Source organism: Malaclemys terrapin, chromosome 13 (genome assembly GCF_027887155.1).
Source record: "Malaclemys terrapin pileata isolate rMalTer1 chromosome 13, rMalTer1.hap1, whole genome shotgun sequence".
Classification (NCBI taxonomy): Eukaryota; Metazoa; Chordata; order Testudines; family Emydidae; genus Malaclemys; species Malaclemys terrapin.
The window spans coordinates 26386979-26644640 of NC_071517.1; the positions used below are offsets into that span (position 1 = coordinate 26386979).

Below are 257662 nucleotides of genomic sequence, written 5' to 3' on the forward strand. Positions count from 1 at the left end.
ACCAGGGTTCAAACACTGTCCATCATGTGGGAGGGAGCGAGCCCTAACAACGATCCCCACATGCGGTGCTTGTTGTGCTTGAGTGAGGCCCATGTCAAGGAGTGACGTTCGACCTGTAGCTTGTTCAGGATTCTTCACCTAAAACAGCACCTGCTTGAACAGGCCTTGTGGCCTGCTTTGGCACCAAGGCCCTTGTCGGATTGGAGGTTGCCATCAGGTTCCAAGAATGCTGCTGCCTTGCACCTCTCTGAAGAGATGGAGAAGCCATTCCTTATTGAGTGCACTGAGCTCACATAAGACCAACTGAGTTGTCTCCAGATCTCACATGAACTTTCTCTCACCTCTCTCAGGAAGAGCATGGATCGGCACAAGTTAGTGCTGGTACGCGGAATGGCAGAGGTGCCTCTAACCATTCCCTGGTGTAGTAGTAGGATTTTATATTTGTATAATTTAGAATGAAGGATAAAGAATAATAAGATAACAATGTAGCATGTATTAAATGTATTGATGTATGATTTGACCATATCCTGCCAGCCACCCTTTTTGAATAGCAGAAAGGAATGGCCTAATGGGCCATCGGTAGAGATGCATCAGCCAGAATCTCTTTGTGTCTGGATTGATTTCAAGGCAGTAACAGACCTTTGAGGTCACCACTTTGTTGTAGGCTTAGCATTTTAAAATAAGTAAAAGAATGCCATGATTGTTTTTCTTCTGCATTGCAATTTGATGTTCCTGTTCAAAATGTTCTCTGTAAGTTAGTTCTGTTTTGTGTGTGAATGAGAAATGGGTGTTAAGAGATAAGTGAGAAGGCCATCGCTGAACCAGATGTTCTAGGGAGCACCGGAGACAAACACAAGTGTGCCAGGAGGCTGCAACATGTCCCTATTGAAATATCAGAGGCGGGCAGATTGACGACTCCAAAAATGAGACAGGCACCTATCAATGGGGACAAGATAGCTGTGATCAAAACCAGCATGGGATAATTCCCTGAGAGACTTGATGAAAGAACAAGATAAAGGATAAGGACAATTTAAGAAAACAAGTACTCGTCAAACAACAATTGATTACAGCATGACAGTGCAAAACTCATTGGTCCCAATGAAGGAAAATCACTATACAAACAGGGTGCCTTGCCATGAAACTTTGGCTTTGTCCTGCCAAGACTTCCCTGGAGCATTGTGTCGTGACCGACAGAACCTGGCTCCTACCTACTGTGACAAAGTTCCTCCTCTATCTTGGTGGGCAGGGCCGGCCCCAGGCACCAGCCTGGCAAGCAGGTGCCTGGGGCGGCTGCTCAGGAGAGGGGCGGCACCTCCAGCTATTTGGCAGCAATTCGGTGGCAATTCGGCAGACGGTCCCTCACTCCCGCTCGGAGCAAAGGACCTCCCGCTGAATTGCCGCCGCAGATGGTGATCGCGGCTTTTTTTTGGGGGGGGGGGGGCTGCTTGGGGCGGCCAAAACCCTGGAGCTGGCCCTGTTGGTGGGTCCTGCGCTTCTTGGTGGATTTTCTTGCCTCAGAGATTCACCATGTGGGTTGGGGAACAGCCCAGAGACCTTCCCCTCTGGAAGAACCCACAGTCCAGGACAATTGGGAGGTTTGGACTGGACTCTCACTCTCAGCTCCTTGCGCTTCTTGCTCCCAGCTCCTCACACTCGCACCACAAACTGAAGTGAGCTCCTTTTAAAACCCAGGTGCCCTGATTAGCCTGCCTTAATTGATTCTAGCAGCTTCTTAATTGGCTCCAGGTGTCCTAATTAGCCTGCCTGAACTGGTTCTAGCAGGTTCCTGATTACTCTAGTGCAGCCCCTTCTCTGGTCACTCAGGGAACAGAAAACTACTCATCCAGTGACCAGTATATTTGCCCTCTACCAGACTCCTGTACCCCACTGGTCTGGGTCTGTCACATATCCCTCCGCCCTGCTCAACGCCAAGGGGTTGGGCAGCTTGGGACGCCAGACAGCGCACACGTGACAAACCATCGGCATTGCCATGACGGCTCCCTGCTCTGTGTTGCACACGGAACTGGAAAGGTTGGAGGGATAAGAACCATCTGGTCACCCTTGTGTTCTTCTCCTTGTTCCGCTGCATCCATTGAAGAGGGGCATGGTCGGTCACGAGGACAAATCTGCGCCCGAGCAGGTAGTAGCACAATGTTTCCATAGCCCATTTTACAGCAAGGCATTCTCTCTCCACCACTGTATATTTTTGTTCCCTTGGAAGGAGTTTCCGACTGAGGTATAGAATTGGGTGTTCCTCCTCCCCGACCATCTGTGATGGAACGGCCCCCAACCCTACTTCCGATGTATCCGTCTGCAGGATAAATTCCTTGGTGAAATCAGGGGCTATCAGTAAGGGGTTACTGCAGAGGGCAGTCCGTAGGTCTGTGAATGCTTCCTCTGCTGCATCAGACCATCTCACCAGATCAGGTCCACAGGCTTTCACTAGGTCTGTCAGGGGGCTTGCCCTTGTGGCAAAGTGGGGGATAAATCATCGGTAATACCCCACCACACCTAGGAACGCCCAGACTTGTTTCTTGCGACTTGGTCTGGGCCAATTTTGGATGGCCTCTAACTTGTTCACTTGGGGTTTTACCAGACCTTTCCCCAAAATGTAGCCAAGATATTTGGCCTCTGTAAACCCTACAGCGCACTTGGCAGGGTTTGCTGTAAGGCCAGCTCGCCTGAAGGTATCGAGGACTGCCTCCATCTTCTCCAGGTGAGTTTCCCAGTCTGGGGTATGAATGACCATGTCGTCCAAGTAGGCAGCAGCATAACTGTTATGAGGGCGTAATAGCTTGTCCATGAGGCGCTGGAAGGTAACTGGGGCCCCATGTAGTCCAAAAGGGAGGACAGTGTATTGAAAAAGACCCTCTGGTGTAGAGAACGCAGTCTTTTCCTTTGCGTCTTCTGCAAGGGGAATCTGCCAGTACCCCTTTGTCAAGTCTAGGGTAGTCAAGTACCAGGCGTTACCCAGACGGTCCACTAGCTCATCTATGCGAGGTATGGGGTACGCGTCGAACTGGGATACTTCGTTTAGTCGCCAGAAGTCATTGCAAAATCTTGTGGTGCCATCAGGTCTGGGCACCAGCACGATTGGGCTGGACCATTGACTGTGGGATTCTTTGATGATCCCCAACTCCAGCATTTTTTTTACTTCTGCTTTTATTTCCTCCCTTTTTGCCGCTGGCACCCAATAGGGCCTCCTTGTTACTCTGGCCCCAGGGTTCGTGACGATGTGGTGATATGTCTCGGTTGTTCGACCAGGTTTTGTCGAGAACACATCTTGGTTCCAGAAGATCATTTCAAACACCTCATTCTTCTGGTCTGGTGTTAAATCGGGAGACACTCTCACCTGTTTGGAAGGCTTGTTTTCCTGGGTTAGGTCTTTTTGGACCGTTGTGCATGCCTCTTGTGCATGCCAGGATTTCAGAAAGTTAACATGATAAATCTGTTCTTGTTTTCTGCGTCCTGGCTGCCGCACCTTGTAGGTTATTTCCCCCACGGGTTCAACCACCTCATAGGACCCCTGTCATTGGGCCAGAAGCTTGCTTTCTGCCGTGGGTACCAACACCATAACCCGATCCCCTGGTTGGAACTGTCGCACTTTTGCCTGGCAATTGTAATGGGTTCGCTGGGCCTCCTGTGCCTTCTCCAAATGTTCCCGTACAATAGGGGTAACCTGGGCTATCTGGTCTCGCATCTGCATTACATGCTCTATTATATTTCTCCCCTCTTTGGGTTCCTCTTCCCAGATCTCTTTGGCAATATCTAGTATGCCACAGGGGTGACGCCCGTATAATAACTCGAAGGGGGAAAACCCAGTTGAGGCCTGAGGTACCTCCCGGATAGCGAGCATAAGGTAGGGTAGTAGGTGACAATCCTTCCTGTCCCGACTTACCACCTTCCTTATCATAGACTTGAGGGTTCGATTAAACCTTTCTACCAACCCATCAGTCTGCGGATGGTAGACTGAAGTTTTCAGGGTATGTATATGGAGCAGCGTACAGAGGTCCTTCATTAGCTTCGACATAAATGGGGTTCCTTGGTCAGTTAATATCTCCTTCAGTAGCCCCATTCGGGCAAAGATCCCCACCAGCTCTTTGGCCATAGTTGTAGAGGCCGTGTTCCGCAGGGGGACGGCTTCTGGGTAGCGAGTAGCATAGTCCAAAACAACAAATATATATTGGTGGCCCCAAGCCGTCTTCTCCAGGGGTCCCACTAGGTCTATGGCTATTCACTCAAAGGGGAACTCTATGATGGGAAGGAGTACTAAAGGTGCCCTCAAGTGGGGATGGGGACTGTGCAGCTGACACTCCGGGCAGGAGGCACAGTACCTCCGCACTTCTTCATGTACTCCGGGCCAGAAGAACCGTCGTAGGACTCATGCCAGGGTCTTCTCTATCCCCAAATGCCCCCAAAAAGATGACTATGAGCGAGACTTAATACAGCGTTCTGGTGTTTTTGAGGTACTAGGATCTGCTGTACCTTCTGCCCCTGTACTGGTGCAACCCGGTATAAGAGATCCTTCTTCATTATGAAGTAGGGTCCTGGTCCCTGGGTTTTCCCTTCCACGGAGACCCCATCTATTTCAGTCACCTCCTTCCTAATGTTGTCATACCTTGGGTCTTCTGCCTGGTCCCATCCAAAATTTCCTCTCCTGGGGCTAATCTGCCCAAGATCTAGGGACCCAGTCTCTATTGCCTCTACTGGTTCAGAAGCATTAGGGTGGGGGTCAGACTCAGGTGCTTCTCCCTCCTGCGTGGCCTCCTTTTCAGCTGCATGGGTCCGCCTACCTACAAGAGCGACCCTCTGGCTTTGGATCAGTATTCGGGTTCCCAAGGCCTTAGCTGCCCTTCTTTCCCTATTTGTCCTTCTACCCTGTCTGGGAGTGGAGAACAAATCTGGGGATATTTCAGAGAAGATTGGGGGTTGACAGTCTGCTGTGGATGCCTCACCAATTTTAGGGTCCCCATCTTTCTCCAATCCTCCTACTGGGAGTACGTTTCCAAACCCTGGGAAGTCCCTCCCTATGAGCACCGGGTATGGGAGTTTAGGGACTACACCTGCTGCTACCTCAGTAGTGTTCCCTTGGATCTCGATTTTCACTGGGACGGTGGGGTAGTAACTAGCTGTCCCATGGACACATGTTATCCCCGTACATTTAGCCTGCAGCAGCTGACTATGCTTCATGAGCTTCCCTGAGATAAGCGTGATAGCACTCCCCGAATCAACCAGTGCCGTGGTCCCAACCCCATTTAGTTTCACTGGTCTGGTATAGATATGTGGGGTTAGTGAGACCCCCACAAGGTGGATTAGGGAGCATGGATCTGTCCAGTTCCCCAGGTTACACTGCATAGGCTCCTCAGCATTGGGACACTGTGCAGCTATGTGTCCCCACTCTCCGCAGGCATAACATATGTATGGAGCCCGAGGCATTCCCCGGTCTCTTGGTTTGGGCAGTCTAACATCACGATCCTCTTCTCCCTCAGTGCTCCGACTCTTTGTGGCCTCTGATGGGCCTTCAGCCTCTCTCTTTTTCCACCTGGGCCCTCCTGGTGGCCCAGTCACCTGAACTTTAGGGCTTGGTGCTGCTAGTTTAACCCGGGGTGCCTCTTCCTTAACTGGTCGGGTCAGCTCCCTCGCTGTCCTTTGCCTCTCTACCAGGGCAACAACCTCGTCATAGGTGGAGGGTTCGTTCTGGCTTACCCAGGCACGAAGGTCTGGTGGTAGTCCCATCATGTATCGGTCAATGACCAGAACCGCTAGTATCTCTTCCGGACTCCGGGACTCTGTTTGCAACCACTTTCGTGCGAGATGGATGAGGTCATACAATTGGGACCGCGGGGTTTGGTCTTCCTGGTACCTCCAACCGTGATACTGCTGGGCCCGCACTGCTGTCATTACCCCAGATCTGGCCAGGATCTCTGCTTTCAGCTGCGGGTAGTCTGCTGCAGCCTCTTCAGGCAGATCATGGTAGGCCTTCTGGGCCTCCCCACACAGGAATGGGGCAAGGATGCCAGACCACTGATCTTGAGGCCAGGCCTCCCGCAGGGCTGTCCTCTCAAAGACCAGAAGGTATGCCTCTACATCATCCTCCCGTGTCATTTTCTGCAGCCAATGGCTGGCCCGTATGAGCCACGTCCCATCATGGCTGCGATTCAGTTCTGTAAGGGACTTTACCTGGTTTACCAGTTCCCGCAACATAGCTCGGTCTTGAGCAGCCTGGTCCATCAGCAAGCGATTAGTTTCTTGCTGCAGCCGCCCTGCCTCCTGTTGGGCGGCTGCCTGGACACGGGTAGCCTCCTGCTGGGCCGCCATAGCTTGTATCAGTGCCCGCACTACGTCATCCATTGTGGTGAAAAAAAATAAACCCTCTCCTTTTTTTTTTTTGAAAATCACCCTCCTTCTTCTTCCAACGCGCTGTGCACCCCAAGATCCCACTCCTCACACCAGTGTGACAAAGTTCCTCCTCTATCTTGGTGGGTCCTGCGCTTATTGGCGGATTTTCTTGCCTCAGAGATTCACCGTGTGGGTTGGGGAACAACCCAGAGACCTTCACCTCTGGAGGAACCCACACTCCAGGTCAATTGGGAGGTTTGGGGGGAACCCGGGCCCACCCTCTACTCTGGGTTCCAGCCCAGGGCCCTGTGGACTGCAGCTGTCTATAGTGCCTCCTGTAACAGCTGCATGACAGCTACAACTCCCTGGGCTACTTCCCCATAGCCTCTTCCAAACACCTTCCTGAGGCCTTGGCTACACTCACGGCAGCGCTGTGAAGCACGAGTGTAGTCGCGCCACGAGAGCTCTCTCACAGCGCTGCAAGTACTCCACCTCTCCTAGGGGAATAGCTTGCAGTGCTGCGAGCGAGCGTGCAGCGCTGCAGGCATTGATTACACTGGCGCTTTACAGCGCTGCACTCGCTGCGCTCAGGGGGGTGTTTTTTCACACCCCTGAGCGCAGCAAGTGCAGCACTGTGAATTGCCAGTGTAGCCAAGGCCTTAGTCTCACCACAGGACCTTCCTCCTGGTGTCTGTTAACGCTCGTGCTCCTCAGTCCTCCAGCAGCACACGCTCTCACTCTCAGCTCCTTGCACCTCTTGCTCCCAGCTTCTCACACTCGCACCACAAACTGAAGTGAGCTCCTTTTAAAACCCAGGTGCCCTGATTAGCCTGCCTTAATTGATTCTAGCAGCTTCTTAATTGGCTCCAGGTGTCCTAATTAGCCTGCCTGCCTGAACTGGTTCTAGCAGGTTCCTGATTACTCTAGTGCAGCCCCTGCTCTGGTTACTCAGGGAATAGAAAACTACTCATCCAGTAACCCATATATTTGCCCTCTACCAGACTCCTGTACCCTACTGGTCTGAGTCTGCCACACTACTCATGATCAACCTAGCTGGCCACTAGATTGATCCAGACTCTGGACTGGTAACTATAACATCGACTGGTGGGACAGTGTGTGTGTGCAGTGTGATGGAATGCATATACTAATTGTTGTATCTTCAATAAACAAGGCGTATTGCCTTTTCCCTGAAAAAGATCCTGTGTGCTTCTTATAAGCATTACATTTTTTGGTGGAGAATTGCGAAACGGGGAAGACATGCACTGTGATTGTTGAAAATACTGCTAAATACTGCTAAAAGGTATCCCATACATATAAAGTGATTGATCATTCAGGTGTGCACACTCCCGGTTGCAGAAGTGCCAGGCATACCCCACACATGCACCATGGAGTCACTCCCAGCCACCCCCACCTCTGAGACTTTTCCCCCCACACCCTGGAGTCACTCTCGGCTCCCGATACATCCCATCAACCCCCCATACACAAACTGTGGTATCACTCCCAGCCACCCCCACCCCTGAGACACCCCCCCCTCACACACACACACTGGACTCATTCTCAACCAACCCTGAGACAACCTCCCCCCCACCCTGCACACCCCAGGAGTCATCCACGGCTAACCCTGATACATCCCATCACCCCCCCACACACACACCCTGGAGTCACTCCCAGTCACCCTCACCCCTGAGACTCCTCCCCACACACACCATGGAGTCACTCTCAGCACCCCCGATACATCCCATCACCCCCTCCCCCCCGCCACACACACCGTGGTGTCACTCCCAGCCACACCCTTGACACACACTTTGGAGTCACAGCCATCCCTACCCGAGACACTCCCTTCTCCTTCCCACACCATGGAGTCACCAGCCACCCCTGATACATCCCTTCACCCCCCACCACAGAGTCACTCACAGCTAACCCCAACACCCCCCCCAAGCCTTGGAGTCACAGCCATCCTCACCTCTGAGACTCCCATGGACTCACTCTCAGCACCCTGCACCCCCGAGACCCCTCCCTCCCAAACCTTGGAGTCACTCTCAGCACCCGGATACATCCCATCACCCCCCCTACACACACTGTGGTGTCACTCCCAGCCACCCCCACTCTCCTGAGACACCCTTCCCCCTCACACACACACTCTGGACTCATTCTCAGCCACCCCAGAGAGAACCTCTCCCCCCCCACATCCTGGAGTCACCCACAGTCACCCCTCCACCAACGCACCTTCCACCCAGACCATAGACTCACACACAGCTAACCCCAACCGCTCGCACCCACCTTGGGATCACAGTCATCCCCACACCCGAGACACCCCCCACACACCATGGAGTCACTCTCAGTGCCCTGATACATCCCATCACCCCCTCCCACATCCCCCCCATGTCACTCCCAACCACCCACCCCAGGAGTCACCCACGGCTACCCGCGATACATCCCATCACCCCCCTCCCACACACCCCCGTGTATAGGGTGACCAGATAGCAAGTGTGAAAAATCGGGACGGGGTGGGGGTAATTTGCACCTCTATAAGAAAAAGCCCCAAATATCGGGACTGTACCTATAAACTCGGGACATCTTGTCACCCTATCCGTGTCACTCCCAACCACCCACCCCGGGAGTCACCCACGGCTACCCCCAATACATCCCATCAACCCCCCGCTCGGTGTCACTCCCAGCCACCCCGACCCCCATCCGAGTCACTGCCACTCCCGCAGGCAGGGCCGGGCCGGGCCCGAGGCGAGCGGCGCTGCCCGCGGGAGGGGCGGGCCGGCGGCGGCGGCCGGGCGGGCTGGGGGCGCGGCCCGGGGGCGGCTCGCGCTCGCTCGCGCTCGCTCCGCACTGCCAGCGCCGGTCAGGCGGGCAGCTCCGCGGCGCAGCATGTCGGGCTCGCGCTGCCAGACGTTGTACCCCTTCTCCGGGGAGCGGCACCGGCAGGGGCTGCGCTTCGCCGCCGGGGAGCTGCTCACCCTGCTGCAGGTGCCGGACGGCGGCTGGTGGGAAGGGCAGAAGGAGGACGGGCTGCGCGGCTGGTTCCCGGCGAGCTACGTGCAGCTGCTGGAGGTAGGAGACCGGAGACACTGAATGCCTGGCGCGGGAGGCTCGGGCCGCGGGGGAGTGCGGGGTAGGAGGCGAGTGTAGGATTGTGGGGAAGGGGGATCAGGAGAGGAGTGCGGGGTTAGGGGAAGGGGGATCAGGAGAGGAGTGCGGGGTTAGGGGAAGGGGGGTCAGGAGAGGAGTGTGGGGTTGGGGTGAAGGGGGTCAGGAGAGGAGTGTGGGGTTGGGGGAGTGCGGGGTTAGGGGTGAAGGGGGTCAGGAGAGGAGTGTGGGGTTGGGGGAAGGGGGATTAGGAGAGGAGTGCCGGGTTGGGGGAGTGCGGGGTTAGGGGTGAAGGGGGTCAGGAGAGGAGCGTGGGGTTGGGGGGAAGGGGATCAGGAGAGGAGTGCAGGGTTGGGGGAGTGCGGGGTTAAGGGTGAAGGGGGTCAGGAGAGGAGCGTGGGGTTGGGGGGAAGGGGATCAGGAGAGGAGTGCAGGGTTGGGGGAGTGCGGGGTTAAGGGTGAAGGGGGTCAGGAGAGGAGTGTGGGGTTGGAGAGAAGGGGATCAGGAGATGAGTGCAGGGTTTGGGGAGCAGGGGGAAGTGCAGGGTTCGGGGGAAGGGGATCAGGAGAGGAGTGCGGGGTTGGGGGAAGGGGATCAGGAAAGGATTGCCAGGTTGGAGGACTGCGGGGTTTGGGGAGCAAGGGGAAGTGCGGGGTTAGGGGGGGAAGGGATCAGGAGAGGAGTGCAGGATTAGGGGGGAAGGAGATACATGAACATCAGCATAGGCACTAGGAGGGAAGGGCTGCACAAGTGGGGCCCTGTGATGGAGCGTACATGAAAAACGCTAGGTGCTGTACGAATCTGTGCAGGTGGCTAACTCAGGATGGAGCTGTTGCCTTCCCCACACCCTCTGTCTGGGCACTTGCCACTGGCTCTGCTCACACTCCCTAACCTGTGTGTAGGGCTGAGCCCTGGCAGAGCAGTGTTGCCAGCTTGGGGCCCAGCCCTTCCCAGCACTGGGGGAGAGAGGACACCTGGTGTTAAGGCTCTTGTTAAAGTTGCTAATCACCAGTTGTGTGTTGGTTAATATCGCTTTTCACAGCAAGTCCTGGCAAATTAAGACCGGGATGGGGTGGGGATTGAGGCAGCTGGGGTCAGGGAAGATGGATGTGGGGCTGGGGGAGGCAGCAGAGGCCAGGTTTAATGGATGGGGGGCCCCGGCTACCGCATGGTCGGGGGGTGAGGATTGGTGGCTGGGGGTCAGCACCCGCTGCTGTGTGGTCAGGGCTGGGGATTGGCACCCACTGCCATGTGGCCGGGGGTTGGCACCCAGGATTGGCACTTGGGGTCGACACTCGCTGCCGCGTGACTGCGGAAGGGGTAGGTATTGGTGTCCAGGGCCAGCACCAGCTGGATCCCGGGGTTGGCGCCATGTGACCAGAGCCAGGGATTGGCACCGGTGGCCAGCATCCACTGGAGCTCAGGGTCGACATCCAGCAGCAGTGTCCAGTTTCAGTGGCCAGGGCTGGGGATCGGAGTGCGTGGCCGGGGGTTGGCGCCTGGGGCCAGCAGCCGCTACCGGGGATGGCGCTTGGGGTCCACACCTGCTGCCATGCAGCCAGGGCTAGGGGTCAGGATCCAGAGCCAGCACCTGCCGGAGCCTGAGGCCAGGGATCTGCACCCAGGGCAGGCAGCCGGGGCTGGGGAGCTGCTGGAGCCCAGGGCCAGTGGCTGGGGGTCGGAGTGTGCTGCCGGGGATCAGCACCTGGGGACAGTGGCTGCTGCCGGGATTGGGGGTTGGCGCCATAGGCGAGAGCTAGGGATTGGAGCCTGCGGCTGTGCGGCCAGGGGTTGGCGCCTGAAGCCCCATGGCTGAAGGCCAGGGCTGCGAGGCCAGAGAAGAGCTGGGGGTTAGCGGCCGAAACTCTGCGTCCAGAGCCTGCTGTTGGCACCTGAAGCCCCATGGCTGGAGCCCTGGTCTGCAGCCAGACTCCCTGAGTCCCCACCACCCAACCACACCAGGGCTAAAGTGTGAGCCCCACTAAGTCCCCCTTCCTCCCAGGTAGAGAGCTCACCTTGCTCCTTCAGCATTGTTCTCCACCTGTCTCCAGAGACAATGCAGGGCAGCGCATCCAGGAGCAACAGGGAGGGAGGGAGAGAGGCCGATGCTTTGCCCCCCCCATCACCGCCCAGCAGGCTGTCATGGCAGCGGGGAAACCCCCTGGTGGCCTCATGCCAGAAACGCTCATTCCTTTAAAACCCTTTCACCTCTGGTATGTTCCACACCTTGCTGAAGTCATTAGTTGCAGCCACTATGCAATGCAGTGATATCACAATACCCCAGTAATACAGTGCTGGGAGCTCACCAAGGGCATTTATTCAACTCACGTCTGCAGTAAAGCTGTGTTTCACAGTGCTCTGTATGAGACCTTTCCTCCTGGGTTAGGGAGCCTCCCAGTTGCATCTGCTGCATAACTATGTACCCCTCAATGGTGAGCTTGTTCGCATCCAGATCCATGTCCTTTGGTCAGACCTGATTTGCCCTGGGTTCATGATTGTGTTATATAGAGTCTTGGTGTCCATGTGACCTCCTGCTTGGTTAGAAACGTGTGTCTCTTTTCCTGGCTAGTGCTGCATATACTAATAATGACAACCCGCCACTAACACAAGAACGCTTTGGTGAATGGAAACACCCGCTTCATAGCAGGTATTTCCATCTTTGTCACTAACATTGACATTTGCTTCCAGCACCCCAGGTCCAAGCTGTCTTCAGGGCTGTCCAGTTTCAGATTTTAGTCCTGCACTGAAAACCAGCCTCAAGTACACCTCACTACCAAGCACTCTTGTTATCTGATTTGCAATAGCTAAAGAGCTGCTGAGAAATTCTCAGTTGTGTGTCTGTGTGTGTGGTGGTGTAAGTACAGGAGCTGAGTTGTGCGACCACATGTGATCCTGGGAAACTCCCTCCTTACCCATGGCCCTGGTGTAGGGGGTGAGCTGAGGGCAGAAAAAGGCTTGGCCCTCAGGACCACTCTCATTTATGCCAAGGACTGTGGTGGCTCCTTTGAAGGGTGTAGAGGTGATGTACAGTGCTTGGGCTGTGCTGTGATATGTCCCCAGGAGCTGTCACCTGTTGTGTCGGATTGTTTTCTAGGAAGTATTCCCTTCAGAGCCAAATAGTGATGTGATTAGGGGTATAGATTGGCTTCCGTATGAGGAGAAATTAATAAGACTGGGACTTTTCAGCTTGGAAAAGGGGTGACTAATGGGGGGATATGATAGAGGTCTATAAAATCATGAGTGGTATAGATAAAGTAAATAAGGAAGTGTTATTTACTCCTCATAATACAAGAACAAGGGGCCACCAAATGAAATTAATAGGTAGCAGGTTTAAAACAAACACAAGAAAGTATTTTTTCACGCAACCCTCTGTCAACCTCTGGAACTCCTTGTCAGAGGGTGTTGTGAAGGCCAATACTATAATGGGGTTCAAAAGGGAGCTAGATAGATTCATGGAAGATAGGTCCATCTATGGCTATTAGCCAGGATGGGCAGGAATGGTGTTCCTAGCCTCTGTTTGCCAGAAGCTGGGATTGGGTGACAGGGCATGGATCATTTGATGATTACCTTTCTGTTCATTCCCTTTGGGGCACCTGCCATTGGCCACTGTCAGAGGACAGGATACTGGGCTTGATGGACCTTTGGTCTGACCCAGTATGGCCATTCTTATGTTCTTATGTCCTTGAGGTAGCGGAGTGTCTCCTATTTCTGTGTGTTTCATACAGGGTGGAAGACATTTACACAATAGCAGTGTCTCAAGGGGCTTGTTTAAAATTACATTTCAGTGTCTGCTTTTCTGATTTGTGTTTAGCCAGAAATCCCTTATATAAGAAGCAGCAGCAGCATATGCAAATTCTGCTTCACTGAAAATTGTCAGCACTTTTTTATAGGTACTGTCATCTCCCCTAGCTGCAAATCTTTGTGTGGAGCAGAATGTATGTTCCAACAATGCTGGAGATGGCTTGGGAAGCTGCCTTGGCCAGCAGCCAGCTTTGGACCAAGAACTACCCCATTATTTTGCCTTCATTGGGTGGCACTTTCACATACTGATGTAAAAAGCAATACAAGGCACTTGTAAGGCCTCTGCGACCTGTTTGTCAACTGTTTAAGGGTCACCCACTTCTCCATGTTGGCTCTTGCAGAGGGGAGTAACAGCACGGATAATTTCTGTGTGGAGTGCAAAGTACAGTGGTTATGTGGCTTCATTCCTGCCTTATGCCACTCCATATCCATCTCATTGCCCTCTGCAGCCTCAACATACTGGCTGAGCTGCAGGTGGCCAAGGAAAAGCATGTGGGAGACAGCTTCTGCCCATGACAAGTGACTTAGTTACCAAAGAGTTTAAGACTTATATAGGATCCTAAGGAACAATTCATGCTGTGCCTGGAGTCTCTGGTGCTTTGGGCAGCAGTAACGCTCTCATTATGTAAAAGCAGCAAAGAGTCCTGTGGCACTTTATAGACTAACAGACGTATTGAAGCATGAGCTTTTGTGGGTGCATGCATCCGAAGAAGTGGGAATTCACCCACGAAAGCTCATGCTCCTGTACGTCTGTTAGTCTATAAAGTGCCACAGGACTCTTTACTGCTTTTACAGATCCAGACTAACACGGCTACTCCTTTGATACTCTCTCATTATGGTGTTTTCAATCCAGGGGCTGAAAACACCATACTGTCAGGGAGGCCAGCCATTGCAGCGCGACTGGGGGGATGTATGGGGAGCACAGGCCAGCTGAAATGTATGGCTCTGAGCCTTGACAAGAATTGCAGTCTATCCGTGGGCTTTCTCCGGCAGGAAGTAGAAAGGAAGAGCATGGGACCTCACTGATCTTTCTCCTGACCTCTTTTACCAAAGACAGAGAGAGGATGCAGGTCTGAGGGGAATATATTCAAAAGTGCCTCATTGATGTGGGAGCCTGACTCCCACTGGCTTCCAGTGAGTTCCAGGCTCCTAAGCACTTAAGTCACTTCTGAAAATGGGTCTTGGACTCCCAAGTCACTCAGGTGCTTTTGAAAATGTTCCACTAAGCAACTGTCTGCATGTGCATTGAAGCAAAGCCAACGGCCTGGCAAAGGCAGGGCCAGCCTGCCGAGAAAGGTAATCTCAACAGAAGCAGATGTCAGGAATTCAGTCCTGTCTGTCCTGCCCTGCCAGACACAAGGCACAGTAGATTTACCTGCTAAACCCTACAAACCTAGCATAATCCAGGGGAGAATGAGCAGCCATGCTGTGCCCACTGCTATCAGACACTACAGTGTTCTGTGTCTTTTAGCAAGAAAAATGTGGGCTAAATGTCTTTATCAGAGGTGCTTTGATATCATGATGATGGGCTCGGTATAGGAACCTAAATAGCACTGAATTGTCTGGATAGTTCATATAGCAAGACTTAACCTGTTCCTTCTAAAAATTCCACAGGTTAAATTTCCAAAAAAATGTTACACAATATGTGCAAACGATCCAGCCAGTGGCCCAGCTTTGGGTTTCTTAGTATGTTCAAAGGTTTATAGTAAGGTTTCAAACACTTTCACAACAAATCAGTCAAACCCTCTTGAGACTAATCATTATTCCTTTATTTGGCGTTCTTTAAAACACCAGCCCCATCCCCATCCTAAGCTGGGGCCCCCTTGAAGGACAACAAAACGTACAGACAAAACCTGCTTTATATACAGCAGCAGCCAACATGACCTTCTACACAAAGGAACCAATGAAGAAAAAGAATCCACCCTCCCAAAAAATCCCTCTTAAGCCCTAAGAGCCTCATGAATAAAGGTGGTCCTTCCAGTGTGCTCTGCTGGCTCCAGCACCATGAGTCGATGACAGACTATGCAGGGAGAAGGCTCCAATGCCGAGGGCCCCTCATGGAGAACACCCTGTTGGCAGCTCTCTCTTCCACACTGAAGGGAATCCAGTTGGAGCATTCCATTATCTTCAGCTGTGGGACGGTGGCACGGGGGGGAGGTGTATCTCAGGGAAGCGAGGAGGTGTATGGCGGGTTGGCACAGGGGAGGTGTATCTCAGGGGTGGCGCGGGGTGGGTGGCACAGGGGAGGTGTGTGGCAGGGTGACATGAAGGAGGAGTATCTCAGGGAGGGCCACCTGGCCACAGGCAGTGGCAGGAGAGATGGTCTGTCTCCTCCCCTTGCTGGCAGGCTGGGGCTGGAGGAGCAGATTGTCCCTTCCTGAGTCTCTCCTGCAGACTGAGGTTACAGACAGGCCAGTAGCTGGGCCTGCAGTGCTGTGCTGAGCTGTGCTGACTGGCTGGCTGCAGGGAGCTCCTTGCCCCCTGCATTCCTGCTGGTCTCTGTGCGGGGCAAGAGCTGGGCTATCCCAGCTGCCCTCTTGCTGTTCCAGCATCAGGGCTCTGCAAAGGGTCAGAGAATGCTTGCAGTCTGCCTGGCTGTCTTCTGCCTCTCGCTGGCTGCTGGGATTGCTGTTGTCTCCCCTTCTCCATTGGCTGAAGGAGGAGGCTTGCCAGGATGACTGGGGGTTGCATCCCCCTCCCCTCCTGCCTGCTGCTGGGGGAAGTCAACAGCACGGGGCTCTGTGGTAGAGCCCAGGGGCAGGCTACAGCTGCTCAAGGAGTTATTTTGGGGAAGTTCTCTGGCCTGTGCTGTGCAGGAAGTTGGACTAGTTGATCACAGTGCCCCCTTCTGGCCTTAGAATCTATGAATGTTATTGGGTGAAGGAAAGCTCCCTCCATTGCAATCATGAGACAGGGCTGGAGGTGAACGGGAGTACATGTAGGCTGGACTAACTGTACGACTGGCCTTGGCTATGCAGTGTGACTTTGGAGAATTTGGGAGACCCATGCTTGTGTGTAGTTCTGGACAGCTGCTTTGAGTCCTGCCCTGTGCTCTGGTACTCAGTTTTTTTTTTTTTCTGATCATGTGGGAAGCTAATTATCCCCTGCCAATTCAACCTACAGAATCACAGAGGGCAGCGTATAGAAGGGGGAGTGAGGGCAGGTTATGATTGTCAATTGAACAGAACCGTTATATAGAAATGAATGCAGCGACATCACTACCCATTCCAGAAGCATTAGTTGTAGGGTTTAAGGAAATGAAAGTATTAGAAATGCAAACTCACTAGGGACTGAAATTCAGCTTTGGCATTTATGCAACAGAGATTTTCAGAATGTTGATAAAACCAAACCAAGCCATTTTTCTAAGGATCGTCATGGAGCAAATGCTCAGCACTGGGTGATCATAGGGGAAGATCAGCCCCTGCCCACAAAGGTTACGCTCTATGGGCTCGAGCCTGCTGAGCTGGTTAAGTAGCCAGACGGTGGCACAAGGTCAGCAGTCCTAGGCAGCCTCAGCATAGTGATTAGCTGCCTCTGATACTACCAGCTTTAGTGAAGTTAAGCTACTTTGCTCAGTGTGGATCTACAGTTTATGTCAGATTAGAAATACTTACATTTGGATAACCAGCTCAGTACAAGACAAAGTGAAGCATCAGCAGAACTGAGTTCAGATCCCTGCTATGCCACCAACTTATTTCATGAATGTGTCCAAAACACTTGAACTATCTCTCTTTAATTTTCCTATATGTAAATATGGAGGGAAATAATGCTCAGCTGCCTTTGCTTCCATTGATCTCCTACGGATTTATAAACCAAGTGCTATATTCGTGATAATGTTATCATCATGTTCTCAAAACACATGCATTTCCCTTCACTTTGATAGCACTGCAGCATTCACTTCTTGTGTTAAAGCACAGGCAAGCCAGAGCACAATATATCAGAGTAATGTGGGGGCGGCTGGGCGTGGTGAGGATGACTCCCAGTGCTTTCAGGAATACAGCACAATAAACCTTTGCATGATAGCATGGGTGAGGCCTAATAAGGATTTGTAAGTGGCCAGTAACAACTCATAGCTGTTTTTGCAATGGCATTCTTGGATTTAACTGGAGATTTTATAGTATATAAATCAGAGCTATTGAAGTGTGATAGAAATACTAGCAGACATGTAGTGGGTATGCTGCAGACCCCAGGAAAATGTGCAAGGGTTTGTTTAGAGAAAGCACACTCCGCACGGAAGCAATGCTTGTAGTTAAGATTGCACAAGCATGTCCATTGTAATTGGTCTTTCCTCAATATCTTTAACTTTAATCTTTCAGTCTGAAACTTTGCACATTGAGCACAAACCATTCAGAGGCTCTCATGTTCAAAGACAGTGGGGAAAATGCTGTTTTGCCATTACAAAAACAGGTTTTGCTCCATATTTTTAAGGGTCTAAGGCCCCAGTAGGACATGACAGACACGTGACATTTGTACAGTTATGGTTCCCATGTCATAGGTGTGGCTAGCACTGGCCTGGTGAAAATTGGTTTGTTTTGGTTTGGCTGAGTTACATGGGTTAGTTAGGTCTGGTCTATACTACCCGCCTGAATCGGTGGGTAGAAATCGACCTCTCGGGGATCGATTTATCGCGTCCCATCGGGACGCGACAATCGATCCCCGAATCGGCGCTCTAACTCCACCAGTGGAGGTGGTAGTAAGCGCCGCCGACAAAAAGCCGCAGAAGTCGATTTTGCCGCCGTCCTCACAACGGGGTAAGTCGGCTGCAATACGTCGAATTCAGCTACGCTATTCACGTAGCTGAATTTGCGTATCTTAAATCGACTCCCCGCTGTAGTGTAGATGTACCCTTAGGTACCAGGTGCATCAACACTGGCTGTTGTTACACTACAATAAAGTACTGGCCACTGGCCCATTGACTTTGCATGCATGTGCCTATGTAGTCCAGGTGAACAGATCCATGAACAAATATGAAGGGGCTCTTACATGCTGGGTGAAGGTCTCTTTGGGAGACCGCTTACTCTTTCTGTATGAGGTGAGAGCTCTGCAGGAGCCTGGGTTCGTGTGTGCAGAGCTTGTGCAGATGACAGTAAACTACTGCTCTGTTGCAAATAGTTGCACACGGTGGAATTTATTTCTTTATTCACTTTTGTAAACACATTTGGAAACTCCATTAAAAAACTACATGAACATTAAGGTTGCAAAGTGATGCACTTGAAAGTCCGGAAATGTCAAAGATCACTTCTGCAGCCTCAATTCTGCCACTTGTGTGTATGTATTAGGATTAGGGTGCACTCTTTAAATAACTTGATCAGAGACTATTTTTTCCAATCAGATCGACCTGTCTCACTCACAGGGAGTTTGCATGGCAATGAAGCTGGGGTGCAGAAGAATACTGCCTCATTCAGCAAGGGTCAGTGAATGAGATAAAGTTCCATTTGGCTGCTGTCTCATTCAGTGCAGTAGGCTGGTAGTATATGGTGGCTACACATTGGACAATAAGTGTACAGATACACATTTAAAACCTGCTTCAGTCCCTGAGCTCTGTCTCCCTTGTGCACTGAATGAGGCAGAAGAAACTAGTATGTGGTCATGCAATTCAAGACTGTATTGTCATGCACGTATACAAAGTGGCATGGGCGACCCTAATGCTGGCCTGTCCTAACTTAAAGTTGCAAATTCAGGCACTCTAACAGCATTAATTGCATCTAGCTATCTATATGTGTAGCCCCCCACCCCCCCCAATCCACCCAATTACCTCCTTCAGTGCCCATCTCCTTACTGGTTCTGATGGACAGGGCTGGGTTCATCTGGATTCCACCTCCAGTTCATCAGGGTGTAATTTCCTTATTTTCTTCCCATATGAACTTATTTGGTGGTGCCTCCACCCCCCTTGCTCCTTTCTGGCAGGGTCACCGGGGCAGGTTGGAAGAAAAATTCTAACTGCAGGCTACCTCCTGCTTTATAAATTAATGGAGATATCCTATCTCCTAGAACTGGAAGGGACTTTGAAAGGTCATCGAGTCCAGCCCCCTGCCTTCACTAGCAGGACCAAGTACTGATTTTGCCCCAGATCCCTAAGTGGCCCCCTCAAGGATTGAACTTACAACCCTGGGTTTAAGCAGGCTAGTGCTCAAACCGCTGAGCTTTCTTGCCACATAGTTAGAGACTCCCAAGAAATAACACCAACACATACAATATATTCAATAGAGTAATAAATGGGTTGTAAATATAACACAACAGGGTAAAACACAACTCTCAGGGTCGCCGGTGCCCACACTGTTAACACCCATGAATTTCCCCAGTCACGTGATCTGAGATAGCAAGAGTAAATTTCAGTGTCCCATTGATATGCATCCTTGGAGGGACCCTTGATTGACCTGTGTCAAAGATATCTTCTGTAGCAGCAATAAGCAACTTGGGTGACTTGGTTCAGTCCTGCCCAAGGACTCGCAGGTGGGCTAAGAGGATGAGCCCCTCTGCAGGTTTAATAGGCAGCAGGTGATGAAATCCCCAAACCCTTTCCCCTGGTCTGAAGACACAGTTTAGGGAGCAGGGGTCTCGCAAACAATTTCCCTGACTAGCTAAGTGAAAGATAGTGCACTCAAAATTCCGTGAGTGATCCTTGGGTTCAGAGATGGCTCTGGACTCTTCAGCCACTGATCATCACAGTAGGCAGGTGTCCTCTTCATACAGGAATCAGGCTGCTTCTGTTCCCCAGGTTTCCCCTCTCCACAAAGGGGTGCAGGGCTCAGGTAGTAATTATAATAACTCTGCTAAAACTGCTCTCTCCAGATCTCCTACCCCAGCACTCAGCCACATGCCCGGCTGGCAAGCAGCCCTGAGATAGCACCAGAGCAGCACTTGTCATGTGGTGATGGGTTTATCTAGGCGCTGGAGGGCAACTCCCCTGGCTGAGGGGGAGTTTTCCAAACAAAACTCTGTACACTGGGTGTTACCTTGCACAGGGAAAGGACCAAGCTGGCAGGGATTGCTGCCTGGCACCCAGAGGCCGATTCTCAGGGGACCCTGATGCACCCTAGGTCTCACCTACTCACCCACAGCCAGTCCTGCCCTTTCAGTGGCTGGCTCCATACCCCTCAAAATGACTTCTCCTCTCTCCCAGTGCTCCTGGGGATGGGTGTCTCTCTGAGGACCTTACTGTTGGTCAGAATAACTCTTCTTCCAGAGCTTTTACTTGTCAATCATTCAACTCTAATCACCCACCCAGACACTGCCCTTCCTCTGAGCAGGCAGCTGGTGGCCGTCCAGGAACCTGCCGTGCTCCCCTGAGTAGCCAGTGCCCCTATCGCTCTGAATTGCAGCCCTCCTCTCTCGGTTGCCCGGTAGACTGAGTCTGCCCTTGGCCCCCTGCCCCCAGTGACAGTGTGCTACTAGCACACACAGACCTCGGGAAGCTCCTTGGGGGGTTACATATGTAATTTGTATTTCAGGTGGTGTGTAAGTAAAGCTTTAGGGAACAACGGGAGCTGCTGGGTACTGATGAATTCTGAAAATCTGGCCACTCCTTTTTGGTGCAGTCAGTAGGAATTTGATGGAGTTTTGCTTTCTGGATTCATTTGAATTATGTTTGTTTGGTAAATAACTGGCTAATATGCATTAATGAGATGTAGTAGTCATAGACTATACTATTGCTTTGATTTCTCCCATGGCTGTTTGCTTAGGTGAGCATTTATTTAGTTTGCACAGCAATGGCATGTTATCAGGGCCCTACTTTCCTAAGTATGCACTTATACAGGGCTTGTTTTTATTAGAGCGCGGTGCTTTGGACTGCACTGACTGCTCTCAACTGACACTCTGATTGAGAGTGCAGAGGTAAGCTGTTCTTTTATCAGGGCAAGCTCCCATGCTTGTGGTTTTAACTCTGCATTACAGCAGCATGGCATAATAACCAGTTTCTATGGGAATCTTTGGGAATTTTGCATTTGTTTTCACTGTGGACAGAATAAGGCCTGTAACTGAGTGTGGTGAGGGAGTCATAGATTGCGTGTTATGGATTTCTGTACATCTGTCTGTTTGCAGTAAGGTGTGGGGAGCACCACTGCTGAGCATGGAGGTCATTCATTCAGCACGGCTAGTTTGCACCTCAGGGCCAGTGGCTGTTCAGCGGCTCGCTGCATCACTGCCATTGTGGAGTAACATACCACAGCGACATGTGTTTATCTTGAAAAATAAATGCATGATTTAATGGAGCTGGAATTTTTATGTTTTGCCATTGTGTGGCTGAGTGTAAAACATTACCTGGTAAGGGGGTCATTGTGCAAGAAGCTTTGTGTGTGAGAGAGACCTGGGATGATAGCTACCAGGGCAATGCTGATGGGTGTGCTTGCAGGGCCAGCTGAGGCCAGCTCTACATTACACACTTCTGCTGGCACAGCTCTGTCAGTCGGGGAGTGATCCCTGACCAGCACTGCTGTGCCAGCGAACCCCTAGTGTAGATGCAATTATAGCAGCAAAACTGCCTCTTTATAGCTTGTTTTGCTCAAGGGATTGGAATAAATTTATCAGTAAAAAGCAGAGTTTTGCTGGTGTGGCCCACACACTTTATGGGTGTGGTGCTCTGTCCCACCTAGTGGCACTGAGACCACTTAGATCTTAGAGAGCGATTAATGTGTCTACAGCATTAGCTAAGGGCCATGTGGCTTTTAGCTCATGCGGTAGAGGCTCATGCACTAAACTCCAGAGATCCCAGTTTCAGTCCTGCCTGCCGATGACCAGAGTCTGTCGATGTTACACTGGTATAAACTATGAGCACTTTGCCGGCATAGTACAGTTGTACTGGCAAAGCACTCCTAGTAATGATGTAATTTATATCAGGAAGAAAGTCCTTTGGCCAGCATAGCTTATACCAGTTCCCTGAACAAAATAAGCTATGCTGGTAAGAAGACATGTAGGGTATGTCTACACTTAAATGCTACAATGGCGCAGCTGCAGCGCCTCAGTGTACCACCTATGCCGGCTCTCCCATCAGCATAGGTACTCCACCTCCCTGAGAGGCGGTAGCTAGGTCAACAGAAGAATTCTTCTGTCAACCTAGTGCTGTCTATACCGGGGATTAGGTCGGCAATAGCTGCGTCTCTTGGGGGGTGGATTTTTCACACCTCTGAGGGACATAGCTATACTGATGTAAGTTCCTAGTGTAAACCAGGCCGTATGCACGAGAGCTATGTCAGCAAAAACTCACCCCCCCAGTGGACATTGGTATGCCAGCAAAACTTTTATGTGGAGACCAGGCCTAAATTACACATCTTACAAAATAAAAAGCACTCAGACAAAGCAGCCTAGAATCCAAAGGCCAGACCTGGGACTGAGCACTTCAACTAGAAGATAAAGAGACCTCTGCACCTGGTTCCTCCATTGCTTGGATCATAGCTGTCTTTGGTCCTAAGAGTACAAGCTTCTGTTGCTGATCAGAGCAGAGCACTGTACACTGATCCCAGTGGTATCTCAGATTGTTTTATAACTTAGCATCTTGAGTGCTGGATGATAACACCTAGGGGGCATAGGAACTAGTAATCTGTATTTTGTAGCAAGGCAGGTGTACATGATATATAGGACAAGGGAGTATCCTTTGAAATAGTTTGTGAGCCCTCTAGTGGCCCTTGGCAAGAACTGGTAGTAATCACTGTCCATTCCCAGAAAGCCATTTTATGGCTGGGCTGCTGTAAGGAGAAGCTTCAGCCTTGGCCGAAGGTGCCCGAAACCAGCCCAGGTAGCAGTGTGTATGTACCAAGGCCTGGCATGCTGCACACATTTAGTAAACATGGCACTTTGGGCTGCGCTGTGCCCATGTGGTTCCGTTATATCGTGTGTTGTGTAAAGACAAGAACTGGCGATGAGGACAGGGTCCTAAGGACCGAACCCTGAAACAGAGAGTGACTGCAAAGGCCTAGGGAATGTAAGAAGGAAACAGCAGCTTGGAACACTGGAACTGGCAATAAACTGCTCATTTAGGAAAAATAGAAAAAGGGTTAAAACATATGATGAATGGATGGCCTGATGCACAAAAACAACGGTTTCCATCAGACGTTGCTCCAAAAGAGCAGGAAGTGTATCTCATGGGTGCCTGCTGTGTGTCACTAGAGTGGTACCTACATAGCTCCAGTCCCATGTTCTCCAACAATTATACAAAGGCCATTTGGGAATTGTAAGAGTGGAAGTCCTGGCCAGAGGTTTTGTGTCCTGGCCAGGGATTGGTACAAAAATAGGAAATAGCGAACGCTGTTAAGGTTGTCAGCAAGCACAACACATAACTAAACATGCTCTGTTGTATCATTAGGAGTGGCCAGTTACTCCAGGGCAGTGAATCCACATAAACTGTGCTGGACTGTTTATGGGACAAATGTTTTTGTTTGCAGTAGATGCAATTTTAAATGGCCTGAAATATTATGTACAAATTCCTCTGGTTCCGTGCTGATGGTGGAAATATTCAAACTCTTGTTTTCATGGATGGGGGGTCCTGAACAGATTGTAAGTGACAAAGGAACTAATTCACATCCAAAGAGTTTCAGCTGTTTGTCAAAAGAAATGATATCAAACATGTCACATCAGCTCCTCACCATCCTGTCACAAATGGATTAAAAGGAAATGGAGGAAAGATGTATCCAAACATGCAAGCAACTTATTTGGGCTGGGGAAGGTAACTTACAACACAAGATTATAGGAATGCAACCCATGCTACACAAATCAGATGCCAGCCATGTTGTTTATAGGATATAATTTAAGGTCTTGCTGGGACTTGTTAAAGCCTCATCTACAGAGAGACACTGGTAAGAAACAGAGTGATCAAATGGCCACAGCCATCCCTGATTGCACAGATTTCACGAGGGAGAAAAGGTCTCAAAAAGAGATGAGGAAAATAATTAATGGCAACCTGGACTTCTGCAGTATTCTTTTTGAGATGGGATGAACAGTCCTGCACATGGGATCCAGATGAGGCTGCATGTTGATTTATATAATGGCAGTAGAATATTGTCTGTATTGTCTCACTCTTATTTGTTATGCTTGATAACACCTTGTTTCAGGCATGCTGGAAGAATTTGTATAGTGGGGATGCTGAGAGCCATTGAACCAAACTGTATACCCTGTATATGATGAAAATCACTTCAAGCCGGGGTGGGGCAGCACCCCAAGTTCCAGCACCTATTCCTTGTTTGCTCTTTGGATTGCAGCTGCACAGGATTTTGTTGAACCGTCTACAAAGATTCCCAGGTCTTTTTCTGAATTGGTACAGTTTAGAAATCCAGTAAGGTGTCTGAATAGTTCAAGTTTTCCCTCTAATGTTCCTTTATCAAGATTGAATTTAATTAATTTTCCATCATGTTGCCCATTCACCTAGAATCACAGAAAAGCGGAGTTGGAAAGGATCTCCAGAGGTCATCTAGTGACTCGCTCTGGGGCAGGATGAAGTGTTCCTGGGCTATCCCTGAAAGTAGGAGCGGCGCCAGGGTTTTTGCCGCCCTAGGCGGCAGGGCTCCTCCTCTGAGCATTCAGCGGCAGGGGTCCTTCCGCTCCGTGTCTTCGGGACCCTTCGGCGGCAGGTCCTGGAGCAAGCGAAGGACCCACCGCTGAATTTCCGCTGAAGATCCGGAGCGGAAGGACCCCCCGCCGCCGAATTTCTGCCGAGGACGGCAAAATGCCGCCCCCCAAATCCTGCCACCCTAGGCAACTGCCTAGGGTCCCCTAGTGGAAGCGCCGGCCCTGCCTGAAAGCTGTTTGTTTAACGTGTTCATAAAAACCTCCAAGGATGGTGATTCCGTAATCTCCCTAGGTAGTGTGTTCCAGTGCTTAACTATTCTTAGAAGTAGAAAGTTTTTCCTAATATCCAACCTAAATCTCCCTTGTACAATTCCTGCAGTCTCTGAGGTGAAATGATGAAGTCTTGTTCTAGAAGCAGCAGCCCCAGGATTTGGCAGGATCCTGGATGCAGGGGGAGGAGAGAGAGGCATGTGAGGTGATTGGGAGGGTAATGGAGATGTGTGATGGAGCTCACTGCTCTGGGAAATGGCAGAAGTCTCAGTGTGTTCCGTTTGTGGCAGCAGTGGGACATACAGGAGATGTGAGACTGAACAGAGGGAGAGCTCTGACCTTAAGTATGAGCAAAAATGTCACTAAGGAAGGAACAGCCAGAAGCTGGGCTGATGAATTCAGTGCTGTTCACACTCCCAGAGAAAGACGTCTGGGGCTTCCAGAATTTTTTTTAAAAAAGGTCGGTTGAAGAAATCTTTCCAGCACATGATTGGATGATTTCAGGTTTGCCATTTCAATTGACTGCCTAAGCAGCAGATTTGCTTCCCCTGCACCAGCTGTTTTATAATAGGACTAACTCATTATCTAAAGCCAAGTAATCACTTTCAATAGCAAGATTTAGATGAGAATCCATGATTTACCCTGCTGCAGTATGTGCCACTGGCATTCACAGTGGTAACCCCGCTGTCAGATTGGGTTTCTGCTCTGAGCACTGCTCAGATATACCTTTGTGAGTCTGGATAATTACTTTGGGAAGCCACCGCTATGGCATGCATGTGCCAGGAGGGTTAGTGATAATTCTCCAAACTCTGGATGGGGGTCGAGACGATATGGCCTCTCAGGCAGCGGGCCTGGCCGGGTTCATGCTGGCACCATGCATTATCAGTGGGTGCATGTTTAACATGCAGGGCCACAAGGCAGTGTGCTGTTCTGAGGCACTCTGAGGAAGAGGGTGGACTGCACATATCTGAGCAATGCCAGCCTCCAGCAAGTAGCTGTTGTTCATTTGAAGGGGGTGAGTTAATTGAGCTGAGGGGCCTTTCCTCTGAGCAGATCAGTCAGCCTTCTCTGTGTTTCCTTATCAGACTCTGGGCTCTGAAGTCTTTGAACAATAGGGCAGGCTGCCACCTGGATCTGGGTTGTTTCCTGATCCTGCAGCTTTTGTTCCAAAGGCCTTTGAACTAGTGGAAATGACTCTTGTCTTTTACTAGCTTTGTCCCTGGTGTTCATGTGCGTTCTCTGTGTCCTAGTGATGCCGTGGGTATTGTGGGGGCTCAAAGCACAGGCAGTGTCAGAGAAAGGGGAATAGTGGGAGGGGACAGGAGCAAGGACTGTTATAGCCATCTCCCCTGGCAGCCAAGGGCCCATACCAGACTTCTGCACCCATCAGCCACCCAGCCAACAGCAGCCTGTGTTCTGAAGAGTAAGCCCAGATTAAAGAATTTGGGACCGTGTGCACTATGGAAATCAGGGCTGTTGTATTAACTTAGATGGACTAAATGGGCCCGAAGAGTCAAAAGTGTTAACATGATGCTTTCACTGTCTAACACAGGGGTTGGCAATGTTTGGCACGCAGCTCGCCAGGGTAAGCACCGTGGCGGGCCAGGCCAGTTTATTTACCTGCTGACGCGGCAAGTTCGGCTGATTGCGGCCCCCACTGGGCCAATGGGGGCGGCGGGAAGCCGCGGCCAGCACATTCCTCGCCCGCGTCGCTTCTCGCCGCCCTCATTGGCCCGGGACGGCGAATCGCGGCGAGTGGGGGCCGCAATCGGCCGAATCTGCCACGTCAGCAGGTAAATAAACTGGCCCGGCCCACCAGGGTGCTTACCCTGGCGAGCCTCATGCCAAACGTTGCTGACCCCTGGTCTAACATTAAACAGTTTTAAACAAGGTTTGGGATTTGGTCTACAGAGACCTCTGCCTACTCAGGACTGGTGAGACACCATGCCCAGCTGCATGGGATGGAGGAGACTTTTACCATGAATGCCTGGGATTCTACTGGCAAGAAATTCTCTGCTTCTGTGAGTGTGATGAACAAAAGCCATCACTCCACACAGGAATCTGCTGCAGGTCATCAAGTGGAGGTGCTAATGTTCCCACAGGCCAGACCTGGTCAAGAGAGACTGGGTGATCCCCCCGGTAAGGGTTCCTGAAAATGAGAGGGGCCCGTTCCCTAAAAATGTGGTTCAGATCAAATCCAATAGGGATAAAGAGACTGACATCTTCTACAGCATCACAGGGCAGGAGTGCAGACATCCCTCCCGCAGGCATCGTTTTCATCGAGGAAGAGACGGGCTGAGTGAGGCATTGGACAGAGAAGACACAGACAAATACCATGACAAGCACATGAGGAAACATCCCTTAAACCTTTTATTAAAGATACAGAAAAGAAGGAAACAGCTAAAGCCTTTGAAATGTAAAGGAAGGCTTTTATTTTAACAATCTCCCTTATTCCTTTTCCTTTTATCTGGAGAGAGCCTTTTGAAGGAACCTCCCGTGCCTCTTTCTGGTCACAGGCTTACAGCAGGGTTGCAAATTACACAGTTTTGGACAACTAAGCCAGCTCACATCCCAGGCGGTTGTTGGGATTTAGCTGGAGCTAGTGGAGGTGGTGATGTCATGTCCCTCTCTTGGCCCAGACTGGTCAGCACATTTCTCAGGATCAGGATGACAAAGGCCCAATAATGTTATGGTAGATCCTGGAGTCATAGGAGGTGGCGGGAGTGGGAGTCATGATAGAGAAACCTGCTCCTTCACCTTTCAGTAAGCAATTATTGTGCTCGCTTCTGTCCGTCCATAATTTCCCTCCAAAGGGAGGGCCCCAAAAGGGAGTGATGGGTGGAACAGCTCATCCCCTGGTTATTTTGTTCACCAGGTAGGCCTAATTTATTAACACACCAATTTTCGTCCATTAATTTCTGGATCCACGCTTCTCTTGTTTACCTGGAATGATCTTAACACTGGTATTGGGTTATATCAGGAGGCCTTTTCATCAGGACTAGTTCAAAAAGTCTTTTTGTCTCCCTTTTTCACCTTCTGAGTGCACATTGGCTAATCTGAGCCTGCAGAAGAGTCCCGCAGTTAATCCCCAGGGCTGGATTAACCCCTTGGCACAGTAGACCTACGTTTAGGGTCGCCAGCTCTGGGATCGTGTGTAGCATGGACTGCATGAGGAGATGACTGCCAAGCTGGAAGGGCATATCAAGTGGGAGCCTGCAGGGATCTGTCCCAGGTCCGGTTCTATTCAGTATCTTCATAAATGATTTGGATAATGGCATAGAGAGTACATTATAAAGTTTGCAGATGATACCAAGATGTGAGGGGTTGCAAGCGCTTTGAGGGACAGGATTAGAATTCAAAATGTTGTTAATAAACTGTAGAAATGGTCTGAAATAAACAGGATGAAATTCAATAAGGACAAATGCAAAGTACTCCACTTAGGAAGGAACAATCAGTTGCACACATACTAAAAGGAAAATGACTGCCTACGAAGAGAGTATTGCAGAAAAGGATCTGGGGATTATAGGATCACAAACTAAATATGAGTCAACAGTGTAATACTGTTGCAAGACAAGCAAACATCATTTTGAGATGTGTTAGCAGGAGTGGTGTAAGCAAGACACGAGAATTCTTCAGTTCTACTCCGCACTGATAAGGCCTCAGCTTGTGTACTGTGTCCAGTTCTGGGTGCCACTCTTCAGGAAAGATGTGGACAAATTGGAGAAAGTCCAGAGGAGAGCAGCAGCAGCAGCAACAAAAAAGAGGTGTAGAAAACATGATCTACGAGGAGAGAGTGAAAAAAATGGGTCTGTTTAGTCTAGAGAAGAGAAGATTGAGGGGGACATGATAAGTCTTCAAGAACATAAAAGGTTGTTATAAAGAGGATGGCGATAAATGTTTCTCATTAACCACCAAGGACACGATAAAAAGCAGTGGTTTTAAATTGCACCAAGGGAGATTTAGGTTAGACATTAGGAAAAACTTCTGTCAGGGTAGTTAAGCACTGGCACAAATTGCCTAGGAAGTTGTGGAATTTCCGTCATTGAAGGTTTTTAAGAACAGGTTGGACAAACACCTGTCAGGGCTGGTCTAGAGAATACTTATTCCTGCCTCACCATAGGGGCTGGACTAGATGGCCTATGGAAGTCTCTTTCCGCCATACACTTCTATGATTCCATAGCCCTCTGAGGTCACTTTCCTGCCCACTCAGATGTCCCTCAGAAGCAGGAATGCAGGCCCTGAACCAGGTCAGCTCTGCGGCACCTCTCCTTGGTTGCTGGAGGTGACTCCCAGGACTCTGAGCAGGCAGCCAAGACTTTCTCCTCCCACCTCTCCTCCACGCTGTCCTTCTGCTTCCTCCCTTGTGCCCCTTTGGGCCTCTCAGCGCAGCACAGGGGCAGGAAGGGGAGGAACTCAGGGCCAGTGCTGTGCTTCCTGGCCTTGAGCAGCAAGGCATTCCCTGTTTCCCCTCCCTCTGGAGGCAGCTGAGGCATGAGGGAGATTGGGCAGGGGGTGACAGAAAGTCCAGGGTAGACAAGGACAGGGCAGAAAGAAGCCAGTAGGGAGGGTGCAGGGTGCAGCAGGACAAAAGGAAAGGCTGGTGAAGGGAAGTAGCCCAGGAGAAAAAGTGGGTTTGGGGGCGGGGGGATGAATCTGAAGGGACAAGTCAGGGAAGGTCATGTGGCTAATGCACAGCACTGGGGGTTTTGGACTCCTGGGTTCCATTCCCAGCTCTGCCACTGACTCGCTGGTTGCCATGGGAAAGTACCATCATTTCTCTGTGTCTCACCTTAAAAGTCTACTTAGAATGATAGTGCAGCCTGACCTCCAAGGTGAGAGACAGCTCCTAGGGGAGCGTGGGTGCAGGTCTCTTGTAATTACAAAGGGGAAAACAAGCTGAATCCAAAAAACTGCTCTCTGCACATACTCATCTCTGCAAAGCTGTCACTCAGTGAGCTACTTGAAACCTAACAGCAGTGATCTATTTAGCTTAACAAAGAGGAAGTTAAGGAGTGACTTGATCACAGTCCATAAGTACCTTCGTGGGGAACAGATAGTGGGGATAGTCTAGCAGAGAAAGGTCAAACACAATCCAGTGGCTGGAAGTTGAAGCTAGACAAATTCAGACTGGAAATAAGGTTTGTATAGCTTGTTTAGCAGTGAGGGTAATTAACCATTGGAACAATTGACTAAGGCTTGTGGTGGATTCTCCATCACTGACACTTTTAAATCAAGATTGGAAGTTTTTCTAAAAGCTCTGCTGTAGGAATTGTTTTGGGGCAGTTCTCTGGCCTGTGTTATTCATTAAATCAGCTTAGAGATCACAATGGTCCCTTGTGGCTTTGGAATGTACGGGTACGTCTATACTTACCTCCGGGTCCGGCGGTAAGCAATCGATCTTCTGGGTTCGATTTATTGCGTCTTGTCTAGACGCGATAAATCGATCCCGGATCGATCCCGGAAGTGCTCGCCGTCGACGCCGGTACTCCTGCTCCGTGAGAGGAGTACGCGGAGTCGACGGGGGAGCCTGCCTGTCGCGTCTGGACCCGCGGTAAGTTCGAACTAAGGTACTTCGACTCCAGCTACGTTATTCACGTAGCTGAAGTTGCGTATCTTAGTTCGAAGTGGGGGGTTAGTGTGGACCAGGCCTATGAATCTGTGGTGGCCAAGCAGCTGTTGGCTCTTGTGTGTGGATTAAGTAGAGGCCAAGAGTGCTTTCTTCTGCCTGATGGGCAAGCAGGGCTTGCCTGTGCTTGTTGGATGTAGGCGCTCTATTCCATTACCAGTGGAGAAGTGTATCATGCTTTGCTGGGGCCACTATGTGTGTGGAACGTTGCTGCTGGGGGGCCATGACACAGAATAGGCTCCATAGCTGCCTTGCCTTCCGAGTCTGAATGAGATGTAATTCAGGGTGGGCATTTGTTTGAAGTAAATTATTTAAGTTTAGTCCATGGACATATAAGGAATAAGAGCAGTTTAGAAATCACACCTGCTCAGCAACATGAGTGTGTTGGAGGCAGCTCTCCTGCTCAGTCAGTCCCAACTTGATTCAGTTTTATCCTTTTGGGCTCTAGAGATTTGTAAGAGCTGCCATCAAAGCAGAGTGGAAACACTTTGAGCAGACACTGGGCAATGCCATCAGGTGATTATCACTAAGAACAAACCAGAAGTGGCTCCAGCTGTGAAACTGAATTTGCTTCTTTTTTATCAATCCCATGATTTCACTTGGGGCCCAGACTGCAGTTCCGTCTGTTTGGCAGAGTGACTCAACTCTGAGTGGGTTTCCTGTTTGAAAACTGCAGGGACAATGTAGTGGGAGGGTGGATCTTGGCCAGGGTGCTTGGGAAGAAGAGGCTTTCAAGTTAACTCTGTCCCCAGCAATATGGAATCTTTCACACACTCTGTGCCCGTCATATGCCAGCAATGCCCCTCTGCTATGTACATTGGCCAAACTGGACAGTCACTACGCAAGAGGATAAATGGACACAAGTCAGATATCAGGAATGGCAATATACAAAAACCTGTAGGAGAACACTTCAACCTCCCTGGCCACACAATAGCAGATGTGAAGGTAGCCATCTTACAGCAAAAAAACTTCAGGACCAGACTCCAAAGAGAAACTGCTGAGCTCCAGTTCATTTGCAAATTTGACACCATCAGATCAGGATTAAACAAAGACTGTGAATGGCTATCCAACTACAGAAGCAGTTTCTCCTCCCTTGGTGTTCACACCTCAACTGCTAGCAGAGCACCTCACCCTCCCTGATTGAACTAATCTCATTATCTCCATACTGATTTATACCTGCCTCTGGAGATTTCCATTACTTGCATCTGAAGAAGTGAGGTTCTTACCCACGAAAGCTTATGCTCCCAATACTTCTGTTAGTCTCAAAGGTGCCACAGGACCCTCTGTTGCTCTGTGCCCGTTGCATGAGATGGCTCCCCAGCAAGTGCAGAACTTGGGAACTTCTTGACTTTTGTGCATAGAAAATCTTAATCACTCACTGAATTTCCATTGTGAATGTGCATAAGTGTCAGCCAGAGGGCTTCGAATTGCAACAATCCAGCTCTTCAACAGTACTTTACACATAAGTAGCATTATTCATTTGGGGATCTCAAAGAGCTTTACAAACACAATTAATTATGGCTCACTGCTGTACAATTTGCAAATTGGGGCATAGAGAGGTTAGGGAACTTGTCCAAGGTTATACAGCAAGTCACTGGTATAGTGAGAAACAGAATCCAGGAGTCCTGATACCCAACCACCTGCTCTAACCACTAGACATGTTTCTGCTCCATTACTGCTAAGCCAAGGAGTGCTATCTATTACAGGGGAGCAGCAGTGAGCCCAGTATTACAGCTGCTTAACGCTTTCCATTAAACAAATTCTTCAAACTGTTTTTATAAAGAGCTCTGGTGCCTCCATGGTTTGCAGCAGAACTTTGCAATTTGGCCAGGGGTGGTTGGGATTCAGGGAGGTGCTTTCTGCCGCCTCCTTGAAAATCTGTGCAGATCTGGCTGACATGAGCAAATCACCATTTCCCCCATCTGTGTTTTGCTCACTACAGCCTATTCTTGGTTTGCCCACCATTCTGAGCCCATGCACTGTACTTTGCAGCGTGCGACCCACACAGCATCAGGACACAGGCTGAGGGATCTGCCTCCTGTGCTGAATCTTTGCCTCAGCAAAACGCCCTACGGCATAGCGCAGTGATGGCCAGCTCTTGGCCTGAAGGCCCCTGGTTGTCCCCAAGGCAGTGAATTGGAGCCCTTGCAGGTGACTGTTGCTCAGAAAATGTCGATTTGATGATGAATTCAGAATGTGTCCCTGAGATCCTGCCATTTTTAAACTGATGTGTGAATCAGCCCTGGTGCTCTAGGGAGAAGGAAAGAGCACGGACTCTCCCACCACCTCCCTGACTGTCCCTTCCCTGCTATGGCTGACCCCATGGTGCATTGCAGGTGTGAGAGGAGAGTAGCTCTGACTGCTCCATCCCCCACTTCGCTACTAGGCTGGGAATCTGAGGGACAGCCTGACAGAAGTGTGACTGGCTCTGCCTAAGGCTAGGGGACTCCCAAGCAAAGGACAGCTCCCCTCTCCCAAAGCCCCCCGGGCATCAGGAGATGGGGAAAGAGGAGAAGCTGAGACACAACAGCTCCCTGCCCCCTTATCCGAGGCCTGGGGACCATGTTCCCATACCAGATCTGGACTGGCTACAGGCCTTACTTATACACAGCTGGTGTGTTCATCATGAGATCCTTTAAAGCTCTGCCAGGTATGGCTGAGGTTTGTTTAAGTAAGGTAATTTTCACACAGTGCCACCTAGTGGATGGCTAAATGCAGTTTAGCATTCCATTGCATCTTCCTCTTTAAGTTCTGCATTCCTATCGTTTACAACATTTATTCTATCATGCTGTCATTGAGGTTCAGTCTGTTAAGTGGCTCTGAATCATGCTGAATTTTTAATTACACATCCCAAATGTGTAACAACTTGGTCATCTGGATGTCCATTGGTTGCAATGACTGTCTGTGGTAGGTTTGAAATCCTTGAGTAGTCTTCTTATTCTGCATCTGCAATCTGTAGAGTTTGCGCTATTGATTGCTCTTTCTGAGGCACAAACTGTAGATGTCAGTGGTTTCTGCTGAACCCTCCACAGTTGGACTTGATCACATACTATCTGAAGTCTTTTTCTTTACAAGAGCTGGAGCTGTCCATCCATTTTCTCCAGCCAGTTTGACATGAACATGGTCCCCAGATTCTATAGCTGGCAGTTCTCTGATTGAGCAACTTCTGTTGTAAAATAGTTCATTCATAAGATCTTTTATCCCTTTTATCTGATTTCCACCATACTTTGCTACTCTCAGAATGCCTGGGCACTTCTGAAATAGATTCTTTTTGAAAGTTGGAACAGTAGTTATGATTTGTCTTCCCATCAGGAGCTGTGCTGGACTATATCCAGTAGCCACAATTGGTGTTGATCTGTAACTCAGAAGAGCAAAGAATGGATCGACCTGCTGTTGGACTTTCGTGGCTGTCTGAAGAGCTCTCTGTCTCTCCATTCACTTGTGGGTAATGTGGGCTGCCAGTAATAGCACAATCCTATTTCATTCGGAAGGACTTAAATTCTGCTACAATCCATCGTCTGCTACTAGTTGTTCTAGAATAGCAAAATGAGCAAAAGTGCATGTCAGTTTCTTGATAATACTGTGACTTGTTACGTTTTTCAAGTATATTATTTCTATATTCCTGGAAAAATAGGCCATGCCGACCGGGTAATGATGTCTTCTGAATTCACATAAATCTGCAGCTATTCTCTTCCACGGTCTCTTTGGTCAGGATGTTGTTATTCAATGTTTTTTGTGTTGTGTTGGTCTGTCAGTTCTGCAATATTCACATGCAGATACTTTATTCTTTATGTTCTTGCTGGTGCCAAGCCACCACACTGACTGGCCCACTTCATGGATGATGTTTAGGATTTCTCCTCTTATTTTGTTTGGAAATATGATGCAATTGCCTTTAATCATGGGTCCATTTGACTTGCTTAATTGCAATGCACCGCAAAGTACTCTCTTTCAGTTCCTTAGCGTCCTTTATACACTTGGGGGGCAGCTTCCTCTAATGTAACTTAGATCTTCCTGAAGTTGCCGGTCTGTTAAGGTTGCTTTTTGTAGCTGGAGTAATCTCTTTTCTGACACTGTTCTGTATGTATCTAGAACATTCACATATGCCTTTACATTGTCTTTGAGCTCTAGGTAGTTGAATGTTGGGTTCAAATGTAGAGTGTCTGCTACACCAGATAATTCCCAGGAACATATTTAGCAATTGTGTGAAATCACATTTACCTAAACAATAGATGTTTGGCATCTCAGTCGTGCATTATCAGGTCTTTTCCATTGATGAGGGTTACAAATGGTTTATGGTCTGCTACCAGTGTAACAAATCCAGTCTACATAGATATGTGTAAGAGTTCTCACATGCCCATAAGCTTGCCAGGCACTCCTTTTCAATCTGTGCATATCGTTTTTCTGCTTCTGTGAGTGTGTGAGAACAAAATGCACATGGCTTCCACTCAGAGCCATGTTGTTGCAACTATACATCATCTAGGCCACAGCTGTTTGCATCTGGACTGACCACTGTGGGTTTGTTCACACGTAATACTGGAGAACTAGAGCTATTGAGATCATTTATTTTGCCTGGCTGAAGGCAATTTCTTGATTTGGCCCCCATGGCAAAGATGTGTTGGACTTTAGCAGTTCATTCAGTGGTTTTGTCATTGTAGAAAGATCAGGTAGGTATTGACCAATGTAATTTCCATCCCCAGTATATGTCTCAGTTCTGTATCGGGGGTAGCCGTGTTAGTCTGTATCCACAAAAACAACAAGGAGTCCGGTGGCATCTTAAAGACTAATGGATTTATTGGGGCATAAGCTTTCATGGGTAAAAAACCCACTTCTTCAGTCATGCCTCTGAAGAAGTGGGTTTTTTAACCGCGAAAGCTTATGCCCAAATAAATCTGTTAGTCTTTAAGGTGCCACCGGACTCCTCGTCATTTTTGTCTCAGTTCTGGTACATTAATTGGTGCATTCAGTTCTCGAATTGGTTTTACCTTCTCAAGGCTAGGACTGATTCCATCTTTGTTTATTGTTTGTCCCAAAACCTCAATTTGGGGTAGGTGGAAAACACATTTTTCCTTGCTTAGCTTCAGTCCAGACTAACTGATTAGGCTTAGATCTTTGTTGAGGGTTTTGTTGTTTTCTTTAGGATCCACATATTAGAATATCATCCATGCAAACTACTATGCCATTTGTGTCCATTAACAGTTCTGCCATCTTTCTTTGGAAAATTTCAGGGGCACTGGTAATCTCAAAAGGTAATCTTCAAGAGCAAAATCTCCCAAAGGGTGTGATAAATGAAGTCAGTTTAGCACTTTTTTGGCTAAAGGAATTTGCCAGAATCCTCTCGAGGCAGCTAGCTTGGAGAATACTGTAGCTCCTTTCACTTTGGGGAGGAAGTCATCCAGTGTTTTTCTCTCACAACTGCTTCATTAAATATTTTAAAATCCACACAAATAAATATTTTTCCATTTTTCTTTATATTGTGTACCTTTGGGGCACACCATGCTGTTGGTTCAGAGATTTTCTCAATTATGCCAATCCTCTTCATTCTCTTTAACTCAGTTTCCACCCTATGAAGTAATGGGATAGGAATTCTGCAAGGTAGATGTTCATGTTGTCTCTTAGGGTTATTTATACTGGATCTCCATTCAAAAGTCCAATATCACCACATATTCCATTGGGTTCTTCCATCTGTCTCACTAGGCCCATCATAGCTTTCACACTGCAGCTGAGAAGCCTGTTGGTCTGTGATTCTTTGGTCACATGCACTCTGAATGCAAAGCTTTTGTCTATGCAAGTTGTCTCTGTGGTGAACTGGCCCATGCAGCTCAGAACTCCTCCAGAGCTAGTCAGAGCTGTGTCAGGTATTTAATCTATGAGAAGGGATGCAGCTGTTTGTAAATCCCTTCTGAGATGACTGTGATATAAGCTCCTGCGTCAATTTTAAAGTGTTGCCATGAATATTCAGTTTCACTCTCCAGGTAGGCTGTATGTCATCACATATGATAGATCCCAGAAACAGTGGCTCTTGGTTGTCCATGATATAAGTTAACTCCCTGACTACTTTAGTGCGGCAAACAGCTGCAAAATGTCCATATTTCATGCATTATTACTCTGTGTGCCTCTGGCTGGACATGCATCATCTCTTGGGATATGACTTGTTCCACTCCTTGTGCACATAGGCTGGAATTTGTCCTTCTTAGCTTGGGGATTCTCTCTCCTTGCCTCAAGGGTTTTATGATGATTGTTAACATTCAGATGTCTCTTTACAGTTTCTAAGCTAGTTTCACATTTTTCAAGTTTGGCAAGTTGCTCTCACCAGCTCAGAATGTTTTGCTCTTTGTATAGCTGTAGCTATGGTTAAATCTCTCTTCAATTGTAGTGGCTGTGAATGGTTTTTATCTGTTAACCCAATAACCCAACCTGTCTCTGATATTTTCATGTTTTGGATTCCCCAAATCACAGTTTTCCACCGCTGTATGCAGAGCTCTTATAAAACATTCACCATTTCCCCATGATTCTTGAATTCTCTGGTGAAAACATGCTCTTTCACAAACATTTATCTGATGCATGTAAAGTATGCATCAAACATAGACAGAGTCCTTTCATAGTCATCTTCAGTAAAGTCAAAGGATTTAAAGAGAGACTCTTTTTTCTTCCCTATGGCATACGTTAAAGATGATATCTGTATATCATCAGTTTCCTTGTGGAGATTGATAGGAATGTAAAATCTTGCAAAATATAATTTCCAGACTGTCTATTGTGCAGGTTTGTCAAAGCTGAAGTTCTCTGGGGCATTGAAGAGTGGCATGTTGATGAGATCCTGCAACCTTTGTTGCTGTTTTCCTTCTGTTTCTGTTCTTAGTTTACTCCTCATTCCATGTCATGTTCCTGTACCAGATATGGACGAGTCACAGTGTGACATTACCCAGGGTACAATCTGGACTGATGGACAGCTGTGTCCCCTCAATTCTCCAACATGGGGTGCTTTTTACACTGCTTCGCTGTGAGAGCAGCCACTCCTGGTCTGCTCTCATGCAGCCTCCAGCATGTAATTCACTCTCAACTATATTGGATGAGTGCTATAGCCAGCCACTCCTGAGTTATACTACAGAGCAACATCAGCAAACTCCCAGTCCCAGACTTGTCCCCAGAAATGTGTGTCTTGTACTGCCCAGCACCCTCCTGCACAATACAAGCTCATATAAAGTCTGTCATTTCATTAATAGAAAATGATATGCACAAAACTTATCTCAAATGAAGTTTCCCAAACACTTCAATCAAAACACACTGTTTTAAATAAAACAATAACACAAGTTTATTAACTACAGGAAGATAGATTTTAAGTGATCGCAAGTAATGAGGCATAAAAGTCCAAATTGTTTGCAAAGAAATAAAAGGTAAAATGCGATTAATACCTAACTTATCAAGCTACATGAATTCAAAGCAAATGTTTCTCTCACCACATGCTTACTGGCTAGATTCCTTTCAGCTAGGACTCTTCCCCCAGTTGAGTGTTACTTCCTTTTCCTTCAGGTGTTGTTGGTGCCATGAACAGAGAGAAAGGGAGAAGTATTTTGGGGCATCTGTTTCCTTTTTTTAGGGTATGTCCTCACTACCAATGTTATATGGCTGTGTAGTTGCGGCACCAGTGCTGGGAGAGAGCTCTCCCAGTGCTGTTAAAAACCCACCCCCATGAGGGGAGTAGCTTCCCAGCCCTGGGAGCCTGCCACTTCATAGCGCTGAAACTTGCATCGCTCAGGGTTGTTGTTTTTTTTTTTCCCCACACCCCTGAGCGAGAAAGTTTCAGCGCTGTAAAGTGGCAGGGCAGACAAGGCCTTATCGTTCTTTTTCTTTGAAAATCATCTCCAGCAGAAGTTCAGGAGACAGTCTGTGGAGACAGGAAACTCCATCTGTTTCTTTGCTGTACCTTGTTTCTCGCTCACATCTTATTTCCTGCAAAAGAATGGCTGCTTAACTAGGTGATAGTCCATTTGATTTTGTTGACACCTGGCTGAGGCGTCAGTTTGCCTTTTGTCTCTGAGGAACTGGTTTGTGCCTGCTTTTCTAAACTTGGAACATGTCTAAGCAATGTAATACAGTAGAATCTTATAACTTTACATATAATGTTGCTACAGATATTTTACCAGGAGGATAATGATCAGCAAATTATGAGTTTTCAAATGATACCTCACAAGGCATACTATGTACAGAATCCATTATAGTTTTGTAGAAAGGGTGAACATGGGGATACAAACTCTCACACACAGACCTTGTGTATACATACTAGTTGTGTTCATCATAAGATCCTTTAATGCTCTGCCAGGTATGGCTGAGGTTTGTTTAAATAAGGTATTTTATACATAGTGCCGCCAACAGTGGTATAATACAATTTAGCATTCCATTACATATGCCAAGCTCTACAGCTGGAACATAACATACCCCAGCTACTCTGTCACACGAGGGACTGAGGGGACTCAGGGACTACAGGAAGAGAAAGGACAATCTGATGTTAAAGGCAACTGAATGCTGTTCTGGATAACTGGACCGTTTCCCTCCTTAGCCACACAGTTCCTCTGCGATTTTGGTCAAGTCATGTCAACCCAACTTTTTGCAGGTGGCCACTAATTGTGTATTCTTCATTTTACAGTTCAAGACCCTGGGGCCTGATTTCACAGATTAGAGACCCATGAGGAACTAGGGTGATCATCTAGTTTGACCTTCTCTATAACAAAGGCCAGAGAGCATCCCTGAATTAATTCCTATTGGAACTACAGCAGATCTGATAGAAACTGTGATGGAGCAAGGCCAGATGGCTATAGAAAAGTAATGGGAGATAGATATATTAGCCCCAGGCTAAACAAATCCCTGGTACCAGGATAAGTAAATGGTAGCTGCTCCAGGTCAATTAAGACACCTGGGGCCAATTAAGATCTTTCCAGAAGGCAGTGGAGATTGCTAGGTTGATTGGGACACCTGAAGCCAATCAGGCTGGCTGAAACTAGTTAAAAAGCCTCCCAGTTAGTCAGGTGGGTGCGCATGTCAGGAGCTGTGAGAAGTTGTGCTATCGGAGAGACTGTATACACCATACTAGGTACAAGGAAGGAGGCCCTGAGGTAAGGGTGAAGTGGATCTGGAGGAAGTGGGGGCTGCTGTGGGGAAGTAGCCCAGGGAATTGTATGCGTCCTGTTCCTAAAAGGTCAGTTACCATAGCTGATAATATTAGTGTCCCTGGGCTGGAGCCCGGAGTAGAGGGCGGGCCTGGGCTCCCCCCTTTGCCCCCTGCTTAATCACTGAGACTGGGAGACAACAGAGACTGCAAGGGAGGATAGCTTCTCCTCACCTCCCTTGCTGGCTTATGATGAAAATGGCTCAGTAGACAGTGACCCTTGTCCCTAGAGAGAGAAGAGTTAAGGGGAGGGTCACAGTGAGCCTCTGAGGCTAGCGAAATCCATCAGGAAATGCAGGACCCACGGAGACAAGGACAGAGCTTTGTCACAAAACATATCCAGTCTTAATTTAGATACAGTAACTCCTCACTTAAAGTTGTCCCAGTTAATGTTGTTTTGTTGTTATGTTGTTGATCAGTTAGGGAACATGCTCATTTAAAGTTGCGCAATGCTCCTTTATAACATCGTTTGGCAGCCGCCTGCTTTGTCCACTGCTTGCAGGAAGAGCAATCCATTGGAACTAGCTGGTGGGGGCTTGGAACCAGGGTGGACCGGCAGGCCCCCTATCAGCTCCCCGCTCCTCTAAGTTCCCTGTGTAGCAGCTGCCCATTAGGCTACCAATTGCCGGCAGTTCAGCTGTCCCTCCCCCCACTGCCATGTGCTGCTCCTCCCCTCTGCCTTGGAGTTGCTCCCAGGAGCTCCTGCTTGCTGTGCAGGGGAGGGGGGAAGAGGGGGACTAATGTCAGGGTGTCCCCCTCCTCCCTACTTCTGCCTCCCGCTTACCCCTTCTCCATATAGAGCAGGGGGAGACACAACAGGGCTCAGGATGGAGAGAGCTGGCCGCAGCTGCTGTCTCAACTTCCTGATCTTTTTAAAGGCAATGTACTAGAGTGTGGTGTCAGCGTACTTAAAGGGGCAATACACATCTCTCTCTCTCTCCCACACACACAGGGTGTGTGTTTCTGTGTCTGTCTGCCATGCTGTCTCCCCTCCCTCCATTCGAACTCCTTGTAGCGTGTCAAGTATCAGGGGGTAGCCGTGTTAGTCTGTGATACACTAGTGACCCTATCTCTCGCATGCCAAGGAGATCCCAATGGCTTAGGCCATGATTATCCCTTTTATAGGATTCTATGGTCTCTATAAATATTCATGAGGCTATTTGGCCTAATCTACCCCTATCTAAACTTCCTCACCCTAACAAAGTTGGGGTGCTCTCCTGTCACAAGTTGTTATACCATTTGCCTCAAGCTTATTAGCATATACATCAATTGATTGGCATAACATTCTTGTGGATGAACATCTGGAGATGTTCCTATCTTAAAATATCCCAAAATAGCATCAACTGGTATTTTGCTGTTACCTATTGGGAGTTTAATCATATGTGTTTCTTACAGTATTCTATCTTAAGGTCTAGGTTTACTCCTGGTTAGCTGCTTATGCTAAGGCTTGTTAAGGCCTTAGGCCTCAATTAGTTTGGCTAAGTTACTGTCTTACAGGCCTAGAGGCTTGTAGGCTCATTGTGTTACTGAATTACTTAATACCTATGCCATACCTAGTAAATAGCTATACCTATAGGTTAAGGGCAGAGCCTCACACTGGGGCTGGGTTTTGTGGATTCCAGATAAGCTATTGCCAGCAGGCTGCCGGGCAGAGGATTGGCATGTGGCTGCCTCCATGAACCTTGTATGCCTGGGTTTGAGACTTGTGGGTCATCACATCACCCGCTCCCCAGGAGTGCCCTCTGGGCTACTTGGGTCCAGGTTTCTCTGTGTGGCTTCTATGGAAGATCTGAACCAGGGAGGGAGCATGAACATTCTCAGCAGGCTCCCAAATGTGTTCATTTGAGCTGTAACCTTCCCGAACAATCAATTACCATAATTTGCCCTGCTTCATCTTACAGTTGAGGACTTTCTGCAGTCTATTCCTCCTGACCGTGTACTTGCACTGGTGGGGATGATGATTGGGCTGTATGGGGTGTGACAAAGTTCCTCCTCTATCTTGGTGGGTCCTGCGCTTATTGGCAGATTTTCTTGCCTCAGAGATTCACCATGTGGGTTGGGGAACAGCCCAGAGACGTTCCCCTCTGGAAGAACCCAGAGTCCAGGTCAATCGGGAGGTTTGGGGGGAACCCGGGCCTGCCCTCTACTCCAGGTTCCAGCTCAGGGCCCTGTGGACTGTAGCTGTCTATAGTGCCTCCTGTAACAGCTGCAACTCCCTGGGCTACTTCCCCATGGCCTCCTCCAAACACCTTCCTTATTCTCACCACAGGACCTTCCTCCTGGTGTCTGATAACACTTGTGCTCCTCAGTCCTCCAGCAGCACACCCTCTCAGCTCCTTGCACCTCTTGCTCCCAGCTCCTCACACTCACACCACAAACTGAAGTGAGCTCCTTTTTAAAGCCCAGGTGCCCTGATTAGCCTGCCTTAATTGATTCTAGCAGTTTCTTCTTAATTGGCTCCAGGTGTCCTAATTAGCCTGCCTGCCTTAACTGGTTCTATCAGAAAGAACAGGAGTACTTGTGGCACCTTAGAGACTAACAAATTTATTAGAGCATAAGCTTTCGTGGGCTACTGCCCACTTCTTCGGATGCATAGTGCCTCCTGTAACAGCTGCATGACAGCTACATTCTTTGGATGGTTCTAGCAGGTTTCTGATTACTCTAGTGCAGCCCCTGCTCTGGTCACTCAGGGGACAGAAAACTACTCATCCAGTGACCAGTATATTTGCCCTCTACCAGACTCCTGTACCCTACTGGTCTGGGTCTGTCACAGGGGAAATATGTTCACAGTGTATGATTATAGAAGTGAGACTTGGAATACTGTGTGGACTCTAAGAGAATCAGGGAGCTAGAGCTCAAAGGTGGCCAAGTTGATTTGTCACCGAATCTGGTATGGACCAAGAAACTGATAGTCTAGTTTCCGAGAGAGTCTGTCCGTATGAAGGTCCTCTGCTGAAAGCTGTACCTTTTGTCCTACAGAGTGAGTAGGGCCCTTTTGTCTACATTTGCCCATATGACTTTTGTAATGTTCCTTTGCCTTGTTCAGATGTCTCTTCACCTCCTCTTGGAGGCGATGGATATGTTGTATTAGTCTGAGGCAAATGGGCTAGGGGAGGATGTGGGTAATTGTGGGTGCAATCTGGGGTGGGACTCATAGTTGATAAAAAAGGGGCTGTGGGGGGTGGATGCGTGGTGCCCATTATTGTATGGGAACACTGCATAGAGTAACAGTGAAGACTAGTTTCAGAGTAGCAGCCGTGTTAGTCTGTATCCACAAAAAGAACAGGAGTACTTGTGGCACCTTAGAGACTAACAAATTTATTTGAGCATAAGCTTTCGTGGGCCTACATCCGATGAAGTAGGCTGTAGCCCACGAAAGCTTATGCTCAAATAAATTTGTTAGTCTCTAAGGTGCCACAAGTACTCCTGTCTTTTTAGTGAAGACTAGTCAACCTGGTGATGGTTGATGTAGGATCGGGTTGATGTTGTTTGACTGAGGATGGTAGGCAGAGAACAAGTGTGCATGGATTCCTAATAAATGTAGGGCCTCAGAAGTGGGCAATAAACCATGGCCCCCAGTCAGGAGGCCATGAAGATAAATAGTGTTGTTTATCCAGAGCTGAGCGGTTTCCTCTGTGGAGGGTAAACCCATTCAGGGAATGAAGTCAGGCATCTTAGAACAATGATCTGTCACCATCAGAATGCTCATGAAACAATTTAATTCTGGTAGTTCCACCACTAAGTCCAAGGAAGTTGCCTGCCAGGGCCAAGATGGGATGTCCACAGATGAGAGGAGATTGTAGGGTCTCTGACATGGGATCTTGTTGCAGGCACACACCTTGCAGGAACCCACAAAGGTCTGCATTGTGGGGCACATTCAGAGCCACCAGAAAAAGAGGACATTAATCATTGGGTTTTATATCACCCTAAGTGTCCTGCCAGGGTGGAGTCATGGCACAGCTGAAAACCTGTCACACACTCAAACCCTGGGAGAACATAGATGCGGTCCCTTATGAACATGATCCTATCCACGGTATTGTGCAGTTCCCAGTTGATAATGGCCATCTTGTTGGGCAAAATGACAGAGGCAAAGTGGATGAGTGTCTGCAGGTTCTAGCACCAAGTAGCATAAAGGTAATTATGGGACTTGAGAATGTGGTTGGGTTCTGGACTGGGCCCTTTATGGGTTGGAGCCATATCTTTGGAAAAAGGTGTCAGCCTTGTCATTTCTGATTCCAAGGAGGTAGGTCAAGGTGAAGTTGAACCAGGAGAATAGGGCCCATCGAAGCTGTTGTTGGTTTAGGGCCTTTGCCCTGTGCGGGTATTCCAGGTTCTTATGGTTAGTAAACACTTGGACCAAATTGTGGGCCCCTTCTACATAGTGTCACCAGTCTTTGAAGATGGTCTTAATTGCCAGGAGCTCCTTGTCCAAGATCTCGTAGTTTCACTCAGCAGGGGTGAGCTTCCTCATGTAGTAGACAACAGGGTGCAATATTTGCCCAGGTTCATACCTTTTGGAGAGGACTGCCCTGATTGCTGTACTAGAGGCATTGGCTTCCACAACGAAAGCTTGCATCACATCTGGGTGGGCCAGTACTGGAACAGTAGTGAAGGCAAGCTTCAGCTGCTCAAATGCATGGTGGGCTTTGAGCTACCAATAGAACTGGGTGTTTTTCCAGCATAGAGCAGTGAGGGACTTGACTTGTTTTGAAAAATTCAAAATGAACCTCCAGTAGAAGTTTGCAAAACCTTTAAAAAAATATTGTAGGACGTGCACATTGAGGGGGGCAGCCTAGTTGCAAACAGTCTGGACCTTATGTGGATGCATCTTGATTCCTTCTGGGGACAGGATGAAATTTAGAAACTTGGTTGAGGTCTGATTGAATGTGCACTTCTCAAGCTTAACATGCAGACTGTGTTGTAGTCTCTCCAGGACTGTGTGGACGTGAATGATTTGTTGGTCCAGATCATCTGAGAAGATCAATATATCATCTAAGTGCACCACCACGAACTGGTATAGTCAGTCTGGTCGCACATCATTAATGAAGTCCAGGAACATCACTGGGGCATTAGGTCAGTCCAAATGGCAGAACTAAATATTCAAAGTGGCCGTAGTGGGTCCGAAAGGCTGTCTTTCATTCGTTCTCCTCTTGGATGCAAACAAAAATGTAAGCTCCCAAGAGATCCAGTTTGGTGAATATGCATGTGGTCCAACAACTTAGGGATCAGGGCACTGGGTAACAGTTACAGATTGTGATCTGATTTTTGGATTGGTAATCAACAATTCAACACAGAGGTGGAGGCTGCCATCCTTTTTTACCAAAAGGACTGGGGCGCTAGCCAGTGAGGTCAACTTGCAAATGAACCCTCAGGCCAGGTTCTCTAGGAGGTATTCTTGCAACACTGCCAGTCAAGCTCTGACATTGCGTGTATCCATCCAACCAGTATCTTTACCCCTGGCTGAAATTCTATTGAGAGTCATAGTTCCAGCATGGGGGGAGGTTTTACACATTCATCTTCTCAAAGATGATCGTTATAGTTGTAGTACTTGCAGGGAGGTTCTGTAGCTCCCCCAGTGGGTGTTTCATTGCAGGTGCCTACACCTACTTGAGCTTTGTTGGGTCTGGTGCAATGTTTGCTGATCCCTGGCCATGCTGTTGGCAAAATTCCAATGGGAAAGTGAACTTCTGTTCTTACCAGTGAATAAGGAGATGCCAGGAATTATGGGAAAATTAAGGGAATGGTATTATTTCTCTGTAATTGCACAACAGCCTCCAGGAAGACAATTGGACCTGAAGACAGTGGGGAACCATCAATAGTTTTGATTGTGTCAGGCATGGCCTTGCAGAGCAGGGGAATCTGTCATGCCTGAGCTGTATCTGCATCCATGAAATTGTTTGCTGCTCCCGAATTGATGAAGACCTATTAGAGGGTAATCTGTCGAAAGTCTCCTTGGCTGTGCAGCTGGATACACACCTGCAAATGAGAAGTCCATGGATTGTGTTCAGGGTGTGTCTCAGTGAGGACTAATGTATGGACAAGGTTCACCTTTCCGTACCTGGGTCAGCTTCTTCCCTAAGCTTCTTGGCATTTGTACTGGGCAGGCCAAGGCGGCATGGCCAGGATCACAGCAGAAGCACAGGTGGCACTGATGGCCACATTCCTTTTTTCAAGAGTGAGTTGCTGACAAGTCTTATCTTCTTGCATGCATTTGGCAGGCAATAGAGAAGCTGAGGTCATGGTACCCGGATAGTTGGGCTTCAGGGAACCCCTTTTCTCCTCCGTTCATTCTTGCAGCCGATTATCTATGTGCAGGGTAAGGTCCACCAAGGTGTCTAGGACATAGGCATCCCTACACGGACCAATTCATCTTTCATTTCTTCCTGCAAGCTACGCTGGAACTGATGCAGCTGCTGTCCTTCGTTCTATTCTGTATCCACTGTGAGGCGGTGGAAGTGTGCTGCCCCTGCCGGAGCCCCCTCAGGAGCTCTATACGAGTTAACATCATTTGGAGGAAGATATCCCAGTTCAACAGTACTGGGCTATGGCCTTCCAGCAGAGGGAAGGCCTAATTTAACACATTTATTGTCAGCAGTCTGGTTACCAGAGCCACCTAGAGGCATAGATTTGGGGACACATCAGAAACAGAAGGTGGCCTTGGTTTATGAAACCCCAGAACCATCAGCGGTTCCTGTTGAACCTTTGGGCAAGGATATCACAGGCCCCTATTCAGGGCAAGGTGCTGCAGCCTGAACTGCACCTTGCTTGCCCCTGCAGCCACTGGTTGTCCAAGGTCAGCTGCACAGCTTGGGCCTGCAGTGATTGATTATCTGCCTGGAGGTGGGAGGCCCATTTGGGTAAATCCAGGGCTTCTGGTGGGTCCATTCTTCTCACACTAGGCTTAGTCCTGCAGGGTTATTGTCACGGCCAAGTCCTGGGCAGCCAGAACAAGGAGTCAGAGCGAGAGTCCACAGTCATGAGACAGAGTTGGCTAGATCAGTATATCGGGCGGCCAGGAGACAAACTGAAGATCAGAACCACGTGTCAGGAACCAGACTCGGGCTGGGTCACGATACCAGGGGATCGGAAGGAGACAAACTAGAGGTTGGGTACCACAAGTCATACGCCCTGGGACTCTACCAATCGAACCTCCCAAGGGGGCTGGGTTTCACGGGTTTCATGTAAGCTATTGCCCGCAGGCTGCCAAGTGGCTGGTTGGGGCATGGCTGCTCCAGTGGGCCCGGGTTTGAGACCCGTGGGCCATGACAACCCACTGGAAATTCACTGGCTCACTGATGATTCCTCATTTACAGTTACATTTCGAGACCAATAGGGTAGCTTGTTTTTAATCTATTTAATGTGTGCCTTGTTGATTTCATGTATGCAGTGTATTTGTAGCCTTGTCGGTCACAGGATATTAGAGAGACAACGTGGGTGAGGTAATAGCTTTAATTGGACCAACTTCTGTTGGTGAGAGACACAAGTGTTCTCATGTTAATTTTACATCTTTTTGACTTTTAATGAAAATGCCAGAAGGTACCAAGTCAAACAGTTTACAGAAGTCTAAGTAGATTACATCAGCGCTATTAACTTTACAATCAAACTTGTAATTTCATTGAAAGAAGAGATCGTTAGTTTCACATGGTCTATTTTCTGTACGTCCATGTTGATTATATTTCCCACATTTAATTCTTTATTCCTGGAGTCCCATATCTGTCATTTCATTGTTTTACCCAGCATAGTTGCCAGGTTTATAATTACCCAGGTGTCCTGTTTACTCTTTCTAAGTATTGGTACAACAGTCTCCTGGGACTTCCTCAAGGTTCCACAAACTATTGAAAATCATCATGAACAGTCCTGCAATCCCCTCAGCCAGATTTTTTTTAAATTCTTGGATGGGAGCTATCTGGTCCTGATGATTTAAAAATGTCCAACTTTAATAGCTGCTGTTTAACATCCTCCTGAGTGGAGTGGAAATGTTTCACCATCATCATATGATATGATTACATCAATTGTTTGTTTCCCAAATACAAACCAGAATTATTTATACAAAACTTCTGAATTTTCTGCATTATTTTTCACAGTGTATTTCCATCTAGTAATTGGTAAACATCATTGTTAGGATTTTGTTATTGTTGATGGTTTTTTTTTTTTTTTTTTTTTTTTTTACCAATGCAGCCTTCTTTCTTGATTGTGGCTCTTCGGGCATCTAGTAAAATATTTGCAAATAGTTCCCAATTATCATTCACATTTTTCTGTTTACATTCTCTTTACCAACTATTTGGATTATAATTGTTTTTACCTTTGTGAATTTGGCTCTTTTAAAGCACCAAGTACACCAGACCCCCGCTAGAACGCGGGGTTTTGGATCCATGCACGGTCTCACATTACCATGGATTTCAATGAAGGTAATTAAATTTGGGATCCATGCGCAGTCCCATGCTATAACCGAATTCACGCTATAAAGACACGTGTTCTAGCGAGGGTCTGCTGTATATGTATTACTGGTTTGGACTTTATTCTCTTGGCAGATTATAAATATGATCTAGTCATGATCACTTGTACCTAAGCTATCATTAAATTTTAGTCCTGTGATCATTTCCTTTTTATCTGTCAAGAGGAGGTCTCGTATAGAATTCTTCCACGTTGGATGCAACACTTCTTTAGTTAGAAAATTGTCATCTACTTTATATTTAGAAATTTCAAGGATATTTCAGTCCGTGCAGCATGAGACCTCCAGCATATGTCACTCAGACTGAAGTCTCCCATGATCACACAGAGGTGCTGAGACTGCTGTCTCACAGACAGTCATATAATCCACTGACAAAGTGTGTCTCATGTCCCCCTCTGTGGGCTAGTGAGCCCCAACACTTGCTCCTTCTGTGCTTAGAGGGGAGTTATTTGAAAGCTGAAGTTTATGACTATATGCAAGTTATTTGTGAATGTGCAAAATAACTCATTGAATAATGTGCATAAAATGTTACATACAGAGCAGGCAAATTACCCTCATTGCTTTCAGACTTTGGCTGTTGAGCGGGCCTAGATGGCCGAGGCAGAAGTGAAGATGCTATCCTCATTTAGCAGAGTGTCATTCTTGGGGAGCTCTGTTCTGCCTGACCATCTCTTTCCAAGTTTTTTCCATTGACCTCAGTGGGTTTTGGATCAGGCCCAAAGACTTCACAGTCAGTGGATTTTATTAAAACCCTCTAGCTTGTTGTGAATGGGCTTCTCATTGCTCCCTCGCACTCTGTCTCAACAGCCAGCATTTTGATGGGAGTGGGGTGGGGGGTGAGCTCTGACAGGCACTGCTGGTCTGGGCTCAGCTAGCTAAGTGGCACATGCTGCACACTGTGCAAAGCAGTAGCTTCTGAGTCCCCATTCTTACGTATCAATGGCAGCCATTCTTGTAGGGAACTAGGGCTGGTTCCAGCTAATGAAGTGGTTGGTTGACGGGTAAGATGAGGAGCTCTGACAGTGAGCCTTTGAGATAGCAACATGGGCGTCCTAGTGCAGCTGAGGGGATGAGTGAGTATTCAGTGTTTCCCCAGCTGTGCATGGGAGCTGGGACTGACTATGTTAGATGGTAAGTGTCTGGATAAAGGCTCTGAGCCTTTCAATCCTGAGCTGCCAGCAATGAAATCAGACAGCTCCAGTACAAGCCAAGTTTCATGAGACATCTAGAATCCCTGCTGCTCTGCCCATTTCCCCATTCTCACACAGTATTCAGTGCCACCTGGGGGGACCTCAGGGTGGGCTTTTAGCTGGCTTGGTAGAGGTCCAGTTCTGCTAGGACAAACCCATTGCCTTGCATCTTGGGACAAGGTCTGCCCCATGCCCTATTTCTCACCCACGCTCCTAGCAGAGCATCAGCAGGTTGTATGTATGTGCAGGTCTGATCTAGTAATGGGAGTCCCTGGCTCACTCAGCTGCCCATGTCAGATGCCCATTCGCAGTTTGCAGCTGTTCACATACTCTGCTCCCACACCTATGTTTTTAGGCTGGGAGTCTCAGATTTAGGCTTCCTGGGAACTCGTGTGGAGCTGTGCCAAGGTGACATGGAAGTTAGTTTGGTAACTTAAGAGCCAGTGCATTGGGAAACTCCTTTACCTACCTCAACAGGGGTGTTTCTGGGGAATGTCTGTCACACCTGCTGCACCCAGGCCTTTCTCCACCAGTGTGAGACTCACCTTGCCACAGGACCTGGAAGGACAACTTCTTCTTTCCCTGCTTTGGAGTTCTTGACCACTGCACTGATCTGCTTGTCACCTTATCTCCAGTGGGCCCCTGAGGGCTGGGTGGGTCTGGGAAGGGCTACGTGGATCTAAGGAGCTAGTTAGGCTGTGTTCCCAGAATGAACAGCCCCTCCGGGGACCAGAGGCCAATCTTCTGCTCCGAGAGTCCAGGAAAGCCAGGCCTGCCCAGCTAGGTGCCACTACCTACAACTGACTGAAGAAAACTGCTTGCTCTGATGAAGTTTAAAAGGCCTGTGCTATGGGTTTGCTATCTGTGTGAGCTGGCCAGGAAGCAGAGACAAAGGGTCTGTCTACATGACAGCAGAGATGTGGCCGCAGCCCATGTAGATATACCAGAGCTAGCTTTGATTTAGCCAGAACGAATAACAGTAGGAGTAAAAAGCTACAACAACATGGGTGGTAGCACAGGCTGTCCATACCTGCGCTGGGTATGTATTCAAATGGCTAGCCCATGCTGCCACCCATACAGCTGCGATTTCACTGCTGTTGTCACTCAAGATGAAAGCTAGCTTGGGTATGTCTGCAGGTGCTGCAGTCACCCCTCTGATTGCAGTGCAGATACATGCTGAGAGCAGGTGGAAGGTGACATAGGGAGAAAGCCCTTGCCTTCCAGTAGCCTGTTCACTGCCTAAAATAGGGCCAGCAAGGAATAAAGGAGGTGTGGCTGTGGCTACAGCAGCATGCTGGGAACCCTTTGCCTGGTCTTTGCACAGAGAGCTTGGGCTGGCGAGGCAAAGACTTCCTGGGAGCAAGGGTGTGTGCTGTTCCTGCTCTGGTACCAGCCGCCTCCTCTGATTTGTCAAGTTTTCATTTGCTCCTTTTTGATTTTTTTTTTTTTTAAATAAAGAAACTGCAAATCCGGAGCCAGTGCAAAACTTCCAGCAGGGCCTTGTCCTTTCAACAGTCTCTGTGATAATCCAGTCATTGTAGCTCTTGTTTGTTATCTGAATCAGGGGAGGCAAGTTATATGGGCCCATGGTGCCCGGACTACAGCTATATTCAGGGCCCCGGGCCCCAGCTCCACCAATGTTTGGGACTGGGTCTCTCCCCCGGCCCTGCTTGCTGCCTCCTTGCGCCTCCCCCGAGCGTACGTACCTGTGCCCTGGGAAGCAGGCGGCTACCCAGTGCAGCTCCATGCTGTGCTCCGCTCTGCTGGTTCCTGGCATCAACTGCTGCCCCAGGGTCCTAGCACCCCAACCACTTTTGCCAGGGCAGGCTGATCCAGCCTGATCCTGACCTTGCCCTTCTGTCTCGGATGGACGGACCCTTCCCTTTTCCAGTGGGACCCTCCACCAGCACAGGGGGGCCTCCCAGCCCACAGTCACTGCTCCTGCCCCATGCTTAGCAAGGGGCAGCCCCATCCCCCACCACCAGTGGGGCAGGAGCAGTGACTGCGGGCTGGAGGGTCTCTCCCCCCGAGCTCGCTACTGCCGGCAGAGAGAGGGCTGTGGGGCGTCGTCCTCTCTGGCCCCAGCCCCGGGGCAGCCTGCCTGCACCCCAAACTCCTCATCCCCAGCCCCACCCCAGAGACCACACCCCCAGCCAGAGCCCTCACCCCCCGCACCCCAACCCTCTGCCCCAGCCCTGAGCCCCCTCCTGCACCATGATCCCCTCATCCCCAGCCCCACCCTGCAGCCCTCACCCCTGCACCTCAACCCTCTGCCTGAGCCCCTTCTACACCCAAAATCTCTCATCACCAGCCCCACCCCAGAGCCCTCACATTTTTATGTTTATTTTAAAAAATATATATCGGCTTACAAGGCAGGTGGGGGTAGGGGGCAGGACTTGGACCCGTTCTGGGCACCACCAAAAATTATACAGACCTGTTGCCACGATCTGAATATGAGAGTCGCCATCTCACTGTCTTCGGCATCTTCCTGCCCCCAGCGCTGTTCAACCAAAGCCTTATCATAGGGATCATTTAAGCTACTGGTGGAAGATTAACATTTCCTTTAACTAAGGAAACACATCGTGTCTGTTGCTCAGCAGAGATGACCACACGATTAACATTCTGTGACACTGTTTAGTTGCTGATTTATTGCTGACTCTCAAAGCATAGAATGTGTTTGAATGGTTTCATTTCACTCTTGTACTGCAAAATACTTTAAATTGTTTAGTTCCCAGCTAAGTAGCAGGGAAGTGGTCTAGAAGTGGGAACACAACCACAGTGGGCAGGTCTGGGATTGGCCCCTTCCCTGCAGAGGTGTGGCTGCTGCGCTCACACATTCTGGGGATTTGCTGCCACTCGGCAGTCTGGTACAGGTGATCACCAGGTGCCATCTCCAGGGAGCCATCTGTGCACAGAGCTCCTGTCACAAAACTGAGGCATCGTGTGTGAAGGAAGTGAGTAACCACATAGCAGAGGGAAGACTGAAAAACCCAAACAGGCTATAGGCCTCTGCTGATTCTAACACACAATTGTTTGTGCTAAAGGTCCAGAGGCAGAGTTGCTGAGCAGCTGCAGCTGCAGCTGCCGTGAGCCATAATTAAAGACCAATGCCAGGATTTTAAACAGTGATCAGCAATTTGGGGAGCCTCATTTTTTGAGATCACAGATAGAGACACCTTCAGTGCCAGATTTTCAGAGGCCATCTGATAATCAGGCCCACTTAGGACATCTCCAGCTCACTAATCCTTTTTGAAAATCTTGGCCCCAGGTAATATCCTATGTCTTGCTTTGAGTGATGGAGGCTTTGAGGGTGTTTTCTAGGTGATAACTTAACACATTTCCTACTGAAAATGGAAGCCCATCTTCTCACTCTAATGCTAAGGCTGCTGTGTCAGTGAGGGTACAGATGCAGTCACTGACAATGTGGCCTGGATGTAATAGACACTGGTTCTGCTTTGGTTCTACAACCTGGGGCATGGCACGCTCAGGGTTGGGTTGGTTCTGGAACCCTCGGTGCACTGGTGCTTCTCCATCATGGAAGGAAGCCCACACGTGGCGGGACAGACTTCTTCCAGCTTCCTGTGGCAGCAAACACCTGTCTCTGGTGCTCCTGAAACTTTAGCCGCCTTTTACTTGAAAGGGGGTGAGTCAGGTCTGGGTATAGGGGGACTTATGAAGGGTCCATGTTGCACAGATAGCCATAGGTTTCTGCCTTTGATTTATGGCTTCATATTGTTTAATTATTTCCACATTTTAGAGTTGCATATTCCTGCTGAACTTGCGTCCTCATGTTCTTTGAGTGATTGCTCATGTCCATTCCAAGTAGGGGTGTGTGTGCCGCGTGCACGATCGTCGGAAGGTTTTTCCCTAGCGGTACCCATCACGTCGGCTGTGGAACAACCTGAAGTGGCATCTTCATAACTGTGTATATGGGTCCCTGCCGACCAGCCGCCTCTTCAGTTCCCTCTTACCACCAGTGATGGTTGTTGGAGCAGCTCCTCTCTTGCATTAGCAAGAAATTCTCTAGTGTTCTCTTACTTTTAACTATTTACAGAGAGAAAAGAATACTTAGTGATAACGTTATAGTTAGTGTAATTGCTAAGTTTTAGTTGGGGGTTCCCCTCACCACCACTTCATTTCCGTCCTGCCTCGGTCTCATGGCTATAAGCCATGCGGGTCCTGCCTGAAGCCAATGCCGAAGAGAGACCCACACGACTCCTCTCTTGAGAGGGACACCAGTCCAAAAGGTGTAAAATCTGCAAGGGATTTAAGCCCAGAACTAAGAAGGAGCGGGACTTTCGCTTAAAGCTCCTTCTGATGGAGTCAGCTCTCCAATCTCAACTGCCTCAGGTGGTGTCTGACCTGGTGCTGGATGCTTTGGTGTGCAGCGCGCCGGTCTCAGTATGGGAAGCCTCAGTACCAAGAAAGGATTCAGCCAAAGTGCCACAGCACCGCCATTCCCCAAGACCGAGGACCAGCTCTAGTGCAAGGCACTGCTCGCAGTTGCTGGGGCTGCACAAGAAGAGGAGAGCTGACGGGGCGCTCCCCTGCTAGGGCAGTGGAGCAGGCAAGCACTAATGAGGTGCGTCCTGCATCGGGGCACCCAGCCTTGGACCCGCATAGACCAGTGCCATCTACTCTGGCCTCTCAGGGAGGTCCGTTGAGTCCGGCTATGGTGGACTCCCTGGTGCAGGAAGATTTGGAGGAGGACTTGGATGCTCCCTCTATGCTGGACACATTTGAGGTGGCCAGGGAGATGATTGCCATGATGACGCAGTTTAACACTCCACTGGCAGGTGAACCGGCACCAGCTCAGGCTCCGGGTCCGGCACCGGCAACATTGTCGGCACCAACGCTGATCCCACATAGGGGCAATCGCCTTCGCCACGGCACCAATTCTGGCACCATCTCAATCTGCACCACCCTGGTCAAATTTGGACTTCTCCTCGGAGTCAGAGGCAGACTCCTGTGGTTCCAGGCGGTGCCAGCACCACTCCCAGCACCGCCTTAGACAAGACGAGGAACAGCTGGTGCCTCCACAATGGCAAGGACCGATGCAGTGGCCCTTTTGGACACCATGGGCCTACCGCCAAGTCCAGGTCCCAGGTCCCTGTCGGTGATGTCAGAGGTGCGAATCCCTCCATCAGTCACGTCTGTAGCCTGGGAGCCTCCCCGGGGTAAGGATGCACAAGCCCAGGCTGATGAGAATGTCAGCACCGGCTCCAGCACTGAAGCGGCTGTGGCACCAGGTGGTGCAAGAGGATCCCTGTGAGCCAGAGGGGCAAGAGGACCCAGTGCCTCCGAGGACATCATCTTCGTCCTTCCCAGATGAGGTGGTAGCAGGCACCTCCATGCCTCTGTCCACTGTGGAAACCAGGGCCCATCAAGACCTGCTCAGGAGGGTGTCCCAGAACCTGAGCTTGTAGGCAGAGGAGGTCTCTGAGGACAAGGATCCCATGGTGGATATTCCGGCCCCTAAAGGGCCCTTGAGGGTGGCTCTGCCCCTCATCAAAACTATACAAAATACCACCAAGGTGCTGTGGCACACACCTGCCTCTATCCTGCCGACAGCCAAGGGCATAAAGCGCAAGTACTTTGTGCCTTCTAAGGGGTATGTGCAACTCTTCACCCACCCCAGCCCGGGACTCTGGTGGTGGAGGCAGCAAACCACAAAGAGTATCAGGGGCAACCGGGGCCTACCCCCAAATCCAAGGATGCTAAGAAGCTGGACCTCTTCAGTCAAAATGTCTACTCCACTGGGGGGTTCCAGCTTCGCATAGTGAATCAGCAAGCCGTACTGAGCTGTTATGCTTATAATTCCTGGAGTTCTCTGGCCAAATTCCAGGAATTGCTTCTAGCGGACTCCTGTTCAGAGTTTGGAGCGGTTCTGGAGGAGGGAAAGATGGTGGCCAGAACCTCTCTTCAGCCCACCTGGGACTCAGCTAACTCGTCCACCCTGGCCATAGCCATGAGATGCAGCGCTTGACTATAGGTCTCAGGGCTCCCGCATGAGGTCCAGAATACAATTCAGGACCTGCCCTGGTACGTCCGACAGTCCTCTATCTTGGTCTCATCCTCTATGTGGCAAAGTAGACTCTGGCTCCCACTCAAAGAACAGAATTAATCAGGGCTCTCCTGGACTCCACCCAGGCCAGGGCATTTCTGCCCGAGTCTTGTTTTCTAGCTATGAGCACTATCATACCGGGTCTCTACCAGTTCCCCACCACAACGGTCAGAAACTCCCTAAAATTGCTTGGACGTATGGCAGCATGCACTTATGTGGTACAGCACACAATGCTGCACCTCTGTCCCCTCCAGGTGTGGCTGGCCCAAGTGTACAGACCAAACCGGGACCATCTGGACAGTCTGGTCACACTTTCTCCCTGGGCTCTAGAGTCCCTCCGGTGGTGGCTTAGTCCACGGACATTCTGTGTGGAAGTACCCTTTTCCAAACCTCAGCCATCGCTGTCGCTAGTCACGGATGCATCGGTGCTGGGGTGGGGAGTGCAACTGGTGCAACCTCAGGACTCAGGGTCTATAGTCCCAGGTGGAACTATTGCTGTACGTCAACGTCAGGGAGCTACGGGCAGTGCGCCTGTCTTGCCAGATGTTTCAGAACCATCTTCAGGGCAAATGTGTATCGCAGTTGATGGACAACACCACAGCGATGTTCTATATAAACAAACAGGGTGGTGCTCACTCCTCTCCCCTGTGCCAGGAAGCCCTCAGATTGTGAAACTTTTGCATTGCCCACTCAATACAGTTGGAGGCGTTGTATCTGCCAGGTGCACAAAACGAACTGGCCGATTGTTCCATGGCTACAAATAATCTCCCGACCGGACATCATCAACAATATCTTCCTGAGGTATGGCTCTCCCCAGATAGACCTGTTCATAACATAAGGCAACAGGAAGTGCCAGCAGTTCTGCTCCTTTCTGAATCATAGCCCCAGCTCGTTCGTGGATGCTTTTCTCCTCTCGTGGACAGGGCACCTGCTGTATGCATTCCCGCCATTTCCACTCATCCACAAGGTCCTTCTCAAGGTCTGGCAGGACAAGGCTTCGCTGGTTCTCATAGCGCCAGCGTGGTCCCGCCAACACTGGTTCTCCACGTTGTTGAACCTCTCGGTGGACATGCCCATGATTCCAGACTTCATTATGCAGGACCATGGCTACCTTCAGCACCCCAACCTGGAATCTCTCCCCCTCACCGTGTGGAAAATCCATGGCTAACCCGTTAGAGCTCCAGTGCTCCGATTTGGTTAGGGAGGTTCTACTTGGTAGTAGAAAGCCCTCCATTCATGCCACTTACTTAGCCAAGTGGAAAAGGTTCTCTATTTGGTCCACACAGAAGGGCACCCCTCCACTGCAGTCCTCAATTCCCTTTATACTGGACTACTTACTCTATTTAAAGTGACAAGAACTGGCAGTCTTGTCAATTAAGGTGTACCTAGCAGCTGTTTCCGCTTTCCACAGCGGGGTTGTTGGTATTTGCTAACCCCATGGTTGGACGTTTCCTTAAATGGCTAGGCAGACTGTGCTCCCAGGTACAGTAGCCAGTCCCCTTGTGGGACCTTAACCTGGTCCTCTCAAGGCTCGTGGGGCCCCTTTCGAACCTCTAGCAACTTATTCATTGCTTTACCTCTCTTGGAAAGTAGCGTTTCTAGTGGCTAATGTCTGCCAGATGAGTGACTGAGCTCAAAGCTTTAATGTCTGAGCCCCCTTATACAGTTTTTTTTATAAGGACAAGGTACAATTGCGGCGGCGCCCGGCCTTCTCCCTAAAGTTGTTTGAGTTTCATTCAAGTCAAGACACCTTTTTACCAGTGTTCTTTCCAAAGCCACATGCTAATGACAGGGAATGCAGACTCCATTCCCAAGATGTTAGATGGGCCTTGGTTTTTTACATTCAGCGAACAAAGCCATTTAGGAAGTCAACACAACTCTTCATAGCTATTGTTGAGAGAATGAAAGGTCTGCCAATCTCATCCCAATGCATCTCTTCTTGGATCATGACCTGTATCACGACATGCTATGACCTGGCAAAGGTTCCAGCCCCAGCACTGATGGCACACTCCATGAGAGCGCAGGCTTCACCTGCAGCATACCTGGCACAGGTCCCCATCCAGGACATCTGCAGGGCGTCGACTTGGTCATCTATTCATACCTTTACAACACACTATGCCATCCCTCAGCAGGCTAGAGACGATGCCGCGTTTGGTAGAGCAGTGCTCCAGTCTGCAGCTCATTGAACTCCAACCCCTCCTCCGGGGGACTACATGGGCATCACCTATTTGGAATTGACATGAGCAATCACTTGAAGAAGAAAAAACTGTTACCTACGTTTTGTCACTGTTATTCTTCGAGATGTGTTGCTCATGTCCATTCCAAGACCCACGCGCCTCCCCTCTATCGGGGCATCCGGCAAGAAGGAACTGAAGAGGCTGCGGTTCGGCAGGGACCTATATACATGATCATGAAGGTGCCACTCCAGGGGGCTCCACAGCCGACCCGCCGGGTACTGCTAGGGAAAAACCTTCCGACGATCATGCATGTGGCACGCACACACCTACTTGGAATGGACATGAGCAACACACCTTGAAGAACATCAGTTACTAAAGGTAGGTATCTGTTTTTTTTTTTCTTTGGCACTCACCCTCATTTCCCTTTCTGTCTGGGGTCTGCTATTTGCCAGCTTCTTTCCAGTGGGCAAGTGACAATCAGTAGGCAGGTAGCACATGGTAGTAATGTAAAGGAGTTAAATATATCTGTCAGATGTATGAACTGTCATTGTAAAGTTGGCTCTGAACTTAGACCTTCTGCTTTGTGACCAAAGACTTTTTTCTCTTTCAAGAAAGATCATTGAATAAAATGTCACATTCTTTTCTGTTGCTCGCAGTATGCAAGGATAACTGCCCTCTGTTCTAGAGCCCTGCCGGCCCCCTGGAAGAAGCTAAGCCTCTGAGGAGTGAGAGGCACAAGTCACAGTGCAAGTTGAAATGATACATGCTTTTTAAACAATATTCTTTGGAGAACAATAATATTAACTGTGTTGCCATGGTGTAATGTGAGCGTGGCTAATTAGACAGAGTCAATGTGTTCTGGTATCCATGGCAACTATCAGGCCAAAAATACAGCAACTCAGAATAGTTTTCCCCATATAATGTAGTTCTTGTTTTCCATCACATTGTGAAACATTGCAGCTGCACTGACACAAAGTTCTCATCCTGAATCTCTGCAAACGGAGACAATTGGAATCAGCCTAGACCCTCCCCCATTCCAGTTGGTGAAACAGGCATGGGTTAGAACAGAGTACATTTGCTGTCAGGAGTGCCCTCCCTGAAATAGAGGTGAAAATGGAGCCCGGGGGGTGACGGTGTGTGTGTCCGTCCTTCTAGGGGAAGTGAGCCCTGCACATTGTGAGTGGATGTCCCCCTGTAGGAGAAGTGTGTGGCTCCATAGGGGAAGTGAGCCTGTGTGTGTGTGTGTGTGTGTGTGTGTGTGAGAGAGAGAGAGACAGTGTGGTGGTGGGGGGGTTGGTACAGGGGAGAGTGTACCCAAAGGCTGAGCAATGGCCACTTCTCCTCATTCCTTAACAAGGGCAGTTTGCAGTAAAGCAGAGGGCATGGTCCCATCCTCAGTCTGAGGCTTCAGAAGAATATAAAAAGCAACAGAGGGTCCTGTGGCACCTTTAAGACTAACAGAAGTATTGGAGCATAAGCTTTCGTGGGTGAATGCCCACTTCATCAGATGCAAGTAATGGAAATTTCCAGAGGCAGGTATAAATCAGTATGGAGATAACGAGGTTAGTTCAATCAGGGAGGGTGAGGTGCTCTGCTAGCAGTTGAGGTGTGAACACCAAGGGGGGAGAAACTGTTTCTGTAGTTGGATAGCCATTCACAGTCTTTGTTTAATCCTGATCTGATGGTGTCAAATTTGCAAATGAACTGGAGCTCAGCAGTTTCTCTTTGGAGTCTGGTCCTGAAGTTTTTTTGCTGTAAGATGGCTACCTTTACACCTGCTATTGTGTGGCCAGGGAGGTTGAAGTGTTCTCCTACAGGTTTTTGTATATTGCCATTCCTGATATCTGACTTGTGTTCATTTATCCTCTTGCGTAGTGACTGTCCAGTTTGGCCAATGTACATAGCAGAGGGGCATTGCTGGCACATGATGGCATATATAACATTGGTGGACGTGCAGGTGAATGAGCCGGTGATGTTGTAGCTGATCTGGTTAGGTCCTGTGATGGTGTTGCTGGTGTGGATATGTGGGCAGAGTTGGCATTCACCCACGAAAGTTTATGCTCCAATACTTCTGTTAGTCTTAAAGGTGCCACAGGACCCTCTGTTGCTTTTTACAGATTCAGACTAACACGGCTACCCCTCTGATACTGTGGTTTTTTTGGTTCAGTTGCTATGTGAACCACATCTAGGCCAAAATGTTCAGGGTCCCACTGATACTGAGTTCCTTGGTGTTTGGGGATTCAACCCAAGATGGCAGCAGCTTGATTTTCAAAGGTGCTGAGCATCTGCAGCTCCCACTGAAATCAATGGAATTGAGAGTGCTCAGGTCCTTAGTGACTAAGGGTGGGCAACCTAAACACTGAGTAAATCAAAGTCAGTGGAATAACATGGCCTTCAATGCCTTACCAAGCTGCATTTCCTACTTCTAGCTGCGAGAGCAAGAGGCTCGGGGAAACTATTATGAACTTGTCTTTTGAACCTGTTCTCCCCTCTGGATCTTCTTCTTCCACTTGGCATTAGGCTGTAGGTGTTTTGGTATTATGGAAAAAGTGAAGTTTGCGCTTGGAATGTCTGTATTTGTTTATGCTGTGGAATGGCTCTTGTTCTATCACATTGTATCAAGTTCTTCACATGAGCCATTGCTGTAATAGAGCGTTAGGGATGCAAGGCCCATGCTCACAAGTCAGAAAATGACTCTGTAGTGCAATCACTTTGTCAGCACCCCCACACTCACATACTTCCCTCCTCTTCCCAGCCTGCAGTGCAGCCTTCCCTGAGTACAGCTCAGGCAAGTCTCTCAAGCAGCGAGGACCAATCCCATAGAAGGCTTGGAAATTCAAACTGTGACCTTGACCTGGACTCTGTGTTCAACAGGGAGCCAAGCCAGTGCAGAAAGCATTGTACACTGGAACAAGGCGGCCGGCCCCCAGGGCGGCACGCTGGGCAGCAGAGGTGGCCAGCTCAGAATAATGGTATTTTCAGATAATTTCAAGGGTGCATTTGTGTGTCTAATGTGATGAATTGCTGCAGAATTATGCACAAAATGGGTAAGTGCATGTGCAAATGGCCAAATCAAGGGAAGAAATAGCTGTGGTCACTGCAGAAGTTTTTCCACCACTGTGTGATACTGAATGCCGCAATAGTTGTATCTAAGCTGGACTACTTCCCATCTTGATGTCTGTGCCGACTGCCGTTGTTACCAGCAGGAGAGCTGCCAGCGACCCAGGGTAGTGTATGGTTTGCTGTTTTATATCTGACCCCCAGACTACGATTTAGAGTAGAATCTGACCCTCTCCACAGAATGAGTTTGACATCCCAGGTCTAATACAAACCTTCTAGAGCTTTGATGTGCAGATACCAAACCCAGCAGATCTTTCTCACTGTACACACCAGTATTCCCTGTGGTGAAGAGCCCAAGGGATTTCGGGTGGAATTGGGGGTAGGGTGAGATTGCTTTGGGGTGCCTTTTTGAGAGAGTGCAGACAGGAGAGTTGTGTGAAGAGGAGGTGCTGTATACAGAGAAAGGAGCAGGCAATGGAATAGAGTGGGGCTGCCGGAAGGGAGTTCCCATAAGGGATCCTGGGCCATGAGACAAAACTGTCAGCTCTGCACGTCAGCCTTTGGCAGACACTGTCAGATGTTGCAAACATGTGTCTGCGGCAGGGCCCTAAGGCTCTTGGCAGAGACCACTTGGCTCAATAGACTCCGTCCAGGTCATAGGTTCGTGAAACCCTCTGAATAATGCAGTACAGCCTGGCTTTGGAGCTGCACCAGTGAGTAAGCCCGAGTTCTCACCAACACTGGGAAATAGGAGCTTCCCTGCTCGTTCAATGACTTTATGCACTGCTGTTTTAGGGGTATGTCTAGACTGCAGTTAGACACCTGTGGCTGGCCTGTGCCAGCTGACTCAGCCTTGTGGAGCTCAGATTAAGAGGCTGTTTAATTGCGGTGTAGATGTTTGGGCTCAGCCAGGAGCGCGTGCTTTAGGATCCTGTAGGGAGGGAGGGCCCCAGAGCTTGGGCTGCAGCCTGAGGCCCGAAGTCTACACCACAAGCAATGAAAGGGCTTGTTAGCCCGAGCCAGCTGCGGGTGTCTAATTGCAGTGTAGACATTACTGTCATTGTCTGTGAGTCCCTGCTAATGTGAGCTAAGCCAGCGCTCCCCACTTGTTCCAGAAGCCTGCCCTGCTCAGAGGGGTGTTGTGCGAGCCCACAAACCCGCCCCACATGAATGAGGAGTCAGCTGCACAGAGGTGACATGTCTGAGCTCCACAATGAGCAAGGACCCTCTAAGCCATTTGGAGAATGGCCGTCTGTCCAGTGTCAAGAGAGCAGAGGTTGCATGTTTTGCTAGCGGAAACTGACTTGCTCATGCTACTCAGAATTAAGGAGAGGTCAACACTCTGTCACTGCAGGCCCTAATGTTTTACCCACTACCGCCGGCACTCGACATTGCTGCGTTCACACCTGAGTCTGTTACACTCCAGCACAAAGAGCTAGAGTGCAAGGGTGAAACTGCAGCACAGTAAATCAGTGTCTCCGTGATACCTCTTCCTGCAATGTGAGTAGTGTTATTAGGTGACATTGTTACAGACTGTTTCATAATGCACATGCCCCAGGTGATGGGGTTATGGTTGCCCAGGCAACCTGAATTCTCACGTTTCCTAACTTTGCAGTGCTTGCCTTTGAAACCTGAACAACATTCCATTAATGTAGATCGGGGTGGGGTGGAGGATTATTTATGTAATTAGCTAATTGCTGTTTTCATATCATATGAAAGTGCACCAACCCCCTCGCCCCTCAAAGGCCATTGGCCTGGTTTGAACTCAGGAGCTTTGTAAAGAACTGTACAGGAGTAACTAATAATCTCTATTGGAAACTCCCTAGGATAGAGCTTGTCTCTTTATCTATGTATGTACAGCAGTGGGCACAAGGGGCTCAGTCCTGATGAGCTTTGGTGTGACAACCTAATAACAAGTACACTAGCTGGTGGTATCAGAAGGGCATTATCTTCAGTGGGCCAGCCACCAGAGGGGAACATGTACACACGGGAATGATAGTTATATAAATAAGATAGCACAGCCAAGCATGTAGGTGTGGCAGATTCCTTCTGAGAGACAGTGTGGCCAAGTGCTGAGATGCGAGTCTGTCACAGCAGAGCTGTAGGCTCTCTTCCTCGCTCTGCCAGAAGCACACCCTCACTTCCTTCTCCCGTAAATTGTGTGGGTGGATACTTGCTTCCTCCGAGGGTAGGAGTCCTGCTTAGTGCACAGAACTATTAACACTGGTGAGGAGAAGTGGTTAGTCTTGAACTCCTGGCACAGTGTACATCCCCTTGGCCAAAGGGCAAGCACATGAGCACCCATTTTGTCTGTGGCCCATCTGAAGGCTCCCGCATAATGACTCAGGAGGGACGGTGTGGCCGGGTTCATGAGCAAGGCAGATAGACCAGGGGTGGCCAACCTGTGGCTCCGGAGCCACATGCGGCTCTTCAGAAGTTAATATGTGGCTCCTTGTATAGGCACTGACTCCAGGGCTAGAGCTACAGGCGCCAACTTTCCAATGTGCCAGGGGGTGCTCACTGCTCAACCCCTGGCTCTGCCACAGGCCCTGCCCCCACTCCACCCCTTCCCGCCCCCTCCCCTGAGCCTGCCGTGCCCTCGCTCTATCCCCTCCCCCCCCCCCCCGAGCCTCCTGCACATCACGAAACAGCTGATTGGGAAGTGGAGGGAGGGGGAGGTGTTGATCAGCAGGGCTGCCAGTGGGCGGGAGGTGCTGGGAGCAGGGCGGCAGGGAGCTGATGCGGGGCTGCTGACGTATTACTGTGGCTCTTTGGCAATGTACATTGGTAAATTCTGGCTCCTTCTCAGGCTCAGGTTGGCCACTCCTGAGATAGACTGTCAGGAAAGACAGGAGGGAGCCTCTAGGGGGCGCTACTGCAAGTAGCAGCTTTTGTGGTTCATAACTTGGCAATGCAGCCTGATGGTCACGTGCTAGCAAAAGGCCCTTCTCAGGGGCCAGCACTATCCCCTGCTACATTTCACTTTCCTGCTCCAGAATCCTGCGTGCTAGAGAACTCTTTACAAGCTGTGGTTAATGCTGGCAAAGTGACTGATTTCCCACCAGCCTCATCTCGGCAATAGCTACGCCATCGCTGATAAGATATCTAAAAGATCCAAGGGGAGGCAGAGGCCCAACCTGGAAAACTTCAGCTCCAGTGGTTAAAGTGTGGCAAAGTTCTAAGCACTGAAAAGTATGGGCTGGAATAGGAAGTGTTAGGCAACCCCACCACAGGGGTCGCTACCAGTGCCTCCTAAATTAATAGTGTGTCTGGAGCAAGAGGAAGGGGAAGGCAGGAGGGTGAAGTGAGAGGAAGAGCTCTGGGGAAATACATGCCCTACAGAAAAACACCTTTGCGTAGACAAGGGAGGGCAAGAGCATTTGCGAGGCAGCAAGGAGGGTGAAGGGAAGGAAGCGACAAGTGCTCAGAAGCAGCGTTGCTGGTTCCCAGCACATACTGAATGCCAGTGTGGGGTGGAGAGAGGTAGAATATGGGTTGGGCTCGAAGAGGTGGGGCTTGGAGGGAGGGACACATTATTAGCCAAGCTTGGCCCTGCCAGGCACTTGGTCACTTGGCTCTCCCATTGGAGCTGTAGCTCAGCTGTGCCCAGGATGTCACCCATTGTTTATCAGTATAAGTCTGGTTCAGTCATGGAAATGGTGAATGGCTTGTTAAGGCCCTGGCCTGGTGCCCATAAAGACCGTCAGGTTCATTGGGCTTGAACTCAGGCTCTAAGTGAGGGAAGGCTCAGAGCGCCGGTCAGCATCACTTCTGCTTCCACACGTGGCCAGGAGATGCTGTCACTCACTCCCTTTGCATGCATCTGTAGGAGACTAAGTGCAGTGAGATGAGTCCATCTCCAGACACCCACAGCTCCAGCACCATTGCAGTGGGCACCGGTCCAGTCCACCTTTGTGGAGCCCAGTCACTGCACTCCATGGGCTGTCGCAGCAGTCATGTCTGCAGGGCCCCAGGAGCGAGCAGGTTCCGGCAGGCACACAGTGGAGAAAGGAGAAATGGCAGCTCCCTGGAGAAAGCTAGCACAGCAGGGCTTGGGGGGAATGCTGGGGCGGGACAGAAGGGGGCTTGCAGGCCTCCTCCTCACCCAGGTGGACTGCGAGGCAGGAATTAGTCAGAGATGTGTCATGGCCTGATCATGGAAGGGTCACCTCCCCTCCCAACACCAAGCCAAACTGCTGTGTGTCACTCATCTGGTGTGCCTGTCCTATACGCAGGCTGACCGTCACACCTGGCCACGCTCCTGAACCAGGGCAGTTCTGTAGCGCCTTCCCTTGTCTCCTGGGGGTGACTCCCAGGGCTCTGAGCAGGCAGTCAAAGCTCCGTCTCTCTCTACTCCATGCTGCCCCTTTGCTGCCTCTGTGGTGCCCATGGGCCTCTCAGCGTAGCACAGGCGCAGGAAGGGGGAATCATAGAATATCAGGGTTGGAAGGGACCTCAGGAGGTCATCTAGTCCAACCCCCTGCTCAAAGCAGGACCTAATCCCAACGAAATCCTCCCAGCCAGGGCTTTGTCAAGCCTGACCTTAAAAACCTCTAAGGAAGGAGATTCCACCACCTCCCTAGGTAACCCATTCCAGTGCTTCACCACCCTCCTAGTGAAAAAGTTTTTCCTAATATCCAACCTAAACCTCCCCCACTGCAACTTGAGACCATTACTCCTTGTTCTGTCAAGGGGAGTACCTGAGGCCCAGTTAGGGTGACCAGATGTCCCGATTTCATAGGGACAGTCCTGATTTTTGGGTCTTTTTCGTATATAGGCTCCTATTACTCTCTACCCCTGTCCCGATTTTTCACACTTGCTATCTGGACACTCTAGGGCCAGTGCTGTGCTTCTTGGCCCTGAGCAGCAGCTCAGTGCCTCCCTCCCTGCCCAGGAGGTGGCCATGGTGCCATGATAGCCTCCAGAAGCTGCCACCTGCTTCCCCAAGCCCGGCAGGGTGCGTGAGAGGGGGCTGGGCTGAGGTGCAGTGTGGGGGGTCCACAGGACACAGGCCAGCACAGTCAGTGCAGTGAGGGGGGTCATCTTTTTGGAGCCCAGCGGCCTCTCTGCTCCTTTCTTTGCTATTCTTCTTTAGCCTCTTTATTCCACGTCTTCCTGCCCCTCAGCAAACCCAGGCAGCCTGAGATGGGCATGGGCAGAGCTCCCACAGGCTGCTCTAGCACCTCTGCTGGGCGTTTCACTGCTGTGTCTGGTGTGTCTGACAGTGGGCTTTGGACTTTCTGTGATTATTTATGCCCGGCCCTGTGCTCCTCAGCTGCAGGGTGGGGCTGGATTATAAATGCAGTGATGGTGATTTCCTCCCACTGAATAGCTGTTTTGGCTGATTTTTTTCCCCAGCTGCATTTTTCCAGCCTGAATCTCATGTTGTTGTTTCCTGCCCATATTTCTGACCTCTCCACTTTGCTGTGTGGTATGTCTGTCCTGGCTGGAGCTCATTACCCCACACTTTAGGATCATCCATGACTCTTTCTCCCAGCCATGAATTAAGATCATTATGGCCCTCCCAAGGCACCTTTGCCTTTACTCTTTCCTATTGCCTAAAGCCAATTTATAGGCTGTGCTAGTGTTCCCATTGGTTCGAAGCCAGCCTGAATAATTAAATACTGTACTGAGCTCCAGACACACTGTATTATTCCCTATGGTAGCAACTCTGTCATTTGATTAAAAAAATAAATAAAATGTATCTAGTGTAAACTTCTGCTTTCTAAACTCATCTGCAGTGTATAGTTCATGTTTATTTTTCTTCTCTGTTGTTTACAGACCTTCCTCTTAATCATTATTCTGTTGTGTTTCTTGGCTTGTTCACACAGAAAGTGAAGGCACATTAAAGGTGTGACTGTAAACTGCATTAGGGCCCAGCTATGTTGCTCAGGGGTGTGAAAAATCCACATCTCTGAGGTCTGGTCTATACTACCCGCCTGAATCGGCGGGTAGAAATCGACCTCTCGGGGATCGATTTATCGCGTCCCGTTGGGACGCGACAATCGATCCCCGAATCGGCGCTCTAACTCCACCAGCAGAGGTGGTAGTAAGCGCCGCCGACAAAAAGCGGCAGAAGTCGATTTTGCCGCCGTCCTCACAACGGGGTAAGTCGGCTGCAATACGTCGAATTCAGCTACGCTATTCACGTAGCTGAATTTGCGTATCTTAAATCGACTCCCCGCTGTAGTGTAGATGTACCCTGAGTGACATAGTTAAGCCAGGCTAACCCCGCACTTTAGACAGCACTAGTTTGACATAAAATGCTTTTGTTAATTTAGCTATTGCCTCTTGTGGAAATGGAGTACCTACAGCAATGGGAGAACTCCTCCTATTGACATAGTGAGTGTCTACACCAGTGGTTGTCAGCCTGTGGGTGGCCCAGTGAGCACACAACTGCGGCCCATGTGACATCCTCAGGGCCATATAGGTGTGTGTATATATTGTGTGGATGTGTATATATATATATTGTGTGGATGTGGCCCACATAACACAGAGAGAGCTGCATATGCAGCCCACAGTGGTTAATATGTTGAGAACCACTGTTCTACACTGATGCAGTTCGGCAGCATATTAAGGCCCAGCAGAGCTAGAACTTTTGCCTGCCTGGCATAGGTGCTGGAACTAGCGGTGCGGGGGGTGCTGCAGCACCCCCTGGCTGGAAGTGGTTTCCATTATAGACACAGTTTACAGTTTGGTTCAGTGGCTCTCAGCACCCCCACTTTAAAAATTGTTCCAGCACCCCTGCTGCCTGGTAGCTAGCAGACAGCTCAATGCTGCCACTGTAGCTACTTTGCACCCTACTACTCATAACTATTATGGACACAAACCATGGGAAGTCCCGCCTCAAGGGGTCTGACAGGCAGCAGCCTCATGGCTCCTGTTTGGCTCCCCGCCCTAAACAAACTCAAAGGGCATTCCAGGGAGCTTTCCTGCTCTTGAATGCCTGGCTTTGACCTTGGCTTGATTTGGACTTTGCCTCCTGATCCAGAATCTGAAACCTGACTTGGACTCTGACCTTTGGTATTGATCCTGGCCTGGAACCTGACTGCCAGCTCCTCTGCTACTCCTAGCCTCAGGTCTGATCCTGCTGTGCCCCTTGGTCCTGGATGCTCTTGTTAGGATCCTGATATGCAGTTGGACTGGTGCTGCTGTAGTGGTTTAAATGTAGACATATCCTTAGCTATGTCTACACTAGAGACCTTAAAGCCGCACAGCTGTACTGCTGCAACTGCACCACTGTAAGATCTCTTGTGTAGCCGCTCTATTCTGATGGGAGAGAGTTCTCCCATCAACATAATTAAACCACCCCAACGAGTGGCAGTACCTATATCAGCAGGAGAAGCTCTCTCACCTACATAGCGCTGTGCACACTATCACTTATGCCCCCAAAACTTATGTCACTCAGGGGAGGTGTTTCTTTTTCTTTATTAAACTTCTTTGTGAACAATCTCATTCAGAAGCAAAGTGGCCTTAATTTGAGGTTTAATGTGCTTTAACTAATGTACTTCACATTAACACATTTTGTTAATTGGGCTTAATTTCCTGTGTAGACAAGAGCCTGAGATCAGATTTACAAGACAGTAAATGCTAGCACTGATTTTCTCTTTAAAAGATTAGTACCATGTGTACTTTACTCTGACCCTGAATATTATTTTATTGTTAAAGTGTAAATATTCCCACACAATAAACTTTGGCCTAGTCTACACTAGAAAAAGTATGACTGTATACAGGTACAGGTATAGCTATACTGGCAAACTCTTAATGGAGCAGTAGCTTATACTGGCAAAAAATGCTTTTGCTGGTTTAGCTTATATTAGTCCCCCAATGAAATAAACAATGCCAGCAAAAGAACATTTTGCCAATATAACTATGCCTTCTTTAGGGCTTTTGTTGGTAGAAAAAATGTGTTTAAAAAAATCACACCCCAGCCAACACTATTATACTAGTAAAAGCTTCTAGCATAGACCTGGCCTTTTTTAAGGTTGCAAGCACACATCAGGGGTTTGAGTGCAGATTATTTCCCAAGAACTCTAGAAGTAATGGAATTAAAACATATGACCCACACACCAAAATGTTTGAAATTCAGAGTTAATGTTAGACTTAGAAACTCAAACCTTTGAAAGTATGGAAATTCTGATTTTAAAAATAGTCACCATTTATATATTTCCTATATTCATGATTTGGAACTAAACTCTTTTAATGTTACAAATGTTTTCTTAATTTCACACACATTCTACAAATATTTGTAGACTGTAGACCATTATTTCTGAGCGTTGATCCTAGGCCAATGCAAGTTTCTGGTTCCTGTCACTATTTATATTGTTCTTCCAAAGTATTTGTAACCATAGCAAGCTGTAAAATATTGACCTTAAAAGTCAGGTCATTCTGATTACCTTCCTAGTTTCTCACCACCAGGGTTGCTGATTATAATCAGTATTAGGGCTTCTTGCTCAGTTTTGTAGTAAAAGACCAATTCTGCAGAAAAGGACCTCGGGATTGCAGTGGACGAGAAGCTGGATATGAGTCAGCAGCGTGCCCTTGTTGCCAAGAAGGCTAACAGCATATTGGGCTGCATTAATAGCAGCATTGCTAGCAGATCAAGGGAAGTGATTATTCCCCTCTGTTTGGCACTGGTGAGGCCACATCTGGAGTATTGCATCCAGTTTTGGGCCCCCCACCACAGAAAGGATGTGGACAAATTGGAGAATGGAGGGCAATGAAAATGATTAGGGGACTGGGGCACATGACTTATGAGGAGACGCTGAGGGAACTAGGCTTATTTAGTCTGCAGAAAAGAAGAGTGAGTGGGGATTTGATAGCAGCCTTCAACTACTTGAAGGGGGGTTCCAAAGAGGATGGAGCTCGGCTGTTCTCAGTGGTGGTAGATGACAGAACAAGAAGCAATGGTCTCAAGTTGCAGTGGGGGAGGTCTAGGTTGGATATTAGGAAAAACTATTTCACTAAAAGGGTGGTGAAGCACTGGAATGGGTTACCTAGGGAGGTGGTGGAATCTCCATCCTTAGATGTTTTTAAAGCCTGGCTTGATAAAGCCCTGGCTGGGATGATTTAGTTGGTGTTGGTCCTGCTTTGAGCAGGGGATTGGACTAGATGACCTCCTGATCTTACCTAATCAAATCTAATCTTCTATGATTCTATGATAAAAGGGTGCAGAAAGATCTAGAGCCTCAAAAGTTACTTCAAACCTGAATTGCATAAGTGAATATTCCCAGCCAAAACTTTGCTATAGTTAAGATTGTAAACAGACAAATGGTCATCTTTAAAGCAACATATGTATACTGCTGTGTGTGTGTTTTCAACTTTAAAAGCTAAGCAAGGTTGCAGCAGCACCCTAACCTCTGCCTTTTTGGCTCCCTCTCACCTTCACCATGTTACTCTCAATCAGAGGCCACAGAGCCTCACTCAACTTTGATTACATGGCCTGTCTCTGGGTGGGGTAAGGTGGGCAGAATGTGTATGTACAATGGCTAGCATAGTGGGGTCTAGGTCTGTGACTGGGCCTTAGGCACTACTGTAATACAGACAATCAGACATAATAAGTATTATTTTTATTAATTCTGGAGATCACTTCAGGCACTAGCCCATATGCTGAGAACCCACCTACTAACCAGGTTCTCCCTCCCTTTTTGTCCTTGAGAGAGAAGGTCTCCTGCCCCTTGAGCTTCTCCATAAAGACAACTGTTGGTAGGAGGAGTCAGGGGAAGAAGGGGGCTTGTTGGACACAGCTGGGGCCCTGGGAGCCTGAGTTATAACCATGCAAACCTCTGGGTGTTTCTGGATCTGAATCTAGACATCTGAGACCTCAGTAATTAAGGTTCCCATTAAAAGGTAGGCTAAATCTCATCCCTGTGAATATATCAGCCCAGGACTTCACAGAGGCCGCTTATGCTGTCATGGTGACCAAGGAACTCTTTTTCTGAGGCTGCCATCTTCTGCTCCAGAATCTTATTTTTAAGAAGTCTCTCACTTTTCATAAGGTAAAGAAAAACTTAACAATGTGACCCCAGTGTAAGCAGCCCAGTGAGGCCTGGCGGAGTGTGCAGAGATCGTGAAGCACTAGTTCAGAGAGCTGTGAACTGCCCAGTTCACCTCTGCAAAATGTTAATTCACATGCTCAGTGATAATTTGAATGTAAACTTGAGCTGTTCTGGTGTGGATCAAAGCCTGCCAGGTCACACACACTGTCATGATCTGCATGCTCTGCTGGGAGTGGCAGCAAACGCTGGTGCCATAAATGGGTGGGATTTGTGGGGGTGGGTAGTTTTTTCCTAATTTGACCCATGGTGCCAAATGGCCAGAGGGGAAGCGAATGGAAACTGGGGGCATATGAGCCTCAGAAGGGGGAGCCAGCCCCAGAGAGCACTGCATGTCTTCCAGTTCCCTGCTGACCAGCCCCGGCTTTTTCCATAACAGCCAGGGCCTGGTTTGCTCTGGAGGTGGGGGTGGGGCCAGGCAGCTTCCTCCCTGGCTGCGGTAGCTGCTGCTGCTCCCTGCACCGGGGGCTCTCTGCAGATTTGGACAGCCGTTGCTGCATCACTTACACCTGTCACTTTCAAACTCTTCTTAACAACTACAAGAGCTAGAAACTGTTGTGTGTGTGTTTTTTTTTTTTAAAGAAATGAAGCTTAGATTCTGCCACCATCAGATACCATTCTGGGAGCCTGTCATGTGCTTATTGCGCCTGTCTTATGCCAGTCCTGCTCCTGGACTTATCCAAACCACACCGCATGGAGCTGAGCCCTCGCGACCCAGCAGAGCATATGTAGTAATGCTTCACATCTGCTGTGAGCAAGCAGAGCTTGGGAGAGGGAGGAGCAGTGCTTTGTTTCTGAAGGAGAGCACTGTCCCACTCTCTAGCTGGGATGGCCTTAGCCCCTCAGTTTTCACTCTCCTGCCCCTCCATGCCTTTCTGGGCATGATGCTCCCACTCAGGGCTGGCCAGATACAAGACAGAGAGAAATACCTCCACATAGAGCCCAAAGAACCCTCGCCCCTCTCCCTCCCTGCCAGCATCCTGCCCCCCTCCATCAGCCAGGAATGGATCTGAGAGCAGGTTGGCAGCACTGATGCCTGATCTTGTGGCCATGCTCTTGCTGCTGGGCTGCTCTACAGTGCTGGTACCATTAATCAGTCCTTTCCCCGGGAGTCATGAATGGCAGCTGATCCTCCACACCGCAGGGCCCACCTCATTCAATGTCCGTTTAAACTGATGGGGGAAGGTGATGATGTAACAGCCAACAAGGTGTAAATGACATCTTGCCTCACCCAAACAGCACCATCTCCTGCCTATCCAAGGGCTTGGCTAAGACCAGCAGCTAACCTAGCTGAAACATCGTAAGACTGAGATGTTAGTGGGGAGAGGGAGGCATTTCCAAACCATCATCGCTATCCACTGAGGGCAGCTATCCACTGAGATTAGGAAGCCAATCTGCAGGCTCTCTGTGCTCTGGGACTCCTCATTGCTTCTGGATACTTAATAGCAACTGCTCCAAACTGCTCTTCCCATCTACAGCTGGCAAGGAAACAGTGTTCCCTTTTGGTGGATTCAGTCTTTGGCCGCAGAGATCCACATGTTGGAGATCTCCAGGCTTGGTTACTGTAATTCTCTGTACCTACAGAGGGTCTGTCCACACTGCAATGTAAGCCCAGGGTTAGTAGAACACAAGTTAGTAGACCTTGGGTTTGTTAACCATTGGTTTGAGCATCTACACTTATTCGTAACCCCAGGTTAGGAATTGTTGAACCCTGGGCCCCAAACTGGTACTCCAGTGTCTATACTGCATTGTGCGGGCCTGAGTCCAACCACTCATATCCCAGACTTGCCACTCTAGCTCTTTGTTCATGGTGCAGTGTGGGAAAATGTGATCATCCATCAAACTTGATTGTCCAGAGGACACAAAAAGTTGGCCAGTGGCATTGTGGGATATTTTTGGTGGACCTTCAGGGAATGTCTCCACTGCAATAAAACACCCGTTGCTGGCCTGTGTCAACTGACTCAGGCTGTGGGGCTATAAAATTGCATTGTAGATATTTGGGCTGGAGCCCAGGTTCTGGAGAGTCTCAGAGCCTGGGCTCCAGCCTGCGCCCAAACATCTACAGCACAGTTTTATTCCCCCACAGCCCAACTCAGCTGACACATGTCTCCCATGGATGTTTTACTGCAGTGTAGACATTCCCTCAGAATCCAGGGGGGCTGCATCTCTACTGCAAAGCAGTAGGACTTGAACCCTGGGTCTGGGCTTGACTGAGGCTTTGATCTGCATCCCCGTGGGGTCCTGGGACCAAGCCCTGGGTTAGCATGACTGGAGTGTAGACAGAAGGGAGTTTTAGGCTTGAGCCTGAGTTCGAGCTCTGGGCTTCCATTGCAATGTAGACATGCCCAGCAGGACAGCTGGTTGTGACCCCAGGAGCCTGTGTGATGAGCAGCACGGACCGTTGAGAGCGCCAGCACTCTGATCTCTGCCTTGTCTCCTTGTGGAGTGTTATGCCAGGGTCTTCCTATCCTGCCATAACAGCTACAAAATAATGGCACCATCTGTCGCAAGGGCAAGACTCGTTGTGCAGGAGACACAACTTTCCTGGTGACCAGCTTGTGAATCGGGAACTCGCTCCCAAAACACAATGAGGTGCTCACAGAACTTAGAGCAAGGTGCAGAGCCCACTTCAGCTCTTGGCCATGTTGTTCTAGGCAGGGTGTGGGGCACTGCCTAATAAGGTTGCTTGCCATGTCCCATTGTAAGATCCTGTTTTCAGTTGCTTATAACTTTGCCAAAGTAACTGTTTGGACTGAAATATCCCATGCTGGGTACCTGCCTCGAGGCTGAATTTATTAGAAAACTTCAGTCAAAATGTTTGAGCTGTTTCCAAAAACAAGGATAAAACGTTATCTTGCCCATGTTAAATTCTGCTGACCTCTTCCCTTGGAAAGCTTTAGTGTTCCCAGGATTTGGCAGGTGGGTGGCTATTGTGTCAGGGATGTGCTTTTGCTGGCTCTGTGGAAAAAAATGCCCATGTTTGGCCTAGTTATAAAGCTTTGAAAATCACAGTCTGTATGTGATCAGTAGAAACTTCTTAGGGTTTAGATTCTGCACTGGGCATGCTCCAGCCTGAGGCTGTGGAGGATTTTCTCTGCAGTTGCTGCTCTGGGCTGCTGTGGGCCGGGTTGGGTTCAGATGCTGTAACTGAAGCCTTGGATACCATTTGTGGAACTACCTGTACAGCAGTTTCCTGAATTACAAACACTTGGTGTTTAGTGAGAGGCATGGCATTCTAATGCTCCGGTTTGAAACTGGGTGTTGTGGTTTAGCTCTAGTTACAACCTTAATTCCAGCTTCACCAGTGTCCATTTCTTCCTAGCACCACTCTTAAAACACTACTTTTCTTCCAAGAGACAGGAGAACTCAGATTCTCTGTATGCTCACAGGAGCAGAACTCTGTAAAGAGAGTAAAAAACTCACAGCTGCACATGTGCTCTGTCAGCTCCCATTCATGTATATGGGGCTGCAGAGTGAGTGCTGGTTAGCAGCAGATGCTCTCTCCAGGGACTCCACCCCCGAGGGAGGTGAAAGTGAAATATTTGGGTGTGGACATAGATGCATATTCCACGGGCCCAGAAAGACCCACTGGATATGAGGACAGAAAAACTCACTAGGTCAGTGGGCTCTTCAGGACAAAGAAGATTCCTTCCCCTCCCTCCCCCTCCCCCTCCCTCCCCAAGCAGCTGTGTCTGGGCCTCCTGGACCCACTAGGTCACTCTGCATCTGCAGAGTGTATAAGACATACAAGAGTCTCAGGGGCTGTTTGGACAGGAGAATGTATACATTTATTTTAACTTATAAAAGCCAAAGCTGCCTCTCTGGTGCCAGATAAAGGGACACTGATAGCGTACAGATCTGTGCATTGTATCATTTTACAGCAATAAAAATGAAAATTTAAGTATCACATTTGTCTGAAAATGCTTTATCTATGCGTGGTTCAAGCCGCAACTGATTCCTCTGACTGAAAAACATTGGGGGGGAAATGTCCCTCTCTTTTTCCTGTTTGCTTTGTGCATTTGACAGCACTTTGTTTCCAGTCAGTTTTATTGTTTCCCTGCATAGTCATTTTCCCTCTTTGTGTGTGTGGGTCTTTCACACAGAAACAGGGGAAAGAAAATCTCATTTTAAAGTGTAAGAAAATAGAATTGTAGAACCCTGGCAGGTGTCGAACTGGAAGTTACTTTCACTATGTTTTAAAATTGTTTAGATTTCAAGTTGATTTCAAGTTTAATGGGCAACAGGTTTAAAACAAATAAAAGGAAGTTCTTTTTCTCACAGCGCACAGTCAACTTGTGAAACTCCTTGCCTGAGGAGGTTGTGAAGGCTAGGACTATAACAGGGTTTAAAAGAGAACTAGATAAATTAATGGAGATTAAGTCCATTAATGGCTATTAGCCAGGATGGGTAAGGAATGGTGTCCCTAGACTCTGTTTGTCAGAGGGTGGAGATGGATGGCAGGAGAGAGGTCACTTGACCATTACCTGTTAGGTTCACTTCCTCTGGGGCACCTGGGATTGGCCACTTTCAGTAGACAGGATACTGGGCTGGATGGACCTTTGGTCTGACCCGTTCTTATCCCTTCAAAATATCACATACAGCATTTTAAAGAAAGGCAGTCCTAAAATACTGTGGGGCCTGGTAGGCGGATGAGTAAGGATTTGTAGTAATTGGCTGTTGGCACGCAGAAGTTTCTGAAAGCTGTGGGCATCATGTTTGGGAAGCTGCAAAGCACAACAGGTCTACAAATAAGGCAATACTTAGAATGTCATATTGGAATGGGCAGCGAATTTTCCCAAGCCACTGGCAATACAAGATAAAAGCCAGATCCTCTGCAAAATGCTTAGCATGTAGTACCCACTGCACCATTTATACGTGGCTGTGCTGAGTTGTGCCATTCTTCTCAGAACAATGTTAACTTGCCATTAGTGTTCTGCACAGTTATCTGTTTTTTCTGGGGTAGCACTTTGTTTTTACTCTGACTCCTTCCAATTTCCTTATCCTCCTTTTTGGACTTCTGAACGGAACATTATAGCATCTCAGCCAAAAAGATGATTTTTGGCTTGTGTACAGAATTTGGAAACAATGTGCATAAGCCATGAGAGCAAATGGCAGCCACTTAAATCATGTCAGAACTCAAGTGGAAAACTGCTGGATGGTGATCAGAATGACACACGTGAGTTGAAGCACAAATATCTCCTGACCCACAAGTTGTTTGGAAAATCTCCCCAAATTACATCACCTAACCCTGATGCTTTGGGAAATAGCTGAATTCGAAATGGTCTCTGAGCCCTGGGGTTGTGGCAATACTTTTCTGGCAGATGTCCAGGGCTGAACATAGTTAGTCCCCATGCTCAGCTGAGCATTTGTGTATAGAGGTTCAGTCTGCCCTCATGATCGCTTCTGAAAAGAGGCATTACATTAATGTGGACAGCAAAGAGAATCTTAACCAGATTAATTTTCAGGAAGGCCTCAAGCCCTGGGCAAGAACATTTGGCTACATTCCTGGCCATTTCATTTTGTCAAGAGCAGCTGCAGTTGGAGACTTCACAGAGGTTAATAATGATACGTGCCACTTATCACTTCCAAAGAGGTGTACCTCACAACCCCTTGGGGCTACCTCCCTTACTGTACTTGAGTGGTGTCTTCTATATCGTCCAGCAGCACAGAATGTAAGAGCCACAGAAGGAATACATTGTTCACTCCTGAGGAAATTGTGCACCAAAAATCAAAAATTCTGTAACAAAATATTAAAAATTCTACGCACAATATTTTCAAAATCTGAAAAATTCTGCATATTTATTTGTCAAAATAACACAATATAATCACACCTTTTTCAATTTAAAGACACTGGATTAGCTAAAACAAATTGAACTACAAAGAGAGAATTTAAGTGAATAGAAGTAATGAGGCATAAAAGTCAGAAATGGTTACAAGTAAAATAATACAAGTAAAATAATGATAAAATGTGTATTGGGATCCTCCTTTTTTTTTTTTAAATGGAGATATCCTATCTCCTAGAACGGGAAGGGACCTTGAAAGGTCATCAAGTCCAGTCCCCTGCCTTCACTAGCAGGACCAAGTACTGATTTTGCCCCTACGTGGCCCCCTCAAGGATTGAAATCATAACCCTGGGTTTAGCAGGCCAATGCTCAAGCCACTGAGCTATCCCTCCCCCATCTCATCCTTCTGTTTACTGGCTTCTTCCTTTGTCCCTTCTCATGCAGTGAATCAATGGGCAGAGAGAGGAGGGGTGCCTTAAGGTGTTTGCCATTGCAAAAAGGAGGGAGAATTTCCCCAGCTTGGAAAACACTTCCAGCTGAGACGCAGGAGACAGTGTCTATAGGAAAGGATGTTCTCTCCTGTTTTTCCTCACCTGTTGGAGCTTTTTTATTTCCCTTCCTGCTTGGTGACTCTGTTTACTAGTTAAATGCAGATTGAGCAGAAGCCAGAGCACACATTCCTTTGTCTCAGACAGACCTGTTTTAGTACCTCAGTTTGGAACGTGTGTTTATAACACCACACAGTGGAATCTTGTAACTTCACATACAATGTTGGCCCACATATTTAAGCAAGACAGTATTGACCAGCAAATTATGAGTTTTCAGGTGGTACCTCACAGGGCATACTTTGTACAAAGATCATTACACAGCATGTAGGGTATGGACACGGGTACATTGTGCCACACCCTTCCTAGCAAATCCTGCCATGAAGCGTTGACAGGCTAAAGAGACAAGGAAGAGTGATTCTCTTCCCCCCCCAAAGGCTACCAAGGGACAGAAAGACTGCATGACTTACCTGGGGTCACAGAGGGGGAGGAATCGAACTCAGGTCTTCTGAGTTACTGGGCAAGCGTCTTAACTATAAGGCCAACCTCTTTCTCTCTCCAAGGTACTTGCCCCGCCCCCCCCAGTAGTATTTGAGTGCCTGATGCGTGTGTTACATTAGGCACATGTGAGGAAGTTTGCAGGAGGATGCGGGAGGGGTGTTTGGAGATGACTCATTCACCAGAAGGGGAGGTTTGAATGTGTACAACGAAAAATATTTTTACATGTAATTATGAAATTACTACTTCAGGTTTAAATCTACTAATTTTGCAAGCACTGTGTGTGTTTGTGAGAGAGAGAGACCCACCAGTTGGGTCCAGTGAACACAGCAAATAGTGCTGTGACCACAGGGAGTTTTCTTCTCCGCTGCACGTATGGCACAGCACAGACTGTGCAATGGCAATCTGAGAGCAGGCACGCCATCGCAACTTTGCATGGGTTGAGGTACTACTGGATTCCCCGCCCAAGCCCCAGGCTATGTGTTGTACTCTAACTGTCCCAGATGTGCCTGCTGGACTACATTAACGCACTAGAGTGCACCAACAGGGTCCCCCTGGGGCAGTTAAAGCACAACACAGAGGCTGTGGGTTGGGTGAGGAATCCAGCACCTCAAACCCCACTGAGAATCACCATGGCTTGGCTCCTAGCAGACCTTTGCTATGCAGTCTGCATGGGAGGAGAAGCAGGAGGGAGTGCTGGAGGAAGATCATCCCAGGAAGGATATCCAGGCCCAGGGCTGGCCAAGGTAATTGTGACACTTCCCAGGAGGACCCAGCATTAAAGCACCTCACTATCACCTGTCTTTAATATGAGGAAGTCTTGTCTGTGCCCATGATGGATCAGCTCCTGGAACCACTAACCTCTGGCAACACAAGCCCAGGCCTCTCTTTCTCTGTAGAGGTTAGTAACTGGTGCGCATCAACCTCCCAGCATCCCTCTGGAGTGCACCTCCCTGTTTGACCCAGCACTCGCAGAACTCTGAGATCCGCTATTCCCAAAGGAGTAGGACACAGCAGCTTGTAAGATTCAACTGAGGACCAGCACTTTGCTTTACACACAGCACTTAAATAGATCTATAGTGAACACAGGCATTAATTGTATTATCAGAGAACAGATTCAAATGTTAGTGAGAATATTGGAAACAAATGGTGACATATTAAAACCACAACACGCTTTCTAGAGACTAAACTTAACTAATAAGTTATCCTCTGTCTAGAAAAGTTTCTCACCCTAAGCTTTCTCCAGCTTTTTCAACCAAGCCAGTTTGAGAATCTTTCATGAAGCAAAGTCGCTGTCCCTTTATTTCTTAAGTGAGGGATGCCAGGGTGTCTGCCTTGCCCCCCAAATACACCAGATCAAACCTTCGATGTGCACCTCAAGATAGTTTCTCCCTCCCTTATCTCTTACCCCCTGTTACTGTCTTTCTGAAGTCCCTGCAAGCGCTTCATTAGCATTTGACTTAGAATGTTAAGTTGCCTATTGAGAACCAGACCATACTCACTGTACATGTAAACAGATAAATGGATAAACATCTCAGGCCTGGAGAGAAACCTCCTTTCACCTTTCCTGGTGGCCAACCCCTGCTGCATACCCTAAGAACATATTTTCTGTCTATATACATAGCTCCTTACACAGTATCTGTACATACACTTCTCAATGATATTGATGACCAGTGTGACACCAGCTTTCTTCAAGTGCTTGTTCATGTCAATTCCATTCTAGGTGTGTGCGCACCCACGTGCACAGTTGTCGGAGATTTTTGCCTTAGCGGTATACATAGGGTCGGCAGTTGCACCCTCTGGAGTGCCATGCTCATGTGTCAGTATATTAGGCACAGCTGGCCCTACACCCTCTCAGTTTCTTCTTACTGCTCGTGGTGGTTGGTCGGAGCACCTCTTTCCTTTGCCTAGCAAGGGGTCAGCGGTTTTCTCCTTTGATTTGTGATTCTAGTGTTTGTAAATAGTTTGTTTTCAGTAGTTAGTCAGGTAGTTGTTAAGCACTGTAGTTAGTAAGTTAGGGTCCGGGCGGGGACAAGCCCCGATCTCCGAATTTTAAGCCCCGCTCCGACTGTAACAGGCCTGTGCCTGTCAGTGACCCCCATAGCAGCTGCCTCAAGTGCCTGGAGGAATCACATGTAAAAGAGAAGTGTTGCATCTGTAAGAATTTTCATCATAGAATCATAGAATCTCAGGGTTGGAAGGGACCTCAAGAGGTCATCTAGTCCAACCCCCTGCTCAAAGCAGGACCAATTCCCAGCTAAATCATCCCAGCCAGGGCTTTGTCAAGCCGGGCCTTAAAAACCTCCAAGGAAGGAGACTCCACCACCTCCCTAGGTAACGCATTCCAGTGTTTCACCACCCTCCTAGTGAAATAGTTTTTCCTGATATCCAACCTGGACCTCCCCCACTGCAACTTGAGACCATTGCTCCTTGTTCTGTCATCTGCCACCACTGAGAACAGCCGAGCTCCATCCTCTTTGGAACCCAGAACACAGAGAGCGCGCAACTTCCGCTTAAGGGCCCTCCTCATGGAGGCTGCTCTCCGCCCGACCTTGGAGTCGTACCAGCCGGACTTGATTCCCAGTACTTCAGCCTGAGTGCACAGTGCACTCCTGGCACCGGGCTCTACCCTGCACCGCTCCCCTTTGCCGGTGCCCAAGAAGAAATCAAAGAAGCATGATCCAGCACTGAGTAAGAAAAACCATGGGGCATTGGGCAAAGGACACTGTTTGGGCTGCCTGCCCACTCCGGAGCCGCACGGGGTGGCTCTCCTATGGGGCCTCATAGCCCCCCGAGGGATCCCCACCAACCCCAGGGAGCGGTAGGGGACCCAGACTTGTGGAAATAAAGAGGCAAGAGGCTGGACCTTTTTGGAAGGAAAATGCATTCCACGGCCAGCCTTCAGTTTAGGGTCACAAACCACCAAGCTCTTCTGGGGAGGTATAACTTCAATTTATGGGACTTTCTCTGTTAAGTTCAAGGATTCCCTGCCACAGGACTTGGCCCAGGAGTTCAGGGCCCTTGTTGAGGAAAGTATTACAGCAGCAAGATGCTCCCTCCAAATGATGTGGGATGCAGCCGATTTGGCGGCTAGGGTGGTCACTTCAGCGTTGGTCATGAGGTGCAGTTCCTGGCTTCAAACTACGGCCCTGTCCCAGGAGATGCAGTCCTCAATCCAGAGCCTCCCGTTTGATGGGTTGAAGGACACTCTGGCTACCCTCTGCTCGCTGGGCCTCAGTCGGTGAGGAAGCAGTGCCGTCCGCCCCTGCTGCCAAGACCCTGGCAGCCTTGTTAAGGGTCTGCAAGGAGAAGGGATAGAGACCTGAGTTTTAGTCATTGCTGCCCTTCCTCCTCCGGTTCACCTGTGCAATCTGGCCCGGCAAAGCATCATGGGGACAGAAGCACTCGTTTTGATGGTGTGCTCAAGAGCAATGTCATAGTCGAAATCCTGGATCCACCTCATTCTTTCCTCAACCATCTTCGTCCCTACCATTCGGTCTGTTGCTGGTCACCTCGGACAGTTGGGTGCTAGAAATTGTATCTCTAAGCTACACCTTGCAATTCTCGGCTGCACCCTCTTCAGGGACCCTTCTCATGAGCAACTCCTTATTCAGGAGGTTGACAACCTCCTACAGCTGGGCGCAGTGGAGCTGGTCCCTTGGGAAAGGAGGGGGAGAGGGCTCTACTCCCGCTACTTTCTGATTCCAAAAGCAAAAGGGGGCCTATGACTTTCCTGCCCAAGGTTGTTTCACATGAGCCAGGACATGTTCTTGCCTGTCTTCTTCCCAAAGCCTCATAAATTTGAGGAGGAGTGTAGATTGCACTCTCTGGACATCGGGAGACCGCTAGCCTTTTACATCCAAAGGACCAAGCCATTCTGCAAGACGACATAGATTTTGTCACAGTGGCAGACAGGATGAAAAGTCGTCCCATGTCCACCCAGAGGATTTCATCATGGATCACTGCTCATAGGCGCTGACTTCCCCTCTACCTGGGGGGGGGTGCTCGCCCCCTCCACCCAGGCCCCGCCTCCACTCCACCCCTTCCCCACAAGCTTCCACCCCGCCTCTTCCTGCCCCTGCTTTGCCCCTGCCCTGACTCTTTCTGCCCCTTCCCCCGAGTGTGCCGTATCCCTGCTCCTCCCCCTCCCTCCCGGAGCTGACCTTCACGCCGTGAAACAGCTTTTCGTGGCGGGCAGGAGGCGCTGGGAGGGAGGGGGAGGAGTGATCAGCAGTGCTGCCAGCGGGGGAGAGGCGCTGGGGGACAGGTGGGAGACTGGGAGAGCTTGGCTGCTGGTGGGTGCTGAGCACCCGCTAATTTTTCTCCTTGGGTGCTCCAGCCCTGGAGCACCCACGGAGTCAGTACCTATGTCACTACTTGCATCTGGTTTTGCTACGAACAGGCGAAAGTGCCTCCACCGACAATTGTTACCGCCCACTCGACTAGGGCACAAGCCTCATCAGCGACCTTTCTGGCCCAAGTGCCAATTCAAGATATCTGCAGGGCCGCTACCTGGTCGTCTGTGCATACGTTCACAGCTCACTATGCACTTACTCAGCAAGCCCCAGACAACGCTGGCTTCAGTAGAGCAGTGTTGTAAGCTGCACATCTGTGAACTCCGAGCCTACTTCCAGGGATTCTGCTTGAGTAACCTAGAATGGAATTGACATGAGCAAGCACTCAAACAAGAAATAACGGTTACCTACCTTTAGTAACTGTTGTTCTTCAAGATGTGTTGCTCATGTCCATTCCATTACCTGCCCTCCTGGCCCTGAGAGGGTGTAGGACTGGTGGGGCCTAATATACCAACGCATGAGCTAAGGCAAAAATCCCCGACATCTGTGCACGTGGGCGCGCACACACTTAGAATGGAATGGACATGAGCAGCACATCTCAAAGAACAACAGTTATGAAAGGTAGGTAACTGTTTTTTCTGTAGAGACCTCACATGACACTCCTGTGTGAACTAGCATGTAAATATCATACCCAGGTATTCTAGTAACCTTCATGCAACCCTTATGCCCTCTGCCAGTTGGCAGCAAGAGATTCCTGGGTCACAGTAATGAAGGGCCCTAGGTGGCTAGGAGCTCAGCTTTCCTAGGGCCAACACTCGTCTCTCCTTGCTTGCTCCCCTGACCCCCACCCCCAAAGAAGTGGGGGCCTAGGGAGTCCAGGCCCCCCAACCATAGACAAGGAGGGGAACGGGTCTTGGTCCCGCTGGGGAAGGGGAGGAGAAGAGTGAGTTCCAACCAACCTCCTTAACTTTTTTCATAAACATTCCTCAAAGTGTCAGACCAAGGCTGGCATCTCTTCAACAGGCCCCCCCCCCCGTCCCCCGCCTTTAAGGATGGAGTCCTGCTCCCTGCCCTTCAGTTCTGGCCCCCAGAGAGCAAGCGCTGTATAGAGCCCAGCTTCTCCCCTGTAGGGGGCTGCAGTGAGCGGGCTGAGCCTGCGGAGCCAGTAGTGCGAAGGCTGGAGATAAAGGAAGCAGGGCAGTGGGGCCTGCACAAGGTGCCTGGAGGGCCCTGAAGGATGGAGGGGGGTACAAAATAGAGTACTCTGGGGGGGGGGTTGGTAAGGAGCGAGCCCCCAGTGTGTGTGTGGGGTGGATACATCTGGGTAGGGAGGGGGCAGAGCTCGAGACCTGTGGGGAGCAATCCTGTATAGAGCCTGGGCAGACAGGGCAGAGCAGAGCACATATCATTCATACAACCCCATCCCTGCACATGCAGCCCTCCCCAGGGAGAGAAGTCACCCTGGCCAGGGCACTCCTGGAAAGTGCTCCGGTACCGCGGTGCCGGGGTTGGTAGGAGAACCCAGACAAAACTGGGGGGCAGCACAGATCACTGGGCCGCCTGGGGAAGGAAGCCTCTCGGATGGAGCACAGCCCTTGGGAGACAGGAGGGGCAGACGTGAAGGGGCAGACGTAATAATGGAGATATCCTATCTCCTAGAACTGGAAGGGACCTTGAAAGGTCATTGAGTCCAGCCCCCTGCCTTCACTAGCAGGACCAAGTACTGATTTTGCCCCAGATCCCTAAGTGGCCCCCTCAAGTATTGAACTCACAACCCTGGGTTTAGCAGGCCAATGCTCAAACCACTGAGCTATCCCTCCCCCCAATGGAGAATGTCAGGGAAGAGCAGGGGCAGGGCTGGGGCCACATGGGTTAACAGGAGCACGACTACAAGGGCTGATCCTGCTTTGGCTGGGTGCTAAGGTGATGGGGCTGGGGCCATTGCAATATACGATTGAGGGCCAGTCCCCTTTCGCCAGAGGCCTGGATCTCTGAGGGCCAGGGCCACGGCATCTGCAAGGACTGGTCCCATCTCAGTCTAAGGGGACTGTTGCCCCCTTACTAACATTCAGTGTGGGTGTTTTGGTTGGCTAGCTCCGAGCACTAAAAGGGGAAGCGTTGATGGGAAATCAGGAGCCTGAGACTGACGGTCCCCAGGAACAATGGGGAGAGTCCAATGCTCCAGATCAGCCTGATTGACAGGGCGGGCAGGCTAATCAGGGAGTCAGGAGGCCAGAGGGGTCCCATCCTCCATGTGAACTGGAATGGCCTGAGTCAGACAGAGTGGGGCCGAGCTAAGGAGAGAGCAGGGGCCCGAGCTAAGTTGCTGGAAGCAGAACTGCAGCCCCAAAGCCAGAGCACAGCTCAGAGAGAGCAGACCTGCCCTGGGAGGAGACCTGCAGCAACCAGAGCCAGAGAAGTAGCCCAGGGAGCTGAAGGCAGAGCAGCAGCAGCCGTGCTGAGGCAGAGTGGAGCTGGAGCTGGGGCTGGGGCTGGAGCAGTCCGGAGCTGGGTGAGGTGAGCAGCTGGGGAGCGGAGGGAGACCTTGGGCAGAGGGCCCAGTGCAGGGAGACACCTCAGCTAAGAGGCTATGCAGGCCAGACTTGGAGGGGGGTCGTAACCCTGTCAGGGCGGGGGCAATGCTGGGAAAAAGGGTCCTGCTACCTAGAGCCTGAGAGCGTGTGGCCACCGCCGGGGGAGCAAGTGTCCAACCCCCAGCCTCTCTGCAGCACAGCCAGGGCCTGAGAAGGAGGCCTGGGACCTACAAGGAACAGACTTTGAACTGCCCTGATGTTCCAGAGACACTGTTTGTGATGTTCCCTGCCACAGAGCAGGGTGATCTGTTTTCCTTTAACTTTTCCCATTTTTCCTTATTCTTTTTTTTTTTTTTTAAATTAATTGTTAAACAACTTGTATTTGCTTTAAATTGTATGAAATGATCAGTGGGTCAGGGAGGTGCCCAGTGCAAAGAGAGTACCCCGGAGTGGGGACACCCTAGCCCCTGTCCTGGGTGACCACTGCAAGGTTGGGGGTCGAGCCCCCCAGGAATCCTGGGCCCAGCCTTGTTGGGGTTTACGAGGACTCTGCCAGACAGAAGAGTGGCAGGGGAGTCCTCAAGGGCAGGTAGGCCTCTGGGTAAAGGAAGTGGGAGCGAGGACTCAGATCCTTTCGTTAGCCCACTTCACCGGGGTAGTGCAAAAGCCAGGAAAGTTCCCCACAATAGCGGGACCATTCCCCCGCTTACATCAGCATGCTCTGGGGCAACGGCAGGACTGTACCAAAGAGGGTACTGATGTGCACCCATGGGGAGTGTCTTGCTGCTTGTGGTGATGGAGCCAGACCCGATTCTGGCCCTGGAGCCCGTACTCAGGAAGCAGTTTCCCTTTTCCTCATCTTACTGACAGCCCTAGTTTTGGCAGCTCCCCCATGTAGAGCAGCCAGGAGCCAGCAGCCCGCCCCAGCCACAGTGATCATCTGGCCACCCACTGTGCAGCCCAAGTGTCTCCCTTCTGGCCATGCCATTGCTCCGCTGCTGGGGCTGGAGGTTTGTGTCACTGGCTGCCTGGCAGCACTGAGATCTCTGTGCCTCACATTCAGCACAGCTCTGCAGCTGGCCTGAGCTGGGCCCTGTGTCTGCATGCATGCGGGGGGTGACTCATGCAGCACCAGGACTGCTCAACAACAGGCCTATTCTCCGCCGCAGGAGAGCACAACAAAGCCCCTTAGAGACTGGCCCAAGTGCTCTGGTTTGTACCAGGTGATGATGTCAGAGACGGGAGCTGGGACCATCCCCCTGCAGTCTAGTGGATGGCTTTGCAGGGCGACATCCTGGGCCAGTTTGCACTGTGGGCCCTGAGCCCGCCCAGTGTAAACACACCTGATTGGCGTCCAGCTCAGAGCTGGGGTGGTGGGCCCTTCCCCTCACCTCTAGAAGGACCTTCTTCCAGGACCTGGGGGCCTTGGCCCCTCCTAGGCGAGGCTCTGAGTTCTCTGCGGGCAGCGGTGGATTCCGGCAGAGGCCCACTCGCGGGCTGCTCCATGCCGTTAGCCCATTTGCAGGTGCCAGTCTGAGGCAGAGCCTGTCCTGATTGGCAGCCCCGATAGAGCAGCCCCAGCACTGGCAGTCCATCTGTCAGCCAGTTAGCAGCAGCTTCACACTTAGTCAGATGTGGCCATGGGGCATGGCCTCCCTTGCCCCTCACTGCCCTGGGGATGTTCCCCTCAGCTGCACACCCTCTCACTTTATTCTCTGAGATATTTAAAAGCAGGCAGCTTAGGTGTGCCAGACACCAAGGTGGTGAGGAAAGTGTGGGGCTGGTGATGTTCAGCCCTGGCCCTCTCCTGTCTCTCTGGACAAAGGCCTAGTCTCTTGGCCATGTGGTAAGCACAGGGGGGCTGGGCAGTGAATCAAGGGGTTGTCCTACCATCAGCCTGTGCTGGGATCATCTGGCCCTGGTCCCCAGACCCTGCTGCTCTGGGGGTGTGATGGAGCACAGAACATCTTGTCCAAATCCAAATCCCCCTCATTTTCCAAGAGCTGAGGAAAATGACAATGCAGTGCACTCAGGGCCTCCACTGATATATTGTACAAACTGAGTGCTAAATAAACACCCATTGAGACAGGGAGAAATCCATGTTGCACGGAAGATCAGATGAATGGGAAGAAAGCCTGTCTTCTAGTTGTGTGGGGGCAGGGGACTCTCCGTGGTGGGGAGAGGTTTACAAACAATTGAAGGACATAGGAAACCTCTCAGGCACTGTGGGAGGGTGGCTGTGCCATGGGAGGGATGGCAGAGTTCCGGGATGGAACCGGACTGCACTGTGTGGGAGGGCATGCATTAAAAGCCAGCTCCTTCCTCACAGGCAGGCCCACCGCTAACAGGAAGGCAAGGAGACATTTGCCTCCTGAACAATCTTCGGGGCGGGGGGAGCAAATTACTGTCAGAAAGGCCAAAATATGTACAAAGTTCCAGTGTTAAGCAGTGGAACAGGAGACTATATAAATTATCAATCACAGCAAAATGCTGACCCAGTAGCCAAATGTTGTTTTTTTGCACTTAAAATGCAAGATTTTCAAGGGGTTTGATTAGCCCTGGGGCTCCTGGAAGGTTGCTTTTTAAATAGCAACATCATAAACTCATAAACTTTAAGGTCAGAAAGGACCATTATGATCATCTGGTCTGACCCCCTGCATGCTGCAGGCCACAAAACCGTCCCTACCCCTTCCCTTGACTCTGCTGTTGAAGTCCCCAAATCCTGTGTTTTAGTGACTTCAATTGGCAGAGAACCCTCCTGCTAGCAATCCCTGCCCCATGCTGCGGAGGAAGGCGAAAAACCTCCAGGACCTCAGCCAATCTACCCTGGAGGAAAATTCCTTCCCGACCCCAAATATGGCGATCAGTAAGACCCCGAGCATGTAGGCAAGAGTCTCCAGCCTGACCCTTGTTAGCCATTATACTATTTACCTGCCATTGCTCGGTATTCCTTGGCTAATATGTTTTACCATTAAACCATTCCCTCCATAAACTTATCTAACTTAATCTTAGAACCAGACAGGTCCCTCGCCCCCACCGTTTCCCTCGGAAGGCCTTTCCAATATTTCACCCCTCTGACAGTCAGAAACCTTCGTCTAATTTCAAGCCTAAACATCCAGGGGCTTCAGATTACCCGCCCCCCCCTCCCCAAATTGATGGGACTCTAGCCTGGGCCCTGCTCAGGGTGATTTAATTCTGTTCAAGCAGTCTCATCCAACCTCCATTCAGCAGAGAGAGCTGCCACCCCCTTAGGCTGTGCCACAAAGCCCACGGAGCTGCAGAGGCACTGGGAGCTGCCCCAGCCTCCCCTCTGTGCCTGGGGCCCGAGTGCTGCTGCCAGCTGATCACTGTCCTTCCTGTGTGCAGCGGGTTGAAGGCTGCCAGGGAGAAGCACTGGAGCTGAGCATGTGCACACAGTGTAGTGGGCACAATGAAAATGTCTCTGCAACTGGTGAAAACTTTCCAAACATGAAAAACTTCTGAACGGTGCCTGCTGTGCATGCTCGGGGGAGCCCAGGCTGGTGTGAACGGCGCCCACTGAGCATGCGTTGGGGTGGCCAGGCTGGTGTGAACGGTGCCCGCTGTGCATGTTCGGGAGGGGCGGGGGGCAGGCTGGTGTGAACAGTGACTGCTGTGCATGTTCGGGGGGGCCAGGCTGGTGCGAACAACGCCCGCTGTGCATGCATTGGTGGAGGGGGGCAGGCTGGTGCAAACGGCGCCCGCTGTGCATGTTTGGGGAGGGGGGCTGCGAACGGTGCCCGCTGTGCATGTTCGGGGGGGGGGCCCAGGCTGGTGCAAATGGCATCTGCTGTGTGAGTGCTGGGGGGCCCAGGTTGGTGCACTTTGGGGGCCCAAACTGTAGTTTTCTATCCCATTAGCTCAGCTCACCTGGATCCTTCCCTAGCTCTGCTCCCCCCAGCCCACAGAAGTTCATAAGTATGAGACTCTGTGTGCACTAGAGCTGATATTTCGCCGGAAATTGTGTTTGTTTCGACCTGATGCTGAGTCCAGTTTTCTTGCTGAAATGAAAAATCCAAATAATTTTGTTTGTCCACAAACAATTTTTTTCTGCTTTTTTCATTTCATTTTGGGTTGTTTTCAGGGAATTCACTTTTTTCCCAATCAGCTGAAGTTGGAAACAGAATGCCCGTTCAGAACGATAAGTCGGAGCAATTCACGTCAAACCAGCCAAGCTGAAACTGTTTGCCAGAAACAGGCCTTTTCACTGACAGTTTTTTGCCTAGCTCTAGTCTGCACAGGGTGCAGCTAACTTGGGGAGCTAACATCACCCCAGTTGGCCTGTCAACCAAACACCTGCTGAGTAGGGTGCATGTGGCACATAGGCTTGTATCTCAACTCCTCATCATTTCCCAACTAAACCTCACAAACATTCCCTTCAGTTCTACATACTGACTGCCCCCCTGCAGTGCTTTCCAGTGCAAACACCAGCTCATCCCTCCCCAGGCAGCAGCCGCCATGCAGATTGTCATCACAGGAAACAGGTTTGTCCTGGAACCCTTCCAAGAGTCTTGGGATCAGATATGAGCATAAAGGGTGTTTGATTCCCTGAATACAGGAAGGGAAAGCAAAAGGGGGCAAATAAACATGCTTGTTGTTTGTCATACTGAAGAGTGATTCCAACAGTGACTCTCAACCTTTCCAGACTACTGTACCCCTTTCAGAAGTCTGATTTGTCTTATGTACCCCCAATTTTCACCTCACTTCAAAACTACTTGCTTACAAAATCAGACATAAAAATACAAAAGTGTCACAGTTATTGAAAAATTGCTGACTTTCTCCTTTTTACCATATAATTATCAAATAAACTATTTGGAATATAAATATTGTACTTACATTTCAGTGTACAGTATACAGAGCAGTGTAAACACGTCATTGTATGAAATTTTAGTTTGTACTGACTTTGCAGGTGCTTTTTATGTAGCCTGTTGTTAAACTAGGGGTATGTCTAGTCTATGAAGTTGTCAACAAAACGTTTGTCTTTCATGGGTACTTAACCCCTCGCCCCGTGAAAGACAAAAGTTTTGTCGATGCAAGTGGCAGTGTGAATGCGGCTTTGTCGGCAGGAGCGCTCTCCTCAGCCCAGAGCCCGTACCCCCTCCTGTACCCCTAGCTCTGAGCCCCCCCAAACCCAGAGCCTAGGGTTACCATATTTCAGCAAGCAAAAAAGAGGATGGGAGGAGCCCCGCCCCTGTCCTGCCCTAGCCCCCCACCCACTTCCCACCCCCGTCAGAACCCCCAACACTCCCCCCCGCTCCTTGTCCCCTGACTGCCCCCTCCTGGGACCCCTGTCCCTAACTGCCCCCCAGGACTTTACCCCCTACCTAAGCCTCCCTGTTACTTATCCCCTAACTGCCCCCTCCTAAGACCCCCCCCAATGCCCCCCAGGACCCTACCCCCTACCTGTACCCTGACTGCCCAAAACCTTATCCACACCCCCAGAAAGCCCCCCCCCGAACTCCCGACCCCCCCCATCTCTTGACTGCCCCCTCCACAACCTCCCTGCCCCTTCTCCGACCCCCTGGCCCCCTTGTTGTTGGCCTTTCTTCACCTAATGTCTCGGTGAACTTGCTCAGGAACTGCCTGAGCCGCTGGGCAGCAGCGGTGGAGGAGCTCCAGACTGCCGGAGCCGATCTGCGATGCAGGGAGGGAGGGAGGGAGTGAGCTCTGCTGCAGGGGGAGGAGGGACTCTCTCTCGCTGTCGGAACCCCATGTAAGTGGCACCATCCGGCTGCCCTGTTAGCCGCGCATGCTCTGCATGGGGGGGGGGGTGGGGGGAGTCCGGACATTAACAAATTCCCCCCGGATGCTATTTTTAGTTCAAAAGTCTGGATATGTCCGGGGGAATCCGGACGAATGGTAACCCTACCAGAGCCCCCTCCTGCACCCCAGAGCCCACACCCCCACCCAGAGCCCTCACCCCCTGCTCTACCCCAACTCCCTGTCTCAACCTGCAGTCCCCTCCCACACCAAATCCATTGGCCCCACCCCCCAGCTTGGAGCCCCCTCCTACACCCCAAGCCCCTCATCCCCAGAGCCCGCACCCCCAGCCAGAGCCCTCACCCCTTCCTGCACCCCCGCACCCTGAACCCCTCATTTCTGGTCTCACCCCGGAACCTACACCCCCATTGAGAGCCCTCACCCCTTTCCGCACCCATTTCCAGCCCAGTGAAAGTGAGTGAGAGTGGGGGAGAGTGAGTCACCGAGGGAAGGGGAAAGTAGTGAGTGGGGGATGGGGCCTCAGGGAAGGGGCGGAGCTAGGGTGTTCAGTTTTGTGTGCTTAAAAAGTTGGCAACCCTACCTCCATCGCTCTGTGAGCCTGGCCTGGAGCGAGGGTTTGGAGCCTCCATTGCTCTGTGAGCCTGGCCTGGGGTGAGGGACTGGGGCCTTGGTTGCTCTGTGACCTGGGGCGAGGGACCGGAGTGTCTATGAGCTTGGCCTGGATGCTGAGGGGAACAGGCTTGGGGATGACCTAATGTCTAGTGTGGGAGTGGGGGCTACAATTTCTCTTCCAGAGGCTGGTGGAGGGATGGGGAGTGGAAATTGGGCAAGGAGTTTCACAGGATCTTGCAGCACTTGAAACTTGGGTGCAGCACCAGGTCTGTCTGCGTCTCTGACCCTGTGGTACCACTCTGCTGCCACAGCGTGCCAAGGGATACAGTGGGCAGGCCAGTACCAACCCAAGAATCATACTAACTAGGAGTTGTGTTGGTTGCCATAACAACTGAGAGGATGTGCTGGAAAGCTCACATGACCCGCTCCACTTTCTAAATATAAAACCTGCTTTCACACAGTGTATCTGAGACAAGGGGCCAAATATTGTGTAAGAACAAGCAGGGGAAAAGCAGAAATGCAGAATGGAGGAAAATACTGCGATAGGCACAGCTGGGACCCTGTGCTGGGCTCTGTGGGTGCCCAGGACACTAGCCATGGCTGAAACCCTCCACCAGGCTCTGTGGGTGCCCAGGACACTAGCCATGGCTGGGACCCTGCACCAGGCTCTGTGGGTGCCCCAGGTCCCCCTCCTCTTGCCCCATCTGTTGCTTGTTGCCACAGTGAATTTCACTCACATGTTACTCTCTGAGTCCCGGCAACAAATGTCCCAGGGCCATGTGGGCCAACAGCGAAATGGCTGTTTCTTGTGTTTTTCAACCATTGAACATGTCTCCCTTTTTGGCTGAGCCCTGAGCAGGGCCCGCTCCCTTGGCCACTGGTGCTATCCAGCTGGCACTGGCATCAGGGCTCCTGCAGAGGAGTAGAGCATTTGCCAGTGTTGCTAGGGCTCCTCCTCCTCCTTCCTCCCTGACCCCTTGCTCACTGTTCTGGTGAGGTGACCCACTTTTAGCTTTGCTCTGGGTCACCCAAAGGCATCTGATCTTCCCTCACCTGCATCTGTGAGTTGGCAGGATCTTGGGCTTCCACTGCATGCCTGCTGTGGGTACCAGTGTGAGTGTATCGGTGTCCCTGGGACTGGGTCAGGCACCCTGCATGGGCATTGCATAGCGAAGCACCCCATCCTTCTTGAGTGTGGAACCTGAGCCCGCGATCTCAGTGTGGTCAGGCCCTGCCTGTGTGGCTAGAGGTTCCCTGCCCTTTGCTCTGCTGGTGGCTGAGAGCAGTGCTCCCTGGGGCTGCGCTTGTTGTTCTCCTTTAACTTTTGCTTTGCCTGAGGATGGGTTTCAGCAGGCCCCCCAACGGTGAGAGAAGGCTCTGGCAGTCAGGGAGTGCTGGGGTAGGGCTTGTCTTTCTCTCTCTGCTTCCTTTGGCTCCGTTGCTGGGGTCTCCTCCCTCCTGCCTTCACAGCACTGCTTCCATGGCACTGGAGGCATGAAAATACTCAGTGCCTCCAGCGACCGCCAGCCTCTGCTGCCCCAGTCCTGGCTCTGCTGCCCATATGCCTGCCCTCGCCTCTGCTACTGCCACCTCCACACCCAGCTGTCCCCCCACTTTTCTCTGCTCTTCCAGTGCCCCACTCCTGGCACCACCACTCCCATCTCTGCATCACTGCTGCCCTGTGTTGGCTGCTGCTATCCCTGTGCTCATCTCTGCCCCTTTGTTGTTCCCACACCAACCTCTGCACACAGTTGCCCTCATGCCTGCCCCAGCATTCCGGCACACCCTGTGCTGTGCTATTGGCTTATGAGAACTCCAGCCTCAGCGGTCAGCGAGGGAACGGCTCACCCTGTCTGTTGTGTGGGGGCAAAGCAGGATTGGTCCTTGCAGGACAGGACGATGTCTGGCGTGTTATCCAATTCCATTTGATTAGCTCTAGCAACCGGGATGGGGCCTCTCTCCCTTTCTTAGGGCCTTCCCTTTCACGCCTAACAGCTCCAGCATGGAAGTGACGTAGCCAACGTGTCCCCTTCCCTAACTTTGCCCTGTCACTAGGCAGATGGCACAGTTGGAGCTGCAGGCCTGGCTTGTGCTGCTGGCTCAGCCATGGTCGGACTATTTTGAACCAGCCAAACAACAGTGGGAGATCGCAGGGTCCATCTAGTCTGCAGCCATAACCCTGTGGCGGGGGGCCTCGGAGCCTGGCTCAGCTGCCTAGGGCTCATGAGACTTGTGCTACAGAGCTAAAAATAGCAGTGTAGACATTCCCGCCGGGTTTCAGAGCCCAGGCTCCACTGGGTAGCTGCAGTGACCTGCGTTGTGGGGTTGTGAGTGGTGAGTCAAGTCCTTACAGCTCCTCAGCTGGGAGGGACCAGGAACACATGCCAGAGGATGGTTCTTGTTACTCCTAGTCCTACCCCTTGTGCCCGCTACACAACCCCTCTCCTTCCTGAGTTACACTTGCAGATATTTGTCCCATGCCCTAAGCTTTACATCTCCCCTTGTTAGCACACCAGGCTGCCTGGGACAATAGGAGCCAGGGACTTGGATCTGTTTCTCCAGGCCGCTTTCCGCATCTGCTGCCTTGCTCGGAACTGTTCCCAGCTGGTCATTGTTTTCCCAGTGATGAGTTGTCCAGAACAGACCTAATTGTTGCAGGTGTATTTGCACCTCAGCCCTGTACAGAAGGACTAACCTGTCTCTCTTTCCTGGATGCCTTTGTGTATGCACTTCAAATATCCATTTACACTGGTGCCCTATCTCTTTGCAAACTCATGTCTAATTGGGTCCTCAGGATACCTGTTGCTGCCTCCTAGATTCCTCCCTCCCATGCAGTAGGGGTGTGGGGTCTGTTACCCCCGAAGGATCAGCAGCATTTGTCCAGGTGGAATCTTAGAGTGACACTGCTGCTGGGGGTCACTTTGTACTGCTTCTAAGTCCCCACTGAGGGTCAGAGATGCTCCTAATTTAGTGTCCTGTGCAAATGTCACTAGTGCCCTCTCCTAGCTCAGCTGTAAACATGTGACATCAGCTGGCACCTAGCACATGGGGGCGGGGGTTGGATGTGTTAACTCGAATTGTGTTTCTTTGGCAAAGCTCCAGCCCCGACTTTGCCAGCATGTGCTGTGAGCTACCGCAACTCTGGTGAGTTACACAGATGTTTCCTCTCTAGGATCCCTCCTTTTAATGTGGGTTTTCCTGTCGTTTGAAAATGGGAAACAGTTTTTCTCTGTTGAGCAAGCTGAACTCATCTCAAAGGGTCACCCAGCTTGGAAGGGCTCAGGGGCCATGTGCAGCACGAGTTCCCGCAGTCAGCTTTTGCTGTGTGAGGCACTTCCACCTTATCATGTCTAGAGAAGGCTCAGGCTGGTAGCTGGGCTGTGAAACTCTGCCAAATGTTCTGAGCAATACTGGCTTCTCTGGGTACTGGCGAACATCCAGGGAAGAGTAACTACAACAGGACCTTGCAAAGAATTCCTGGGTTGGGTGGAAATCCGAGAGGAAGGGCAAGTTCTGCGGGAGCCTGCTGAGCCAGCTGCCCCACATGCACGCTGGCTCTGCTGCAGGGCTGCCCACATACAGCGCAGCCAAAGTGCTGGGAGTGAGGGGTGGCAGCACAGGCCTCAGCGCTGCGGCTTCTGCTCTGCAAGAGATGCTTTTGTTCAAAAGGAATGACTCTGGGCCAGTTCTCTGGCCTGGTAGACAGGAGATCAGACTAAATGGTCACAGTGGTCCTTCCAGGCCTTGAAATCTATAAGACTCTATTAGTTGTCTTTGCTTGCTGAGGTTCAGATACCCGTATTAGGGATGGGTGGGTGTGTGATGCCACTGGAGGGCTAATTATCAATCTGCTCTGAGAAGTTACTTGATTTCTTGCCCTGGTATATTGGCCATAATGGAATGATTCTGCCTAGGTCTCCCTAGCTCGGAGTCTGGTCTCTGGTTATGTGGCTGTGGGAGCCCTGGTGCAAGGTTTCTGTGAAAGTAGTGAGCCTCTCCCCCAGCACCTTCCAGCTATCTCTGTCTCTCAAAGGAGCTGTGTTCAGAAACCCTGACTTCTCTGTTTCCCTCTGGGATTCCTCCCACATTTGCTGCCTCTTTCCCTGTGACATGCTGTGACCTTAGCCTGTGGGGTGGCAAGGGCCTGCCTACACCTCCTGACAGATACCGCTTGCCTTGGGGGAGAGGGCTTCTCAGGGATGGCAAATCAGACATGGGGTGATTGTCATTAGATGTCCTGGTGCCTCCCTGATCTGGCTGTGGGCATTTAGTTCCCTGCAAACATTCCCAAGGCAGAAGCATAGGGGCACAGGGTTGGAAGTTTTAAAAGAATTTTTTCCAAATGATATTTTAGCCCTTTTTCAGTTCTGCAAGTGCAGAGGGGAGTAGGAGGAGTCCCTGCAGTTACATGTCTTTCCTGCTCCTACAACTTTAAAATGCCCAGTTTCTTGCAATGACATGCTGCAGACAGTTAGTTCCTTAATGGGCCAATACATTTGGGTATTCCCCTGCAGGAGACAGTTGTCACTCCCATGCATGAGAGGAAGAGGCGGACTGTCTAGTCTTCTCCCAGCACTGCCACACTGTCATAGCCGGAGATTTTAAGGCCAGAAGGGACTCAACCAGACTGACCTCCTGCAGAACACAGGCCGGAGAACCTCGCCCAGTGACTCCTGCATCCAGCCAATAACTTGTGGCCGAGTCAGAGCAGAGCTGTTAGAAAGAGACAGACAGCCTTGATTAACAGACTCCGAGAGATGGAGGATCCACTAGGGCCCTGGGTAAGTTATTCCAGGGGTTAATTACCCTAACAATCAACAATTTGTGCCTTTGCTCCAGTCTCAAATTTCTCTAGTCTCAGCTTCCAGCCATTAGCTCTTGCTCTGCTTTTGTTGGCTAGACAATTTTCTCCTCGTGTAGGCACTTCTAGACAGTGATTTATAATTCTCATCAATTACCCTGTCAATAATTCTCCTGCCATAGAAGAACTGGAAACCATCATAATAAAAAGGCCTTGAAAAATCATACAAATGAGAGGTGGAAAAGCCATATTAGGTCAGCTGCCGCATCTCCCTCCTCCCCACGTGCCTCAGCCAGGGTTTCAAGGTACACAACCGCTAGTTTTATTGGTGTTGCAAAGCCCAGGAACAATGCTACATACTCTTGAGTGCCATCTTCTGATATCTTTTCAACTAACCTATAAAAAGAACAGGAGTACTTGTGGCACCTTAGAGACTAACAAATTTATTAGAGCATAAGCTTTCGTGAACACCTGTTCATGCTCTCTGTATGTGTGTATATATATCTCCTCAATATTTATTCCACCCTATATGCATCCGAAGAAGTGGGCTGTAGTCCACGAAAGCGTATCCTCTAATAAATTTGTTAGTCTCTAAGGTGCCACAAGTGCTCCTGTTCTTTTTGTGGATACAGACTAACACGGCTGCTACTCTGAAACTAACCTATAGTTTACATCTATCAGCTGGCCTGCTGGGTGACTGTAGGAGGTCACTTCACCTCTCTGTTCCTGTCCCTCTCTTGTCTGTCTGTCAGTTTAGACTGAATCTTCAGGGCAGGAGCTGGCTCTTACTCTGTGTTTGTACAGCCTTAGTCCAGCCCTGACCCATGTGCATATGTACCAAAGCTTTACAACAGCGAGGTTGCTGGTCATGTTAACCAGCCCTGTCTCATTATGTCTTGTGCTCCCCTGCCATTCTGGCTCCATCTCGTGTCTCTTGGCAGCAATCTGGGGCGGGGACCATCTTTGTCTCCTGTTTCTGTGCAGCACCGAGCTCAGCAGGACCCTGCTACCTGACCTGGCTTCCTAAGTGCTACAGTAACACAGATACATAATAATAATGAATGATGACACAGTCTTTAACAATGCTAGTTGAGATGTATGCAATGAATGCATGAAGTGGGTGTGAATAGGACAAATAGGCAGTGTGGCTGAAAATTAATGCCTATTTATGTAAATATATGTAATTTAGAATCTACTGTTTTATGTTGGCTCTCGACTGGACTCCTCCAGGCACAAAAGTATCTGAAAGCCATTGCTGCCTTCCCTCCGCCCCCCAGAATGCACCTGTGCATGTTGCACTTCCAGGAGGTGCAGACCCAGCCCCAAATTCCCCCCTCTCCTTGGAGGTGGGATTTACACTGACTATGCACTGGTGTCAGGCAGAGCAGTCAGGGCCAGGTGCTGTCAGTTGAACTCTTGTCTTTGTCCTTTATGGTCACACCCAGAATGTATGCCGAGCAGGGGAAATCATTTCTTTTCCCCTAGTCGATCCCAGTCATTTATATGCTTTAATAAGCTCAGAACTGCTTTCGTGTGGGCTTGTTTATGTCATTTGGCATATTTGTTTGTCTCTCCGTATTAGCTTAACCTAGAAGCAGGACAAAAATTACATGCAGGGGAAGGAGAGATTGTCATTTCAATTTGGGATTCAGAAATGATCAGGGGAGAGTAATTGACAGCACTAAAAAAATTCCTCAACAAAATCTTTGTACAGAAAGACTTAGGGCTGGGAGTACACAGCAGTCATGTAGGGCAGAATACATTTACAGGGATGATGTCATCACCCAAACACAGGCGTTATGAACCCAGGACATTCAAAGTAAGAAACCCAAACATGGATAAAGTCCAGAAATGCATGAAAGGCACCCAGACTGACATAACTCTGCCCTGCAGTGACAACATGTGGTTTGGAGGGGGGGAGGGGATCCTTGAGTCCAACATTCTCTGCTGTCAGCAAATACTGTGAATCCCACTAGCAAAAACCACTTCCCCCTCAAGTGGTTGGTTCACAGAGAGGATAACAGTCTACTACTGCTATCAGTTATTCAGTAGCTCAAGTGGCTGAGGTCTGTGCAGCGGATCTAAAGGTCCCAACCTTGCGGATGACAAACACTGTGGTCCTGCCATTTACATTTGTTTGGGTAGAGTATTGTTGGAAGAGGATCAGCTAAATGGAGACAAGGAGGACATTGGAGGGAAGAGCTGGGGAGGGCAACAGGGCAGGGGAGATGGAGGAGGGCAGGAAGAGGGAGGGAGGCTGCAGTGAAGAGACTGTGAGTGAAGTGGTGTGAGGGGGCTGGACCAAACAGTAAATCAGCACAGGACAGAGAATGGCCAGGGTGCAGCAAGTCGTATCATCAGTGTCCAATGGTCCCTGCTGCAGCACCTACTGAGTGAGGCTGCTTCTGTGCCTTCTCCTCCTGCCTTTTGTGTCTTTGGCCTCTGGGGCTGGCTCTTCTCTGGAATTCATTCTTCCTCAATCCCGCCTGGTTTAGGGAAGGAGGGCACTGCCTAGGCCCTACTGCCCCTCTGGTGGGCTGTCTCCCTTGGGCCGAGGATACGAAGATCTCCTTCTCCTGTGCACTGAGTGGGACGGGGTCCTGTGGAAAACTACTCTGGGAGGAGGGCATTCTGCGCGCGCGCACACACAGGGCTGCAGTAAGGTGGGGTGGGCAGCTGTAAATCGGCGGTCGTTAACTTTGCAAATGTCATGGCTTTAATACATTTGATAGTGATCTGAAGAGATGAAATCTCAACCTGAAATCTTTTGAAAGGTTCCCCTCTCAGCTTAGCTTCACTGGTGTGCGCAGACTGCCACATGCCATTGGGGAGCCGCGTAAAGCAGCCAGTGTGCACTGGCCAGTTCAACTGGATTGACTGCTGTTTGCATGGCCAGAGCATTGTGAATTGCATGAGTGCGCACCCCACTTCCTCTGCCCTCTTGTGCTTGACGTTTCCCTGCACACCCCCTGGAAATTCCCATTGACCATGCCCCCCTCCATTCTTCTGAGCTCACATGTGCTGCATCCCCTGCTGACCCCCTGCCTAGCCTTCCCCACCTTCCTGCCCTCCCTGTGGGGTAGATCTGGTACAAGGGGTAGTGGCTGAAAAGAAATATTTCAGATTAATGGTAATTTTGGCCATTATTTTTCATAACAAAGTTTCTCTGTCACCAGAGGTGGCACATAAAATCTCCATCAGAGAAACACATGAAGAATTCCCTCTGTCAAAAGACAAGGGGTGATACAGGGCATTACAGTTCTTTAAGTGCCTATTTTACAATGAATCTTAACTCCTAAACTAATTAACAGATTAACTTTAATCCATTCTGTGCTCAGAGTAAGTGCTGCATGTTGGGGGAGGAGACACTGAGTGCTTTGTACATACCCGAGAGGGTGAATCCCTGCTTTGAGTGCAAAAACCAACTAGTGGGAAGGGATCCTGTGGAGGACTAAGCCTTGAAGGTCTAGACCTGCAGCTCCTGCCTTCATGTGTGATTTTATCGTGTTGTTATGGATCATCCTTGCCTCTCCTGGGACTGTTTGCAATATTCAGGTTGTGAGAGTCTGGAATACTCCCTTGTACATAGTACAGCCCTTGTGCATAGTATATCCAAGGCAAACATGCTACTTCTTGGCTATGGGAAGCTGCAAAGCCACGACTTCTTTCTTACTTACTTCTGTCCAGCCCTTGGCGGCACTGCACTGGGTGCGTGGGTGTGCCAGTGTTGGTGGGAGGCTTGGCAGCATGAAGCAGCACAGCACATTCTGCCTGCCTGACCCAGCCCTGCCAGCCTCCCCTCCCCCTCCCCCACCCACAGCTTGTCCGTGATATGCCACTTCCGCCTCTGCTCAGTATTTCACAAGCAGGATGTTTTAAGCAAAGTTGGTTCCTCATGCTTCCAGGCGAGAAATAACCATTCCCCTGAAATTTCTCTGGCATGTGACGTTCCCAGCATATGGACGCCTCCACACAAAGTGGCGATTGTCTCTGACTGAAGGGATGTGTTACAGGGGGCGCCTTCACTCTTGTCTTCTTGCCCTGCAGAATCTGTGCTGACTGCACAAGTTGTGCAATCACAGTGCCATTGATTTTGAGTTCTCTCCACCAATACCACTATAGTCCCTGTGCAGCAGCCTATTACAATATCCTCTGTGCTTTAGGCACTGCAGGAGCTGAGGGGAATGGAGGCCTCCCTTTCCTGAGGCCACTGGGTGACTTGGTGCAGCTAGCCCTGTTCCTCTCTCTCCCCTCTGGCATTTCCTTCCTGTGCCTCTTTATCTGACTTGGACTGATGGACTATTTATCCCACCCAGCCCGGTTAGCTAATTACCCCCAATCAGCTTCCTCTCGGGCACAGATCGGCAGCTAAGTGATCCCCTGTTCACTCCCTGCACTCTGTTCCAGTGGTTTGACACAGTGTGATGGGTTTTCCCAGGGTGCAACCTGAATTGGGGTACTGCTGAGCTCTCTTTGCCACCAACCCGGGCTCCCTCTCACACTGTGATGTTGTTGCTAAGCCACAAACTTCTGTCAGGTCCTGCATTTACACAGGCATCCACAGGCAGGGACACACTCAAAAGAGTTACATGAATGCTTCTCCCAGCCACTCATAAACCAACAATAGAGAGGCTCCAGCCAGTTCCCCCCCAGCTCCCCAGCCTTGCACCCCAGAACTGTACCATCTTGCCCTGGTCAGACGCCTGAGCAGTATACATTTATAACCTAGTCTGCCCCTCCCTCACTGTGGAGAGGACATGCACCAGTTTTTGTTCCTGAGCAGATTTCCCAAGCACTTCAACCAAAACACACTGTTTTCCCTAAAACATAAAACAGGTGGTTCTTCGAGTGGTGCCCTGTGGGTGCTCCACTCTAGGTGTTGGTGCGTCCCTGCGCCACAGATCGTAGATTTTTTGCAGCAGTACTCGGTCGGGGGAAGGGCGCGCACAGGAGCTGTCTTGTGCAGCCGTTAGTGCCTCCTGTAGTGCGCACACCCCCGACCATCCCCTCCGTTCCTTCTCAACCGTCCTCGGCTGCAGACGGAGCTCCGCGGCAATGCTCTCCTTGATACCTTCTGGGGGGAAAAGAAAAAGTTACAAGTTACATAGGAACTTCTTATTAGTCTATACACCTCTACCCCGATATAATGCAACCCAATATAACACGAATTCGGATATAACGCAGTAAAGCAGTGCTCCGAGGGGGTTGGGGGGTGGGCAGGGCTGCGCGCTCCATCAGATCAAAGCAAGTTCTATATAACTTGGTTTCACCTATAACGCGGTAAGATTTTTTGGCTCCCGAGGACAGCGTTATATCGGGGTAGAGGTGTACTTAGTTACATAGTTTCATTAGTATTAGTCTATACATAGTTCCATAGATTCATTAGTTCCTCTCAGAGGTTTTTCTTAAAAAAAAGATCTTTACTTAGTTCTCAGTTTAAGAATAGCTCTACGGTTTACCACTGCAATTAACTCCCACCCTCATCTATCGAGAGTGGGGGAGAGGCTTAACTGAAGTCAGGCCGGGCTCAACAGGGTTTAAAAAGTGTGACTCCTGCCGTGAACCGATGCTGGTCTCTGATGGCCACGCATCCTGCATCCGCTGTCTAGGAGAAACTCATATCTCCCAGAAATGCATACATTGCAGCAACTTGAAGTCAAGAGCAAGACGTGATAGGGATCTCCATTTGAAAATGCTTCTGATGGAGAAATCCCTCCAACCTCCGCAAGAGACGTCCTCCAGGGATCCCATAAACCGAGATCCCTAAGTGATGATAAAGCTCTGACTTCCAAAACTAGCTTTTACTGACAGGGCGGCGCTCCGGGTCTTTGGCGGCACTTCGGCGGCGGGACCTTCACTCCCTTCGGGTGTCTTCGGCAGCACTGAAGTTTCATCTCCAAAATGCCGCCGAAGACCCGTGGAGCGAGTGAAGGTGCCGCCGAAGATCCGGAGTGCTGCCCCATCAGTAAAAGCGCCGCAGCTGGTGGTACCTTTTTTTTATTTCCGCTCCCCCTCTTCCCTCCACCTGCCTACGCCACTGAGCGCAACACAGGCAGCGGCACCGCGATCAGTGCTGCCGCCACCGGCACTGACTCCAGACTTGATGCTGGCGAACAAGCCAAATCCGGCACCAGTCAATGGAGTCCAATGGTCGACTGCAACCCCAAGGCGGGACCAGTGCAACTCCTACATCATGCTGACATAGCGGTTTCTTCTGCACTGCATTCACCACTGCTCAGCACCGAACACTCCCCGAGCTACAGAGCATGGTACCATCCTTCATCTCCTGCATCGATCTCCATGCATAGTGGGGAGGAAGGAGATGTGCAGTACAACTGCTTCTCCTCCCAACGTTCATCACCATCACAGATGAGACCTACATGGAATGCTGTGAAGCCTAAGCGTTAATGCCTCCAAGCATTTACAGCCCTGGTATGCACAGCACTGGCTTTACCTGCTATCGCCTTACCCCATGCAATGGCCACAATGGGGTCCTTGGGCAACATACCAGAACCCATATTCTGGCCCCTCTTCCCCAGTCAGAAGAGGATTCAGAGTACATCCATCCTTACCACTCAGAGAAACCTCTGACCCCCCCTAAGACAGAAATAGAAGAGGAAGAGATACTATCACAGGAAGACCTGGATGATTCACAACCTGCCCCACACTCATCTTCTGCACCAGAGGAAGCGGTGACGCCATCTCCTCCGACGGTACCAAATGACCTGAAACAGTTCCAAGAACTCTTCAAAAGAGTAGCAAACAGCTAAGAAATTGCCTAACATGAGGTGCAGGAGAAACAACATAAGTTGTTAAAAATCTTACATCATCGGCCAAGATCGCCCTCCCCATGGATGAGGCTATAATGGAGCCTGCGGAGGCCATATTGCAAACACCAGCATCGGCACCACCCACCAACAAAAGGGCTGACAGGAAATACTTCGTTCCAGCCAAAGGCATGGAATTTTTGTCTTCACACCCTCAAGCCTATTCTCTGGTAGTAGAGGCTGCCAATCAGTGCAATAAATAGCCTCATTTCCACTCAACACCACAAGATAAAGAACACAAGTTACTGGACCTCTTTGGGCATAAAGTTTACTCGTCAGTCACTCTTCTGCTCAGAGTTGCCAACTATTCTGCTCTACTAGCAAATTACGACTACTCTAACTATAGTAAAATACAAGAGCTCGTGGAAGACCTCCCCGAGCACAAACGTCCTCAACTCAATGCCATTATTAATGAGGGTCAGATAATAGCCCGCACAGCGCTGCAAGCCTCGATGGATGTAGTGGACACAGCTGCCTGAACAACCGCAACAGCTGTGGTTATGAGAAGAACATCATGGTAGCAAGCTTTGGGAATTCTGAAAGAACTACAGCTAAAAGTGGAGGACCTTCCGTTCGATAGGGATAAACTATGATCGTCTCAAACAGACGGCGTACTCCATACCATGAAGGACTCCCGAGTGACGCTGAGTACGCTAGGCATACACCCACCACCTGACAAACGCCCACGCTTTACACCATACCAGAGGTCACAAGACACCTCGTTTAACTGTCAACAACCACGATACTTCACTCAGAACAGACCCAAACAACGGGCTCAGAGATGACGAGCTCCACAGAACCAGGCTTCGTCCAACCATCCATCTACATCTAAGCCACAATTTTGAAGAATTGGTCGAGGGTATACACGACCTCCTGACACCTCTAGCGCCAACAGATACTCCATCCCACAGCTTTGGTCACTGCTTACACCCATTTTACCGTGCCTGGGCTGCGATAACCACAGATCAATGGATATTGGAGATTATACAATCTGGTTACACCATCCCTTTCACAACCACCCCACCACCATCCCCTTCCCCATCCCTCCTCAGGAACCCCTCTCACGAGCACCTTCTGCAACAGGAAGTAGACTACCTCCTACTGCTGGGTGCTGTAGAACCAGTACCACACCAATACCGAGGGAAGGGTTTTTACTCCAAATATTTCCTGACAGAGAAGAAAGGAGGGGGATGGCGACCAATCTTAGATCTCCGAAAACTCAACAGGTTCGTATGCAACCACAGGTTCAAAATGGTCACTCTGGCCACAATAATCCCAGTGCTAGATGGGGAGGACTGGTTTGCAGCCCTCAACCTCCAAGATGCATACTTCCCTATTACCATACATCCTGCCCACAGATGGTTCCTGCAGTTCACAGAAGGACCCAACCACTACCAATACAGGGTCCTTCCCTTCGGACTATACACTGCTCCCTGCATAGTCTCAAAAACAGTCACGGTAGTAGCAGCAGATTTATGATGCAAAGGAGTCATAATCTTCCCCTATTTAGACGATTGCCTACTCAAAGGTGTCAATCGACAAGAAACGGCATGCATGCTGAAGATGACAATAGACCTGTTTCACCAGCTAGGTCTACAGATCAACAAAAAGAAATCCACACTAGAACCAACCCAGTGACTGGAGTTTATCGGAGCCAACCTAGACTCCATACAAGCCAAGACAATATTACCAAACCACAGATTCACTACATTGACAAATCTTATTTCCACAGTGACCATCAGTCCACAAACTTCAGTGAGGACATGCCTTCAGATTCTGGGACATATGGCAGCTACGACTTTCGTAGTAAAGAATGCCAGACTCCATATGCGCTGTCTGCAGCACTGGTTGAGCATGGTCTATGCACCCAGCAAACACTCTCTCAACAGATGTGTGACACTACCACCAAGGGTTATTCTCTCCCTACAGTGGTGGGCACAACCAGGGGATGTATGCTCAGGGATTCCTTTCAACAAGACCCCCCGTCAGTGACTATTACAACAGATGCCCCTCTGATAGGTTGGGGCTCTCACTTGGGTCACCACAATGTACAAGGCAAGTGGTCCATGACGGAAACCTGACTACATATCAGTCTCCTGGAACTCCGCACGGGACACAATGCATGCCGCCACTTCCTCCCACTCATATGACAGACCTCAATCTCTATTCTCACCGACAATGTGGCGTGCATGTTTTACATCAATTGCCAAGGGGGAGCCAGGTCTCACTCGCTATGCATAGAAGCCATGAACTTATGGAACTTGTGCATCCGCGATAATATAAATATCACAGCATCATGCCTACCGGGCTGCCAAAACACTACAGCTGACAACCTCAGCAGGCACTTCTCACAGGAACATGAGTGAGAAATCCATGACAGTGTTCTCAACACGATATTCCAAAAATGGGGTCACCCAGTAATCGACCTGTTCGCCTCAGCAACAAACTACAAATGTCCACTCTTGTTTGCTCTAGGGCAGGCCTGGTGCTGGAATCATTAGGGGATGCCTTCCTCATCCCGTGGAACGCGTTGCTCATGTATGCCTTCCCGCCGATACCGCTGATCCCACGGGTCATCCGCAAGATATGACTTGACAGAGCATACATCATTCTCAGTGTCCCCACAATGGCCCAGACAGACTTGGTTTCTGTACTTGTCACACCTAGCAGTCTGTGCCCCACAACCGCTGCCCTTACGAACGGACCTCCTATCCCAGAACAAGGGCCTGACACTCCATCCAAACCCAGCAAAGCTCCATCTCAAAGCATGGCTCCTGTGTGGTTCCAACATGGAGAATTGATCTGCTCGGAGAAAATAAAACAGGTATTACTAAATAGCCGTCGCCTCATCACTAGAAATACTTACCGCCACAAGTGGAGAAGATTCTCCCTTTGGTGTCAGCAAAAACAGCTGGATGCCACCAAGGCGCCTCTATCTATGATTCTAGACTACCTACTAGAACTGAAGGAAATGGGGTTAGCCGTAAGTTCTATTAAAGTACACCTGGCTGCCATCACGGCCCTCCATGAACAGATAGAAGGGGCTTCAATATTCGCTCACCTGATTACACAGTGCTTTCTCACAAGCATACAGAACATGTACCCAGAAATACGCCAACCTACACCACAATGGGATCTCAGTCTTGTGCTCAAATGTCTTACAAGACCACCCTTCGAACCTCTAGCAACCTGCTCCCTGCTTCATATGTCAATGATGGTCACATTCCTAGTGGCAATCACGTCTGCAAGACATGACTGCGAAATAGGAGCGTTGATGGCTGAACCACCGTACATGGTATTTACCAAAGACAAAATGATGTTACATCCTCACCCAAAATTCTTGCAAAAAGTGGCTACACATTTTCATATTAACCAAACCATACACTTACCTGCCTCCTATCCCAAGCTGTAGCCTTCGACCTGGACAGAACTAAACCATTTAACAAGTCACCAAGACTATTCGTCTCTACAGCAGAGCGCTCTACAATATCGACCCAGAGACTCTCCAAATGGGTCTCTTCCTGTATTCAAACTTGCTACCACCTACATAACAAAGAACTCCCTGTGGGAATCAGATCCCACTCAACACGAGCCATGGCGACATTGATTGCATTCTTGAACAATGTCCCCTTAATTGACATTTATAGAGCTGCCATCTGGACATCAGAGCACACTTTCACATAGCATTACGCTATTATTCAAAGCCTTGTCTCAGATTCTATCATTGGCCTCACAGTGCTCTCATCACACACTTATACATACCGTTAACGGTACCAGTGAGAATTCAGAAACCAATACGCTTAATGCACTATCATTTATTTGAGAGAGAATCTCACAAGCAGTTAAGGTTACATAGTAGACATCTTTTTCTATAAGCCATAGCTCTCCAAGCATAAACCCTCAGTAACAGTATCCTGATTGGCAAACAAAGCAGGTATATCTACCGATTCTAGGGGCAGGTCTTCACTACCCGTCGCTAGCATAGATGCGATAAAATCGATCCCAATGGCGCTCCCCGTCGACTCCGGAACTCCAGCTTGTGAGAGGCGGAAGCGAAGTCGACGGGGGAGCGGCAGCGGTCGACTCGCCACCGTCCTCACGGCCAGGTAAGTCCACCTAAGATACGCCGACTTCAGCTATGCTATTCGCGTAGCTGATGTTGCATATCTTAGGTCGACCCCCCCCCAGTGTAGACCTGGGCTAGATGGAGACTTTTTCTCTTCTCTTCTTTGCCATCTCAGGTACTTGGTCTGTCAAGGGTCCCTCGAAGCAGAGTCTTGGTTACTCTGACAACCTCTGGTTCTAAGATCTCGCAAAGGTCCCTCGAGGCGGGGTGTCGGTTACCCCGACGACTTCTGTCTCACAGCCTCGAACCTCTTCAGATGTTAATTGGGGAATTCATCTGACTCATTTACTTTGCTTAGCACTTATCTACACCTCTACCCCGATATAACATGACCCGATATAACATGAATTTGGATATAACGTGGTAAAGCAGTGCTCCAGGGGGGGCACTCCGGCAGATTAAAGCAAGTTTGATATAACGCGGTTTCACCTATAACGGGATAAGATTTTTTGGCTCCCAAGGACAGCGTTATATCGGGGTAGAGGTGTACCTTTTTGTTTTCAAAGGAGTCACATGTTCCAGAAATATGCCTCATAGGCGTTTATTACTGGTTTTCTTCATAATTTTGGAAGGGATTGCAAAGCAGACACACAGACCAAAGCTCATCCATAGTTTACCCTTTCATAAATGATTCACTTAAACTCTTAGTGTGAGGTTATCCCAAAAGGGTCATTTTGGCCCATGTCAGCCATGTCAGAACCAATCCCACTGATCGCATCATCTTACGTGTTCTTTACTTTGTGAGCGGGTTCTCTGCTGATATATTCCAAAGTTTGGGGTTAAAACACACATGCCCATCGGGCCGTTGTTAACCATTCCAATGCAGTTTCAGCACCTCCAGTAGTTTTCCACATCATTCATCTAATGCTAAGAAAATTCTGCTCCCAGAATCCTCTAGCAAGTTCAGACATACCAAGCCATACCAAACTCATGCTTGCCACATTTATCCATATCAATGACAGCAATTCATAATAATTTGGCACCGTCTCAACAGTAGGCAGGGGCAGGCTGAGGTATCACACTCCAAGGCCTGGCAGTGGAATGGCATTGGGAAGCTGCTTGCCAGGCTGAAGTCTTTGGCTGGCAGCACAGGTGGTTTTGCCTTTCAGGGGGTGTTGCTGCCATTAAGGCTCCTGGGGCAGTTTTGTTCAGCATCTTCATTAATAATCTGGACGATGGGATGGATTACACCGTCAGCAAGTTTGTGGATGACACTAAGCCGGGGGGAGAGGTAGATATGCTGGAGGGTAGGGATAGGGTCCAGAGTGACCTAGACAAATTTGAGGATTGGGCCAAAAGAAATCTGATGAGGTTCAAGAAGGACAAGTGCAGAGACCTGCACTAAGGACTGAAGAATCCTATGCACTGCTACAGACTGGGGACCGACTGGCTAAGCAGCAGTTCTGCAGAAAAGGACCTGGGGATTACAGTGGACGAGGAGCTGGATATGAGTCAACAGTGCACCCTTGTTGCCAAGAAGGCTAACGGCATATTGGGCTGCATTAGTAGAAACATTGCCAGCAAATCGAGTGAAGTGATTATTCCTCTCTATTCGGCACTGGTGAGGCCACATCTGCAGTATTGCGTCCAGTTTTGGGCCCCCACTACAGAAAGGATATGGACAAATTGGAGAGAGTCCAGCGGAGGGCAACAAAAATGATTAGGGTGCTGGGGCACATGACTTATGAGGAGAGGCTGAGGGAACTTGGCTTATTTAGTCTGCAGAAGAGAAGAGTGAGGGGGGATTGATAGCAGCCTTCAACTACCTGAAGGGGGTTTCAAAGAGGATGGAGCTCAGCTGTTCTCAGTGGTGGCAAATGACAGAACAAGGAGCAGTGGTCTCAAGTTGCAGTGGGGGAGGTCTAAGTTGGATATTAGGAAAAACTATTTCACTAGGAGGGTGGTGAAGCACTGGAATGGGTTACCTAGGGAGGTGGTGGAATCTCCATGCTTAGAGGTTTTTAAGTCCTGGCTTGACAAAGCCCTGGCTGGGATGATTTAGTTGGTCCTGCTTTGAGCAGGGGGTTGGACTAGATGACCTCCCAAGGTCTTTTCCAACTCTAATCTTCTATGATTCTTTGACATCCTCAGGAATGAGAGCTTGGCTGAACTTTAACGGATATGCCAGTCACTCCCAGTGAGACAGGGGAAAGGCCAAGATGCTGTTGCCTCGTGAAGGAGCAGCCATGGGGAGCATGTCCAGCAGCACTTTCTTAACTTTCCTTCCCTTGAGATGGGAGGAAGGCTGTTAGGTCACTTACTCTGTCTCTGTGCTGTTGACAGTGATTCTTCCTCTCTGTCTCTATTCAGAGAGAGAGGTGTGTCTGCACAGTGCCCAGAACAAGTAGTCCCTGATCTAGTGCGGGGCCTGGAAGCAGAGCTGTCATGCCGATAGCACACAGCACTTACCCCACCTGGCAGCAGGGAGGGCAAAGCTGCTCCAGCAGGGCTCTTTTCTTTTGCAGTGTTACATTCCAGCAGGCCAGACATTGTACATGGGACTAGGCTGAGACAGTTCCCCAGCAGGACCGGAGGGGACACAGAAGGTCATAGCAACTGACAAAGCAGCACTTGTTTGCTTGGCTTATGCAAGGAAAGCAACTGGTCAGTGGCACAGACGTGGCCATTGTGCTGTACTACCAGCACAGCCGCTCTCAGGCTCCCAGAAGCTTTGCATCTGGGCCATCTCGAGTGAATCCTTTAGATTCTCAGCCAAGAATAAAGCAGTGCTCAGAGCTTTTCACAGGGCCCTGGAAGCAGGCCCCAGTCTTGTTGGGGATTCAGCCATGCCGTGGAAGCTTTCCACATCCAGAGCGAGCAGGCAGTGAGTTGACTTTATCTGACAACGAGGTCCTTTGTCCTTTCCCTGCTCGGCCCCTGAGCAGTGCAGAGCTGCAACCAGCCCCGGCTCGGAGAAGATCCCCGCTGGGGAGCCGCTATCTCCGAAATGGTAAGTGAGGGGTGGAGGTGGTTGGCTTTAACTAGGAGGAGAGCTACTCAAAGGGCCTGGGCTGTACCTGGCAGTGCTCTTCATGGCTCAGCTGGAAGTCTAAATGTAGTCAGAGCCTCCTGGGGCAGGGCCTGGGCAAGGAGACTCTCTCCTAGACTTTCCACTGATCCTGAGAGTCAGTGTGGGGGGATAATTCCTTGTCAGCCGGAGCTGCGGGAACTCTTGCTATGGCTGCCTGAAGCCCACAGCAGGTGTGATTCCAGCTACAGAAATGGTGAACCTGGCAGAACAAGAGCCCAGCTAGTGGAATATTTGCCAAAACAGGAATCAGCTCATGTCAAACAAGACATGTTGACCATAGCCCATTTGGAAGCCTGTCTCCTGCAGGCTGCTCATGAGCAGCAGTGTCCTTCCAGACGCTAGACTATAGCAAGACCAAGCATAGGAAGGAGCAGTGACATCGTAGCATCTGAAAACCAAGATTGATAGAAAGAGGAGATGGGAAGTGGAGATGAGGAGCCCTCTCTGAGTCATGGCTGGGAAACCATTCAAGCTAGGAATAGGCATTTTTTGTTTGGAAGATATAACACAGAGTGGCGGCTGTGGTGATGAATGAAAGAGCTGGTGAGGGTTAGCAAAGCATGGCTGGCGAGGGGATCCTAGGAGGAGAGTCAGCTGAGCATACTGCTTATCAACTGGCGCCACAGCTCGTGATCAGAGCAAAGCAAACAGCTAAGCTTATTATGTGGAGTACCACCAAAAGGCAGCAGCCACATATGGGGGTGATCACACACTGCACCGACAGTGAAGGCAAGGACGCTTTGCCTAAGGAGCTGGGCAAACTGGGACTTGGTGGCTGTGATGGGTTAGACCCCCCCTTCTGGGATGCCACCTGATGTACTGGGGTTTCACTGAGCCCCTCCTGCTCCACTAGCCTGGATTCCCTCTCCCTGTTTTGCTGAATTAGGCTCTCCGGCCTCTTGCAGCACACACATACAGGTAGGGCCACACCCAGCTGCAGACACAGAATGAAGTCAGCTCTGTGTGAGAGGATTCACCCGGCACACACGTGTACACCCCCTTTGGGGAATAAACCCAAAATAATACTGTCTTGTGCTGTATAGAAAGATCTGCACAGTGCAAGCTCCGAAAAATTCACCCTTTCCCTCAATGTGAAAAGAAATATGCACAACGTCTTGCGCCCCCCCGCAGTTAGAAATTGCACAAACTGGGATTAATAATAAACAAAACAAATGTATTAACTATAAAAGGCAGATTTTAAGTGATTATAAGGGATAGCAAACAGAACAAAGCAGATTACTGAGCAAATAAAACAAAACACACACACACTAAGCTTATGATCTTAAAGAGACTACTTTCAAGAAGTAATTTCTTACCCTAAATGTTATTTTAGACAAGTTGCAGAGTTTCTGTAGCTTAGAGTTCCAGTTATTTCTTTTTACAGACTGGACCCCTGTCTCAGTCTGAACTCACCCGTGCCTTTCCCCTCAGGTTAGTTCCTTTGACCCCTCAGATACTTTCAGCAGTCTTTCTTCTTGGGTAGGCAATGGAGGAAAGACCAGATTAGCCCCATCCCAAGCCTTAAAAAGGATTTACCTAAGATGGGAAACCTTTGTCTGATCCCCATCCCCCTATAGAGGAAAAGTACCAGCAGTGTCCAAGGTGGTATTTTGTATCAGATGATCTTATCACCTGACCTTGCAGTGTCAAAGAAACTATGAAACCAGGTTTATTTGCAATGTCCACAGGAAGGAACTCCAGGCAGATGGGAGATCCACATCTTCAAAGAGTCATTGTCTTTTTCTAATGGCCCATTAAGGCTGATTGCATTTCCCCAAGTACATACACAGTTGTAATTGTTATATAGTCAATATTCCTAACTTCAGGTACAGAAATGATACATGCATACAAATTGGATAATCACATTTGGCAAATCATAACCTTTCCAGTGATATCTTACATGAGCCATCTTGCATAAAGTATATCTTAGTTATGTCATATTCATATCATAACCATATTTCTATGACGAATATGGGGTGTAATGTCACAGTGGCAAAGCCCCTTTAATTTTTAGTGGCCCCACAGTACCTTGTATTTTAAGATCCACTCAAAAGCTCCCCAGCCAGGGAACCCCTTGGCATTCCTTGCATTCGTGACGGGCTCCAGGACGTGTGCAGCCAGCAGACACTAGTGGGGCATGAACATGCCACCTCCCAGCCACCGATCGGTCTGCACAGATCTAGTAACCAGCTCTCCAGCCATGTGTTGCTTTCCAGAGCTGCCTGAAGTGGAGACGCTCTTATTGTGCAAACAGTTAAATGCTAGACTGCTTCAAAACCTGCGCATGCTGCAATCAGGAGAGTGTCACAGGAGAGTGCCCCTCACCCCACCCCCTTGCACAGCTGATTCAATGGTGCCTCACAGCCCCAGAGCCCACGTGGGAGTCCTCCATCTAGGAGAAAAATCCTGGCTTGTCAGACAAATGGTGTGTCATTGATTTCCTTTGAAACATCACTATTAATTATGCCAAAGAGTTTGCTGTAACTCTCAATAGGTAAGAACCTGGCGCTGCTGGTGGCCTCCTGTCCAGCAGCCGAGCTTTTCTAAATGGAAACATCGGGGACTCATTATGTTTGTGCTGCTGCCCACCCGCACTGGGAGCTCCTTGTTTCTTTTCCAGAGCACACCCATCCCCCATTTACAGTGACACTCCAGGCCACAGTGGAGAGGAGTTGGGGACAAGAGATGTCTTGTCACTGACTGGCCCCTAGTTAATGGGAAAGGAAGGGCCAGTGCTGTGCTAACTGCACCCCAGCAAAGCTAGTGAGCCATGGCCAGAGACCTTCACTTCCCCTCAGGCTGCTCAGCAGACCTGCAGGATGGTCCCATAGCCGTCAATCATTCAGCCTGCTGAGAGAGGCCTAGGAACAGTATCACCAGCCCCAAATTGCTAGAAATCAGCAGTCAGGCCCCCTAATACTGGCTTAATATATAGGAAATTTTCAAAATAATCAGTGTTGGAGGCTTTTATTCACCTCCTGGCTTTTGAGCCTTTGGGTCCCGCTCGGATCATGTTTCCTGGCTTTTCTTCACAACCAGAGAGGTTAGAAATAGATATTTTAAAATGGAAGATTCTCTTGTAGTGACCTGATTCCAGGAGCTGGGGCTTTAAGGAAAACATCAAATATCACAAGAACTGGCCCCACTGTTGGGAGCCTCAAACCTTGGTAATGAGGCAGGACTGGGACTGCCCCAGCACATTTGGTCACAAGATGTGGCCCTAAAAGCACCCCAGTGCCTGAAGGCCAGGGCTTTCCGGTACTAGCAGTCAGCCTCAGCTGGCCTCAGCTCACTGGTGTCATAACCTGTGTTTAGAAGGCATCATGGAAGGTGTCATGTGTACACTGGCAACATGCTGGTCATTACTATTATTGTGGGGTGCATGCACAGGTGATATGTGAAAAATAATAAATATGCCCTGGAAATATGTTCTTAAAATGTGGTTGGCAGGTAGGGCTTAAGTCACCTCACCCTGGACAAATGAATGTGTTTCCACCTGCGTGGCTGTGTCTCCAGTGTAAATTCAGCAAAAAGAGAATATACAAGTATATTTACATAAAAGCTAAATACCATAATCAAATTAGCAAATTGGAGAGGCAGCTGCTTAACTATCTGGGTGGGGAAGGGGACTGCAAAAATTCACAAGGTGTCAACTCCCTGACGCCCTCAGGAGGACTGCCTGGCTTTGAAAACAAAGATAAACTTTGAGGATAACAGGCAGACAGAAAAAGGCATTTTGGCATCCTACATCTAAGGGGACAAAGAAAGGCAGCACTTTGGGCTCTGTGTTGGACCCTGGCTAAGGACTGGCCTGCCATCTGGAAGAACATATGTGGTGGGAAAATTACTTTGCTTTGTTAAGTTAGAGTTGAGTCTTATAAGCGTATTTTTACTTTTGTTTGTAATCATTTCTATCCCAATTGCTTCTACTCGGTATCCGTGAAACATCTGCTCTTTGGTAATAAACTAAATCTTGTTTTATTACACAACCATCTCAGTGCACCTTATCAAATGGAAGGGTAAGATCCTCAGCCAAACTACCAGGCGGTGGAAGGGTAAGATCCTCAGCCAAACTACCAGGCGGGTGCTGTGTCCCATCTCTTGAAAGGAGCAGAGAACTTGGTAAGGTTTTATGAGTGCTGCAGGGAGAGGGGCTGAGCAGTGCAGAGGAGACAGTTTTGGGGAGAGTCGGGACTGAAGTGCTGTTGGTGGTATCACCCTGAGAGGCGTAACCAGGCTCTGGAAACCAAGGTGAGGCTGTCGTGCTGCTGGATCAGGGTGCTGAGCCAAAGCTGCACAGCACAGAAGCACCCAGCGTTACAGGGAACACAACCCCCTACTGGTCTGGATTGAACCCCCAAAGCATCACTCCCGGTAGTGATGGGCCAGCCCGAAGGAGACCAGAAAGCCTGGAAAAAGGAGGCTGAGACCCTTGGAGCTCTCTTGAGTGCCTTGACTATTAAGTTAATTCAGACTGAAATGGCTCATCATCTTGGTTTTTATTTCTAGCCTGCAGTAAAGGTAGCACATGTGTCTCAGAACTCCAACGTGCACTCCAGCTCGCAAGGGAACTGGGGAACCGCCTCCTGCCCCCTCTTCATGTCAGTCACAGCAAGGGGTTTAGGGATACGACTGACTCATATTGCTCCTCTTTGCCCAACTCTGCAGGAGGGAGCTTAAGTTTGTTCCTTCAAAACTGCTGCCTGGGCCTGTCTTCCACCATGGAAGGCTGTGGGAGCACACAGGGGTCACGGAGGATCTCCAGCTGACCTGTCAGAATGTGTTCAGGCTGAGTCTGAGCCCTCTTGGTTTCCTAGCCTTCCTAGTATTTGGGCTTTTCTCCTCCTCAGTCATGGGTATACGGCTGATCAGTGCAGACTGAGAGCGATGCCTGTCAGATTGCCGGAGCTGTGAATTAGAGAGCAGGGCTGAAGCTGTTTCACTGCTGCAGTGAGAGGGACTCTTGGCTGCCGTTTGAAGAGAGAACTGTGCGGTGGCATGGTAGGTGTCCTTGCAGCAGAGCCTGGCTGAGCGCTCTACCTGTACACACAGCCTCATTACTGCACTTCTGCCTGGATCAGTCACTTCTCTGCAATTCCAGGTCATCCCAAATACCAAACCTGGAGCTGCCCAGCCCTCTGCTATATGCTCAGCTCATAGCGACCTTGACCAGCAGCTCTCTGGCCCATGGAGTTACCCTGGGGGGAGATCTGATCCAGGCTTCCTGTCTCCCAGATGAGACTTCAGTATAATGTCCCCAGACCCTGACCAGCTCCTCCACAGCCATGCCAGCTCTGGCCAGCCACCCTGGCCACCACGCTGCCCCCAGTACACAGCAGTGGACACAAGAGTGTGGCCAACTCTCTCTATTCTATCTTGAGTTTTGTTCTATTTGGTGTTTCAGTGAAGGCCCCAGCTCCTGAAATCACAGGAGCCCCAGAGAATGTCAGTTTTTGTCTGAGTGAAAAGTAAGTTTCGAGCACTTGTGGTTGTAGAGAAAACATTAAACCCTCCAGCATCCACAGGCAAATAGAAACCTCACTGCTATTATTTTTAAATCTCATGGTTTTGGGGTCTGACTGATGATTTTCAAATGCTTTCAGCTGGCAACACTGCAGTGACAATGACAGTGCTGAGCACTTGGCAGCCATGGCTCTCCAAGTGCATCCCCAAAGGCTGGGTGTACTGGCCCCATTACAGATGGCCCAGGGAGGGGACGTGATTCACACAAGGTCACCCAGCACATCAGTAGCAGAGTCACAAACAAGACCCAGATCCCCTGTCCCCCAGGCTTGAGCCCTGGAGACAGATTTTCACAAGAGCTCAGGGACAGGTTTCCAGGGGTGCTTGGCAGCTCCAACTGGGGCCAGACCTTTGAAAGAGCTCATCTCCCAGCCAGATACCCACCTGCAGGAGATGTTCTGCACGATGCTCAGCATCCAAGGCCAGCCAGAGGGCCAAGCGTGGTGCAGAGTCTGGCATCTGATTTGGGGGCCTTCCCAAGAGTTGGCCGATCTCTCCTCCCCCAGCCTTAGGCTCCACACTCTTTCCCTCTACTGGTTCAACCTTCACTTTCTCGCCCCCACATTATCATCATTTCATTTCTTTTGCCTGCCCCAGAACTTCTAGGACAGTGTTTCTGTCATGTTCTACTCTTAAAGGGACATGCACACCTTCCCAGGCAGAAGTCATCTAGTTTTCCTCCCCTCGGAATGACTGGAAAAGGGGGCAGGTGGAAGTGGGAGGAAAAGGACTGTGTTGGCAATGGAGACAGAAGGGAAGAAGTGCAAGAGCGGGTGCAGCAGCCTGGCTGTAGGGGTGGGCACAGGGCTCCACAGAAATGCTGTTAAAGTGACGAGCACCATGTGAGCAAGGGCAGGGCTTGGGACATAGCTATACAACACCCCAGTGATGCCTTTCCCATTAGCAAGGTCCTGTTCCTGTGTCTCCCTAATCCTGGGCCTTTGAAACGCCACCTGCAGCCGTGCATCCAAGGTAGTGTGTTATAATCTCTCCAGCAGGAGTCCGGAAGGCCTGTGTCCAGGGCTCTCCTAGCTCAGGCTGTCACCCGGACAGCGTTCCCGCCCTTTCGTTTGGGAATGCCATCAGAAAAAGAAAGGCATTTGTCTGGCAGATTTGTTCCTGCTCAGTCTGTTCCACAGGTTGCTGTCTTGTGTGACAGAGCAGAGGGGGGTGATTTGTCTCTCCCTCTCCCCTTAGTATTCCTCCCACAGCTGCAGGTTTGTTATGAGCCCTGGGGGCTGAGAGCCACCAAACAAAACTATAAGAGAACACTCCCCCTCAAAGCCAGAGCCTGCTGGCCCTGGCCAAGTGACTCTGTTTTCACTTGCCCTCGAGGGTAGGGGCAAAGGGCACATGACACTTTTGTGCTGAGAGAGGGAAGGGCTTGATCTAGTAGTTCCCTGTCCTAGGTTTAGGATGCAAACCCCCACACCATGCCTGATATTGGGTGCATTAATCTGCAAGCCCAGAAACGGTGAGCTCTAGTCCCAGCTCTTCCACTGACTGGTGTTAACATTTCTGTGCTTAACAGACATCTTTGTGAGCCCAGGTGTCATGCCATAGCGGACACGCTCATTTGCCCATCTCCTTGAAAGGAGAGCTACAAAGAGTTACCCCTATCAGCGCTGAGACCAGAGCCCAGGTCCTGCAGAGAGCAGAGCTGCACTTACTCCACTTTGCCACACAGGGGTTCAGAAGGACAGTGTCACCCACCCTAGCTCCACGTTGCCCTCTAGCAGCTAGACCACATGTACATGTGTTTCAGAGTGGTAGCCGTGTTAGTCTGCATCAGCAAAAACAACGAGGAGTACTTGTGGCACCTTAGAGACTAACAAATTTATTTGAGCATAAGCTTTCGTGGGCTAAAACCCACTTCATCGGATACATGCAGTTTTGTTTGGACATATTCCTAGAGGTCCTGTGAATGAGATCTGATTTGGGGCCCACCAGCAGAGCTTGCATCACTGCAGGCTGGAGGATGTAGGATCAGTGAGGTGGGGCCCCCTCACTGAAGAGCAAGGATTAAATAAATATTCCTCAGGTACCTCATTCACTGGGCACTACCCAGAAGGCTTTCCTGGAGCATGAATCAGGCCTTGAAAAGGGTGTGAGTAATGTGGAGCTCTCATCACATGTAATTAAAGACTGTCTCTGGATGCACCTGCCTGGGGGCTGAGCAGAGGGTGCATGGCCCCCTAAGAGCCTCAGTTTTGCCTCTTCTGAGGTTTGAGTGCTTGGCTTTGGTACCTGAACCTTGTGTGAATGCAGATTTGAGACTGAACAGGTCTAGTGGCATATTGCTCTGGTGTTAGCGATGCCTGGGCAGGAACAGCTAAACACCATGCACCATAGCATGGGGGCTGAGTCCTCTGCATGCATTGTTATGCCTGGTGATCTAGGTTATGGTACTAGCCCTCAGTAGTGCCTTGATGTGACATGCTGGCTGGCACAACCGCGACAAGGGCGGTCAGACCTAGTGGTTGGAGCAGCAGTCGGGCCGAGTCAGGTACTGGCAGATTAGAGTCTGAGACCAGCCAGAGGGTGAATGGAGAGTCAGGCAGGATCAGGTCACCAGAAGATCGGGGTCAGATGCCAGCTTGCAGGCAGCAATTAAAGAGCAAAGCCAAGGACAAACCAGGGCTGGAAGCCAGAGTCTAGGGTCTATTGTGAGTAGGTGCTGGAGCTGTCACTTCCTGGTTTAAGCCCTAGTATCAGCCAATCAATGGGCTATAAGGGGCTGCCACTCAGGGCCTGCTGGGCCAAGTAGGGCCAGCGGTGGGGGTGGGCAGGCTGGGCGATGCCCAACATATGCCTTCCTGGGGAGGCACTTCCAGAGCAGGGGAGTCCTGTCCCTCTTGCTCCTCTTCAGCTGTCTGCTGCCACCACTGCTCCTGCCCGCTCCCCCCGCTTGGAGCTGCCCCTGGCCAACCTGCTCCTGAGAGCCACCTGTGTGCTGTGCAGAGGGTGGGGGGCTGATGTTGGGGAATCCCCATCCCCCTGCCTGTGTACCCCGTCTCCGCTGAGCTGGGGTGGGGAGACAGGAGTCTGTGTGTGTGCTGCTGCGGTGCTCTGGGTTAGGAGTGGGAGCTGCTGGCAACTGCTGCTGGACTGAGCAAGCCTTCAGAGTGCTGGGCTTAAAGCAGGGGTGGGCAAACTTTTTGGCCCAAGGGTCACACGGGAATAGAAATTGTATGGAGGGCCATGAATGCTTACAAAATTGGGGTTGGGGTGCGGGAGGGGGTATGGGCTCTGGGGTGGGGCTGAGGAGTTTGGGGTGTAGGAGGGTGCTCTGGGCTGGGACCGAGGGGTTCGGAGGGCGGGAGGCAGATCAGGGCTGGGGCAGGGGTGTGGCCTCAGACCCTGTGGCCCAGCCGGAGCGGCCGAGCCACCCACGTAGTGCAGCCCCCGACCCAGCGCCCCGGCTGGAGCAGGGCTGAGCCGCTTGGTGCGGCTCAGGGGCTGGCTTAAAACGACTCGTGGGCCGGACACACACACACTCACACTCTCACATTCCCCCAACACACACACTTGTGTTGTTATTACTTCTTGGTATTTCCTATCAAAATGTGCAAGGCCCATATAGTCTGTGTAATTTTATTCTTTCAAAGTTCGTTAAGGATTACAGTGCTGTTATTTTATTTTTTTGACTGAGAAATAATTTTATTTCTCTCATATGCTTAAATTTAATTCTTTGAGTAGTCAGTTCTAAAATGCCTAACCTGTCCTTGCTGGAGTAATTATCATTATTACTTTTATTATCATATTGTGCTTTGTCATTTATCATTTAAAGTGGTACAATCAAATAATAGTATCCTCCTAGAATGTAAATTTAGCTTGTAGTCATCTCAGCAATGTCAGTTAAAAAAAACATTAGGTAAACACACAACTTGCAGCCTTGTGCAGATGAAGGTTGCTTATTTTCAAATTGTATTTTTAGTTATATCTGTAAAATAACTTATACTTTGTATGAAAATAAATGCAGTTCCAAGTATGATACTAATAGCAATGATGGAGTCAAATTTGAGTTTCACGTACATGATTGTGATCAGTAAACATAAATGCAAAAATAATTAGAAAAATAAATTCCCTTTCTTAATAAAAGAGTAAAAACCCCTACTCACATATGTTAAAATTAAGTAAATACATTTTTAGTGGAGTGAAAAAAACCTAACTGAAATATAGTAGATATAGTGGCAGTAACAGCGTGGGTCTGTTAAGAAAGTAAGCCGATTTTAAACAGTTTTTATTTATTTTTATTTTTCTCTACTAAAGATAGTGTACAAAGTATCAAACTTGTGTTTCTGATATCTGTGTTAAAGCCGCAGAGTTGATCTGTCTAGGTTTGGGATTGGGAATATTTTGCTGTATTCTCTCCTGACTGTTCTAAATTTACATATAAACTGAAAATGTGGCTTTAATTGGTGTTTGTATGTATTTTTCTTTCTTTATATAACAATTAAATACAATGCTCCTGTCAGCTAATTCCTAAATTATTATCTCCAAAAACACAATAGTTTTCGGGAACCTAAGTAGTCCCTGGAATCACGGTTAAAGTTGCCTTCCACCCCACAAAATCTGAAATGGTGCCCCGGTGAGCCAGGAGTGGTTACAGGGCTGCAGGATGGCAGTGGGCTCTGGCAAGATGCAGCCCCTGTATGACAGTACAAAGCCCACGTTAAGCCACAGGCTGAGTGCCAGGCACCACAAGTCGCAGCAGTAGTGCAGAAGGGTGGCAATACACCATATAGTATGCCACCCTTACTTCTGCGCTGCTGCTGGCAGTGGCGTTGCCTTCAGAGCTGGGTGCCCAACCAGCAGCTGCCGCTATCAGTCCACGCTGCCAGTGCTTAATTGGTGCCAGGACTGAGGTCTGGCAGCTCTTTCAATACAAATTAAGCACTAAGGGAAGGCAGCAGGGCCTGAAAGTGTTGAGGTGGGGGGAGGGGGAGAGGGGAAAGCCTAGGGAACCTATGGGGGCCAAGGGTGATGGGGAAACCAAAATACAAGTTCGCACAGGGCACCATTTTCCCTAAGGCTGGTCCTGCTGCCCAGCCCAGCCTCACAGGCTCCTCCCATGGGTCCAGCCTAAGCCTGCAGTGGTGTCAGCAGCACAGCATCCCTGTGGGTCCAGGTTCCTACACTGGCTCCATGGCTAGCCCACCTTTTCCTGGACTGCTTGGCAGACTTTTCCTCAGTTCTTGCTTGTGCCGGTGTTGACAGCAGAGCTGGAGCCCCAGGAGAATACAGTGAGGTCAGAACTGGGATTCCCTGCTGGGTACATGCAGCAGCCAAGGGTCTGTCCACACAGCAAAGAAAACCTGCAGCTGGCCCATGCCAGCCGACTTGGGCTCGCCGTGCTCAGGTTGTGGGGCAGTTTCACTGCTGTGCGGATTTATGGGCTCTAGGAACCTGTGGGGTGGGAGGGTCCCAGAGCTCAGGCTCCAGCCCAAGCCCACACAGCAATTAACCAGCCCCACAGCCCGAGTCAGGTGGCAAAGGCCAACCATGGGTTTTTCTTTGCTGTGTAGACAGACCCTAGTGGCCCAGGCAGGGACTTCCCCTCTCACAGCCTGGCTTGCTCACTGCCTGCTTTGCACCTTGCTGTTCAATGAGTCACATTGCTCCTCCCCAGAGAGCCTCTGCCTCTCAGACTCCTCCCAAAGTCACGTGCTCTGCACAGCATGTTGTATTAGCATAAAGAGTTGATACAAGACACACAGCAGACCCTCACACTCTGTGCCTCTCCAGGGAATGTCTCCAGGAGATGAGGGGTGCTGCACGATCTTGTTGGAATCCAGGGCACTCTTGACAGGCTGCGGATGGGCAGAGAATGGGGGGGTAGAATTGGCAATTATTAGCTGTGTTTGTTTGTCTCACTCCTGCCCCCAGACCTTCAGATTGTAGGCCCACTTTCCGTATCCATCTCTGTTTAGACTTTGCCTTGTCTGAAAGCCAGCTTAACAGGACCCTCTTCTTCTTCCCAGCAGAAACCCAGGAAGGTCACTCCTCAGCCAGGAGAAGATTCTCTGAATTGCCCTCTGCCTCCCGGCTGGCAGAGCTACATGTCTCCCCAGGGCCACAGGTACTATGTGAACACCTTCACCAACGGTAAGCCCCATTCAAGCTCATAGCACCTTGGCTTTACTGTAATGAAGGGTCTCGCAGGTCTGTTTCTGGGTGTTTCTAATTCACCTCTGGGCTGGTCCACACTGGTTTTCAGTGAAACAATGCAAAGAACAAAAGCATGTGAATGGTACAAATAAATTTCATTGACAAATTCCAGCGACATCAAGAGGAACTCCAAGGAAGCATGGTTAAGCACTCACTCTGAAGTGCCAGAGTGAGGGATGTCTGTGCCACCTTAATGCTGACCCTGCAGTGTGTGCTGTAAGAGGCCGTCTTTAGTTCCATAGTACTTTTCTGGCATACAGGATTCAGACTGGTGCATGGCTGATTTCAGACATGGCCATTATAGTTTTAAACTGAAAACTATTTTTTCCATCAGCTAACAAAAATGTCTGTGTGATTCCAAGTGCAAAGTGTTTCATCGCATAAGGTAGTGATAATGGCAGTCCATGTGTCTTGGCTCTTACAGAGCCCATGTGCTGTAATAATTGGTGCTTTATAGGCAGAGGGATAAATATGGATGTAGAACCACTGATCGTGTGTAGTCACTTACAGTTTGAATGTTGTAAGTTTGTTCTGATCTATAAATGAAAAATGTCTGTGGGTTAAAAGTTCCAAAAGTGGTTATGTGACTTAGGAGCCAAAGTCCTCTTTTCCAAAGGCCCTTAGGCATTTAGGAGCCAATCTTACTGGATGTCAATGGAACTTCAGCTCCTGTGTCACTTGGGCACTTTTGAAAATTTTACCCTAATTCTTAAACTTGCAAAAAGACCCCATTTCTAACCTGAACTGAGTGTGTGTCAATGCAAGGGGTCTGTGGATAGCCTGAACCAGTGGCTCTAAGGGCTGTGAAATAGCTTGGGATAAGCACAGAATAAACTGACAGGAACCCATTCATCTTTCTTGGTCTGAGCCAAATCTCTCTAGATTTGAGCCACTGGCGTCAGAAAGAGAATGATTTTTCAAACATGGTGCTTAGGCCACTCAGGCTGCCACCCTCTCCCAAGAGGGCCTGTGCTCTGGATTGCTGCTTTGGGGACTGCCTTTTTCATTTCCTTTTAAAATCAGCTTTTCTCTTCACTCTAAAATGTTTATGCCAAACATTTCCTCCCTCCCCCCCAATTTGTTCAGGCTCTGTGCATGTGTAACCCACACACCGCCTGGGTGTGGTGTTCTGTCCCCTCTAGTGGCACCGAGACCACTTAGAGAGAGAGATTAATGTGTCTGCTCTACAGCCTTAGCTAACAGCCATATGGCTTTTAGCTCATGCAGTAGAGGCTCATGCATTTAGCTCCAGAGGTCCCAGGCTCGATCCTGCCCGCCAACGACCGGGGTCTGTCGGCGTTACATATAGCCAGAGATGCTGGGAGAGAATGAGCGGACTTTGCTCCTGCCCCATGCAGTGGTCTGGTCCTCCACGCTGCAGGGGCAGACAATAATAATGAGAGGTGTCCCCAGAGCTGTATCTTTATGTAACCCTTCTGCCCATCTAAGTTGGCAGCAACAAGGGCCGGGTTCTGTATCTAGGGTTCCGTTTCAATAACGTGATGCAAAACCGGCTCGAGCCCTCACCCAGCGACCTGGGACAATTACATACCACCCCCTGGGTGCCTCTAAGAGGCAATACTTCCCCTCTCGCAAACACGGAATCTGAGTGTAGCAAAAAATGTTTAATAACATGAGGTAAACGACATCAGCATTAAATTGGAAAAACACCACAAATAGGATTCATAACACAAACCATGAGCAAAAAAACTCACCCCAGCAAATTGGGCTGTGTCCTTTCCCTTTGGTTCTTGAATCCAGCAACACAAAAATCACCCAGAGTCCCCAAAGTCCAACACCCCCAAAGTCTCTTGGGTTCAGCAACCACCCGAAGTCCCAAAAGTCCAACAATCCCCAAAGTCTCTGTTCCTGGTCAGTGCAGCCCCAGAGTAAAAGGGGGGCAAACAGGGTGTTAAGGGACACCTTACGTGATCCGAGGCCAGCCGTCTCTCCGTGGGGTATCGCCGCAGCCTTCACCACGAGCCAGTCCACTTCCTGCCATCCCACGAACCGCTCCACTCTACAAGCTGGTCCGCTCACCGACCTGTGAGCCGCTCCAGCCGTCCCCGCAAACAGCTCCACTTGCCATTCCTTGGGCCGCTCTAACTGTTCCCACAAGGCTCCGCTGCTCCTCCAGTCGTCCCCACAAATTGCTCCACCAGCTGCTTAGTAATACAGCTTCAGGCTCCCCCACTAGTTAACACAGCACTTAATAACTTTAACTCTTTTGTGATTTCAGCTCAGAGTAGAGGAGCCCCAATGCTGGTGCACCATTAGCCTAAAGTGAATTCAGCTCAACAACCTGTAACTAGACTCCTAATAGAATCAAAGTTAGCTCTGATAGTTAATAGTGGAGGGAAAGAGAGAAGGTGGTACAATTGGTGTTTCAAGGCCTCAGAGAAGGTTGCCTATACCATCAGGTACAAATACTCATCCTCTGTCAATTCACTGGATTTTGTAACCCATACCCCTTGTCAAGCAAGTGCTACTTAGGTAATGGTGAAGAACTCACTCAGTCCTTCTGTCATACAACAGTTCCACTGGTCTTGATTCACAGAATCAGGGTAACAAAACTTTATTCTTCCTGCCCCAATAACAGAGAAACTGGGGATCCCACACCAGCCAAAGTAACCACTTTGAGTTGCTGTTGTTTCATGCCAGGCGGGTGGGTGTGCCTATGCAAACAAGATCAGCCCCTGGAGTTCTTTTCCATACTCGCCATAATTCACCACCAGATGTCAGGGTAGAGCTCATCCTGACTCTGCTTACATTTACAAGGCATCATCCCAGCATTCCTGACAAGCTCCACACAGAGCTAGGGCAGAGCCAGTAGCCTACTTTTCTAGATGGTGAAATGGGGTGGAAAAGTAGCTTCCCAAGGCTATGCAGCAAGGAAGTGTCCGATGGGGTAGTGGAAGCCAGGGCAGTGCTAACCCACACCCCACATGGCCAGCCCACCCTGCATATCCAGCTGCCTATAGTCTCTCCACTCTTCTGTGTGCACAGTCAGGCTGACACAAACTCATGGCCAACTCTCACACAGCACTTTCTCCACTGGAAATCTCAAAGTGCTGACAAAGGGGAAGCACAAGTAGCCCTATTTTCCAGGCAGCATAACTAAGCATCTCTAAAGCCACTGTTTCTGAGGTCCTGTCAGCTGGTGTCTGAGGCAGGGATCTATTGTCACATCAGAGATATGGCTCCTGGTACCTGCTCTGCCACAAGTACCCCTGCTGTCATTCATCATTCCTCATAAGTTGCCCCATCAGTTCAGGAAGAGACGTAACATTTACAGTCCACACGCAGCACGTGGCTGGAGGATTCCCCAAGCAGCAGTGGTGAAGTGCAGAGCATTGCTAAGACTAGTTGTAAGCATGGGTGGGAATAGAACGTGGCTTCATTGAGTCCGGGGCTCATAGGTGCTGGAACTAGGGGTGTGGCAGCACCTCCTGGCTGGAGGTGGTTTCCATCATATAGAGGGTTTACATTTTGGTTCATTGTCTCTCAGCCCCCCATTATAAAAATTGTTCCAGCACCTACGCCTGGGCTCTGAGATGCTCAGGGTCGGGTGAAGAAGGCAGGGGAGAGTGGGGACCCTGTTTCAAGGCTGTGTGACTCCCAGAACAGCTGAGTGCTGATGGCTGTAGGGCATTCTAGGGGTTCTTTAACTGCACTCCATGTCTGCTGCTGCCAGCGCAGGTGATAAGCCAGAAAACGGAGTGGCCAAACCACGGGTCATGAGCCGCAGGCGGCTCTTTTACAGTTAAAGTGCGGCTCGTGGAGGACCCCCTCTCCATTTTCCACCTACCAAACTGCGGGGGAGCTCGGGGCTTCTGCCCTGCGGCGGGGTGGTAGGGCTAGGGGCCATGGGTAGCACGTGACTCCTGACCCCCTGACCTCCCCTGCTGCGGAGCCCTAGTCCCACTACCCTCCCCCACCGCAGGGCCCTCATCCTCCTGCCGTGGTGCCCTCATCTCCCTGCCCTCACCCACTGCGAGGCCCATGTCCTCTTGCCCTCCCCCACTGCAGGACCCTAATCATCTTGCCCTCCAGTGCTGTGGGGCCCATGTCCTTCTTCCCTCCCCCTCCCTGGGGCCCACATCTTTCTGCCCTCCCCTGCTGTGGTGCAGTCATCCTCCTGCCCTCTCCCACCGTAGGGCCCTTGTCCTCCTCCCGCCCTCGCTGCAGTCCTCGTTTTCCTGCCTTCTGCCCTGCCGCAGCGCCCTCATCCCCCAAGCTCCCCTGCCATGGAGCCCTTGTCCTTCTGCCCTCCCCCGCCACGGGGCCCTCATGGTCCTGCCCTCTCCAGCCACAGGCCCTCATCCTCCTGCCCTCCCCTGCAGTGGGGCTTTTGTCTCCTGCCCTCCCGCACCATGGGGCCCTCGTCCCTCTGACCTCCCCCCTTGTAGGGCCCTCGTACTTCTGCACTCCCCCATTGCGGGGCCCTCATACCCCCAGCCCTCCCCTCTGCAGGGGCCTTGTTCCCCTGCCTTCCCTCCCCACAGGACCCTAATCTTCTTGCCCTCCACTGCTGTGGGGCCCTCGTCCTCCTGCCCTCCCCCTGCCTGGGGCCCATGTCCTTCTGTCCTTCCCTGCCTTGGGGCCCTAGACCCGCTAACCCCTCCCCCCCCCCGGACGCAGGGCCTTCGTCGTGCCCTCCCCTGCCGTGGCACCCTTGTCTCCCTGCCCTCCTCCGCTATGGGGCCTGTGACAGATTGGGTCACAGAAACCCCCTTAGGAGCTGCCGCCTGATGTGCAAAGACTACCTCTGCTCCTGTTTTCCCTGCCAGCTCAGGACTCCAGCACCCTGTCTTGCTGAGCCAGACTCTCCTGTCTGCTCCAACACGGACCCAGGGTCTGAATCACTTGCCCCCAAGCTGCAAGTTTACCTGAAAACAGCTCCCAGAAGTGTGCTTGTCTTTAGCGCTCAGATGCCCAACTCCCAATGTGATCTAAACCCAGATAAATCCGTTTTACCCTGCATAAAGCTTATGCAGGGCAAACTCATAAATTGTTCGCCCTCTATAACACTGGTAGAGAGATATGCACAGTTGTTTGCTCCCCCAGGTATTAATACATACGCTGAGTAAATTACTAAATAAAAAGTGATTTTATTAAATACAGACAGTAGGATTTAAGTGGTTCCAAGTAGTAACAGACAGAACAAAGTAAGTCACCAAGTAAAATAAAATAAAATGCGCAAATCTATATCTAATCAAACTAAATACAGATAATCTCACCCTCAGAGATGCTTCAGTAAGTTTTTTCTCAGACTGGACACGTTCCAGGCCTGGGCACAATTCTTTCCCCTGGTACAGCTCTTGTTGCAGCTTAGGTGATAGCTAGGGGATTCTTCATGATGGCTCCTCTCCCTCCTTTGTTCTCTTCCACCCCTTTATATATCTTTTGCATAAGGCGGGAACCCTTTGTCCCTCTGGGTTTCCACCCCCCTCACTGGAAAAGCACCAGGTTAAAGATGGATTCCAGTTCAGGTGACATGATCACATGTCACTGCAAGACTTCTTTACTCACTTGCCAGCACACACATATACAAGAAGACTCACAGGTAAACATAGCCATCTGCAGACAATGGGAGTCATCAAGATTCCAAACCATCATTAATGGCCCACACTTTACATAATTACAATAGGCCCTCAGAGTTATATTTTATATTTCTAGTTTTAGATACAAGAGTGGTACATTTATACAAACTGGATGATCACACTCAGTAGATTATAAATTTTGTAGTGATACCTTACAAGAGACCTTTTGCATGAAGCATATCCCAGTTACGTTATATTCACTTTTTACTATATTTTTCTAAAACTATCCCAGTTACATTATATTCACTTATTATCATGTTTTTATAAAACCATATAGACTGTACAACGTCACAGGGCCCTAATCCTCCTGCCCTCCCCTTCCTTTGGGCCCTAGTCCTGCTACACTCCCCCACCGCAGGGCCCTCGTCGTGCCCTCCCTTGCTGTGGCACCCTTGTCTCCCTGCCCTCCCCTGCCATGGACCCTTGTCCTCCTGCCCTTTCCAGCTGCAGGGCCCTCATCCTCCTGTCCACCGCCGCCACAGTACCCTTGTCTTTCTGTCCTCCCCTGCCTTTGGGCCCTAGTCCTCCTGTCCTCCTGCAGGGCCCTCATCCCCCGTCCATCCTCACTGCAGACCCTCATCTTCCTGCCCTGTCCTCTGCCGCAGGGCCCTCATCCTTCTGCCCTCCTCCACCATGGGGCCCTCATGCTCCTGCCCTCCCCAGCCACAGGAACCTCGTCTTTCTGCCCTCCCCCGCCATGGGGTCCTTGTCTGCCTGCTCTCCCCAGCCACAGGGCTCTCATCCCCCCATGCTCCCCTGCCTTGGGACCCTTGCATAAGCGCCGACTTCCTCTCTGACCCGTGGGTGCTTGACCCCCATCCTCCCCCGCTCCTGATTGCCCCTGCACCACCCTCACCCCACCCCAATTCCACTCCCTTCCCCCATGTTCACGACCCTGCCCCGCCTCTTTACCGCCTCCTCCCCTGAGCACGCCACGTACTCACTCCTCTCCCTCCCTCCCGGAAAGTCCTAAGCGCCGCCAAACAGCTGTTAGACAGCAGGCAGGAAGCGTTGGGAGGGGGAGGAGTGGGGACGTGGTGTGCTCTGGGGTGGAGGAGGCGAGGAGAGGGTGGGTGCGGGGAAAGCTTGGCTGCTGGTGGGTTCGGAGCACCCGCTAATTTTTCCCTGTGGGTGTTGCCGTGGCGCTCTCGTCTCCCTGCCCTCCCCCGCCATGGGACCCTCGTCCCCCTGCCCTCCCCTGTCATGGGACCCTTGTCCTCCTGCCTTCCCCTGCTGCGGGACCCTCGTCCTCTTGCTCTCCCCTGCCATGGAACCCTTGTCCTGCTCTCCCCCACCGCAGGGACCTCGTCCCCCTGCCCTTCCTCGCTGCAGGCCCTCGTCTTCCTGCCCTCTCCCCCACTGCAGGACCCTTGTCCCCCTGACCTCCCCCTCATCCTCCTGCCCTCCCCTGCTGCGGGGCCCTCGTTCCCCTGCCCTCCCCCATCGTGGAGCCATTGTGCTCCGGCCCTCCCGCTGCCATGGAGCCCTCGTCCCCCTTCCCTCCCCTGCTGTGGGGCCCTCGTGTCCCTGCTCTTGCTGTTGCAAGGCCCTTGTCCCCCTGCCCTCCATGCCATGGTCCTCCCTCCTGAGACCCAGGTTGGGTGAGGATCTGGCTGTCTGAAAGAGCAGCTCCCTATTCACACACTGCTGGGATAGGGGCTGGTAGCTGGTCACACCAACAGTCAGACTCTGCCGGTCTGGCATCAGAGCAGAGGCCATGGTGGGCTACCATCTGATGGGGTTCATCCAAATAGGCAGCTCTCCTAGTGAATATTGAATGGAGAGGGTGAAAGATGATCTAGGAAAGAAGGAAAAAGAAGTTAAAAACACACAAAGCCAGTCGGAAATCCTGGAGGTGAACTGGACTGAAATGAACTGAAATCGCTTGATCCATTGGCTGTGCTCCTTTACTGGTCCTGGCTGCCTACATACTTTGGTATCTCTAGGACAGGCAGCAGGTAGGATTCCAGGACTGATGGATGACGTGCTGTTCCACTTCAGAAAATCCTCCTTTCCTCTTTTGCAACATCAGCAAAAGGCTCTTATGAAGGACTGTTGTTTTACAAACTAAGGAACATGTTTGATATGCTGCAGATAAAACACAATCTTTTATTTATTCCCTTTGCAAAATTAGGAACAGAGCATTGTTTGTTATACAAAATATGCAACATACTTGCATGATTTGTCCTTTCATGAACATGTGGAAAATTTGGCAACAGCTTGGCTCATCTTATCCAGTGCTCCGTGCATTTCAGTCTAGTATGTATGGGAAACTTCAGAGAACATTGCCTTGTTGATCACAGTAGAAAACAGGCTGTATTTTCAATTAAGAAGGTCATAGTCAAATTCTATCCTCCTTTCATTCTGTAGACAATGGATTAAAAAAGTCATAAAATAGTGCAGAATTGTGGACCCATTGTATAGTATATTATATATCACCACGACCACCAAAAACCAACCCTTTTCCCTAAAAACAACTACAAAAATCAACCATTATTTAGATTGCAAACTCAAGCACTTTAAAGTTAGGGGATACCAGATTTAAGGTAGCTCTCAGAGCCTTCATTTGGACCTTTATACTAGGTATTTTAAAACAAAAAGAACAGGAGTACTTGTGGCACCTTAGAGACTAACACATTTATTAGAGCATAAGCTTTCGTGGACTACAGCCCACTTCTTCGGATGCATATAGAGTGGAACATATATTGAGGAGATATATATACACATACAGAGAGCATGAACAGGTGGGAGTTGTCTTACCTATCTGAAACCTATTTTAAAACAGTGTTTAATTACATGATCACATATTTTTTCCTCAGTGGGTTTTTAGCGGAGTTTGAATCTAGAAGCTTCAAATCCCCAGCACAGACTTCTGCTACTTGAGCTAAATGAGCAGTAGTCTGTTATCTGTGGCCACTAGAGGACACGCTACATTTGCCAGTTGGTTACACAGCTATTAGTGACAGAGGTGGAGTGTTGAATATCTGGATTCCTGCATAACCAAGCACAGATTTGGTGCATTTATTCTGAAATGCAATGTTGTGATGTGAATGAGATGTGATTTTGTCCAGTTTGGGACCTAGGTTCTTCTACCAGCAGTTATCTTGTGCTGCCTTTCTGTTATTTTATTTTGTGAACTCGTCTGCCTCCCAGGGCCGGGATATGGGGTCTTGGTCAGTAATGAAAGCTGGGAACAGGAACATTAACCCCTGCTAGGAGAAGTGAGGCCAGAACCCATGTGTGACGGGTTGGATCCCCCTTCTGGGATGCCACTCGATGTGCTGGGGTTTAACTGACCCTCCCCTGCTCAGTCAGCCTGGGTTCCCTCTTACGCTTTGCTGGAATAGGCTTTCCTGCTCCTTGCAGCGCGTGCACACAGGTAAGGCCACTCTGTGAGAGGGCTCCCCCAGCACTCATGTGCCCACTCCCTTTAAGCGATACAAACCCAAAGGTTTTATGAAATTTGCCTGCTCCCTCAATGTGGAGGGAGATATGCACAACTTCTTGCCCCCCCCGTTAGAAATTACATAAGCTGGATTTTATTATGAACAAGGAATACATTTATTAACTACAAAAGGTGAATTTTAAGTGAATATAAGAGATAGACAGAACAAAGCAGATTACTGAGCAAATAAAACAAAATACTCAAGCTAAGCTCAATATACTTAAGAAACGATACAAAATGTAATTTCTTATCTTAAATATTATTTTAGGCAGATTGCAAAGTTTCTGTGGTTTAGAGTTCCAGTTATATTTCTTTTCCGACTGAACCCCTGTCTGAGTCTGGACCCCCCCTCCCCCGCCTTTCTTTCGGGTGGCTTTATCAGTCTTCCTCCTTGGGCAGACAGACTACGGAGAGGAGGAGTCCCATTTGCCTTCCTCCCCACCCTTAAACAGGATTTACATAAGGCAGGAATCCTTTGTTTCCCAAATTTGTCCCCCCCTTCCTTTCCAGTGGAAAGTTACAAGAAGACCCAGGTAATGTTTAGCATCAGGTGACAAGACTGCTTTACTGTAGTGTCACAGTTACATGCCTCCCAGGAGGGGGAGAGATTAGTATCTTCATGTTTTTGTTGTTCCTTCAGGATGGCTCATCAAATTTGATGGCCTGTCGTCTGGTGGGTGTCTTCCCAATACACACCCAGTTGTAATTGTTACATAGTCCATATTTCTAACTTCAGATACAGAAATGATACAGGCATGCAAATTGGATAATCACATTCAGTAAATCATAACCTTTCCAGTGATACCTTACAAGATCCATCTTGCATAAAGTATATCTCAGTTATGTCATATTCATATCATAAGCATATTTTTGCAAAGCGCATCATCCCCAGAGTCAGAGAGTCTGTTCCGTCACATGGGGGAATGTGGCAAATTGTGTGACGGAATTACCTACATCAGAGGGTTACAGAGGCTTGGGACTGTGTCTCTATGTGTGAGAGAGTAGGGGGGGTTGGAAACCCATGTGTGAACACTGCAGCTCTGACCTGAGAGTGAAGAGGGGCTAGTTTTGAGGTTCCCTGCCCAGTAAATCCCAGCAACAAGAGTAGCTACAACTCAGCCAGGTGTGAGAGTGCCTGCCCCGCCCGTCACTGCTTAGTGCTTCCCTTCTCCAGACATTGGGCTCTCACACAAAGTTTGTGCTAATTAACGCAATGAAAAACTGGATTTCATGCTAGCTCAGATTGCATCAGGACAGCCTCTCCCTGCCACCCAGAAAGCATGGAAATAAAGAGAAAAGTCTCCAGCATTCCTTGCTTCTGGCCCATCACTCCAAATGCAGTCACAGCACTCTGCAGAACCTTAGCTCTGACCTCATGAAATCATAGGACTGGAAGGGTGTGACAAAGTGGGGATTTTCCCTTGTTATGTTGTAGGCAAGTCTTGCTGTTGAGCCTATGTGAGTTTTACTGATTTGCATGAGTACTGTGTGTGCCTCAGTTTCCCTGTGTGCTGCACCAATACCTTGGTGGTGGAAATAAGGGTGTGTGACTTTGGCTGAGACCTCTGGGGCAGGTGAGGCTGCTCCAGTTGCCTGCACATATACTATGACCGGTGCCCTTCGTAACCTGAGACCCAGGATGGGGATGCAACCAGGTGACGACCACATGACTTTTTGTCCCGAAAGCGAGACAAAGACAAGGAGGAGCAGCAATGGGGGGAGGTCTGAGGTCGGGTCGCTGAAAGCTGGCAGTCTTCTTGGGGGGACTGGAAGAGGGGGAGTCCAGGGCTTCTGGCCCAGGACTCCCCAAGATGGACTTGGCTGAAAGTCACTGATTTCTGTGATAGCAAACTCTGTTCTGCACTGTGTTCCTGTCAACTAATAAACCTTCTGTTTTACCGGCTGGCTGTGAGCCATATCTGATTGTGGAGCTGGGGTGCAAGGCCCTCTGGCTTCCCCAGGAGCCCTGCCCGGGCAGACTCGCTGCGGGAAACACACGGTATGGAAGGGGATGCTGAATGCGCTGAGGTCAGACCCAGGAAGGTCGAATCTGCGTAAGCTTCTTGCCCTGGCGACAGTACGCTCAGAGAGAGGAGGCTTCCCCAGAATCCTGACTGGCTTCATATGGAGTAGTTCAGAGCATCGCCCGGTAACTCCGTGACACAGCTTCGACCTTCCTGGGCCTGACCTCGGAGCATTCAGCATCCCCTTCCAAACCGAGCTGATGAAAACCAAAGACTCCCTGCCCAGAGCTCTCCTGAAAGAGAAGAACCTAGCCCCATGGTGCAACACAGCAGAGAAGTCCATTTTGCAATCTGGCAATGGCCAGGGTGGGAGGGCCGGTACACATTGAAGATTGGCTTATTTCATTTCAGGCAGTGAGAAAAACAGGTTTTACACTTCTACCCTTAAAACCCATGATGATCTGTGGTGTATGGTGCAGTATGCTACTTCCTCTGTGTGTGTTTCACCTATCACAGGGGAGGGCAAATTGCGGGCCGGATCCGACCAATCAGGGCTTTTAATCCAGCCCGTGGGATTGCCAGCCCTGTGGTGCAGCAGGGCTAAGGCAGGCTCCCTGCCTGCCCTGGCCCTGCACTGCTCCCGGAAGTGGTTGGCACCATGTCCCCGCGGCCCCTGAAGGAGGGGCGGGGACAGAGGGTTCCATGCGCTGCTCTTGCCTGCAGGCCCCACCCCCTGCAGCTCCCATTGGCTGGGAATGTGGAACCCGACATTGGGAGCTTCTGGGGTGGTACCCGCAGGTGAGGGCAGTGCACGGCAGAGCCGCCTGCCCCATCCTACCCCACCCCCAGGAGCCACTGCCAGACATGCTGGCCACTTCCGGGAGCGGTGCGTCGCGGGGCCAGGGCAGGCAGGGAGCCTGCCTTAGCCCTGCTGCGCACCACTGCCACCCCGGATCCGCTCGAGGTAAACAGTGCCAGGCTGGAGCCCGCACCCTTCCTGCACCCCGCACTCCTCCTACACCCTAGGGTTACCATATTTCAGCGAGCAAAAAAGAGGACGGGAGGAGCCCCGCCCTAGCCCCGCCCCTGCCCCTCCCACTTCCCGCCCCCCTGACCTCCCAACCCTCCCCCCGTTCCTTGTCCCCTGACTACCCCCTCCTGGGACCCCTGCCCCTAACTGCCCCCCAGGACTATCTAAGCCTCCCTGCCTCTTGTCCCCTGACTGCCCCAACCTTTATCCACACCCCCACCCCCAGACAGACCCCTGGGACTCCCACGCCCCATCCAACCACTCCCCACCCCCTGACAGCCCCCCCCAGAACTCCCAACCCATCTAAACCCCTCTGCTCCCTGTCCCGACTGCTCCGATCCCTCTCCCCACTCCTGCCCCCTGACAGCCCCCCCCAGAACTCCCAACCCATCTAAACCCCTCTGCTCCCTGTCCCCTGACTGCTCCGATCCCTCTCCGCACTCCTGCCCCCTGACAGCCCCCCCCAGAACTCCCAACCCATCTAAACCCCTCTGCTCCCTGTCCCCTGACTGCTCCGATCCCTCTCCGCACTCCTGCCCCCTGACAGCCCCCCCCAGAACTCCCAACCCATCTAAACCCCTCTGCTCCCTGTCCCCTGACTGCTCCGATCCCTCTCCCCACTCCTGCCCCCTGACAGCTCCCCCCCAGAACTCCCAGCCCCCTACCTTGTCCCCTGACTGCCCCCTCCTGGGACCCCTGCTCCTAACTGCCCTCCAGAACCCCACCCCCTACCTAAGACTCCCTGTTCCTTGTCCCCTAACTGCCCCCTCCTAAGACCCCCCCCCAACTGCCCACCAGGACCCTACCCCCTACCTGTACCCTGACTGCCCAAAACTTTCTCCACTCCCCCCAAAAAGCCCCCCCCCATTTCTTGACTGCCCCCTCCAGAACCTCCCTGCCCCTTCTCCTGCCCCCCTTACCCTGCTGCTCAGAACAGGGTGTTGGGCTCTGTGCGAGCCGGACACGTGGCTGAGCTCCCCAGCACAACAAAACCCGGTCCCTGGCCCTGCACAACAAAACCCGGTCCAAGGTCCGGACCGGGTTGCAGGTGAGAGCTGCCCTTGTATCAGCACAAAGTGCTCTCGCTCCCGTTTTGCTACGCTGCATGGCAGAAACCGCTCCCAGTTGCAAAAGGGGAGGGCTGCACTTTGTGCTGAGACACTTGCTCAGAATGCAGGGCGGAGCTCCTCTCCAGCTGCTCCGGAGTCCAGCCCGGGACTTTCCTGCAGCCCTCCCAGCCGCTCACTCTGCTGTGCCGGGGGAGGGGGAAATCCCGGACATTGTGAGTGCTTTACAAATTCCCCCCGGACGCTATTTTTAGCACAAAAAGGAGGACATGTCCGGGTAAATCCGGACGAATGGTAACCCTACTACACCCCAACCCCCTGCCCTGAGTCCCTTCCTGAACACCGCACCCCCTCCCGCACCCCGCACTCCCTCACATACCACAAACCCCTGCCCCAGCCTTGCATTCATGGCCCTGCATGCAATTTCCCCACCCAGATGTGGCCCTAAGGCCAAAAAGTTTGCCCACCCCTGACCTATCAGCTCAGGTGAAGATGGGGGGTGCTATCCAGGCTGCTGAGGGTATTGAGGAGGGGACTCCTACCTCTCATTGTCAATTCATGCTACCCGTCCCCTGCTTACAATTCATTCTCTCCCCTCACTCTATACATGCCTGTATACACCCCCCCATGTACATGCACCCCTACACATACATGCACACATGCAGACTCACGCCTACCTGTACATGCACACACACTTCATACAGAAAGAGCCCCACAGCTCAGGGCAGGCTGGCCCCTCCCGTACCTAAAACCCCCAGTCTGCCGGGCAAGAATCCTGCATGGAGCAGCTCTCTTCGTCCCCACTTAAATGGCAGTGCTGAGCCCTGGAAGCCCCTTTCTGAGGGGCCCCTTAGCAGACCCCAGCCCCTGAATGTCCTGGCCTGACCTTACATTTTGCATTGCTCTTCTCCCTTTCTCTCATCTGAAAAGAAAGGGCACTCTGTGGCCAATGCTGTTTGTGTGAATGTCTGTGCCTGGCATTGCCCAGCCTCCAGGAGTTCTGCGCCTTCCAAGCTGTTTCTCTGGCCTGGCACACTAGGCACTCCATCCTTAGCTACCGTGGAGAGGTGACGTTTGTGCATCTCCCTCACACATGCCGATGGCCAGGGCTTTCCGTGGCTTTCATCTAACTCCTTGCTGTCGGCACTTAGTCTCTGAGGAAATGAGAACTTGACAAAGATGTGTTGTCACTTTTGGGGAAGGTAATTGTGGTTTCAGAGGCAAATTATAGTACAGCTCTTTTCAGCCTTCAAAACATGGCAGAACCTGCCCATTGGGAGAGTGAATATTATCCTGTCAGCCGATTCCAGCACAAACAAGGCTCCTGTTCTCCCATTCAGGCTTAGCGTCCTGGCAACGTTTGTGACTGTCTGTCAGTGTTACCCGTATGTCCCAGTGGCTGTGCTCTGGCAGGGGACGGGGGGTGTCTGCCTGCTCGAACGCTCATTGTCTGTAGCAGGGAATGTGAGGAGTTAGGCACTTAACCGGAAGGAATGAGAACTGCTACAACACATTCATATTCAGAAAAAGCTTTATGAAAAGATTTGTAATTTTCTGTAGGGATTGGAATGGCTCCTTGGGAAGGCACAGGCCCTCGCCAGTACAGCCAGCAGTCTAATGGGCATTCTCAGCGCCACCCCTCAGAGGCTGACCTGGACTAACTCCTGGATCGGATCTGTTGGGGCTTGGAACTAGGGGGCCCCATCTCACTGCCATTCTGCAGCCAGAACTCCCCCTAGGTCCTGTCTGTGCAGTGTCTGAGGAGCTGGTCCGATGGGATCCTGTTATGGCTCAGTTCGCCAAAGTGGAAGGCTCATTTGTTGCTGCAGCAGGAGCTGCTGTAGGGCGGACGGTTCTGTACAAAGTCCAGCTACCTCGAGCTTGATACGAACACGCGGCATCTCCCTTGTGTGACATTTAGAGACACCCTGATTTGTTACACCCAGTGTTTCATGTGGAAGCTCAAGTAAGAGAGGGAGGATCTCATCGCATGCTCAGTCCCTCCAGCCCCACGCTTAGTTCCCTCAGCCTCACACTCCCTCCCTCCTGCCCCTCGCTCAGTCCCCCCAGCCCCAGGCTCAGTCCCTCCCTTCATTCTCAGTCCCATGCCAGTCCCCACAGCCTCCACTGGAAGAGGGGCCTATATTGGCTCTTCTGTGGCTTGTCTGTGGCCTAGCATAGCTGCGGTGGGGGTGCTAGAGGGATGCAAGGATGGAAAGAGGGCTCAGGTGGGATCGGTTTCTTGCCAGGTGCTTCATTTCTGATGTTATGGAAAAAATCACAGTTGCAGATTTGCTCACGTCATTTCCTCCCCATGTAAACTGAACTAGAAGAGCTGCTCCCTGCACTGGTTCCACGCTGCACCAGTGGGCTGCGTGGTTCCGATCTGGGCCCACCAGCCTGCATGTTCTGGGCCTGTCTGGCTTTAGATGTCAGATGCTGATTCTGTCCCCTCTGACACAAAGTGAAATGAGACTTCAGGGAGCTGCTGGTTTCCTTAAGGTGCAGTCTCTCAACAAGCACTGTTGAAATTGTGAACTGGAAAAGGTGTTTGACAACGCCCGGGCTCACTCCCAGCTGGGAAGAGCAGAAATTCCTGCTTTTCACACCCACTCGCTCCTGGCTGACTGGCTGGCGGTCAGCCAAGTGAGGTATAGGCTGGGGTGATGCCTCCAGCAGTGTCTAGCAGTGGACGCTGTTCAGGACTGTAGGCAGCTGTTCTGTCTCTGCGAAGTGTTGCACATGCCTGCTTGCTCCTGAGACACAAATGTATCCAGTTTGCTGTACAACTCGGATTCTGCACTTCAAGCAGCATGTATATTCTCTCCAGCGTGAAGAGTCAACTAGAAACTCAGTTGTTCTGCCGGAATATCAGGAAATAAATGTCCCCAGGCTGGTTTGGATTGCAAAAACCATTGTGTTATGAGGCATTCAGAAGTTCTTGCATACATAACCTGATGGAAGGAATGTGTGTGGGAAGAACGCATCTGTCTGAGACAGAAGGTGACTTGGCTGGGTGCTGACATTTGGATTCAAACTTGGGCACGTCTCTAGATACTGTGGATCTTTTGGGGGTCAAATCCAGGTAAGCTGGAACCATTTCTGGTCTCTTTTATTTTCCTGCTACCTTGACAGTCACAGTGAAATAAGAAATAACCTGACCAGTGGATGCACCATTTGTACAATCAGTGCCGAATTCCTAGCTGGCACTATCTGAGCCCAAAGCAGGGCGCATGGTATTATAACCACTATGTTACAGGATGAGGGACTGTATCCTGGAAAAGGACATGGGGTTATGGTGGATAATCAGCTGAACATGAGCTCCCAGTGCAACGCTGTGGCCAAAAGGGCTAATGCAATGCTTGGATGTATAAACTGGAATCTCGAGTAGCAGCAGAGAGGTTATTTTACCTCTGAATTTGACACTGGTGCAATCACTGCTGGAATCCTGTGTCCTGCTCTGGTGCCCACAATTCAAGAAGGATGTGGATAAATTGGAGAGGGGTCAGAGAAGAGCCACAAGAATGATTAAAGGTCGGGAAAACCTGTCTTATAGTGACTGAGCTCCTTGAGTCTATCTATTTAGTTTAACAAAGAAAAAGTTAAGGGATGACTTGATCACAGTCTATATGTACCTACCCGGAGAACAGAAATTTGGTAATAGAGGGTTCTTCAGTCTAGCAGACAAAACTAACTAGATCCAATGGCTGGAAAACATTGAACAGTGAGGGTAATTAGCCACTGGAACAGTTTACCAAGGATCTTGGAGGAGTCTCCATCACTGACAATTATAAAATCAAGATTGGATGTTTTTTCTAAAAGGTCTGCTCTAGTTCAAAGTAGGGTGTCAGCTCAGAAAAATTCTGGAGGGTGGGGGAGGGATCAAAACTAGATGAATAACAAAGGTGAAGGGTTAAGAGCCAAGTCAGGGCAGAGCACAAAGTGGAGAACATAATAGAGCCTACAGACCTATGAAAAGGTGGGGAGAGCAAACCAAGGTCAGGGGGACAACTGCCCCCTTTCCCCATAATAAATGATACCCATAGTTCAAAAACCAGTTAATTCACTCTAGCCTGTGTTATGCAGGAGGTCAGGCTAGATGGCCTTTCCAGCCCTACAATCCATGAATCTATGGAATAGGAAGGGAGGAGGGGCCAGACAAGGGGATACAGCAAGGTGACTCATGTACTGACTCCCCTGATGTACTTTGACACTGAATTGATCCTCTCAGGGCCGGCTTTAGCAAGTGCAGGGCCTGATTCCTGGGGCGTCACTTCGGATTGCTGGCTGGAGGAGGGGGGGCCGCGGGGCTTGCCGCGCTCCGGCTGGCGCTCCGGCCGGGGTCACGGGGCTGCCGCACTCCGGCCGGGAGAGTGGGGCCGGGGCTGCTGCGCTCCGGCCGGATGTCCAGCTGGGGTCGCGGGGCTGCGGGGCTGCCGCGCTCCAGCTGGCGGTCTGGCCAGGCTCGCGGGGCTGCCACGCTGCGGCCGGAGCTCCGGCTGGGAGAGCGGGGCTGAGGGGCTGGCCACACTCCGGCCGGAGCTCCAGCTGGGAGAGTGGGACTGCGGGGTTGGCCGCACTCCAGCCGGAGCTCCAGCTGGGAGAGCGGGGCCACGGGGCTTGCCGCGCTCCAGCGGCGCTCTGGCCAGGGGCGCGGGGCTCCCGAAGACGACTGCTGCCAGGGTGAGTGCGCGGGGCCCGATTCGAGGGAATCGGGCGAATCGGCCTAAAGCCAGCCCTGGATCCCCTTAATGCAGAGAGAATCTCTTGTGTGCTGGGTGGGGCTGTCCCATGCCAGTGTCTGAATGCTGGATGCAGAGCAGTGTGAGACTGGACACATGCCCAGGATGTGGAAAAGGGTTCTGCTCTATGATTGAGGTGACTAGCTCTGCACGAGGCCCTGATTCAGGACCGCGTATAAACACATGCTTGCGCCCATCCCTACTCAGGAGAGCACTGAGGCTTAACTTTAAGCATATGCTTAAGTGCTTTTACAGTGAATGGTGCCTTGCTCAACTGGGTCTTATGGGTGTGAGTGTACAGCGTGTCTGCATGGTTAGGCCATCTGGGTGAGCAGTGTTGGGAAGCTGGCAGTGTTCTCCAGTTGTGTGGGTGATGGTTTCAGCTGGAAGATATTTGTCAGCATGTGAAGGACTTTCCTGTTGTTGCTCTGATGTGATACAGCTGTGATACCTCTCACATTAGTCAAGGAATAACGCTCTGGAAACCTTGTCTACCTTGTACTGGATGAGTCACATGTTTCTGACAAGCAAGAGTGTATATTGCTGCTGTTTCCTGTTCCAGATTGAGGTCCAGTTAGATTAGGGGTTCTCACAAGAAATTTTTGGTGGCCTCACAGTTACCATAGGGATAATTACTCCAGCCAGAACAGGTTAGGCATTTTAGAACTCACTACTCAAATAATTAAATTTATGTGTAAGAGAGAAATAAAAATTATGAAATGAATAGACCAGTCAAAAAACTCATAGCACACTTTGAAAGAATAAAATTACAGAGAATATATGTGCAAGAAGTAACAACAACAATAGGAGGTGAGTGTGAAAGTGTGTGTGTGTGTGTGTGTGTGACACAGAGACTGTGTGTGTGTGCTGGCTGCTATGAAGTTTCTGAGAGACACCGTGCGCTGTCTCTTTAAGGCACTCATTGAAAGCTTTCCTGCTCCTGAGCCCTGTCCCCTCCACAGATATGGGTACATGGGCAGAGAGGAGGGGGAGAGACAGAGTGTGTATGTGTGTGCAGGGCCGGCTCCAGGGTTTTGGCTGCCCCAAGCAGCCAAAAAAAAAAAAAAAAAAAGCCGTGATTGCGATCTGCGGCGGCATTTCAGCGGGAGGTCCTTCGCTCCGAGCGGGAGTGAGGGACCGTCCGCCGAATTGCCGCCGAATACCTGGACGTGCCGCCCCTCTCCGGAGCGGCGGCCCCAAGCACTTGCTTGCCAGGCTGGTGCCTGGAGCCGGCCCTGTGTGTGTGTGTGTGAGAGAGAGAGATTGTGTGAGCTGTCCGTGTGCTGTCTCTTTAAGGCACTCACTCACCGCCCAAAGGCTCTTTCAGATCTCAGATCACAGGAACTCTCTCCTGCTCTGAGTCCTGAGCCCTGTCCCCTCTATCCTGGTCTGTGGAGATGGGGTGCAGGGGAAGGGGGACACCCTGACATCAGCGTCTCCCTCCTCCCCTTCCCGCTCTTCACAGCCAGCAGGAGGGTCATTCACTTTTGCTACCTAACAATAATCTTGTTTGCAAATGTGAAATAAAAATCTTCTTTTTCCTAGGCAGACACTTCCAGACCCGAGGGAGTCTCCGAGACTATTTCTGCTCACTTATAATATTATCTTGTAGTCTTTAATAGCTTCCAGTAGATGGCATTGTGACAATGTATTTGTGCTGGGAGCCAATTGCTATTTAACTAGTATGAAGTTGCATACTTCATTTGCTCATGTGTGAACAGAGGGTTGCTCAGTTGATTTTTTTTTCTCTAAGCAAGTAAGACAAACAAGGTTTAAAAATATTTTCTTGGTCACTTCAGTAATTCTCTGAAGGGAATAGGAATTTCTCTTTCTTTCTTTCTTTCTTTCTTTTTCTTTCTTCTAGTATGTAGGATTTTGTTTGTTTCTGCTACACACTATTTCATGACCACCTCTGTTCAACAGAGGCAGAAATCCTTTACTCAAACCAGAAGGTATTTTTCCTTGTTACTGTACTTTGCTTATTTTACTATTGCCATGCAAGGGGGAGGAGGGAGTCTTCTGAGTGACCGGTTTTGTTTGTTTGGTTTACTTGGTGCTACTTCTTGTCTTTGCTAGATCAATACCAGGTTAAAGTTATGCAGAAGTTATAGATTTAAGGCTGGAAGAGAATGCTGTCCTCATCTAGTCTGACATCCTGCATAACACACGCCATAACTTCTGATTGCCCTAGAGCATGTCTTCTAGAGAGAAAGACATCTAATCTTTGTTCCTTGTGTTCTGTTAGGCTGCATTTTACCTTTATTGCTAGTAAAATCTCCAGTGGCGGGGTTAGGCACTGATTTCAACACGGATTTCTTTACCTCAGTAAGCACAAACTAATGTCTTTCTTCTCATGGGGCACTGGTTTGGATGCACTGTGGCTGAGTTGGTAAGAACATTCCAGTTCTAATCCCAGTGTTTCTGTCACTCATAACCTTTGGAAACTTTCACCTTTGAACTGACATTTTCTGTGTGAGGGTCCCATTATATGTTAAGCACAGAGGATATGAGCTGCTACAGAGGCTTGGCAGTTTAGTTCAAGCTGTAAGAGGTGTTGCTTTTTAACTCGATGTAACGATGCGAGGACTCACCCCTGCGGCGCCTCCTGCTGGTCTCTCAGGGAATTAACTTCCAGCCTCCGGAGCGCCCTCTGTTGGCCGATGTCTTGCTACCTCTAGTACCCCGTATCCCTCCCGGACCCCGGTGCCCCTTTCCACTGGGGTGCTGCCCCCTGGCAGTAACCCCACAGTCTCCGGGTCTCCCCCTTCCAGGGGAACACCCACCACCTATCCCCCCCTCGCCTCAGTACATGGCTACTGCCTAGTCCCCATCTAGCCCCCGTTCACTGGGGCAGATTGCAGAATATAAGCTACTCATCATAGGGAAGGGGGGTTTGGACCTGTTGCCTCTGCCTACCCTTGGGTGCCCCGTGCAACCCCAGTACCTATTCGGCCTTATACTAGGTCTGCAGCCTGGGGGGTTTCCAGGCCGGAGCTCCCCAGCTCCTCTGGCCTTCCCCCAGCCCTGCTCCTCCTCAGGTACACTCCCCAGGAGTCAGGCCCCTCCCTTTCAAAGGCTAGAAAGAGAGTGTCTGTCTACTCCTATCCCACTGCCTTCTTATAAGGGCCAGCTGGGCCCTGATTGGGGTGTGGCCACAGCTGAGGCTGCTTCCCCAATCAGCTTGGGCTGCTTGCCTCCAGCAACAGCCCTCTCCTGGGCTGTTTTAAGGCCTTTATGACAGGAGCGGGTGACCATCCTGCTACAGGGAGCATGAGAAGAGTAGGAAAAACCAGACCGTGAGTATCAAAACTGATCAGAACATTTTTTTGAACAAAAAGAGCTTAGGGGAGAAAGGTGAAATTTGCCACAGAAATAGCCTTCAGTAAGGAAAAGTGCCTTTGCTTGTCCTGGAGAAAATGAATTGATCAAGTGATGAGCCCTTGAGAGTCGCACACTGCACATGCCCAGTCCATGGGGCACAAGTGAGGCATTCAGCTCACATAAGGCAAAGCTGAGCAAGATCGAGCTACAGAAAGAAAGAAATCTCAGTACGGTTATGGTAAGAGACTTGCAGAGATTGTACTGCAAAGAATAAGTATCCCTGTCTCTGCCCAAAGCCTGATGCCTTCCTCAGAGAGTCAGTGGGCATGGGGCTCCAATGGACAAGTGGAGAGGGAAGGAAATACAATTGGCAGAGCAGTTAGCCTCTGAAAGCCTCTGAAAGGAAATTCATACATTGTAAGGCCAGAAGGGACCACTGTGATCATCTAGCCTGCCCGCCGGAACAGCACAGGCCACGAAACTGCTCCAAAACCCCCTAGAGCAGCTCTTTTAAAAAAGCATCCAGAATTGCCAGTGATGGAGAATGCAGCACAACCCTTGACAAATTGCTCCAGTCACTGTTACAAATGTGTGCCTTATTTCTATCTTCAACTTCCAGCCATTGGCTCATGTTAGACCTTTCTCTGCTAGATTGAAAAGCCCATTAGTAACTATTTGTTCCCAGTGTAGATACTTACAGACTGTAATAAAGTCACCCCTTAACCTTCTCTTTGTTAAGCTAAATACATTGAGCTCCTTGAGGCTATGACTCTAAGGCAGGTTTTCTAATCTTTTAATCATTCCCATCTTCTTTGAGCCTGTTCCAATTTATCAGCATCCTTCTTGAACTGTGGGCACCAGAAAGGAGGGGGTAGGAGAGTGAACTTATCATCTGGTTTGTGAGATTTACTCTCCCTGAAGCCACTGGCTCAGATCTAGACAGGTTTGTCTCAGACCTAGATGTGTGAATGGCATTCCCTGCAGGTTATTCTGGGCACTTTCCCAGCCAGACCTCACAAGCTGAAGCTGTGCACTTATATCTGTCAGTGTGAAAGGGGTTTAATTTTATGAATTTGCCAAAATTGCCAGTTAGATTTTAAAGCTGAAGTCTACCAAATGAGGTTTGCAGAAAACCAGTTGTTGTGGCACAGGTGGAATGTGGAGTTTTTATAGCATGTTGAGGGGGCCTCAGAAAGAAAAAGGTTGAGATAGCTATAATGGACCGGGGGTACGAAGGCACTTGATCGGGTTTATTGTAAACAAAGCATGGTCCTAGCGACCCGGATCAATTTGTACAGTTATACTAGCAGGCTATAATGGACCAGGGGCTGCTCTCGCCCGCCCCCTCTCCCCCACTGCAGGCAGGTGGTCAGGATCAATTCCAAATTCCTTCATGTCTTGCTTGCATATGCCTTTATAGCGAAGCTTGGGATGTCCTGTTATTCTTGTTCTCTCTGATAGCTCCCCATATAGCATGTCCTTGGGTGTGCATGTCCTTCCAGCCTACTTAGATGGCCCAGATAGTGCAGTCATCTTTGCTTTAGCGGGGCTGCCACACTTGGGAAATTTGCCCTTTGAAGAACCTCTGTGTTAGTGACTTTATCTTGCCATTTGGTGTTGAGTATCTGGCGTAAACAACGTAACCTTTTCTCCTGATGAGCATAAGTTGTCCATGTTTCCCCACTATACACAAGAGTGCTGAGGATGCAGGCTTGGTACACTAGCATTTTGGTCTTAATGGTCAGCTTTGAGTTATTCCATGCTCTTTTAATTAGTCTGCTAAAGATGGTGGCAGCCTTTCCAATGCAAACATTTAGTTCTTCATCCAGTGAAAGGTTGGTGGTCACTGTAGAACCTGAACAGCTGAACTTTTGGACTACATCTAGCCGGTTTGCATTTAAGGTAATTGAAGGATCTTGTGTAACCCCCTCTCCTAATACAACCGTTTTCTTGATGCTGATGGTGAGAGCAAATGCCTGACAGGCACTTGAAAGGCAGTCCATGAGTTCTTGTAGTAGATCTTCATTGTGGGCTATGAGGGCAGCGGCATCAGCGAACAGCTGATAGCACCTTTTTGACTTTGGTCTTTGTCTTAAGTCAGAATGGGTTGAAGAGTTTCACATCTCTATTGCTATAGCAAAAAAAATGTAGAATCTTGCAATTAATGGCCATGGCACTAAAACGGTTTAAACATCATGCCACAATACTGGCCAGGCAAGTAATGGAAATAACCAGAGAAGTATGTAACCCGTAACCCAGGCTTTGGAAGAAGCATCCCAGGCTGTCGAGCACTGGAAAGCCCAAGCTCTTTTAGCAGGGCAACAGGCAGTCTAGAGGCATGATATGCTCAAACAAATAAAGCAGGAAAATAAAAAGTTGGAAACAACTGTGGAAAACCTACAAAAGAAAGGTGCCGTCCCCTGTTAGCCAACAACAGACTTCATGAGCTTTTATAGTGCCTGAAGGATGGGGATAGAAATGAAAACAGGTGACCCTAGCCAAACTAAAAGATGGAACATGGGATAAATGGAATGGATGCTGCCTTGGGGACATGTGGAATGACCCATGGAGGCCACCATCCAATAGCCCATAGGAAGGGCTACTGCACCGCAATCACCACCTTCTGATGGAGGACCAGGTTTTGGAAAAACCTTCACCAAAACCTAGATCAGTTCCTGTTAAAACAGGAACATCTGGTGAAGAAGAGAGGGGGAGCCCAGAATTGTAAATTGAGGATGGCACCTCACCAATACCTCGATTCACCCTTGAAACCACTCCACAAATAACTCAAAGCAGATTGAAATTATTAAGAGAGATAGAACAGGCAACTCAGAAATTAGAAAACAATCTGAAACAGTCATGGCTCCACAAAGATTGTGAAAGAAGGGATAATATTGCACCCTAATAGACTATACACCTCATCGACCTCGAGCTAGTGATTTAACAGCCAAGCTCGATGCCTTAAAAGTCAATGAATTAAGTGTCCTAGTAGGAGATGCTGGTCCTCCGCCTTCTGAAAATGTTAATGTGTTTTTGGCATGGTTACACAAATGTACACAATTCCTAAAAGCAGTGGGGATTACCATTGTACAGGGGCCAATGCTAGTACAAACTTTGCTAGTATATAACCAACATTATTGGTTTTGATGATGATGTTATTCAAATGATTCAAAAGCATTTTAAACTATCTTGTGGGTTAGCTGCATTAAAAGGTATCACAATAATGTCATGAGAGGCTCCTGCCAAGCTGGCTGACAGAATCAAATGTACATTATGTTAACAGCAGGAAAGATGAATCTTAAGGAGTTAAAGCAGTGTTACAAGCACTGCCTTCAGGAGTGGCCATGGAATGAATAGAGGCAGAGGAATGAACAGAGAGCGTGAATGAGTGTCACCTGGAGTACTGAAGCAGGAGAATCAGGATCTTAAAGGAGAGAAATTGAAGTTACAAGCACAACTGCAAGCATGTATGGTTAGTAGAGTTTCTAAGGAAGGAGACGATAAGCCTGTAACAAAGGTTGCTGAAGTGACTGCTCTGGCTTCTGGATTGAATGATCCTGTGGTTAGCGATCAGGTGACCTAGGACAGCCCTTGCTGAGACTCAAAATGCATTTTTCAGGAACCCATGACAATAGATGTGTGGGGGTGCCCCCACTTAAGCATCCGAGTCAGGGATGGGCTTGCAGATTTTCTATTGGATTCTAATGGGGACAGGAATCCCCATAGTAAAAGACACATTTAGTGCATACCCAGTTACAGACTCTGTACAAATACAGGAAATATCAGGAAATAAGCAAACACTTACTGTAAAAACACCACCTCTCCAGTTTGGTGCACATGCCATTCAGGAGAAGTGTACTATCGCAGGGAGAGAAAATTTGATTGGAGCTAAAACAATAAAGCAGCTTGGAATAATCATAGATTTCCCAACACTTGTATCCGACAAGCCCTCACTGTAAAAGAGGGGAAGGACAATGTTAATCTGATCCCCATGGAGCTTGCTAACTCAAACTGTAAAAGCAATAATACCGAAAAAGCCACTTCCTGTGCTGAAAGGTTGGGAAACCTGCTGGATTGAAATACAAACTGTGTGGGCTGCAGACTCTTTAGATACAAGAAAGGTACAAACTTCAGTTTCACTAGAAGGAGACATGCCTCTACACATTAAACATATCCAATACCTCAGGAAGCAAAGGAATCACTAAGACAAGTCATAGAAGAACTGGAAAAACAGAAATTAACCCAGAGGTGCTCAGCACATAACCAGTAAAAAAGCCAGATGGAACATGGAGATTAAATGTCAACTATTGAGGGCTAAACAAAACTGCTTACATCGGGGCCTCTTATATTAGCAGCTTAGCCTGAGCTGGTGGAGGTGGTATCCCCCGAAATGAAATCGTTTTCTGTACTGGATGTGGCAAATGGGTTTTGGAGTTTACCTTTGAGTCCAGAATCCCAGTATCAAACGGCTTTTGTATTCCAGGGTACTCAATATTGCTGGAATGTTTTGACTATGGGGTTCTGCAGTGCACCCATAATATTCCATGTTGCTGTAAGGAACATGCTGGAAAAGGAAGGATTGTTACAAACGGGAAAGATAGTTCAGTATCAACAGAGAGTCCAACAAGACAAAAGGGTGCCCCAAGAATTGAACAATCACCACCTAACAGCTGGAAACACCAGCAGGTGGGACTTGGGAACGGAGCTGGGGAGCAAGGTGTCAGGTGACTGGAAAAAGGGGACTTTTTGGAGAGACCCAGAAGCCTGGACCGGGGTGGAGGGGAGACAAGAGGGGATGAGAGAGAGAGAGCCAGAGGTGGAGTCCATCACAGCTTGGCCGGTTCATCAGGGCACTGGTTTGACCGGATGGACTGTGACTAAATTTCTGCCTCTTTGTGCCAACCTAAGAACTGTCCAATTTTGTGTGCTATGTGACTGATAAATGGTAACCTTGACCTTGATTCCTGGAGATTTCATCACTTGACCTAGTCTTTAATTAAAGATTAACCTTTAATTCCTGGAGACTCCAGGACACCCCTCGAGGGTTGGCAACCCTAGTCCTGCCCACCAGGTTTCCCGCCCAGGCCAGGTGGAGGCTAGGTCTGAGCCAGCTCCCCACAGCTGCCCACACGGCTCTTACCATGGCCGGGCTGCAGCTCCGAGGGCCTGCCTCCTATCCGCAGCTGGATTGGGGTAAGAGCCACGCGGGCAGCTGTGGGGAGCCAGCGTTGACCAGGCCTCCACCTGCCCTGGGTGGGGATACAGGCCCAGGGCTCCTTTCAGGCCTCCCACATCCTGGGCAGGTGGAAGGTCCATATGGCTCCCCACAACTGCCCAGGCTCTCCGGCCGGGCTCCACCAGTTGCTGGCCTGGCCAGGGGGCAGGGCCTCAGGGGGAAGAGGAGGGGAAGGGGGCGGGGTCTGTAGCGAAAAGTGGATGGGCCAGGCCTGTCTACTTTCAAAAGTGGGAGGGCCATGGCCCCATGGCTCACCCTGTTCTGGCGCCCCTGCCTAGGGGTCAAGTTCCCAGCAAGAAACTTTCTCCATCCCATAATGCCATCCATATGCATAATTGTTGTGCCTTTTATAACAAATTCCACAGATGATGTGGAAAAAGCTGAAGTACTCAATGCTTTTTTTGCCTCAGTCTTCACAGACAAGGTCAGCTCCCAGACTGCTGCATTGGGCAACACAGTATGGGGAGGAGATGAGCAGCCCTCAGTGGTGAAAGAACAGGTTAAGGACTATTTAGAAAAGCTGGACATGCATAAGTCCATGGGTCCAGCTCTAATGCACCCAAGGGAATTGGCTTATGTGATTGCAGAGCCATTGGCCATCATCTTTGAAAATTTGTGGCAATCGGGGGAGGTACCGGACGATTGGAAAAAGGCAAATATAGTGCCCATCTTTTAAAAAGGGAAGAAAGGAAAGAAAAAGGGAACTACAGCCTCGCTTCAGTCCCCAGCAAAATTATAGAGCAGGTCCTCAAGGAATCCATTTTGAAGCACTTGGAGGAGAGGAAGGTGATCAGGAACAATCAACATGGATTCACCAAGGGCAAGTCATGCCTGACCAACCTGATTGCCTTCTATCATGAGATAACTTGCTCTGAGGATATGGGGAAAGTGGTGGATGACTTTAGCAAAGTTTTTGATATGGTCTCCAACAATATTCTTGCCAGCAAGTTAAAAAAGGTATGGATTGGATGAATGGACTATAAGGTAGATAGAAAGCTGGCTAGATCATCAGGCTCAACGGGTAGTGATCAATGGCTCCATGTCTAGTTGGCAGCTGGTATCAAGTGGAGTGCCCCAGGGGTCAGTCCTGGGGCTGGTTTTGTTCAACATCTTTAACAATGATCTGGATGGTGGGATTAATTGCACCCTCAGCAAGTTCACAGATGACACTAAGCTGGGGGGAGAGGTAGATACGCTGGAGGGTAGGGATAGGATCTAGAGTGACTTAGACAAATTGGAGGATTGGGCCAAAAGAAATCTGATGAGGTTCAACAAGGACAAGTGCAGAGTCCTGCACTTAGGAAGGAAGAATCCCATGCACCACAACAGGCTGGGGACCGACTGGCTAAGCAGCAGTTCTACAGAAAAGGTCGAGAAGCTGGATATGAATCAGCAGTGTGCCCTCGTTGCCAAGAAGCCAACGGCATATTGGGCTGTATTAGTAGGAGCATTGCCAGCAGATCGAGGGTAGTGATTATTCCCCTCTATTCGGCACTGGTGAGGCCATACCTGGAGTATTGCATCCAGTTTTGGTCCCCCAATACAGAAGGGATTTGGACAAATTGGAGACAGTCCAGCGGAGGCCAACAAAAATGATTAGGGGGCTGGGGCACATGACTTATGAGGAAAGGCTGAGGGAACTGGGCTTATTTAGTCTACAGAAGAGAAGAGTGAGGGGGGATTTGACAGGAGCCTTCAACTACCTGAAGGGGGGTTCCAAAGAGGATGGAGCTAGGCTGTTCTCAGTGATGGCAGATGACAGAACAAGAAGCAATGGTCTCAAGTTGCAGTGGGGGAGGTCTAGGTTGGATATTAGGAAAAACTATTTCACTAGGAGGGTGGTGAAGCACTGGAATGGGTTACCTTGGGAGGTGGTGGAATCTCCATCCTTAGAGGTTTTTAAGGCCCTGCTTGACAAAGCCTTGGCTGGGATAATTTAGTTGGTGTTGGTCCTGCTTTGAGCAGGGGATTGGACTAGATGACTTCCTGAGGTCTCTTCCAACCCTAATGTTCTATGATTCTATGGTAGGGGTCTATTACAGACCACGTAACCAGGAAGAAGAAGTGGATGAGGCTTTTTTTTGTTTTTTTGTTTTTGTTAGAGAACTAACAAAATCATCCAAAGCACAGGAGTTGGTGGTAATGGGGGACTTCAACTGCCTAGACATCTGTTGGGAAAATAACCTGTGCCCTGCTGTGTTATCCCACAAGTTATTGGAATGCATTGGAGACAATTTTTTATTTGAGAAGGGGGAGAAAGCTACTACGGGTAAGGCTGTTCTACATGTGATTTTAACAAATAGGGAGGAACTGGTTGAGAATTTGAAAGTGGAAGGCTGCTTGGGTGAAAGTGATCATGAAATGATGAGTTCATGATTCTAACGAATGGTTGGAGGGAAAAGAGCACAATAAAGATAATGGATTTCAAGAAGGCAGACTTTAGCAAACTCAGGGAGTTGGTAGGTAAGATCCTACGGGAAGCAAGGGTAAAAACAGTTTCAGAGAGCTGGCAATTTTTCAAAGAGACATTATTAAGAGCATAAGAGCACACTATCCCACTGCATAGGAAAGATAGGAAGTATGGCAAGAAACCACTCTGGATTAACCAGGAGATCTTCAGTCATCTGAAACTCAAAAAAGAGTCCTACAAAAAGTGGAAACTAAGTCAAATTACAAAGGATGAATATAAACAAACAACACAAGTATGTAGAGATAAAATTAGAAATGTCAAGACATGAAATGAGATTAAACTAGTTAAACATTCTACAAATGCATTAGAAGCAAGAGGAATCCAAGGACAGGGTGGGCCTGTTACTCAATATGTGGAAATGGCAGAAATGCTAAAAGACTTTTTTGTTTTAGTTTTCACCAAAAAGTTTAACAGTGATTGGATGTCAAACATAGTGAATGCCAATAAAAATGAGGTAGGATCATCTGAGACTAAAGTCGGGAAAGAACAAGTTAAAAATTAATTAGACAAGTTAGATTCTTCAAGTCACCAGGGCCTTGAATACTTAGGCAGCTGACTGAGGAGTAAGCTGAGCCATTAGCAAATATCTTCAAAAAGTCATGGAAAATGGGTGAGATTCCAGAGGCAAATATAGTGCCACTCTATAAAAAAGGGAATAAGGACAACCGGGGGAATTACAGACCAATCAGCTAAACTTCAGTACCCAGAAAGATAATGGAGCAAATAATTAACCAATCAATTTGCAGACACCCAAAAGACCATAAGAAGATAAATAACAGCATGGATTTGTCAAGAACAAATCGTGTCAAACCAACCTAATAGCTTTCTTTGACAGGGTAACAAACCTTGTGGATGAGGGAAGCAGTAGACGTGGTATATCTTGACTTTAGTAAGGCTTTTGAAACTGTCTCTCATGACCTTCTCATAAACAGACTAGGGAAATACAACCTAGATGGAGCTACTTTAAGGTGGGTGCATAACTGGTTGGAAAACCATTCCCAGAGAGTAGTTATCAGTGGTTTACAGTCAAACTTGACAGGGATCAGTTCTGGGTCCAGTTCTGTTCAATATCTTCATCAATGATTTAGATAATGGCATAAAGAGTACACTTATAAAGTTTGCAGATGATACCAAGCTGGGAGGGGTTGCAAATGCTTTGGAGGATAGGATTAAAATTCAAAATGATGTGGACAAACTGGAGAAATGGTCTGAAGTAAATAGATGAAATTCAATAAGGGCAAATGCAAGGTACTCCACTTAGTACAATTAAATGCATACAAAACGGGAAATGACTGCCAGCGGAAAGAGCTGGGGTCATAGTGGATCACAAGCTAAATATGAGTCAACAGTGTAACACTGTTGCAAAACAAGCAAACATCATTCTGGGATGTATTAGCAGGAGTGTTGTAAGCAAAATACAAGCAGTAATATTTCTTCGAGTGCTGTCCCTGTGGGTGCTCCTCTCCAGGTGACGGTGTGTCCCGGCGCCGTTAATCAGAGATCTTTGGTAGCAGTCCCTGGTCGGGACACACGCGCTCAGCTGCTGCCTCGTGGTCTCGTTAGAGTCTGCCTGAGCGCGCGCGTCCCGCACCCCCCTCAGTTCCTTCTCAACTTTCCTTGGCTGAAGACAGGACTCGGGGCAGTGCTGATCCTCTTCCCGGGTCTCTGAAAGAAACAATTACAAAGAACTTAGAAATAGTTAGTTAGAAACATCCCAGTTGTTTCCCTTCCCTTAGAATAGTTACTTAGTTTAAAAAACAAACAAACAAAAAAACCTTCCTTTTCCTCAAGTTTGTCTCCTGCTGAGACGCTCTCCCCTGGCATTCCTAGTGCAATAATGCCAAGGGCGTCAGGATTCAAGAAATGTGCTCCCTGTCAAGATTCTATACCACGGTCTGATGGACACTCACGTTGTGTGAAGTGCCTCAGCGAGACACATGTCCGTGCCAAGTGTGTCCATTGTACGAGCCTCAAAACCAGGGCTCGTCCTGACAGGGACCTGTGGCTGAAAATGCTTCTGATGGAGAAATCCCTATAGCCACCTATGGAGACGGGCAATGGCGAGCCCTCTCCCTCATGCTCCCCGACCAGGTCCAAACCAATTGGGAGCATGGCTTCACCCTCTCAGGCAAAGAGGCAGGAAGCCCAACTGTCTTTGTGCAGAGACTTTCACAAGGGTAAAGGGTCTCCTGCGAGATCCTTACCCTCAGTGCTGACAGTGCCGAAGGCAGGCGCCTCCGACCATCCCAGCACCTCAACCATGGCTCCCGCGGAGCGCAGAGGCAGGGACCCGACTTTCTGTCTGGGAAGGTATAAACATTTTCATGGTTGTCTCTTACGATTATTTCCCTTTGTTTGGGCTATTTAGTTCCTTTGAGTCTTTATCTCTATGTTGGCTGCTGCAAATGACATTTGATCTGGGGTTCGCAATGAGGGGAAAAATTGACCACATGAGGGAGCCCAAGAAGCACATGTGAATAGTGAATAGTGTGCATATGTGCTTCCTCTCAGCTTTAGGCCCCTCCCCAGCAATTCCAGAAATGACTGTTGGTGGAGGTATCTTGGAATCACTGAGGCGAGGAATGTGACAGGAAGGTCTGGCCCACCTTTGTATGCTCTGAGTCACAGGTTATCTTCCTGCACACACTTTCCTTGCTGAGCTAGTTATTTGTTCCTCTGCTCTGTGCTTCTCCTTGGAGCTGAAGCTGAAGAGGCAGCAGTAGCAGAGCCATGCATCCAGCAAGAGCCAGTACGCCGTGCCAGACCGCACCAGCTTCCGCGGCTGTGGGGAGCCCAGAGCCCTTTAAATCCCGCCCGCAGCTCTGGCGGCTGGGCTGGGGCTGGGATTTAAAGGGCTCGAGGCTCCCTGTAGCGGCAGAAGCTCCGGGCCCTTTAAATCCCAGCCCCAGCCCGGCAAGGCTCCGGGTTCCCTGCAGCTGTGGGAGCTCCGGGCCCTTTAAATCCTGCCTGCAGCTCCGGCAGCTGGAGCTGCAGTGGGGATTTAAAGGGCCTGGAGCTCCGCGGCGGCCGGAGCCCCGGGCCTTTTAATTTGCCCCTGAGCCCCGGGGGCTCCCAGCCATCTCTGCAGCTGGGAGACCCGGGTTGATTTAAAGGCCCTGGGGCTCCCAGCCACAGCCAGTGCCCCAGGGCCTTTAAATCTTGAGAGGCCCCGCCTCTTCCGGATGAGGTCCTGCCTCTTCCGGATGAGGCCACGCCCCCTCAGGACTTCGGCAGTACCGGTAAATCCCGTAAATTACTTTCACCCCTGCATGCATCCCATAACTCTGTTCCACAAGGTTACTGACAAGTATTAGGATGGCTTTGACTTTGAGGCTGGTACTGTCTTGTAGTATGAGTTGTAACCTGCTCTGCCTCCAGTGAATGGTGCCACCTTCCTTGTTTGCCTCTGGACAGGGCCACCTTTTTGGGTTGCTGATCTGAGGCCAGGTCTACACTACAACCTTTTGCTGGCATAGCTCTGATGGTGAGGGGTCTGATTTGTAACGGATAGAGCTGTGCCAGCAAAAGCCGCTAGTGTAGCTGCTGTTCTACAGACAACACTGATCCATACAGCTTATTTCACTCAGGGGGGCTGGAGTCAAGAACCCCGGTGCAGAGCACAGATTTGCCAGCCGGGCTGTGTCCACACAGCCACATCCCCTGCCTGGGGTTTTCTGCCGTCTCCCCAGGCTCCTCCTGCACAGACCCTCAGCAGTCAGAGTTTGCTGAATCCCACAATCAGCTGCTCACCTAGCAAACACTCATGAAGACAAGGGACCATGGCTTCCATGAAGCCACTGCCACCAGTCCCAATCCTGGCTCCTTGCAATCACTGTCAGAGAGGGGCAGGACAGAGACCCTAGCTAGGGCTCCTCTCCATACAGTAATTCAGTGTTACCAACTCCACGTAGCAGGAAGTCGCCAGACAAACCCTGAAAAGTCACTAGATGTTGCTGTTTAAGCACGCAAACAGAGTCAAAAATGTCACTAAACAAAATCTCCACGGAATTTTGTATATAAATCCATTCCATGCTCTTCTCACTACATTCTGTTGCACATAAGTCAATGTCATTACATCTCAGTTGAGCATGTCCAGGGCTTCTTGGGCTGAGATCACTGTAATCTCCTGGTGAGGAAAAGAAGACTGTGGAGGCTAATTAAATACTTTGCTAAAGCCAGGTGCACTTTGGTGAGAACAGCACATTAGCCAGGGCTTGTTTTTTGCAAATATGTTCCTTCTCACTGTTCCCTAGTAGGTGGCACACCCTGTGATGCAGGGAAAAATGGCTAATGAAGTTGGCAGGATGGGGGAGGCAGGGGGAGGCAGGTTAGCCGGCGAGGAGAGCTGCACAGATGGAAGGTGGGGTGAGATCTCTGTGGGAGGGTGGGGGGAAGCATCAGGCAGTGGGTGGCACTGCACTGGCCAAACAGGGAGCTGGCAGTGTGGGGCCGAGGCAGGGCGGTGGGTGACCCATTCATTCTGTGACTGTGACCCATGGCACTGTGCCGTGCTCATAGGGCCCTGGTGCACTCACTGTGCTGTTCTCTTTGAACAGAAACCACGTGGGAACGGCCGAGCAGCGTGCCTGGGACCCCCAGGAGCCCCGGGAGCCAGAAGAGTGCTGTGCCTGCAGGTACTGTTTCCTCGGCTGGGCCTGCTCCGGAGGTTTGCCCAGGCTGCCGGGAGGGTGAGGCATTTCCGGCTGGGAAAGGAGCTCAGCGTCCCTGGGCTCTGGCCTGACAGGCACTTCCCAGCTCAGGCATGACTGGCGGGCTCCAGGGCAGTGGCTGGTGCCCCTCTCACCATGAGCGCCTTCCCAGCCCCGAGCACAGCTGATGTGGCTCTGCCCCCGGCAGAGAGCCAGCTCAGCTACAGCTGCTGCCCCAGGTGCGGCGCAGAGGCCACAAGGGGTGCAGGAGGGAGGCAGGGTAAGTGCAATCCCCACAGAGGACACAGCCTGGGTAACCCAGGCCTGCTGGATGTGGTGCACTGTCTTCCTCTAGTGACACCTAGACTAGTTAGGGATTGATGCTACAGCCTTGGCTAAGAGACCCGTGTCTTGTGGCTCAGGCAGTAGAGGCTCACACATTAAGCTCCAGAGGGCCCAGGTTTGATCCCAGCCACCACAAACCGAGGTCTGTCGACCTTACACCTGCATGGGGGAAAGGCCTTAGCCCAGCTCAGCGAACATGCCAGCCTGCCAAGGAGCTGCACAGCAGTGTGAGAGCGAAGGTGTGTGCCCTGCTTGGGGAAGCCAAAGACAGGCTCATGGCTCAGCTGCTGGGCAACAGCCCATCTCCTGGTGACAAGGCCTCTGTCAGCTACAGCATCTGTGTGGAGGGGAATGCTGCACGGGGGAGGGGAAGAGAGTGCTGCATAGGGGAGGGAAGGGGAGCATTGCACAGGTGAGGGGAGCCTCGAAGGGAGGGGAGCACGGCCCAGAGGAGCATCAAAGGAAGGGAGTGCTGCATGGGGGAGGGGAGTGTCAAAGGGAAAGCTGCACTGGGGAGGAGAGGAGAGCAGTGCGCACAGGGGAGGAGAAGACAGAAGTACCTTTCCTCTGGGCTGGCTCGCACCCCTTCACAGTGAAGAAGGCTGACAGCAGAGTAGGGAGCTCCTGGGGGCAGTCTGGGGAGTCCCTACAGAGGCCAGGCTGTGCCCTGTTAGAGGGGGCTGGCCCACACGTAGCCCTATCACCCCCAGGGAAGGGTAAATTACAGCAGCAAGCAGTCTGGTTCCCGCAGCAGCCCTCAAGGGGAGTGCAAAGCTGTTTGGGCCAGTTGGGTGTAGTGGAGCCTTCTGAGGGCTCCCCCATTCACAGTCCCTCTGCATAGGGGCCGCTGAAGAGCAGACAACGGGTCTGGGAAGATGGTGGACCCGGAGCAATACTATGCTTGGGGTAGCTGTGACTCTGCTGAGCAGAAAGGGGAGCCCCACAATCCTCTCCCACACCAGGAACCAACTGAAGCGCACACAGCTCTGAGGAGGGGCTGAAAACAGGCAGAGCCATTGGATCATGTTATATCTTTCTCTGCTAGATTGAAGAGCTCATTATCAAATTTTTGTTCCCCATTATAGACTGTAATCAAGCCCCTCTTTACTCTTCTCTTTCTTAAACTAAATAGATTAATCTCCTGGAGTCTGTCACTCTAAAACATGTTTTCCAATCCTTTAATCATTCTGATGGCTCTACTCTGAACATTATCCAATTTATCAACCTCCTTCTTCAATTGTGGGCTCCAAAACTGGACCCAGGATTCCTGCACCAGTGCCAAATTCAGAGGTAACACAACCAATCTACTTCTGCTCGAGATTCTCCTATTTATACATCCAAGGATCCCCTTCTACAGCTCTACATTAGCCGGGGATCTAGTCCATTGACTCCAATGGAGCGATACCAATTTACCTCAGTTGAAGATCCGGCCTTCACTTTGCCTGTAGATTCTGCGTTACGTGAGTGTGCCATGCAGGCCGCGTCGCTCCAGGGCGGGGGACAGTTTGAGGCTGCAGGTCAGATGTTTATTTGGCACTGGTGAGGCCACATCTGGAGTATTGTGTCCAGTTTTGGGCTCCCCACTACAGGAAGGATGTGGACAAATTGGAAAGAGTCCAGTGGAGGGCAACAAAAATGATTAGGGGGCTGAGTCACATGACTTATGAGGCGAGGCTGGGATTATTTAGTCTGCAGAAGAGAAAAGTGAGGGTGGATTTGATGACAGCCTTCAACAACCTGAAAGGGGGTTCCAAAGAGGATGGAGCTCGGCTGTTCTGAGTGGTGGCAGATGACAGAACAAGAAGCAATGGTCTCAAGTTGCAGTGGGGGAGGTCTAGGTTGGATATTAGGAAAAAACTATTTCACTAGGAGGGTGGTGAAGTACTGGAATGGGTTACCTAGGGAGGTGGTGGAATCTCCATCCTTAGCGGTTTTTAAGGCCTGGCTTGACAAAGCCCTGGCTGGGATGATTTAGTTGGGGATGGTCCTGCTTTGAGCAGGGGGTTGGACTAGATGACCTCCTGAGGTCTCTTCCAACCCTGATATTCTATGATTCTATGAAACTCACTCAGTAGAGCCCCACCCAGACAGCCACCAGAATGAGCTCATTTAGTTCAGAGGGCTGCACTTCCAGTGCCTGTTTCCTGGCACCTCGGCCGTGAGCCCCAGAGCTGTCAGCACTGCACTCTCTGCAGCCCATGCTGACCTGACCAGCTGCTCGCTAGCTGGTTGCAGTCCCATCAGCAGAAGGGAGGGGAGACTTCCCTGGCACTCACCAGCACAGGCAGGGGATCCGTAGAGCCACACCTTCCACCCAGACCAACCCACCTTTAGGCTCAGAGCAAGTAGGGCTAGTTTGCAAAGGTTTCAAATCCTGCATTCTTCATGGGAATGTAGGTGACTCAATTTGTCTCCTATACGCAGGGGAGGGGCTCAGCCCTAGCACCTCCCCTACCTTATACCAGGGTTCACTCTTCAGGAAGTGCAGCCCATGACTGGGAGAGAGAGTGGAGGGAGAGGAGGAGCTGGGGATCCAGCTTTCGGGCAGGGACTGGCCACAAGCACCCTACTCCCGAGAGGGGTGGGTAGAAAGCAGCCAGCAGCAGAACTCCAGTGGGGCAATGGCGGTTGGGGAAGAAGGGGTCTTGTAAATTCTTGAGCACCAAGTAATTTTATCCCCTAAAATACTAAAAATGTAGAAAGCAGCTAAACAAGAAAAGGTAGGGGCCAGATCTGATTGGCTATCTCAATGCCCACTCAAGGAGGTGATGCCCTCTACCGTAGGCACATGGGGTTCTTCGCAGGCGTTAGGGGAGGCACTGCGTGATGAAAGACAAGCAATATACTCCCAAGGATTAACTGCCAATCTCCTGTAACTAAGGAAAGGAAAGGAAGAAAAAGATAAACATACCTCAACCCAGACAGAACACAAGCAATCAGAAAACAAAGGTTCCTTCAGTTACACGTTCCTCTTGTGTCTCTCTCGGAGAGCTGTCCTCAGAGATTACACCTTGAAGTGTGGGCCTGGTCTGTGGGATGCTCTCCTCTGTGTAAGTTAGGACTAGAGTGCATTATTCCCCAACTCAGCAATGAGTCCTTACTCAGAGATGGGCACAGGGGCTTTGTCTAAGGGTCAGTGAATCCTGCTTGGTTTATCATGGATAATCTAAACAGTCGATAAATAGGCAGAGATGAGTGACCTGAACTAAATCCTATGAAATTGGACAAAGTTAATAAAAGAACCAATTCAAAGAGCAGTGTGGAGACAGGCAAATTAATAAATATTAAGAACTTTAAATTTAAATTAAATCTGTTTACCAAGGTTAGCTGCTGTCTTCTCTCCCGGTGTATGCAGACTGAACAATCTGATGTTTAACAGGAGAAGCTTTTAGTACCTTAAACTACCATATCAGAGGAGTAGCCGAGTTAGTCTGAATCTGTAAAAAGCAACAGAGGGTCCTGTGGCACCTTTAAGACTAACAGAAGTATTGGGAGCATAAGCTTTCGTGGGTAAGAACCTCACTTCTTGCATCTGAAGAAGTGAGGTTCTTACCCACGAAAGCTTATGCTCCCAATACTTCTGTTAGTCTTAAAGGTGTCACAGGACCCTCTGTTGCTTTAAACTACCATAGTATTTCCATATTCCATTAGAATTATTGCAAGAACAATTTAAATCTAAACCCTTGGCAGTGCTTTTGCAAACTCCATTTCACCAATAGTGCTGAGGTCTCTGAGATATCACCGTGTGCAGAAGCCGTGCTGGACTGAAAGTTACCTCTTGGTGCTGTGTTGTAGCTTCTTGGTTCTTCTTGGTTGTCTTGCTGCTCTTTGTTTGCTTCTTGAGGTGTTGGCTTGGAGGTTTGATGAGAATACATTAACAGGCTGAGTTTGTGTGAGAATGAACATAAAAGCTCAAGAGAGTGTAAGTGTGTGTAAGAGCATAAAACCATAATCCGAGAGGGAGTCTCTCACTTCAGAGGAATTATACTCCTCTCTTGCCATGATCTGACTGGAGCTGGACAGCACATCTCTTTCAAGGGCTTGACTGGACTCAAGTATCAGCCACTGTCACCTTTCATTGGCTCAACCCCTTCATGGGCTGATCTTGGTAGTATCTTCCATTCTCAGGTATGCATGTGCAGCAGGGCTGTAACTCTTTTATTCGTTCCATTTTCTGAGCTATCCCACTAGTTCCATCAGGTTTTAATAGGAGTTTAAATTCTGTTTCAAATGAATACAGACACTGCTATTTCCTATATTTCAGCCCTTAACATCATTTTTAAAAACAAATTATTATTAAAGAGAGTCTTTAAACTTAAATGGGGATCAAATAAAACACTGTCTTTTTTTCTTAACTGTCCGTGGAGAAGTTCTTCTTGTCTTCCTGAATTTGATAAGGAGTTGCTTAAGCCCTGGCAGATAACTAATTAATTTCCTAATGAATATAAATAATTGTATACTCAAGTGGCTTCTTATATTAGTTCTCAATTCTAGCAAGGTCGTTTTATTCCATATTTGTACAAAAAACATCTCAATATTCATATAACTTGTATGGAGTGATTGAATTTAAATACAAAACATTTGCAAATAAACATCTCAAACAAAGATTATATCATCTTAAGTATTTGAAAGACAACTCAAAGGTTCACCTTCAAGAGAAAACATGAGTTAGAAGTAATCAGTCTTCTGTAAAACATTTCCCAACCATAAATGTTCTTAAAGTTTGAAGAATGAAGGCTTTAGAAAACATATAAAAGAAATCCGTTTCAGGGAGGATATTTCTAGAATTCTTTGTGTGGGTTTAAAACTAAAGGTTTTTCTCTTTGCAAAGAGGAAGGGTGAATAGGGTGCTTTTATGACTTTGTTTATGACTCTGGTAGCACATCTTAAGCATCACTCGTCTTTGTAATATCCTGAATAAACCAAATCTCTTTATAACTTGGTTTTTTTAGATAAAGTACACATGTATGCCAGCCTTGTGTTTTTCACAAGGAGAGGTGTCTTATCCTCAGAGAAGACTCTCTTTGTTAGTTGTTTGTCTTTTGACCAGTTGTTCCTAGATTTGCAGTCTGCGATTTATAGGTAGAGCCCTGTGCAGATACAGAAATGTGTATCCGCATCCAATCCGCTAACCGCAAAAATTATCTGTGGATATTCGCATCCGCAGATTTGCAGGGTTCTACACTGAGGGCCAGGCTGAGGCTCTGAGGCATCCCCCCCCGCCGGAGCCCAGTCGGGGAAAGCCATGGTGCAGCTGTGGGGGACCCCACCTTTCTTGGGTGGGGGGCCCAAGCAGCCCCTCGCCAAGTGTCCCAGCCCCCCCACCTAGTGTCCCTGCCCCCCATCCCCCTGCCAAATGTCCCTGCCCCCCTGCCCAGCATCCCTGCCCCCTAACCTTCCCACCCAGGGCACGTGGAGAGACCTAGGCTCCCCAGAGCTGCCAGAGTGGCGCTCCTGGGCCCGTCTCGGGGGATGGGGGGGTGTCAGCTCAGAGCCCAAGCAGCCTCCGGCCCATGTTCCTGCCCCCCCGGTCCACTGCCCAGGGCAGGTGGAGGATCCGTGTCAGAGCCCTACTTTGTATCTGCATCCGTGCTGCTATCTGTCGTAATGGTCTGTGGATATCCATAGATATAAAGTGGATACCTGCGGATTTGCAGGGCTCTATTTATAGGACATTTACAATTTGCAATTAAAGGTTCCTATGAAAGGCACAAATCCAATAACTATCACATAAGTACCTCTTTCCAACCTGGCTAGGATGTTGTCTCTTTCTGTTTGTCTATCTGGTCTATTCAGATTGTAATATCTTTGGGGCAGGGACAGTCTGCTTCCCTGTGTGTTCTGTGCACAGCACAAAGGAGTCCTGACCTCACTCCATGTGCTCCCAGAATATAAACAGTGACTCATTTCTAATAGCACAGCAGCTCAGAACTGCAGGTTTCTCTCCCCCAACACTCCTCCCTCACTCCCAGGACATTATGCAGTCCCAGTTTAGGTGCCACTTTCAGTTCCGTGGCAGCTCATACCATCAGCCTGACAGGGTAATGGCAGAGCTCTAATAGCCCTGCAGCTGCCTGACTGACATTCAGTCCCCCAGGAGCCCTCCAGTGAGTCACATCCCAGGGGAACAGCCCTTAGTAGTAGAAATGGCTGTTTCCACAAACACCTTCTGGAGCAATCATCCCGGAGTGTGGTGGAGCCAGGAGCAGATGCTGAGGGCTATGTACATGGATTCCTCCCTCACTCGAGACAGGATCAGTGTACTCTATCCCCATTTCTCAGGCTCTATGCAACAGGCAGCTGCAGACATCCGTCCCTTAGGGAGACATTCGGATTTGGGCATGGACCCAAGCTACATGCTCTGAAAATGAGGATCCGGGATGTATGAGCCCCTGAAAACTGAGGGTGCAGAAGTCCTTTGCACTCATTATTTGTTGTCAGGACTGGTTTCTGCTTTATACTTAGTGTCGGCTTTTCAAGGAGTAGATGCAGTATCCAGCCCCAAGCAGCCACAAGTCAGGCCTCAGAAAATCAGGGGATGGGCTTTCAAATCATGCAGTTTTAAAATATAATCAGCGTTGGATTGTTGTCCTTTGCCTCTAGTTTTTGGGGTGCTGGTTTGCAGAACAGAAGTGGAACTAGTATCTGCCACATGGGGGGCTGTTTGGAATTGATTCAAGTTCTAGGGCGTCTCCCTTAGACCTTTCTACAGCCGTCTAACTCTGCTGACTTCAGTCTGCCCTGGAACAGTGAGAGGGGGCCTGGGCCCAGAGGCTAGACACACTACTGGGTTGTGGGTTGGCACTGCCCCATCCAATTCTATTGAGTCAGGCCCATGCCTGTTTAGAGGTCTGTTCAGTTCAGGCACCTCTGGGGTAAGATGGCACATAGGGAAGGCAAGTATCTTGTTACAGGGTTCTGAGAGTTTACCTTTATGATAAATAAAGTGACTAAGAACCATTGAAAGTCTGTATTTAAGTATTTGCTGCCTAGAGCAGCCCTTCTAACCTCCTCTGTGTGTTCCTTACAGCGAATGGATATCACACCCCTGTGACGCCCATGCATCAAATGGAGCCTGGTCATATGAGTCTCCGGAAACCCAGCGGGGACCCCCAGGTAGGTTTTGGGGAACATTCTGAGCAGGAGTGTAAAGTAGTAGAGTAGTTTGTGAGTCCTCCAATGACACTCACAATCAGGGCCAGCTTTAGCAAGAGCGGGGCCCGATTCCGGCTGAAGCTCCGGCCAGGGTTGTGGGGCTTGGGTCCGGCCCGGAGCCGAGCTGCGGGGGCTGGAGCTGAGCCGAGCCGCGGGGGCCAGGCCCGAGCCGAGCCAGAGCCGCGCCAACCCGCGGGGGCCGGAGCCGAGCCGCGCCAACCCGCGGGGGCCGGGCCAGAGCCGAACCGCACCGCAGGGGCCGGGCCGGGCCGCACCGCGGGGGCCGGGCTGGGCCGAGCCGTGCCGCGGGGGCCAGGCGAAGCCGTGGGGGCCGTGCCGGAGCCAAGCTGAGCGGGCCGGGCCAGAGCCGAGCCGCGGGGGCCGGGCCGGGCCAAGCCTAGCCGCGGGGGCCGGGCCAGGCCGGGCCGAGCTGAGCCAAGCCTAGTCGCGGGGGCCGGGTCGGGCCAGAGCCGAGCCGCGGGGGCTGGGCCAGGCCGAGCCGAGCCAAGCCAAGCTGTGGTGGCCGGGCCGGGCCGAGCCGAGCCAAGGCGTAGCCGTGGGGGCCGGGCCGGAGCCGAGCCGGGTCAGAGCCGCTGAGGCCGGGGGTGCTCGGCGGAGGCCGGGCCGGCGCACTCAGCCAGAACCGGGGCCAGAGTGAGCTGCTTGGCCGGGGCTGGACTGGGCCGCGCCGCGCCTCCCCGGAGCCCTTCTCGCGCCCCCCGCCACCCCAGCTTACCTGGTGCTGCCAGCCTGCCTGCCCGCCCCTGCTTCTTTTCAGACTTCCCGCGAACCTCTGATTCGCGGGAAGCAGGGAACGGGGAGGAGCAGGAGGCGGAGTGTTCAGGAGAGGGAAGGAGGGAGAAGCGAGCTGGGGGTGGGGTGGAGAGCTGCGGCTCGGGGCCCTCTTAGCACAGGGCCCGATTCAGCCGAATCAGCTGAATCGGCCTACAGCCGGCCCTGCTCACAGTGAGCATGCTTTAGAAGCCGCCAGAACCCAGTCAGAGCAGCAGTGTGTATGTAGCTGGGCCAGGCATGTTTGTCTATAGGCAGGAAACAGTGGAACCCCACTGTACTGTGTACCATGAAAAAACTCATACAGATACAGACAGACATCATCTTCCTTTCCAAATGCAAACAGATGGACATCATACCAAAAGGGACTAAAGGTAAACAGCTGCTACTCTGAAAACTGTATCGTGTGGTTTCCTCATGTTTCCACCACCTCCCCTGCTAAGCTGTTCCAATGTTTAATCACTGCTAGGAAATGGCATCTTATTTCAAGGCTGAATTTGTCAAACTTCCATTTCCAGCCATTGAATCTTGTTAGGTCTTGGTCATCAAGTCTGAAAACACCCTGCTCTCAGATCTCTGTACCATGATGTGTCAGTTCCTAGACACAGTGATCATGTCATCTCTCAACCTCTCTTCAATAAGCTGAGTAAATGGAGCTCCTTGAGCCTCACATGGAAAATCTTGTTTCCCAGCTCCTGGATCATTTGGTGGCCCTCCTTTGACCTTACTCCAGAACTTCCAATCCTTCCTGCAGTGTTGTCAAGGCTGGATCCCCACTTTGAACTTTAGGGTACAAATGTAGGGGCCTGCATGAAAACTTCTAAGCTTAACTACCAGCTTAGCTCTGGTTCCTCTGCCACCATTTCCCAATTTTTCCCTCCCTGGGAAGCCCTGAGAAACCTTTCACCAATTCCCTGGTGAGTACAGATCCAAACCCCTTGGATCTTAAAACAAGGAGAAATTAACCATCCCCCCTCCTTCCTCCCACCAACTCCTGGTGAACACAGATCTAATCCCCTTGGATCTTAAAAACAAGGAAAAATCAATCAGGTTCTTAAAAAGAAGGCTTTTAATTAAAGAAAAAAGTAAAAATCATCTCTGTAAAATCAGTATGGAAATTAACCTTACAGGGTAATCAAACTTAAAGAGCTCAGAGGACTCCCCTCTAGTCTCAGGTTCAAAGTACAGCAAACAAAGATAAACACTCTAGTAAAAGGTACATTTACAAGTTGAGAAAACAAAGGAAAACTAACATGCCTTGCCTGGCTATTTATTTTCAAGTTTGAAATAGGAGAGACTTGTTTAGAAAGATGTGGAGAACCTGGATTGATGTCTGGTCCCTCTCAGTCCCGAGAACGAACACACTCCCAAACAAAGAACACAAACAAAAGCCTTCCCCCCCCCAAGATTTGAAAGTATCTTGTCCCCTTATTGGTCCTTTAGGTCAGATGCCAGCCAGGTTACCTGAGCTTCTTAACCCTTTACAGGGAAAAGGATTTTGGAGTCTCTGGCCAGGAGGGATTTTATAGTACTGTACACAGGACAGCTGTTACCCTTCCCTTTATAGTTATGACAAGTGTGGACACCAGAACTGGACACAGTATCCTAGTAGTGGTCCTACCAATGGTCTGTCCACAAGCAAGATTATTTTCCTTTAATATTCCCCTTTTCTTACATTAGCCCTTTTTGCAACAGCATTGCACTGAGAGCTCATGTTGAGGTGATTGTTTGCAGTGACCTCTAAGTCTAAGTTGTTACAACACACAGCACAAGGCCCTGCTCTGGATCAGGGCCTGAGGGCATTACTAGAATAGAGAATTAGTTGAATTCTCCAAAGTGACACATCCCCTCAGGATCAGTTCAGTACTGCAGGAATTCAGAGCTTGGCCTTGTGGGCAGTACCATGGGGCGCAGCAGGTTCAGTGGCTCTGGGGGGCTGCACGGGTACAGTGCTTCAGTGGATGGGCACAGTGCTCAGTTGCTGGACATAGAGGGTACAGTGGCAGTGGTGGCACAGCCAGGAAGGGGCCCAGGGCTCAGTGGTGGGGGGGTAGGGGTGCAGTGGAGGGATGCAGGGGCTTAGTGGAGGGGCGCAGCGGGGAATGGGCACCAGGGCTCAGTGGAGGAGAGTGGTGGCTCAGGGGTTCCTTGGTGCCCAAGGCTGCTCCTCAGCTCCTGCCCGGCCTCCCCCTCATCCCCGCATCGCTCCCCTGCCCACTGCCCCACCTTTCTCGGCCAGACACTGACACCTTTCAATGATTCACTGCGCAGCTCGGGCCAAGCACACTCGCACACCCTCCCGCCATGGAGCGCATGCTGATGATACCTCTTTCCTCTCTCTGCAGAGTCCGGGGTCCCCGCGTGTGCCCAGGAGGCTGGCCAGGGAGAGCTCGAGGACGGTAAGTACAGCCAGGACAGCCGGCAGTGCTGCAGGCAGGGGGTGAGGCCTGGACAGTGATCCCTGCTGCTGTGCCGAGGGCCAGCAGTATGTGGGCCAGCTTCTGGGGCAGGGCAGAGCAGCCTGGGATGGCAAAGAAAGCCCCTGGCGGGTGGGGTGGCCCTGGGGCAGCCAGTCAAACCAGAGGGTACATTTCTAAAGCTCTGTCTGGGGGCTCCCTGCTCTGTTTTTAAGGGGCACTGAAGAAAAAACTTTAACAAAACGGCCTGGGTCAAACATGTCAGGCCAGTTCTTAGCAAAGTGGCCACATCACAAAAATGGAATTGACACTAATTGCAATCCTGTGCGTACTGCCAACAGAGGCCCCGAGTCTCAATGAGCAATAGACATTGAACTGCTCGGAGCCCTAGCAGTGCTGCCTCCAGGCAGAGGTGAGGAACATTGGTAGCGAAGCCTGTTCTGCCTGTGTAGAACCTGTTCTGTGAATGAATGGAAATCTTCATTCTTCCGGGCTACCAGGCCAGCATCTTTCACCGGCACTGAAGGTCACACCCCGAAAAACAATACAAATCAAAGTGATACAATTTCACAAGAGATATCTGTGCCCTGAAATATCATCCATAACTATTGTGTGAGGACTTCTGCCAAGAGTGGCCCACGTGGCCTTCATTCTCTACCCTTTTTCTGCCATTATATATGCTTTTAAGCATGTACATGCACTGAATTCCCCAGACTTAGAAGAAAAAGAGTGATTCTGTTCTAGCACTGATAGAGCTGAAATGGACCCTTTCCTTTGCTTCCAACTTTGTTGGTTTTGTCAGATAAAGTTAAGGCTCACAATAATTGGATTCATCTTCTGCTGCTCTGGGATTTGGAAACTGATTAGTTCATCTGTATGTTACATGGTGGCAGAAAACTGTCTGAGATCCAAAACTCTTTCTAAATCTGTCTTCAATAAAAAATCTAGAAAAGAAGTTCGAGCAACTAGTAAGGAATGCTGACTCTGCAAAATAACTATTGCTGATAAACAGCTGGTAAGGAAGTACTTGGGAAATGTGAATACCTACTATACAAATCAGCTGTTCTGGGTGATGTGTCTAACAAGCTTACTGATCCACTACCATTTCTTTTTTAAAACTCAGGGACAATTCAGGAGGTAATGAAATACTGGAGAAATGGAAATTTAGCACCTTATTTTCAATGAAGAATGATTCTGCCAATTACCACCCTAGAAGTGGAACTTCTCTCTCTAGCTGAAAGAGAGTAATGCAAGGGCATTAATATCTGGAAACGCATCCAGTTTGATGGAGATTTCTGGAAGAAAGTGCAGGGATTGCTAGTAGGATCAGTGTTAATTAACATCTTCATTACTGAACCACATTGAATAGTTTGCAACTTTGCATTACAGAAAAGGGTGTTATTAATCTCCCTAGATGAAACTTTGTGACCATATCTGGGCTTTAGTGTTCAGTTCTGGGCACCTCAATGCCAGAAAGATATTTAAAAGTGGAAGGAATTCAGAGAACAACACCACAACTGCTTGGGGCTGGATGGGATTTACTTAAGAGGAAAGATTAAAAGAACCAAGTGAGCTAAGCATTGACTAAGGGAGAGGGGAGGGAGCATGCTCATAACCTACAAATATTGGAAGGGTATAAAGCCCAAGGGAGGGAGAGGAATTATTTGAAGTCATACATTGTAGGGGCGTAACTAGGAGTAATGGGAGAACAGTCTATTGAGCTGCCCTTCCGTCAATGAGGAGTGTTCTTGTGCCCATGTACAGATTTGTTACAGGCCATTTTGGTGGCCATTGGTGAGTCACTGAGGCTCGATGGAAGTTAATTCAGTTGTCTGAGTGCCCATATGATGCATCCCTCTGCTGTGGTAGCCCAGTCACCTCCATCAGTCCTCCCACTGCTGTCCCAGAGTGCATCAGTCACTGAAAAAGTGGCCAGTCTGGTCACCTTTCTGTCCAGCAGTCACCTAGCAGCCATGCATGCTGTGTGGAGCTCACTTTTAAGCCATTTCAGAGCAAGGAACCTCTTTGTCCTGCGCAGTGCTTCCCAAGGTCTGGTAAATGCCTGGGCCCCTGCTTGCACCACTGCTAAAGTCCTCACCTTCATCTGCCTGGGGCTGCTGGGGATGCCCATTGCCAACTGGGAACGTGGCATAGAGAGGCCAGGAGGTAGCCACTGTCCACACTGGGAGTCGAGCGCTCTGTGGGGTTGGCAGAAGGGATAGGACCAGATAGGGTGTAAAAACACACCTAGGACAACAGTGAAACACCAGGAAATTCCCCCACAGTGTGTTCATTCTACTGTGAATTACACCTGGTCCTCTGCAAGTATCCCAACAGTCAGCCCATCTTGGTGATCGACAGCCCTTACTGTTAACAAATTGCACTTTATTTCCTGTCTCAATTTGTCATTAAACCCATACCATAATATACAGGTGATAATTTTGAAGCCCTTCAAATTTCTCTGGTATTTAAGCAGTACTGTGGGCTCTTATGCCACTTTAACCAAAGAAACAAACAGTGCTAAAATCTTTAGTTTACAAGCCAATTCAAGGCTTCTTCCTCTTGTTGTCTATGAACTATCAATTCTCTTGTCAACAAAGTCTGTGTGATTTAGGCTGAGCTCTTTGAAACACTCAGGGTTTCATCTTACAAATTGTACAACTCTTAGTATGATGAGTTTCTCCAGCCTCCACATTCTCAACTGAGTTAGTGATTAGACATGATTTCTAGACAACTAAGACAAACGATGAGTGAAATACAAGTAGATGTCATACATTTTAGTCATTCAGAGGGTTTTAACTCAGTTACGTGCTTTCTGGGAAGCATTTAGTTTAACATAACCATGTTGTCAGTTGATGAAACAATATATGTATAACTAGGCTTGGCAGACTTTGTTTTTTTTTTATATTTTTGACAGATCATAGAATCATAGAATATCAGGGTTGGAAGGGACCTCAGGAGGTAATCTAGTCCAACCCCCTGCTTAATCCCCAACTAAATCGTCCCAGCCAGGGCTTTGCCAAACCTGACCTTAAAAACCTCTAAGAAAGGAGATTCCACCACCTCTCTAGGTAACCTATTCATATGTACGGTGAAATGGACATTTACTAATACAAATCTAATCCTTCCAAGACTGTATATAGGTCATTTTGTTACTTATCAGTTGGAACTGGCCTGAAGCTGGCTTCTCCAACACATCTGCACAGTTGCAACGACTGGTTCCTTGAGTTAGCTAGAGAGTTCATTCATTCAGGTAATTCACTCAGGGTGTTGTGATACCAAGTTCTTGTCTCTTCCAGATTTTGCAGCAGTCTCCCTAGATCAGTGGTCCCCAACACGGTGCCCGCGGGTGCCATGGCGCCCGCCGGGGCATCTATGTACGCCCGCGTACTGGCCGGCGGAGAAGCATCCGCTGAAATGCCACCAAGAAGCAGCCTCATCAAGAGGCGTCGCCGCCAAAATGCAGCTGATTTTCGGCGGCGACGCCTCTTGATGCTGCTGCTTCTCGGCGGCATTTTGGCGGCGACGTCTCTTGATGTTGCCGCTTCTCGGCATTTCAGCGGATACTTTTCCGCCGGCCACGGTCCTTGGTGGCTCGTCGTCCAGCGCCCGCCACACTGAAAAGGTTGGAGACCACTGCCCTAGATGGTACTTTAACCGATAGGGTTAATAGGTGCTTGTCAGTGATAGGCTTTAGTTGTTAACAGCAGGACATATGTTCACTGGGCTAGGTGATGAATCTTTCTTGTCCAGCTGATTCTGGTGCATGGAGCACCGTGCTGAACAACACAGGGCATATTATATGTGATGCAGCAAAGCATAGTCAAATAGCGACCCAGGCTCCTGCCAATGATTTGAAAAGTCTATTCAGGTTATAAGCTGTGTCGCTTCTCATCATCATGATAATAAAATACTGATGGAATAGAATTGCAAGATACTAATACATCATCTTGCTTCTCTCCAAATACAGAACAAAAAAAAGTTGTGGAATACTTCTGCCTTTTGTGCATCGTGGTTGATAATTTTATGTCCTTATCCTATCATAATGGCACTGTACCAGGGGTAGGCAACCTATGGCACATGTGCCGAAGGTGGCACGCGAGCTGATTTTCAGTGGCATTCACACTGCCCAGGTCCTGCCCACCGCTCCGGGGGGCTCTGTATTTTAATTTAATTTTAAATGAAGCTTCTTAAACATTTTGAAACCTTATTTACTTTACTACAACAATAGTTTAGTTATATATTATAGGCTTATATAAAGAGACCTTCTAAAAAGGTTAAAATGTATTACTGGCACGTGAAACTTTAAATTAGAGTGAATAAACGAAGATTTGGCACACTACTTCTGAAAGGTTGCTGACCCCTGCACTATACCATTGTTTGGATTTCATTTGTTTTTGACACATTTAAAGAATTGCTTCTTACTGGCCATAGATTTTTCATTGATATCTTTAACAGTAGTTTGCATTTCCTAACTGCTGATGAGTAGTCATTGCTACCAGCTTCCTCATTTTTCAGTTTTGTTTATTTATATTTTAATTGCTGTTTTAATTTCCCTCTGAACCAGAATGATTTTTTAACCAAAGAAGCCATCTTATATCATTGTAGAGTTGTGGGACTTGGGGGCATCTAACAGAGCATTTTTATGTCTGTTGCTGATATCACTGCTCTACAGCCAAAATGCTTCTGAAATAAATGTAGTCAAACTTTACTAATTCTGGGTCACTGAGAACGAAAATGATGCTTAAAATTGTTGATTGGCTCTAGTTTTCAAGATATGCTATTGGGTCAATATATATATGACCCTTGACTTGGGAACGGCGGAGGATAAGTGAGTTATAAAGGGAAGGGATCTCAATTTAAACCAGAAATGACTAAAATACATCTTTGACTGGATCTATGAATAAATTTATGACTGAGTTTGGACAGTACTTGCTTTTTAGGCAAAACAATGAATGATGCAATCTGAAGCTGGTATTGCGTCATCCATGATATGAATTGCATCATGTTATTCCTAGAAGTCATGGATGATGCAATCATAATGAAGCTTACATCACTCTGCTGAACAAATTGCCCTATATCAGCTCTAGAAATCAGACAGTGTCGTGCTCTCTTATTTGTCAGTGTTTGATTTTGCAAAGGGACACATTTCTGTTTAGCCAAAGTGAGCAGAGATGCTTCGTACTTTGTGAACAGTGCAGATAACTTCTGCTATGTTTGTGGTGAAGTGACCTTTGCATCACAAAAGCGCAGTATAACCACTATGGTTAAGAAAGCCTATCACTTTTATTTTGGCTGCAAAATTGGAGATCAGGACAAGAGGTGGGCCCCACACATATGCTGCAACACTTGTGCAACCAATCTTTGCCAGTGGTTGAACAGGAAAAGGAAATCTATGCCTTTTGCAGTGCCAATGATTTGGAGAGAGCCAACAGATCATACCAGCAATTGTTACTTCTGCATGGTGCCTCCAGTTGGGAAAGGTGTGTCAAAGAAGAAAAAGTGGACTGTGCATTATCCAAACATTCCATCAGCTATACTCCCAGTACCCCACGTAGAAGGACTGCCGGTTCCTGATGCACCAGAATCATTCTCACTTGAGTCAGACGAGGAAGAGGAAGAGGATGAAACTTCTGGTCCTGAACCATCAATGTCACAGGACCCACATTTTCTCCCATCCTCCTCCTCTGAACCACACCTCATAACACAAGGTGAACTGAATGACCTTGTCAGGGATTTGGAACTACCCAAGAGTAAGGCAGAGCTGTTGGGCTCCGGACTACAGCAGTGGAATCTCCTGGCAGGTGATGTTAGGGTTTCCATGTTCCGTGACCGTCAAAAGGATCTTGTCCCATTCATAGAATCATAGAATATCAGGGTTGGAAGGGACCTCGGGAGGTCATCTAGTCCAACCCCCTGCTCAAAGCAGGACCAATTCCCAACTAAATCATCCCAGCCAGGGCTTTGTCAAGCCGGGCCTTAAAAACCTCCAAAGAAGGAGACTGCACTACCTCCCTAGGTAACACATTCCAGTGCTTCACCACCCTCCTAGTGAAAGCTTTTCCTAATATCCAACCTAGACCTCCCCCACTGCAACTTGAGACCATTGCTCCTTGTTCTGTCATCTGCCACCACTGAGAACAGCCGAGCTCCATCCTCTTTAGAACCCCCCCTCAGGTAGTTGAAAGCAGCTATCAAATCCTCCCTCATTCTTCTCTTCTGGAGACTAAACAATCCCAGTTCCCTCAGCCTCTCCTCATAAGTCATGTGCTCCAGACCCCTAATCATTTTTGTTGCCCTCCGCTGGACTCCTTCCAATTTTTCCACATCCTTCTTGTAGTGTGGGGCTCAAAACTGGACACAGGATTCCAGATGAGGCCTCACCAATGTCGAATAAAGGGGAATGATCACGTTCCTCGATCTGCTGGCAATGCCCCTACTTATACAGCGGGGAGGGAGGTCTTGGGGCTTCAGCCCCGCAAGGTGCATCTGTTGGGGATCGGGGCTTCAGCAGGAGTGAGCTGAAGCCCCAAGCCCCGGCAGGCGCATCCTGTGAGGCAGAAGCCCCAAGGTCTGGCAGGCATGCCTCGGCTCTTGAACTTATGGATATGGTTGTATGCGGCTCGGAGGGTCAGTAAGTTTGGCCACCGATGCTATGGTGTATTGCAGTGGTTTTCAAAAATTTTAGGTTGCACCCCTTTCCAAATAATGGAGTCTACCACGTACCCCCTTCTGAGATAGTGTCATAATATACCTATGATTGCCAAATCTTACTAAATAAAATGCATTGTCCACCATTGTGGGATTTTTCTCATGTACTTCCTGATAACCCCTAAAGACACAAGTACCCATTTGAAAACCATTGGTGTATTGCATTATGTTAGCATGTGACCATGTCATCCAAGTTGCATTGTGATAATGCATATGCACAATGGCAGAGTAGAAGGTGTGCACACACCCTTGACACTGGTATTTCCTGCCTTGTGGGCAACTCCCATTGTAATCACAGGATTGCATTCATTTTGGGATTGTCATTTAATTAAAGAAACATCCTCATTTTGTCCCCAGAGGACGTTTCACTTGGGCAGTATGCCATGCCGACCCAGCAGTGTCTGTCAGGAGCTCCCCATTTGACTGCACACCGGAAGCAACACTTTCATTTTGCCTTTTGACATTTTACTGCTTTTCCCAAGTATTTTTCAAAGGTCCTTCCAGTCTAATCCACTTTGGAGATCCAAGCAAAGAGGGAAAAAGTGCAGTGTTAGAAATCAGTTCCAATAGGGTGTTAAACTATTCTCTATCTGCTGTAAACGGTCCAGTGTACAGGGACTAAGAGCTGCTGGCCAAATCCTCCTTTGTTCTGGGTGTAGAGGACAAAAGAAGAAAGGCTTAACTCCAAGAGATTGGTCAGCCCTGTCCTAGGATCCTCTGAAAATCCCTCCAGCTGATATGATTTGATCCAACAGCAGCTCCTTGAGGTAGAGGTAAAGAAGACAATACTTTTGCATTTCAGAGTTATTGCTGAGTCACTTGGCAGGACTTTGTCTCTGTAGAGCCCTTTAACAATTCCAAAAATGAATAGACTTTCCACACTACATAAATGTAAAGAGACTGTACAGTGCCTTGCCTTAGAGCAGTCACATAGCTGTGCTTAGCACAGATCACACAGAGAAGCCTTTCGAGAAGCTGGAGTACTTGGGGATGGGAAAGGGAGGAGCAAAAAAGCCATTGCTAGAGGTAAACAGTTGTTTTCTGCAAAAAGCCAAAGGTGTTGACCAGGACTGGACTGTTAGACATGTACTGTATAAAACCTCTGGAGTTTGTTTTCCGTTGCGGTGCTGCTCTGTGGAGAATTGTTCCCATTTCATGATATGATACAAAAGAGACCTTTTAAAAATTATTTTAAATATATAATTTAGCCCCCTGGGATCCCTGTGATAGAGGAAAAGTGCGTGAGGGGAAAGGGAGAAAAAGGACAAGTTGGAAGAGATAACTGAAGAAGGGGTCATTGGCACTGCAAAAGCCTATGAGCACTGAGCAGTCCCATTGATTTTTCTGGGGCTATTCATAGACGGATACACTGAGTACATATAGAACAACATATTATATAAATCTCTTGGATACCACAGTGATCAGCAGGTCAAGACAGAGATTAGAGTTTATGGCTGCAATCTGCTTCCTTTCCGCAGCTTTGCCCCATATTTAATCTTACACTTTGTTTTGTTATTGTAGGGTTGCTCAGTAGCGGCGTGCACAGCCAAGCACTTCACTTGTTAATGTAGGGTTGCTCAGCAGTGCTATGTGCTGCCCAGCACCTCATTTATTATTGTAGGGTTGCTTAGCAGTGTGCACAGCCAAGAGTTTGTGAGCGCTAGACTGTGCACATTGGTTTTCAATTTTAGGATAACTCATCCAAGAACAATTGAACCCAGTGAATTTGGCAATATATCTGAGTATTTTCTCACTACACCTGACCAAGTCTCTGTACTTTCTATTGAGAGGAAGCAGTTTTCTTGTTGATGTTTTTACTATCAAATCTTACTGCAAGACACAAGGAAAGTCATTTGTAAGTATTTATTATTTTTTAAAACTCAGACAGCTTGAAAAGAAACCCCAGGACTCCTCCATCATCCACAATGGCTTTGAAAACAGCACTTATAAAAACAACAAAGGACTTCTTTTCCCCAGTAGCTGAAGATCTATTTACTGTGGTACAAACCTGTTTCTCCTCCCTTTGTTTAATGGAAACTCACTTTGTCTGGATCCTGTGTGTCTCATCTGCATGTCCAAGTGCCCATCACTGTTGCTGTGACAGCACTGAGGAGAATCTCACAGCAGGTTCTCTTCTGAATGAGGCCGTATCTGCACATGCGCTACAGTGGCACAACTACATCACTGCAGCTATGCCTCTGTAGTGCCACAGTGTAGACACTTCCTAAAGCAACAGAAGGGGTTTTTCCATCCGTATATGAAATCCACTTCCTAGAGCAGCGGTAGCTAGGTTGATGAAAAAGTTCTTCTTCAGTACCACAGTCTGAAAGGGCAGAAACCCAGCAATGCGTCTGCACTCAGAGGTCAGGAGTCCTGGGCAGAGTTCCAGTCCAGTGGTGAGTCTTGGGTGCTCCTGGTCATCTTCGGCGCCAGTAACTTTTCCCCAGCAAACTCCTCCAGTGTCCTCTTCTGCTGCTCTCTGCAATGCCACACAGAGCGACAACCTCCCCCACTTAACTAGCTAACAGCCTCTCTCCTTATTCCGAATGCAAAGTCACAAGCTCCAGTACTCACGGCCCCACACCACTTGGGGCAGCAGTGATACTTGGTCCAGCTCTGGTGTGTCCTTCTCAGGACATTCCTCCCTGGCACAGTGCTCCTCTTGGCTCCTGTCCTGGGGTGTCCCTGGTCAGCCGCTCTGTCCCTCCTGGGCTCTGGGCTGGTTCTCGGCTGCTTCACTCTGTGAGGGCCTGCTTGCTGTAGCCCTTCTGTCTGGAGTCCCTGACACACCACCCTGTCACTCTCCCTTTCTCACTGCTCTTCCCCCTGTCCCCCGCCCCCAAAAGGCAGCACATCCTCTGCCTGGAACAATCAGCTCTCCCACCCTCAGGACAAAGATTTAAAGGGGCCATGCTCTCTAAACCGCAAGGGGGTTACACAAGTAAAAGGTACTGTGTACATCCTCTGAAACTAGATTGAACCAAGAAACTTCCTACCTTGTTTTTCTGGTACTTTGGTTTACCTCTTATCTCTTTGCTCTGAACACATGCATTTCAGGTATCAAAGAGCATGAAGGCACCTCCTAGGTTTGTACTAGGGTAGAACAATCACATCTCTTGTCCTCTTCCTTTGGGACATTCCAATTCAGGCTAGTGAGAATAACTCCCTTTCTGTTGCTATGGTAAACCAGACATCTGTCCTGATCTTGTCAGCTTCCCTATTTGCTTAAGCCAAAACTTACTTCAGTGAGTGCAAGGGGATATGGGATACTTAGCATAAGAGAGCAAGGTTATGTAAAAATCATAGTCCATTTAGGCTATATAACTGCTGTAATATTTGTGCTTAATGCATACTAATAACTATATGGTGTGGATAACACATATTATTAATATGATATGTATCTATGCTAGCTAGCATATATTAGTCAACAGGTATGTACGCCCTGTCACAATTTCCATCTCAGAGATTTGTCAGGCACAACTTGGGCCATGTCTACACTACAAAGTTAAGTCTACTTCATGTAAGTCAACATCGAGCCTCCAATTTAAGCAAGTTGATCTTGCATGTCTACACTACGTTCATTGTGTCGGAGGAATGCATCCCCACTAGCAGGGCTTGCATCGATGCATGGAGCACTGCACTATGGGTAGCTATCCCACAGTGCACGTAGCCAAGTGGAATTTTGGGTTGGGCTTGCACTGGCTAATGGGACCAAACATTGGCGTAGGTGGTCATGGGAACATGGTATTAGCCTCCCATGATGCACTTACCTCCCTCCCTCCCTGAAATCAACTGCAAACAAACCAAGCCTTTTTTGCACCTTTTTTTGTAAGCTTGGGTTACCCGTGCGGATGCCACAGCATGATAAGCATGGACCCTGCTCAGCTGTACACTGTTGTTGTAAGCATTACAAACACCTCGCGCCTTATCCTGCAGTATTTACACAGCTAATACAGGAGTCACCACATGGAACAATGTGATGCCATGCAAGCAGCCCTGCTGGAAGACATAGAGCGGAGCAATTCACAGTTGCTGGCGACAGTCATGCATCATCTTGACACGGTTGAGCGCCGTTTCTGGGCCTGGGAAACAAGCGCTGACTGGTGGAACCACATTGTTATGCAGCTATGGGATGATGAGCAGTGGCTGCAGAACTTTTGAATGCGTAAGGCCACTTTCCAGGAACTGTGTGAAGAGCTTTCCCCAGCCCTGAAGCACAGCAATACTAAAATGAGAGCTGCTCTGACAGATGAGAAGCAAGTGGGGATTGCTCTGTGGAAGCTTGCAGCGCCAGACTGCTACCAGTCAATGGGGCATCAATTTGGAGTGAGTAAATCTACCTTGGGATCTGTTATGATCCAAGTTTGCAAGGCCATCAACAGACTTCTGCTAGGAAGGGTAGTGACTCCAAGCAAGGTGCAGGACATACTGGATGGTTTTACCATGATAAGGTTCCCTAACTGCAGTGGGGCAATAGATGGAATGCATATCCCTATCTTGGCACCAGACCACCTTGCCAAAGAGTACATAAACCGAAAGACATACTTCTCAATGGTGTTGCAAGTGCTGGTGGATCATAGGGGCCATTTCACCAACATCAACATGGGATGGTTGGGGAAAGGTGCATGACACGTGTATCGTTAGGAACACAGGTCTGTTCAGAAAGCTGCAAAGAGGTACTTTCTTTCCAGCCTGCAAAATAACCATTGGTGATATTGCAATGCCAGTTGTGATCCTGGGAGACCCAGCCTACCCCTTGCTCCCATGGCTCATGAAGCTGTACACAGGCAGCCTGGACAGCAGTAAGGACTGGTTCACCCATAGGCTGAGCAAGTGCAGAATGGTGGTGAAATGTGCTTTTGGACGTTTAAAAGGTTGCTGGTATTGTTTGCTTACTATGTTAGACCTCAGTGAAAGTAATATCCTCATTGTTATTGCTGCCTTCTGTGTGCTCCATAATATCTGTGAAACAAAGGGAGAAAAGTTTCCGCCGGGGTGGGGGGTTGAGGCAGATCATTTAACAGCCAATTTTGAGCAGTCAGACACCAGGGCAATAAGAACAGCATGTTGAGGAGCTCTCCATCTCCATGAGGCTTTGAAAACCAGTTTCAGCAATGAGCCAGAGTAATGTGACACTTATCTGTGTTCCTTACCAAACTGTCCCCTCCATTGCGTTTTCTCCCCTGTAAACTCCACCTCACCAACCACTGGTGTTGAATGAAAAAATAGCCTTTTCTCCTCAATCCGTTAAGTTATATTATGCACACAAACACACAGAGACAGCAAAGAAAAGTAAGATAACCTGGGGCAAAAGCGCCGATAACACTGTGGTGGGAGAAACAAGGAAAGCTTGCTTACAGGTGCACTGCAATAACTATTAAAGGTCTGGGAATGGGCGCCTTCTGGTCCTTGTACCCTCCCCTGGTGTTAAGTGCAAGGGATACCGAATTCCCCCTCCCCCACCTCATAGGATGTTTGGGGGAAGAGGATGTAGAACTGGGCGATTATGGCAGCAGATTCAGCATAGGCTGCAGAGGGACTCTAGCATCCAGCTGCCTTTCTTGAACCTCAACCAGAGGCCTCAACATGTCTGATTGCTCCTTCATAATCCTCAGCATCTCTTCTTGCATGGCACATCTTGTTCCCTGCATGCTCTCCTCTCCTCCCTGTCCATGTCCAGGTTCTCGGACAGTGCAATCCTCCATGCTCTGAGCTCCGTCTTGTCACTCTGGAGGTGTGCATTAACTCATTGAACATGTCCTCCTGAGTCTTCTTTTTTGCGCCTTCTCATCTGGGAACATCTCTGTCCCAGTGTGCGTTGACAGACAAGTTTTCAGCTGCAAGGAATGCAAAGCACCAAGGTAGCATTGACAGTGCATAGATTATTTCTGGTGCAAAGTTAATTTTTTTTAATTAAAAAAACCACCCCTCAATACACTTCACTGCAGGCCACAATGTAATCACAACCGCTGGCTACTGCAAGAGTCAGTTTGCTGCTCCGGCCATGGTGAATAAGAACACGAGGCATAGGCAAGAGGTCTTGTGATGCTGGTTTTGTGAAGACATCCTTGGATTCCCTTTCCCCTGGCAACCTGAGGAGAGGCACTGGTGTAAAGCCCCCCAAATAGTTTGTTTTTTACAAAAGCAGCATCGGGTTGGGGGGGGGGGCAAACAGGAAGCTGCCCTCCCCACCTTTTTTTTTCAATGCTGCTTGCAGTACATGGTTATCTCTTCCAACCACAACCACAGCACGTTTGGGAAAGCATCGTTGTGTGAGCCAGATTTCACCAAATGGGGTGGATTACTTGTTGAATTGTTTGCGGTTTAAGGGCTAGCATTGAAAACTTCCCCCGTTTCCCCTCGGTGACCCTATGCACTATCACTCTCCTGAGAGTAACAGAGCAAATGCTGCAAGCATCTGGGTAGAGACCTGGTCTTTTATGCTACAATGCCATGTGCTGCAATGATGGCAGCAGAGGTAATACTGGAGTGGCGTGGGAAAGTGTCCTACCATGGTGGACGAAATAAGGCAGCCCTTCCCAGAAGCCTTCTGCAAAGGATTGTGGAGTACCTTCATGAAAGCTTCCTAGAGATCTCCATGGAGGATTCCTGGGCCATCCCTGTACACATAAACAGTCTTTTTTCGGCGCGCACCCTCTGTGTAGCTGGAGTGGCCACTGATACCTACTACCCCTACTTTTTTGTTGAGATTAAACATAAAAAATAATAGCATGTAACCCCTACAATTTGATTGGTAATGTGTACTCACCAGACGTGCCTTCCCTGGCATCATGCTCCACCGCCAACTGGTCCTGGGAAGGGATGGGCTCCAGGGTTAAAAACAGTTCTTGGCTGTCAGTGAGAGGGAATCCTCCACTTGCCTGCCTCACATTCTCCTCCGCCTCCTCCTCTTCCTTGTCAGCAAAGTCCTTCTCGTTGTTGCTCGAGGTCGCCCAGGGTTCCTGGGAGGTATCCACAGAGTGTTTTGGGGTAGTGATGGGGTCGCCGCAGAGAATCACATGCAGCTCCTCATAAAAGTGACATGTCTGTAGGGCAGAACCAGAGCAACTATTCGCCTCCCTTGTCTTCTGATACGCTTGCCGTAGCTCCTTTATTTTCACACGGCACTGTTCTTCTGTGTAGCCTTTTCCCCCATGCCCCGCACAATCTTGGCATAGATGTCAGTGTTTCTTCTGCTGGATCGGAACTGTGCCTGCATAGACTCTTCTCCCCACACAGCAATAAGATCCACCATCTCCTGGGTACTCCATTCTGGAGTGTGTTTGGGGCCTTGAGTCTCCATGATCAGCTGTGCTGAATGAATGGACTATAAGGTGGATAGAAAGCTGGCTAGATCGTTGGGCTCAATGTCTAGTTAGCAGCCGGTATCAAGCAGAGTGCCTCAGGGATCGGTCTTATTCAACATCTTCATTAATGATCTGGATGATGGGATGGATTGCACTCTCAGCAAGTTTGTGGATGACTCTAAGATGGGGGGAGAGGTAGATATGCTGGAGGGTAGGGATAGGGTCCAGAGGGACCTAGACAAATTGGAGGATTGGGCCAAAAGAAATCTGATGAGGTTCAAGAAGGACAAGTGCGGAGTCCTGCACTTAGGACAGAAGAATCCCATGCACTGCTATAAGCTGGGGACTGACTGCTGAGCGGCAGTTCTGCAGAAAAGGACTTGGGGATTACAATGGATGAGAAGCTGGATATGAGTCAACAGTGTGCCCTTGTTACCAAGAAGGCTAGTGGCATATTGGGCTGCATTAGTAGGAGCATTGCCAGCAGATTGAGGGAAGTGATTATTCCCCTCTATTCAGCACTGGTGAGGCCATACCTGGAGTATTGCGTCCAGTTTTGGTCCCCCAATACAGAAGGGATTTGGACAAATTGGAGACAGTCCAGCGGAGGCCAACAAAAATGATTAGGGGGCTGGGGCACATGACTTATGAGGAAAGGCTGAGGGAACTGGGCTTATTTAGTCTACAGAAGAGAAGAGTGAGGGGGGATTTGACAGGAGCCTTCCACTACCTGAAGGGGGGTTCCAAAGAGGATGGAGCTAGGCTGTTCTCAGTGGTGACAGATGACAGAACAAGGAGCAATGGTCTCAAGTTGCAGTGGGGGAGGTCTAGGTTGGATATTAGGAAAAACTATTTCACTAGGAGGGTGGTGAAACACTGGAATGGGTTACCTAAGGAGGTGGTGGAATCTCCATGCTTAGAGGTTTTTAAGTCCTGGCTTGACAAAGCCCTGGCTGGGATGATTTAGTTGGTGTTGGTCCTGCTTTAAGCAGGGGATTGGACTAGATGACCTCCTGAGGTCTCTTCCAACCCTGATCTCCCTAGTCTTCTATGATTCTAGATTAGGTATTCCTGAATAACTCCATGTATGGACATTCTTATTCCGGAATCAGAGCGCTTTGTTCCTGTTACACTTAATCTGCTTTCAGAGTGGATTAAACTAAAGAGGAACAAAGTGCTCTTATTCCGGAATAAGAGTATTCACACATGGGGTTATTCCAGAATGGTTACTGCATTTTGCATTTACACCCCACCTCAATCGGAATTAATTTTCAAGTGTAGGCAAGCCGTAAAAGAGCTGCTAGGTTATTGCTCAAACCCTTGGCCTTCCTTACACTTTCTTAGTTGCTGTTAATTGCTGTGCAATAGCCGCTGTCTTGGAAACTGCTCTGTGTGGGCACCTACATGAAGCCTAGTTGACTTCAGAGTGGCCTATAGAGCATTTGGCAGGTCTGGGGCTTTCATCTGAATGCTCTTTGGGCACATGTAAATTATCCTGCGCAATAGGAATAACAAAAAATGTGATTCTGTCAAACACCAAAGTAACCACGTGTGGCTGAAGTGATGTGCAATTTGTAAAACCCTCAGTGCTGCCTGTTTCTCATGGTTCTGTTTATTCTTTAGATGTTTGCAGTTTTCTTTTCATCTGTGTTCCATTGTTTCATTAGAGATACAGGTTAAACGCACTGGATGACAGTTGTCAGAATCTGGCTTCTTTCGTTTTTTGAAAATGGGTACCATATTTGCTTTCATCTAAGCTGTCACTACCTCTGAGTTTTTCCAAATATCATTGTCTATAATTCAGCAAATTAAACAGCTACTTCTCTGACAGTGAGATGCATGTCATCTAGACTTGCTGGTTTGGAGGTGCACAAATTCCACTCACTTGCTTCTTATTAATTCACTAGCATTTCATTGTTTTTTACCTGCCCTGTCTGACAGGCCTTTTGCTTGTTTTTTGCAGATAAACTGTGTGACTTTTCCCCACCCAGACACAATGCAAGAACAGCAGTTGCTGAAACCCACTGAATGGAGCTACTGTGATTATTTCTGGGTAAGTAGGCAGCCAGCCACATGCCACACGTGGCAGCTTCTGAGTTTCAGGAAGAGCAGAACAAATTGCTAGGTTTGTGTTACGGAGCAAATCAGAATTCAGTGTGGCTGAAAAAGACACACTGTAGCAAGGAGCAGCACCAACTCTGCTGCGTCACTTCTGCAGGGCCTTTAATAAAGCACAGGGCACGGTGTGGTGCTAGAGGTGCTCTCCAGAACAAAGAGAAAACAAGGGAAAGGCTTAAGGGAGGGAAACATCGCTCCTGCAGGAAGAGTGGAGTGTTTGTTAGCCAACCACCAGACCAGGCTGCACTGAGGAGAGAGGGAGCAGCTAAGGTGCTGATGTAACTCCGACAGACCCCGTTGTCAGCGGGCAGGATTGAACCTTGGACCTCTGGAGTTTAGTGCATGAGCCACTACTGCATGAGCTAAAAGGCATATGGCTGTTAGCCAAGGCTGTAGAGCAGACTCATTAATCTCTCTCTAAGTGGTCATTCAGCCCACGTCCTCTTTTCATGCTGATGACTCGCAGAGCTACTTCTCTGCTCTGGACCTGGCCAAAATGGAACTCCTGATCCTCCACCACCACCACCAGCACAAGCCCTTCTATCTTCTCTGTCATGATGGACAGCACCACCACCTTCCCTGTCATTCAGACTAGCAACCTTGATTCTATCTTTGCCTGAGCCCTCTCTGTTGACCTACCCATCAGCCACGTCACTTGCCACTTCTTCCTGCACAGCTTCTCCAGGATCTGGCCTGTCATCACGGCCAAAACTCTCATCCAAGCCCTGATCATCTTGCTTTTTGATTACTGCAGTCTTTACTCTATATGTGAGTACAGCATGCAGCGCAGTGAGGCAAAAAGCATAGCAATTCTGAAAATATCCCCTATGCCCCAGAGACATGGGGGGTGGAGTTAGACATTAATCGAAAGTATAGGGAAGAGGGAAAGAAAAAAGGTGAAAATGAAACACAGAGAGAGGGGGCTCCAAACTGCTCCAAAGTCAATGGAATTATCCTAGGGATGAACTGGGCCAAGTAACGAAACAAACAATGATTGAAAGAATGAATGAATGGCATTATTATTAGCCCATGAAATGAGGTGGTCTTTTACATACTAAAGGGGCTATCACACTGGGTACATTCTATCAGGCACTGATGGAGTAGATGCTCAGCAGAGGGGAGGAAGTCATTTAATGGTCTTCCGAGGCGCATTTCAAAGTGTTTTTAATGTTCTGATCAGCAGCTTAGATCCCAGGAGGAGCCTCCTGTGAAGAAAAGCAGCTGTTCCCACCCCTGGAATGCCATCTTTTGGCAGCATTGCTGTAGTTAGGATTCTAGGAGCCATGACATGTCTTGTGTTGTACACGTCCTAGCTGCCATTTCTCTTCCAGGCTGATAAGAAGGATCCGCAAGGGAACAACACAGTATCAGGGTTTGAAATTCTGCTCCAAAAGCAACTCAAGGGGAAACAAATGCAAAAAGAAATGGCAGAGTTTGTTCGAGAAAGGTAATTGGAAGCTTTCTGTTGAGTTTAATATTTCTTGTAATCACTTTATTTCCATGAATCGAGCACGTAGCCTGAACTCTGGAAGTTGTGCATATTTTATGAAACACATACAGATATTTAATTTCATCACTATCCATCCAAACTCTCCAATTTTCGCCAAAAAATGTTCTCCTTCAGTGCACCTATTAGCTTTAGACTTCCCATGTCTCCTTAAGGTTTGTGAGTCACTTAACTTGGTGGAATGAGGATAATCAATGGGACATAGTAATACCAGGGTACGAAACATATAGGAATGGCAGAATAGGTCGTACTGGTGGAGAAGTGGCACTACAGGTGAAAGAAAGCATAGAGTCAAATAAAGTGAAAATCTTGAATGAATCAAACTGTACCATAGAATCTCTATGGATAGAAATTCCATGCTTGAAATATGAGACAATTTAGATGCTAAAGGAGCACTCAAGGAAGATAAGGCCATTGCAAGAAGCTAAACGAATTCTTTGAATCGGTCTTCACTTCAGAGAATGTGAGGGAGATTCCCACACCTGGGCCATTCTTTTTTGCTGAAACATCTGAGACATTGTCCCAGATTGAGGTGTCAATCAAGGGGATTTTGGAACAAATTGATAAATTAAACAGTAATGAGTCATCAGTACCAGATGGTATTCACCCAAGAGTTGTGAAGGAACTCAAATGTGAAGTTGCAGAACTACTAACTGTGATATATAAACTATTGCTTAAATCAGCCTCTGTACCATATGTCTGGAGGATAGCTAATGGTAATATCAATTTTTTAAAAGGGCATCAGAGGCTATCCTGGCAATTATAGGTCAGTAAGCCTAACTTCAGTACCAGGCACATTGTTTGAAACAGAACTATGACACACAGATAAACAGGATATGTTGGCAAAGAATAAACATGGTTATTGCAAAGGGAAATCATGCTTCACCAATCTATTCAAATTCTTTGAGGGGGTCAAGTACATGGACAATGGTGCTCCACTTGATATAGTGTACTTGGACTTTTAGAAAACCTTTGACAAAGGCTCTTAAGCAAAGTAAGTAGTCATGGGATAAGAGGGAAGGTCCTCTCATGGATCAGTAACTGGTTAATAGTTAGGAATCAACAGGTAGAAATAAATGGTCAATTTTCATAATGGAGAGAGGTAAATAGCAGGGTCCACTAAGGACCTGTAATGGGATGAATGCTTTTGAACATATTCATAAATGATCTGGAAAAGGGGGTGATCAGCTAGGTGGCAAAATTTACAGACAATACAAAATTACTCAAGAAATTTAAGTCTAAGCTGAATGTGAAGAGATACAAAGGGCTCTTATTGAACTGGGTGACTGGGCCACAAAATGACAGATAAAATTAAATGCTGGTAAGTGCAAAGTAATGCACATTGGGAAAAAACATGTTATCACTCAAGAAAGAATTGGAGTCATTGTGGATACTTCTCTGAAAACATCCACTTAATGTGCAACTGCAGTCAAAAAATCTAACAGAATGTTAGGAACCATTTGAAAAGTGATAGATAATAAAACAGAATATTTCATAATGCTCCCATGCTCTGGGTGCCCCTAAACCTCTGACTGACAGAAGCTGGGACTGGACAACAGGGATTGGGATCGCTCAATAATTGCCCTGTTCTGTTCATTTCCTCTGAAGCATCTGGCATTCGCCACTGTCAGAAGAGAGGCTACTGTGCTAGATGAACCATTGGTCTAACCCAGTATGGAGATTCTTATGTTCTTCTAATACCACTATATAAATCCATAGTACCCCACACCTTGGATACGACATGTAGTTCTGGTTGCCCTACCTCAAAAAAGATATATTAGAATTGGAAACGGTATGGTGAAAGGCAACAAAAATTATTAGGGGTATGGAAAAACATCCATATGAGGAGAGATTAAAAAGACGGGGACTGTTCATTTTAGACTAAGGGGGGTATGGTAGAAATCTATAAAATTATGAATGATATGGAGAATATGAATAGAGAAGTGTTATTTAGCCCTTTCCTAATACAAGAACTTTATTAAATTAATAGGCAGCAGGTTTGAAACAAAGTACTTCTTTACACAATACACAGTCAACCTTTGGAACTCTCTGCCAGGGGATGTTGTTAAGGCCAAAAGTATAGTTGAGTTCAGAAAAGAATTATATAAGTTCATGGAGCATAGATCCATCCATGGCTATTAGCCAGGATGATCAGGGATGCAATCCCATGCTCTGGGTGTCCCTAGACCTCCAACTATGAGAAGATGGGACTGGACAACAGGGGATGAATCACTCAGAAGTGCCTCAGACGCATTTGGCACTGTCCACTGTCAGAACATAGGATACTGGGCTAGCTGAATCATTGGTTTGCCCCAGTCTGACCATTCTTATGGGTCAACAATATCTTTTATCAGTGAGTTCCACAGGTTGATTATAATAGGAGATAAAAAGAAACACTCATGAGTAAGGCCCCACTGGAAAATCTGATGATTTACTTTGCCATGCGGTGGTTTTGTCCATATTTAATATATGTTCACTGCTGTCTGTTTTCTGTAGGATAAAGATTGAGGAAGAATATGCCAAGAACTTGTCCAAACTGTCTCAGAACTCACTGGCTGCTCAAGAAGAAGGGTAAGGAGCCTTTGCACAAAAGGCATTTCCCCTAACTTAGGCACATGCTCTTCTCTTGAGGCCCTCCATAGAGCAATGGGTGATTCAGACTATTATCCTGGCTTTGTTAGTGGGGGGTAGAACCTTCTGGAGCAGTAGTCCATTGATTGACAGGGCCAGTATGTTTTTAAGAGCAGTTGTGCAAAATATTAAAAATTTTAATCATTTATGTTTAATATTATAGCTGTTCTAAACTACAGCAATTCTTGGGGTTCAGCACATGGCAGCACTGCATTGCTGGAATCACAGAGGGATCTGTGCATTAAATGAAGTTGCTGATTGCTGTCCCTCAGGGGACCCAGTAGCATCAGGACAGAGGGAGATGCGACAGCATCTTCTAATCCTGGGTTCTTTCCTCCCGTGGAGCAAAAGGAGAGAGCCTCTCTCCTTTGCCCTGTGTCTGCCCTGGGGAGGAGGTAGGATGCCCAGAAGTGATATGCCAAAGAAGGCAGGGGAGGGCTCATGTACACTGCTTTAGTTTCCCTGCACTAGCACGTTTCTGTGCCATTGACAGAAGTCACTGATGTAGAGGCCCCGTCACTAGATGTGTTCAAGAGAAGACCAGGAGAATCTTTTGGGGGCTAGAGTACAGGGGTGCTAGGAGTTGGTTTCACAATTAATGGTCTCTAATTATAAATCCTTATAATAGAATTCATTTAATGAACAAAAACCATTTAAAAGGGTTTAAAGTTCGGCTGTCGATTAATCACAGTTAACTCACGCAATTAACTAAAAAAAATTAATCGCAATTAAAAAAATTAATCGCAATTAATTGTAGTTTTAATTGCACTGTTAAAAATAGACTACCAATTGAAATTTATTAAATATATTTGGATTTTTTTCTACATTTTCAAATATATTGATTTCAATTATAACACCCTACACAAAGTAGACAGTGCTCACTTTACATTATTATTTTTTATTACAAATATTTGCACTGTAAAAATGGCAAACAAAAGAAATAGTATTTTTCAATTCACCTCATACAAGTACTGTAGTGCAATCTCTTTATCATGAAAGTGCAACTTACAAATGTAGATTTTTTGTTATATAACTGCACTCAAAAACAAAACAATGTAAAACTTTGGAGCCTACTTCTTGTGCAGCCAATCGCTAAGACAAATAAGTTTGTTTACATTTACGGGCGGTAATGCTGCCTGTTTCTTATTTACAATGTCACCTGAAAGTGAGAATGGCACTTTTGTAGCTGGCATTGCAAAGTATTTACGTGCCAGATATGCTAAACATTCGTATGCCCCTTCATGCTTCGGCCAACATTCCAGAGGACATGCTTCCATGCTGATGATGCTCGTTAAAAAACTAATACATTAATTAAATTTGTGACTGAATTCCTTGGGGGGAGAATTGTATGTCTCCTACTCTGTTTTACCCACATTCTGCCATATATTTCACGTTATAGCAGTCTCGGATGATGACCCAGCACATGTTCATTTTAAGAACACTTTCACAGCAGATTTGACAAAACGCAAAGAAGGTACAAATGTGAGATTTCTAAAGATAGCAACAGCACTTGATCTAATGTTTAAGAATCTGAAGTGCCTTCCAAAACCTGAGAGGGATGAGGTGTGGAGCATGCTTTCAGAAGTCTTAAAAGAGCAAGTCAGATGCGGAAACTACAGAACCCAAGCCACCAAAAATGAAAATCAACCTTCTGCAGGTGGCATCTGACTCGGCTAATGAGAATGAACATGTGTCAGTCCGCACTGCTTTGGATGGTTATCGAGCAAAACTCATTATCAGGATGGACGCAGGTCCCCTGGAATGGTGGTTGAAGCATGAAGGGACATATGAATCTTTAGCGCATCTGGCACATAAATATCTTGCAACGCCGTCTACAACAGCACCATGAGAATGCCTGTTCTTAATTTCAGGTGATAGGCACATGATTGCGGGCAGCATTATGCCCTGCAAATGTAAACAAACTTGTTTGCGCGATTGGCTGAATAAGAAGTGGGCCTGGGTGGACTTGTAGACTCTAAAGTTTTACATTGTTTTATTTTTGAATGCAGTTATTTTTTGTACATAATTCTATATATGTAAGTTCAACTTTCATGATAAAGAGATTACACTACAGTACTTGTATTAGGTGAATTGAAAATACTGTTACAGTACTTTTCTTTTTTACAGTGGAAATATTTGTAATAAAAAATACACTTTGTACTCTGTGATGTAAGTGAAATCAATATATTTGAAAATGTAGAAAATATCCAAAACTGTTTAAATAAATGGTATTCTGTTATTGTTTAACAGTGCAATAAATCGAGTGATTAATCACGATTATTCTTTTAAATTGTGTGATTAATCGTGATTAATTTTTTTAATCGCTTGACAGCCCTAGTTTAAAGTTAGGTAAGCGGGACAGCCCTCCAGGCAAATACTTCAAACAAAAGAAAGCCAAGTTATGGGACATCTCTTATCTGTGTCCTAACATGACCCAGCACCTTTCTACTGGCAGCGAGAGATTCCACAGCTTCACAGAGAGCTTCCTTCTTCTTCCAGTGCAAGAAACACCTTTACCCACCACACATTAATCCCCTTCACTGTATAACACCACACCTTGATTACAAGCTGAGCAGCAGCTTCTCCAATTCAGCACTGCCATCTGTGTGCAGACTCAGTGTGTGGTGTGTGTTTCTGGGGAAGTCTAAGGTTCTGTGCAGGTGGGGTTGGATTCTGTGGAGAGCATTAATGTGTTCATCTACCTAGCTGCACATAGAGTTCAAACGGCTGCAACGAACTGGATGTTCTTCAGTGAACAGAGCTTGCCACCTCCAGCATGAAAATATTAATCTGATCCTACCATTATTTGGCTTTTTGCCTTCTGGGCACTCTGCTACTGTTGCTCTCTTGACTGCCTGTAATTGGAGGTCCCTTTCCATAGCCTCTTTTATTTCCATCATTTTCACTGTGGAAAGAGGGACACTGTGTGCACTTCAGTGATTTGCCTGGAGATGTGACAATGTTTTCAGTGGCAGGTGTCTTTAAGACGGAACTGAGGGCTATGAAGCAGACACGCAGCTAAACCACTTTTGTACACAGGGTTTCAGAGGTCTGCAGGCGCCGGGATTCTAAACATTGTAGATGATAGAAGGTTTTAATGACTGTACATTTTCCATTAGCTAATGTGAGGGAATTCTATTGGGAGGGGGCTGTCCAGGTCTTTGTGTCTGAGATGTGAGAGGTGTGAACTGGTACTACTGTCTTAATGCTGGAGGGGACAACAGTCTGATTGATTAAGCTGTAGTAGTGGAATGGTGCATACATGTATATTGAGTATGATACAATGCAGGGGCTGATACACTGCACAAATGAAAGGTTGCCTCATGAATTCCAGTGGGGGCCATGCATGGGTACAAGGCACAGATCAGGGCACTGACCAGTGATGCATTGTGTTTTTCAGCACCTTAGGCGAGGCCTGGGCCCAGCTGAAGAAAAGTCTGGCGGATGAGGCAGAGGTTCATCTCAAATTTTCCTCTAAGGTAATCTGCAAGCTCCTTTGTTCACACAGAGCATTCTCCAGGAGTTTGGTAGTGGTCTAGCCTTTGGGGGATATTAATAAGGAAAATATGAACATACAGAGGTGGTCCAAATGGCAAACATCTGAGAGCACTAAGGAAATCTGTCAAAGCTGTGTGTTTTCCTATGCTCTCTGCAACACTGTTCTAACCCGTTAAATCCCACTCTGCTGCCAGAGCTGGGAACAGAACCTAAGAGTCAGATGGGGGAGTATTATTATTATCACCCTGTCCTACAGAGAGGGACACTGACACCAAAAGGCAAAGGGGACCGATAGCCTTGGCTGTAGCAGCAGGATTCAAACTCACAGGCCAATGTGTGGCCAGCTCATGTGCAGGGGTTATGTGGGGGGGGACCAAGACACCTCCTTCCTCTTGCACACCTGATGAGAGGGCTGGAAAACACTGCAGGCCATTTGCTCAGTGGAGCACAGAGCCACCTCTGTCCAAGTATGTTGAGCAGCATGCGATTTCCCAATGCAAAGGGAAAGAGGCAGAGACATAGTCCCACTCCCTTCTTTCCTCCCTCCCTCCCACTCACTGTTGTCCAAGGCCACTTGCAGTGAGGGATGCACTGACAGTCTGTGTGGTCCCAGTTCACTGGAGAACTCAGGGTGTGACTGTGATGCCTGCACTGCACCTGGGAGAGGCAGCTTCCTGCCACCTTCGAGCTAGGGCGGGGACAGTCTTGTGGTTAAGGCACAGGAGGTTTGGGTTTAATTCCTGGTCCTGCCACTGGCTCCCTGGATCACCTGGGGTAAGTCACTCTCTCTCTCTGGGCCTCAGTTCCCATCAGAAAATGGGGATAACAGCACTATCCCCCCAGGGCGTGGGCTGGGGAAATCCGTTACCTGTGTACGAGGCACTGTGACGGTGGCTGTTACAAGTATCTCTATTGGAGATTAAAGGTTTCAGGCTTTCCAATGAGAGAGGATAGCAAGAACTTAAGAATTTGTGACCTTTGAGAAATTCCTCCTATGCTCCCTTAACTGATGGGTTGGGGTGGAGGCAGCTTTGCTCCAGGCTTTCTTTGTGAAGGGAAAGATCCTTAGTCCATTCTGCCATCATGCTGCTAAAATTACATCTCTGGCTAAGTATGAGCACCGCATTCTCGTCCATTGTGAGCAAGCCTTTCAGGAGAAACAGCTAACTTCATCCAGTCTTGTTATGCTCCTGATCAGTGCTTGGCTGTTTGCACTTCCCAGTGCCCCTTTCTATTGTCATTCCCAGCTCCAGAGTGAGGTGGAGAAACCACTGCTCAACTTCAGAGAGAACTTTAAGAAAGACATGAAGAAATATGACCATCACATCGCGGATTTAAGGAAGCAGCTGGCTAGTCGCTACACAGCAGTAGAAAAGGTAAGAGCAGAGAATGAAGCAGAGTGAGCTTTGGTGGGATAATCTCATCTGGGTGACAAGAAAAAAACAACTCATGGAATGCTTCTCTTCAGCTTCTAACTACAGGAGAGAACTCTGCCAGAGGCTGTGTGTGGTCTCCCGTGCTAAACTCCTAAAGTCTTGTTCTGTTCGGGTGATTAATAGGAAACCAGGGAGGCAGCGTCATGTCTGGAGATATTTTTGTTACACTGAATTGTGTCTCTAACCCAACCCTTCTCACTCTCTAAGTTAATATATTGCTATGGCATTAGGTGAAAATATCCATCCTGATGCATGCTCCATGGTCACATTAGCCAGACAGGGCCTGGCAGGGATGTCAATCTAACTTGGGTCACCTAAGGTCACCAGCAAAGCCTCTGCCTGTTGTACACACACCTTTAGCAGACAGCTGAGGTCATGCTCCACCCCTTCTCCTGACTGACTCTCTGACTGGAGAAAGGGCAGGAAAAGCCAGGTGCCAGCACTGTTTGTGTCCTGTATGAAGCCGAAACACAATACTGCTGAATGATCCAGGTGTTGGTTGTTAAGTCCCTGCTGAGTAGTCTCACAGGAACCAAACTGTATGCTAGAGTGCACATCACATTGCACTCAGACAGACAGACAGGGACACAGCACATGGAAAACTGTCAGTCTGCACTGCTTACATGGAAAGCACTTTTCCCAGCTGTGCTAAGTTCTTTAGACTCATGTCTGAAGCAAGCATTATCCAACCATTTATCCAAAGGGATAATTAAATCAGTGGATCAGAAAACAAATACAGACCCCTTGGGTGGCATCTGCTCAGCATGACACAGACAAAGGAGATAGCCCTCTGCCAGGCTCCATTACCATCAGCTTCAATGCCCTCTAAGCCCAACACCAAATATTCCTCTCTCAAAATCTTTCAAAGCTGCAAAATTAACCCACCAGTAATTGCCTGTGAAGTCGATGTAGAGAGCCATTATTCCAGAGCTGGGATGTCGGTGTGTAACTCAGCACATACACAAATAGCAGCCTCCAAATTACGTCAAAATCTCCAATATGTTACAGGGGGCAAAAGAGTGTTGGCCTGATTTTTAACTAAACAGGCAACATCTTGTGCAAAACACGTCTAACTTGTGTGTTTAGGTAACCTCAGCAACTGTGCATACAGAAAGGGTAAATGTATTCACAGGTGGGTAACATGATAATGTGTGCCTACAGTTTCCTCACCTGCATGTACAGTGGCAGTAATTATACTCTGAAATTAGGTCTGTTAACATGATGGAGCAATTTAAATCAAGGTGATTGATTTAAATCATTATTTAAATCACTTGATTTTTTAAATAAATTGTTAATTTAAATCAGATTAAGACTATGGAAAAACTAATTTAAAATTTTGTTACTGCAACTTCAGATTAAAATGTTTAAAAAGAAAAGAAAAGAAAACAGAAAAAATCCCTGAAATTCTATATCAGAAAACTAAAGAAAAGTTCAAGACATCCACATTCACAATTGAAGACTATAGAATAAGAAGACAGTAAAGAACAAGCCCCATGCAAATAACAAAATCTGATCAACACATTAAAAATAAGAATTTTAATTTAAAAATCAGTTTGTAATCATGATTTTTAACAACCCTAGTCTTAAATGCTTAGACCCTGAAAAGCCCTTTGCTAGAGCAGGTGAACTGAGCCCTTTTTTGCTTGCTGTTCAAGATATACTTTTTCTTCCCTGGCTGTCTAGCTTTATATTTTATCTCTGCTACACAGAAACAGGCTGATATAAAGCACTCTGTAGATTAAACTCATTCTGAATTGCACTGTGAAAGCCTTTTTGTATATGAATTCATTTGGCACATTGAAGGAGCCCAGATCTCCAACAGTTTTTTTTTTTCAATGGACAGTATTGCAAGGGCTGAGTGTCTGGCTTGCTCCATTGGTGACTGGAGATGATTCATATTTTTGGACTATCTGCACTGCTTTCATCATTGCCTCACAATCATTCATGAATTTTATCCTCACAACACTGCTGTGGTGCAGGGAAATGCTATCCCTGCTTTTACAGAGGGGAACTGAGGCACAGAATATATTGAGGAACTTGCCTAAGGAAGCCTGTGGCTGAGTCAGAAATTGAAAGCAGATCCCCTGCATCTCTGTGCAGTACCGTAGCCATTGGACCTCCCTTCCTGTAATTACTCTCACCCATTGCAAGAGGCGAGGGCATGAGCAAGAAGCTGTGGCACACCCCCCAAGCCTTGTACTTACATGTCATAGGAATGTAGGCATTGCCAGGCTGCATCAGACCTGAGGACTATCTAGTCTAGGATCCTGTCTCTGATAGTAGCCAGCACCTGCCACTGCAGAGGAAAGTGCCAGAACCCTGCAGTAGCAGATGTGGGGCAATGACTCCCCATGAAAGTCTCCTCTTAGGCCCTCATACTCAGAGCCTGGTAGCAGGAGGGTTTGTATTCCTTTCAGCGTTCTCTCCTTTTAGTATTTACTATGATAACTCTGGATATTTTTGTAATATAAAAAATGTCCAATCCCCCTTTAAATCTTGGTAAGTTTTGGGCCTCAGTGACATCCAGTGGCAGTGAGTTCCATAGGCTGATTACACATTGTGTGAAAAAGTATTTTCTTTTATCAGTTTTGAATTTTCCACCTTTTAATTTCACCTGTTCTTGTGCTCCAAGACAGAAAGATTAGACCCATGGCTTCTCCCTCCCTCCTGCAGTGCCCCATCTCCCTTCAAGCCCCAGACCTGACCCAGATCACCAGTTTCTCTGCAGGGTTTCCCTTCATCACAGGGAAACCCCTTGCACTCTGGGCCACCAGATTTCAGTTTTCCAGTGTGTCTGCACTATGTGGGGAGGGCAGCAGCCCTTCGTCTGATGACACGAGTGCACATCTGTCAAATTGGGGGTGGCAGTGTCCCCCCCTTAGCAGCTGCTGGAGATGGGGACCCCAACCAGCCACCCCAGAAGGTAACAGGAACAAAATGGAGAGGCCTTCGTGTCCCTAACATAAGACCCGTGGGTAATGGGGCAGCAATTAGGACTATCAAATGAATCTGATGTTTAATATCGCTAACCCTTATAACACGAGTCCTCACTACATCGGACTAAAGCTGAGCAATAATCAGTTCATCAGTTTGTTGGTCAAACCAAAAACCCAACCCCAGTTCATTTCAGATCAACCCAAAATGAAAATTCTTTGGTTTTCTCAGTGAAACAAACATTTTGGGTCATATGAATGTATCGCTTAGATTCTGGGTATTTTAAACCACTTTTTCTATTAAAAGCAAATGAAATTTGGAGATGCCATTCACAAAGCCACTAAAGGAAGAGGTACCCCCCACTCCAGATCCTATAGGCTGGTGGTTAGGGCTCTTGCTTTTAAAGTGCAAGACTTAAGGTCATAGTCTTGCTCTACATCAGGCACAAGGGACTAGAACTTGGGTTTCTAGGGTTATAACCAAGGGCCCCATCCACTGAGCTATCGGATATTCTGGGGCTGGGGTGGGCTCTTGCAGTCTCTCCTGCTAAAGCTGTAGCACTTTGTTTAATATTAAATATGTATTGAGCCAGAGAAAGAGCAGAAGAGTGACTCTGTAAGCCCAGTGATCTGGGGGCATGTGGGTTCCAGTCCCTGCTGCAATGAATAGTTGATTAATTATACAGAATGGAACAGCTTCAAGAGGAAATTGAGACCCACCCCCCGCGGACCCAAGCGTCCAGTGCTTAGAGTACTCACCTACAATATGGGAAACCCACTTATTGTACTCACTACTAGCTCCAGCTGATTTAAAACTACATTTTTGGCTAATAAATGATTCATCCAGAAAATTTCACCGAGCTCTAATGGGTCATTGACTATAGGGTAACACCCGGGTTCTTGTAAGTTGTCATTTCTTCTCATGAAATTGCCTGGCCAGGTCCCCAGTGTCTGTGGCTTGTTAAGCAGACCACAGAGCCATCAAGAGCAGTCCTAACAAGGGCTCTGTGCCACTTGGTGCATGATCACCTGTGCAGCTTGTATTGTCCTTGCCATAGAGGGTTTTCAATCTAAGTCAGGAGGGACAATTCCCTCAGCTTTTCACTTGGCTTCTTGGTTAGCAAACGAGAGGTTTCTGTCCTCAAACCTAATCACTGCTGAGACAGGCTGGCTGAAGCTGTTGAGAACCGGGCTTTAAAGGACACATTGGGTGACATAAAATGTCCCCAACATACATATCACTACAGAGTACCTACTTTCTGTACAGGGATGATTTCATTTGGGAGGAGACGGACTCTATAGACATCATGAGGCAGCTGGAAGTTCTTCTCCTGTAAGGCATGTCTGGTATGCTTTGTTTATTCAAGGCCCGGAAAGCCCTGACAGAGAGGCAGAAGGATCTGGAAATGAAAACCCAGCAGTTGGAGATAAAGCTCAGCAACAAGACAGAAGAGGAGATCAAGAAAGCGAGGCGGAAGTCCACTCAGGCTGGTGAGTGGGTGAGGCTTGAGGTTCATATCTGGTAAACTGAATTAGGGAAGCCAGTATGTTGCAGTAGATGAGGTGGGGTGCAAAGGAGGCCAGAATGAGAGATGAGGCTGTCGGGATGGGAAAAAAAAGATGTTCCTGGCGAGGTGATGAGCAAGCAGCAGCAGAATTTGCATGTATGGGGGAAGGAAAAGCGGGGAGGAAAAAGTAACCACCAGATTGTGGGTCTGAGTGGTGTGGAGGATGAGGATGTTGTCAACAATGATAGAGAAGCGGGGAACCGGAGAAGATTTGGGAAGGAAGAGAAGGAGCTTGATTTTGGCCATGGTAAGCTTAACGGATGACAAGACATCCAAGAGGCGATATCGGCGAGACAGGCCAAGCTAGGAAATTGGATGGAAGGAGAAACGTCAATGGTGGAAAGAGATTTGAGAGTCAGCAGCGTAGAGCTGTTACCTGAACCCCGTGAGCTGATGAGAGACAGGGAGTCAAGTGAGACTAGCAGGGAGCCAAGGGATACAGCATTGGGATACCCCACTGACAGGGCGGAGGAGGACCCACCAAAAGGGAAATAGAAGAAACTGTCAGGCAGGCAGGAGGGAAACCAGGAGAGGATATTATTTTGAAAAGCTGGGAGGAAAAGATCTTGGCAAGGAGAGGATGGCTGACAGAGTGAAAAGCAGCAGAGGTGGCGAAAATGGAGTAAAGGCTCTTAGGTTTGGCCAGAAAAAGGTATGTATGTGTGTATATATATATGGAGGTATACCTATCTCATAAAACTGGAAGGGACCCTGAAAGGTCATTGAGTCCAGCCCCCTGCCTTCACTAGCAGGACCAAGTACTGATTTTTGCCACAGATTCCTAAGTGGCCCCCTCAAGGATTGAACTCACAAGCCAGAGTTTAACAGTCCAATGCTCAAACCACTGAGCTATCTCTCCCCCCAGGTCACTGGGGCCCTCAGTAAGAGTGGTGTGGGTAGAAAGAAGAGGGGCCCAACATGTCTTAGATTCGACTTACAAATCTATTGAAAGACAATTTGGCCTATGATTTCTATCCCACTCCTTCCAGTTAGTCAGCAAAACCCCTAGTTGAAGTTGGCCAATACTTTCTACTATAAGACCCTTATAACTTCACCAAACTTTAACTGTTCAGGGTAAAATTCCCCATGCCTGGTGTCTGCCTTACTCTAAAGTTTTTTGGAAAGTTCCAACAAAACTGGTCCAGCTATTTCCAAGAACAGGATGTGGGGAAAATACATTGTTTTGCCAATGGTAAATATTGCCTACTACCCTGTCACTGAGAAGCTCTAACGCCTGTGTGCTTTGGTCCCAATCTCATTGATGACCCATCTGCAGGTCAATGTGCATGAGGCTTGTGGGTTGCTGGCAGGCTGTTGGGGTCAGAGCTCTGGACCTAAGTTGCGCAGGCACAAGACACCCAGGGTTACAAGGCTGACAGTGACCGAACGACCTCCTCCAGCCAGATTTTGAATGGGGCCCAATCTGGCAGTCAGTCTCTGAACATGCCTACCAGATTAGGCCCCACAGGTATCTTCCCGCAGGTATCACCCGGTTCATGGATTGCAGTAGAATTTAGGCAGAAGTGCGCATACCCCAGTGCAGAAATTTAGGCAGCTAGGGAACTGTTACAGCAAAAAGTTAGGTGCCACGTGAATTTAACACCTGCAGGGTTCAGTGGCAGCCAAGTAGGGGTTTTGTGGACTCAGTGGTGCCTAACACTACGACTTAAGCACCTAAATCTGAGGTTTAGGCATCTAAGTACATTTGAGTATCTGGGCCTTATTCTTCATAGCTTTCACAATTACTGGCCTTTACAAAACTATGAATATGTTGGTTGATTCTGTCCACTAGGTGGCAGGAGAGAGCCTTGGGATGATCCATTTGGGACAACACATGATCTGAGAACATAATCAAAACAATGTTGTTTTTTTTATATAATAGTTTATTTTTGCCTATCTGTAAATCAGACAGATCCTCTGGCTCCTGTTGGAGTTGATAAGGAGCACAAAAGCAGCAGCAGAAGCTGTCCACAGACAGCCTTGCAAGGGATGTGGCTGCATCTTCCAAAACTTCCATAAATCGATGACTTTTGTACCTGTAGCTGTCAGTGGTGCAGGTATCACATGCTCCACTGTCTGCAGATTGGCCATGTTCTGAGTGAAACACTGGATCCTCCCTGGCCGCCCATGTGCCTAGGGGCCGCCAGGATCTGGCAAGTATCAGGGGGTAGCCGTGTTAGTCTGTATCTACAAAAACAACAAGGAGTCTGGTGGCACCTTAAAGACTAACAGATTTATTTGGGCATAAGCTTTCGTGAGTAAAAACCTCACTTCTTCGGATGCATAGAGTGAAAGCTACAGATGCAGGCATTATATACTGACACATGGAGAGCAGGGAGTTACTTCACAAGTGGAGAACCAGTGTTGACAGGGCCAATTCAATCAGGGTGGATGTAGTCCACTCCCAATAATAGATGAGGAGGTGTCAATTCCAGTAGAGGAAAAGCTGCTTCTGTAGCGAGCCAGCCACTCCCAATCCCTATTCAAGCCCAGATTAATGGTGTTGAATTTGCAAATGAATTTTAGTTCTGCTGTTTCTCTTTGAAGTCTGTTTCTGAAGTTTTTTTGTTCAATGACAGTGACTTTTAAATCTGTAATAGAATGACCAGGGAGATTGAAGTGTTCACTTACTGGCTTGTGTATGTTACCATTCCTGATGTCCGATTTGTGTCCATTTATTCTTTTGCGGAGGGACTGTCCGGTTTGGCCAATGTACATGGCAGAGGGGCATTGCTGGCACATGATGGCATATATGACATTAGTGGATGTGCAGGTGAATGAGCCCCTGATGGTGTGGCTGATGTGGTTGGGTCCTCTGATGCTGTTGCCAGAGTAGATATGGGGACAGAGTAGGCAACGAGGTTTGCTACAGGGATAGGTTCCTGGGTTGGTGTTTCTGTGGTGTGGTGTGTAGTTGCTGGTGAGTATTTGCTTCAGGTTGGGGGGTTGTCTGTAAGCGAGGACTGGCCTGCCTCCCAAGGTCTGTGAGAGTGAGGGATCATTTTCCAGGATAGGTTGTAGATCGTGGATAATGCGCTGGAGAGGTTTTAGCTGGGGGCTGTATGTGATGGCCAGTGGTGTTCTGTTATTGTCCTTGTTGGGCCTGTCCTGTAGTAGGTGATTTCTGGGTACCCGTCTTGCTCTGTCAATCTGTTTCCTCACTTCCCCAGGTGGGTATTGTAGTTTTATGAATGCTTGATAAAGATCTTGTAGGTGTTTGTCTCTGTCTGAGGGGTTGGAGCAAATTCGGTTGTATCTTAGGGCTTGGCTGTAGACAATGGATCGTGTGATGATCTGGCAGCCGCTTCTGGTAGTCACGCGGAGCCAGGGCAGGCAGGGAGCCTGCCCTAGGCCCGGGCCCCCACCACCAACTGGACTTTTAACGGCACAGTTGGCGGTGCCGACCAGAGCCGCCAGGGTCCCTTTTCGACCAGGCATTCCAGTCGAAAACCGGATGCCTGGCAACCCTATTCCCTCCACACCTATCTCCCCCATCCTGAGAACCCCCCACCCAACCACGCCTCAGGTCTGAACCCCCCCACCCAAGCTCTGAATGCTGCCACACACTCACACGCTATTGCCTGCATACACACGTGCACCCACCAGGCTTGGGGCTCTTCCCCATTCCCTGGCACCCACCACTAGACTCCTCCTGGATCTGGCAGAGCACGAGAACAGGCAGAAAGGGACGTGTGCACATGATCTGGAGTTGCCCCACAGAAGCCTGAGCTCCCTACTCTGTGCTTTCTCTTTCTGGGATCTATGCTGCAGGGCCAGGAGCCCCATTGGCAGCCAGCTGTGCTGCAATGTGCAGTATGGCAGCCACGCCACAGGGGGGGCCTTCACCACAGTGACCCCGCATCCCTAATGAATAGCTTAATCCGGAAAGCAGATTTACTCTTTCAAAGAAATGCTGGGCCTCAGCCCATCTAACCTAACCCAAGGTTTTCCTGGTGCTCAGCCCCAAGATGTCTGAAAGAGCCAAATCCGGAGAGGTGCTGAGTGCCTCCAGCACAGGCTGGGCTCTGCTGCCTTGGCAGAAACCGCAGCTAGTGCAAGTAAAATCCATGATCTGGAGGTAGCTAGCTAATTGCCCCCGGAATGCTGCTCCATTGCCAAGGCCCTGGACACTGTCTGAGACAGAGTGCAAGGAAAATGGTGCTGGAATACATAGAATGCAGCTTATTCATTGCTGTGTATAATAATAACTCAGTGCTCGCCCCAGGCTCTGTGTCCTTTGATGTGTCACAGCAAGAAATGAAATGGAAACTCATATAATAAATTGTTTACGAGCTGCCCATCTTACCCTGATAATTACAGCTATGGCTGCCTGCCAACAAGCAAAATAACATCCCCTTCCATCAGTCTTCTCTCCAAATGCTAGGGGAAAATACAGCTCTTACAGTATATGCAGAAGGCCAAAAATCCAGGCTCTGGTGGAGCAGGGGGAAGGGAATTCCAGAGGCTAGTGTATTCCTAAAGGAGAAGCTGCCCCTGCCCCTGGAGCTCCACTGCTTACAACCAGCAGTTTGGCACAGGGAGAGGTGGTCTTCCAGGCTCCAAACCTGAGAGCATAGGCGCCAACTTTCCCTGGCGCCGGTGGGTGCTTGCCCCCCTGCCCCAACTCCACCCTTTCTCCACCCCATCCCTTTCCCAAAGTCCCCACCCCAACTCCGCCCCCTCCCTGCCCCATTGGACCCCTTCCCCAAATCCCCGCCCTGGCCCCACCTCTTCCCCAAGCACGCCACGTTTCCCCTCCTTCCCCCTCCCTCCCAGCCTTGCGAAACAGTTGTTTCGCAGCGGGAAGCGCTGGGAGCTAGGGACATTTTGATCTGTACTTGGAACCTGCTAGGCAGACAGTGCAGCTTACAAAGCACATTGGTAAAGGCACCCCCTAACAAGCAGGCTGTTGTATTTCTGCACAAGCTTCATCTTCCAAGCAGTCACACATGATAGTCCCCATACAGAGAATATTAGAGTAGTCTAGTCTTGCAATCTTAAAGAGGCTGGATGGTCTGGTGGTTAGGATGCTAGCCAGTGGCCTGGGGAGACCCAGGTTCACTTCCCTGCTGTGTCACGCATTCCCTGTGTGCCTTTGGGCTAGTCACTTAGCCTCTCTGGGCTGCAGTTCCTGCTCTGTGAAATGGTGGGAATTGCACTGCCCTCCCTCACGGGAGTTGTGCAGCTACCTTCATCAAAGACTGTGAGGTGCGGAGGTGCCATGTTGATAAGTGACAAAGGAGTGAATAAGTGTTGCAGAGTCTGCATGTGAAAGGAAAGAGCTGACTCACTTTAACAGGCATAGATGGGGGGAAAAAAGCACATTTACCACTGTGCAAACCTTGAGCAGCAATGGCAAATCTGCCCCATAAGTACCCTGAATTGTCAACCTGTGTCACTCGGAGCAGCTCTGCTCCCTCAGTCACTGGTCCTGATACAATTCTCACCAGTCCTTTCAGGGTTTTCCCTTAACATTACCACAACTTGGTTCTCCTGCAAACACTGGGTTGCTGTACTACTGTTGGGATTGCATCTGCTACAGACCTGGGGCTGGGTGCCAGTAAAACACTGTCATCTGCGTTTCTTCACTAAAACACTTAGGAAATTCCTTTCTGCAATTAAGTGGGAGTAGAGAGAGATCGCTGCTCTAGCCCGTCATGTCATGTTTTCTATAAGGAATAGTGCAAATACTGTGGCAGTGTTACCAACTAAAAAAGGCAGCTGGGTGATTGTAGTCTAAAATGCCATCAAGGGCTTCTATGTTTACCTGGTCTCAGTAATTTCCATATTGAATGTGCTCAGATCACTAGGAAAATGATCTTGAACTTCCAGGCCTGCCAACTCAATGTGTGGTGACCTTCTCACAAGTGAGCACACTCTGCAGGCCAGATTAGACCCTAAATTCTTCTTCAAGTAGATGCAGACATATATTCCACTTAGGTGTGCCATTGGTTCAACCTTTCGTACCCTTCCTCCCTATCCCAACCAGGGGCGGCTCTAGGCACCAGCAAAGCAAGCACGTGCTTGGGGCAACCCATTTGCAGGGGTAGCTGGGATCCAGCATGGGAGCTAAGAACCAACAGGGGGCCCTGGGAGCTGTAGTTCCTTGGTTAGCTCCCTGCCTATAGAACCAGCCCTGGAGCAGGGAAAGAACTACATTTCCCAGAATTCCCTTGGCCACTACCAACAGGAAAGAGGGAGGGAGTGAGGAAGCTGAGACTTCATGCTATAGCCCTGCTATGAATGGAGAGCTGCACTGGGAAGGGTAGGGATACCATATTTTAACATTCAAAAAACAGGACACTCCACGGGGAGGGAGGGTAGCCCCACCTTGCCACCATCCACTCCCTCCGACTGCCCCCCACAGAAACCCCAACCCATCCAACCCCCCTGCTCCCTGTCCCCTGATCACCCCCTTCTGGGACCCCTGCCTCAACTGCCCCCCAGAACCCCACCCCCTATCTAAGCCTCCCTTCTCCTTGTCCCCAACTGCCTGCTCCTGAGACCCCCCCCAAGTTACCCCCTAGGACTCCACCCCCACCTGTCCCTTGACAAACCCCTGGGACTCCCATGCCTATCCAACTGCTGCCTGTCCCCTGAGTGCCCCCCCGAACCACTGACCCATCTACCCCCCCTTTCCCTGCCCCCCTGAACCTCCGCCCCATCCAACCCCCCTGCTCCCTGTCCCTTGACTGCCCCCGGAACCTCCTACCCCTTCTCCAACCTCCCAGCCCCCTTACCGTGCCACTCAGACCAGCGTTTCTGGCTTTGCGCAGTGCCAGACACGCTGCTGCATACATGTTGCCGTGCTCCCCTGCGGAGCCACAGGCCCCCCGCCCCCCTCAGCACCTGCCTTCCGGATTTGAACACCTCAAAATTCAGGAATGCTCAAGCTCAGTTTGGGCAGCTGTTACTTCATTTCTCCCAAATCAAATATACTGATCCACTGTAACTTGCTGTAGAAAAAGTAGGATAAAATTGAGCAAGGAATGCTTCCCAGTGGTTATTAGGACTGGAATTGCTATTTTCAACAGCCATTGCCTTTTTTGTTTGTTTGTTTGTTTGTTTGTTTAAAAGGAAGACAGTGATATTGCATTGGCAAATTCCCCATAGAAAGAAAGAGTGGAACAAAAGAATAATAAAGGCACCTCAACTTTTCCTCATTTATGGAGGACAGTCTTATAATATGCATCCAGATATCCTCCAATCACACAAGCTGAAATTTTTTTCACTTTACTGCATTTCTGTAACCATATGGGAACCAGTCCTGTCTGTGCTCTGTGCACATCTAAAATTCCTGCCTGAATGACGTGCCCTGGGAGCGAGTTACCAGTGACCCAGGGCTGCGGCGGAAGGAGGGTGCAGGTGGGGGGCGGGGAGAGCCCAGGGCTGGGGCAGCAGGAGGTGTGTGTGGGGGGGCAATGGTGGGGGGGTAGGGGAGAGCCCAGGGCTGGGATGGCTGGGGGTGCGAGTGGGGGGATGAGAGCCCAGGGCTGGGGCGGCAGGGGGGTGTGGGTGGGGGGGGGGGAGAGCCCAGGGCTGGGGCAGTAGGGGGGTGCGGGTGGTGGAGGAGAGCCCAGGGTTTGGGCGGCAGGGGGGTGCGGCGAGGAGTCCAGGGCTGGGATGGGGGGCGGAGGGGAGCAGCCAAAATTTTTTTTGCTTGGGGCAGCAAAAAACCTAGAGCCGGCCCTGATCCCAACCTGCCCACTCAGAACCAGAGCCGCACCCTCCATCTTGTGCTCAGCTCCCTGCACCTTACGGCATGGTTGCTGCATGATTGGGATGAAGAAGATTGGTCTGCAGGATGTAACTGATGTAGTCTTCTATCCAGGACAACTTTGAGTACCTGCTACATCTTCAGAAATTGGGCCTTGTGCTCAGTTCACTGAGAGTGCCTCTGGCAGCAGTATCAGAGTTTCACCCTCCCAACTCCCCTATTCAGGGAAAATCATTTTTTTCCAATGCCATGATGACGAGATTTGTAAAAGGACTTCTCCAATTACGTTCTCCAGTCCTAGAGCCTATTCCCTTGTGGAACCTAAACATGGGTTTGGCCGCTCTTTCTGAGCCTTCCATTCAAGCCCCTGGCATCCTGTCCACTGCCCTTTTTGTCTCAGAAAACCACATTCCTGATAGCCATTACATCTGCAAGGAGAGTGAATGCGGAATTCTCACACATCTCCACCGACATGGTAACTTTATGACTACACTCAAAGTTTTTAACCAGAGTGGTCTCAGTTTCATTTGAACAAGGTGGTATAGTTGCCTGTGTTTTTTTCTAACCAGAGGAGCAGCGCCTTCACACATTAGATGTCAGAAGATGTCTGATCTTCTGCCTGGACAGGACTAAACTCTTCCATGCTTCACCTCATCTGTTTGTGTCGGATACAGACCGTATGAAAGGACAGGCAATCTCCTCTCAGACAAACTCTAAGTGGATAACTCCCTGCATCAAGACTGCCTATGAAACAGCTTCAGCTATGCCCCCTCAACAGGTCCAAGCCCGTTCTGTGAGAGCACAGGCTACATCACTAGCATTCTTAAGTGACATCTGAATATTGGATATTTACAGGACTGCTGCATGATTGTTGATACAGATATACATTCACAAACCTTTATGCCATTACTGTGGCATCCAGAGTAGATGCAAAATTTGGGAAGGTGGTCCTGCAGTCTGTTTAAATAGACTCTGAGCCCCACCCCTGGGGGTACTGTTTGTGAGTCACCTAAATAAAATACACAGCTGCACCTACTCAAAGAAGGAGAAATGGTTACTTACTATAATTGTATTTCTTCGAAATGTGATGCAGACGTATTCCACGACCCACTCTCCACCCCCTCTGCATCAGAGTCTCATCTCTGGGCATTCGATGTGAATGAACTGAAGGGGGTCAGATCGGTACCGCCTCATATGCCAAGGGGACAGGCTATGGCCATGAGGCATGAATGCCACCCTTCTATAGGTATTGTTAGGTAAAATTCTTTGGCTTCAGGTGCTCTGGGCATGCACACACCTGAGTGGAATACACGGCTGCATCACATCTCGAAGAACCACAGTTACAGTAAGTAACCGTTTCTTCCTGATATATTTTTAAAACTCGGCCATCTAGTTTCAGCAGAAAACAGGGATTATACCCCATGTTAAACCCATTTTCAAATGCAGTCTTAACTGTGGAGTTGCTACCAGGCGAATCCAGAATTCATTGTTCTTCTTCGAGTGATTGTTCACATCCATTACACATTAGGTGTGCGCGCGCCGCGTGCACGGACGTCAGAAACTTTTTCCCTTAGCGGCTCCCGTCGGGTCGGCAGGGTCCCCCCCCTCCCGCCAGAGCGGCGCCCCGCTCCAGGGTATATATATCCCTGCCGACCCGACCCCTCCAGTTCCTTCTTACCATCCGTGGCGGCGTTGGAACAACTCTGTCTCTCGTCTGAGAGTGTCCCTCTGCAATAGTCATTAGTGTTATTTAGCAGTTATCAGTTAGTTTGTAGTAGTGTTGAGCCAGTAGTTAACAGCTCATTAGGGCACTTAAAGTTCCTGCTGTGGTTGTTTGTTCAACCACGGCACCGGCCCTGGGCGGCAGGGCATGCCGCACGCCCAAGGCTTCAAGGCTTGTGCCACGTGCCGCAGGCCTATGCCATTGAGCGACTCCCACGCCTCGTGTCTCCGCTGCCTGGGGGAGGCTCACCAGAAAGAGCGCTGCAAGATCTGCAAGGCCTTTAAGCCCAGAACTAAGAAAGAAAGAGACTTTCGCCTTAAGCAGCTGCTCATGGAGACGGCATTACAGCCCTCCACTTCGGTGGCACCGTCTGCCTCCGTGCGGAGCGCCCCGGCATCGGTGCGGGAACCGGCACCGGCGGGTCATCCGAAGCCCACGGCACCGACCCAATGGGGACATATACGATGCCGGTCGTCTTCGCCGGCAAAAGCGAAGGGCCAACCTAAGGCCCGAGGACGCTCCCCGCACAAGAGGGCGGGACCGGTGAAGACCTCGAGTGCCCCTAAGGCCTGTACGGCCCCAGCACAGACCCCGGTAGTGGCTCCGGCGCCGAAAGGCCCGTCGAGCCCCGGGATAGGCGCGTCGAGTGAGGATGAAGGGCTGGAGGAGCTCTTGGAACAGCCCTCCACTCCGGACACGTTTGAGGCAGCTAAGGACCTCATTGCATTGTCCGTCGAGGCCCCTACACGCGCTGAGGACGCTCTGCCGAAGCTGCCGCACAGAGGCAAGCCGGCGATGGTGCGCCCATCACGGTCGCCGTCTCGGCACCGTTCCGGGAACCGGTCCCGGTCGAGCTCCGCCTCGGTGGACTCCCGGTTACCCTCGGCGCAGGAAGCACTGCAGCAGTCGGGCTTCAACAAGCGGTCGGCACCGACTCAGCAACCCAGCACGAGTCGGCACCGCGAAGTGTCGGCGGTACGTTACCCGATGCCGACCAGCCGTAGTCGTTCCCGGTCCCACGATCACCGGTACCGTTCCAGGTCGGCGAGACGCTATTCCAGGTCCTGGTCGCGGAGGCGCTACTCCCCAAACCCAGACCGGCACCATCCGACGGCTCCGCCGTGGCCTTCCAGGTCACCGTCCGTGGTCTCGGGGACTGACTCGGACCGGTACGGCGGGTATGCCCATAGGTCACAGGCCAGCAGGGACTGCGGCCATTCCCAGTGGGGCCAACCGAGCCAATGGCCATTCTGGACACCCTGGGCCTACCACCAGCAAGGGCCCCCATCGAGGGCCTCGAGATCTGGGCCATCGGGGTACCGATCCCGCTCCCCGCGGCACCGCTCGCCATCGCATAAGGAGGCAACGGTCTCTAGACCACCGGAGCGGGAAGGAGTAGACTCGGCACCGAGTACGGTACCGTCCCAGTCCCACACTGTGGGTCAGGCCCCAGAGGAGCAACTGGTCGATGCCGGGTTGCAGGACAATGAGGATGGGCAGAAGGCCCCGACCCCTTCCTCCTCGCCAGACGAGGCAGTAGCGGGCACAATGGTGTCCGGCCCTCCCCCGATTGACCATCGGGCGCACCAAGACCTGCTTCGCCGGGTAGCCCTCAATCTGGGCTTGCAAGCGGAGGAGACCGTAGAACAGGAAGACTCCATGGTCGATATCCCGAGCCCGGAGGGCCCCTCCAGAGTCGCTCTCCCGATTATACAGACAGTACAGTCCAACTATAAGACGGTGTGGCAAACGTCGGCCTCCAGTGCACCGACTGCAAGAGGCCTGGAGAGGAAATACTTCGCCCCATCTAGAGGGTTTGACTTCCTCTTTTTACACCCGTCCCCTTGTTCGCTGGTGGTCTCGGCGGTCAACGAGAGAGAGCGTCATGGCCAGCAAGCTCCTGCCCCCAAGGGCAAGGAAGCTAAGCGATTGGACTTGTTCGGGAGGAAAGTCTATTCATCTGGGGGCCTTCAACTGAGGATCGCCAATCAGCAGGCGATTCTAAACAGGCACAATTTTAACTCTTGGGCATCAGTCGCCAAGTTTAAGGACTCCCTCCCACCTGACGCGCATCAGGAGTTCACGGCCCTGGTGGACGAGGGGATGGCGGTGGCCAAGACCTCATTGCAGGCCTCCCTCGACTCGGCCGACGCTGCGGCTAGAACAATTGCGTCAGGAGTCGTGATGAGGCGTTCGGCGTGGTTGCAGGCTTCAGGTCTCCCGCCAGAGGTGCAGACCACACTGCAGGACCTCCCGTTTGAAGGCTCAGGCTTGTTTTCCGACCAAACGGACGCCAGGCTACATAGCCTTAAGGACTCGCGAGCAACCCTTAAGTCGTTGGGTATGCACACCCCGGTGACGCAGCGTAAGTCCTTTAAACCCCAGCCACCGCAAAGGCAATACCACCCTCACCCCCGGGACGAACCATACCGCCGTCGAGGCAGGGATAACAGGCGGAGACGTAACAATACGCCTAACCAGGGCCAGAGTCACGGCCAGGGCAAGCCGCAGCCAGGGGATAAACCAGGCTTTTGAAGCTACGCCCGAGGACAGCGTACCGCATTCTATACCGGATCCTCCTCTGAGTTTCAAGGACCGCCTGTCCCATTTCTACCGTGCATGGTCGCGCATAACATTGGACCGCTGGGTCCTGCGCACAGTGAAGGCGGGCTATACCCTCCAGTTTTCCTCGCCCCCTCCCTGCCATCCCCCTTCCCCGTCCCTCTTCAGGGACCCCTCTCACGAGCAACTTCTCACGCAGGAGGTACAGACCCTTCTCGCTGCAGGAGCAGTAGAAGAGGTCCCACCAGACCTAAGGGGAAAAGGATTCTACTCCAGATACTTCCTGATCCCCAAGGCAAAAGGGGGCCTCCGTCCTATTCTGGACCTGCGCGATCTAAACAAGTTTCTGATCAAAGCGCGCTTCCGTATGGTCTCCCTTGGAACTATTATCCCATCCCTGGATCCGGGGGATTGGTACGCTGCCCTCGATATGAAAGATGCCTATATTCACATCGCAATCAATCCGGCCCACAGACGGTTCCTGCGCTTCGTTGTCAACCAGCGCCATTTCCAATTTACGGTCCTGCCCTTCGGCCTGGCATCAGCACCACGAGTGTTCACGAAATGCATGTCCGTGGTAGCAGCCTTCCTTCGAAAGAGAAGGATGCGTGTGTTCCCGTACTTGGTCGATTGGCTTCTCGCGGGCAGGTCGGAGGCCGAGGTCCGCTCCCATGTGACGCTGGCCTTACAGATGTTCAGCAGGCTCGGCGTACTGGTCAGCGTGCCCAAGTCCACGTTAACTCCCACGCAGAGACTGGACTTTATAGGTGCGACCCTGGACTCGGTGGCCGCGCAGGCAAGTCTCCCAGAGTCACGGTTCCTGACAATTCAAGGGGTCGTAAGCTCCGTCCAGAAATTTCCCACGACTACGGCAAGGTGCTGTATGCAGCTCCTGGGACACATGGCAGCCTGCACTCACGTAGTCAGACATGCCCGCCTAAGGCTCAGACCTTTGCAGCTGTGGTTTACCCAAGCATACCGCCCCAACAGAGACCCCTTGGATCTGGTGGTGACAATTCCGGCTCGGGTGTTGAGCTCCCTCCGCTGGTGGCTCGATCAACAGCAGGTTTGCGAAGGGATCCCCTTCGCTGCCCCACAACCTACTCTGACGTTAGTAACAGATGCATCGGACCTGGGTTGGGGGGCGCACCTGGGGGAACTGCGGACCCAGGGGTTGTGGTCCAGGGAAGACAGGTTGCTTCACATCAATCTGAAGGAGCTGAGGGCGGTTCGCCTCGCCTGTCAGACCTTCCACGCCACCATAGAAGGTCACAGCGTGGCAGTTCTGACGGACAACACTACCGCCATGTTCTATATAAACAAGCAGGGCGGGTCCCGGTCCTCTCCCCTCTCTCGCGAGGCGCTCCGTCTATGGGACTTCTGTATAGCCCATGCGATCCACCTCATCGCGACGTATCTCCCGGGGATCCAAAACGGCTTAGCGGACCGCCTCAGCCGATCCTACCACATGCACGAATGGACGTTGAGGCAGGATGTCCTGCATTCAATCTTCCGGAGGTGGGGGTTTCCCCGGGTGGATCTTTTCGCCACCAAGGACACCAGGCAATGCCCTCAGTTTTGCTCTTTCCAAAACCTCAGCCCGGGGTCGTTGGCAGATGCCTTCGCGATTCCATGAGGAGGGAGCCTAGGGTATGCCTTCCCTCCATTCCCGCTCATCCACAAGGTCCTCCTCAAGACCCGCAGGGACAAGGCGACAATCATCCTCATCGCCCTGGCATGGCCACGACAGCATCGGTTCACAACCCTGCTGGAATTGTCCATAGCCAACCCGATTACCCTCCCCCTCCATCGCGACCTAGTCACACAGGACAGGGGTCGCCTGCTCCACCCGAACCTATCGTCGCTACATCTCACAGCGTGGTATCTCTCTGGCTGAACGATGCAGAACACAGGTGCTCTCACCAGGTTCAACAAATCCTCCTTAATAGTAGGAAGCCCTCCACAAGAGCGACCTACCTGGCAAAATGGAAAAGGTTCTCCCACTGGTGCGAGCCTCAACGCATACAGCCTTTACAAGCCTCAGTTCCGTCGATCTTGGACTACCTACTGCACCTCAAGAATCAAGGGCTTGCGCCCGCCTTGATTAAAGTGCATTTGGCTGCCATATCGGAGTTCCATCCGGGGGAGTTGGGAGTGTCAGTGTTCTCCAACCCCACAGTAGCCCGATTCCTCAAGGGACTGGAGAGGGTGTTTCCCTATTCGCGCCCACCGGTCCCTGCGTGGAGTCTGAACGTAGTCCTAACAAGACTCATGAGTCCCCCCTTTGAGCCCCTAGCCGCTTGCTCCCTCATGCACCTCTCGTGGAAGGTGGCGTTTCTCGTGGCCATCATGTCGGCCAGGAGGGTATCGGAATTGAGGGCCCTCACTTCGGAACCCCCTTATACAGTTTTCCATAAGGATAAGGTGCAACTAAGGCCGCACCCTAAATTCCTTCCAAAGGTGGTCTCGCAGTTTCACATGGGGCAAGACATTTGTCTACCAGTGTTCTTCCCTAAGCCCCAGGCGAACCCTAGCCACCGCAGCCTGCATGCAGTCGATGTTCGGAGGGCATTGGCGTTTTACCTGGAGCGGACCAGGTCGTTCTGCAAAACACCTCAGCTGTTTATTGCTGTTGCGGAACGTATGAGAGGCCTGCCTATCTTGACACAGCGCTCGTCAGCATGGATTGTGCGTTGTATACGCACGTGTTATGAGTTCGCCAACGTACCAGCCCCAGAGATCCAGGCTCACTCGACTAGGGCCCAAGCGTCCTCGGCGGCTTTCTTGGCGCAGGTTCCGATCCAGGAAATCTGTAAAGCGGCCACCTGGTCGTCCGTGCACACGTTCACAGCCCACTACGCGATCCACCATCAGGCCAGAGAGGACGCAGTGGTTGGCAGGGCTGTGCTACAATCAGTTATACCTTGACTCCTACCCGCCTCCAATGGTAAGCTTGTGAGTCACCTAATGTGTAATGGACGTGAACAATCACTCAAAGAAGAAAAAACGGTTACTTACCTTCTGTAACTGTTGTTCTTCGAGATGTGTTGTTCACGTCCATTACACTTCCCACCCTCCTTTCCCTCTGTCGGAGTCTCCGACAAGAAGGAACCGAAGGGGTCGGGTCTGCAGGGATATATATACCCTAGAGCGGGGCGCTGCTCTGGCGGGAGGGGGGGGACCCTGCCAACCCGACGGAAGCCGCTAAGGGAAAAAGTTTCCGACGTCCGTGCACGCGGCGCGCGCACACCTAATGTGTAATGGATGTGAACAACACATCTCGAAGAACAAGAGTTACAGAAGGTAAGTAACCGTTTTTTTTCAAATTCTCCTAGTTTCAGTTTGTCATAAGTTGTTGTTTTAAACTTTTTATTGCTGCTTTCACTTTTCATCTTAACCAGGATGTATTTTGAACTGAAGTTGCCTTCTTTCATGACTGCAGAATTGTAGCTTTTTGGGCACCTAGTAAAATGTTTTTAAAGGAGTCCCAATTATCGTTCACATTTTTATGTGTAAATCCGTCCCGCCCACCCACCCACCCACTTAGTTTTGCTAATAAATGTTTTCAGCTTTGGGAAACTGGCTAACTGGCCCTTTTGTAGCACTGAGTATATGGTGAGATTGTTTTCTGTTTGCACATAACAAATCTAATACAGATGTGCTCTAGTTCATACGGAAATTATGGCTGTTCTGTGCAGGGGGTCAAACTAGATGACCTAATGGTCAATTCTGGCCTTCAAATGTATGACTATAAATGAAAAGTAATCTGTCACTTCCCACTCCATTCCTTTATGAGGACTAGGAGGATGACTTACTGATATCTTGATCTTTCCAGGAGATGACCTGATGCGTTGTGTGGATCTTTATAATCAAGCCCAATCCAAGTGGTTTGAAGAAATGGTGACCAGCACTCTGGTATGTATCAGTGTGTAGCATTTTGTGTTTCTAATACTGCTCTTTTTTTATTTCTCCTTGTGACGAAAGCCCTACAAGATAATCTATCATGTTGATCACCCTAGTATCTCTCTATTTACAGCCACAGAAGAGATAACAGACTTTAACCTGCCACTATATTGCTCATCCAATAAATCAAGCATAGTGTCATTTGGGGAGGAAAAAAGAAAACATTTTCCTCGCAGTCTGAGTGTAAAGGGGCAGTAATTTGAAGCTGCTTGGGTGTTAGAAATGGTGGCAGTAGGCCAGGAAAAGTGGGGTAATGGGAAGAGGGCAGAGCAGTAAAAGATGCATGCTAAATTGTGAGTACATTTATAAATTAATAATGTTTGCAATCATTTTTTATCCCATGGTTTTGCAATTTAGCACCTAAGTATCCCCAGCACATAGTGTGAGATAATTGCTGGTAATTCTGCTTCTCTGAAGGCATCATATCACAGGTCTCTCACTCTTGGGGCTCTCACTTCCAGGGTTACTCGTGGGAAATGTCCTGGCATTTATGTATTTAGTACTCCTGGGGGCATTCTGCACCTAATATTTTAAAATGCTGCAAAATTCTGCAAATTTTATTTGTCAAAATAACACTACATAATCATACCAGTTTCAATTATTTGGGTAATTTATTTCAAAATTCCTGTCAGCAAGTATGTCTGTAACAGTACAAAGACACACAAAAATTCCCCCAGGAGTAGAGTTAAAGAAACCCCTGTGACAACCCAGTTCCTGTTTCTCTGCCTCCTTTCCCCCCCCCCCCCCCCCCAGAGCCCAGCCAGGGGACCAAACACCCACAACCCCTCCCCGCCCCAGAGTCCAGCCCCGGGGGCCCCCGGCCCAGATACCCGCACACACACCCCGAGCCCAGCCACCGCCCCCCTTCCCCCCCCAGCCTAGATACCCGCAAGCCCCCTCCAGAGCCCAGGGATCCAGAAGGAGAAAAAGCCTGATGCTCCGTCCAAGGCTTGCATGGAGTTTCCTGTGTGCCACCCTCTCCTTCCCTCAGGGCATGCTGGGAACCCTCTAGCTCCTCAGCAGTGTCTTCTATGTGCGAGCTGGGCTCTGCTGGGTCCATCAGCCCCTAGTGGTGGCTAGCAGCAGTGCAGCCCATTTCTGTGGGGGAAAGGAAATTCTGTGCACACCATGTTAATTTCTGCAAAATTCTGCATTGCGCTGTGGCGCATAATTCTCCCAGGAGTAATTTAAGGCCTTCTGAAGCACCTGTATGTGGGCTCCAGGGCTCTTCTCCAATCCACCTCACATGATCCCTATAGGCATGCTCCAAACAGTGGTACCTCAAGGGCTTTAAAGTTTGCAGCCGGTTCCTTTCAAGAATGGGAACTAGGAACTCTCCTGACAGGCAATTAAAAAGCTACCCATTTTTTTCCTTCAAACAAATACAAAAGAATGAGCTGGGCAATTCAGAACTGAGTACCCAGTGGGCAGACCCAGCATTCAACACTCAAAGCTCACTAACTCCCAGGGGAGGCAGGTGGGTGAGTGAAAATCCTGAGAGATGATCTCTTCAGGGAAGCAGATTGACGGACAGTAAGTAATTCTCTGTCTCTCCTACTGTGGGGCTGGATTGATTCATCTCTCATTTACACTGGGGCAAATCCATAGACCTCCACGGCGCAATGACTCTTGCTATGCACTGGTATAAATGAGCAGGATTCTCACTCCTGGGGAGTTGATAGAGCTCACAAGTCCTGCAGCAGCAGACTGAGGCCACTGCCCAACTAGCAACAGGAAAGATTTGTTTTAAATCAAAGTAGGTTGAGAAATGTCCCCATAAGGCTGTATCTTCATACACATAAAGACTCTTGACTGAAATGCAGTTCAGTTCCACATGAAACCCATACTCAGATTTTGATTTTTTTTTGTTTAATTTTCTTTATTTAATGTCCTCAGGGAAGTTTCTGTCTAAGGGCATGCCTGCATGGCAGCTGGAGATGTAATTTCCAGCTTGGATAGATGTACATACACTACTTTTGATTGACCTAGCATACTAAAAATAGACATGTAGTCACCACTGCTCAAGCAGCAAGATGGGCTAGCTGCACCTAGGCCCTGGGCGGAATTGTATGTGGTGTGGCTAGCCAGTCCCACTGCCCGTGCCACTGCAGCTACACCACTCTTTATAGTGCACTAGCTCAGTGAAAGCCACTATGGGTATTTCTGTCCAAGCTGGAAATTATACCTTCAGCTCCTGCACAGAGGTGTCCTTATCCACATGCAAATCAGTCACATGATCCTCCTCACAAAGATTTGTTTGGTTCCTTTTCGAGTGATGGTCCCTATTGTATTCCACTGAGGGTTTACACATGCACATGTGTCCAGAGCCAAAGAATTTGAAAGTAGTGTCTGTTGGTCCACACATGCGCCCTTGCTCCACCTCATGGTTTCATCCAAGGCAATAAAGGGCGAGGTGGACTGACCACGCCCTCAGTTCCTTCTCACCACCCCCCACAGTCCAAGTTGGAGCTGCTAGTGTCCCCTCATCTCTCACTGACACATTTAAAAAAATTTTTAGAATTGTGCAGAGTTTTTCTTGTTGTTTTTACTTGTAGTTCTAGTGGTTTTAGTGTTAATTTGGGGAATTAAGAGACTTTGGGGATCCGTTTTTTCACAAGTCCCCCCCTCCCCACCCAGCACCCACAAATGGGTACTGAATTATTCCGAAGATGCCAGGGTTCAAGATCTGCGCATCCTGCCTTCATTCATTCTTGGTCAACAACAAGTGCCAACTCTGTCTCTGGTGCTTGGGAGAAGCCTACAGTTCATCCAGGTGCAGTATCTGCCTGTCCTTCCCAAGCCGTACCCAAGAGGGCTGTGCTCTCCGCCTCAAGAAGCACTTCGTGGAGGTGTCCGTGAGGCCTCAATTGGATCCGTGCTGGGGAACCCTCCTGTACATCAGTCTGAGAAACCCAGGAGCACGCCTCCACCACGGAGATTGAGTCTAGTTCAGCCAGTACCAGCACTATGGACCCCATACCGGTGCCTAGTTGGGAGGGAAGGAAGCATGCTCATAAGCATGGCAGTAAGTCTTCTTCCAGGCCCAAGAAGGGTGATGCCCATGAGTTCCACCCATGGAGAAGTGGCATGTTCCAATGCACAAAAGCATGAGAAAAATTTGCACAGGTTGGCAGATCCATCGGTACCAACCAGAAACCACGCACGCCTTCCAAGTTGGCACCCCCTAAATCAAGGCAACCATCGATTCCAAAACAGCCCTCATTCTGGCTCCAGTTCCAGCTTTGGAGCATATCAACTACCTGAAGGGAGGTTCCAAAGCGGATGGAGCTAGGCTGTTCTCAGTGATGACAGAACAAGGAGCAATGGTCTCAAGTTGCAGTGGGAGAGGTCTAGGTTGGATATTAGGAAACACTATTTCACTAGTGGTGGGAACTTTGACCATTAGCAAACCCTACGCTGGGCCTGCCACTGATCAAGATATGGGCCTATTTTTCTCTCACAGGAGCTGGAAAGGCTGGAGGTGGAGCGGGTGGAAATGATTCGGCAGCATCTTTGCCAGTACACACAGCTGCGGCACGAGACAGACATGTTCAACCAAAGCGTGAGTCTACTCTTTGTTTAGGTCCCTTTGGTCCAAGAGCTGTAGTGAGGCTCTGCTGAACTCCAGCCTGGTTGTGTATACAGTGTGCTAAATTCCACTGTCTAATGGAGACTGAGATGTAAGTGGTGCCAGTTTGGGAGTCTGTGGTTGTGCACCTACCATGTATCTCCAGAGACATTCAGAGCCTGGGGGCGAGACAAATGGAAGAACAGAGAAGTGGGTCAGAAGGGGCACGTCCACTGGAAGGTTTCATCGTGAAAGCCCTGTGGTGCAGGGTGTGGCTCAGAAGTGCTTGACAGGAAGGCATAAGGCAAAGCAGCCCCTTACTTTAATTTACACCTCTCCTAGATAGATGCTTCTCACTCTCCCAATAGCACACACAGCTCCACACAGCCCTTCATTGTTGCAAGAAAGATGGCAATCACAGCAACCATTATTTCAAAATCAAAATGTAAAATCTTGTAAAACTGGCACCTTTTCAAATACTTGCATATGTGGTATGGATTCTGATGTGCGTGGTATTCAGTATATTGTGATATATTTGGGGCTATATATTCACATTACAGAAATCATACAATCATAGCCATATACATCATAACATATATTGATAATTGTCATAGTGCAGGTTGTCCCAGCGCTCTCCACTGCGTGCAGGCTTAGTGCCATGGGTGAGCCCTGCCTTGGTTTCCCCTTACCCAGGCAATAAACAAGTCCAAGCAGGCCTTTGGGAACCACAGAGCACCTTCTTCGGCGGGTCTGTTATGAAATAGAAAAGAACCACACAAAGCATAAGCAAAATCTTCAGTCAGCTCTTCCACTGGAAACCCTCTGCCTCTGGGTGTAACTAGTCTTACATCCTGGCCCTTTAGCCATGGAGCACTCGCACGCTGAATTCCTTGCCTGGGGCGTGGGCCTTTGCGGGGCATTCTGCTGGCTGCCACTCTTCCCCGACCATGCTGCTCTTTGCTGAGTAAGTCCCTAGTGGCTCCCCAAGAGATCCCATGCCCAGTTCATTCTCCTGGGCTGCTCCTGTCCCTTCCCTGGGAGAACCTTTTCTCTGGGACTGCTCCTCTCTCCAGGAGCCCCTCTCTCTGAGAGCAGCTTCCCCAACCAAACTCAGGTAGCCTTTTTTATTAGCTCCAGGTGCTTGTGTATTAATTAACCACTAAGCAGCCACCTAGGACAGTGAATTACTCCCAGATAGACCTTCAGAAGGCAGTCACTGGGCAAACTGGGCCGTGACTCTCCTTAAAGGGCCAGTCACCCCATGATAATATTTAAAAGAATGTTATTATGGTTGAAAAGTCAAGCATCTAAAAGTTAGGAAATACCAGAGTTACAGCTGCCTGTGCAACCTTAATTTGGATCCTTGTGCATATGCATTATGGTACTCTCTAATTACATGACTACATATTTTATTCACAGCATGATCATGTAGTTTATCCTCAGTATTCAACATGTGCCTCAATTACTACAAACCATCTAAACATTACACTCAGTTTTTATTTCTTCAGGGTCTTTCTGTGGTGCTCATCACCATAGCATCTCAATCTCACAAACATTAATGAATTTACCTTTACAACACCTCACAGGCAGGGAAGTACTAGTAGCCCCATTTTATGAATGGGGACAGGAGGCACAGAGAAATTAAACTCAAACTGCAAAAGTCCCCAGTAATTTTGGGTGCCACCGTGATTGGGTGATCAGTTTTTCTGAGTTGTTGAGCTATTGAATTCAGTTGCAGTTGCAAGTGCTCAGCACTAGTGCAAATCAGGTCTCAGATGTCTCAGGCTGGTCACCCACAAAATAGGAACACATAATTAGTGGCCACTTCTGAAAATTTTCATTTTAAGTAGTTTGCCTAATATCACATAGGAACTCTGTTGCAGAGCCGAGGAAAGAACCCAGATTTCACAAGTCCCAGGAAGACTGCTTTAAACACATGTTCCTGTTTTCCCTTTCTGCAATTCACTGCCACAGTCACTGCATCCTTTCTATCTTCTGCTATGGACAGCCTCCTTCACTACACAGCCCTGCCTCTTAACATCCATCCCGTGCACCATATGAGGCAGGTGTCCTGTGAAAATAATAGTACCTGATCATGCAATTAAATACTTTTCCATAATGCAGACACACAATGGGCCAAACTAAGGTTGCACAGCCAGTCTTAATTCTGGGATTGGAGTCCTTCATTTTACAACTGTTTGACAATTCTTTTAATGTAATTTTTGTATGGAATTCCCTGGCTGGTCACGTGTTTTAAGAAAAATGGATCAGCACATGTGCAACTATTTGCTAAGGAGCAGAATACTATCAATCAATTATTCCTAGCTCTTGGAGGGATGGGTGATCTAGTAGTTAGATCAGCCGATTGGGAATTAGGATTCCTGTGTTCTGTTGTATAAAATGATGCGTACATTTATCAGTGAGTTTGTAATGGTAAACAAAGAAGAGAATTTTACAGAAAGGAAGATGAAACACATAGAACTTCCTTTGTGAGAAGTATCGGTCAAGAATTGGGGTTCTATTCCAAGCTGTCCCAGAAACAACTGTTCTAGTCTTTAGTTATCCTGTCTGTAAAATATGGGAAATAATTCTTAACTCCCCATGCAGTACAGAGAGGAGGTGCTCCTGCCATAGACCAAGGCGTGTTTTGATTTGCAGGAGCAGGTATTTTGCCTGAAACCCATATGGAAATAGTTCCATGCAATCATTCCAAAACAATACAATGTGACAAGATTGAGCAGTCATTGAACAAGTTCAGCTGCAAATGGTGATTTTCCACATTTTAGAACTTGGCTAAATTGAGACAGATTTTTGGGGGGACAGTGTAAGACATTTTTTTGACCCTACGACTATCCCCCTGAAAATGCCAAGTTCCTGCCCCAAACACATGAAGATCTAGAGGTCTTCAAGCAATGGTTTGATTTTTTTTAATTGGCAGGTTTTTTCTCCACTAACTTTGTTCTCCCCAACCCCAAGGCCCAACCCCCTACCCCAGCCCTGAGTCTCCCCCAAACCCGGAAACCCCTCTGGACCCCCCTCCTACACCCCAAACCCCTCATACACAGCCCCATCCCAGAGCCTGCACCCCCAGACAGAGCCCTCACCCCCTCCTGCACCCCAACCCCCAGCCCAGAGCCTTCCCCGCACCCCTCATTTCTGGCCCCACTCTGGAGCCCACACCCCCAGTTAGAGCCCTCACCCCCCCACACACACACCCCCGCCCAGTGAAAGTGAGTGAGGATGGGGGAGAGCGAGCCACCGAGGGAGGGGAAATGTAGTCAGCAGAGGGCAGAGCCTCGAGGAAAGGGGGCGTGGTGTCATAGCAGGGGCGGGGCTAGGATGTTCGGTTTTGTGCGATTACAAAGTTGGCAACCCTACTGTCACACTAGGAATTGGATGCAGCATACACTGGACTTGCCTCACCAATGGTATGATTCCTCTTGCAAAGCCTGTATTTTGTCTGACCTCCCATTTATGGATCCAGCTAATTGAGAGGAGGCTGTTACTCCTGTGACAGTGACACAGCTAATTCAGTTGCAAGGAGATCTTGCAGCAGGAATTGCTCTGTGTTCTGATATGTGCTTTTGATACTTTGCTTCTCATTCTGATCTTTTTAGACAATAGAGCCTGTCGATCAGTTACTTCAAAAAGTGGAGCCTGCCAAAGACAGGGAACTGTGGGTACAAGAACACAAAACTGGAGATATCAGACCTGTGGACATGGAAATATAGACTGATCTGATTAGTGATATGTGATGGGTTCGCTGGTTTAACCAGGCTAATGGGTCCTGTAAAGGTTCAGAAGAGGTACAGGACGACAAAAAGGTTGCTCTGCTACCAGATACCTTGTATTTATTGTCTGTAGGGAGTGTCTCTGTCACATTTGATCATCACATCAGTTCCCATTGTGCTATGCCTTAAGCTCCCAACATTCCAGGGTTAAGAAGCCAGATGTCTGTTCTTCCTGTCAGAAGTTTGCAGCTGCCAGGGATGTGCTGCTGCCAGGAGAAACCAAGGCCTTTGCTTCCTGGTACAGAGAGAGCTCTGTTCTTCAGTGACTGTGCACTACACCCATTGCATGACTCTCTTTGTGTAGAATGTAAGAACAGCCATGCAGCAAGCCTCTGCCATGGAAGCAGACTAGTGATTTGACTATGATGCTGGAAGCAAGGAGCTCCTGAACATGGATCCCAGCACTGCCACTGCTCAGCTGGATGGCCTTGGGCACATCACATAACTTTTCTGGTTCCTCCATTTATAATAAGGGGCTCATAATACTTACCTACCTCACAGGGGTGTTGTGAGGGTACATTGATTTTGTATAATACTTTTTAGCACAACTACCTTGCTACGGTAGTATGTCTGAGTGCAGGGAGGTACGGGCTTTTCCCCAAAGCAGTAAACAAGGCGAAAGGCTAGGAGAAAACCCCACAGAGGAAAGACACCTGTTCAAGCCCTTCCTGTTTTATAATCCCACTCAGACATATAGATCCTCTATCATCTCCATTTCTCTTTGAGGCTAATAGAAAGTAAGATTGAAAGGGACCTCTTGCACCATCTGTTTACCAGGAAGGACTTGGTTGTGCTGTAGCTACCTCATTAATTGTCTGGTTGACTTAAGTGACAAAAAGAGGACACCTACCATGGAATAAATTTGATCTTCAAGTCCATTCCTGCCTATATAGTGTGATGTCTTACAGTCTCTGCTTTCTGCAGGATCTTCTAACACTCCCTTTGGGAGGTCATTTCCCAACCAAATGGATCCAAGTTTAAATTAGCCTTTGTTTAATTTCCTCGAAATAACTCCTAGTTTGTAGCCTTTTGGATGCCCATGCACTCCCTGTCTCTCCATCCCTTTCTCGCTTTCCTTGGTGTTTACACCCATCAGATGTCTGCAGATAGTTAGCAGGTCTATTCTATTCTATTCTATTCTGTTTAGGTTTTTATACTGCACTCATCACTAGTATCTGAGCTCTTTCCAGCAGTGCATTAACAAGTGCAGCTACACATCTGTCACATGTTTGTTCTCGCATCCTCCCCCAGAAGGAGAATCATGCAGTGAAGTGTCTTGTTTTGATAGTTTTAAAAAAAAATCTTATTTATTAAATATCCCTGTCTCTACATGTTTATATTGGAGAAGGCAAGGTCTAAGTAATGTGCCTTGCACTTGGAGCTTGAAAGTGGTGAGGTTATAGTAGTCATTACTTCCTGGGGGAGTTCATTCCACAGTCTTGGACTGGCCCCAAAGAAAATTCTGTCTCCTGCACAAATAAGCTTGACTCTTTTGTTGAGTGTTCCACTGTGCCAAAAGAGCGTAGATAACCATGGGCTTCATCTTGGAGCTGTACATGGTCTTTTTGGGCCCTGACCATGCAGTGCTTTGAAGATAAGGACCTAGACCATGAACTTGATTTGAAATTCTATGGGAAGGTCACAGTGTAGAGCAGGAGGACAGGCTCCCGATAGCCTGTATTGCAAAGGGAAGACACTGCAGTGTTTTGCACTAGTTGGAGTTTCCAAACAGCTGAAGGTTTCATGCCCAGGTATATCACATTGTTGTAGTCCAGCAGTGATAAAGGCACAAATAACTGAGGCTAGGTTTATCTGCCAGGATGGGACAGAGATTACTCACAGCTGTTGTGATGAGAGAGGTCAACATTAGCGAGGAATCCATGAGTACTTCTAGACTACAGACTGAATTGACCAGTTGTGGATATGTACCTTCAGCCAAAGAAGACTTCATTGGGGCTGCAAACTCTTCAAAGTATTTTCCTCTGCCAAATAGATTTTCTAAGGCACCAAGCACATGCATATCTATCTGACTTTCAGTGTAGTTGAGGGTGCCCAATACTTTTGAAAATCAGGCCCTTAACCTGTCCTTATAATGTAGCCCCTTGTCCAATTTTGTTGCTTTTCTCTGAATTTGTTCCTGTTTCGCACTGTCAGAACTAGGGACAGAATGCTTACCAATGCCATTTGATATTTATAGCTCTTCGATGTTATATAGCTATGTAAGTTTGACATTATCTTTGAATTACAGTTTTTTCTTGTCTCCAGTATTATTCCTGTTGTTAAACTTTGCAGTTAACCCCTTTTTGACATTGCACAGGACTGCAAGTTCCCTTTTTTAGATTCAGCAGAAATCTTGGTTATGGCTCTTTTGGTCCTGCCACTTGATCATCACATTGGTAACTGGAACAGGTTTGGAGAAGGGCTATTAGGATGATCAGGGGAATGGAAAGATGATTTTAGAGGAAATTAAAAGAGCTTGGCTTGTTTAGCCCAGCAAATACCTTCACACTTTCTCCCACACCACCCAATATGCATAGGAGCACCCTGTAAAAACCTGCAATGCCTTTACACTGTCCTCCTTCAAATGCCACCTTACAGCTCTCCTCTTTCCATCATGCCTACAAAGCTAGTGCACCGGCATGCTGGGACTGTAGCTTAGCACTCTGATCAGAATCATCTCCCTGTTACCGTGAGTTGTTGGGCTTTCTGCTCCTTCCTTGCCTGTGAGAAAGGTGTCAACTCCTGAGGGGTGGGGGAGAGAATTGCCTGCTTCCTGCAGCAGCCGTGATTGGCTGCTCTTCCCCAGGAGGCAGACAAATGGGGCCAGACAGTCAATCAGAGAGAAGTTTTCCCTAGATGGTGTTAAAAATGTGTGCCCCTCAGCCACCTGTCTCACTATTTAGAAATGCTATTTCCTGGAGATACACCACTGCACATTCTGAGCACTGGCTAGACTAGAACCCAGTTCGTCTGACTTGCCTTGCTGCTCTAATGGGTACATCACATTGTGATGACCTGCCTTTCCTGCTGTTTCTCTGATCACTCCCCATCCTCATCAACTGTTTGGTTTGATTATTATTACATTGGTTTTCTGCTTTAGTGATGTGTCCTTCTGTTACCTTTACTGAGCACTTTAGATGACAGGCACTGGAAAAGTCAATAAAATGTAAGGTAATGTTTTCAAAAGTACAATTTCAAAAGTACAATTTCCAAAAGCCAAAAAACTCTGGCATTTAGGAACCTAAGTCTTACTGCAGGTAAATTTGAAAATGTTGTCTATTAGCACAACAGTGGCTTTCTTCCAGACCTCTTGTACTATCCCAGTTTCCAAGCTTTAGTACAAATTAAAATGAATAATTTGGAGAACTCTTCAGCCAACTCTTTTAAAACTTTTGCAAGCAAATGATCAGTTTTGCAGATTTTGCAGATTTTGTGCAACATTTGTTTTAGTTACTGTTGAAACAGAAAGTGTTTCACCATAATTATATAAATAAATAACTACATAATCCAACTTCATTCCAAATGCAGGACATAAATATTTATTGAACACTTCTGCCTTTTCTGCATCATTACTGACTATTTTAGTACTCTATCTAGTAATGAAACCTACATCACTGGACATAAATAAATTAAAATTATTCTAACCATATTGACCATAGATTTTTTTGGTAATACCTTTAGCTTCTCTTATCAATTACCTGCATTTCTTAACTTTAATTTATATTTATTATTATCAATTTCCCCTTTTTTATTCATCATTTTTTTTCCTGTTTCACATCCCTTCTTAAGCTAGTGAAGGGTTTTATGGGTATTTGTTTTTGTTTGCTTTTTAACTGAACAGCCTTTTCTCATGACTGAAGAATTGTGGACTTTGGGACATGTAGTAAAGCATTCTTAAATGAGTAACTATTTTAATGCATACATTTCTATTTAAGTTTTTTATTCCCAATCAGTTTTGCTCATAATTAATTTACCTTTTGGAAACTGGCCTATTTAAAATGCTAAGTATATATACATATTACTAGTTGGGATTGTATTATTTTTGCTCATAAATATTTCAGGCAGATCATGATAACTAGCACTTTTTATGTCAGTAATAAATTAATCTTCGAGTCAGAATGAGGACAGCAATACTTTTTTGTGTTAGAAAATTGTCATGTTTAATTTAAAGAGACTCCAAAGAAGTTTTACTGTTGGAACTAGAAGATCTCCAGTTTATGATTTGTGTATTTGTTTCCACATAAAGGACAATTAGTGAGAATTTCCCAGCATTTCTCAGGATGCTCTTTGTCACGTGCCTTGTTTTTCACCCCAGAGGTGATATACTGTTCTTTTAGCTAAATCTGAAACAAATGCAGGTATTCTGAGCCACATCCCTCAGCGGTGGGTCCCCAGCCTCTTGTATCCAGCTGACTGTCAGTCTTGGGTTTTCAGTAGCCACTCTTCTCAGCTTGTTTGTCCTCTAGCTCACTAAAGGTGGAATATTTATTACCATTGTCTAGGTTGAATGGCTTTGTATGCTCCTCTTCATTTCTCCCACATTGTTCAATCTCATTCACATCTTCTCCCTCCATAGCCTCAGACACTTCCTTTCCCCTCACAACTGCAGCGTAATCTACCCATTTTAACTTCTTGATGTTGTCAGCAAACTGAGCTTGTCTGAGTCCTTCACATTCTACCACAGGATGCAAAACAGTTTGCATGTCACACACACGTAGCCTTTTCGGTCTTCATACACCAGCCTGCCATGTATTTTTGGGCAGCCATTTATTGATGTATCTTACTTAAAACAAACCATCTTTTTAAGGCCTATCTTTCTCACTCTTTGAATTCCTTCTGGAACCAACCCATTTGCTGTTTCCAGTTCATTGCTAGGTGGATGTGCTAAGCCCTGGCTTTAACAAAGAAGTCAGATCTGCCTCTTCAGTGACTGACAAGCCCCCTGCTGTTCTCACAGATGAAGAGTACCAAACAAGGCTGCTGAAAGATTCCCAACCTGCTCTAAAAGCTCTCAGCTCCATAGCCAGCATTTCTGTGCAGCCACTCAGCGCTCAGGTTGCTGTAAGCCTGCGAGAACTCACCCTTAGGAACACTGGGTCGGTGATTGTGACAGCCTGAGAGCTCTGGAGGCTGCATTTTTCAAGACAAGTGAGTTATTCTAAAAAAGTCATGAAGTCATGGAACAAAATCCTATTAAAATAGCTGTTTTCTCCTACCAAAGTAATTTTCTCATATACAACTTTGCCTGAGTGCACATCTGGAGCAGCTTCCCTGGAACAGCTGTAACTTTGTTTGCAATGAGCACTAGAAGCAAACCTTCTCCATTGCAGCGTATAAAAGAGGAAAATGTTTGCTTGCTCATGGGGTTATTGTCTCATTGTGTTTCACTTTGCTGTGCAGTTTCACACTGCTTTGTTGCTTTTTTCCATTTGCATATTTCCTACACAACAGTGTTACCGGTGTGCTTAACTATTCTCTGGCAGAAAGTTACATTCCCAACACCCTATTTTAACAATGTTTCCGATATTTTCAATGGGAATTCTGACTAAAGCTTTTAGAGAAGGTTAGGTCAATGGATTCAAACTAGCACTAGTAATAACTGCTCAGACTGAGAAGGGTACTACCCAACCTCTGCATTTCAGCAAGGTTTTAAAAAATGGGTAAATTGGACTCCTCGGTCCACATATAGAAATACATGGCCTGCTCTCCAGAAGTGCTGAGCATTTACAACTCTCTTGGAAGTAAATGGGAGGTAATAGGCAAAGAGAATCTTTGGAAATCAAACTACTGATCTAGGTGCCTAAATAAGGACTTGGTCCTAATTAAGGCTTCCATTTAAATAAAAAATTGTGACCTTTCAAGTCACCAGCAGATGTCTTCCCACCCCAGTACAAAAACACCAGTTCTGCTACTAATTATGAATGAAATTGTGGCCAAAACAATGCTGTAAAGAATTCAAACTGTACAAGATCCATAATGTACCCATAGAGAAATACCCTACTGTTGTTCCAGCTCCTTTTCACCATGGCATGTGAACTGGCTTGCCTGATACTCAGTAATATAGTGATTCCCTGGTCACTTCTCAAGGGTTCATCAGGATACTAATGTATGGCAACACCCAAGTCATGTCCAAAGATTTCCCAGGTTCCTGGGAGGGCGGTGATGTCCAGAATCACACCAGGCCACCACATGACTCAGGGTCCCACATACACAAACCCTACCCCAGGCATCCTCCAAGACTTGGGAGCACATGCATTCTTTCTCTGACATAATGAGGACACGTTCTTTTTCATTTGCATGTCTTTTCTTTGGGGATTTCTTCTGCACACCTGCTATCTGTGCAATGGTCATTACGTCATGTTTTAAAGTAGATCTTATCCATAAAGGTATGTGATTTCTGTTTCTGAATGCTCAGCTCCTAATTGTTATTTTAGACACATTTCCACCAGAGCTTTATCTGTTTCCAAGCATCTTGTTCTTCAGTTTAGATTTTCAGATGTCACTGTCATGTTTATATTGCACTAATGTTCAGAACAAGATGTCATGCTTCTTGGATACATTTCTAAAAGTGACTGGTGCTCAAACTATGCTTCAAGCTCCAGTGGTTGGAAGTGCAATTACGCCTTTTTGGGCTATACACCATAGACTCCACTAATCCTTCCAAGTCTGTTCACCAATGGGACCAACACTTGGCATAGTTTGATTTCTAATTTTTAATCCCATGCACTCCACAAGGCAGAATCCTTTTGTGCCTGTCTAAAGATATGATTCTAATATGCGTACATTACTAAAGTCTTGTAAAGACCTTTTAAATAACATTTCAGGTCAATAGCATAAGAAACAGAGAAAATATTTACTCGGATTTGAAACAGAGATGTGCAAATATAAATTCCCTCAACTTATATTAAGTTGGACTATTTTTAAAATATGGTATGAAAGACAAACTCAGTAGGAATGCAGACAAAGCCTACCAGTTACTATGTTCAGATTCCCTGAGCTTCCAGGAATACAATTTGAGCAAATTGGTTTCATTTCTGCAGATTTCTTAGGTAACTGAACAATGGTTTGAACCTCAACTGCAATTCCACAAAAATACAATTAGTAACTCCCCCAAATTCTAAGTGCCTCTTTCAATTGTACCTGCTACAGTTACACAAGTATAAAAATGCATAGACCCACCTCATGAACTTCCACAGCTCAGGAGCAGCCAGTGTACAGACCTCGGCAGCTTTCTCAGTTCCCCTTTGATGCTCCCATACTGTCACTCAGTGCAGACCCAAACCCATTTGATGTTACCTCACTGATTATTAATGTCAAGTATGGACATCAAAAATGCTTGCCACTGAAATTGAGGGGATAGCAAACTCTAGTCATGCTAAAGAGAAGGCCCATCCACTGCCTCTTCGTCTTGCACCAGCCTCTGCTTCCTTCTCCGCTGCTCTTTGTTGGGTCTATTCCTTGTTTTGGGAGGGATCCGATGAGCTTTCTAGTGCACATTCATTTCAGTGGAAGTTGAGGTCATTCAGCTTTTCACATGATCAGGAGCTTTGTCACACTTGCCTTGGAAGGGTAGAGTCCTTCATGCCACTCAAAGAGAAATGACCCTCTCCTAAAGGGCATTCAGAACAACCTCCTACGCTAATCTTCCAACAAAGGAGCCTTCTATACAGGGGTGCCATTGAAACAAGCTGCAAACGTCACATAATGGGTCTGAATAAAGGCCACACTGGACCCAAGCAAATGCTGTTTTCTGATGAGGTCCCTGTAAATGAGGACTCGTCCCTCTGGGGCTGTCACTGTGGCAAAGTGACTCAGCATGGGAGTGGGGTCACCATGTGTATTGGCTGAGGACTGGGACTGGCGTTTGAAGAGTATTTCTTGGGGTACTCAGGTTTGCAAGACGTCACTGTCTAGTCATTTGGATTTAGGAAGGTTTGTCCTGAGACTTACTCCTTCGGAGTAATGGGTACTAGGGCTGCGATTTTTAAAGCTGCCTTGGGGGTTTGGCCAATTTCCATTCACTTGGTCATACACAGAGAGAACAGCATCTAAGAGCAACAGTATCAGTCTGTTCTGGACAGAGCAGGTGGCAATATCAGACAAATGGAATCTCCTCTTTTTAAAATTGCTTTCTTTGTTTCAACAGTCCAAAAGAAGGTGGGAAATGCAGTGAGTAGTTTGGCAGACAGTCTAACTGCAGTTGTTCAAAAGCAGATCAGATCAGTGGTGAGCCATGTTCTAAAGCAGTTTTCTAATCAAATGAAGTTGCCTATATGGTCCTTTTGCTAAATACTGACTAAATTTTTAAAGTAACAATTGTCTTTTGCCAGTACTAATGACCTCTTTTTTAAATGTGTTTAATCAAAATTTTATATCTTTCCACAAATATTGTCTGAATAGACCCTTAAATAACTTATGTAACATAAGATCTGTATCTGAATAACAATAGTAAATCTTTGATCAGTGTGTAAATTGTAATGTGGTCATTGTCCCATAAAAACATATGATGGAATCATTTTGGCTGAAGAATTGAATGCTCAAGAGGTTTAAGGACCTTAGCTGGGTTAATTGGCATAGCTCCACTGAAGTTAATAGGGCGGTGCTGATTTACACCAGCTGTGGATCTGGTTCTTAAGTGTTGAAAGCATTTGCTATACATAATTTTTCTGTCTTGCAAAAAGTTTAACTGTATTTTCCTGCATTATTCATGAGTGTGTATGCACCTCAGTGCTTCATCTCATCCTTTGTAAAATAAATTGTACAGAGATACATCGGCTGACCGTGGTGTTATATTTACCAAATTGATGTTTTAAATTAAAAGCACACTGTCATAACAATTACACACGTGGCTGTATCTCCTCCACCTGCTGCTCCAAAGAATTTCTGCTATATGATGGGGCTCATCAGTTGAAAGTGACAAAGGAGGAGAAAGACCTGGTTGTATTAGTTGATTATAGGATGACTATGAACCATCAATGTGATGCAGCTGTGAAAAACGCAAATGCAATCCTAGGATGTATCAGGCAAGGTATATCCAGTAAAAATAGACTCACCTTGGTGAGACCTCTTCTGGAATACCGTGTACAATTTTGGTCACCCTTGTTCAAGAAAGATTAGTTCAAACTGGAATAGGTGCAGAGAAGAGGTATCAGGATGGTGAATCTATTTTGTGAGAAAAAGCATGTAAGTTGTTTATCCTAGCAAAATGAAGGCTGAGAGGAGATCTGATTGCTGTCTATAAATACATCTGGGGAGGGGGTAAACACCAGGGAGGGTGAAGGGCTATTTACGCTAATGGACAGAGTTGGCCCAAGAATAAATGGGGATAATCTGCTCATGAATACATTTAGGTTGAAAATTAGAAGGTTTCTAATAGACCTTGGCAAAAAAAAGTGGTGAGTAGTTTATTTGCTGAAATATGCAGTTTTGGTTGACCGAAAACTATTCGTGAATTTGTGTCAAGTTCACCAAATAGTTTCATCTGAACTGAAAAATTTAAATGTTTCAGTAATAGCAAAATGAATAATTTTTGTTTTGACATTACTAAAGCATTTTGATTTTTTGGGCTAGAGTCACAAAACCGCTGGAGGAGGCAGTAGTGTTCTTCTTATAACTTCTAGCCCAATTGTTAGGGCACTCACCTTGGATGTGGGGGATCCAGGTTCGCAGAAGAGATTTCAACGTGGGTTTCCTACAGTTCAGGAGAATGCCCTAGCTACTAACCTATGGGACAGTCTAGCTTCACAAGGGTCTATCTCAATCACACCTGTTGAGGCTGTTCAACTTTTTAAAAATAATTAGCGTCATGGAAGCAGATACTTGAACTTGGGTCTCATAGCTCATAGGTGAATGCCCTTAACACCAGGCTATAGAGTCATTCTTTTTTTTCAGCCTTGGCTGAGTAAATATTCGTCATTCATATTGTGTGATTCATAATGAAGTGCTGTATTAGATTATCCCATACCCCAATGGCTAGGATACTCTTCTGCAATGTGGGATACTTAAGTTCAAGTTCCTTTCCCATATCAGACGGATAGGAATTGGCTCCAGGTCTCCCTCCAACAAGGTAAGTTCTGCAACCAATGGGCTAAAAGCTATCAAGAAGAAACCTCCATCCCCACCTCTTTTTCTGGCCATTCAGTGAATGTAGGTCTCCTTTGCTGTTGTTAAAAAGCCCAAAAACAAAGCAAAAAAAAAAAAAAAATCAAGTCACATCCAGCTTGTCATTCAACCTGTCTCAACATTTTTCTTTTTTTTTTCAAATACATAGAAATGTATTTCTTTTGAAATGACTTTTCAATTTGCCAAAAGTTTTGAAAATTTTTGTTTCCAGTTTGACCCAGAATGAAACCTTTTTGAACTTGCCAGCTGTGACACTCCCTGGAGTGCAACATGGCCCATTGAACTGCTGTATCCCCTTAACACTCCAGCCAGGGATGCCTTTCACACTGCTTTGCTGGTAAACAGCAATCTCCTTCAGGCTCTGCTCACACACTGCCACTAGCATGTAAAAATCCCTCCCAGCAGAATACATGAATGCTCTCCCAGCCAGCCATGAATTACGTACAGGACAATATCTGCATATTCTTAGTCCCAGCCTGGCACCCCAGAAATGTGCATCTTAAATGTGCTCAGTAGACCCCTGGGCAGTATAAGCTCATAAATAGCCTGACATTCCAAAGGGTAATGTTTATGCACCAGCCTTTGTTATCTCAAGTAGCGTTTTCCCAAACACTTCAATCAAACACACTGGTTTAGATAAAATAATAGAACAAGTTTATTAGCTAGAGAAAAATAGATTTTAAGTGATTATAAGTGATAAGGCATAAAAGTCAGAATTGGTGACAAAAGAAACAAAGAGATAAAACTGCAATCTAATGCCTAAACTTTCCCAAAGTCAATAGTTCTAGAAGCAAAATAGGTGTCTCACCATTAGCTGCAACACATTTCACAGCCTGCATCTGCTTCCGTGTTCTTCAGGTGATGTCATGGAGATGGAGAGGAAAGGAGAGGAGAGGGGGCCAGAGGCCTTTTTTCCTCTTCTTATATGCTAACCCTTTGTACTAGAAAAGTCTTTGCTGGGTCATGGGGTCAGGCAGTTCTATTGCGTATGTGAGCTGCCAACTGTCCGTCAGTTAAATTGTAAATACTTTGTTTATACCTTCCCCGCCCCCTTGCTGGGGAATGTCGGATTAAGTAGGTAATAGATCTTTAGCACCTGGCTGGCGTGCAAGTGTGTCTTTGTCTCTGGGAAATTGGCTTATGGGTGTTACTCAGAATTACAACACATTTCAGTAACACTCATATTGCAAAATCTCATAATTTTATGTGCATTGTTGTTATACACATTTCAACAGGATAATAATATGCAGTAGATTATGAATTTTCAAATGGTACCACACAAGGCGTACGTTATACAAAATACATCATAACCATGTGGGGTACAGGGCATCACACCAGCAAACCGACAACTCCATTGTCCTATTTCTAGTTTCTAATAATCAGATGAGTCAGGTTCTGGAGCAGCCATGCAATAGGAGTGGGAATTGCCTGCAATAGCAGAGATTGGACTTGATGACTTCGGGGGTCCCTTCCAGTCCTAAGTTCCTAATGGCCAATTTGAGCACCCAAAAAATTAGAAGGGGCATCTTGTGTGTTAGTCATGCTCTTCTGCTATGTTGAGATTTTCCTATCAGAAACTCCATAGAAATTATGACTTAAAACATAGAAACACTAATGTCACCTTCCGCTTTTCTAAATTGCTGTCTCAGACATTCTACAAATAAAAAATAAGTTTTATAAACTGGTCCTACTGAAATATTTACACGAAAGACAAACATTTCTGCTGAACCAGCCAAAATTCATGCGCTCCTGTTTGTAATGATTTTACTTACACAAGTTGCTATGGAGAGAGGACATGAACTTTCAACTTCAATTTTATTTTCATTTCCTGATGTCTAATATAGAAAACCAAACACTCAACCCTTCTGAAGGTACTACATAAATTATACCCTTTTATATACAGAGCTATGACTTGTTTTAGACCCAACAAATATATTAACACTACATCAGTTTAAACAACTTGTTTCTTTAAGACCTAAACTGTCCTTTAGTTGTCAGTTGTTTACATGTATCCTAGCTGACCTCTCCAGTGTGAGCTGTCTCCTCAGATGACATGAACATTTGACACGTTCTGCTCAGAGTTTCAGGCCTCAGTATCTTTTCCCTACTATGAGGTCACTTTTTGGAACATCTCTTTCATGGGGAGGAGGGGCAGGAAAGGATGTTGCTGTGGCAGAGGCACAGGCATGGGAAGAGCGCTCACACTGCTTGTGTAAACCATTTTGGGTCATAGTCTCAAAGTAAAAAGTACAGACTTTTGCATATCTATAATTACAGGCACAAGAGGGACTTTGCAGGCTCAAATTGGTCCAAATACAGTTGAACACCTAATTGTATTCATAAATGACTAGTTTGCACATGCTGTTGTAGTAAAAGCACATACCAAAGAAATGTGTATAGACCATGGGCCTTTCATTCTGAATGTTGTCCCATTATCTCTCTGTACTTCATTTTATTTATCTGTATTACAGAAGAGCTCTGTGCACCTTGCAAGGTTGTCTCTTTCATCAGTAGAAATTGGACCAGATGTCCCGATTTTGGGGTCTTTTTCTTATACAGGCTTCTATTTTAACTGAGGGCTTATCCACATGAACACTTAGTTTTCAGCACATGTAACTCTACCCCACACTAGCCTGCCATGCCCTAACTGTCCATTAATGCTGCTGACTCTACTGCTGTGCACTGTAAGTTCTCTAGTGCACTTTGAAACTAGAATAATTAAAATGCACTAGGGACCAGTTTCTGTGCAGCAGCAGGGTCCACATGGCCATTTAATGGGCAGCAGGTAGATTTACACCCCCTCTTGCTGCAAACTATATGTGTAGACAAGCCCTGAATAACAACTAACTGATCATAGGGTTTGGCCCTGATGTTTATAAAGGTCTTTGAGATTCTTGAATGGAAGTTGCTCCATAAGTGCAAATATCAAATGTGGCCAGAGGGCCGTCGTCCGTGATGTGTGGTATTGTCTGTCTTTGGCCACAGCCTAGGGTTACCATATTGCAGTCCTGGAAAAAGAGGACACTCCAAGGGGCCCCAGCTCTGCCCCAACTCCGCCCCTTCCCCGCCCCAACTCTGCCCCTTCCCCAAAGTCCCCGCCCCGACTCCACACCCTCCCCTGAACGCTCCGCCCCCTACTCTTCCCCCTCCCCTGCTTCCCGCGAATCAAATGTTCGGAGAACGGAGTGGTCTCTAGTAGTCAAAGACCCTTCTTCCCCATCCCCTCCAGTCTATGTCTATCCTATTGCTGTCTAACCCGCCCCAGCTCCTCATCTGATTTCAACTGCCCCCCACTACCGCTCTGGATTCCTTGTCCCAGTTTCCTGGTCCTGTCTCACTCTCCTCTCTCCCTGCCCCCATCCCTCAGATGGGATGTTCATTCCAGATTGGCAAAATTATAAGGCTTCCCAACATTTCAACACTTCCCATTCTACATTTTCGGTTGCTGAACTATAGGCTAGTTCTGCCCACAACAAAGCATATTCAGAACTTCTGATTAAAGGGATTATAAGTGTAGCAACCTCCATCATAGCTAGTCACCAAAGATTGAACCCGAGCCATCCAGACTTAAAAGCCTGAGCTTCTACTACCTGAGTTCAAGATATAACTCCCTTAGCTGGTAGCTATACAGTTATCCTCTAAAAATCCACCAGAGGAGGGCACAAAACACATGTTGGACAGTGAATTACAAAAGTGCCAAATATTATTATTAGACCTGCAATACTTTTCACAATGAACATCAGCAGGGATAAACTGGGAGTTTAAGAATATTTGGAAAACAATTTTAGAATAACATTCAGTGCTGTGGTTTAAAAGAAAAAAACTGTTAAAACTCATAACTTAGCAGCATTCAGTGTTTGAAAAAAAAAACTTCTAGGAGGGATACAAGTTAAGAATGTTGAAACAGAAAAATGTTATGCTTAGTTACCACTTGGGCAAAGCGGCGTGCTATGTAATACTTGCAAGATTTCACAGTAATGTTTTACAATATATAGCAGCGCAATGCTGATTCCATTGATATTGTTGAGCAATTCATGCTGATTTTATTTCAGCCCACATCTTAATAGTTTTGAATACAAGATCACAATTTTCAGCTCAGTTGGTCTGAACATGCAGAGCTTTAAAATTGCTATACTCTAAACTGTATATTAACTACAATTTTATAAACCTGCCTGTCAGAGAACTGTGTGCCACTACTACTAGACAGTGGCACAAGGCAATTCAGTGTGAATCACAGAAATGTAGGACTGGAAGGGACAACAGGTCATCTAGTCAAACCCCTGCACTGAGGCAGGACTGAGTAATAACAACTAGACTATCCTTGACAGGTGTTTGTCTAACCTCTTAAAAAACTCCAATGACTGCTATTCCATAACCTCTCTAGGTAATTTGTCCAGTGCTTAACTACCTTTACAGTTAGGAAGTTTTTCCTAATGTCTTAACCTAAATCTCTCTTGCTACAATTTAAGCCCATTGCTTCTTTTTCATGCATGTCCTGAGTGGGACGGAGGTGGGTCAAGGCAGTGGGATTGGGGGGAGGGAGGTCGAGGGAGTCGGTGGGTGTGTGGAGATGGACCGGGGGAAGCAGGGTGGAGGAACTGAGGGGGACAGGACTGGGACTGGGGGGGGGGGGGGGCTGAGGGGGATGGGACAAGACGGAGATGAGGGGAGTAGGGTAGGGGCTGAGGGGAGCATGAATGGGACAGAGTAGAGAGAGCTGTGTAGAGTGGGGTGGGGCGGGGCGGGGGAGACAATGGGGCTGGGCTGGGGAGGGTTGGGGGGTTGGGGAGAGGGACAGGGTCTGGAGGGGATGAGACAGAGGGGAGCAGGACTGGAATGGGGTGAAGTTGAGGGGGTGGGACAGCAGGGGGAGCGATGGGGGTGGGATGGCAGGGGAGGCTGAAGAAGAGATTTGGGGTAGGGCAAGGCTGAGGGCAGTGGGTTGGGGGGAGCAGGGGGACTGTGGGGGAGGCTGTTGGAACGGGGGCAGGGACTGAGGGCAGTGGGTTCGGGGTGGGAGGTACAGGGGGAACTGCGGGGGAGGCTGAGGGAACAGGGTGGGGGCTGAGGGCAGTGGGTTGGGTCTACACTGGCACCTCTCAGCATTGCTGTGCCGGGCGGCAGACCTGCACCAGCGCTACCCTGGCGATGGAAGAGTCCTCAGTGGAAATGCAGACTTCATGACACAGACCCTCCTCGTCACTTCAAACCTGGCGCTGCTCTGGTCAGTCGCTAGGCTCTTGTCACTTTCAAACCCATGCAGGGTATCTGGCTCTTTTTCAGTGCTCAGGTTAAGAAAAGCCTCTGCATTTTGTGAGGGCTTCAGCATTCACTTTCCTACTTGACAAACCGTCTGCCTGACACATTGCTCCCAGAGCATTCATCTTTATTCATTATCAGCAGGTCCATCAGATTAACGAGCAACACAGGGGGAAGCAACACAATGGTGTCATGGATTTTTAATTTTTCAAACCACTTTGGCCTCAACAGGGATAACAGCAAATCTGGACAGAGCAGATGGGTGTCAGGATGGGGTTGGGTATTTTTTTTTTTAAGTGAAAATGTTTGGGTCTGAACAAAGGCTGCAAGCTTCCCTTTGGAAACCTCTGCTGATCTTTTGCCCCAGGGGCTAACGACAGCCTGGAATCTGGGACAGATTTCCACATCCATGCAGGGTGAGATGATCGGGGGATGGAGGGGTGAGGGACTGTGGGGGAGGCAGAGGGAACAGGGTCAGGGGGGCTGAGGGTAGTAGATTGAGGGTGGGGTCACAGGGGGGACTGCGGGGGAGGCTGAGGGAACAGGGTCAGGGTGGGGGCTGAGGGCAGTGGGGCTGAGGGGAGCCCCGCCAGAGGGACCTGCCAGGGGGCCAGGTGAGTCCAGCAGTGCTTACCTGGAGCGGCTCCCAGGAAGCATCCAGCAGGCAGGTTCCTCTGGCTCCTTCCTACGGTTGGGTCGGGTCGAGGGGAGGGGGGCAGGAGAGGGGGAAACCCGGACATATGGTAACCCTACCACAGCCGCATGTAGGAGCCCCTCATTGGCCCCAGGTGTGAAGGCCGGCTGCACGTTGACTCTGGCCTGTTCAAAATCAGAAGAGCCCATGAACGTCATGGCAAATCAAAGCCAGGTACATGCATGGGCAAGTGAGTTACAAGAGACTGGTTTCTGACAGCTGCAGACCACTCTTCAAGCCACATCGGAGGTGCAGAGAAATCAGGGCAGGGCAAGTGGGCCCACAATGAGTCCATCAACAACAAGTGTGTCTTGGGTGGTCAAAGAGGTTTGTGTAAAGTGGTAGGCTCGGGTTTGCTTTGAAATTCTCAACCAGCCTGGTTCTAACATCAGCATGGTCCATCATCAGTTTAACACAACACAGTCAAAACTGGATCTTCCCTCCCAGGGCCTCTTCTCTCCCTGCTTCGCTGTCACTGTTAATATCACCGGCCTCCTTGTCCCTAGCTCATAGGCTGGGAGTCCTCTTCAGTACTTCCCAATCTCTTGTCCACACCCCATTCAGGCTTTTTCCAAATCTTCTTCCTCCATAACATCTCCCAGCTCAGCTCTCTGCTTCCTGTGCAGCCGGCTGAAACTCTTCTGTATTGACTGCTGTCGCCTCCTGCTCTCCAGCCTCCTCAAACCCCTGTTGCTCCACTTCAGGAAATACAAACCCAAGGGTAGCTCCCCACAGCTGCCCATATGGCTCTTACCATAGCCAGGCTGTGGCTCCCCAGCTGGAGCTGGGTCCAGGTAAGAGCCGCGTGTGGCGCAGCAGCTTTGGGAAGTAGGGTTGCCAACTGTTTAATCGTTCAAACCCAAAGACCCTTGCCCTGCCCCCTGCCCCGCCACTTCCCCTCACCCCCGCTCACTCCATCCCCGCTCCCTCTGTCACTCACTCGCTCTCCCCCACCTTCACTCACTTTCACCAGGCTGGGGCAGGGGGGTTGGGTTCAGGAGGGGATGAGGGTTGGGCTCTGGGAGGAAGTTTGGGTGCAGGAGGGGGTTCAGGGTGCAGGCTCTGGGAGGGAGTTTGTGTTCGGGATGCGGGTTCTAGGCTGGGGCAGGGGATTGGGATGCAGCAGCAGGACAGGGGGTCGGCGCTTACCTCGGGTGGCTCCCAAAAGCGACCGGAACATCCCTCTGGCAGCAGCTCCTAAGCCAGGGGGCCAGAGGGTCTCTGTGTGATGCTGCCCACAGGCACCACTCCCGCAGCTCTCATTGGGCACAGTTCCCGGCCAATGGGAGCTGCAGAGTCCGTGCTCGGGGTGGGGGTAGTGCACAGAGACCCCCTGCCCCCCTCTGGATGCTGCAGGGATGGTGCTGGCCACTTCCAGGAGCGGCGCGGAGCCAAGGCAGATAAGGGATCCTGCCTGAGCCCCGCTGCGCCGCTGGACTTTTAGCACCCATAATCCCCAAATTTGGCTGAAGTAGCCTCCAGGAGATAGAGCGTGATTCCAGGAGACTCCCGGCGAAAGCAGGAGGGTTGGCAGCCCTACGCCATGGACCCTCCTGCCTTGCATGGTGTGTGCAGCGCAGGGACATGGGCCAGGGGCTGCTCTCGGCCCCTGCATCCCGGGCAGATGGAGGGTCCATGGCATGGCTCCCCACAGCTGCCTGAGCTCCCCGGCTGGGCTCCGGCTGCTGCCACCTGATGGGGGGGGCGGGGCCTTTGGGGGGAAGAGGAGGGGCGGGGGTGAGGCTGGGCCCCTGCCAAAATGTGAACAGGGCAGGCCCATCCACTTTCAAACATGGGAGGGCCCTGGCCCCCCCCATTCTGGCACCCCTGCAACCCACTGCTGCTAAGATCATCTCCTTGCCTGCCACTCTGACCCCATCGTCTCCTTTCAATCACTGTGCAAAGACCTGTCATGCAGCTCAGGAAACACACACACACTTCAGGACTGTCACACATTCCCATGTGACCAGCAACACGTCATGCATTTTTTTTCAAACACAAGAGCTTCCTTTGCACAATATAGTGAAGTCTGGGAAGAGGTGCATCAACCTACCAGCCAAGCACCCACGAGTTCTAATTCCAGCTGTTCTCCTGACTTTTCTTAATATTTCTGTGCACTGCACAACCCTTACTAACCAATCCCTCTAACCTTACCTTAATGGAGGCAATCATCATTCACTCATTTCACAGATAAGGTAACAGCTCTTGGACAAGGCCACTGTAGGCAAACTGGGTAGAGAACCCTGGTCTCTAATATGTCAGAGCTGAGTCACAGCCACTTTACCAGATGCCTTTGGAGAGACAGGGCCAAACTATCTCCTGCTCTAACTCACACTAACACAGAGTGGATCTTAGTCCAACATGAGCCTCTAGGCACCATGTGGAGGATTACGAGTCTGCTGCTATCTCCACACTCCTATGCTGGTGGCAGCAGTTCCTGTGTTTACACTGAGCAAGCCTATGGTCAGCCTTTGTAAGTGACCCAAATAGTGTCATTGCTGCTGCTGACTATACTGTCTTAACCCACTGGAGCATTCCCTGGTCAAAGCGCAGGAAGAGGACCCAGGACTCCTGACCAGAGCTGGTCAAAATATTTGCAATGGAACAAATTTTGTCAGAAAATGCAGTTTTGTCAAAATCGAACTATTTTGCAGGAACATATTGATTTTGACATTTTTTATGGCAACTGTCAAATGGTTTGTTTCACCTTTATTGTTTGCTAAAAATGAAGTGTTTTATTATGACTTTATTGGCTCTATTTTGTTTAGCTATTTATATATTACTTTAATATAATATAATGTAATATGTTAATACAATATTAACATTAATAAAATATTATATTTAATAGTTGGTATTATACTGTTATGGAAACATATTTTTACTTTGTAAAAACAATATGACATTATCAAAATAAAATGTTTAGATGTTTCCAAATTGATTTTTTCAGAATTTCAGTTCTGCTCAAATTTCATTCTGATTCAGCATGAAAACAGTTTTTGAAATGTCAGCATTTCCCATCGAGTAGAATTCTGTTTTCTGTCCCGCCTGATCCTGACACACGACATTCCTTGGGTTCACAAAGAGATGTCTAACCCCGTGAGTGTGCAGTGTGGCCCCAGCTAGGGGCTGAGCCTCACAGATCATAGAACAACAGGATTCCCTCACCAGGGACTCCTATAGTTGACATGCTAGATGTCTGTGCTGCTGGTCTTAAGACTGTGGATTCAAACCTGCCTCCTAGCCATGTGTGAGGAAAATATATGTAATTATTGTGAGAGCTCTGGCATAATTTTTGAAATTATTATATATTGCAGATATTTAGAGATATCCTAGAATACGCAAGGAGCTAATAGAGGAGGTATCTGAGCCTCTAGCTATTATCTTTGGAAAATCATGGGAGACGGGAGAGATTCCAGAAGACTGGAAAAGGGCAAATATAGTGCCCATCTATAAAAAGGGAAATAAAAACAACCCAGGAAACTACAGACCAGTTAGTTTAACTTCTGTGCCAGGGAAGATAATGGAGCAAGTAATTAAGGAAATCATCTGCAAACACTTGGAAGGTGGTAAGGTGATAGGGAACAGCCAGCATGGATTTGTGAAGAACAAATCATGTCAAACCAATCTGATAGCTTTCTTCGATAGGATAACGAGTCTTGTGGATAAGGGAGAAGCTGTGGATGTGGTATACCTAGACTTTAGTAAGGCATTTGATACAGTCTCGCATGATATTCTTATCGATAAACTGCGCAAATACAATTTAGATGGGGCTACTATAAGGTGGGTGCATAACTGGCTGGATAACCGTACTCAGAGAGTTGTTATTAATGGTTCCCAATCCTGCTAGAAAGGCGTAACGAGTGGGGTACCGCAGGGGTCTGTTTTGGGACCAGCTCTGTTCAATATCTTCATCAACGACTTAGATATTGGCATAGAAAGTACGCTTATTAAGTTTGCGGATGATACCAAACTGGGAGGGATTGCAACTGCTTTGGAGGACAGGGTCATAATTCAAAATGATCTGGACAAATTGGAGAAATGGTCTGAGTTAAACAGGATGAAGTTTAACAAAGACAAATGCAAAGTGCTCCACTTAGGAAGGAAAAATCAGTTTCACACATACAGAATGGGAAGAGACTGTCTAGGAAGGAGTACGGCAGAAAGGGATCTAGGGGTTATAGTGGACCACAAGCTAAATATGAGTCAACAGTGTGATTCTGTTGCAAAAAAAGCAAACATGATCCTGGGATGTATTAACAGGTGTGTTGTGAGCAAGACACGAGAAGTCATTCTTCCGCTCTACTCTGCTCTGGTTAGGCCTCAGCTGGAGTATTGTGTCCAGTTCTGGGTGCCGCATTTTAAAAAAGGTGTGAAGAAATTGGAAAGGGTCCAGAGAAGAGCAACAAGAATGATTAAAGGTCTAGAGAACATGACCTATGAAGGAAGGCTGAAAGAATTGGGTTTGTTTAGTTTGGAAAAGAGAAGACTGAGAGGGGACATGATAGCAGTTTTCAGGTATCTAAAAGGGTGTCATAAGGAGGAGGGAGAAAACTTGTTCACCTTAGCCTCTAAGGATAGAACCAGAAGCAATGGGTTTAAACTGCAGCAAGGGAGGTCTAGGTTGGACATTAGGAAAAAGTTCCTAACTGTCAGGGTGGTTAAACACTGGAATAAATTGCCTAGGGAGGTTGTGGAATCTCCATCTCTGGAGATATTTAAGAGTAGGTTAGATAAATGTCTATCAGGGATGGTCTAGACAGTATTTGGTCCTGCCGTGCGGGCAGGGGACTGGACTCGATGGCCTCTCGAGGTCCCTTCCAGTCCTAGAATCTATGAATCTATGAACATGGATGTTGTGCTAATGTTTTTTAAAGTCTGTATTTTGGTTAATGGAAGCTTTAAGTTAAGGGTGTGACTGTCCCTTTAAGAACAGTGTGGGACATCACTAACATGCTAAGCAGTCTGGGCAGGACCCAACTTTTTGTTTGTTTGTTTATACAGCACCTCACACAATGAGGCCCTGGTCAATGGCTGAGACTCCTAGGCACTATGGTAATACAACCAATAATTCTATGATTTGTTGGAGGAGGTTGATCACATTGATCCTCCCTGTGTGTTGATGTTCCTCAGTGTGTGTGTGTGTGAGCGGATCCTACCTATGCAAACTCCAGATAGGTAAGAACTTGATTTACTAACCAGACAGCAGCCTCACCCGCCAAGCATCACAGTAGTGTTTCTGGAAACTGTCTGCCTGTGACATACCAGGGCACAATCCAGACTGATGAGTTGATGAGTAGCTGTGTCACCTCTGCCCTGTAACCTGGGGTGCCCTTTACAATGCCTTGCTGTTCATAAACAGCCTCCAGCATGTAAATCACTCCCAGCCATGTCTGCGGGTGCTGCAGCCAGCCAGCCACACCTTGGCTCTTACTAGCCTTAACAATTACCACAAGGTGAGCCCAACACACTCCCAGTCCCAGATTTCCCCCAAAAAACGTTTGTCCTGCCCTGCCCAGCCCTGCCCTCTCCTAGACAGTACAAATACATTGAATCTGTTATTCCTTTAAGGGAATAATATGCACACAATTTGTTACCCCAAATGTAGTGATCCACAGACTTCAGCTTGAACACACTGGATTAGATAAAACAATGAAAAATGTATTAACTACAAAGAGAGAGATTTTAAGTGAGTACAAGTAATGAGGCATAAAAGAAAAATACAGATAAAATGCTTAATAATGCCTAACTTATAAAACTATACTAGATTCAAGCAAAGTTTCTCACCACATGCTCCAGCAGATTACTTGCCAAACTCTCAGGTCAGGACCCCTCCCCCAGAGTCCAGCACTTGCTTCCGTTGTGTCTTCTGTTGCAGTGAATGCAATTGGGAAGGGAGTGCCTTGGGGTGTTTGTCCCTCCTTTTTATAGTTTGAGTTCCCCTCTTGAAAAACATTGCCAGCTGAGAACCAGGAGCCAAGGAGAGCCTATGAGGAAGGATAGTCTCTGCTGTTTTTTTCACCTGTTTGAACTTCCTTTGTCTTCCTTTCCTGTTTGATGACTCTGTTCACTGCTTAAATGCAAATTAAGCTGAGCACATGTCCCTTTATTTAGGACAAGCCTGTTTGCCAACTTCTGTTTGGCTAGGGCTGTGGGGTTTGGAACATGTGTTAATAACACCATACAGGGGAATGTTATAACTTCACATACAATGTTGCCACACATTTTACCAGGACAATATTGCTCAGCAAATTCACTGCTCTACAGCCAAAATGGTTCTGAAATAAATGTAGTCAAACTTTACCAATTCTGGGTCACTGAGAACGAAAATGATGCTTAAAATTGTTGATTGGCTCTAGTTTTCAAGATATGCTATTGGGTCAGTATATACGACCCTTGACTTGGGAATGGCGGAGGATAAGTGAGTTATAAAGGGAAGGGATCTCAATTTAAACCAGAAATGACTAAAATACATCTTTGACTGGATCTATGAATAAATCTATGACTGGGTTTGGACAGTACTTGCTTTTTAGGCAAAACAATGAATGATGCAATCTGAAGCTGGTATTGCGTCATACATGATATGAATTGCGTCATTTTATTCCTAGAAGTCATGGATGACACAATCATAACAAATCTTCCATCACTCTGCTGAACAAATTGCCCTATATCAGCTCTAGAAATCATACAGTGTCGTGCTCTCTTATTTGTCAGTGTTTGATTTTGCAAAGGGACACATTTCTGTTTAGCCAAAGTGAGCAGAGATGCCTCGTACTTGTGTGAACAGTGCAGATAACTTCTGCTATGTTTGTGGTGAAGTGACTTTTGCATCACAAAAGCGCAGTATAACCACTATGGTTAAGAAAGCCTATCACCTTTATTTTGGCTGCAAAATTGGAGATCAGGACAAGAGGTGGGCCCCACACATATGCTGCAACACTTGTGCAACCAATCTTCGCCAGTGGTTGAACAGGAAAAGGAAATCTATGCCTTTTGCAGTGCCAATGATTTGGAGAGAGCCAACAGATCATACCAGCAATTGTTACTTCTGCATGGTGCCTCCAGTTGGGAAAGGTGTGTCAAAGAAGAAAAAGTGGACTGTGCATTATCCAAACATTCCATCAGCTATACACCCAGTACCCCACGGAGAAAGACTGCCAGTTCCTGATGCACCAGAATCATTCTCACTTGATTCAGAGGAGGAAGAGGAAGAGGATGAAACTTCTGGTCCTGAACCATCAATGTCACAGGACCCACATTTTCTCCCATCCTCCTCCTCTGAATCACACCACATAACACAAGGTGAACTGAATGACCTTGTCAGGGATTTGGATCTACCCAAGAGTAAGGCAGAGCTGTTGGGCTCCAGACTACAGCAGTGGAATCTCCTGGCAGGTGATGTTAGGGTTTCCACGTTCCATGACCGTCAAAAGGATCTTGTCCCATTCTTCTTCATGGAAGGTGATCTTGTAGCCTGCAACAACATCAATGGTGTGATGGCAGCCCTCAACATCGTTCATGATCCAGATGAGTGGAGACTGTTCATTGGTTCATCGAAGACGAGTCTTAAAGCTGTTTTATTGCATAATGGCAATGTTTTGCCATCAATTCCAGTTGGTCATGCAGTCCATATGAAGGAAACCTATGACAACATGAAACAACTTTTGAGGTGCATAAACTATGACCAACATCAGTGGCAGCTTTGTGGCGATTTGAAGGTTGTTGCTCTCTTGCTTGGTCTGCAGACTGGATACACAAAGTACTGCTGTTTTCTCTGCGAATGGGATAGTCGTGCAAGAGATTCCCACTACATCAAGAAAGATTGGCCACTCCGACAGTCATTGGAGCCTGGGAGGAAAAGTGTTCAGCATCCACCACTTGTTGAATCAAGGAAGATTTTGTTACCACCCTTACACATCAAGCTAGGTCTGATGTGAACTTTGAAAGAACTTTGTCAAGGCCATTGACAAAACACAAGCAGCTTTCAAGTACCTCCATGGAAAATTTCCAAGGTTAAGTGAAGCTAAGATAAAGGAAGGTGTCTTTGTTGGTCCTCAGATTCGTGAACTTCTTCGAGATGATGCATTTGACCATGTACTGCGTGGCAAGGAAAAGACCGCATGGAAAGCCTTCCAGTTAGTGGCAATAAATTTTCTCGGAAACAACAAGGCAGACAATACAGGTTGTTGGTGGAAAACCTCCTCAAGGCATACAAAAGCCTTGGTTGCAACTAAAGATACATTTTTTGCACTCTCATCTAGATTTTTTTCCACCGAACTGCGGAGCAGTGAGCGATGAGCACGGCGAGTGATTTCACCAGGACATTGCAACAATGGAGAAACACTATCAGGGCAAATGGAGCCCATGAATGCTTGCAGACTATTTCTGGACAGTGACAAGAGATGCTCCATTTAATGAATACAAGAGACAAGCCAAGAAGCGCCGAGTAGACACTGAATAGGACTAAACTATGTACATAATAGTTTTTTGCCTTTTGTTTCATAATACATTTTATTTATATAACCCTTTTGCTGATTTTTAAAGTGTTACATAAACAGGACAGGTGAAATATTATCATGTAAAGCAACCATAAACACATGAAAAGACCTAGGTTTACAATTTATGATTAAAACTCTACTATCTACACAATATACATAGACATAAAATGTAAAAACTTAAATATCTTAGAAACAGTAGCCAATCAGTTTTAATTGTTTTAATTGTCATTTTTGAATTCAGCACATCAAAATACATAATAAATAGCACATTTTATCTCTGAAGCAGACGACTTCTCAAAAATTGTAGACCAGTGTTATCAGTTTTCCAGTGATACCTCAAAAGGCGTATTTTGTACAAAGATTATAACAGTGGTGTGTGGGGTGTGACTACAGGGGTGTATTCTGTTACACTGCTTTGAGGTGCTGCTAATGCACTACAGAACGTTCCACATGGAGGGCACCAGCCTGAATCTAGCCCAGCTCATCTGGAATTAAACATTATCCCCATCTAATGGGTGTTTGGTGGGCTCTGAGTAAGACATGTTTGGTGGGTCTCACATCAGCTCCCATGTCACAGACTGCCCACTGTGCTTTTCACTAATAGGCCAACTCAGCAGTGAAGCCAAAAATGGCTGGGGCCATGGGACGCCCAGAGAAACCCCCCAGATCGGGACTGATGCTGAGCCATGATGGTCGTGCAGTGTATGGAGCAAGCATACCCTCTAGGGTATAGCCTCCATTCACTTGGGCTGCACGAGCACCAAAGCCATGCAATATATGTAAAGCCAAACTTTACTGTTATATGCAAATTAATGGTATATATGCAAATTAGATCATTAGATTATTTACATAAGCCGTCATACACAAAGCTGCAGAAAATTTGGCACATCAAGCTCAGATTTCTTGTTTTCACTTTTAAGGCTCTTTTCACCTGTCTCCTATTTATCCAGTCTATAAACTCATGACACCCCCATGGATTCCAGGAAGAGTTAGCATCCGTCACCCTCAGGGTGCTGGAGAAGGAGGCACACTATTGCTGCTCTCCTGGTTGGCTGAAGAGTCAGTGCTGGTGCCTTTCTCTCCCCAGCACCTGTGAGTTCCTGAGTGATTATAGGGTGTATTTGTAAATTGAGACTACACAGTTTACAGCCCTCTTCCCCAAACACAGGTAAACCAGATTAGAGATTTCAAATGTTGCTTGAACTAAGACCTCATTTGCAATAAAGTCACTGTTTTCAAGACAGTGTGGTGGTTTATTTAGAACTGGGGAGCTTGTAATGCTTCTTTAAAAATGAAGTATGTGGGTGGTCAGCTGGATTTGACATGCACTATCTTCCTTTGGTAGGATAAATAATATGTTTATTTTCCAATGATTAAATTTGTTGATTAATATAGTTACCAACTTGCCTTTTAACAGAATCCATGTAATATTGAAATAATGCAAGAGATTGTTTTTACCAGGCCTCCTGAGTCTGATTATATAAGATCAGTTGATTTCTATAAACAGAAACAGGCAGAAAGATTATACATGCATGAGAGAGAAGAAATGCCACTCACTATAAACTGTGGCCAGCAACATCAGAGGCTGCCTTCTTCCCCAGGGGAATATCTTATCCTGCTCCAAAGAAGTAGTTGAAATCACAATTTTTGATGAGAAATAATAATATGATCATAAGCTTTTTATTCCTCAGTCACTTCTTCTGGGGCACACAGATAAAATACATTCATAACCAGAGGAAATAGAACACTTTTCGAAGTCTAAAACCACACATTTAGGAGAAATAAGGCTTTTTTTTAAAGTGGGGCAGAAATACTGAAATTAATGGCAGATTTGCACAACCTAGGGCATACCACAGCAAAAACACGGCTCTAAAGGCTGATGTGGTGTCCCTTAAGGGAGGATGGCATTTGAGAACAGACACCCATTTAGGTGAAGCTCCAGGAGTATGTCTCAAAACTAGCCAGGGCCTACATTAATCTGGGCTTTAAAACAAGTTGAATTATCTTAAAATCACTCAATCGTTAATTTTAATATAATTAAAAATACAAGATCAGTGCCATGTACATTACTTGAATTAAAGGCTGACAGATTTCTAAAAGTAATCAATAATGGGGAGACATCATCCAGAGGGCATGTTCCAAGTGGGGTACCACAGAGATCTGCCTTTAGCCCAGTGCTATTCTGTAACTTCAACAATGATGTGGAAGAAAATACAGAATCATGCTGGTAAAGTCTGCAGAAGGCACACAAAAATTGGCGCAGGGGCAAATAGTGATGAGGACAGGTCTGTTATACAGAGACGTCTTGATTTCTTGGTAAGCTGGATTCATTAAAACAACATGTTTTAAAACAGCCAAATGCAAGATCTACAACTAGGGAGGGAATGTAGGTCATACTTACAAAATGGGGGACTTCACCCTGGAAAGCAGTGACTTGTGAGTGATGCTGTGCCGAAGAGGGCTAATGCAACTCTTGGAAGTATGCACAGGTAAAATTGAGTAGGAGTAGGGAGATGTCTGTCCCCAAAACTTTATTTGGGGTAGGTGGAAAATGCAATTTTTCTTGTTTAGCTTCAGTCTGAACTGGCTGATTAGGCTTAAAATTTGGTGGTGTTTTTTTCCATCTAAGACTCATATACCAAAATATTGCCCATGAAAACTATGTCCATTTGTGTCTGTTAACAGTTCTGCCATCTTTCTTTGGAAAATTTCAGGTGCACTGGTAATCCCAAAAGGTAACCTTCAAGAGCAAAATCTCCCAAAGGGTGTGATAAATGAAGTCAGTTTAGCACTTTTTTGGCTAAAGCAATTTTCCAGAGGTATCCAGCTTGGAGAATACTGTAGCTCCTTTCACTTTGGGGAAGAAGCCATCCACTGTTGGGAGAATATATTTTTCTCTCACAACTGCTTCTTTAAGTCATTTAGAATCCACTCCGTTTTGTATTTTTTTTCCCATTTTTCTTTTTAACTGGTACCATTGGGGCACACCATGCTGTTGGCTGAAAGATTTTTCTCAATAATGCCAAGCTGCTCCATTTTCTTTAACTCAGTTTCCACTTTATGAAGTAATGGATAGGAATCTGGTGAGGTGTATGCACACTGTACAGTTCAGCATTGTTATTTGTACCGGAGCTCAATGGTGAGCTGGAGCCGGTTCGCACCAGTTCGCTTTGGCAGCTGTGGGATCCCCAGTTTCTCTGTTATTGGGGAAGGAGGAATAAAATGTTGTTACCCTGATTATGTGACTCAAGGACAATGAATCTGTTTTGTGACAGAGGGTCTCCCCATCACCTAAGTAGCACTCGCTAAACAAGAGACATGGGTTCCAAAACCCAGTGAATTGAGAGAGGTTGGGGCCAGGTATGTGTACCTGATGGTCTGGGCCCCTTTTGAGGGCCTGGAACACCAATTGCACTTCCTCCTCTCTCCACTGTTGAATAACAGAGCTAATTTTGATTCCATTGAGAGTCTAGCTAGAGACTGCTGAGTTGAATTCACTTTGGGCTAATGGTCCACCAGCACTGGGGCTCCCCTACTACAAGTTGAAATCGCTAAAATTACTGCGCTGAGATCACTGAATACTGTGTTAACTAGTTGGGGAGCCTGAAGATATATTGCTAAGCGGCTGGAAGAGTGGAGCAGTTTGCGGGACGGTTGGAGCGAAGCTGAGCAGTTTGCGGGGACAGCTGGTGGAGTGGAGTGTCTGGCAGAGTGGAGCAGTTTGTGGGAGGGTTGGCGTGGCTCACGGAACAGCGAGCGGAGCAAAGCAGTTTGTGGGGACAGCTGGAGCGGCTCATGGGACGGCTGTAGGAGTGGCTGGTAGAGCGGAGCCATTTGTGGTGAAGGCTGCAGCAGAACTCCACGGAGAGGCGGGGCAGTCGGCCCCAGAACACGTAAGGTGCCCTTTAACACGCCATGTGCCACCCCCCCATTTCCATCCAGGTTGGGGGGTAAAACTCTGCAGATAAACTTTTGAACTCTGGGGCAGCACTGACCAGGGACAGAGACTTTTGGGTTGTTGGACTTTGGGGTGATTGGACTTAAGACCCTGAGGGGAAAAGGACACTGCCAAACTTACTTGGAGATGGGTCTTTTGCTCATGGTTTATGTTATGAATCCTATTTGTGGTGTTTCCCAAACATGATGCCGCATTGTTTCCCTCATTTATTAAAAGGCTTTTGCTACACTCAGACTCCGTGCTTGCGAGAGGGGAAGTATTGCGTCCTAGAGGCACCCGGGGGGTGGTATGTAATTGTCCCAAGTCACTGGGTGGGGGCTCGAGCTGGTTTTGCATTGTGTTATTGAAGCGGAACCCCTAGATACTGAACCCGGCCCTTGTTGCAGCCAACTCAGAGGGGCAGAAGGGTTACACACACACTAAGTGTTTAATGCTCACCTCTCCCAATAAAACACATTATGTCTCCCAATGGTCAGTCAGGATCCGATCTCCAGGGCTCCAACTTCTACACAGTCTAGTTGAGCAGAGGTTAAAAATCCCAGCAGCTTTGGTCTTGAGCTGTATCCCAGAGTTAAGTTCCAATGAGCTTGTTTTCTGACCCTCGTGGTATAGTTAAAATGAGAGTTCTTCTGATCAATACCTTAACCAATTATTTTACTCAAAGCATGTCTATGCAAAAACCATTAACCAGTCATTTTCTCTGTACAATGCTCTGGGCAACGAGCTCTTGCCGGGCAGCCCAGCTGCAGAGCCAGGGCCTGACCTGGTGCTCTGTGCTGTACGGTGGCTTGGCTGGCTCCAGCCGGGTGGCATGGCTGCCTATCCTGGTGCTCCGGGCGGCATGGCTGTAGTGACGCCAGCCACCAGTGCTCCAGGCAGGGTGGTAAGGGGGCAGGGAGCAGGGGAGGTTGGATAGAGGGCAGGGGAGTTCGGGGTGGTCATCAGGGGGCGGGGGTGTGGATGGGGTGGGGGTGGTCAGAGGGCAGGGAACAGGGGGGGTTGAATGGGGGCAGGGGTCTTGGGGGGCAGTCAGGAATGAGAGGAGGGGTTGGATGAGGTGGCAGGGGACAGTCAGGGGTGGGGGGCCTGGGGGCAGTCAAGGGACAGGGAGGGGTGGATGGGGCAGGAGTCCCGGGGTGGCTGTCAGAGGACAGGAAACAGGGCTGGTTGGATCGTGCAGGAGTCCCGGGGGGGGGGGGGGCTGTCAGGAGGCAGTCGGATAGGGGGTGGGGGCCGGGCCACGCCTGGCTGTTTGTGGAGGCACAGCCTCCCCTAACTGGCCCTCCATACAATTTTGGAAACCCGATGTGGCCCTTAGGCCAAAAAGTTTGCCCACCCCTGTTATACTGGCTGACAACCAGCCTGTCTCTGATATTTTCATGTTTTGCAGTTCCAAAATCAGTTTTGGGCCAGTGCATGCAGAGCTCTTATAAAACATCCCCTAGTCTTTGAAATCTCTGTTGAAAACATGCTCTTTCATGAACGACATTTCTCTCAGATATAAAGTATTCATCAAACATAGCAAAAACTCTTTCATAGTCATCTTTGTGACTGTCTTCAATAAAGTCAAAGGATTTAAAGATATGCTCTGTTTGCTTCCCTTTAGCATAAATTAATGATGATACCTGAACATCCTCAGTTTCCTTATAGAGTTTCACAGCAATTCAAAATCTTGCAAAATGCTGCTTCCACTCTGTCCATTCTGAAGGGCTGTCAAAGCTGAAGTTCTCTAGGACATTGAAGAGCAGCATGGTGATGAGATCCTGCAACCTTCATTGCTTTATTTCTTCTATTTGCTTTGGTGCTGTTTTCCTTTGGTTTCTGTTCTCTTCTGGCACTAGTTTACTCCTGACACCATGTCATGTACATTGTGTGCAAGGTAGGTTGCAGGGCTGCTACTACCAGATTAGGCTCTTGTACATGGATATGGAGCTCCCTTCTGAGTGAGATGCATACCAGATGTGTTGACTAGAAGAGCCTTCAATGCTCTGCCAGGTATGGCTGTTGTGAGCTTAAGTAATGTATGTTTGCAGTGTTGTTTTAGCCATGTGGCTCTATTTCACTGACATAAGTCAGTCCACCTTGTCTGTCCACATAAGGGCTATTACACACATCGTCACCTAGTGGCTGAACCATATAATACAGTTTAGCAGTCCATTACAGGCACCATGCTTTAAACTATTGTTTAAGACTAGGGCTGTCAAGTTATTAAAAAAAAAAAAGATTAATCGCACGATTAAAAAAAATAATGCGATGAATCGCACTGTTAAAGAATAATAGAATACCATTTATTTAAATATTTTTGATGTTTTCTCCATTTTCAAATATATTGATTTCAATTACAACACAGAATACAAATTCTTGTCTAAAACTCTGATTTGTAAAACGATTTGCAGGCAAGCTCAGCAGACTGAATATCTTCTAATCAGAATTGTGTTTTTCCAGGTTCAAAACATGACTCAAATGTATTCTTTATTGATGTATTCTTCAAGTGGATGATTTCTGAACACTTTCAAAATTCCGTGAGATAATCTGACGGTATGAACCATGGTTGGAGAGCTAACCCTTACGGTTGTTTGATTAGTTTGAAATGTGATCAGGAGATAGCTCATCTCCAAGAGCAATAGCGCTGTACAGGCAAACTCATTTCTGCCTGCAAACAATGCCTGTCAGGTTCCCAAAGTCACTGCTGTTTCTTAAAAAGTAACTTAGATAAAAATTAGGCGGAAGTTTGCAGCACGGAGCTGTCCACACACATTCCTTTCCCTGCAGAAGCCTGTCTAGAGGTGCCTTCCAATGTCATAGAGCATTACATGACATGTGACTACCTTCTGGCCAGATCGCAGCATGCTGTACAGTGCATGCATGTGTGGCCAACTCAAGTGTGATGATGTACAATTGGTCAGGGGCACAAAATTCCTCTGGGGCCGCAATGGGGAGAGCAAACTCCTCTGGCCCTGGGGCTGTGGAGGGTGGGAGGGAGAGCCAAATCCACTGGTGCCAGGGCCTCAGCAGGGAGAGGCAGCAACTCTGGCCACCAGGGGGGAGCCAGCTCCTCTGGCCCAAGAGCTGTGGGGGAGGGAGGGACAGCCAGCTCCACCGGTGCCAGGGCTGCAGCAGGGAAAGACAGCTCCTCTGGCCAAGGGGTGATGGTGGGGGGAGAGGCAGCTTCTTGACGCAGCTAGTCCTGGAACCCACAAGAGGAAAGGCAATTCTTGATTTAGTCCTAAGTGGAACACATGATCTGGTCTAAGAGATGAATAAAGCGGACAGCTTGGTAATAGTGACCATAATATAATTAAATTTAACATCCCTGTGGCAGGGAAAACACCACAGCAGCCCAACACTGTAGCATTTAATTTCACAAAGGGGAATGACACAAAAATGAGGAAGTTAGTTAAACAGAAATTAAAAGGTAAAGCACCAAAAGTACAATCCCTCCGAGCTTCATGGAAACTTTTTAAAGACACCATACTAGAGGCTCAACTTAAATGTTTACCCCAAATTAAAAAAAACATAGTAAGAGAACCAAAAAAAGTGCCACCATGGCTAAACAACAAAGTAAGAGAAGCAGTGAGAGGCAAAAAGGCATCCTTTAAAAAGTGGAAGTTAAATTCTAGTGAGGCAAATAGAAAGGAGCATAAACTCTGGCAAATGAAGTGTAAAAATATAATTAGGAAGGCCAAAAAAGAATTTGAAGAACAGCTAGCCAAAGACTCAAAAAATAATAGCAGAAAATTTTAAGTACATCAGAAGCAGTAAACCTGCTAAACAACTAGTGGGGCCACTGGACGATTGAGATGCTAAAGGAGCACTCAAGGATGATAAGGCCATTGCAGAGAAACTAAATGCATTGATCTTCACGGTTGGTCTTCACGGTTGAGGATATGAGGGAGATTCCCAAACCTGAGCCATTCTTTTTAGGTGACAGATCTGAGGAACTGTCCCTGATTGAGGTGTCATCAGAGGAGGTTTTGGAACAAATTGATAAACTAAAAAGTAATAAGTCACCAGGACCAGATGGTATTGACCCAATAATTCTGAAGGAACTCAAATGTGAAATTGAAGGACTACTAACTGTAGCTGTAACCTATAATTTAAATCAGCTTCTGTACCAAATGACTGGAGGATAGCTAATGTGACACCAATTTTTAAAAAGGGCTTCAGAGGTGACCCCGGCAATTACAGGCTGGTAAGCCTAACTTCAGTACCGGGCAAACTGGTTGAAACTATAGTAAAGAACAAAATTGTCAGGCACGTAGGGGAAGAGTCAACATGTTTTTTGTAAAGGGAAATCATGCCTCACCAATGTACTAGAATTATTTGAGGGAATCAATAAGCATGTGGACAAGGGGGATCCAGTGGATATATGTATTTAGATTTTCAGAAAGCAAAATAAGTAGTCATGGGTTAAGAGGGAAGGTCCTCTCATTGATTGGTAACTGGTTAAAAGATAGGAAACAAAAGGTAGGAATAAATTATCAGTTTTCAGAATGGCGAGAGGTAAATAGTGGTGTCCCCCAGTGGTTTGTACTGGGCCCAGTCCTATTCAACATATTCATAAATGATCTGGAAAAAGGGGTAAACATTAGGGTGACCAGATGTCCCGATTTTATAGGGACAGTCCCAATATTTGGGGCTTTGTCTTATATAGGTGCCAATTACCCCCCACCCCCGTCCCGATTTTTCACCCTTGCTAGCTGGTCACCCTAGTAAACATTGAGATGGGAACATTTGCAGATGATACAAAACTATTCAAGGTAGTTAAGTCCCAGGCAGACTGCAAAGAGCTACAAAAGGATCTCTCAAAACTGGGTGACTGAGTAACAAAATGGCATATGAAATTCAATATTGATGAATTCAAAGTAATGCACATTGGAAAACATAATCCCAACTATACATATACAATGATGGGGTCTAAATTAGCTGTTACCACTCAAGAAAGATCTTGGAATCATTGTGGATAGTTCTCTGAAAACATCCACTCAATGTGCAGCAGCAATAAAAAAAAATGAGCAGAATGCTGGGAATCATTAAGAAAGGGATAGATAATAAAACAGAAAATATCATATTCCCTCTATATAAATCCAGGGTTTGCCCACATTTTGAATACTGTGTGCAGATGTGGTTGCTCCTTCTCAAAAAAGATATATTGGAATTAGAAAACGATCAGAAAAGAGCAACAAAAATGATTAGGGGTATGGAACAGCTTCCATATGAGGAGAGATTAATAAAACTGGGACTTTTCAGCTTGGAAAAGAGATGACTAAGGGGGGATGTGATTAAGGTCTATAAAATCATGATTGGTGTGGAGAAAGTAAATAAGGAAGTACTATTTACTCCTTCTCATAGCACAAGAGCTAGGGGTCACCAAATGAAATTAATAAGCAGCAGGTTTAAAACAAACAAAAGGAAGTATTTTTTTCACACAACGCACAGTCAACCTGTGGAACTCCTTGCCAGAGGATGTTGTGAAGGCCAAGACTATAACAGGGTTAAAAAAAGAACTAGATAAATTCATGGAGGATAGGTCCATCAATGGCTATTAGCCAGGATGGGCAGGGATGGTGATCCTAGCCTCTGTTTACCAGAAGCTGGGAATGGGTGACAGGGTGTAGATCACTTGATGATTATCTGTTCTGTTCATTCCCTCTGGGGCACCTGGCATTGGCCACTATCGGAAGACAGGATATCAGGCTAGCTGGAACTTTGGTCTGACCCAGTATGTCCGTTCTTATGTTCCTCCCACCGTGGGAAGCACAGAAAGCACATCTCCAAAAGAGGCCAAATTTTTATTCTTGTACACACCACTGACCTCCTCGTTAGCTTGATGCCTTTGTTTATCTTTTATGTAAATGTACCTTCATTGTCTCTGCTTGGCAACCAGGCTGGTTAGACAAGAAAATACTTTTTTTTTTTATGATCCAGACATGCTGATTCCCCAACCACCCTGTACTACATGTGTAAATTGCTATTCTACTGTCACTGGTTGTTGTCAGTTGGCTTGCGTAGTTGTGTGTGTTCTTTCAGTGTGCTGTCCAGTCTTGTGCGGATAGCTAGTTTACCAGACCTCGATAGTACTAGCCAGTGTTGTTAATTGCCAAAGGCTGGAATGTCATTGCATTAGTACTGCTGCTCAGGCTGCCCAGTGCTTCTGTCCTTGGAGCAGCCAATAAGGTAGCCTGCTCATTCAGCAGATTTCAGTGTTACTCATAAAGAAAGACCACAGGCACAGTTCAGTGACAAAGGCACTCAGCCAAGTTTATTGCCTCCTAGACACAGTATTAGTGCCCTGACTCTGTGGTTACCGGTACACAGACACGAATGCCTCGTAGCAAGGCATGGCTCAGTGGGGCAGCAGGAGTCCCCTAGGCCACGCAAAGAATTAAGGCAGAATAACCTGACATTTATAGGCTAAAACAAATAACTAACATACACACCACCTTACGTATTTCACGACATCTGTTTGTTACCTCCCTTTGTTCCTGAAATCTTGAACAAAACATCCCTATTCATTATTCTGTCAAACCATCTTATCTTGTACTAGATTGAGATGTATCTGAACTAACTGGAATAGATTTATGTAAATATGCCTAGTACACTAGCAACAACTTTGCCAAGTTCATGTACTGGGCAGTGAATTTGTACATGTCTGCTTTAATACACGGCCTGACTTTGGTTCACAGCCTCTGGTTCAGGCCTCAGCTCTTGTACCAGGCCCAGTGCTCCAGGCTTTCTCTCACCCTCCTTAATTGGTATTCAAGACCTGGGCAGACCTGTTTCTACCTTGTTCAAATATAGAGTTTAAAATACAATATCAAAGGACAGGCACAACTCCACATGCAGCATTGTCACATGTATTCCACGATGATATTATTGACCAGTGTGTTGTTAGTTTTCAAATGATATCACAGAAGGCATTGTTTGTACAAATATCATTGCAGTACTGTATAGGATGTGAATACAAGGGTGCTTATGGGCTCATCCCTCTATCCACTAGGCCAATAACCCTGTCAAAGAAGGAAATTAAGTTGTTTTGGCAAGATCTGGTCTTGACAAATCCATGCTGGCTTTTTCTTATAATCCTGTTATCCTCTAGCTACACCTCTACCCCAATATAACATGATCCAATATAACACAAATTCGGATATAACACGGTAAAGCAGCGCTCCGGGGGTGCAGGGCTGCGTGCTCCAGCAGATCAAAGCAAGTTCGACATAACACGGTTTCACCTATAACACGGTAAGATTTTTTGGCTCCCGAGGACAGCGTTATATCGAGGAAGAGGTGTACTTACAAATCAATTCTTTAATAATTTGTACCAGTATATTTCCAGGTATCTAAGTTCGGCTGACTGGCCTATAATTCTCTGGGTCCTCTTTCTTCCCCCTTTTAAAGACAGGTACTATGTTTACCCTTCCCCTGCCCTCACCCAACCTCCAGGAGCTCTCAAAGATGATTGCTAACAGTTCTGAGATAGCTTCATCTAGCTTCTTAAGTATCCTAGGATGAATTTCATCAGGCCCTGCTGATTTGAATACATCTAATTTATCTAAGTGGTCTTTAACCTGTTCTTTCCCTACTCTGGCTTGTGTTCCTCCCCCCCTTGTCAATATTAATTGTGTTAAGCATCTGGTCACAATTAACCTTCCAGTGAAGACTGAAGCAAAATAGGCATTAAACATCTCAGCCTTAGTGCTGTCATCTGTTATTAGCTCTCCTTCTCTGTCGGGGAGTGGACCTACACTTTCCTTTATCTTTCTCTAGCTCCTAATGTACTCATAGAAGCTCTTCTTATTGCTTGTCATGTCCCTTGCTATGTATAACTCATTTGCTGCCTTAGTCTTTCTGATTTTGTCCCTATATACTTGTGCTATTCTTTTGTACTCTTTGCTAGCAATTTGTCCACTTTTTGTAAGATTCCTTTTTGATTTTCAGGTCGCCAAAGGAAGTCCTGATGCAGCCATATTGGCCTCTTTCTATTTTGCCTATCTTCACAACAGGATAGTATGCAGTTGTGCCTTTAATATTGTCTCCTCTAAAAACTGCCAGATCTTCTGAAGTCCTATTTCTCTTAGATTTTCTTCCCATGGAACCTTACCAATCAGTTCTCTGCATTTGTCTTTTTTCTGGACTGTTTGCAATAGTTACTCTTAGAAGATTTGCCTCTTTTAATTTACTATAATTACAGTCAGGGGTGCTGGAACAATTTGTACAGTGGGGGTACTGAGAGCCATAGAATCAAACTGTAAACACTGTATCTGATGGAAACCTCTTCAACCCAGGGGGTGCAGCACCACCTGCAGCACCCTTCGTTATGGCACCTATGATTACACTGTTATCATTTTATTTCACAAATGAATAAAAATACAATTAAAATACACACATTTAGAAGCAATAGTAAAATTCAGTATAGCCAGACTTCTCAAAAGCTGGGAATTCTACATACAAACTATTTAGAAATAGTTGAGTAAACAAGGTTCCTTTAATGAGCTTAATATTAACATGATTTTAAATACCATTATATCGGCTCCTTGGATATTGCTGAAACTGCAACAGTGGGTCTGCAGAGCCAGCAGCATCTGCTTTCCTCAGGGCCCCTTGCTCTACGAGGTCCATGGAGTTATGGGACTGGAATTGTTTGAATAGGGAATTAAGTGCCTGGATTATGCTGGGTTATTTCATGGGAAACTGACAAAAAGTGAAACAGAATCTGATCCTGAAGGGGCAGCTGAGCAGGGGCTTTGGAATTTGTTTGAATGTTGACTTAGTAAGAAGTGACTCGAAAGGACAGAAATGTGTGAAGGAGGGGCTGTGCTATGGCATTCGTGTTAGAAAGTGATTTAAGATGAAACTCTGTATTTAAAATCAGAACAAGCTAGAAGTTTCAGATATTTCTTTCCCATTTAGCATTGGATTGGTTTGTGAAATACTGTGCCCAAAAGAACAAAATATGCGGGAGTTTGTAATTCTTTGCAAGTTCATTTCCAGCTCAAAGTGAAAGTGTATCCAGAATCATTATTTCACTGCAAGTACTCTGAGCTCCCAGCCTGAGCACCTGTCATATAATCATCTTGGGCCTCTTTGTGTATAAGGAATTAGATCATAATTAAATGCTGGCAATGAACTGGAATGTCCTTAGGATTAACTATCCATCTGTGTGCTTCAGCTGCAGATAGCAATAACTGTTGAGGCTGCACATGTCACTCTAGTTTTTGGCGTTATCATGCATATTGATAGGCGTAGAATTTATGAAACATCTGGGGCACCTCCCCCTTCTTTTACATGGCTGTCTGGACAGTGCACGTGCCTGATGGAAGGGGGAAAGGAGGGAGGTTCAGAAGAGAGGCAGCCACGTGCTTCACGCGGACTGTGAAGCTGCTTGTCAGTGAGGTAAGTAGGGAAAGACGGTGAACAGTGCAATGAGAGATCTGCCAGATGCTTACTATTTCACATTTGGGGACAATGTATACCTTCAAGTCTGCGGCACTGCTATGGTACCCGCATGGCCCCACAGTATGCCAACATTTTTATGGCTGACCTAGAACAACGCTTCCTCAGCTCTCGTCCCCTAATGCCCCTATTCTACTTGCACTATATTGATGACATCTTCATCATCTGGACCCATGGAAAAGAAGCCTATGAGGAATTCCACCATGATTTCAACGATTTCCATCCCACCATCAACCTCAGCCTGGACCAGTCCACACAAGAGATCCACTTCCTGGACACTACAGTGCTAATAAGCGATGGTCACATAAACACCACCCTATACCGGAAATCTACTGACCGCTATACTTACCTACATGCCTCCAGCTTCCACCCAGACCACATCATATGATCCATTGTCTACAGCCAAGCTCTAAGATACAACCACATTTGCTCCAATTCCTCAGACAGAGATGAACACCTACACAATCTCTATCAAGTGTTCTTAAAACTACAATACCCACCTGCTGAACTGAAGAAACAGATTGACAGAACCAGAAGAATACCCAGAAATCACCTACTCCAGGACAGGCCCAACAAAGAAAGTAACAGAACGCAACTAGCCGTCACCTTCAGCCCCCAACTAAAACCTCTCCAGCGCATCATTAAAGATCTACAACCTATCCTTAAGGACGATCCCTCACTCTCACAGATCTTGGGAGACAGGCCAGTCCTCACTTACAGACAGCACCCCAACCTGAAACAAATACTCACCAGCAACCACACACCGCACAACAAAAACACTAACCCAGGAACCTATCCTTGCAACAAAGCCAGTTGCCAACTCTGTCCACCTATCTATTCACGGGACACCATCATAGGACCTAATCACATCAGCCACACCATCAGAGGCTCGTTCACCTGCACATCTACCAATGTGATATATGCCATCATGTGCCAGCAATGCCCCTCTGCCATGTACATTGGCCAAACCGAACAGTCTCTATGCAAAAGAATAAATGGACATAAATCAGACATCTAGAATTATAACATTCAAAAACCAGTCAGAGAACACTTCAACCTCCCTGGTCACTCAATTACAGACCTAAAAGTCACAATTCTCCAACAAAAAAACTTCAAAAACAGACTCCAACAAGAAAC

The 257662-nt window shown here is 48.4% G+C and overlaps 1 protein-coding gene across 5 annotated transcripts; it reads left to right on the plus strand.

The window, feature by feature from the left end:
• Nucleotides 1-9193: 9193 nt before the first annotated feature.
• On the plus strand, nucleotides 9194-227313 carry GAS7 (growth arrest specific 7). 5 transcript variants are annotated; one of them, XM_054047789.1, is made up of 14 exons: nucleotides 9194-9402; nucleotides 121089-121212; nucleotides 154710-154787; nucleotides 162178-162263; nucleotides 165440-165493; nucleotides 181493-181582; nucleotides 182979-183094; nucleotides 185651-185725; nucleotides 189186-189264; nucleotides 190531-190659; nucleotides 195020-195143; nucleotides 211058-211137; nucleotides 214649-214747; nucleotides 218371-227313. In XM_054047789.1, the coding sequence occupies exons 1-14, from the start codon at nucleotides 9220-9222 to the stop codon at nucleotides 218482-218484; spliced, it is 1431 nt and encodes a 476-aa protein (XP_053903764.1). In that variant the 5' UTR covers nucleotides 9194-9219; the 3' UTR covers nucleotides 218485-227313. The 5 variants fall into 5 exon arrangements, with proteins under 5 accessions (XP_053903764.1, XP_053903765.1, XP_053903766.1 ...); XM_054047790.1 differs by having other exon boundaries at nucleotides 121092-121212; XM_054047792.1 differs by lacking the exon at nucleotides 9194-9402 and adding an exon at nucleotides 95320-95577.
• The last annotated feature ends 30349 nt before the right edge of the window (nucleotides 227314-257662 follow it).

Excerpts from the sequence above, each read along its gene's own strand:
- GAS7 (XM_054047789.1), top strand. The coding sequence starts at position 9,220 with ATGTCGGGCTCGCGCTGCCAGACGTTGTACCCCTTCTCCGGGGAGCGG. Across the intron at positions 154,788-162,177 it reads GAAGAGTGCTGTGCCTGCAG|CGAATGGATATCACACCCCT; the intron begins GTACTGTTTCCT and ends TGTTCCTTACAG. Across the intron at positions 162,264-165,439 it reads AACCCAGCGGGGACCCCCAG|AGTCCGGGGTCCCCGCGTGT; the intron begins GTAGGTTTTGGG and ends CTCTCTCTGCAG.